General features: G+C 39.8%; 3 protein-coding genes and 1 long non-coding RNA gene across 16 annotated transcripts; 2 read left to right on the top strand and 2 right to left on the bottom strand.

Annotated features, from left to right (window-relative positions):
- Window positions 1–7482: 7482 nt before the first annotated feature.
- DSE (dermatan sulfate epimerase) lies at window positions 7483–45469 on the bottom strand. 8 transcript variants are annotated; one of them, XM_030002999.2, is made up of 7 exons: window positions 45360–45469; window positions 44751–44820; window positions 31828–32296; window positions 20259–20512; window positions 16233–16472; window positions 14508–14715; window positions 7483–10510 (listed from the first exon to the last, which is right to left on the bottom strand). In XM_030002999.2, exons 3-7 carry the CDS (start codon window positions 32241–32243, stop codon window positions 8749–8751), a joined length of 2880 nt encoding a protein of 959 aa, XP_029858859.1. In that variant the 5' UTR covers window positions 32244–32296; window positions 44751–44820; window positions 45360–45469; the 3' UTR covers window positions 7483–8748. The 8 variants fall into 8 exon arrangements, with proteins under 8 accessions (XP_029858859.1, XP_029858868.1, XP_029858877.1 ...); XM_030003008.2 differs by lacking the exon at window positions 45360–45469 and adding an exon at window positions 44940–45036; XM_030003017.2 differs by lacking the exon at window positions 44751–44820 and having other exon boundaries at window positions 45360–45455.
- Window positions 45470–60256: 14787 nt separating this feature from the next.
- On the bottom strand, window positions 60257–209968 carry NT5DC1 (5'-nucleotidase domain containing 1). Its single transcript, XM_030037834.2, has 12 exons — window positions 209823–209968; window positions 207617–207708; window positions 205867–205938; window positions 204258–204364; window positions 202783–202862; window positions 199011–199092; window positions 110650–110824; window positions 105507–105604; window positions 80554–80672; window positions 79547–79705; window positions 73483–73651; window positions 60257–60500 (listed from the first exon to the last, which is right to left on the bottom strand). The coding sequence occupies exons 1-12, from the start codon at window positions 209913–209915 to the stop codon at window positions 60382–60384; spliced, it is 1365 nt and encodes a 454-aa protein (XP_029893694.1). The 5' UTR covers window positions 209916–209968; the 3' UTR covers window positions 60257–60381.
- Window positions 115445–142308, top strand: LOC121233623. 5 transcript variants are annotated; one of them, XR_005933510.1, is made up of 4 exons: window positions 115445–117824; window positions 135008–136024; window positions 138335–140549; window positions 141017–142308. It is a non-coding gene; the product is annotated as an uncharacterized LOC121233623 (long non-coding RNA). The 5 variants fall into 5 exon arrangements; XR_005933512.1 differs by lacking the exon at window positions 141017–142308 and having other exon boundaries at window positions 138335–140361; window positions 140473–141006; XR_005933513.1 differs by lacking the exon at window positions 141017–142308 and having other exon boundaries at window positions 115449–117824; window positions 138335–139207; window positions 140118–141004.
- Window positions 143988–192661, top strand: COL10A1 (collagen type X alpha 1 chain). 2 transcript variants are annotated; one of them, XM_041127166.1, is made up of 4 exons: window positions 143988–144006; window positions 151020–152057; window positions 184902–185055; window positions 190508–192661. In XM_041127166.1, the coding sequence occupies exons 3-4, from the start codon at window positions 184917–184919 to the stop codon at window positions 192400–192402; spliced, it is 2034 nt and encodes a 677-aa protein (XP_040983100.1). In that variant the 5' UTR covers window positions 143988–144006; window positions 151020–152057; window positions 184902–184916; the 3' UTR covers window positions 192403–192661. The 2 variants fall into 2 exon arrangements, with proteins under 2 accessions (XP_040983100.1, XP_029893675.1); XM_030037815.2 differs by lacking the exons at window positions 143988–144006; window positions 151020–152057 and adding an exon at window positions 184155–184232.
- Window positions 209969–222239: the final 12271 nt, after the last annotated feature.

Genomic DNA, 222239 nt, shown 5'->3' with positions numbered 1-222239 from the left:
GTTGGCTGTGGATTAAGTGAAAAATATTTGCTGAGTTTATAAGAAAATATATGATATTTTCATAGGATTAGAAAGGTAGAAGTTGTCAGGTTTTATGATGAAATTGAGGAGCCTTAGTGAGGCAGATTATAGAGTTAATTCATCTGTAATCAGGTAAATCACCCTCGGTAGTCAACTAGTCAGTTATAAGAAAACAAAGCTCAGTCTTTTTAATTTACTATGAAAAATGAAATGCCATAAAATTACTTTGCAAGTGTAAGCACATTAAACCCAAACTACTTCTATAATCTTATTATAAATGTTTTGTATTCCATGCGTCCTTGCTTTCTTCAGGTTATGCCATCCCATCTTGCTGTCTTGGAATTGCTGAATAGCTGAGATTTGATTCTGTTCCACTCCTTCTGTGTGTGTGTGCGTGCGTGTGTGTGTGTGGCCTGATTCTGTCTGATCATACGCTACAAAATATGTTCTGTACTTTTTCATTCAATTAATCTTTCTTCCTCTTTTTAAACTTTAACTAATTAACTAGTTCTTCAGTTCATGGTAGTATGCCCCTTTCCCCCATTTCCAGTTCCCCATCCTGGGCTCCTTTGCTGCCCAAATTTTGTTACTTAAAGAATTTTTTTCTAACAGTAAGGCAGTGCAAGAGCTGAGACCCTGTCCCTTTCAAAGCTGTCCACATTCAGCTATCTTTTAGTTATGTCAATAAGTTCACAGCCTTCTCTGGGTAAAATCAGGTGAGCAAGTTAAGAATGAAAAAAAAAAAAAACCGTAATGAATCTTCCTGTGAAGGGATGCCAGTCATTTCTTCTTGGTAAGTTTAGAAGACAGGCAAACCAATCGTCCATATGGAAGAAAGTGCTTAAAAACATTAATATACTTTTACCAGTGAAAAGAAATTTCACAGTAGTAGCCACAGCTACTACTTCTAACGTACCCCTGGAGGAAGATAACTTCACCAGGAAGCACTACTTTCGCAAAGGAAATGATGGGTGACTAGACTTCACCGCAGATTTTTCAATCCCTCTCCCACCAAACAGCCTACATGATATACTAGATTTAGCATATAATTAAAATTTAGCATACATTTCTCTCTGCAGAATGAACATTCATTCCACTCTTCATTCAGCAACGATGACCTCGAGGGAGGTCTAGAAACTGTCTCAGTCTCCTGTAACTGAGTTTTGTTCTTACAGCATTGGAAAGTTTCTGGTCCTCAGCGTCACTTGCTCATATAGTTTTCCTAATCAATCTCATTCCTTACCTGCAGAATACCCAAGCTGTTTCAGCTTACCACAAATGTATGAGCCGTGTCAGACTCTATAGTAGGTATGTCTGGCTTGTAGTAAAGGCTGAATTCTATTACACTCAAAAGCACTTTTGGTACCTGCCTTTTATAAGCAGCTAGTCCTGCTGTCAGCCTGTCCTGGGAGAATCTACGACATTGTAACTGGCAGAGAAAAATCTTTTTTTTTTCTTTTTCGATAGGAAGATATGATTCAAAAGGAAAGAATGATAGATGGGACATAAGGAGAAAGCATTCCCAGTTGCCTGTATCTTATGTTAGCAGTAATTTTCCAAGTGTCTGGGTCTGCTTTCATTTATTCTGTAATGCTCAATTACTCCATCATCATTGTCATTTTATTTGCAAGGCATTTGCAGCTGTAAGTATTTCATCGCATTATTGAACATCTTCTATATTCCTCTACCTTACGTAAAGGCAGAGTTATTTAAGTACCCTCCCAGGGACTCTGGTCCTCTGCCCATTTTCCCATTGCTAGCGACCTGCAGTTGGGTCCACCAGAAGAAACTTCATGAGGCATACAAGATTGTGTTTTACCAGAGTTTACCACTTCTGCTGTCAGAAACAGATCCTCCATGCAGCTTATTGGAGGAACATCCTATGGAGCCTTGGGGCCTCTGAGGCAGAGTAAGATATATGACATTTTAAGGCAAATCCATTGCATACTGTTCACCACTCACTGGGGAAGTGGGATCTCATCATTGATAATGGGTCAATCACAGTCACCTTTGTTACCTGGCAAACTTAATAAATGAAAGAATACAATTACTTGACTTGATCAAAAAAAGGGTTATGCCATATAAAAAAAAGACAAGCATGAGAGAAGTGAATATAGTTCTAGACTATAGTTATCAGTTAAGATCTACTGTAAGTGCTTTAGCATCTTTACTAGGTCATGAAGCAACTTGGCCTTCCTTAGCATGTCCTGAAGAGTTCAGCTCCTCATCTTAAGGCTAGTCCTATTCTTTAGGGAGCAAAAGAAATGCATATGCTGATCACCTACTCTCTCTTGCCACAGGCTGAATTAATCTAGCTTAGTCTCACAGCAATGTGGCAGTCTAGGGAAGTTTCCGCGCCCCATCCTCCTCAAGAGTTCTTCACTGGCATTTCCTGTGGGCAGATCCAACGGGCCCATCTTTCCTGGCATTCCTAGCTTCCTGTGTTACAACCTTTATGAAGACAAAGTGGAAAACCAGGGGTTTTTATACTCGTGATTTTAGAATCATTCCACCTCCTTGAAGATTGCCTTCCAATTGGCGGTAGGTACATAGCTAGACTGAGTGTATAACATTTGGAGTGAAAGTGCTTACTGGTGAAAAAAAGGTATGTTAATGTTTTGGGGAAAGTCATACATTCATAATATCCTTTTGCTATGGATTATTGTTCATGGTAGCACAGCCCTGGGAGTTGGAGGGGGACAGCTTTGCTCTTGATTGTACCAGGGTCAGTTAGGAGTGAAACCAGTAAAATCACAGGCAGTTTTGGGCACAAGTCAGAGGGGAAAAAGGCCACAATATCATGCTAAATATCTTACACAAAAATGCATTTCAAATGCTAAGCAATTTTTCTCTGAGTCCCTAAACTTCTGGAAAATCATCATAAATGCTATGAATGCTGTTTTCTTTCATCAGCCTGGGGAATCTGGCAGGAAAGGCAGCATCTGGGGAAAATGCTACATGTGCATTTAGCTGAAGGAATGGCTAGAAACACTGGGATAAAATGGCAAATAGGATAAAAAGATGGGGAGCTTCTTTCCTCATAGAATCATATGCCTGTACCACAGCTCATTGCGTACAGCAGGCTTATGTATGAGGAACAAGCAAGTGCCCCTTGCTTAGGTGGCAATGCCCAGCTTTACTGTTGCGGGGGGATACACTACGTATGTCATGGAGGACATAGGTACTGGACCCTGTCCTGCCGAATGACTGAACGTGATACAACTCGTGCGGAGTAGGCTTGACACACGCCAGCCTCTCTGTGTGCATGCTGTGCGTGTGAAGTTCAGTACGCTGCTGCCTGCCCACGTGTCAGGGGTTCTTAGAAAAGAGGGAAGCTGGGAGTGGGCTGTCACCACTGTGACAAGTCACGGGGACCCTGCGGGACTGATGTCTTCCCCAGGGGTCTCTCATACACAGAGCAGGCTACCAGTGAGGAATGGTGGTCACAGCCCATTCCTCATGGCTATCTTTCCCAGGGGACCCCACAGTGCTTTTCCTTTCTGTGACTGGTGAATGTCTGCAGCCCAGATGGATGGGGCTGTATGTTGGGAAGCCCCGAATTAGATGCTGAGCTGAAGAGCTCTGAAGTCCCAGCTCACCTTACATGTACAAGTTAAAGCTTACCTGAGAACAGATGAGAAGAACGCTGCTTTCACAGAATCACTGAGGCCCAGGGGGACTATTAGGATCCCACCGTTTGTCTCTCAGTATAATGAGGATTCCCACAGTAACTCTGGTAGTGTTGCAGGCATTCTTGTGGAGAGCACGGATATATAAAGGCATGCCAACAGCATCTCTCCTCCTGCTTTTTTCTGCCTTTTGGAATTTGACTGAGAACAAGTCTGTGGGATTTAACTGCATAATTCCATTACCACAAGAACATCACTACCACAATGCATGATTTACATTGTTCTCTTGCTATTTTTATTAATACGAATTAAAGCAGAGAGGATATGGCCTTGTATATATGGATTCATGTGCTCCTTAGTATATCACGGCCACTGCAGTCATGTTCACCGAAAACTGCGAGATGAAATCTAAATTCCCATGAAAGTATTAGTTTTCCCGTTGACCTAAATGGCTGCAGCCACTATGCAGTGTAGAGCAGCAACCAAGGCAAGCACAAATTTAAATTAGTCACCCACCTGTGTTAGTTATTATCAATAGAAAAACTGATGTGAGCTTTGAGGAAGACCCAACTGTAATCCTGGTTTTCAGAGTATTTTTCAGAATGCACCTGTGTAGTTGGGTCCAGTTCTCCTGCCTGCCTCAAGCAGACAACAGCTATATTCCTTCCTTGAAAAGGTCCTGGGCTCTTTCTTTGAAGTGCTCTGACATTATTTGTTTCAAAGTTGAACTTGTTTAGATAACAGTCTGTACTGATGACAGTATGGACATATCCAGCACTGGATTGCATAGGCTTCCTGCTGCGGAGCGCTCCTGGAGTCAACTGCCAAGAAAGGACAGAAAATAACATCTTGGCTTCGTTAGCTCTGTCTGACTTAGCAGCTTGAAGTTACCTTACTGAATTTTAACAGAGTAGCCAGAGCAAAGGGATTAAAGTTAGACAAAAGTATGTTTGATCCCAACTAAGACTTTTGCAGACCAAATAAATGTGAATTTAATGCCCCAGTGCAGAAATACAGCTATTTTCCAAACACTATATGCTTTCAAACACTAAGAAAAACCTTTTCATCAGTGGAAAATACATAGGCCAACAGAAGAATTTGATGTATTTATTTCAGACATATAATCCTTCAGAATAAGCTTTGATCTTACAAGTTTTAATAAATGAGGTAATGTGCTCCATTCCCTTTGCTTCCTTTAGTCACAATGATGTATATAACATACATAGCCAATTTTTAGCTGGACTCAAAAAGTCATTAAAAAATCTAAGAACCAGATTCCACCCTCAAACATACACACTGTTACCTGTGGGCTGAATCCCCGTTCACTTTGTTCAGAATACACTGAACTAACTTTAGACTACTTTAGACTGCAGCCCTGAAATGAAGCATGCATGACTGAACATCAGCTATTGAAGAGAAGTTGAGTGAAGTCAGCGGGGTCTCAGATGAATACAGGAACCCATCCACATACACCCAGTTGTAGGATAGCCATCTTTTCCTATGGTCAGAGATGCAGAAATTTAACATTTTTAGAAACCAAAAAGAAGCAGAATAAGAACGTGAGCAGAGGCATGTGCCAGAAACACTTCACTGTTGTGACTCCATTTAAAATAGGGAGTGGAAGATACCTTTGCTACTGGGTACCATACAGTGACGTTTCAAAAGTTGTTCAGTATACCCAATCCAGATGAAACTAGTGCTAAGTGCTTCTGCCATGGACAGAACTCACTGAGACTGCTTCTCTCTTGCATTTCGGACAACGGATGCAAAGGCGAGGCCAGCATCCTCTCTTGTGTCAGCAAGCATTGGGGAACACCAACCTTCTCCAGCCCTCCCACCACCCAGTAGGGCTATCTGCGCTGATGCCGTTTACCTGCTCTTCCTCACCGCACTTCCTAGTAAAGCAAGGGCAGCTCAGATTTTTTGGGGCTTGAACTGTTTCTTCATTGCGACGCAGACACTTCTACCCAACAGCCTGTGTTGCTGGTTGCCGATGGCATGGAACCATCTGTTCTTCCATTTGCTTCAAGTTCCATTAAAAAATTATGATCTTTGATAAGGAATGAGAGTGACAAGAAGAATGGAAACAAAACTTACATGAACATTGGAGAGGGACTTTTCAAAGGCTCTGGCCTAGAAAAGTAAGAAAGTACACAAGATTCTTTTCGTATCCAAACTATACTCAGCACAATTACGGCTTCATCACTAGTTGAAGCAAACTTTCGTTGCCCTATCTGAATCAAAGTTACATCTGTGTATGGGGAGTTCAGAGTGTCCAGTAATGACAGTCATATGCAGGTAACATAAATCTTTAACAGAAAGGTATCAGATGCAAACCAAGCACAGGCTGGAAAACACTTGGATTCCCACTTTATGCCGAAATTGGGCTGGTCTCCCATTCAGGAGGACAGCCTGGTACATTTAATCTCCCTTCACTCCATCATTGCATGTACACTATTCATTTGAATGCTGGTCTGCGTTAAAAGCTGCTTTAAGACTTGGCTGTGAGCATGGGCAGCTCTTGCAATCTCCTCTTTCCCTTTGTATTGCTAGAATGGTGCAGAGAAGTGTAGTGTAAATGAGAGCTAACGTCCAGGACCATACCTTACTTTTTAATCTCTGTAATTCTGCAGCTTCATTTGACAGCTACACAAATCCCATGCTAGAATTCAGATGCCACACTACAAAGCAGACCAAGAAATGCAGGTATTTCTCAAAAGCCTTCTAGACTATAGGTTGGCTTTCTATAGCTAATTGTTCAAAGCAATAGCAAATTGGCACCAGGTAAATGTGCATAAACATGAAATAAAGTGAAATATTTGTACAAACTCCACTGTTGACATTAGCCTGATAAAGGCTAAAAGCTACCACAGCTCTGTATTTTCCTGAAGGCTCACGTGGCTGCAAAGAGGAAATGGAGACACAAGCACAGGTTTTTTGCTTATAATGCATAATGACTCCCTGAATTACCCTGGGGCAATTTTATGGCACTGGCTCCCAGTGGAGGGATGTGCCAGGCCATACAACTAAACTGCAACAGTACCTGCATCTTGATTTTTCAGCGTTTCATGGCCAACAATAGTATTGCCTAATATTGGAGAACTAACCAACAGTGTCTTTGAAGCTGAACATAACCCAACAGCTATTTCTGCATGTCTTCATGTTAACACATCGCTAAGGCGGAAATAAGGAATTTTCCAGTGATTATGCAGCCTGTCACAATCTAGTCATGCTTCCAGCAGGCACCACTACAAACATGGAGCTATACTGGGTGACACTCCCCAGTCTCAGCTCTCTTCACCTTAAACAATTAAGTGGGTGATTTGAAATAGGTGATTAACCACCCTACATTGCCTTTTGCAATTAGGGAAAAGGAAAAGTTATGTCTTGAAGGTGTTTCAAGGTCTTAGGTGGACCGAGTAGTTATCTGAAGGCTCTCTTTCTTCACTGAGTATGCATGAATCAGAAATTAACTGGAGTCTTAAATCTTTGCTCAGACTAAATGTACCACGTTTCACTAGATAAATCCAGGCACTGGGGACTGCAGTAGGGCTTATGTATGTGAATACAGTGCTCAGAACTGGCTCAGTAGCTGGAACCTAGTGAAAATATTCTGATCTGTTCACTGGAGATATTTAGACAAGGAAGCTCATCACATTTCAACACATAGACTCGCAGAAGGCTTAGAAGCAGCAATGTAGGTAACAGATACCTTAATGGGTGTAAGGAAGGGGAAACAAAGGTTTGTGGTTTGAACAAAGTGCTGATGAACATCATTAAAATATTTTTGCCGATAATTACAGTAATCAAAGAAAAACAACTTTTCCACAGAGACAATTACAATGTTTTTATTTAGCAAATGTACTGGAAGAATTGTTTTTCTGTAAAGACATACAGATATGGCCCAATTCCATAGAGCTTCCATTCTCTCAAATAGCTATGATTTTTTGAAATCAGTTTAATGAACAGAAGGGGATATACGTGGAGACGTCAAACTTATTTTTGTCATAAACCACATGATTCCATTTACCACTAATCCCCAAATAATTGACCCAGGGCCACCAAGAGCTTGCAGAACCCTTGCTGGTGCTTTATAGAGAACAGGCTTTCACACAATTTTAAATGTCCTCTGTTTCTAGCCATGTGAACAGAAAAAAGACATTAAATACTTCCTTAATACCTCTTTTTCCATACTGGCAGTTGCTGAGGTTACCACAGGATCGCTTTGGTTTTTTGTTTGTATTTTTACAATTGCATAAGGAAGGGCAGTGATCTAGAACATTATTTCCCTACTAAGATGTGCTTTAAACTATAGAAAACTTTTGTGAAACCTTGCCTTGTAAAATTGAGAACAGACCCTACAGCATTCATCCTTCTACAGTCTACACTTGACTGAAAGATAAAGGTTTTTTTTCCTGAGAATTGTGTTCCTTTATACTTTGAGTTAGCCCCATATTTGCCTTCTGCTGCCGCCTATTAGGTGCTATGCCTCTCACGTGGCAAGTACCGACATGATTGCCTTTCCACTGTGCCAGACTGTAAAGCATGGAAGAGATGACATGATGTAAGGGTCTGCAATAATTATACAGGAGTGTCCCATATTGAAGCATTCTTTGGTTTGGCAGAGAGAAATGAAGTCTACTGCTAAGATCTGCTTTGCATACTTGTGTTTGAATGTCTTTTTCTTAAGAGAATGTCCAGAGACATCCATAGCAGCCTGAAATGAAAACTCACTAAATGCAAACCCAGTTCTGTAGAAAAAAGAAAGCCCTTAGAAACAAATCTATCAAGAGGGCTCTTCTCACCAAAAAATTAATTACAACTTTACATTACTGAACTCTGATGAACAAAGCATAACATTCCCTCAGATGTGAGGCCCAACTCAAAACACAAAGGAGGAGTACTTATTAAGTACTTAGTTTTCTGAGATATTCATTGCTTGCCCTATTCTTCCATCCCTTCTGGTCTGAAAACAATCTTTCCCCAGTTGTTTTTGGAATGTTTCAGAAAAAAGAAGAAAAACTTTGGCCCTATTAGGGTTAATGCTTTTGCATAGACGTATATGACCATAAACTGGTCGACTAGTAGAGGTCGTCTGCTAACATTGTGACTGAGAACAGGAAGAATACAGCCACAATAATATACAGCTGTCTACTAAAAGTATTGCATACAGACATCTTTGGCCATGCAGTCTCTTGGCCTTCTGAAAATATGTGAGCTGCATTGCTAACATGACAAAAAAAATAGCAATGTTGAGAATTAGAAAGAGGCGGGTATAAGAAGCTGAGATTGATGGGGCACTACTTCGAGCAGTCGTCACCATCTGTGCCAGCCCTGATCGGCCTTTGATTGACACCCCAGTTTTGTGCTTCACATAAGTGATATCTGCAAAATCCAGAAGATCTTTCATTTCCTCGTCTTCATCTACAGGCAACTCTTTTTGTGCTTGAGTCTGTGCCTTTTGTCGCACTTTTCTTTCATTCACCTCAATTTGTGCAAAAATGTCAGGAACGGCATCGACAAATTTGTAGCCTTTGGCTACCTTTCTGTTTTTCTTTGCTCTGCCGTGCTGCTGCTGCTGCCTCTGTGAGATTGCAAATATCCTGTCAATGGCCTCCTCTGTCTGTCTCTTATCTGAAAACCTCAGCAGGCGCTCAGCAGTCTTCCTAAAGCTGGCTGTGTTGCGTACACGAGACAAGATCTGCTTCTCGAGCTGCTGGAAGACAGGCTTAAAATGCTGCAGGTTCCTCTCCACAATCCCTACATAGTCCTTCACTTCTGGCACTGCAGAGCTCCTGATGGCAGAGGCTCGGTCAAAGACAATTTTCTGGCGGTCTGCAATAACCTGTGCAAAGGCAGAGCGGGACCCATCCTCAACGAGCCACAGGTACACCGCGTAGGCATGCTCACTGGTGGTAACAAAAACATCCAGCTGCGGAGAATCTCCACGGACGGTGAAGCTCTGCACGTCAACCGAGGGCCCAATGAAAAGGTAAATGGCCCTCGTGACGGGGTGCCTCAAGAGGGTCGTTACATTCACGTAGTTCGTTCCATTGTACGGGTAGCCCCGGGGATACATCCTTGAGGCGATGGTAGCTTTCTCGCTGTGGCCAGTGTCGTCCATCCAGTACATCTTATATATCCCATCACGGTGCCTAATAAAGGCCCCATGGACATCATCAACAACCGTTTCTTCAAAAGGCACATCCACATTGTGAAAGAAACTGGTTGCTGCCTCCAGGGGACTGTCATCTTCTAGATGGATTTGGTCCACCAGCAAGAGAAGCTGGGGATGGAGAAGTATGAGGTTTCTTTGCAATTTTCTCAGCTTCAGTTTAGGATTGTATGCACCCACTCCTTCTCCCCTGATAAAAACCACCCCGCTTCTCTCCATGGCGGCAACCACTCGTCCCTGACAGTCACCAGCCAAGTCATGTTTATATTTAAGCCACTTTGAGGAACAGTCTTCTGTAATCTGCCCTTCCCATGGGGAGAAGCAGCTCTTGGACACGGCAGGGGAAAACATCAACACATTATTAAAAAAAGTATATTTTGGCCCATACAGAGCTTCTGTTATGAAAGGTACACCATTGGGAGCAAAAGTAAAGGAGTTCTGGTCCGGGTGTTCGTGGCCAGCATTAAAGTTCCGCCACCCCTTGATCCACTCTTTGTACTTGTTCTTATGAACAATATCATATATTGCACGTCCTCCCAGCTTTCCTGACTTGAAGGAAAGGAAAGGCCTGTTGATTTCAGCTGGCAAAGCACTTCCATAGGTTACCACTCCCCAGTCCTCAAAATAATGCAGCTTAGGAACCCCATAGTCTGGAGGAGGTACAGAGCGCAAACTTGCATCATACCTGCCAAAAAGACAAGGAAAATGGGTTTAAAAATCACTTGACTGATTCCATTATCAGCACCTGCACAAAACTCAAAAACCAATTCATTATTTACATCAAGGAGCAAGCTAACAATATAAAGCCCACATGTATGCTTCCTGAGTGAACTAATCATATAGTTGTAGTGATATTTATCAGACTAATCCCTATACAAATTTGTTGTGTGCTTTTTACAGAATAATAGCTGAATGCATCTGCTCCACATTTAAAACAAGCAATTCTTCCACAGTCCAAAAATAAGGTACCACTAGTTTCAAACTAGCCACGTTTTGTCTTACATCATAAAGCTACTGCATCCCAATGAAGTCAGGCAAAAATGCCAGGAGGCCTGCAGGGATGAACAAGGAGCTCCTGGACAAACTCAAACACAAAAAGGAAGCCTACAGAGGGTGGAAGCCAGGACAGGTAGCCTGGGAGGAATACAGAGAAATTGTCCGAGCAGCCAGGGATCAGGTGAGAAAAGCTAAAACCCTGATAGAATTAAATCTGGCCAGGGACATCAAGGACAACAAGAAAAGCTTCTATAGGTACATTGGTGATAAAAGGAAGACTAGGGAAAATGCGGGCCCTCTCCGGAAGGAAATGGGAGACCTGGTTACCCGGGACATGGAGGCTGTGGTACTCAATGGATTTTTGCCTCAGTCTTCACCGGCAAGTGCTCCAGCCACACTGCCCAAGTCGCAGAAGGCAAAGGCAGGGACTGGGAGAATGAATAACTCCCCACTATAGGAGAAGATCAGGTTCAAGACCATCTAAGGAACCTGAAAGTGCACAAGTCCATGGGACCTGATGAGATGCATCTGCAGGTCCTGAGGGAACTGGTGGATGAAGTGGCCTAAGTCACTATCCATCGTATTTGAGAAATTGTGGCAGTCCGGTGAAGTTCCCACTGATTGGAAAAGGAGAAACAGAAACTCCATTTTTAAAGAGGGAAAAAAGGAAGACTCGGGGAACTACAGGCCAATCAGTCTCACCTCTCTGCCCAGCAAGATCATGGATTGGATCCTCCTGGAAACTATGCTAAGGCACATGGAAAATGAGGAGGTGATTGGTGACAGCCAACATGGCTTCACTAAGGGCAAATCGTGCCTGAAAAATCTGGTGGCCTTCTACAATGGGGTTACAGCGTTGGTGGATGAGGGAAGAGCAATGGATGTCATCTACCTGGACTTGTATAAAGCATTTGACAATGTCCTGCATGACATCCTTGTCTCTAAATTGGAGACACGGATTTGACAGATGGACCACTTGGTGGATAAGGAATTGGCTGGATCGTCGCCTCAGAGAGTTGTGGTCAACGGCTTGATGTCCGAGTGGAGAGCAGTGACGAGTGTTGTTCCTTAGGGGTTGGTATTGGGACCGGCACTGTTCAACAAACATCTTTGTCGGTGACATGGACAATGGGATTGAGCGCACCTCAGCAAGTTTGCTGACAACACCAAGCTGTGTGGTGCAGTCAACACGCTGGAGGGAAGGGATGTCATACAGAGGGACCTTGACAGGCTCGAGAGGTGGGCCTGTGCAAACCTCATGAAGTTCAACAAGGCCAAGTGCAAGGTCCTGCACATGGGTTGGGGCAATCCCAAGCACAAATACAGGGTGGGTGATGAGTGGATTAAAAGCAGCCCTGTGGAGAAGTAGTTGGGGGTGCTGGTTGACAAGAAGATCAACATGACCCAACAATGTGCGCTCGCAGCCCAGAAAGCCAACTGTATCCTGGCCTGCATCAAAAGAAGTGTGACCAGCAGGTCAAGGGAGGTGATTCTCCCCCTCTACTCCACTCTCATGAGACCCCACCTGTAGTACTGCGTTCAGCTCTGGGGCCCTCAACATAAGAAGGACATGGACCTGTTTGAGTGGATCCAGAGGGCCATGAAGATGATCAGAGGGCTGGAGCACCTCTCCTATGAAGACAGGCTGAGAGAGTTGGGGTTGTTCAGCCTGGAGAAGAGAAGGCTCCGGGGAGACCTTATAGCAGCCTTCCAGTACCTAAAGGGGGGCTGCAGGAAAGCTGGAGAGGGACTTTTTACAAGGGCACGTAGTGATAGGACAAGGGGTAATGGCTTTAAACTGAAAAAGGGAAGATTTAGATGAGATGTAAGGAAGAAGTTCTTCCCTGTGAGGGTGGTGAGGCACTGGAACAGGTTGCCCAGAGGCTGTGGATGCCCCATCCCTGGCAGTGTTCAAGGCCAGGCTGGATGGGGCTTTGAGCAACCTGGTCTAGTGGAAGGTGTCCCTGCCCATGGCAGGGGGGTTGGAACTAGGTGATCTTTGAAGGTCCTTTCCAACCCTAACCATTCTATGATTGATTCTATGCCCTTTTTATTGACTGCAATAAAATCTTTTAAAAAGGCACATTAGGACCAGGCTGTAAATACTGTCTATTTTGCCCTAGACATCAACATTTGCACCTATTTACTGACTACTTAACCAAAAGAAGCAGTTTATCTGTTTCCCCAAACTGATGGTTATAGAAGTCTGTAGTCTCCAAACAGAATTAGCAATAAACTAAAAATTAATAAAAAGGCATTTTAGAGGATAAATTTTTATGATTTATATGACTTAGTGTATGTTAGTTTCCTTCTCCAACTAGTTTGAAGAAAAATTTGCATGGCTTTCTTTTATAAATTGTAAGATATAAGACATTCAGTTTAAAAAGAGGTCTTAATTCCAGAAAAGGTTACATTGCTTACAATTTTTGTTTTATCCTATCTACAGGAATTAAAACAAACAAAAGATACCCCACAACCAACCATGAAAAACAAAACCTAATTTGCTGGCATTGTTTTTAAGCAACCAAAATAAACAAAACCACCATTAAGCCCAGTAATATTTCTGTTAGACGGTTCCTCATCAGATTTATTCTCTACAGCTAACCAGGAGCCTCTGTCAAGCCTTAGACAATCACAGCTCACGTCCTGCATATGGCTTTGGGTAATTCCAAACAGCTCCGGGAGCCTGCTCTATACGGTCCTTGATGGAGATTTCCCTAAAAGCAGACCTCTTTCCTGAGACTTTAATGCAAGTGGACATGCTCATCAGAGGAGCAACACTGCAGCACAGGGAAAAGGCAATTGTTGGAATATTCAGATTTTTTTTTTTTTTTACTCCAGTGCTTTTAAAAAATTTCTTTCCCTTTGACATCAAAAAGAATTTTCTAAGTATAAATTCCCAAGACTTCCATGGAGACGCAGGAGAAAAGAATGATGGAATGGGGTTGTAGAGGAGAGATTCTGTATTTTGCAAATAATAAGATGAAGGCTGCTTGGAGCCTAATAAACATGCATTCTAATGTGCATATCATAAATGCAAACCAATATATATTCAATAATATTTTTTTTGTAAGGGAGAGAAATAGAGCTACACTAACCCCTTGAAAATGTACTTGTTCTCTCCACAGACTGATGGAATTTATACGTATATCTAAAGCCTCCTGGGTCTTTTAATTTCTTACCTTTAGAAGATTGACATACAAGTTAGCAGAGCTGTAAATTACATGGAAAATATGGATCTAGTCATCTATAATGATATTTTTTCTAAGCATGACTTGCAAATTAGTGTGCAAAAACAACTAATGGTAGCCTTACTACCTACATTACTTTAGCTTTTAAAAGAAAGCTTATATTATTATTTACAGCTTTTAAAAGAAAACTATGCTTTAAATATTCACCTAATTAATTATTAAAGAACACAGTGGGATTAAAACCCATTAGAATAGACCAAATAAACCAATGAATACATGCAGGCAAATTTCCAGTCCTTTTGGAACTGCTTGAAACTGTAGCAACACATACTGTGCATCTATGCCAAGTGAAGTTCTTCTGAGCCTAATGACTCTCTGGGTCGCGCATGGCCAGCCTGATCTCTGCTTCTACAGTACAAATCTAAAGATAACGAATTATCACTAATAGCAAACAGCTGTCAGGTTCCCTTTGAGCCCACTCATTCCCTTTCATACCAGAGAAATTCAGTGTGGAGAGTGCACCACCTCTGCCCTTTGGATGGTGTCCCTGGGCCCTCCACCACTCGGTTCCTTCTGATCTGCTCTGCCAACCAGTTCCCGCTGCCGTTGCGCATGACAAACTTGTCAAGAAACACCAGCTGGCTCTCCGGCCCGTAGAACCAGTTATAGTTGGAATCCGCGATGGCCACAGTTCTCTGAAACCCTTGGGAAAAAGTCAAAAGGAATGTGAGAAAGAACAAATAAATGTACAAAGATGTGTTTGTAGAGCGTGAAGGTGAAGCCAAGCAGTACAAACAGATACAAACAGAAACAGCCCTTTCAGATGTTTATAGACCCACTTGTAAATGAGCCATAAACAGGTTACACAGGAGCTGTTTCCTTCTGCTGTAGGTAACTTGAATACTCACCTTTCTTCTTTGGCTATGGGCTACAGACAGTCAAAGTACTACAAAAAAATGTGAGAAGCAATGTCCCATCCACTTCCTCTCCTCGCTCAAATCTGGCAAAGGTAACTTTCTTTTCACAGCTTTCACTTTCCCTATGTCAATCCAAACTCGCTAAAGCAAGAAAACAGAGGTTCCCACAAGGAAAAGAAAAAGTCAGCTTCACCCTGAAACAGCTAGCATGAGTTCACTTTGCTCTTAGGAACCTCTCCCTGGCAGATGCCCGAGGTCTCACATGGAGTCAGCGCAATTCCTTACATGCCTACGCTGGCAAGCCAAAGCTGCGCTCAGCCCCCCTTACATACATGGCTAGATCTGGCGTTCTTATAGCCAATAAAGTTATCGCTGTCTTTTCAACCATGAATTTGAACAATGTAAGTTCCTAATGAAGTGTCCCTGCAAATAAGCAACAGAAATCCATCACTGAAAACTTGCAAGGCTGCCTGAAACGTAATCTCTTCTGAAAGCTAGAAGGTGTCAGCAATTATTTATTAACTTATAACTGGTTTTGTGTTTGTACATCTCCATCTTTCAGTCACAACTAGGACTTCAAATCAGAGATGCTAAAACACACTGTGAGAGACCAGAGAGTCTGCAAAAGACTCAGCAGAAGAAAAGAAATACTAAAAAGTCTGCAAAATTGACGCATTAGTGACATCAGATATTTCTGTTTAATGCCCACATTGAAAAAAAAAAAAGATTCATGTACCCCTGCACAGAGAAACCTATCATTTGAGTCAATTACATTTTCCATATGAAAAATATTTTAATAAAAATGCTATAAAAATCTATTTCAATGTTTTGTGGAAAACTGGTGATCATGTAAAACTTACCTATACTTTGTTGATACTTTTACCCTGGCTTTATCATTTCCTATTCCTTTCACCTAGTATTTTAGCGTGATGATTTTTGGCAAAGGAAAAAATCAGTAAGAATCCTGAGGAATATTATTTTTCAAATGGAGAACCCTAGAAACAGGTCTGTTTCAAAATCTGAAAACCAGAAATCAAATTCTGAACCATTGCTTTTTCTGCCAAGTGATGTTCCTACCTGGAACTGGTTTTAAAAGCCAGAGTTTAATAAATAATGATCTTTAATAAGCAGTGATAAACAAGGATGTCACTGTTTTGATGGATGATGAAGGTGAAATCCAAGGAAAAGGTTATTTAAAAAAACCCCAAGTCCGATATTATTTAAAAATGGCCTACTTCAAGTATGAAATTTACCGCTGCTTCAAGAATTAGAAGATTCATCTTCATTCACTCAGATGACCTACCTGGCAGGACAGTCCTGTACATAAATGCAAAGTGCTGCTTGAGCCAGGGGTGGCTGAAGTGATTGATATCGAAGTGCCTTTGGACAAGAAACATGTACTGAAACAGCGACCTGGTTGTGTAGCTGCCATAGGCCACCCCTTCATAGAGGGAGCCATCTGTGACCTCCTGCAGCAGGACCACTGACTTCTCCATGATTGCCAACACTTGCTTGGTCCACAAGTAAGCTTCCTGAAGGTAGCCTGAAAGAAAAAGGTGTTGGCAAATCTGATTACACCGCCATAGATCATGGATTATGTCATCTCTACTCCCATAGTGGGATCCTTTACAGCAAGGAATCTGCAATCCAGAGCTCTAAAATACAACCTGGCGCTGCAGCATCCCTGTAGTTCTAGGGTGAAAAATAAACCACTGTATTTAAACACAGCAAAGCAAGGTCACATGAGCAGGGAAAATCTATCAAACACCTTTTGCTAATAAGGTGGGATTATGCTTTCTATCTTAAAAGGAAAATTTCCTTAATGCATTCAGGACATGCAAAAAAGGAAGAGCCACACCAAGACTATTTGTTGTATTTCAAATTAAAGCCTTATGAAAACAGGCTGACGGTCCCCACTAGAGGGCTCCAATAATGCAAATATCCTAATCGGTCATTTTTCACTGGCAGGATCACCAGCGTGGTAAAGAGATCCTCAGAGTTTAAAAATACAAAGAAGTTTACATTTGAGCTGCAGTTAACTGATATTCTACTAATACATGCTCTATTTTAAGACACGCTCGATTCTACTTATTTTTTCATTTTATTGTATAACCTAAAGAGCTATCCAAATAGAAGTTATTTTGGAAAAGTTTTGCAAGGTTAATTCCAAAGGCAGATTCCTCAGTTCCAGAATAAAATTAATCTTCCAACCAGGTTAAGTTGCAGCCTCCACGTATACAAGCCCTAAACAGTTACATTTCTTCTGAAGACTTTCAGAGACCTTACTATTTTGGTCTGCTCTACACAAATCAAGAGCTGGAAAGAGGTTGCGAGAAGACCTTGTCAGGGCTTGTCTGCCTTCACTAAGGAACAAGCACACACACGAGAGCCTCACCACTGCATTTACGTATTGCAGAAGTCAGCACGTGGATCCCAGCAGAGGAATCCACTTATTTTCTTTTGGATTCACTGGCAAGAGAGGTAGGATTCAACAGAGACCAACCGCCTTGCACTTCTATATGACACCTTTGTGTCTACCAAACTCAAAGTGTCTGGACACAGATTTAACCAGACTTATTTCCACCATAGAGCAGAACTCAGCTGGCATATATGACGCCCCGTTACATGGTGAAGCGGTACCTGCTGAATGAAACGCAGGTGCCAGGCTAAGGCAGTATGAGCTACATACAAACCCGCTACTAAGACCGTTTCATTTCCTTGCCACAGTTACAGTATTTATGCTCAGCAGAGTGATGAGCAATTCGGACATCCTACTAGTCAAGGCTGCCAAATCCTGCTCAGTTATCAGATAAAAAATTGCAATGTCAAAGTTAAACAGACAACCTGAATCTAACATGGTATTTTTATCTGCTGGCTGAAAAGATAACTACGATGGGGAAGGCCTGAGCGACAGGGGCAGGTGGCACTACTTACTTCCACTTACTTTACTCACAGCTATCTTGACACTATTTCATTACTCTGATGGAGTTAGCAGCACAGCGGTCTGTCCGAATAAAATCCCAAATGCTTCCACCCTTGTTTTCCCTCGTGACATCACGGCCACAATAGCTATCTTTTGACTACTGCACTAGCGAGAAAGGTATTTTCCATGGTTCAGCACAGTGCATTTACCATTGTAATGCATGTATGTTCTGTTTATTTAGTGTATATCTATGCTATAACCCTGTACCTGTAGTATATTAAAAGAATGATAATACATTAGAATGAAAAAAGTAAGACACTCAACACCTTCTCAGGCTACACAACAAACCAGAACAAATCTCACCTAAAATTAGCAGTATCTATACCAAGGTAGGCCTTACTCAAGTTTCTTTTTTGAGTATCTGAGTGTTTACTTTAACTACAAAGACTTCAATATATATGTGTGCCTAGAATTCATTTCAATTAGTTTCATTTTTCAGTCCTATGACAATGTTTACATGTTGTTAAGCTGGCTATTTAGTCTCTGCATGCTTCAATAGCTGAATTGTGTTTAAAATTATTAGTTGGAATTTAAACCTTTTGGGAGAAAGCTCTACACTAGGATACACTATTTGCAATTGCTATGCATCTGATACAGGAAGAACAGTATGTTTGCTCCCTTTCTCCCTTCCTTTTTTTTTTGTCCTTCAGAAAAAGTCTTTCATCTTGGAATGACAATTTTGTAAAAAACCTTTTTTTTTTTAATTTTAGACCAGCAGAAAAACTTCATTTAAATTGTCATTTTTTAAAAATGAAGTTGCTCTATATTGAAAACAACTGAATTTTCATTTAGAAATATACAGTCTGCTTTGACCTACTTTTGTTTGAAATATCATCACTATTTTCAAATTGCTCAAGTGTTGCTGAATTTGCTTCTCCCCCGCCCCCCAAAAACCCCACCAACCTTTGGTGAAAGAAATATTGCCCAACTTTATTTGTGATGTTACCATTGTTTGGCACAAAGCATACTTATGGTCTATACTCTAATGAAAAGCAGAGTCATCTTGCAAACTGCCAGCTTTCTGCAACAACGGAGGCTTGGGGAAGGATGGAATTATGAGGAATTTAGCAAAACCCACTGAATAAACATGATCTGAGTCTTCAATTTGTGGAAGGCAAGATAGGAGGAAATGGAGTAACTTCCACACATACCCTTGCTGCTTTTCAGCATATGCACATCAGTGAATGTGCCTGTTGAGACAAACACTTCACAAAAAGATGATCCCCCCAAACACAGTTAGGTGCCACAGTTTTTTGTCACACTTCTTTGGGCATCTAAAAGCTCCAACGATGGGCAGATGTGCCTTTGCTTGGCAGGGCTGTACAGCTTGGCAATGCCATCAGCATCCAAAAACTAGATTTTCTTTGACTTGCAGCAAGTAAGTAATTCCATTGGGCATCATGTTTTCAAAATATTCCTAGTACATATTAAATAATCACTTGATCAAATACTGACACATTCTTTTAAAAGCAGGAGCTGGCTCCATGACTTCCACCTCTCAGCCGAAGTACCACTGGGGTTTAAAGTCAGGATTTCTAATCTGCTCTCTCCCTCTGACTCCGTGACCTGCATTCTCGTTTACACTGCGTACCACTTAGGAGGAGAGGGATAGCCCCCAGGCAGAGCAGCCAAAAGCAGGTGGTGAGGTTATTCACCTGGGAACTGGGAAGGATGGGTTTAAGTCCCCGAAGCAAAGAAGGAGATGACACCTGGCACAGACACCTCTTGGATGAAGGTTTTGGGATGCAAGGGCTTAGTTCAGAGGGAAAAAGGTAAAGCCCTGGTCATCTCCATAGAAAAGGATGCTGAAAAGAAAGGTCCTGAGCTGTGGCCTTTGGGTGGATAAAGTTATACCTTTGCAGCTCTCTCAGGGAGACAGGACAGAAGTCTTGGATGAAATTCCAGGTTATCCTCTTATCTAGCTCCCAGCTCAGAGTGTGGGGTGCTTCTGACTGCTGACCTTCTCAGTTGCGTTGTGTAAGGAGAGCAAGGACATCGCTCTTTACTGATCATCTGCCCTGAAAGACCCTGTCTGTAAATCTGGACTGGACAGACTATACACAAGGCGATTTTTGATTCTTACAAACAGTGAGGTAAGAATTTCAGAATCACTTAGATAACTGAATTTATATACACAGGTATATATGCATATATATTATACCTTGTACATCTGCCCACAGACTTTCGTTCTATTCAGCAAATCAAATTTTTCTAAGCAGCAAAGAGCAAACCCAACACTGCTGTACTCTCAGAAGCATTGCTATCAGTTCCTGACCTTTGCTGCATAAATCGCTGATTGAGTTGATGATACACTTCAGAAAAACGTTCCTGTGTTTTAGCACATACCTTGATTCATCAGAACCAGGCTTCCAGCCAGCAGGGCCACACAGTTGGTAGGCTGGTGGTTGTGGAGGTACTGGAAGCCCCATCCACGTCTGTATGATGTTTCGTACATATATCCCGAGGCATTGGCAATTACCTCAAGAAATCTCTCTTGTTGAGTCTTGCTAAGATAGCTGTACAAGAAGTCATACGCGGTGGCAAAACCAACCAAGGAGTGAGCAAGAGGGACCTCATCCCACGGAGCATCCTTCACTAGCCTGTCAATAAAGAAAGGTGCCAATTAATTGAGTTTCTCCATTACCATACTGTGAGGCGTGTATGACAATGTCTCTGAAGTTAGGCAATTCCATGTTGAATTTTAACACAGTAGTAAGCTACTTACCAAGTCTCTGAGACCATTTTTTCTTTCCTAAGTACAGAACCTTCAAAGTTCATTAATTTTCTTAGAAAGATTAAGTTGTTAAATATTAAAACAGTGCTTGCAATATTCTGGGTTTTGCTAGGAGAAACAGATATGCAGAATATTGGTCATACAGAAACAGAATCTATTTATCTGAAGCAATATTCACATCATTTTTGTGAGAAAGTAATATCCCATAGTTTATACTCCTTCAAAAATCTGTAACAACCCTTTTCTTTCCCAAAGGAGCCAAATGTCGACAAATTCCTGAATGGTGGCTATGGGACTGAAGTTGTCTTTAAAGCAAGTATAATAAAATAACTCACTATGCTGTTTCTTCATTTCCCAAATGCATTCAAGGGTAGAAGTAGAGATGATGAAATTTACTTTCATGACTACAGTTCAAACTAACATACTTATTAGCATTAAACCCCCCAGTGTTTAACATTAAACAGAGGTAAAATTATGCCACTACTCAAAATTATTTTCTAGGAACTACCTGCTTGTATCCAATAATTACATTGAACTTAGCAAAATAGTAAATTTGTACAAAGAAAATTCATAAGAGAGGTGGAGGCAGTGTAGAACAAATATTTCTCTTAAATCAAGCATACATTGTGTAGCAAAGACTTTAGTTTTGCGGTGCTGACAGTACTTTCAGGCCACAGTTCTTCTACAGAAAAGGAAATGTGAAGGAATACATACTGAAAAAAAATATCTTTGATAAACTGAACAATCATTAGTTGCTTTCATGGTTGTTCTCTTCTTTCACTATCTGTACAATATATTTTTTATTACAGAAGTAAATTTTAAATTGTGAAGATAAGAGTGTCCTACTGCAATCATGGAAATGGTGTTGTGCTCCTGAAGACACGCACCTTCCAGCTTCAACTGTTCATGAATCTATAAATATGATTTCATCTTAATTTGTGTAAGCAGTAGTGTGAACAAACAAATGAGAAAAAAGAGCAAAGTTTTTAAAAAATCCTCATTCTGCTATAGGAGCATTTATTTGCATTCAAAATGCATGAATGAACCACGTAGAAATTATGATCATCACCCTAGGGCACTGCAACTATGGTGAAACACAACATGTACAAGTGAGAAAAATGACCTTTAATTTTTATTTCAGTATACCTAACATCATTGGACGAACTCAGATGAACTTGGCACATTCATACCTGTATGTAAGGAAAGCCTCTGTAGGCTTTTTGATTAACGGAATTTCCAACAGTTTTAAGTGTTCGCCTTCTCTCAGCTTCAATCCCATCTGCTGAGTGAAGTTATACATTCATTTTTCCTTTTTTTTTAAATGAAATCTTTATCTCACAGATTTAAAATTAAATACATGAATGCATCCAGCATTTAGCAGCAGGATTTGACCTTTTTTTTAAAACCAGAGTTTTCATTGGACTAGATTATTTTGTTTGCACAATTTTGTTTCTTGGTTAACAGAAAGGCATTGACAGAAAATGGTTGTGAACAATACGAAGACAGCCAGCTCTAAGTGTGGTAACAAATAACTGTCAAAGCATCAGGGAAAAAAGTTCTAGAAATTTACTACTCATCTTCTTCACATCCTCATGCTATTCTCTGTGGTCAATGTCAGGAACATTTCTCTGTCTTTTTTTTTCCTGGTTCAAACTCTAAATATATCAGTGAAGACTTCCAGCCAGGTATAGTAAAATTTCTTACTTATGTTTTCACTTAATTATTGTGCAAAAAATTATTGACCTGTATGCCAAAACATTTACATGCTTTTCCTCGACGCTTGTGCTTTCGGTATTTCCAGATAAACTGGAAGAAAACGTAGCTGAACTAGGCAAGAAACTCTTCCAACTCTCCAGATTTATTTATACTGTCACTGAGGCACAAAAATTGAAAATCCGAGTTAACTGCTTATTTGTCAATCTCAATTAATTCTCTGCATCTCTATTTCTCCTTTTTTATCTTTCCTTATCATTGAAAAAGCTCTTAAAATGTTGTTAGTCCTAGACATAAAAGTAAAGTTGCATTCTATGCTGGTTACTTTCAACACTCTGGCACCATGATTGCTGTCAGAAATCCTTTGACACACGAATATACCTTTGACCAACTATATAATGAATCCTAATTTCCAAAGTATTTTTAGTTTTGCTTTTCACTAAACATTTGCACATTCAGAAATCAGAGTTCAAATGGGTAGAGGAAATATCACTTTAAAGGCCTCTGCCTGGAACAATTACAAAGTGATTGAGGCTAAGCTATACGTTAGGGGGGAAGAAAAGAACAATGAAAGATTTTGAGTTAACTCAAAAGTTTAATTCAAAGTTCAGTATCCTTATAACAACATACAAATTGCTAATTAGAATGTGCTTAAAGCTATTTAATGATCTTTACCTAACTAAATCTTAAATGGGATTTGACAGTGGAACTGATTTATTGTAACTTTCATTGTTAAGATGTATGCTAACTTTATGTTTGGTTTCGAATGCAACACTGCATCAAATTCTATAGTATAAGAGCATATATTAGTCTCTGTGGCACCACTTCTGCTAAGACAGAAAGCACACTTCTACATGGGAAGTGCTAAATCGATCAGTTATAACTACATTTAGGTTGTTGATTTCTTCAGAAAAAACTCCAAACCCTTCAGTGTAAAAAACCTTATGTTAGGCATCCTAAGCCTACATACTGGCATAGTTACCCACCTCAGGTTAGACAAAGTAATTTTGCCATAATTTCCCTCAAAATTGCAATTCTGTATAATAAGTCTTGTGTAGAATTTAACGAAGATGCACATAAGTAATAGAGAAAATTAAAGATGGATGATTTAAAGACCCTTATTTCTAAACATACAAAACCACAGTCAACATCTGTTCTTAAAATGAAGCTCTCCTGAAGTAATAACTCGTTAGCTGATATAAATCAGTGCACCTCCATTAACTGAATTTCAATGGAACCAAGCAATGTACACCAAACAATGTGGAACATGATTCACAAGAAGAATGGTCAAGTAGCAAGCATTAAATGCTTTTTGTATCTAAATTACGCTCTCATTTTTCAAATGGATCTCCAGTGTCAGATTTGGTAAACAGGCAGGCTGATAAACTGTGGGAAAGCACGGTACCATAGGCCTGCACTGAACATATTATGTGAAAACAGAGTTTTCAGGGCTATCTATTAACTACTCTGCTCTGAAATAAGAAAGAAAAGTTGTGTGTATTTATACAAATAAAGATAGGTAAAAACATGTCAATGCTTTGCACTGGAAAACAGCTATTTTCTAAGCCTCTCAGGAGTAAAACTTAACATCAGATAGTATGAACCTCAGCTTAGCAATTAACTGTGTCTGAAGACAGCAAGTAACCTTTACCTGAATGCTTTATTAGACTCTTTAATCTTTTAAAGGTATCAGATATTACAAAAAAAGAATCCGAAGTAAATAAAAATATCCATGATGGATTCTTTAGTACAGAGCAACTACTTAGTTGCAAACATAAGCACTTTCAGCAAAGGCAACCATTCCAAAAATTCTAAAACGTATTTTGAAATAACAGTTAAACCATAAATCCATCCCTACAGACAGTACCAAAAAAAAAAATTTTTTTTTACACTTATATACCTATACCTGTGTTTGGAAGAGGTACCTATCTGGAAACTTGAGAAGGTTTATAAAAGAGCAAAAAGTGCTGAACGAGTTTGCTGCCTAATGATCAAACTCCATAAACATCCAAAGCCATATGCATCGTTCTGCACAAAGAACAGCAGTCTGGACAAACTCTGTGGATGGCACAGGACAAATACATGCCTGGGGTGTTCTTTTAAGTTCTCATCTGTGTCATATAAACTATTTTTGTTACTTGATTTTAAACATTTAGAGTTTGATATAAATCCTCCATGAAGCAACTGGAGAAATAAAGAGGATAAGGTTGGTATTATGGATAAGCAGTATGGTTTTCCTACATGTGTTGAGAATTTTAGCGTGGTGCAAGGCTGTTGGTTATCTGGTTTAGATTTGCCACCTTCTACAATGAACAATGATTCTAGAGAGGGGGTTCAGACCCAGTTCTTCAGTCACCAATTTATGATGTCAAGAACCATCACCACGCATGCACTGCATTATCCAAGGCTAAGAGTGTACTTACCACCTTCACTAAATGTGATCCCATGCTCTAAATAAGTATACCCATTGTATACAATTTTGGATGGGAAGTAAAAATCAGTACCAACAGCAACAAAAACAACAAGAAAAACTGTGGTAAAATTACCACATTATCTCCATTTCTTGGCAACATTCCTAATGCTACTAATGTCTCTTCTCTCAGAAGAAATGGTTTTCTGTATTTTTCCCTCATTTCTCTCTACTAATAACTACTTCCTCACTGAAACCAGAAGTATTAGCATTTCTCTAAGAAATATAAGCCAAGAGGGAAAAACCACTGTCTGCCCAGTTCAAGGCAGGATTTAAATCAAACTCTCCTGCTTAAGTGAGTTCCCTGATCACAGCCTGTGGGATGTTTAGAATCGCCTTTCCTTCACTTTGTATCCAGACAAATAGAAGTAAATCGGAAAATAACACTCTCTAACTCGAGAAATAGAATACCCTTCCAGGCGGTATAAGGTCTGATTTCTAGCCTCTATGTCAATAAGTAATATGGCATCACTGCATGCAAAATGAAGCATTAAGCACATCCTGACATATATATTACACAAGTAATCCACATCCTTAAGTTTAATGCTCCAAACTTTCCCATGACAAACTACTTACTGCAGAATAACTCTCGGAGGTTGAGGGCAGATTAAGCTAATGACAGAAGGAAGCACGCCAGTACTCCCTCCTCAGTACCGAACCTCTCATTCTCACTAGGTGGATGCAAAGGAAAGGAATCAAGGCTCTTTTCTAAAGGCTTACAGGTGAAAATTAATTCAAGGACAGCCCTCTAGTGCCTTTTGATGCAATCTGTCTTAGACGTGGTAGCGAGCTAACGGCATGGTTGAGTTTAATGCACATTAAATGTCAAGTGTGGATGCAAACGCGGCATGTAATGGGGCCAACTGACCTCTTGATCCTTCAGTCGATTGCATCATTGTACAGTCTTCCCAATGCCAATGGCAATGTCCTGGCACTCCGCTGACCCTTGCTATTGTTCTGACCCACTGCTGGGGGAAGGAGATACGGCTTTAAACTTCCCATCAGGCAAAGGAGAGAAATAGTCTTCTGTGGCCAGAGGGAGTATACATACCAAGCGGGAGTATACCTACCAAGGGGAATGAGACCACCAACATGTATTTTATAAACTAGACTCAATTTTCAGTATTTTTCTTACAAAGCCTCCAAACCAAAATATTTTCTTGTGCTCAAATTGAATATTTTCTTCACTAATGGAACAATATCTTCCAATTTTTATTTTGGAAAGAAAAAAGAAGAATCCTTGAAAAAACCTGTTTCATCCAAAACAACCTCTCAGCTTTCACCCTTGCCACATTTTTCTGGTTGGCTGCCAAAACAAAAACTCTATTATCTGCACAGTCTAAGTGCTTGGTCAGTTGCAACAACAAAAATGTTAAGAATAAAAAACATCCTTGAAAAACTGATGATTTATATTTCCAGTGTCTAAGGTAAAACATGACAAGTTTGTCCCTATCTCTTTACCAGTTGTATTGCAGCAGCAGCCACTCTGACATGATCATGTTGACTGCAGCTCAGTTCACAGGGAGACAGGCAAAGGAGTGGTTAAATGTAAAACGGCTACATTCATATCAATATGGAAAAAAAAGGTAACATATAGACAACATTTTTCAGAAGTTTTAAGAGCTTACTATAAAAGTAGAGTTGCACCGCTTAGGTGCTGAGAAGGCAACTAAAACTTTACTCCTTTGGAAACCTTCATCTACTTTCGATCCTCCTTCTCTCTGTTTCCCCATAGGTCTATAATCATCATTCTGCTGTTTCTAATGCTTCTTTCAGGTCCTCTTCTCTCATTTCTGGCTTTGATCACAAGAGAGTCCTTTTCACACTGGGCTCGCTCTTAGTATCAATCACGATCCTTCTGTGTTGACATATTAATAAACAAGAACTGAGTCTGTTTTAGTAGTTCCCAGTGCCATACTAAGCAGACACAGAAATTTACTTATGTTATTATTTCAGCAGATTACCTCCAGCTCTTGTTGTAGTAAATTTTTATACCAGGCATGCCACAAAGTGAGCTCCCTGTAGCTACCACAGAACTTCAGCACCAATTTATCTCCTAGAGAACCTATCAATTAAAAAAGAAGGTATAAAAGAAACTCTTCAAAATCCAGCTAGCCATTTAATTTCACAGTCATGCACAATTTCTATTTTTAAATGCTACATATGAAAAAGATAAAAACAGCATGACGGTTTGACATTTCTCTTACTAACATAATATATATTCCAGATACCAAATTCATCTTGCTACCCTTCCTTTTCTTTTTCTTTCTGCCTGTAGAAGACTATCTCAGCATCCCCCAAGCTTCTTTTATACTAACTTCTGTGCCACAGTCTTATAAAACCCTCCCATGTTTTCTTTGAATGTGACTGCTGGTTGATTATTGGGCATCAAACAGATGGTCTAAATTTGTGGTGTCAGCACAGAGACTTGCTTTATTTCAACTCAGCACATATGAATTTATTTTAGTTATACATTTATCTACACATTTAATTATTTATATTTATGTATTTTTACTTTTTAAACCATATTGTTCAACACCGAGCACTATCTGGATACTAAAAGCAACAGTCCTACAGCATGCTCTAATACTTTTAATAAACAGAGACTAACAGAAGGCTGTAGGTTTGCTGGTTAATATGAAATAGCAGAAAGGTCACAGTGTTATGCCGAAGCCTCCCGTTAGCTTTTCCTTACTCACTGCTATTTCCTTGGAATGTTCACACGTGCTTGACAGCAATTATCTCCCCTATGAAACCCACAGAACCAGGCTTACTGTCAAATCCCACACCTTACTGCACATTGGTAACATACTTGTCGTTAAAAACAGTGCATCAACTATGTGCAAAAAAAAAAAAAAAAAAAGGTAGTATAGAAATCTCGTCTGGCAACTGCAAATGGGGAAGCCTCTTCTGCTGTAAGGGCACAGAATTTGTGAACTTCTAAGGCATTTTTTTATAAGGCGGGCTTACTAAAGAAGAGGGTTTTTCACTGCTTTGTCCAAAACACAGAATCTGACTGGACTCTTATTTCTGCATGATGTGTGACTCCGATTACATCACTCCGCTCAGTGCGGGAACAGGCCGAGGCGGCATATGGAAAGAATCACGAGTACAGATCTCCTTGGCCAAAAACGCGCTTCTGGTGGGGAGTGCTCTAGGGGCCAGTCAGAGATAAAATGCCAGAAAACGCATCTTTATCCTCTTTCTCTGTAAAATAAGATAATACGACTTAGATATAAGGACAAACTTTCCGTAAGATTCTAGGCAGCATCTAGATATCAAATCCCAGGAAAACCAAGTGAGTTATTTAACACCAGCTTCTAATTTTTACAGGCAAACCCATTAAAGTTCATCTATTTTTATTGAAATATTAATGCACTACGTTTCCCTGCTCTTGCTAGTCTCCAAAACATTGTCCGTTCCCATATTATTTTGGGTGATTGTTATAGTTAGCTATTAGCCATTGCCCCTTTGTTTATTTTAAAATGTAAACCTACTCCAGGATGTAGCAATTACGGATGCTCTGTTATGAGCAGCACGCTCATCAACATTGGTTGTTATGACAAACGGCTCAAGCTCCGTCAGCCTACATGAACGGGAACTCAATTAAGGGGGTACTTTATTATGTGATATAAAATGACTATTGTAATAGATGAGAAAAGACAAAAGCGCTTAATTACAGCCCCTTCCACGCATGTATCAATTACCGGTAGACTTTCTCATAATTGTATCCTGAGATATTGAACCATACTTGGACTATTGAGGATTCTCGCTAATGTAAAGATGAAATTTAAAATGTCAGTCTCCTTAATCTCCTGTCATTCTGGGACAAATAACCAGTGACATTTTAAACCATATTTATTTTACCCAACTACCGCACACACTACCAAAATACACTGTTTTCTGGTAAGGCTTGAATTTTATTTAATATCGCCACAAAAATTAGAGGAAACTCATCCAACTGGAATTCTTTTTTTAAATTCTAGAGCTATTTTAGAGTCAATGCCATGTCAGCAGAAGTCAAAAGAAATCCAGATTATACTATTGAAAGAATCGAGCTGCCAACAAGGAATCTATATGACCACTAGGTTTAACTTTCCAACACGCGTTGATGAATCTGTCAATGACAAAAAGATGTTTTTCAGGCAATTCACATGGCAGTCTAGGCACCTACATTATAGAGCAAGTCTAGGGAGAGAAAAGTTCCTCTGATTTACTTATCTTACTGATACGTCTCTGGACAAGCCCTCTTTACCGACAACATACGGAGTTTTTGCAGATGAGTCTCCTAACATTCAAGGCTCCAAACTTGGGCAACATCAAAACTGCTCCTTCTTTCCACCCTTGTGATCAGAACAGGTGTGCCCTCAAATTATTTAATAAGGATAACATTCATAATATATCACCCAGAATTATATTTTCCCCAAAGTCTGAGGGAAACTAAACATCCCTAAATAGACTGGACAGGTGTTTTTTTTTTTAAATTCCATTACTGTGACATTGCCAGAACAGTTCACGTACAGTCTTACACAGTGTTTTAGATGCCAAAACATCTAAATGCTTACTAGTAGTACTCAAGCCACAACTTTCTGATTTGCCATGTTTGTTCTCCTGGTCTTACTCTAAGTGGAGAATTGTGTGCAGTAACATGTTTTCTGGTACTTTTTAGTTGAGTTTCTTAGAAAAAACAGATTTATGTAATCTGCCTGTCTGCTCCTTCAGCTTCTGAACCTGCTGACCTATCTGAGCAAAGCCAGACAGAGTAGTACATGCCTCAGAGATCTTACATTCCTACAGTTTCCTGAAAACCATTGCTGGACAAGGGAGAGGGATCTATATTACTGCCATCACTGACGGTATTATAGTGTGAATTCTATGTTGACAGCATTCAGCCATAAGTCTTCAGGGGAAACACAAAAATGGAAACCAGATCCATGTTTCTGTCACAGCATTTGAAAAGTTGGCCAGTTGGTCGTTATACAAAGGGCAGCTTACCCCATCCCTGTTGCCTATGTTTCTGATTTCCTCCTCCTGTACTTCCCCTCCTAAGTGCGTTGCACCTGCTTCTTTTGCAAAGCGGAGAACCTTGACTAAACCTTGATGTTTGCTGAATGACATATCTACATCAGAAGGGAAAGATGGGAAAAGCATGGCTTCTCTTTCATCCAGGTAACGCAAGATACTTGCTTGAGAAAAACAGTAGTTTGCGGGAGGTAAATATCATCAAAGTCAAGTGGAAATAGGATATCTGCTCAGTTCTGATGGGTATCTGGTCGGCTGGGACAAAGGAGAGCATTATGGCAAGGGACAAAGGAACCACGATTAATCTAGGGCAGGAATCGCAGGACACAAGGAACTGAAATGAGGTTATTGAGACAGTGAGTGAGACATAGGAAACTGAGAAGGAAGACACAATTAAGTTCCACTACTCAAAATATTACTTGCTCCTCTTTCTTATTCCATTGAAACAGATGGCCACATAACTATGTGTTTACACTACCCAAAGCAAGTTAAGAAAGAGTGCGAACAATGAAACTAGGGAGGAAGGTGTTGACTTTGGAGCAATCCGTAGGTCGTGTTGGAGATGGTTACATGTCCTTGGATGTCCTCTCTTCTGTGACATGTAAGCAACTTAAGCCCGGTGTGTCCCTTCTCTCTCCTACCACTTCTTTTGTTCTAGTTCTGTATTTCTGTGGCATTCACCACTTTAATACTTGGTATAGGGGAACCTCAACACTGTAATGACTTTTAAATCATGCCCACCAGGAGAAAATGGATCCCAAGTTATGCTAGCCCAAATCCAGCATAATTGCAATGACGGTCCACGGATGGATACCATTTATAGGACACTACTAGTTGGTCTCAATGCAAAGAAGGTAAGGAACAGTAGTAGTCTGAGCAATGAATACTGCTTGAACAGCTAATGCTTCTTCCTGTGCTGACTTGAAACCTGACTCAGACTTCTGCTGAGCTGCTTCCACCACGGAGCTGTAGGACAGCAGCTGCGGCAGAGGGAGCAGTGCCCCATCGCAGCTCCAGCTCGCTGCCCTGGCCAGAAGCCGCTGTCCTGGCAAAGCCCGTGTTTCCATCCTGCGACCTCCTCTCAGGGGCAGCAACCCTGGGCCACAGGGTGGAAGGTGTGCTGAGCGGCAGCTGCTGCAGGGGGTAGGGGAAATGGGTCTGCTAGTAGGTATGAAAAAGGAAGATGAGGAGAAGGAGAGGGACCTTGGGGTCCCAATTGCTGGACTCGCTCGTACAGTGAGAACGTCAACTTCTGTCCCCACAGAAAGAGTGTGGCACAGCGAGGACAGAGTAACTTGTGGATGACAACTCACATCCAGGTGAGGTTAATCCAGGAGGTGGTCATCAAAATGCCAGTTACTCAGGCAGTTCAAGTAAAGCAATCAGATGGACGACAATCTTTATCATGTCCTAGTATGTCTTAAGGGGAGGCCCAAGAACCGTACAGCCAAGTGGAGCTGCAAGTCTGAACTGAAGCTCAGACAGATGTTAGAGCAGACTGCAGAAATTCAAGAGTGTCATTTTTACCTATACCTAATTATACCTTTTTCTGAATTCTTCCTAAGGAAGAATTACCTAAAAGATATGTACGAGTCTGGAAAAAAAGAGATTAAAAAATAACACTTTTAGCACTTCTTGACACAAATCAGATGGGAAACCCTGCCTTCTGATTGGGAGTGGGTTTGGATGTTTTTTGTTTTTTTTTTTAACTTTACAGCAATTAGGATGGTAGACAAAGGGTCATGCTCCTTCTTTCAGCATTAATTTGCAACAGGGTAAGTCCAGTGAAGGTGAGAACCTGCGTGTCACTGCTGGTCCAGATGAGGGTAAATGCATTCAGCAAGTTAGTCACCGTTACAGTGAATGTTAGAACAGCTGAAATAATTTAAGCAATTTACTCATCCACTCACTCCTCCAACTGCAAGCAGTTTATACAGCAAGAACAACTTAAAAAAAAAAAAAAGACAAAAATCTACCAACTAGGCTGAGCCGCCATCCTCTCCATGTAATCCTTGGCCATGTTGATAGCCTCGATGTTTTCAGGGTAGAGCACACAGAACATCGCCAGGGCCCCGAGGTTGTTGCCGTAAATTTCATTCCACCGAGCGCTGAACTCCTTCGGGTCCCAGGGAGGAAGGTACTCCAGGGGATTCGACAGCATCGTTTGCACTGCCTCAATCAGACGAGCCGCAATGTGCTGGTGCGTGGTGGTGGCCTGGAGACGCAGAACCTCCACGTCCCCTTTGGAGAAGTAGAGCATGGGGTAGCTGTCATAGTTGGCGTTGACAAAAGGAACCATCGCGTCTGGGTCCTCCCTGGCGCCGCAGGCAAAGGCGAAGCAAACCGCGTGTATGAAAAACACACTTGGGGCTCCCCGTGTGTGAGTCCTCATTGTGGCATCAGATCTCCAAGTCTCAGTGGCAGCCAAACCATCTTTGAAATATCCTATGGCAGACGGACGTGAAAGAGAGAGAGAAAATGAATCCGTGAGACACTAAAATTCAGGATGCTCTCCAGGAAATACGATTCCATCTAGACTTAAAGAACCCCACGTATCGTCCAGGTGGCTTTCAAATCATTTCTATATGAATACTTCAGACAAAATACCTGCTGAGCAATTCATCCTAAAGAAAAAACTGTACACTTTGAAGAGACACCCTCCCTCCCACGTCTCTCCCTCTAGTAGCTGATACGAGGCGAAGGAACGCACTGCCAGCTCTTGTACTTGAGATTTCATATAATTGCAATGGTGCCTAATATGAGGCAGTGCTGACTGTACTGGCAAGCGGAGGAGGGCGGGAGGGGAGGAGGATGGGGGAGAGCCGGGGAGCTTGTGCTGGCGGCAGCCAAGCCTGCGTGCTGCCTTGGCTGATATTAGCAGCTGGAGAGGGAAGGATGAAGAATGCTGGAGGTTTGCGCCGGGGTCATTTTATACTGTGCTTGAGGCCTCCGGTTCTGACACGTCCTCGTTTTCAAGAAAAAAAAAAAAAAAAAAAAAAAAAAAGTCAGAAAGAAAAAAGAGAAAGAGAAAGCAGCAGAGCCTTAGAAAAACAGCTGAAATACCTTGCCTTTGGGGCATTTAGGGTTTTTGCATTATTATTATTATTGTTATTATTATTATTGTTATTATTATTATGGGCTCTCCATTTTGCATGTGGAGATTTACTGCCAGCTACCAAGAAGGCTGAACGTTGAATTAAAGCGTGTATTTTCCTACGTACATGACTTCTTAAAATGTGCTCAAATGGCAAATCTATGCAGAGGTTAAATGCAAGTATTTAAACATAGTAAGTTACTTCATAAAAATCACCAACTATCTAGTCTCAGATAAAACATGGCCAGGATCCCCCTGAGGAAAGCCAGCAAATTCCTAGAATTCTTCTGAGGGGAAAGGTTACAGAAAGCAGACCCAAGAGAGACAGTTTTATGTAAATAATGAACAGTAGTTTTCAATTATTAAAAGGAGAAATAGACAGAAGGAAAGAAAACCTAAACACAAATATGAACTTTTTTTTTCCATGGAAAACCTGTTGCATAGGATTCAGTCATAAAACTTGTAAGAAGCTGAAGTACAAAGCAACCTTTTATTTCTCCCCACAGCTCCCTACCTATAGATGCCAAAATTTTCTAGCAGAAGCTTAGGCTGCTAAAACCTTATTTAGAGACCCACATCCTGATTCAACAATGTCATTAATATGTGCATAGATAATGAGACAACCTTGATAGGCTGGGTCCCTCCATGACTACTGGGTACACAGACCCTCTAGGTGCTTGTGTTCAGCTCCTAAAATTAATTTGGGAGCAAGCATCTTTGGCCAAGTACATCTTTTCTTATGCATTCCTGCCTAGGGTAAAAATAATACTGCACCCTGTAACTGCCTACATTTATATATTACAGTGCGTAACATAATTGCTTTAACAGACCGTAATGGAAGATGACATTTTCATGGTATTTTAATGCATTTTGCAAGTAAGTTTTGCCCTTTTTTTGGATGTAAACCAATCATTACAGGACACATTACGCAGATCACAGGGTGGTTTATTTGGTAATACTTTTGCTATATGTACATAGTCTCTCACCACATACACACATACAAAGAAACATGCACCGTAGTTTATCCAAACATACTCAAGTCTACTCGTATTCTCATCTATAAATAAGGAAACCATACAACAGTATATTTTGAAAGGAAGGAGGTAAAAAACCAGCCAAACCAGTACATTATGTTTAAAACATGATGTAATTTTTTTTAACTGTTGAAAAGAACTGCTTTTTCATTTTTGAAAAAAAAACCTCATGTTTTTTTTTAAAGCCTCTATGATCCTTTAGAACTGGGGCAGAGGAAAGAACCTAAAAAAAAAATCTGAAAAAAAAGCAAAAAATGCCTGTATCTTATTCTGTGATGATCACACATTGGAAGAAGTTTCCTGACTTACGCAATCAGAAAAAAATCCCAGCTAGCAATAAGGACTTCATGCATTCTTTTCCTTGGTTTGATTTCTGTAAGTGCTTCTGCACATCGATGAGAATTAAGCACATACATATATTTAGGGATGGTTTTAAGAGTTCCCTAAATTAGGGTCTTTCTGACCAGAGATTAGGGAATATACAGTAAGGTTTCCCAGAACTCCTTCTTTGTAAATCTGGACACACATTTCCCAGCATTTCACCATCATCAAACACCTCCAGCGTTGTCTAAAATTCATAGCCCGTCTTTTAAGAATTCAATAACCCCCCTCATTTTCTCCCCTCATGCATGTGTGCATTTAATAGAGAAGGTAAACCCTTTGGTTTTTACCTTGTACATGAGAAGCAACCACCATACCACATTGTTCAGACTAACAACAGTGTAACTGGAAAACCGATCATAGGTTTTTTCATGGGTATATTCATAGGCAGCATATTCAGAGTCAAGATCTGGAAGAAAGTCAATAGGCGGCGACAAAAGCAGGACTACAAAGTCATTTATTCTTGGTTAAATCACACCGACACCCTTCCTATGATATGAAGACAATAACCCACGGCAGCCACGATTCAGTGAGGCCGGTGAGCCCTGCCCCGTAACTTTGCGGGGCTCAGCCTGGTGTGACTGGTGGATGGGAGGAGGCAGGTAGAAAGCAGTCCACCTTCCTTTCCACGCAAACCTCTGCGGAGGCACCAGCCACAACCACGTGGAGACCATCGCCCACGCGAGACCCCAGGATGGCACGGCTGTGGCTCAAACGGCGCTACAGAGAGCGAGGAGGGAGGCAGACGTTCCACGTTTTCTCATCTGTGATGTCCTTACAAGCAGGGCCGGCAAAAGTAATAACGAAAACAATCGCAAAGCTCCAAACAGAATAAACCTGTGGATTTGCAATAAAAACTATCACCCAGACGGTGAGGATATACAAACTGGCTGGTTCTGGATACGGCCGTGACGAACCGCCCCTGCAGGGATTTCAAACGGCGGAACTGCCTTCAGCCACGCGCACCACCAAGCACTCCAGTGACGAGGACCAGACCGGAGCACGCGCGTCGCTGCCTTACCGACTCGTCCAGGCAACCCTGCACGGCTAGTGGGCGCGATCGCCGCTCCTCATCGCAGGAGCCGTTTAGAAACTACACTGATTGGTAAGATATATACGAAACCACCTCAAAAATTATCAGGCGGTTGCAAAAGAACCAAAGCACCTTCTGAAGGGGAACGTGACCAAACCCAGTAACATTTAGGGACTACGTAGAATTCATTACAATGGTATAAACGTACCTGGGGGGGGGACGGGACCACCAAGCCAAAAACACTGAAGCAGAACGCATATTCAACTGTGTTGAACTCTATAATTTGAGGTTTCCTTAGTTAACTTACATGCACGCTGAAAGCTAAAGAAACACATAGCACTGTTCAAAGCCACACATATGAACCTTGATTATCTGCATAGCTTAGGTGAAGCCAGACGTGCACAGGTAACTGGCCGCATAAGATCCAACTTACCAGTTGTGAGTGGACCTGCTACAAGTTTGTCTGATACACAGGGCTCAAAAGAATAGAAGTTTGGGCCTTCTGATAGCTTAAATTGCACTCACAATACCATTTTTTTTAAAGTTAAAAGAATTTCTTACTCTCGTATTACACTACATCATTACCAGCCACATCTTCCAAGAAAAACTTTACCAAGCAACTCAACCTTTTCTGAAAATGAGGGGGTTTTATTCAGTTTGGAAACCACGACCTGATAAAGTATTAAAAATTAAAAGGAGAGTGAAGGATGCTTGCCCATGGAAGAAAATGCTAATATACAAAGTGTTTTGAAAGGGTTGTCGCTTAGTCCTAGACCAAAAGAGCATTTGCCATGATTTCCACTCCATTGCCAGCAGAAACAAACAGTAAAGAACATCAATTATTCTAGAAAAAACAGACTAAATCTTAACTATTTCAGTTCTCCCCATCTGCATCAATGAGTAGATGTTCAACTGCAGCAAAAAAAAGATTGTAAAGCTCATGCCAGTACCTGAACTGATCATTGGCTTATACAAATAAGTTCGCCAAATAAACTTGGCTTGATATATTATTTAAAGGAAAAGAGAGGCCCTGTTTACTCCTGCCACTTGTGCCCAGAAGGGCCGCTCCGGCAGAGCCAGCCGAGGAGTGGGAGAGGGGGCGAGGGAAGGACAGCACTGTTAGCACCATCAGCTGGCACAGCTATCCTTGATGCAATCTGACCTTCTTGTGGATCATTACAGAAATAAAAACATGTCAAGAATCGTGGCTTTCTGCAGTATCCGTTCTGAAGGGCCACTATGCTTTGCGGATGCTTTTTGCTGGGACAACACTTGCGTCACTTCTTAAAAAGCAGAAATTGCAGGGGTGCCCGCTAGCGTCTCCAACACTAGTCCACGACTCGCCTCCGACACGGGTACCTCAACATTTACCGGAACAGAAAGGTGGGGTTTCTGGTGCCTAAAACTTCCACGAACTGGAAGCATTGCAACACCACAGATTACTCAGGTTTCTGAATGAAGGAGCTCCCCAGAGCCAAGACATGAACAAGTCAGACCTGCCCGCTCGGTCACACGTGGGCCCTCAGCCACCTCTCTGTGGGACCCACCGAGGTCGTGGGCCCTCCTCCACTTCACTGCATGACCCACTGCAAGTCATAGGCCTTCCTCTACCTCCTCTGCTCCCCAGATTTTACAAATTTCGTCTTCTTTTGGGCAGCTCCTATTTTCCACAAAGGCTACAGTTCTCATTATTGCTGCCTGAATTACCCCCACAAGTGTTTGGGTAAGAATTGCGTTCAAATATTTAATGGAAAATCTGTTCCACCATACTGACAAAAAGCAAATCTTCAGGTTCAGCCTGCAAACTTTTACCTTAGACGATGACCTCTGGATCAGCAAGGACTTAACTTTCATAAGTTTTTTGCATCACTTCTTGACAAAATACTGAAAGTGAAAGCAAACTTCTTCCACTCAATTTTTTGTGATGCTTGTAATTGCAATGCTCAATTTCATGTTGAATAACAGCGTCACTATACTTTTGTCACAACTTAAGTTACATGATAAGATCACCTTGTTAAGCCATTCAAAAGTACTAGTACTAAATCGACAGTAAGTAATTTTAGCACCCAATGCTAAAACAGGTAAGAGAGTCATAGATATTTTAAAAAGAAATGGTCAACCACCTGCAACAGCTGCTGCCATACCAGTATCATGAAACCAATAGGTAACGTTGCAAGGAGATGTGCGTGGGATGTTGTCCCATTAAATGGAGATGGGTGTGCATCTTTTTGTACCGATGCTGACAGCAGCTAAAATATAACTGCTTGCCACAAGGAGTGCTAGGTTAGATCACAGTGGAGAAAAGCAAACTTCTGTAGGAACTCTTTTTTTGGCACTTTGTCCAAATACCTCAAGTAATTAGTAGATCTTTTCGCACACATTGCAATTGCCTTTGTTGCTGATAAGAGAAACGGCATCTATAAAACTGAATTCATCAGTTGGAAATGGTAGCGGTTTAAAATCACAACACTTACATCAACTGGAGAGCTATTTTGTCCAACAATGTCAGTTCTACCACTGATCTAAATATTTTGCAAACATATTTAAAAATAGGAGAGCAATTAAGTCCTCTAACTGAATCCAATAACATTTAAGTACTAAAAAATGCAGGGTAAGTCCACGAAAACAGAGAGGTGAAGGGGTCAACAGAGACTAATTCCCATATATATTGCCATTTGGTTCCTACCGACTCACAGAAACATATCCGATAGAGCAAAATTAGGCGGCAGACGGAGTGGGACCAAGAAAACTATAAACTTATCTTTGTACTATAACAATCACAATAAATCTACTGACCAAGGTCCGAAGCTGTATAGTTCCCACATCAGCAAGTAGTACTGCTGAGTCCCTCTCAAAGCTGCGGGCTGGACACCGGTGCAGGAAACTCCCATGTCCCAGCGTAAGAGCAATCGGGAGTCCTTCCTCCATCCCCCTTTTGGTCAGTGAGATAAAACCAGTGACCATCTGTCTCTCCAATAAAAATGCTGGAAAGGTGTAAAATCACTGCTTACAACTTGAAAAATACCTATTACGACCTTAACCACCAGGGGACATTACTTCGTTTCTTCCTCTGATTTTTTCACTATGAGAAATATGCTATGTCACAATTATATAATGTCAAAGGTATTTAAAAGCTTAAATACTGAAATCCCAAATATAATTCAGAATCAAATCTACAATAAATAAAGTATAGCTCAGGTACCCACGTGTTAGTATTGCACTTGTTCTGAAGTGATCTGAAATACCTTGAAAGAAGTTTTGTATCAACTTAAATGCCTGAATTACAGCTGTGCTATGAAAATCATAAAGGCAACCAGAAACAAGCAGTTCCTATAGGAATTATCAGTATATGACATCATGTCAGCAGTCAAGATTTAAACTTGTGTCTGTCCTTTGATCTACGCACAAAATTCAATGGATCTATTTAGAGCAGTACACAGCCGTGTGAGACCATCATCCTGGGAGAACGGAGGGTTGCACTCATTCTCCACCATGCTACAGATACAACAGCAACTGCAAAGTACTTTTATAAGTTTATAGTAGGATGTGTAAGGTATCTGCGATGGAAGTTTCACCTGTTTATTCCTTTCATTTAAAAGCTTATTTGTCTATTTTACCACTGTGTATATAAATTAACAGGGCACACATGTGTGCACACTGAACGCATAACCTTCTCTGCCTCAAGCAAAAACAAGATTTAAATTGTCTGCATGCCCAAACCATAATCTGGGAATTTGGAATTTTCTTCTATTTTACAATTTATCCTACTGTATATGCTTTGTCAGTAATTTTTTGGTTGCTCTAGCATTACTATTCCTAACCTTTACTGGGATCTTTTATTCCATACTTCACTGTATAGAAAGAGTAAGAAAGTCATTTTGATATCCAGAATCCTGAAGGCGATCATTCCCAACCAGTACAGACATGCCTGTTAAGGCATCCACGTTCAGTGAATGAAAGCTTAGTCACTTTTACCATCAAAGGCATAAAACTATAAGCTACCACAGAAAGATTTCCTTTTGAGCACCAGCATTTTATCCTGAGCTAAAGTACTTTTAAAAGGCCATTTCCATAATTAAAAATATAGTCATTTTTTGCAGAACTCTTTTCACAGACGCTAACACTGATGGAAGACAGTTTGAGAATTTTCATATAGGCCAAAAGGACATATTAACTACGTTTGTCCGCCCCATTAACGTCCCAGAAGTCAATCGAACCACTCATCCATCTATTATATCGTTACAGCACGCAGAGCACTTTTGGGGCCTGGGACCCTGACGGTAACAGACACCGCAGAAACACAATTTGGGTGGTGAAAACGGTATTCATTTGGCGGCTGCCAAGTAGTAACGCATCTCCCCGGCCCACGCACGTAGACCCCTTGAGGGGTTCCGTAAGGCTGTGAACCCGTCGGTGCGGGTGTCAGAAACCACGCTCGGGGCTCCCCCCGGGGGGCTGCGCCTCGCGGGGGCGAAGGAGGAGATCGTCCGAGGCAGCCACGAGCGTGGGCTCCGCGTGGATCGAGCGGTCCCACCACGGTGCGCAGGGAGAGCCAGAAAACCTTTGGAGGGCAATTGCAACGCCCAGGAGGCGCAAATACAGGACAGAAAAACCCAATCATACGTGCAAAAGAGGAAAGCCAATTTTACTGCTGTCGAAACTGAATTCCTCCTTGTGCCTAATCCAGCCCGCTCAGACTGCCGCACGCCATGCAGCTTCCCTCACTTTTTAGGAGGCCGATTACAGCACCAGAAACTTCTGATGCTGAGACTAGTGTTTCCATTTCTGACTTTAATTTCTATCCTCTTTTCCAACTAGTACTTCTCTGTTAGCCTTGACCTTTACTCTTCCAAATACTTTAAATGTTTTAAGTCCCCTGGCTACTTGTTCTCCTCTACTACGTATAATTAACAGTTTTCATCCTTCCTGCCTTTTGTTTTAATTGTCCTTCATTCAGTTGCCTCTGAGATGTTGGAAATGAATGAAGTGTTTCTGCTGGAGTTTTACAAAACCAGTCCTCACTCCGTGTATATCTATATCTACCTACAGACTCTAGTAGCTGAAGATACCAAATAAATATTTTTATTTGTAAAGCATTTCCACAGTACGTCATATTAATAGACAGGAATTCTAAAACACATCACATCCTTCAGTTGCTATGGGATCAAACCCCATTTTAACTATGTTTCCATATCCTGTTTATGACTCGGCCTTGCATACAAAACTATATTAAGATTTTATTTATTATTTATGATAAAGTATTGTGACAGCGTATAGAAGCACCAGCAAAGTGTTTCCAAAGGCACCTATGCTAGTCAATTTACGAACGTAAAAAGACTGCAATCTAAGCAATTTAAATCAACACTTGCCTTTATATTATCTACATATAATCTTATGATGTGTGTATGCAGACCCCAAATGTGTATTCACATAGAAGAACTACTCTTTAGTTTGCTATGGGATAGCAGCCTCTGTGTTTGTAGACCTAAATTGCACCACCCTACCTGGTAGTTACATCTCTCTGCAGATCAATATGCTGTTTATTATTATTGGTACAATTCTGTTGTTAGCTCTGCTGCTTTCATCTGTTATTTCATTATCTATGGTGTCTCAATATATATATCTAGATATAGCATATAGTACCTCTCTCTTTCCCTATAGATAGATGTACCCAGATGCAGCTGATTTTTTCAAGGTACAAACTTGGAGAGACAATCAAATGTATTGTCCTGTAGTTCCTTCAGGGTTATTACTGTCCTCACTGCTGCCCAGAATACCTTTGAGAAAAGCAGGATACCCTTAATAAAAAGTGACAGTTACATTTTCAGGGACAGAAGCCTCAACTGCAGATGGAGTTAAAAGGCTACATTACTCCTGCACAATTTAGCTACTCACAGTTGGCACGAGCAATCTGTGTGAGTAGGTGTCAACACAACCATTAAATTAGAGGTTAATTTTGAAATTTAGAATCATGTAATCTCATTTCTGACTTGAGTTGTGCAGGCATGGCTCTCGCAGCAGAGCTGAAACCTGACAGATCATTTTGGCAAGAGGTATGATGCACCATGGTTGCAAGGGTATGATTAAAAGGCTTTAAAATGATGTGATATCCAAAGAAATACTTTCAAACAACTTTTGAAAATAATTTAACAACTCTAGGCAGCCATATGATTAGAACACTTAAGAGGGCATACCAGGTTCATATAAAATATTCAGTATTTTTAATATTTCTGATTAAAAACCCCCAAACCAAACAAAATAAGAACATAGACCAGGACAACTGTGGTGAAAGAACTCTTATGTTAAAATTACGTTTATCTGGTACTGAGATGCGATACCTGCCCGAGTCAAGTGAGCAGGGTCCCTACAATCCAGCGCCTGCTCTGAACAACGCTATTGCCGATTCCTACCGTATACTCTGTGAGTCTAAGCAAGGGGAAAAACAGAAAGACAGACCAAACAAAGGTAATTTCAGACCGTGTACATAATGGCCGCATTGTGCCCGGGCTTTCACACCTGACCATGTCCCAAGAGCGGATGAAAGCTGATGTCAGCAGCTGATGGGAGAAACCATTTCCAGCGCTCTGTCCTTCACGTGATTCCCAACACGTCCAGACCCTTTCGGTCAGCTCTCCGCTACCAACACTTCACTTCTCCTAAACTTCTACTGACAAAGCATTCATGAGAAAGGTCCCAGGTGACATCAGCTAAATTTCCTTTTTCCTAGCAGGCTTTAATCCCCTCCTCTGCTCCGTTCCCATCCTGAGCAGGTAACCGAGTCCAGCCAAAGTGCAGCGCACAAGGGTTTGGGGTTTTTGCTAATGCAGCTCTGTCTCACCTCATCATATCCCAGCTGGGCTTAGCTGGGCTAACAGACATCGGTACAAAGGTTACCCATCTGAACAGAAGAGTAGCTCAAAGGGAAGTCTTTCTGCCAAATAGTGAGTCTATTTATAAATACGTGGCTACAGTCCCGAACACAAACTGGCACCATGGTTTAACAGCTTTAGGGGACTACACTACTGTAACTATGTTCTTTTATCTACCCCAGCTGAATGGAGACAGCAAAGAAGGTGTAAGCAGCCAGGACAAACTTGCTGCTGAGATACCATATTTACCAATTAAATAGAACTTGCTAAGCAAAAGTCATATTCTCTTTCACTCGCCAGACACTTGGATTACCAAGTCTAAACCAGGAAACAATGGTTACGGAAAGTTGTTTGTTTCTTTATTTTTTTAATCCCTTCAGAAAAAAAAAACCCAACAAAAAACCAACAGGGAAGACGGGCTTTATTTCTTGCAAAATGTCCAGGAACAATAGCAGTAGTAACTAAATTTCTTTCTGCTCATTGCTAGAGTATGTTGTGGGTGCCAGATGTGCAAGTTTCCACACACAAGCCTAAGAATGTGACTCAGTTTTAGCTAAATGCAATCACTTCTGAGAGAAGGGACACTTCGGTTTTTACAGACTCATTTACAGCCTCATTTAACCCTATTTCTCACTGCTCAGACTGCTGGGTACTGATGGATGTGACCATTTCTCCACCAGCATATAAACTCACTATGTTCATTCACAAGCCAACAGCTGCCTGGTGATGGGAATTACTTTCTATCACCACTGATCTAGGCTTTATTTGAATTCAGTTTTGAAAAGGCTTATGTGCTTGCTGTCATTGTACCAGAGGAAAAGAAATGGTACACACAGACCTCATGAGCACAGTGTTTCTAAAGGCTCATGCCTTTAGAAAGTACCAAAACTGAGATAGCACTCCAAAACTAGCTTCCAGCTACTCCGTTTTACTTATAACTGTTTGCAACCTATGAAAATCACATCTAACATTCAGCCAGGTAATTAAACACATTTTCCTTTCCATTGTGGTGCGGACAATTACTAAATATCTAGTTACAATAACTAATACACACTGTAAAAAACCCGACCTCGCTTAGGCAACCAGAATCTATCAACTTTTCCCATAGGCAATCAATTTGTTCAGGTCATGTATTTCTTTCTTTGCAACCCATATCCTCTATAACCGAAGAACAGGTTTTAGAAGAGATTGTATGTGAATACGCAGTGGAAAACCAGCACCAAGTGTCTTCTGAGGTCAGTCTCCACAGTAGAGGTTACAGATATGTTCATAAACTATTCTCATCTCTTGTTCTTGTATTAAGTAACACCACTCAGTTTTTTTCATGCCAATTCAAAATTATGCAAAGTACCACAATGCTTCAAACAAAACAACAAAAGGAAGCTCTCATTTTGAATAACAAGAGAAGAAAATGACATTTTCTTAAAGTACCAGTAATTCTGTCCCAGTAAAATACGCTGTTATTAGTGTATTTTGGTTTCATGCCCTAGTGAAGTTTACAGATAGTAAAGAAAATCCCAGTGCAGAACTGCTACTTTGTTGACTTCCACTAAAAACTGAGCTAATTTAGGTCACTGAAGAAACACATATAAGCAATGACACATAGTAAAAGAACTCATGGTTGAAATAATATTTAGCGCTTCTGTAGAAAAATGCACCCAAGGATCTCCAAGTAGTTATGAAACAAATTAATTAATTAAACTTCTCAACACCCCTGTGAAGCAAGCAGGCACATTTATCTGTTTTATGAGGAAGGAAGCAGAGCCATGGAGAGGTGGAGTGACTTGCCCGAGGCTACCCAGCAAGAGTCTTTCAAAGTAATAAACAGCATCTGAATTATTGATTCCCACTGCTGCCCTTCAGCTGAATTGTTCCTTTTTTGAAATACTGCAATGAGTTATAATGATTGTTGGCATGATAAACATAATGTGGCAATATTTAGCCGAGATTTTCTTTGTCTTTGTTTAGACTACATTAAAACTTTAGTGTTATTTAAATTGCAATTGATCTTCTTAGGGTGACCAAAAATCTCCAACTAGTTGAGCAATACTTCCTGTATTTCATTCACAACTGTATCTATTTCTTATATCGCCATCGCTTACGTCCAAAAAGGAAGCCACTCCAGCTTGAAAACGCAGGAAAATATCGCAGCCTTTATATTGTTTCAAGAGGGAATGACAGAAAAGCAGAGAGAATGGCTACTTTCATTCATACCAAACCGAATTTTAAGAGCTGGCACGAGACGCAGCAAGCGACGCTGCATCGCTTTCATGCAATGCGAGCTAAAGGAATCGCGACTTGCCGTCCTGGGGCTGAGGAGACCCGAGCTTCCCGAGCTAACGGCTGCGGTCCCAGGTCACTTTTCCAACAACAACAACAACAACAAAAAAATAAAAAAGGAAAAGCGGCAGGAAGTTGCACGGGGGCAAACGGCTCTTTTCCTGCCTCTCGGCTTCCCTGGGTGCCAGACAAGGATGCTGCCGCTTACCTTTCACAGGCGCATGTTTGGGGGCTTTGACTCGTTAGCGAAAGGCTCGGCGGCTCCTGCGGTAACGGTGCTGCGGGAGAGCGGAGAGCTGTTACACACGGCGCCCCGAGGTAACGCTTTCAGCGGAAAAAGCCGTGTCTCCCGCCACGCACCTCCCTCCCACGGACCCGCGGGGGCCCCCCCCCTCACCTCCGGAAGGCTGCGGCTGTCCGAGCGGGGGTGCCCCGACCCGCCGGGGACAGCGCGGAGGGGCCGGTACCCGGCGGCTGCTCCCCGCGGGACGCCCCCGGCCACCACCCCGCGCCCACCCCCCCCCCCCCCCCCCCGGACCGGCTCGACCCGGCCGCCGCTCCCCGGGCTCTGCCCGCCGCTACCTGGTCCGACCTCCTCCTTCCCAAATCCGCCGGTAACCGGCGCCCCCCAGCCCCGCCCGGGCGGAGGGGAGCGCCCGGGGCCCGCCCGCGGCCGTCAGCCGCCCCGGGGCCCGCCGCGGGCAGGCGGGGCCGGGGGCGGCCGCCCGGCGGAGCGGAGGGTAAAGGACGGGACGGGACGGGACGGGCGCGGAGGGGAGCGGAGCGCTGCCCAGCACCGCACCGCACGGGCACTCACCGCCGGCGGCCCCTGCCTGGGCTCGGCGCGGACCCGCCGCTCGGCAGCCAGAAAGTTTCTCCTCCGCAGCCCCGGGGGACGGAGCGGGGGGGGGGGGGCGTTTTTCAACTCAGGAAGAAAGTGACTCCCCCCCGCTCCCGCTCCACCTCCCGCCTCCCCGCCCTCCGCCCTCCTTCCTTACCTCTCCCCGGTCCTCCTCCTCCTCCTCTTCCTCCTCCTCCCCCCCCCCCACGCCAGCCCCGGCCCCGCCGGCCCCTCACGCCATGGCGGCGGCGGCGGCGGGCAGCCCCGCGGCACCGCTCCGCCCGCCGGGGGAAGCGCACGGCCGGGCGCGGAGCGGCGGGGCGGCCCGCCCGGCCCTCACGGCCCCGCCGCCGGGCACACGGGCCCCGCAGCCTGCCGGGGCGGCCCGCAGCCCTCGCCTAGTTCTGCGTGTGCTCATTTGTTTTGTTTATTCCTGGCGAACACGCGGCCTTTTCTCCCCCGGCTCGTACTTCGCGGAAATACCCTCGTTCTCCCCGTCGAGCGGGAGGACTCGTTTCTCTGCCGGGAACGCGTTGGCCCCGGCAGCGGCGTGTCGGCGGTTTGGCTCTCCGCACCTGGAACGTGTGGCAGCGGCACCACGGCTGGGGCAAGGGGGGGCTGCGGAGGTTAAAGCATCCCGGGTGACCCGTTCGCATGCAATACCCACCTCTAGTGCTGCCGCCGTGCTGCTGGAGAGTAACAGGACCTCCCGTGCAAAAGTTCCCTCAAGCCAGCAAAGAAACAAAAAGCCAATTTGTCAAGCCTGCTCTTTTAAGTATGGTGTGACTACTTACATAAATGTTTCCCATGTAAAACAAAAACGTGAAACGCCGTGACCGTTCAGGCAATCCCCCTGAGAGTTTTTGCAGCCACTCAACTGAAGATACTTAGGAAAGTAATATGAAAGAGGATAAAATAAATGATCCTTTGGAGCAGTTCTCTTTGCTTTCTCAGTCACTATAACCAAGAAAATGTATGAAGTGAAGAATTCCAATTCTTTGTTGGGTTCCAAAAGCTGAGCACGTTTTGTCATCTTCAGCCTACTCTACTGAAATGAAAATAAAAATAAAAACACGTGATAGATCACGATGGTGTCCAGCTACCTGAAGTTTACATTTCACAAAGCTCATTCTTCATTTTAGTAATGTATTTGCTGATGTTACTGAATCAACCAGTGGGCTCTAAGTGCTCAGCTCCCTGGCCTTAAAATGTAAAAGCTGTGTTTTCTGAGGATGGTTTTAAACAGGCTCTTTGTGGTTTACAGTGTGATTTCCTGCTGTTCTATCAAGATTAATAAACTTGTGGAAACTAGACAAAACTAGAAACTATACATTTCCTTTCACCCCTTGTATTTCCCAGCGATACCTTATTGACAGTCTCAGCATAATGAATAGGGATCCACAAGCTGCTGCTGCGAACTCCGAGAGCAATGCCAGAGCCTGGAATGAAGCCTTGCTTTTTTACCAGTAACGACATGCCTAAAAGCACTAAGTGCTTCAGTTTCAGTCATGCAAACAGTAGATTAATCATTAGAAGATATGTTTCTAAATGCCTATTTGAATGGTATTATGCTATACTGCATTGATAGCAGAGATGTAAAATATCAATGCTGTGACACGAATGAGCACGAGAAGAGCTACAGACTCCCCCAGTCAGACCAGATGTGGCTAACAGAACAATTCTACTGGAGTTATTTCTAAAATCATCAGGATGCCTAAAGTGAAGAGAAGGGAGGTGTTTAAGTACTAGTCACATGTCTGCATCATTAGGTATTTAAACATATTAAGTATCTGACTCTAAGTTAAATGGAATTAGCCCTTACAGTTCTGAACAGCATAATGCCCGAACGGCTTTTGAAATCCTGACCGTAGTCTGTGCTTGTATCTCTCTATATTGTAGAGAAACTGCACTCTGCTGCCTTGTCATGACTGAGTACCTGGGCAAAGCACGCTGTGGCTCCCCTATAGCATATACCTATAGCATATCCCCTATAGCAACACCTGGGTTTCTGCCTCATAGAAGATGAGCTAGGCTGTGCTTGGATCTTGCTCTGGTGTGCAGTTAGACTGTGGTGGAGATACATACACAGAGTGGAGAGCCACAAATCCTCTCTGCCTCATGTCCTTTTGTGTAAAATGGGGCTTATTTTACTTCCCAATAACTCATGGGTGCTTGTCAGGCTAAATAAATAAAATACAATTTACAGGATGATTCAGAGATATCTGAGAGAGGCAAGACCTGTCCATTCTAGATTAAACTCAGCATTGCCACTAATAATTTTGAAATGAGAATGACCCCAGGTTTAGTAAGCATTGTGTATCAAAAGACTGAAAAAATTAGCCTAAGTATGAGAAGATTGGAGGAAGATGTGATAACAGCCTTCAGCTACGCAAAAGCTGCTGAAAAGAAGATAATAATCTCTTATCCCCATCCTCTGAGAACAGCGTGTGAGTTGCAGTAAGAGAAACGTAGGCTGAATGGGAAAAAAAGAAAGTATCTGTAAGGGTAAATAAAGCAGGAGTGAACGGCATCTCTGTCCCTGGAGGCTTTTTAAGTTGAAGTTGGACATATATTTGACAAGAACAGTTCAGGTCTAGAAAGGCTGATGGATCTTGCCTTAGAGGAAGGGGTGGACCAAATGACCTGTCAAAGTCCTTTCCAGTCCTGTTTTGTATGATTATGTTCAAAACGCTACCTGCACAGGCAAGACTATGGCTCTTCTTTGATCTTCCTCTGCCCTTCACTTCTTCAGCAATGGGTATAACCTCCCTTGCTAAGATTGAGTTTCTCTCAGTGGTTTGCTAGGCTTACTGCACGCCAGTGAATTTGTTGCTGATGACGGCAAGAAGAAAAAAATTAAACAATAAAACAATGTCAATCTGGAGCAGAAATTGTTGGTGGGATCCATCTAACCTCTGAACATCTCATGCACTTTTGTTCTATACTTGGCCGATAACTACCTGTGATCTAGTCATGTTAGACTCTCTCTATAACCACAGAGAAAAATAAGTACTTTCAGGGCAGAATTCATCTGACCTGTTTTAGACGTCTTCTTTAGGACGTGACAAATCATGTCCCCAAGCTACCTATTCTTGCCACCAACCATAAAGTTGGTTTAAATGACTGACTCAGTAACATACCATCATACAATTTCCACTCCCTTGGTGCTTCTGTCCCTGAAATCTCCCACTCCCTTTTTGCTCCCAAGTATCAGAACCCCAGTTTATATGTTCCTTTCTTCTTTTTTATTGGAAAGGTCCCACTGAGATTAATAATTTTTGTAGCTGTCATTCCCTTCGATTACATCATGCAACACAGAAACATACAGCAAACTGACCTTTCAGGTGGCATTGCTCCAGAATGGATTTAGGAGAGGAGCTCAATTTACCTTTTGGAGCTGAAGACCATTGACTTGGCCAGGTTGTGCAGAGCATGTTCCATGGAAATTATTTGAAAACTGTTCAGGTCAGAAACTGTTCTACTCATACGTCACATGCTCTTTATTTTTTCTTGGCCTTTATGGCAAGCCACATTACCAGGAACATGAAATGTCTGGTCTCTGTGTGACTGAGCCAAATGTATGTGGGAAATGTTGCCCTTTTCCGACAATGGCAATTTTTTTAGGTCACACACATAGAAGTCACTGTCTTAGACACCAAAGTATACAGTGCACGCCTTGAAAATGCCCGCCGCATCAGAGACACTGTGAGCAGCCAGCTCTTGGTTACGAAGTATTGATAATATCTATCTTCCCCCCCCCACCTTTACGGTAAATGATGATTGAGAAGCGAAAGCTTCCAAGAAGGCCCCGTGGTTATCTGGTTTTCAGGGTAGGGAAATGCACTTTATTTTCTTGCTGCATTGACGAGCTGGCTCATGAGGACATGAAGAGGGAGCAAGCCCCCACTGCTGTGCTTGGGCAGTGGGAAAGGAAGGCAGCAGGGCTGCATGAAGCCTGTGATGTAGGGCTCACCCTTTCTGGAGGAGGCACCAAGCGTCTGCTGATGCTTCACACATTTTAAAGACTTTGGTTCTCATTTAGTCATGAAAATGAGGGGGGATGGTTCCTTCCTCTTTCTTTGTGACTGAAGATGCCAGCCTAAAGAGGGGAGCTGTATGTCATTCAGTTTGTCCCACATACACAGCCTTGGCCGTTCTTTTCTTTCTTCCTGCTAAGCCTATGCAACAGCATTTTTTTTCTTCTTTTATTTTTCCTCTGTGTGTTTTTATTATTTTTTTTTAAAGTACCTCCCTATCACCAAAGTCCTATTCTCTGTGTGATCTGTTTGGTCTCTAATTGCCATGTAAGAGGCACTTCTACTTTTGTCATGATGTGACAAAACTTTTCAAATGAAAAGAGAGAAAAATACAAAATTCTCTGGATTCTTTCACTAATTCTCCACAACAATTGATTTTCTTATGACTGTAACCCTTGTGATCTCTTTGTCTTTTGTGTCCAGCTGTGATGATTTCTGATCTTAGCACTGCGAGCTGAAATCTTTAGGACAAGAGCGTTAGGCCAGTCTCTTCTTGGAGCTGAACTGCAGGACTGCAAATCTGGATACTTGCATAATGCTCACCCTGCCCTCCTCGGTCTGGGCTGCTCTGCCCAGCTCTTCCCCTTGGACTTTATTAGTGCCATATGAAGGCAGCTCTAATTTTCAAAAGTTGTCCCAATTCCAGCCTCATATGGGGGAATGTTGGCTATCTCCTCTTTTCCAGGCAGGGTGTGGACCAGACAGTGTCCTAACTTGGTTGTTGTTCCGACTACGTCCTTCGAGTTTATGAGAATGTTGCATGATTCATACCATTTACTACTCAGGGATTTGGGGCTCTGGCTCACTGTGCAGGCAATAGGCAGAAACAGTCGCAGCTCCAAAACTAGGTAATGAAAAGGAGTGGCCTGAAATCAGTCCTGAGAATCAGAAACAGTTGGAAATCTTGTCTAAGCTCGTTAGGGTACCTTTCTGGCTGGGGCACACATTCAGTGTGGTGCAAAGCAATTTCTTTCGAAGATCTAGCCAGTTCTTTCCTATGGGTCTGTCAGGTGCCAGGTACATTTATGGGACTGGAAGGATGTGTTAGTGCAACAAATGCTTCTGCCTCCCTTTGTCTGCTTCCATATCTAAGGACTGGAAATGCTTCTCTCTTCCCCACAGACACAGCGTTTTACTCTTCTGCATTGTGGTAGCCAAAGTATCAGCTGGGTAGCTGGAAGGGGAAAGCACTAGACCTGTTTCCTAAACAGCTCTTCTTTGTATGTAAATGGAACATCTTTCTCTGCTTTACATTTCCTTTCTTCCCCTCTTTCTTGCTCTCACCATGTGTTCAGCCGGGTTTAGCCCGAGGCCAGCAGACAGAAAGTCAGATGAGAAAGAATTCCTGCAGATTTCTTAGTGAATGGGAAGCTGCAGCATCAATAACCTCAGCAAGGAGAGGTAGAACAGTGGTGAGTGGAGACAGAATCATGGTCCATATTCATGTCAGGAAGACAGCAGACATAAAGCAGGTTGTATTGCGTTTATATGGCAAGGTTTTGGTAGTGGGGAGGCTACAGGGGTGGCTTCTGTGAGAAGCTGCTGGAAGCTTCCCCCATGTCCGACAGAGCCAATGCCAGCCGGCTCCGAGACGGACCCGCCGCTGGCCAAGGCTGAGCCCATCAGTGATGGTGGTAGTGCCTCTGGGAGAACAGATCTCAGAAGGGAAAAAAAGAGTTGCTGCAGCACAGAAACTGCAGCCAGAGAGAGGAGTGAGAACATGTGAGAGCACCAGCCCTGCAGACCCCCAGGTCGGTGCAGAAGGAGGGGAGGAGGTGCTCCAGGCGCCGGAGCAGAGATTCCCCTGCAGCCCGTGGGGAAGACCACGGTGAGGCAGGCTGTCCCCCTGCAGCCCAGGGAGGTCCACGGGGGAGCAGATCTCCACCTGCAGCCCGGGGAGGACCCCACGCCGGAGCAGGGGGATGCCTGAAGGAGGCTGTGACCCCGTGGGAAGCCCTCGCTGGAGCAGGCTCCTGGCAGGACCTGTGGCCCCATGGAGAGAGGAGCCCACGCTGGAGCAGGTTTTCTGGCAGGACTTGTGACCCCGTGGGGGACCCACGCTGGAGCAGTCTGTGCCTGGAGGACTGCAGCCTGTGCAAGGGACCCACGCTGGAGCAGTTCATGAAGACCCATGTTGGAGAAGTTCATGGAGGACTGTCTCCCGTGGGAGGGACCCCACGCTGGAGCAGGGGAAGAGTGAGGAGTCCTCCCCCTGAGGAGGAAGGAGCAGCAGAGACAACGTGTGATGAACTGACCCCAACCCCATTCCCCGTCCCCCTGTGCCGCTTGGGGGTAAGAGGGAGAGAATCCGGGAGTGAAGCTGTGCCCGGGAAGAAGGGAGGGGTGGGGGGAAGGTGTTTTAAGATTTGGGTTTATTTCTCATTACCCTACTCCGGTTGATTGGCAATAAATTAAGTTAATTTTCCCTAAGTCGAGTCTGTTTTGCCCGTGATGGTGATTGGTTGAGTGATCTCTCTCTGTCCTTATCTCCACCCATGAGCCCTTTGTTATATTTTTCTCTCCCCTGTCCAGCTGGGGAGAGGAGTCATAGAGCAGCTTTGGTGGGCACCTGTCATCCAGCCAGGGTCAACCCACCACACAGGTACTTAGGTACTTATTGTGAAACACCAAAAAAGACCTGGATCCAATAAAAAATTATGCATATCAACTGATCTCTGCCTTTCAACAGCAGAATCCATTACGATAGCAGTAGGACAGTATCATTTTTATTGCCTTTTATTACTGTAGACACCAAGTGGGTTTAGGTTTAGCTCCTTCTGGCAGCTGTCATGTTGCCTAACTGGCCTGCTCCTTCTTTAGCACTTACCCTTTCTTTTCTCTGATGCTGACTGGAACAGGTTGGAGTCGGGGGACACCCAGCAGCATGTGGCTTTTCATTCAGCTGAATTGGTTGTTACTTTATGTACTCAAATGTGTGACCTTTCTCAGAATCTCAACTTCTTTCCTTCCAAATTTCTGCAATGTTATAAACTGAGCAGTATCCCCTGGGGAGCACAAACCATTAATGCTCATACTGAAAGAAACCTTCTAAAGACGGACTTTATCAGTGCTCCCTTAGAGCCTATTGCCACAATCTCCCTCTCTGGATGCCAGATATGTTGCAATAATGTTTTCCATTTGTAACACACTGTTTTCAGTGAATGGCATTTGTAAGGCTTGAATCCACCTATTTTATGGAGTCACTTGATATGTGGAACGCCAAGCAGACAACTAAACAACTGCTGGAATTCATGAAAATATTTACAAGTGGCTTACTTATCCCCGCCCCCAATTCTTGTGTTTCATACTCCTGTGTCTCTTCTTCCTTACAATAGAGATGTGTAAATGAAAAAGGTACATCTTAGAAACTGTATTTGAACTTGCTGACTCTCCATTTCTCTTTGTAACAATCTCGCTCTGATTTGCTGCATCCTAGTTGCAGCCAAGACTCAAAGGTGGGATATTAGATCAAACACAAACACAGGCATGAAAAATTAATTTCCACTTAAAGATAATACTTACCTATGCAGCACTAGACGATACCATAGTGATCAGTTCTGCACACTTGATTCTGAAGCAATGGTGCTCACCAACTGGTTGCTCTTGTCGTGGTCGTATATACTCCCTAAAGACAGCTCTGTCTCTGCTCTTAGTTTTAGGGGCTTCATGAGGTTGCACTAGTCTGCATCAATAATTGGTTATTGTGTGTATTTTTCTGGGGCTTTTGGGGCTCTGCTGTTGAGTATTTCAGGGGCCCTGTAAGCGCCTCGTGATCGTTCCCTCATACGCACATCCATATTTGTGAGTCACTGGCGGTGCACTCCACACAGCAATGGTTTCTAAATGTGTACACATATAGGTACACATACATAGAAATACTTTTACAGCTACTTTTAATAATATCTATCTAATAATGGTCATATTAATGGTTGTTAAATCTATTTTCTTAAAGTCATGTAATTGTCTTCAGGTTACAACATTTTTTTTTTTTTTCTAATTTTGTGTATGGCTTAATATCAGTAATGTATCAGGTACGTCCAAGTCCAGTGCAATAACAGGAGAAAGGTTAGAGGAAAGAGGAAAACCCCACACAATAGATATATTTTGGAAATTATTTACTGTAATATATGTAAACTCTGTTCCCTGATACCCTCTAGCCATCTACTGCCCTGTTGAGCTATTAATGTCAGCTCATGCTGACCCTCAGCCTTATCCTCCTTGAGCTTCATCTATACTCCATTTTCCATCACCTGTCTACTACTGATGTAGAGATTTCCCTGCGTACTGTCTAAGAGTGCTTAGTTTATTTAATTGACCTAAAACCCCACACCTCCTATGAAATGCCGATAATCCCCTCGTTCCCTTAGTCTCTGGGTTCCCATGTCATGGGACCCTAGCCCTTAATTGCTGCCTGTTCGTGTATATATATGTATGTATGGGCACTCATGCCCTTTTTTCTGGGCAGCTTTGAGGGAGAGAACAGAGATAGAAGTTCACTGCTGCTATCTGTCTCCAACACCGCTGCAGCTCTTGAACAGCAGCCCTCCAGTAGATATCTTTGAGCCCTTTTGTCAGTATAAGATAAAGGATTTTTTTATCTCTCAATTTCATAATTCTAATTTCATGTTTCTTTTCACAAAATTCACAATGGGATCTTCTTTCTCTGGTTTCATATAATTTGCAGGCTGCTCAGCACCTGGGAGTATCCATTTAAATTCTCAGTGTGGGCTGATGTCTCTGGGGGATGATGTAGCAAGAAAACTGCAATTCTCAGATATTATTTTGAGATAAGGCAAGAAAAGAGTTGCTATATCCTGTACTTTTATTCCTCAGAGATGGTGGAGGCTTTAAAAATTAATCTTTTAAATGTAAATTTATTAGGCACATGGAGTCACAATTGTCAGAGTTGCTTTAGTGTTGTGACAGAACAAGGTCTATTGAAAGTGAATGGACTTGTTTTCCTAAAAATATACCCTGAAAATACTACTTGCATAAATTTTGGACAAGAACATCTATTTTTTTTCCTCTTGTATACAGTGCAAGTTAGTTTATGATTTTCTTCACTCTTAAAAGGAACATAAGTTCTTCAACCTTGTAAGAGGAAATGAAACTGAGTGTTTTAAGTGTTTGTGCTCAACATTTAGTAGTCAATGGAAAATAGAAATACCTTTCTGGCTGGCAGAATCTGCTTTGCCTGGGCCGTGGGAGCTGCAGTGGGTGCTGTGCAGACTGCTATTCCTTTTGTGCTGCTGCCATTTTGTGTCTTGCACCCTCTAACTTGCAAAAGGGGCTGGAAGCCATAACGTTTTGAAGCGGCTGCGATAGTTTCTCATCCCCGTGCAAGTACTTAAAAAGTTGCTATGACCATGTGTGAGAGAACTACGTATGCGCTCCGGCAGCGTGAGTGGGAAGCATGAGGGATTTTTAGCACAGTTCTGATTAAATCAGTTTTACTGCAGCAGGGGCAGAAGTTAGACGCGGCGCTTCAGATGTTTGCCCTTCTGTGAACTGTGACATCTGGTCAGCTGCAAAACCTCTGCAGTCTTGCCCTGCTTGCCAGAGAACTGCTGTGGGTACCCACCTCGCACTGGAAAGATTTCCCTTACACCTTTGTCCTATATTCAAGAAAGCAATCGGTCATGCTGGCCGCAGTACTAGTCCATTGACCTGTAGATAGGAATATCCAGTTCGCCCTGTAAAGATGCTGGCAAGCTTTTCGAGCTGGAAATCTCCCAGTCTGTTTAACTTCCTGGATTCCATCTTATTTTGGCCCTAATCCAGGCTCTGTTTTCAAGTTAAGCATTTCTATTTTTAATGCTTAAGGAAAAGCAGGATTTGTTTCTTGCACCGAAAGCATTCAGAAGAAAACCTCTGTTTTTTAATATTTTTTTTTCTCTCCTGTGAGTCACCAAGGGCGTTTGATGTTCCACTTATTCAGAATGGCAGAAAACAAAATTATAGGCAACTGGATTTATAATGGGGTTGAGCCTTTCCCCTGGGGGGTTCTGGATCGGCTACGTGCCTGCTGGAAGGGCTGTTTCATGGGCAGTTGTTAACAATAGATGTCTGCGGCTACTCCATTATAGTCATTATACCATTATAGCTGGCACTCTCTGCAGAGATAAGGTTCCTGTATCTTAGCTACATGCTTTCCCTCCTAAATCTGATGCCATGCTTCAGCTGAAACAGTATCTGCCTCCAAGCATCTGTACGGAAAGAAGCATATTTTGTTTTAAAAGTCAGGAGCTCAAATGTACCAGAAAACTTGCTCCCTCCAAGACGCTGAGGGGCAGCAGGCTGCCCCATGCCATGCCCCCTTGCCAGGGAAGTCACAAGCAACATCTTCCTACCAGATCCCTCGCTGTAGCATGAGACTTTTACCTTTTTGCACAGAAGTGACTTTATTTCTAAACCTGGCTTGCTCAGAAACTGTACTGTAAAACATCTAGGTTGTGTGCAAAAGCGTGTTTTACACTTACTGCATTATCGTTCCCTGTGGTGGCAAAGGAAGGTTGACATGGAAGCTCTGACACTGCCTTCTCACTGCTGGCATCTCTCTGCTAATTTATATACTCTTACACGCTGCTGTCATTTGCCTTGGCATGATTTAATGCATACTTGGCCCCAGGAGGAAGGACTGAAAGGTGAAGCCACAATATTTATTTGGTATGTGGTTGGACAAGTCATGGCCAAACACTTCAAACAAGGCCACTGTGAGAAATGTAAAATCACATCTCTACTCGTGGTAAGAAAGATGATTACAAACTGTATGTTGTTCTACTTAGCTAGAAAATATGACTATGCATCTATAGGAAAGAGAAGCGCACTCCAAGACCAGGTTGGAAACCATTCATTTTGCCAGGGCAATAGCTGTTGGCCATACCCCACTCCTCTCTCAGGCTGGATTAGGAAAAAACCTGAGGTCTCTATAGGAGAATGACTGTTTCTCAGGAAAACACAAGTAAGCAGTTTTGAATTAGAGCAATCTCACAATAAGCCAGCTTTTACTGAGGGATACATGGTTTGCAACCTGGTTGCAGCCAGATCTGATCCAGAGTGTGCTAATGCCAATGACTTGGAGCTGGGCCAGAGTTTGTATTTACTTTCCCTCAAACAAAGATCAGTGTTGTGTATTGCGTGCGGTAGATGATTTTCTGCATCCTATTTTACGATGCAGCAACTGATAAGGAGTCTCCAACTTACCAGTGAGGTATGTTACATTTCTTCAGTTTCTGAAGTATCTGTCAAAAACGTTGTTAAAACCCCTAAAACCCGTACAGCTCCTGGCAGGACGTGACCCGGGGGGACACGGCAGGCACGGTTTTCATTTCTCGTAGTGAAACGGTCATATTGGTTTCAATTGTTATAGCCAACTGCTGCTATAAAACATCACACTAGGCAACGTGGGCAGGGCTAAAGGTTATTTATTTGAATGCAGATAATGTTTGGAGCATTATGGGTCATTGCAGGGGATGGGTGAGATCAGTGGTTACCCAGTGTCTCAAGCCCTAGGACACTGGAGGGCCAGTCCCGCCACCCTGCCTGGAGCCCAGGAGCCCTCCTGCATCCCAAAAGATCTGCCGGTCACACATCGGAGTACGAACCTGCCTTTTCGTGATACTGCATCCCTGTTTTTTACGCCGGGCTGGACAATGGCTGCTTGCTACTTGCACAGATTTAAACCAGTTTTGGGCGTGCTGGTTCCTGGTGCCTATCATCAGACAAATTTTCCTGGGAATTCCCAGGAACTGTTGCACTATCGCACACCTGGGACTCAGATGAGCTGAAGAGCCCCAGCAGCCTGGGGAAGCACCAGCCTCAGAAAGGCCTGTGTCCAGCAGTGCCCCATATCTACCACAGATAAGCTATCTGCATTTGTTTATTTAACTTTTACTCGCCGGGGATTAAGAAGCCTTTAGTTTCCAGGAAAAAACCCTGATCAGGAAACACTTGCAGTGAGCTCTGCTTTGCATCAAAGCTGACTTCCCTATAGGCATTAAAGGTATTAATTTATTAAAGGTATTAATTTATACTAGTTTTTGGTTGGCTTATAAATCTTTTATTCTGAGTGGGTCAAGTTTAGCTTTGTTCGAGGCTGTAGCACAAACGTCTCCTTGCAGTGCTCTGTGATGATCTTGTCTCCCTTTTTTCTTTTTGCTGCTCAGCTATAAAGTAAATTCAGAGAACATATATTTTTTTCAGAAATAAATTCTCTTTATTTTAAAATTCAGACACGTGCTTTATACCAAAACAGACGCCAGAGAGACTTGGTATTCATCCCTGGTTTTAAGCAAAACTGTGGCTTTCAGGGCTATATAACCAGATACAGTGATTTTAATGAATCTTTACAACTTAACGCCTCCCTGCCGATACTCAAGACAGTTTTGCAGGCACTTCAGCAATCTTTCTGTCAATGGCCTCTCACAACAGAATCCAAGAAAAGTCAGAGATTTCCAGGGGTTAAAAAAAAAAAAAAAAAGAGAAAGAAGGAAGAAGCAAAGATGGTATCTTTACAGCGTCATGTTAAATGTGGCCAGCTCCCTACCAATTTTCTGCCATGTGCATTTCTCCTCCCTGGTCTCCACGCCACCTCCATTTCCAACAGCTCTCCCACCGCCACAGCACTGATTGCCCTCCTAAAGTTCCTCTATTGCCAACCTCCGCTTTGTAACAGGACCTGTATAATTTCCAGAGATTCTTGAATAAGAAGAGTCTTTAGTAGGAGCTGTTAAGTCCTGATTTCATAGGAACTCTGGCTTTTGGGGAAACGCTTCAATTATTTTTCCTAAGTCTTCCTGCAGCCACAGACTGTGGTGGCACATGGAGTCATGCTTCCAGTAGCTTTCTGTTATCCACTTCTTTCTCTGCTGCTGTGTGCTCCTTCTGGCAGCGAGTGCAAATGGCTGGTGACAGCCTCCGTCAGAAATGGGTACTATCACCTCCCAGTTGAGCAAGTCCGTATATGTATTTCTTCTGGTGAGCTTTGTGTTCAGGCTGTTCTTAGAATCTGTCACCTTTCCATTAAGAAAAATACTGCTTCTCCACTGAGACGCCAGGAACCAAGGACTTACTCAGATGATTTTCACTCTAATTTTCCTTAACAATTCAATTTTAATTAATCTTCTTTAAAAAACAAAGAAAAAAATCCCCAACCCACAAAAATCAGTTCCAAATGCAGAACAACAAAAGCGCAAGGGTACACAATATTGGTTTGGACCATAACCTAGTTAGAAATTATTTGCGGAGGATTACTGGATTCAGGTTAGAATTTCAAATGATGTTGTAATCAGGGATCTGAGATTTTAATCTGGGTATCTCTCTGCTTAATACAAATCATACCCTTATCATGGGCCAGATTTGCTGCCCAAGACATTGATACTAATTTTAAAATTTCAAAATAAACTGAAGTATTACTTATTGTTACCTTATGTCAAGTATTTTCAGCCTACAGTTTATGAGGAAGAGAACGGCACTTTCATTTTCCTTCCTCACCCACCTTGTTGTAAGAAAGTTTTTCTCAGTTTTTTTCCTTATTTGTTTTATGTTTCCCTTTCAAAAAAACAATGCTTAATGTTAAACTGGAAATGTTGCATATTACTTGTAAGTATACTGGACCACAAGAATGTAAAAATAACATCCTATGTAAAGGTAGGAAAAAAGTATGGCAACAAAAGCTGGTATCTCTGAAATGAGGTGGAACGGTGTTTGTGTCTGATTCTGGCAGAAAATATTTTAACTGGTGAAGCTGCAAAAATATAGAGCGAGCTGTGGTGACACAAGATAAGTGTTAGCACAAGTTAAATCCGTTCTGATAATTATCTAGGCCTAAGAAAGTAAATTCTTTTTCTTGAAAACAACGTTTCTGTTTATTGTTCTTTAAATTTTGAGAGAAATTTATCCAAATTTCTGCCATCCTAGTGTGACAAAACTGCTGACTAAAGAAATATCTTTGACACTGCACTAGTGACTGAAGGCTCCCTGTCCAAAGCAGTGGAGAACGGGTCTTTGGAACTGAATCCACAGAGAACAGGATGCCCGTTTGCCTGAATTAGTCGATAAGAAAGCACATATTCAGTTTATATCTTCAGTCTTGCTTCTCTTCTGGGCTGAGGCTGTACTTAGTAAAGATGGCTCTATACAGCTGGGTGCTATATCCTTCCTACTCTTGGAAGGATTTCCCAGGGAGGTGAAGAATGAGGGTTTGAATCCACTCAAGCTGTGAAGGGAACCGCACACAGGTTTCCCTCCTTCTGCAGAAGAGCTCTGACTCGTGAGGTACTGAAAACTAAAGGAGGAAAAGGCATGTAGGGAACCTTACTGTTGAATAGTGGTTAGGCACTTTCAGGAATACGAAGAATGTGACAAAGGCTTTCAGGACTAGCAGTCCGCCTTTAGTTGCCTAAATCCCATGCAAGTCTCTTTTTGGGTATGATGCATCTTTCTCTTTGGGCCTCAGTCTTTCTGTATATCCAAGAACAGTTACAGTGAGAGAATAAACTCCTCAGAGCCTGCAAAACACTGATCTATGGTGATAACCTGGGCTGTCCAAGGTAACTCTTAATGAAATATGGCTGAGGGGCTGGTTCATGTCTTTCCTGGGGCTTACGGTAGCAACAGCATCACCTTACATAGGGATAGTACCAAAAATGTTCTTGAAAATATAGAATGTAACTTGGGATGAGTTGTTACTATTACATTTCTCTTGAAGGCTTTGGGAAACACATGGAAAAAGCCAATAGCACTTTGCAAAAGGTAGTGGTGGTCAGAAGATTTAGAGAGAAGGATGCATTGCTCACCTGTTCCGCCTGGACTAGAGAAACAAGTGAAACACAAGTCTACACAGGAGTCTGCTTTAATCCATCATTCTACTTTATGAAGCATCACACAGCATTTTCACCAATTAGCATTTGATAGCAGTTTAAGTAAGGGCCACAGGGTTATCTAAGGAAAAAGCCGATAACCTATTTCATAGTCACTGACTCCTCATTTGGCAGCAGTGCTCTTGGAGGGCTTGGGTAGTACCCGGCAGTTGCTGAGCTATTTGAGGAAAATCGTGTAAATCTATAATCCAGTGGTAAATCTGAAAGACAGAAACATACCATATCTGATTAGCAACACAGCCTGTATCACATAAAAAAATAAACCTGCTGTGAGTAGCAGTACTTCTTAAGGCCTTGAGCTGTTTGCTCACCAGCATTAGAACTCAATCAGATTGCGTGATCACATATTTATCTGACATCTTCAGCTGTCCAAGGGATTGACTTTCAGAGTTTACTCAACTGCAGTAAAGGATATTCAGTTCCCTGATTGCTGAAATAATGCTAGTCATCAAAAATGATTTAACTAACGCTTAAAAACTAAACAAAAATATTCACTGAGCCTAGATGGAATTTCCCCACTAGAACCCTTTCAAGTTCATTCTTCAATTTGTCACCTTTCTCTTTTATCTCATAAGAGGGCTATGTCTGAAACAAAGAAGTCCTTTTTTTTTTTATGGCTATTATAGCAAGATTCCCCAAACGCACCCACTCTTAGACCTTGCAGTCCAGCGTTAACAACGTAATTTTGTACCAAGCATTCTTAGAAATCTGCACTTGTAACTTGGCGTACTCATCACTTCCAATCTGTAATGAACACTGAATGCATTAAAATAGCTCTGAACAGTCAAAGCTTTCTTTTCTGTAGCTTTTAAAAAAAGTCTTTGCTGCCAGCAGTGACCCGCCCACCCTCACAGCCAGAAAACTGATACTTCCCATGCTCACCTCTTATTCAAAGTTCAAGAAACCAAATTAAAAAAACACACAAATAAAACTTTATTCAAGAAACAATTACCCTTCCAAGAAATGGAAAAGAATACCCAACAAAAACAAGGGCTAGCTCCTTCCCAAGTTGTCTGTTTAGAACCAAAGCAAAACATAAAAACTATTACTCAGCTCATCTGAACAGTAAGTTATTAATGACAACTTTTTGTTGTTGTTGTTTGGAGTAAATTCGGGGTGATGATATCCTCTCCCTATACACTACAAATTTTTTGGTGCTCAGCAGCTTTTGTGAAACAGAAAAACACAATCTTGGCAGTTTCGGCACAAACAACAGGAAGTTCAGGTCTGTCTCACAAGCGATTCATACGCAGGCACCAGGACTGCATCCAGGTCTGCAGCTTTAGAACCATATTAAACATAATTAAAGCAAGCAAATTAGTCTTTAGATCCAGCTGAAAAATCAGAGAGAGGATGGAATAAAGTAGGAATGGGAGGAGACTTGACTGGAAGCGAATTACGCTTTATGAAGTGGGTTACTTTAGCTTGTCAAAGAAGTACATTTTCTCATTTTGTCTGAGTCAGGGGAATCTCTGGAGCCCACTCTGAGCACTGCAGAACAGGCAGATGTTTTTCTAGTCTGTGGAGGGCCCAATGGATTTACTGGCTGCTGAGTCTATTTATGACAGCTCTGTTTAAAACAAAGGTTTCCAAAATAACAAATAATAAGAAAAAAGAAAGCAAATATTTCTGAATATCTTTATAAGCTATAAAAAACAAATACCATACAGTTACTTTTATATAAAAGCTTTCACTAGCTTTTTAGTCTAGCAGTCAGGAGTCTCCCAAGAGTGGTTTAACCGAAGAGCAGCACAAATGAGGCAGACTTACTGCAGAGTTGCTTATGCTGAAGAAAAGAAACAGTTGGATCAAAATGGTAATTTTGTTCATATTTCCTGGTAAACTAGCTTTATACAATCAGCTTAAACAACAAACCCATTCTACGCACAAGACTCCAAAAAAGAATAATCCCTTTTTTACATATTCAAACCCCAATCCATCCATTTAAATATTGCTTTTGTCTGAGCTGACTTTGGAAGATGATCAGAAGGCATCCATATTTAAAAATATGGCAACACTGAAGGTTGCATGCAGCATGAAGCAGATACTGTTCTTCACTCATGAAGCTGGTTTTATTTATCACAAACAGGAAGAATCTTCCTGTATTTCCATTTTTCCTCCTTTTCATCAATGGTTGCATTTGCAGCGTCTGCTTTGCCTGGAATATGCAACATTTTATATTACTGCTTTATTTGTGTGATGTATTTATGAGATAGCTCTGGACCGATCCAGAAAGGCATACTTGGAATCTTAGTGGCTATAAATAAACACATGGTGAGGAAGAAGGGCAAGTATACAGGGAAAGAGAAATGAACATTTTTTTTCCTGGGGAATGCAAAATTTATGAAAAAATGAAAACCCAGAAAATGTCATAGATGAAGACAGCTCTAAGTTCATTTAAACTAAGGTCTTTGAAATCTTTACAACTTAAAATGAATCGCCATTGCCCTGGATTGCAAAAGGATCACGTGAATTGTACAGCAAAGCTCAATCCAACTTCTTTTGATGTAAATGGCAATGGTATCACTAGATCCAGCAATACTGGCTCATCAACAAAAAACCATGATACAAGTCTGGAGTCTGCCTCCTGGACATAGCAGCAATTAATTTCGTATCTGGTCTTATTCCATATTATCACTGATGACATAGAGAAGAAATAAGCAGCTCTATTTTGCTAAACTGAAATGTTTGCACAGGCCACAGCTTGATGCAAAAGCATGCAAAAAATAAGATACAGTATTTGACAATAAAGCCAGTCTCAGGAAAAAAATAGTTGCTTATTTCCAAGTTGATCGTTTTCCTAGTGTTTTTGCCAGTAAATTTCTCCAGGTTTTGCTACTATGCATGCTCCAAACTGCTGCTGTCATGGCAGACCTTTGCATCTTGGCACCCACTTCTCATCTAACCCTGATGGAGAGTCATAAATTAGGCAGGGGGCAGATACCCAGTCCTCTCTGAGATATAATTTGACAGCGAGGCTCTAATCAGTCCTAACCTACACTGATAATGAATTCAGCACAGAAGTCATCCAATATTGCCACTACCCTAAAAAAACCACCAAACCCTGAACAAACTAAACAGCTTGAGGCTGTAAGAATGAACTAGCTGGCTCTACCCGATTGCTTGAGGACCACAATCCCAGAATTTTTCTATCCTACTTAGGTAATTCCATCCAGACTCATTTTGTTCCCAAGACACATAGGATATTCGCTTTTAGAGCCAAAGACTCCTAGAAGTCAGACACGGAGGGTCTCAAGGTCTTTCTAGACCCTTTCTAGATCTACAGAAATGTCAGTTATTAGATGCATCGCCCTGAATTTCTGTCCCACTCCTTTCTTTGCTCCCACACCAAAGCCTGAGTGCAAGTGAGTGATGAAAAGAAGTCTCCTTTGCAGTGACCAGTCAGCGTTCCAGCGTTTCCCAACGGCTCGGGCAGCCCTCACGGGTTTTATCCCTTAGCCTGAGCTCAGAAGCAGGACTCCTGCCCTGCCCTACCTCGCCTGCAGGACTCCAGCAGCCCTGGTATAAATAAAATGGCAATGATGACGTTTGCACAGTAACCACTGTCAGTTACTGTGTTCCAGCTGCTGCGTTCCAGTTATCCAGATCCAGGTATTAAGTGACATTAATTACAACATTGTGCTATGATGCTCATGTATACCCATATCCATGCATGTATTTAAGTGTTACGGATGGATTTATTTCATAGTTATTAAGCTGACAACATCTCAGTGTCTGTGTGCTGTCCAGTTAGTGTAAGCCAACTAAATGAAAGCCACAAGCTTTTATCAGAAGAAAAATTAGAGTTCCAGCCACAAGGAAAGAAAAGGAAACCACAAGAAGAACGGAAAACGTAATATTCTCGATGAGTGATCAGGAAAATATTTGAGTAACTGAATGGAAGACAATTATAATCTAATCCAGACACAGGCCTGCTTGATAAACTCAATACTAACATCTAATCTTTTTTTGAGATTTCCCTGAACAAACCAATACATTAAACAAGTATAATCCTAACTAAGCTCTTTAGATGGAAAGCATTTTTTTCAATTAAAAGCACAGTCCAAGACTGAAACAGATTTCTCCCCAAATACACAGCAGAAATGTCAGGAATCATTTTGCAGTATTGACCAACAAAAGCAAAGCCAACATTTTTTAATCGTGACACCACAGCAGCATCCCCATGACGAGTGAGAAGCCCTACAGAAAGCAGAACTCCCCTCCCCTCTCTGAGGTCTGCTCCCTGGCAGTCAGCAGGGCTGGAGCCATACGCCGTAGAAACCTCCTAGTAAACAGCAGGGTTGTGTTCTTCAGTGAATCCAAACATATCCTCCTGACTGTCACCAAGGAAAAGGCTCAGGGAGGAAAACCAAAACCTCATCAGCGATACCCAAGTTTTAACTTGACAAATCTTTAAACTGCTTAACTGTGGCAAATCTCAGAAGACACAGACAGAGCTCTATCTTATGGCTCAGCATCTAGGTGGTATAACTATAGGGGCAGACCGTCAGCTGGTATTAATTCTTTTGCTTTTACAAGAATTCCAGTAATTTACACTGGCTTAGAAGCTTTGCCATAAAACTTTGCTTATATTTCAAAGCTGCTGTTGAAGAAAATTATTAATTGAAAATATTAATTTCTTAATGGTAACAATTTCTAATCATAATTTCTTAACAGTGGAGTAAGCACAACTGCTGCAGGAGAGCTCACCAGTTTGGCTGGGCTGTCGAGGGATCTACTACCTGACTTGCCAACCTACAGGTGAACTATAACAGGTGTTGTTTTTTTAAAATACTAAATGTTTTTATCTCCTGACCCGTTTCTATTTTATAACAGTCAAAGCAGCGCTTGCAGCAAGAGCTCAGAATGTGAAGGAGCGTGCTAGTGGCAAAAAGAAAAAAACCTCAAGGTCACAAGTAGGTTTATCTGATAGCAGTTATTTTTAGCAAAACTTCTAAGGCTGATTTTCCTAAACAGGAGGTCAGATGTTTGCTGTACCAAAACAAAGCTCCTGAAATACTGAAGTCAGCACGAGGAAAGTGTTCCTTCTGTCAATTGCATGGAAGTCATTGCTGCTGTCTGCATACTCTGTGACTCAAAAGCTAGAGGAGGAGGAGAAGGGAGGGTATCTGTGCGGGGTGCTATGGGAAAGGGGGTACTCCTCAGTACGGGTATGCTCTATAGAAGGAAGTTACGAAAACTTCGGAGTCTGGATGTAGCTGGCACTTGCAGTGTGCTATATGAGCCAGTGCAGTTTATTCCTGGGCAGCCAAAAAAAAGGACTAAAACTAGCCTCAGTTAAAATGCAGGTTTGCTGCTTCAATTGCACCTACTTAAGAGCTTTTGCTAACACAGGTGTATTGGTCGGAGATCATGCCTGCGGCTCTGCCAGTAGACGTCTGCCGCATGAGCCTGGCCCGAGGAAGAGCTTCACGGCCACTGGGGTTTATCACTGGTTACCCTTCTGCTGTATCTAACATAGAAGTGGGTGACATTGGAGAAAACCTAAGTGACAAACTGGGGAGATGTGGAGCAGCAGCCTTGCTCTCAGAGTTTTGCAGAGGTCTGAGTGCCCAGGAGAGGGAAAGACCATCCCATCGCGGCTGTTGCCGTTGCCCGCGGCGTGCAGTTTCACCACAATTATCTTGGGAGTAACAATTCACATTACTTTGGGTCCACCCTACGGCCAAGGAACTGCTGACCCTGGCTTGAACAAAACAGCTGTGCACAAGGCATGCACTAAACTCACATCTGAGACCGATAGAGTCTGCAGCGAAGAAAAGCCTTAGAAATTCCGTTACTGTTTTGTGTTTATATAAGAAAACTCATTATTTGTATGTGAGGGAAATTTCTCTCATTTTTGTTTAAGTTTAAATGGTGATTTTTGGACATCCTTTGAGAAAATAGCCCTGTGTGGTTCTTTGCTTGATCTGGAATCAATCAAAAGAAAATATTGGACTACAATATTTTTAAATATTTTAGATGAAGACTTAATCTAAAAAAAATCCTAAGAGAACGCCAAGATCCTACTAGCAGGTGTTAAGTCTTTCAGGGATCTGTTAATTAATTTCTGTCTGAATGACTCATCCTAGATCTAAGGGCAGTGGGAAGGGCTTCTGAGGTAAGTTGAAGAAGTTAGCCTGCAAACAAGCAATTGTGTGAGATGACAGGCATTTCTGATTGATTAAGAAAAAGAAATAAGTTGCATTTTGAGACTGCAAAGGAACTATATTAAGATCCATGCAGTGATAATACGCCCCTTTACTTTCATTTTGAGGTAAACTCACCAAGATCAACCTTACTCTTCAAACTTGGGTTAATGTTGTCATGTTCCCCTCTCTTGTAAAACAAATGTTTTCTTTCCTTTTCCCTATTTTTTCCTCCGGATGGGTGACAAACATTGCTTAGCTTAAGGTAAAAAGCCACACACAGACACACATTAAGCTTTTTAAGCAGTGAAGACAAAGCCTACATTGTTTTGTGTGTGTGTGTTACCATCTTAATCCAGAGGGAATATGTTAGGCACCAATCCAGAGTACATAAATGCTTCCAGCAACTTTTTCTTGTACATGTGAGGTTGCAGGTTATGTAAAATTCCAACCTGGTCAAAGAAATATTTCCTGTACTTGGTGACTTGCCTATTTTCACTGTTTTTCACACTCAAAAACTATCAACACTTTGTATTACCACCAGTGTTTTTAATGAAGCAATCTAAACCCACCCCGTAAGTCTGCGATCTAGTCAAAACCCAATTATAGCTTTAATTATAGCCTGCAAATGAAATTATGCTGCCTGACTTGAAGGATAACTTTAAAGCAGAAATTACCGAGTGGTTCCCCCTTTCTTAATGAGTTGCTCATGAGTTCTCCCTTTAATCTTTTAGAGGTGGCTGTACTTTGACATCTCACAGAGCAGAATAACGATGGCAGGAACATTTCTGTCAGTTATTGGCTAGGAAGTAATCTTTTGGGTTCTGCATGATTTGACACGGCCTTCAGGGACACAAGTCAATACACCTTTCTGGAGGAGGAAGGAAAGGCTGAACAAATTGTAATACACTGAAAGCTGTCCTTTTATGTTGAAAATTACCATCAAGTAGTCAAATACTTTGGGACAGTTGGGGTCTCAGACCCTCTGGGAAATAACTGGGTCCTGAAGACTTTTTGCAAGCTAGTTCTGATCTATTGAATAATAATTTGTTATGATTGAAATGCAGTTTATTGTCGGTTTCAGTTGTATTTCGCAGCTGAAAAAATAAATGGATTATATTTGTCTGTTGCGTTGAGCATGTTTTTCTTTCTTTTAAATGAAGAACACTTAAACCTTAAACTAGTTTTCTGGAACAGATGAATCAGATTTACATTACCTGATGCTTTTCAATTTACATATAGAGCAAGATGCTGTTAATACATTCAGAACACGTATCTTCTCTCTAGTCAATTATCTTTACTACCTGTTTTTTTAACTTGCGTCAAAACCTTAGAACCAGAAAACCTCAGAAATGTTGCCGTTGTATACGTATACCAATTTTTCACCAAACATAAAAATACCTTTCTTGCATAAAAAGTTTCATTATAAAAATGACCTCTTTGGCCTTTTAGTAGCAACTACCATTTATAGCAGCTAAGCCCCAAAGCAGTTTAAATCCACAAAGCATTTTTATAAACTTAAGTCTTTAGATGGTATTGTATAGATAGTCTTACACTGAAGCTGTTAAGTAAAAGCATGGTTGTAAGGTAAGGCATTAAATATAAAAGATTACTGCTAATTAACAAGTAATGTATAATATAGATAGTTCTATATGTTTAAGGAAATTATATGCTATTATTGTATTATTTGAATAAGAGCACATAATTATCACTCTAGTTACAGGAAAGACTAATCTAATTTTAATAGGAGCTGGATTTGACTTTAAATGATGTAATATCAATGAAAAGACATAGAACTAATGTATTAAAATATGGGGGATTTTTTTGTTTCATTTCAGCAATTATTATGAACGATACTGTTCAGGATATAGAAGGGAGTATATGGCTACATGCTTAGTGAAATTCATGACTTCCATGGTAATAGTTGATTCTTCAAGGGCATTCACCTTTAAAATAGCTGTTGAAGAAAGAGTGTGAGGTTTGCAATTTGTAGTTGATCTGTGACGGGCAGACCCATGTATCTGCGACCCACGCTTTGCCAGTTCTGGCGCCCCAGCCACAGCTGCCTTGGGCTTTCCATTGTGCAGATAATTTGCAACTCTAAGCAGAAACATGAACTTCTTTGCCATGGTTCACTGGCAATTTTATCATTATATTTATACAGCAAGCAGGCTGACGACTCAAACTCCTGCAGAAAGTGGCAGGGTACAGATCTGTAGGCGTCTTTAAAGAGACAGCTTTGGTAATTTATAACGGAGATTTTTCTCTTGTACTAGCTAATTGAAATAACAATAAGGCATAAAGAAAAACTTATGCACACATATGGGCAAAGCATGATAAGATTTCGTATAGCATGCAGGATTTTAAAAAAATGCATTATCCTCATGCATGACACAAGCTTAGTTATCAAATCTCCAAAGTGTGAAATGAACTCTGCCTCCATAAAACATTTACATTTGCACAAATTCTTCTCTGAAATGCAACTTTCTTCAGCTGCAACATCACTCAAACTCCTGTTCTTGCTTGCAGTAATTTTTAATCCTATGACAAACCTCACCATTCAGAGGTTATGAGACAAGTTGAAGAGATTACATTAACAATCATGAAATTTATAAAAAGCTTTTTTTGGGTTCTCCTTATTAGGATTTAGAGCTCACTTTCTTAAGCTTTTCTTTGCAACAAAGAACAAAACAAACATACCACAATTCCCCCATAAGCTCTAAAACTGCACAGTTGCTTATCATTGAATATTTTGAAGTGGGACTTTTATAAAAATACCAACCATAATAAGATTCAAAGGAAAAGAATTAGCTTGAAATATGCATATCATTTTGGGTATCAAAGAATTGTTAATCAAGTATCCATCTGAAATGGTAGCACTGGCTAGTTATTTTAGTGACTTTTTCCTACAAAAACTTGCTTAGAAAATAAGATATTATTTATATTTGATCTTCTTTGTAAATCAGAGAGATCTTCTGTAATTATTGCTGGAATACCTATGTGATGCAGGACATATAATTATTTATACGCATATCTGCAAATTTGATCAAACAGCCACAGAGTAGTGGTTGCCTGCTCCTTGAATGTAAAGTTCAGATTATTCAGGTATGATAGATAAGAGTACCCGCCTCTACTTGGCTCATACCAAACTTTCTGAAGTGGAGGAGGATGTATTAGAAACTGTGGTTTATGCAAAACGCCATTTTTCAGACAGACCCCTATACCTTTTAATTTCCATGTGTGAGCTCAAACATAACATTCCCATGGTAACGGATCCTGGTTTGAAAAATTTGGCTTACGATATCATTGTGCTTAAAAGTGCTCAAAATCTGTAAGGGAGCTTTAAATGAGGAGACATTCAACAGCAGAAAATTGAAGAAACAGATGGATTTGTGAACGAGGGATGTAGAATAGGAGTAGGGACATTGGCTTCTACTATTTTATTAACCATGTACTGTCAATATAATCATGAGCTCATCAGCTTTCCAGCACTTGAGAAGAACTGCCCTGCTTACTGGAAGTGGGTAAGGAGAATTAGCTCATAAAAGACCTACGAAATGTTTAGAAAACTTTCAACTTAACTCATCTCTTAATATTACAAAGATATAACCATAATGCTGCTCTTCAGTTAAACCTTTTTAACGTCGTCTTAATGTCAAGGTGATAATGTCTTAAATGAAGAGTTTTATTTGAGCTTTATCTGGTTTCCACTCCAAACTGAGGAAAGTACACAGAAGGTGTTATAGAAGATCCCTTCTGTCCTTTGGGCAATTTTAACAACAAACAAAATGTCCTTCTTCATGCACAAGGGAAAAACCAACTTCTCTTCAGGGACTATCGGGGGAGTTTAGATGACAAACTGTGACGCAGTGATCTGCAATCCCACTAATACTTTCCTTGCCAGAGGCAAGATTAAATTTCAGAATTTTTAACACATCTTTGAATGCAAGCCCCTTTTGAGTCAGATACTGAATTTTCAAGTAAAGACAGGGACAGAAGTGTAGAAGAATGACTACATTCGATTAGCACAGAAAGCTAATGAAGAATGGATTGGGTTATCTTTTGTCCAAACTGTCCTTTTACTAATTACACATACAATTTGTTTAGATGTTCTGTTATTTTATAGTTTGAATTGGCAAAACCTGCAACAGCAGCATTCCCTGTGAAACCCTTTCCCTACAATGCTCTTTGGTAAGTACCATATCGTTCCCTTTAGTTACATGTATAAATTCTTCAGGTGAAACTATCAGAAGGCATCTGCACTGAACTTACAACATGTTGGCGAAAAAAGAGAACTGTCAAAGTTGTTTCTATTCCAACTTCTCAACCCAGATCTATAGCTTATTTTTAACTTTTTAACATATTTCCTCTATTTAAGAGAAAAGAAAACAGGCTTGAAGGGTTTTATTACCCAAAATGAATTTCTGATAACTCTCTCAAAGGAATTCTCATATGAACTTTGATGCAAACTGAGTTATTTTTGTAAAACACCACGACTATTGAATAATGTGGAATAATTTTTGCAATAATCTTTTTCAATGAAAAATGTGTCTTGAGAAGTAAGCCAAGCTGTTCTTCATGCACAGATATATGTTGCATCCGAACAATGGATTTTGAAGTCAGCATAGCAGCAATTGTCTGCCTTTCACCAAATATTTTTGGGGATTGCAAGCTGTTGGGACATTTACTTGCACGTGGCACTTACTATTGCTCCCACAGACGTAACAAAGGCCGGGTCGCGCGTCGCTGATAGCGAAGCCCTGGTGAGCCCCCAACTCACGGGAGGCTGGAGCACAGCTCCAGGGAGGCGGCAGCTCGTTCGGCTGGGTCCGGCGGGGCCGGGTGCCGCCGGGGCCGTGCCAGCCGGTGCCGGGAGCTGGGCTCGTACGGTCGGCACACCGGCAGCCTGGCTGCGCGTTTGGGCTCGGGGGATCTTGAAGAAAGGCCTGTGTTTTTTTGCAGCTTGGCAGTGGAAAGTCCTCTGCTGGTAGTTAAAGCAGATGAATAGAAAAGGAAAAGCTGGAGTGCATCAAACTCGCATAACCCGTTTGAATCTCTTCTAGCTAGTTATTCCCAAATAGCTGCAGCTAAGCTATGACTTACAACTGCAGCCAAAAACTTCAGGGCTTGGCAAAGCAGGGGCTCTCACAGCTTGCTGTGACAGGAGTCAAACAAGGTATTCGAGAGGAGTCAGGAATTCCTCAACATCCATAATAATGAACATCTGCTCTTCCGCACAAACAAACAAGAAATACCTCTCTCTCTAAGAAACCAGAGATGTTCTCGTACCTTTAGCTTTGAGTCTGCTCTCAGGCGCACAGCTGCAAGTTAAAAATGTTATTTTTCCCCTGTCCTTTAGCTCTGGGGTACAAGTTTCACAGAGACCAGCCCCTGCCCCAGCACCGGTCCGAGGCGGCGAGGGACGGCACGCAGTGTCCCTCGTAACGGAGGAACAGACTTGGCAGGGGCTCCACCACCGATGACGGGCAGCTATGCTACTCGCTAATTTACACAGATATGCCTTTCTGGTTCTCACCCCTTCACCTGTAGCTGGAAACTTGGTGGTACGTTTGCGGACTAAAGCCTTTGCTAGCCCTGCAAACTGCGCTGTGGCTGGGGGGAGCGTGGCTGACCGACGTGCTTCCTCTAGGCCAACGCTTCCAAAGCAAGCCACGGAATGACTCTGGAAAAGGTATTAGAAGGGAGTTCTACAGAAGTTACCTTTCTCTTGGCAACTTCCCTTGGTATACTTGGGCTTTGTGCCTTTAGGCTGAAATACAGAGTGCAACACGGCAAATATCAGAAGCATCAATAAATTGTGGCACCGCACGAGTTTTCTGTTTTGAGATATCCTTACAATGTATGTACATGTGTAGAATATGGTTGCAAAGAACAGGTCTATCACGTGTTCTGGTGTAGAAATAACTGCTGGGCAAATCTGAAATGCTCTCTCATAACAACTTTTTATTCCTTGGTCTTAAGCATGAAGTAGGGAACAGATGCTGGACAAAGTGGTTAGTAAACTAAATGGTTGCTGCGTTCACACAGCTAAGCACCTCATTCATTTAATAATTTGTTTATTCCTTTAGATATGGTATATCAATAAAGTTCAGTAATGCAAAATGATAGACTAAGGATAGATAGATAGAGGGTCTTCACCACCACTTCGTAATCAACCAATATGTACTGCAGTTGCAAACTTATTGCACTATTACTGCTACAACTATTGCTACAAACCATCCAAAATAATGTATGGTCCCTCCGGGGATAAACGTTAGGGGAAATCAGAAGATCAGCCATAATTGTACCTTTGACGCAGCTTTGATGTAAGAAGGTAGGAAGCCTGAGCTGGTTTCTCAATTAGGTGAATTTTTGGAGAACAAGACATTGCTTGTGATGGCCTTGTTTACGAGATAAGGAGAATGTTTTAGGCTCCAGCTCCATCCATAATGATGCAGTTTCAAAAGCAATACACACATTTAAAAAAAAAAAAAAAAAAAAAAAAGAGAGAGAAGCACAGTCCTAGGCATTCTTGGCTTCATTACATTCTTGTGTTTGTTCGTCTCCATTTCAACTGTAAGGGATAAATGAGCTGATGGAGGAAGGATAATAAGCCAGATCAGAGAGAAACATATTTGGAAGTGTAAAAACCCCAAGTAACTTTGCATGTGTTTGTTTCCTAATGTAACTCATCATTGAAAGCAGAAACAGCAAAACACGGTGGTGAAGTCCTGACCAAGTTCAGGAAGTCATCTACAGTCTGTTAAATGTTGCATCCTATTTCTAACATAGGATAAATTAAACCTCTAATATTTGCAGAGACAAACAAACAACTGATGTATCAGACAACTATTAAAAGCACAAACATTGAAGTAATTAATAGCCACTAGCATTAACTGTTGTGTGATATGAACAGAGTATTTTTGAATGTATTTTGGATATATGTAATCTCAAAAATAGATCTACAGTATTAAAAAGTTACTATGAATACTACATGTTCATTAAAAAAAAAAAAAAAAGCCATCTTCCTTACCTGCTATTGCTTCAAGACTAGGGATTGCAATAGTGCTGTAAGTGCTAATACATTTACAGGACCACGTGCGAACTAGGGTTTCCTCTGCATTTTCCAGGCCTGGCAATCTGTCCACGAAGAAAGAGCCCCACTGTTTAGATACAAAGTAAGGAGCTTTGAGCTGATCTCCCTGAAAGAAAAATAAATAAATATGTAATCTTAAAAAAAGGGAAATCTTTCTCATTCTAACCACAAGCATTAATTTAAGAAACTCCAGTGTTTCTCTGATTTTCTGAGAAAACTTTATTGTATCTCAGAACCAATGTGACTTTAAAATATTGTAAAGAAAAACAATAACTATCTTCCTCCTATAAGTCCCCAAGCTCATGTTTACACAATTTATGGATTCCCTAGGACACAAAAAGTTGGCTTTAAATATATTTCCCTTAAAAAATCTTCTCTTTTCCCTGTTTTCGATAGTGTGAATAGCCTGCTCCCTTTCTCTGCTGGAGAAGCTGGGTAACTGTGACACAGACTGTAATCCAGCCCGGACCTCCTCCCGGGAGAAAGGAGTCTCCTGGTGCTGGATGGAGTAACTGTGAAGAACGCATCATGGCACCTGTGTCGTGTTATCTGTTCCTGAGCTGAGGAATGACTGAGAACAGAGCCGCAGGATCAATGCAGAGCCATTCAGTTGGCTAGCAAATTGTGAAAAATTGATTTTTTTCATGTATATTTTCAGACAACAACATGTAGACTCATTATGTTTTAAAGAAAGCATTAAAGCAGCATTGGGAAAACTGAATTTTTTAGCAGTTCATCTTGAAACCTGCTATATATTGCCATGAGCAGCCAGAAAAAGCTCCAGGAGGCCTCTACAGAAAGATGAAAAAATGGAAAACAAAACCGTGAGCTACATACACTATAGAAAATCTGTTGAAGTCATTTGAGTGCAAAGTAACTTTTCAGACCAGCAAAGCATAAAAGAACAGATATCCTAGTGTGTGCCTCCAGATTCTTGAACTTTTGTACTTTATTTTTCATTTAACCCCTTTCTTAATAGTTTTGAGAATCTGCTGAAATAATTTGTGTGTATGACAGAAGTCCATGGCTTTTGATCACAAGAAAGCTGTTGATCCAGCCAAACAGACCATGTCAGTAAACACAAAGCCATTCTTTTTGTTATTCTGCGTAACAGTTTTTTCTCTGAGCGTAGCTGGGGGTGGGGACGAAGTATTGATTTGGACAAATATAGATATTGGTTTCTACCTATCTTCTGATGTAAATAGGTTGGAACCACCCCCCCACCACCCCATCTTTTGTTTCAAACCCAGCAGTTAACTTAAGAGCTGGGCTCTTTTGTGTTTGGGGTTTTTTTTTTTTTCCCCTCACACACAGGGACAGCATCTTACACTTTTTTTTGGCCAAATCTTATCTTTCCATGCAATTCCCAGGACTTCACATCAGTTATAATTAAATGTAGATGCTATGCTGAATTAAAATCTGTTTGCCTGCTGGATGACACATGCAGAAAACTCTTAAGGCCGTTCCAGCTGTTCAGGTGATTAATGAAAACAACCCCAGTATTGGCCCACACAAGTGTCTGCACAAAAGACAGGGCCTCATTTATTGACAGGAGAAAAAATTTGAGGCTTCTGCTTTTTGAAGTGTATGATTGGTACAATAGGCAATTAAAATTGCAATCTGAGGAAATGAATTGATTTTTTCAGAGGTCTGATTCTCAGAGCGGGAAGTTCTTCCTTGTTAAGGAGGAGGGAGTTACATTTTGGATTTACAGCCCAAGCTCTTAATAAAACCAAACCCGGTTAGATATGAGAGTTGTCTTCAAGTCAGCTGGTAAAGAACTCCCATCATTTTGCTACTGGCTTATCTCCACATTGACAAGGGTGGTTTGGTAGTGATGCTAAATCTTCATCTCAAATCTGAAAAGAGCTGTCAAAACTTTGCCCCCATCCTTTGGAAACGTCTGACATCGCTCTCCCTGCCATCCCTAACCGCTGCCTACGCGATGTCCATATCTCACCTGCAGCATATGCAGCCTGCAAGGAAGGAAAGATCCCATACCATGAAGCCTATACACCTGTGAAATGAGGCAAAAGTCCCCTGGTAACATCGCTACTCCTCACACGGCCGGAGACAGACGTTCAGCAGTGGGGCCAAGGAGCTCTGGAAGGTGCACCAGCCGCCCCTGTGGTCCCCCGACACAGGGCTTGCTCTAGCAGCAGGACAGTAGGTCCTGGGAAGTGCTGAGCAATTCCTCTTTCCTATGCAAAACCCCCAAGTGCGTGGTTTTGCTCTCGGTATACTGGTCAGACAGTAGCAGGTCAGATGCTGATTGTGTCAGTTGAGGGTACGAAGCCTCAAAGACTACGTCTAGACTTCAGAGAAATAATGAAGGTACGAGCATTCCCCAAGTCCCAGGGCTCTCCACTAAGTTAAACCACCTGGAATACTTCCTATCACCTTTGCTTTATTAACTGCAGACAAATAGGGCCTGTTAACAGAGCAGACGAGAATGGATGGTACTGATGGCTGTATGCTTTGTGCCAAGGTAGTAACTGCACCCTTACTGCCAGAAAAAACAATGCTCAAAATACAGTTTTGCCAGCAGAATGGCAAGTATTTGAGGTGTGTCTGCCAGCACAGCTGTGCTGGTCACAACAACCAGATGTTCCCAAGTAACACAGCCATGCTGGGTGTGCAAACCTGCCACTGGTCTAACTTTTGCACAGAACCTGCCCTCCACAAGTCATGTGCAAATATAAAACATTTCACCCATGATCATTACAGCTAAACTTCAACATGGATTGCTATAAGCAGACTTCCTTTAAAATAAAATGCATTTCACTTCAGGATATTGCTTTAAGGATATGGCTTTAACTCGCCAGGCTTCACAACAGACCATCAGGTTGGTCTTGAATATACTGTTAGATTTGTGTTAAACCAGAATAAAGAGACAGAGCCAAAAGGCACGGAGGAATTAGCCCTTGTCTAAGGTCATGCTGAGGGAGTCAGGGAAATTCAGGGGGTTAAGGGCCCTGACCCCCCCAACCAACCAGCCACTAGGCAATACTGCAAAAATTAGTTTTCCCTTCTAACTGCAAAAATATCATCTATATCTGCCAATAACTTCTTCAATTTCTACTCCATTCATTCCTATAGCCCAAGGTTTTTACACGCTGACTAGCTCCTCTGTAATCGCTTCCCTCGAAATCCTGGGATGAATTCCATCTTTTCTTCGAGTTTTCATTGATGGAATTGATCACACATTTAAAGAACAGAAGGCAAAAACAAAGCCTCCAGCCAAGCAAACAAACCCCCAAATCTGGGGGGAATCTCGTTTCAACACAATGCTTGGTATTTTATTTTTCCCCTGCATGCTGCAATTCACTTAGGAGCCGAGTAATTGCATGAATAGTTTTTAGTTTGCTATTCTCCTGCTCATTTGGTTATGACTCATGCACTTGAAAGAACTGCAGTTGTTACCATAATTTCACAGTTATGTGTATCTGGCTTAGATCATGCACTTAATTGAAGGGAAAAGACAAAAACTGCTAATGAAAATGGAAATTACTAGCCTCCCAGTTTGTGTGCGAGGAGGTTGTTTTCTTCTCCTCTCTGTTAGTGATGAAATACCAGTCAAACAACTGAAAGCAGTTTTTTGTCATTTCTTTCTGAAAGATGCAATTGCAAATTAGAAGTAATACTGTATTTCTTTAATAATATTTTGTAAAGATTGACAGAAGGGAAGACTGCATCTTGTATTAAATACTCAGTCCCTCTCTGCACACACAGCATGGCATGGAAAGTCTGCAACAATAGTGTATTTTTTTTATTGCCAATGAATGAGAAGGCTGATAAATAAGACTAAATCTAATTTGTTAGTGCCTAATTTTCAAAAACACCTGACTTTGTACAATCCTTTGAGTTGGATTTTCTCCCCTCTTAACCAAAGGACTAATGGGAGAAGTTGATTAGGGGAATGAAAATAAAACTTTCATAGGCTTGTAAAGGGAGTCCCTTTGAACTAGTCCTGTTAAGTCAGTGGTGTCCAGTCAACTGCAGAGATATGGATGTGACCTGTTGTTCAGACTCCAGTGAGCAGCATGGTAATGAAATAACACCACTGACCTGCCACGGCCCCCCTGGTTCAGATTCCTTTAATCAACGCAATTCATTTCTCCCTTGCTTGCTTGCTGTCACTGGTAGCGGATGTAAACTGAACAGGGGTTGTGGGTGGCAGGGGTGGTGTCTCCCCGAGATACTGCAATCTCTTATCAGGAATACTACAGTGTTAGTAAAATGTCAAGCACCTGTCTAAAAGTCTCAATTTTCTGCTTGATAACTGCAGCGATAGAGAAGATGGATCTTGTGAGCAGTTGACCAGAGGTACTGCAACAAGAGAAAACCAAATAAATCATCATCAAGGGCTTAGAAACACATCACTCAATAACTCCTTCTTTGTACTTCTAGGAAAAGAAACCTGTTCTGGCTGTCTGTTTAAATATGTGTGCTTCAAAAGCATATATTGAACATGCTTAAGAAACCATGGTTGAACAAAAACCCCCCAAACCTTACAGAGATGTAAGTCCTATGCTGCAATGCAGCAGAGTCTCCAGTCAGAGAATGAACAAGTTTATGGAGGAGAATGAGTTATTTTTATAGAATTAATTAATTAAATTAAATTGTATTAACCTATGTAGCACTACTACTCACTCTTCCTCCCCACCCCCCCCCCCCCCCCGCTTTCTTACCGGGAAACACATTTTTCTTGATAGGAGACTTAAGTTTGTTTGTCTTAATTTTTGTTTTTCTACAACCCAGGAAAAAGCCTAAACATTAATGATTACATTTCCTTATTTCAGTGACCGAAATGTCCTTGTCTGACCTTAGTTTAGAAATCAGGATAGTGGGGGACAATATTAGATATGTCTATTAAAAAAGTAGAGAAACAGATGTCACATCTATATTGTTTTAGTCACATTGAAGTCATCCTTTTCTCCATAAAAACCAGGGGCTTTTAAAATGCTTCTTAGTCAGGTTAAAAACATCTCTAGTGTAAAAGCACCCCATAAAAATCTTCCTATCAGTAAGTTAACTTTTAAATCACAAAGAGTAATTATTTAAGAAGAAAAAAAAAGTTAAGTGCTTTTCAAAGCAAAGTGCAAAAAGCATATATATCTCTCTGCAATTAGAAGAAAATGACCTATTTATTTGGAACATAAGAAAAGAAACACTCCAAATGGAGAGTGAAGCTGCACTGTAGCTCTTGCATAGAACACATTGGAGGTACAACGCTGCCACGTCGGCTGCCTGAGAGCTGTTCCCTATCTACTGTGTTTTTCGGCAGCGGAGAGAAGAATAAACCACAGTAACCTTCCAGCTTCTCTGGGAGAATTAAAGTGTGGCAGTTGTGCTAAGGCCCCACTTCCCAGCTGCAATCAACCTGAAAATCACATTATTTATCTGAGGTAACTCAGTAGTCTGCATTGGACCAGACTTCGAAACAGTGCCTCTTATCTGAGTGCAGCCATCACCAAAATAAACAACCTACAAGGGAAGCAGCAAATTAAAAGTTCTTTGTATATAAGGAAAGCACAAGCAAACTGTATTTCACAGAGAGAGAAAGACAGCTTTAAAACAACCTAATAAAAATTCCTCCCTGTTTACAGTTGGCCACGACATGCAGGGAAACATCATGAACTCGGCAGAGTTCAGGTGCTGGACTTGTGATAAGCGGCCATGAAATTTCTCCGTGTAGGACACAAGGCAGGTTCTCGTTACTGAAAAGACGACTATGTTTTTTGGTTAAGGGACTGCACATGCAGCTCTTTTTCTGAGGTCTGCGATTTAGCTCCGGGTAGAAGCTCTGTGTCACCCAAGCAATGCCGAGCTGGGACAGGATGGCACCTCCCGGTGCGGCAAGGACAGTACGTCTGTGAGGGACGCTGATGCTGCTAGCAGCCTGGTATGATAAGCAGGCTCGTTCTCAGCGCAGGTGGCATGAGGCTTTATTGTAACTTGCTTTCTTCTGTTCCAGGAAACATCTGCAAGGAACCCTTACCTCATATTTTCCTTTCTTCTCCAAGGGCTCAGATTCAGTCTCTGCAGGCAGCGTAACTTTGTCCCCTAGAAGCTCCTCTAAGATGAAGACGGTTTCCCAGTTGCTATAGTGACGAGCTGGGAAAATATCTGAGTGCATGCTGTCACCAAAATAAACAACCTACAAGGGAAGCAGCAAATTAAAAGTTCGTTGTATACGAGGAAAACACAAGCAAACTATATTTCACAGAGAAAAAGAGCTTTAAAACAACCTAATAAAAATTCCCCCGTGTTTACAGTTGGCCGTGACACACACAGATCTTATTAATATCACAGTTTGGGGTTTTATCTTCAACCAGCTCCATAAGGAAAAGGCTGGCCCTGCGCACCCTCCTCGCTCTCACCCTCCAGGGGCATTGGACGGAGATGCCTGGCTGGGACCGGCACAGGGGCCACCGCTGAGATTTTTGACTGACAGAAATAGCCTGCCAGGAAGCAGTGGAAAAGACTACCAAGAAAATACACTAAACAACAGGAATGAATTTTGGACAACTTTGGAAACAAGGGAGAACACAGAGCATCTCTCGGTGACTCAGAACTCTTCTGTGCCCAGGGGGTAGTTTACCCCCTAGGGAAAATGTGGTCCCATCACCTTGAGTGGCATTTTCACCCATCCAGACCTGTAATTAGAATAACATGATCCTAGTTTTCACTGATGCCACCTTTTAATCTATTTGATGTGTTTCATCACGGAGATTGTTTATTTCCTGATTACAGTCTGATTCTCCCCAAAGCTGCCGAAATGCATGACCATGCACACAGAATAAAACATCTAGAAAGTTTACATATTCTTCAGATAAGAAGACTAATATGCTACTTCCAGTTCTGGACTGCAGTCTCTTAGACAACAGCAAGCATAACCAGAATAAAAATTTGTGACCGATCACATCAATAACTTTAATGAAACCTTGTCTGGTGAATTTTAGACTGAAACAGGGTATTTTCAGAAAGATTTACTCTCACTTATACCTTAGGATCCAACTTGCCAGTCATCTTCTTCAGTAGTTCATAAAGCTGGATAGCATTACCTTGGGAATACCAGCCGGGCTTGTCCAGTGATAGCAGAGCCTCCTGCTCCTCGTCATTCTCTGAAATCACCAAGCAAAATCACCCGCTGTTAGTGAGAGCAGCCCATGCTCCTGTATTCGAGAGACGCGCGAGAAGCTGCTTGTGCACAGCTTGGAGATCGTGGTCTATTTTGACATTAAACCAGCTCCAGTGTCTGGCTCAAGTCCTGGTACTGACTGCGGGTTCAGTCAAGGTGTTTGGTAGCTGGGGGTAGGCAAACATTTGTGAGAAAAGATGCAGCCGAGCCTCGTCTGCAAGGGCTACAGAAGAGTTGAGGAATCAAAGACATAGCCTTTGCCCCCCAGACGCTGCAGCAGTGCAGGCAGGACGCCACGCGGACCAGACTGATGGAGGAGATGCTGCAGATCTAAGGTGAAACCGTGAGATTAGAGAGCGTCAGAGACAGCATGTACCTTTCCCCACAGAGGAATTACCTACTGCTTTTGAACGCTGGCATAAATACAACAAAACAGGCTGAGGTAGCTCTTACAGGCATTCGCCAGCCTTAGATCAGCGCAAACAATGAGCAGTTCCAGTTAACACCCAGTTCAGAAGAAAGGATGAGTGGACAATATTGCTGGTGGTGGTGTAATCCACATTGGCGTATAGCTACACTGGCAGCTGTCAGTGAACTGGAAAAATCAGCAGAAGCTGAAACTCCCCAGTCATCACCCAACTGTGCCATAGGCTTCGTTTCTAGCTGGTCCCAAAGCATGTCCTGGTGTCCGTGTAACCTTATTGCTCAGTCAGATCCATGTGCTATTGCCAGATGAACTCTTAACTTCTTGCTGGAGCCAAAACACTAGCCTTAGTGAACCGATAAACTAGAATTTCAACAGAAATATTAATGTCTTCTGCCTGTTGAAGTGGTTAAACAGAAGGGTGATTTTGTTATTCAGTCTCAGTCAAACATGTCTTATTTTTTATGCTAGAGACAGACAGGTTAGAAGCTAACAGTATTTTGATATGACTTAGGTGTAACATCAGGGCTTCAGTTTTTCTGCCGCTTTACAGAATTTTTCAAAAAAGTACTTAAAATGCGTTAGGAAGAATACTAAGACAGAGCAAACTTCATTTGGTTAGAGATTGCTGAAAGCTGGAATGCAAATTTTGGAGAACAGTGAAATGAAAAGACAGTTTTATGTTTAAGAGCACTGAAGATGTACATGGTGCAGGACATTGGTCCTTGAAAGAAATAAAAAAAAGAAGCAAAACCAGGGAAATAGGTATGTGGAGAGAGGCAGTAAATCATTCTTTAATATTATGAATCTAAGAATTTTGAATAAACACAGGATTTATTCTCAGACAAAACGATTCTATATTAAGGATGTTTTATAAACTAGGGAAAAACAAGGAAATTCAAAGTTGACACTAACAATTCACGCAGAACTTGTGTGGAAATGTCTTTTCCTTTGTTCTTCTTCAGAAACCTAGCGATAATAATAATAATAAGTATGATAGCATCCATTAAAAAATCTTTGTTTCCTGACTTTTAAAATACATTTGACCAAACAACTTTTGATCAAACAGAAGTTGTCAAGCTTCAGCAAATTTGTTTTATTTTCCCTGTATTTTTAGACTTATTTGTAAGGCTGGCTGAACAAGCAGACACAATCTTCAAACGATACGGACATAGAAAAAGAAACTTATGAAAACAACTCTTTTGAGCTGCTATCAAAAGTTTCTTGAAATTTGTGAAGGTTTGTACAGCTATCATTGTCTCTCCATTCAGTCAGGAAAATACTAGAGAAAAATGGAGCTATTATGAGAGGGATTTTCAGAATAACAACATGGCATTTGCAAATAGGAGCCCTATGTATTACAGCAGCACCAGAAGGCTCCGGCAAAGAGCAAGACCCTGCTTTGCTACCTCTATGGAAAGGCATGAGGGGCAGTCCTGACTGAAAAAATTCACTCTAATTACAAGGTAGAAGATCTCTCACTCTGTGAGATCTATTACTGTCACCCCCAGCAATGGGATTCATCTTACTTAACTCGATGCATCCGGAATTTAGGTTCTAATTTACAGTTACAATCTGAACTAGTTGGCCAGGCTCCCTCGGTAGGCAGAGAGCACAAGAAGCACTTTCTAGAGGTGCCAGCTCTGGAGAAGGAAAGGATTTAATTAAGTTAGGAACTTTGCTCTTAGGCAATGAAATGAAGGGAAATTTCGAAGCCTGGTTTCCTCCTCTATGCTTGGAGGCAGTAAACAGCGTTCAGATGTCTAATTCATTATGGGAGCACCTTGATTTTGGAAGGAGCTTCAGAAACCTGAGGAATTAGGAAAGGTCCTTTATAATATTTGAGTTGTAGGGCTATGGGGATAATGAATCTGAACTGGCAAACCTTGCCTCGAACCATCTCGTATTGGCTGCTTGTGCTCACACATCTAGGGGTGACTGTATCAATTTTATTTCTGTAATCTGAGGTGGGAGGAAATTAATGGTGTTTCAGTTGCAGTAAGTCATTAAAAAGAAGGGTTTCTAATCCACTTACATTTTCCCTTTGGCAAAGTACAGTCAAGAAAATTATTCTTCAGCTCTGGCTGTTAAGACCTCTTGTAGTAGTTCTGCCATGTAAAAATTGATACAAAACAACTTAAAAGCCATTAATGACACCATTGGCTCTGGCCTTGTAATATATCCTTCAGATAGCAGCTACATGACAGCACTGAAGAAATCTGCAAATTTCCTGCAAAAATGCTGCATATATGTAGTTATGATAGTTCCTAACATATTTTAGATATGCCAAACCTAACACTGGCTACAGTCAGACAAGAGGAAAACTGCTGCTGACCTTCCTTCCAATTTGCTGTTATTGATTCATAAAAGTTCACTCAAAGGTCAGAAATGCTATAAATACTCCTTCAGCAGGAAGCAACACATATATAGGTGGGGATGCTAATGCTTCAGGTCTTATAAGCTGGGAGGAAAAGGAGATGTCCTGACAATTTTAAACAGACTGCATAACCAGAAAGAATTTCTCAGATGATTTAGACAGAGCAACTTGCTTCCTTCTGAAGTCTAATATATCACTGCAACCCAGACTCCTGGCTGTAGACTGAAAACGTGCCACGACAAGAAACGTAAAGGTAGCAAGCAAGTAAAATTAAAATAATTAAACCCCAAAAATCGTTCTATTAAAACACTCACCCAAACCTCAACAGTGATTCAGAGCAATTTTCCTGAGGGGAAGCTATTCTTCCTTTTTAAAAATAACAACAAAAACTTGACGCATGCTGGGGCAATATTAATATCACTGGAATGGTGATTTGCATATTGCTGTGTCTAACAGCTTGGGAAATGTTTTCTGATTCAGAAATGTACTCCCATCACCGTTAGCAGATATGTTTTTTCAGATAAACCGATTCACTAACAAGACTCAATATCCTTTTTCTTGTGAGAATTTTCTTGCCTGCTTTTAAATGCAAGTTGCAGGTTTATAACACGGGCTGAGGAACATCTGGTTTCATTCTGAATGAATATGCAAAAAGTAATCAGTGAAGCTTATTCCCGTTTAAATGACAAGTGATGGTAATTTACTTTGGCACAGAATCGCTCCTTGGGAAATTCTTTGCACATGCTTGCTTACTGCCGTCTGCTTTGCTATCCGTTTATGGGTTCTACTTGCCCAGATGGAAACCTGAACACGTGCAGCGCTGAGGTTGTGTCCACACTAAATGTTCAGCCCAGGGTCTGAACGCGGAGCTCTATCCTTAACCTGGCTGGCGTTTACGCTGCTAAACCCCAGCCCATGGGATGGGGCTCTCGTTTGGGAAGCCCGAGGTTAAGAGAGAAGGGTGAATTTACGCTTCGGCAGTTATTCACCCCTCTTCAGCCACACCTACACCGAGGTTAATTTTCATCAGCTCACCAGCCCTGAGGCCACCACCCTGCGTTGCTCCTCCGGCTGGGTGCCCTGCGGCGAGAGCTGGTTACGCGCCGGGGCGAGGGGAGGACCCGCGAGCCCGAGGACACCTCGCCCCCGCTTGGCTGGGCAGAGACGGGGGTCAGAAAGCGACTCCGAGTGCCCAGAGGCCGTGCCAGCAGAAGCTGGATTAACTGCAGCGTGTGCGCAGGTCCCCAGCAGCCCCTTCTCCTGCCCTCCTGTCTGTCTCCTGACAGCCTTGTCCTCGTTGCCATACGAATCTAGCTAGAGCGGCTATTAGGGTCGCTGATACTTTTTGCTCCTTTGAATGGCACAAGAGAATAAAACCAGGCGGTGACCCTGCCGCTGCTCGTGCCTGTACCTGCTCCTGCCTCCTCCTCTTCCTCCCCACGGGCAGCTCTCGCCGGCGCTCGGCGCGCATGGGTGTACGTCTTCAGCACACCGAAGCCCTGGTGACTGCCTCAGGGGGCTTTTGTAAAACAAGTACGTTTTATGATCCACAACTATCATACCGATATGCCTCTCTGTAATTTAAAATAATGTCATTTCAGGCCCTGAGGACATTAATATAAAAGCCAGGTTATGTTCCAGCCCAGCTTGCAAGCCCGGTCTGATCCTAGATGGCATTTTGAGCTCACTTAAGAAACACAAACTCTCTTTTCCAGAAGGGGACTCGGGGCAGGAAAGCACATCGTTTTACAGTCAAGACAAAGGGACTCGCATAAGTAAAATCCTTCTGGTGGCTTCTTCCAGTTGTAAAGGGGATGAGATGGGATGACGTAAGCTGTAGAGTTCCTCTGGGGGCATGCTCTCCATGAAGAAAGCAAGTACTTACAAGCTTGCTGGGGGTAAAACTTCATACCCTACGGGCACCCTTCTGTAGCGCAGCACCCCAAATTCCTATGTACAGATCAACCACCTTTGCTGGGTGGTGTCCAGGATCCATGCAGATATTACTGCGTGTTTTACCATCCCTGAATTACTTCTGTGCCCTGGAAGCAGCTGTGAAAACCATCTGCCCGACACGTGCACCAGCGCTTGCCAGTCTCCTGTCTGACTGGATGACTGCAGGGAAGTGATAAAGAACAAATTATTCCCTTAGCATGATGTGCTGAAATAAAAGGTGAAGGCTTCCCAAAGTGACTTTGGCCGTCTCCATTTTTGGCTGTCCAATCTGATTTTTTTCAGAAAAAGCCTGAAGATCAGCTCCCCTTCCTGCCTTTGCATCATTCTGCCTTCTTTGGGGTGGCTTATGGTTGGTGAGACAAAGGTGAAACTAATCAAAGTAAAAATTCAGTTCTGAAAACTGGAACATGATTTTTAATTTTATATAGGCAGTGATACATCTTTCTTATGCTTAGCAATCCCAACATGTATGTGCTCATTCATATGGAGGACTAAATAACAGTACTACTAAAAGCTGGAAACACTCTGAAAGAACACCATAGGTAAAGCTGAGAGAAAAATACAGACACCATCCTGTGAAAAAAATAAACTATTTCATAATAATTCATAAGTGCTACTTATCCGATTACTAACAATCCCTTTTCTCACGATGGACTTCTGTTCTTTTGCTCATTTATAAGGCCTGGTAAGACCAAAGTACAAGATAGTGTATTTTCAAATTGCCTTGGGCATAGAAGAACCACAGACTCCTTAGAGAAGAGAAACAAACAAACAAATAAATAAATAGTTTTAGATTTTTAGTTTTACTAAAACCTTTTTATTTTTTATTAAAATCTGCCTTAGTGCTTAATCGTGCCAAGCAACAGCCTACGTAGAGACAAGATTGAAGCTTTACTTGTTTGTAGGAAAATCAGTATTTCCTTTAGAGAAGTCAGCAAGAAAGTTTCTTTAGGAAGTTTTGATTACTGTGTTACAGGAACTGAAAATAATAGCTCATTACAGATTTAGTAATTTGTTTTCAAATCTGTCAAAGCATTAACTTTATAACTTCCCAGGAACAGTCTGGCTAATGAACAAAGTGTTTCTGTTTAAAAAATTGGTATGATGAAATACAAGCAAGGCCTTTTTTCCTTGGAAAAGGAAAATCAGGTTTTTTTTGAGAATGATTCATCTGCAAGTTCATTTTTAAATGTAGTTCATGCGCAGATTTGGTGAACCTTTTTCTGTAATTTTATTTAATTGTATTTATAACTCAGAGAACTTCTATTTGGGAAGGGTAAGAGGGACATAAATACAGAATTTAAATCCTTCTTCTTCTTCTTCTTCTTCTTTTTTTTTTTTTTAATCGGGATCTTTGGAGAAGTACAAAATGGCCAGATAAGAAATAAATTCCTTCCCCAGAACAGTTTTATTCTGGACCTCATTTGTTTTGTAAGAAGTCTCCAGAGCCTTATAAATGAGGAACTCCCAATATACAGACAAATGTCCCCAAATAACCCTATCAATATTAATATCATAGTCATCCTACAGATCCCCATATAATTATGGAGAGAGACAGGCTTTTCCAGAAAGCATTTTAAATTCAAGTAAGCTAGGAGAGGTATGGTAATTGAGAAAAAAAAAAAGATGTAATCATTTCAGGAACATGCAGTTCAGTTCAAGCAACCGTCTATAACCTTTTTTACTAGGGTGTGCTTCACTGCTGTACAAAAATTTGAAGAGTGGATGGAAGCAGAAGATGGAGGGAAGCACAGAAGATGAGATGAGGGCCACCAGTCAGTTCTGACCTAACCTGTCACTTCAGAAACATGTCTCAATTAATTTCAATAATTAAAATAAAACTAAGACACACAAAGCATCTTCTTTGCACTGTGCAGACTGTAATCTCTCAGCTTATCCTAACCCTCTAAGTGTCTCTAGCAATACCTACTGAAATAAAGCTTATTGGAATTTGCTCTTGGACCATACTCTTCTGCACTGAAAATCGACACTGCAGTGTGGTGGAGAAAAACTTCCTGCTGTTCATTTACTTTGGCCTCAGACATTAAAAAAACCCACCACCAACAAAAAAAGAACAAAAGCTCTTTAATCCTCAGTTACAGAAAGACTAAGAACTTTTCCCCCCCCCTACATCTTAATACTTCAGGTATAAAATAAATTACATAAACTAGAATGGACCATTTGATTCTGAAAAACCATATCTCCACAAAGCAATCTATGGACCCTGCTGCAACAGGCCTTTGTTTTTTTATTTCTTCAGTTCCCTAAAATACGTTATTTCAAAGGGCATAATAATTGTGAAGTAGACGTAAGCATGCACAGTTATTGCACTTACTCATTTGCCTGGAATACACAACAGACATTTTCATTAACTTTTATATGAAAACTATTTATACAGCCAAGTTGAGTTATGGTTTATAAGAAAGCTCCATTCTTTTTTCCTAACTTATTACACTATTGAAAATCCCTACTTTAAGTTTATTGATTAGTTCTGTCTGAAGTTCCAGCTCTTCAAATAGCGGCTGCCTCTGAAGGGGGCAGTTTTACATCAACCTTTAAAGACTAACTTAAGTTTCAAACTTTCACAGGTAAAAAATGAAATTTGGGAATTAAAAAAATAAAACCCACCCAGGCTCCTGCCTGTTAATTACCGTACAAGCGTTCCATAGCTGCAGATAGCGGTTATTAAAACCTTGCCCAGACCGTCCCTCTGACTCAGTAATTAAAAAAGAAGAACCCCACCCCAACCCACAACAGTTTCCTTAGCACGGTGCTGCTGCCGAGCCTGGCAAGCTCAGCAAGTGGCGGTGAGAGCATTCCTGGAGAGTGCAGGGGCCCGCCGCTGGAGCCTGGGTATCTCCCCACTGCTGTGTGGATGTTAAAAACTCAGACATGGTTTTTTTCTGTCTGAAAAAGGGAGACTTCTCAAAAAAAAAAAAAAAGAGACAACTTGAAAATAGCTTATTTTCTCAGTGCTTCACAGCTACCTTGCTATTTAGAAGTTGTGAAGTACGCTCATTCCCAATATTTCTAAACAAAACTGGATGGCTTAGAATAATCAATTTTTTATGGAAATAAAAGCTAACACCTGAAACTACTGAGAGAGGGGTTCTGGCTCCTCTTAACCCAAGACTTCTTTTTATCACATGGCAGAAGAGAAGCATTATATTGCACACTTAAAAATCATACCGATATTAAAAGCGTTTGAATATGGCTGTCAGGGAAGAAACTACCTTGGCATTGCTTCATATATGTACTAAATTGTGAGTATTTTTATAGTTTATTAATAATACTTAGCACTTCAAGTAATAGTAAAAGAAAAAATCTTTAATTATAATCAGAATATGATGGCATTAAATAGTTAAGGACCATTTTCTATTAGAAAATATAGAAACTGGTTCAGAATCATAGATATGACAGAATATCAAACATACCAGAAAAGAATAAAATATCAAAACAATCACAGTGGGCAGTCATGTTCAGTAGCAAATAAGACCTTTTTTTTCCTAATACATTTTCTGCCATATATTTTCTTTCCCTTTGCTTAAGAAAATGTTCAAGAAGCACCAAAAGACAGTTCAGGACCTAACACTGGTTTTAGTTTCAGAGAATCTGCCCTTGGAGATATATCTCTGTTCATGTATCATCAATGAATCCCAATGGGGACTTTGCAATCTTATTACAATAAGGAGGACCCTTAGATGCTTTTACCGTATTCTCTGCTGTATTTGATATTATTACTATCCCTTCTAGATTAAAAAAAACCCAAACCTTTAAAAATTTGGGGTTGTGCAGTGCACTCTTGCCACGAGCAATGCGCACATTAAGGTCCATCACAAAAAGCCTTTACTAGAAAGTGCTATAGAAAGAAAATCATTTGGAGTTGCGCTGGTGAGCAATTTGGTGACATTACGCCAAGTTACAGCTAAACAGGAGAAAAAGGAGTACATAAACTAGGAAACCTCCCCAGACCGTGGGTGTGATGGAGGGTGGGCCAGCTGGGGAGCAGGATGGCCAAGCCGCGACCGGCTGCTTGGGTGCGTGCCTTGCCAAGAGGCGTGGGGGAGCCGTGACGGAGGATGCCTTTGGGAAGGGTGCTTGTCTTTGGGAAGGAAGGGTGCTTGTCTTTGGGAAGGATGCTTGTCCTTGGGGAACCGTGGTCAGCTGCATATGGGGAGGACGCTGCACCCATGGTTTGGTCTGGGTTAGTCTGGCTTTCGGGACAGGGAGTCACCTGTTCTGCCACAGATTTCCTACCTGACCTCGGGCACTTTGTGTGTAAACAGAAGCATTAAAAGCTCCCCCATAGCAGAAGTCCTATGAGTGTAAATATATTAAGGTTCATGAAGTATTTTGGTACAGTGGCAACAACAGCCATTTAAGTGGCTTAGGAGGGAGAAGTGAGATGCAGATGGGAGAGGTAGAACTGGATTTATGTAGACTCTGGATAAAAGAAGAAATACCTGTGCTATGATGTTGCTCAGGCCATGAATGCTGAGATGAGGGACAGCAGGAAAACTTCTCCTGGGGGCCAGAGAAAAGCAGAAATATTTTCACCTTCTTTCCATTGCTCTGTGCCTCTCCTGCCCCTTAGCAGCTCCTGTCTATGTAGGGTGTGCACACCCAGCTTCCCATTGAGCCTCACAACCTGTGGTAGATGGGGAGCAGAAGGGAAGGACAAGACATGTCCTTGTGTGCATGTGACAGAAGATAGAGGGGTGACAGCAAGTTCAGTCTTGAGGTCTGGGGAAAATTCCATGGCCCTGTAGACCACAGTCATGGATGAATTCAAAGGAGGGACAAAGAACGTGACAGGGTTAGAACAACTGGCAGATATTTCAGATGCTTTTTAAGGTCTGCTATGGGGCCAGGCGTGTCAGGGAACACCAGAATGAAAAAGACCAAGAAATCCTATTCCTATTAGATCTGTTGAGATATAGTAGAACTTCATATTTAATAAACAAAATGAAACATGTTAGGAAATTAATGTTCTAACAAAGAGGAAAAGTTTTTATGTGTGAAAGAGTCACTGAAAATCTCAGAACAATGTAACCAGGTTGGAGATGGCAAGGAAAAATGGAAACTATTCCTTTCTGGCATAAGTACGTTTAGTTACTCTTTGATGGGAAGACCGACATGAAAGATTTGTAGTAATGATTTTTTTGAAGAAGTAAAAGAGAAATGATCCCCGTGACACTTCCTATAATGCTTTTCCAGTTCCTTACCTGTGCACTTTGCGTGGTTTGGAAAACCACTTAGTGTCTATACGAAAATGCGCTTTGTTTCTCAGAACCAAGAGAATTGTGCCAGATCTCTGTATGCAGGAATTTCACAGATAAAATCTCTTGCTACTATTATTCCAGAAAAAATAATCATCTTGGAAGGCTCAGCCTTAGTCTGGCAGTATCACAGAGACACCTGGGATCTGTGGACAGTAATAATATATAAAGTGGTTTCACAGCAGATAAGAATCAGGTTAGAATGAACGTGTTTACTAATCAAGAGAATAAGTCCTGGGGTCGCTAACTCTACCTAGAACAATATGCAACATACATACTGAATTTTAAGACATCTGGACTCCTATGTGAAAAATAAAGAAAAACTGAAATACAAAGAGAGTGAGGAAGAAGACGGCACATCACTTTTACCTTTTCCTGAGCTTTCAGCTTGCAAGAAGTAATTCCCTTCTGAATATCAGCTGCAGAGGACTTCCTACTCATCTAAACAATGCAGTGTCCCACGATCACTTGCCATCCAAGAAATGTCCAGTTTTGTGTTCTCTGACCTTTGTTGGGTGGGAGAGGCAGAGCTGCTGCTGAACTAAGTAACTATCTAGCCACCTAGGATTTCCTCCACGCAGGATAAGTCCACACCTGCTATCTGTTGCAGCTGTCCTCTGCCACCAACCGCTTTGCAGCGCTCCTGGGTGCTTCGTAAGCATTAGGCAAGCCTCGGTCTTTAGAAACCGGTAAACTGAGGCAGAGATTCAGTGTCATATCAAAGTGAACCAGATCTCAGCCCAGGCTTTGGTCACAATTCCTCCTTGTGTTCCCAGCTCATTTCTAGGGCTTCCTAACTAGCTCCTTTCACTACTTGCTTCCAATAGCGGATCTGATGCCTGCAGTACAAAAATCAACATGTGCTTTCTGTGAAAAACAATTCTGCAGACTAACCTTAATAAAAGCTTGACATTTTGGAAGAACACACAAGAGAACTCTAAAGCTTCTTAATGAAAACCAGCACATACAGATTCATGGAAACTATGCTGAAGGGAAGCTTTCTGCAGTGGTTGCCAGCCCTCATTTTGCCAGGAATGTACCATACACAAACCTCTATATTTGCTCTACTACAAACTACCTCAATCCCAATTTCCAAATTAATTAAAAATCAAATCACAAGATAACTTTTTATGGGGTTCTCTGTCTAATAATCCAGTTATTTTTGAATCCCACAGAAGAAAACAATTACATGGAGAACAAAGATAAATACCCCCCCCGAATCCTATCACTTATTGCTTACACATATGTGATCTATGCCAAAAAATGAGTTTTCCCTGCAAAGTCATACTGATAAGTCACCCCTGTGACGTAGGTAATCTTTCTTTCTTCCAGAAATTCCTTGTCGATTTCAACAGCTGTTTAAGAACTATAACATGAAGTTTAACTAAATGTCCACCAACCTAATTCACACAGGTTTGCACTGAATCTGACTGGTAAAGTTTATGAACTTGTATTGATCCATCCTGCAGGCAGCCAGACCTTGGCTGCTTATAGGCACAGGAGTAGACCTGCACAGATCACAGCTTTCTGATCAGCAGGTAGCCTATCCAGTTGCTAATATACTGGTGCCTAGAGATATCTGAGATGCCCTAAGGTCCTCCAGCACATTAGTCCAAATTGGGAAGGCGTGGGTCTTCCATAGGTCCTGTGCCATTTCTGCAAGACCTGTGTTTGGATTCCCTGGGGCTTTTCATTAGCACTGGAGGCCTATGATTAGGCAACAAATGCATCATGGCTGGGATTCAGCTCCAGGTGCAGAAATATAATGTAAAGGTTCTACGATAGGAAGCACAGCCACTGCAGGTTGCAGCACTACATCAGTAGGGCCAATGTATTCTGCAGAGTACAGCACAGGCGCTGCCGTTTGGGCAGTTGTACAGCCCTCCACTGACCGTGTTGGCTAGTTCTTCATTGCCTACAATGGGAGCTGGCTGAGGAATACCAAACGATAGCTAGCCAGAGAGTCTCTATACACTGTTGTTTCTATATCCATTCCTGGTACTTACTTATTTATTTCAAGATAGACCTCTGTGACTTCTGACATACAGGATCACCCTTACAATGTAGTCATGAGTCAATTCTTGTTTAAGGGAGGGGCTTGCAACTAAATGGCAAAAAAAAGCTTCTGAAAACTATTCATCTTTATGATACAGGTTTGGCAAGAAAAGAAGCTTTTGAACTAAGCTATCAAGGGCGTAACATCCTACTTGTAAACAGCCGTAGAGTCTGGTAATGATCTGTATGAGTTAATAAGCTTTCCAGGGGGACCTTTTTTATTCCATGGATGAAATAACACGTATTTGTTTAACCATCTTATATTAAAATGCACAAGACAGATCAAAAGGAAATATGCATTCTCTTTATGCCAAAACAGCTGCTGACTTGCACATGGTTTGTTTCCCTAGTGTTCCTTTCGTTCTTTTGGTATTTCCAGTTTAGCTCTTCCTCCTCGGTCATGGGTGGACACTTACGTGTGCTGGGAAATAGAATGAAGTTGTAAAGAAATATTTCATATAACCATAAGCAATATCAAAAAACCCCTTCTAGTCTAGAATTCTGGATATTGAATTATCTGTATAAATAACTGCTAGACATTCTTCAGGTATTACGTTAAACTAGTCTGAGCTCCCACGCGTCCAATGTAAAGGAGCCACAAACTACTTCTTCATTAAGACTACATCTTAATGTTCTCTTCAGTAAATTAAATTAAGTGAGCTTACATGTCCCTCAGACACAATTGCTTAGCCAACCATTTCAAACTTTCAGAACTTCTATGGAAGACAACTGAAGGAACATGAGAACTGAAGGTACTATTTCAGAAAGGGTCCTAGTAATGCTGCAACAAGAGTTAGTGTTGCAAGCCTTGCTCATGTATGGAAGATGTTCATTTGCTTTTGTCTTCCACACAGAATTGGTCTTCACGTCAGTAAGAAATCTTCCCTAAATCCCAAGTCTTTTTCAGCATCACACGTTGTTATAGTATTACCACACTATAAATGTGATCTATATTGAGTGCTGACCTCTTTGCTTCTAAATCTTGCACAGCATTTGGCTATGTTTTCTCAGGGACTATGGAGGAAAAAAATCCCCTCCTCTTAATAATCTTTTCATGTGTTGGAGGAGAATTCCCTTAAGCCAGAGAAGTCTGTTTGCTGAACACAGTTTTGTCTGGAATACAAACTGGTCATTTAGGTATTTTGGCTTTGGGTTTGAAAACACAGACTAGGATATAGCAATTCAATTTCTGTGGGGACTCACTACAGAGAGAGGATGGGGTTGACAGGCCCTTAGCAGCTCATTCTGCTGTAAAAACAAGCAGGATTTTTGGGATGAATCGGGCTTCCTAACTGTGGGAGCTTTCATGCCTTATCTCTTTGGTACTGCAGGTACAATCCAGATCAGACTGTGTCACGGTTCCATTCTCTGCTAATATCCTGAAATAAAAGAAGAGAAAATAGCAACACCAGAAGGTGGTCACAAAACTATGATTGAGCATTTTCTATACATCCTGACTTTTAACGACCTCTCTATCACATGGTCTATGTGTTTAAATGGAATTATATAGAGAAACTGTAGTTAACTCTCTTTATCTGCAGTTTACATAGTTACTAAATGTTGTTGTTAAAACAAATGCTACTTTTAAATCCTGATGTCACCTCTTTGGCAGCCACGTTTAAAGCATCATGACTTACAGATTTTGCAACCTATTTCACAGAAATAGGTTCTTTGATAGACTACTTCTAAGTACACAGGCTTGGAAAGCTTAAAATAATTCACCATATTAAGAAGGCAGTTGACATGCTTCTCTATGGAGAAAGCTTCTTCCATTAAAATTAAACATAAATATGACCTGATAACCAATAACCAATTCTAAGAAATCATTGGTGTGGAACTGTCTTCCAAAACAAACAACTACTCTAGCTTATTGCTTTCAATAATTTGAAATAATTATTGAATAACTTGAATAATTTCAGTGTAGAACACATCAAGTTAGGAGGTCCAGTTCCTTAAACTTATAAAGGATATATCACAGAACCATAAAAAGTAAATCCAGCAGAATTAATTGCAATTACGTTATCTTAATTTCCACATTATGATAAATCTTTGGAAAGGGCTAAAAGGATTTTCACAGTCAAGACTCTCATGGAGTCCTTATGCAAACACAGTTTACAGTTCTTCACTGCTTCTGGATTAGGACATTAGAAATCTTAGTTAAATACTCAAATCTGCCAGAGATACGATTATGGGTAAGTCATTAAATCTCTTGGTGTTTTAGTTCCTTGGCTCTAACAGAAAAGCCACCGCTTTTGTTATTTCACCATTTGTTTATCTGGTCTGCCTGCAGGCTCCTTGTAGACAGAGACTGACTCTTATCACGTGCTTGCACAATACCTTAAAGAATTGGGTTTTGAGTTTTATCCAGGCCTGGAATATAACGTAATATAATCAATAACTAGGATTTTGCAGTAATGTTAATTACTGCAGCTCCTTTAGAAAATGAAAATACACTTTCCATACACAAAGAATTCTGGTTTTAGAATTCCTGGCAATTATGCTAAACATGTTTTCCAGTTTTAACAAAAAGAATATTGTTGATATCCAGCTTTTGAAAGCAGCAGCTTCAGCTTTCTTTGAACTAGCTTTCTGTAATATTCTTATCAGCTTTGTGCCAAACACAGTATTTAATATCAAAGGTAATCAGCTGAAGCAACCCCTGCTGTCTTTATGCAGAAGCACATTGCGCTTTTTCACTGTTTTGATTTTTGGATAAATAACTTCTTATTCCTTTTATCCTCTAAAGTACTTTGAACACTAGGCAAACATATAAAGAACTTGGCTCAACACATTAATTTTTTCTTTTAAAGAAGGATAGGCATTGGAGAATGCATCCATAGTTCAGCATTCATCTTGATACTCAGAAACAAAGAGATGCCATACTTCAAAGACTATAATCTTTTTCTTTTTTTTTTTTTTTCTTAATAAACAAGGAGTTGTTTATGAACAACAGTAGAAATAATGGGGCCTATCCTTCTATGAAGTTGTGTCTTGCACTTGGATTCACTGAATGTCTAATAGGCTGCAAAGTCTCATGGATCTTCCAGTAGCTGGGTCATTTGTGGCCAGGCTCTGCTACATGGATACGCAGGGATCTAACAAGGGGTAATTTTACACTGGAGCCTTTCCCTGAGCTGGCAGGGACAGACCCATTTTTTCCTCTCCAACCTGTAGAGGCTGTAATATCTCTGAGAATACTAGGCCACACTCAAATGTGGCTGAAATTGCATTACTGATAGAGGTTTGCAGTAGGGGATGGGCATAAGTTCCTACTCACACAAGCCATGTGATTGCATAAGCTGAAATGTTTAGGCAAACAGACTAAATGTTGAAGAATTAGCCTGTGTCCTGGTAGCTCCTCTGGCTAATACGGTTGAGGCATTGGCCAAAGAAGCTGAAGAGGCAGCAACCCAACCCAACTTCCAACAGCCGTCTCGGCTGATAACAGGTATCTCCCATGACAGTTAGGAGGGGCCATCAGCTGAAATCCCAGCACTTGACCCATGCTCCAGTTTTACAGTGAATTGCTGTGGTCAGGCCAGCACTGTGCCCTCCTGGTAGAAACAGAAACCAAACTTGGCCACTCAACCTCTAGCTTCTGATGCTCCGTAAAATGCCTGAGTGAGACCAGTTGTTGTCGAGAGTATGTCTAAATGGTGCAATGAAAATCTGGTCTCCCAACACTTCTGAAACAAATACCAGTAAAGCCCATTCCAAGAAAAACAGAACAAAACAAAACTACTCCGTTCCTCTCCCTAGGAGAAAGGAATGGCCTCTCTGCTCAGATAGTCTAAACGGATGTACCGTAAGGGAAAGTTTGGCTTGCTTGTTCTTTGGCTACCACGCAGCCTAACTACTACAGAGTGGCAAATTACAGCAGCTTAACTATGTCATTGTACGAGTGGATACATGTACCATCAGTGCAAACTGCGGAGTGGCCCCTTGCATAATTTTACAAAAGGGTTATAAATGATACACTGCCAATTAGTAATAAAAAAGTACTTTCTCAATTTCAAAACACTTGTTTTTATGAGGCAATGACTGTCAAATATGGTAGCCAAGGACTTTGAAAACTATCAGAAAAAATGAAGCTTTATGCCAACATTTTGCTATCATCTGTTAAAAATGTATTGTGTCTGTCTGTGCCTGCAAAAGGATGAGGGCATGCACTGGCCCAACTTTATTTTGCTTTTTGCATCTGTTTTAAATGCTTTCACATAAACCTACCGTACTGAACATGTAAAAACAAAATCCAGACTGTTATTGTCAACTAAGACTATGTTTATCAAACATGAAATAAAATTAAACTGTTAGAAAAAAGGTCCTTAACTACCTAAAAGAGGTCTCCCATCTTACCTATCCCATGGCTTAATTGGAAACGTTGATGACGCAATAGGAAATAATCACCTCTATTCTCAAATGATTCCCAAACTATACACAGGTACTATCTAGCAAACTTTAAAAAGATTAATTGGTAAATCCATTTGATTATAAGGTAACATATGCTGATTTTTTAGATGTTTGTCTACAGTGCATAAATCATATTGGGAAACCAGAAGGCCCTGAGACAGCTGTTTACACTGTCAGAAAAAAAATCTGTTGGGTGGCTGATATGTGTGCAAATGTGGTCCACAAAGTGGAATATTTTTAGACTAAGATCATGTAAACAAGAATGGGAGGTGCGACAGTCGGCCAAGAAGCCTGACATTGTAGATTTTGGGAAATACTCTCTGAGCTTCTTCAGTAGATGATGAATATCTCTATGAAAACAAACCCTGTTATATGAGATTAAATTTGTTTGTATGTGTGTCCCACTGTCAGCCCTGCTGGCCCACCCTAGGCTGCTTTTCAGAAAGTGAAATCAGGCATTGACCATGCTGCTGCAGAGGTTGTCAGCTGAAGGAATCATCTTTATAAGGCACTTCCATAATCCTGATGCATTTTCATAATAAAAAATAAAACCGGTCAGGTTCTATTACTGAATATGAAGATCTTTCTATATCATCATCCATACCAATTAGTTGCTTAAAAAGAAACTCCTCTTTCTCCAGAAATGACAGATAAAATTAAAATCTCTAGCTGAGATAAGAGTAAAGAATTATTTCTCATTGGTGGCTTGGGTATAGAACCAGATACTTTATCCCTTAAAACAGTGGACCTCCTACTACCAGCTACATACAGAACCTGTTTCTGATATTAAAGAGTTAGGTGACTCTTGATCTTAACATCATGATCTCATGAGATAAAAAACTAGTTTTGAAAACTAGAGTACAAAAGATGATTATTTATTAGTTATAACCCTTCTTTTTCTCTCCTAAATAGCCAGAAAATACATGGAAAAAAGTGTCAATACACTATAAAGAATTGCTAAACAAGATTTCCTTGAAAAGAATGGCATTGCTTTCACAGACCATGTGGCACTGTGGGATGTTATAACAATAAAAAGGCAGTCATTTTAGAAGACATATGGGAAACATTTATGGACTTTATTCCTCCTGAATAATGCAGTCCTCAGCCAGTGCAACCTTTACATGCCACTCTGTCACAAGCTCTCAGCAAATATGCAATATTATGTGGCCTCACGTTATAGATTATTTCCAGACAGGCCGATATGAAGAGGCACCATCTCCAGAAGAAAGGCAGAAAGCACAGCTGCATTAAATAAAGAAACACCCCGAGTCATTGGAAGAATAGATTACACAGGTGTCCTTTGCTGATGGTGTTGTTATTCTGCTTGCGTCTTCTGAAGGCCCTTTGTGGTCTCCCCCCAGAATGCTTCCTGAGCTCAGACAGCCTCCGGGAGGGCAGCGCCGCATCCCCTGCTGGGGCTGGGGGCGAGCTGGGGGGGGGCAGTCCATGCAGTACACGGGTAAATCATTTTAAGCTATCTGACGCATTGGATTTATTTCAAAAGTCCTCCTTAAGGCAGTGGTAGAAGTCAGAAGGCAAAGACTTGAAATTCAGAAAACGCCATCAGAGTGAAATCCCTCTCCTCTGTGTGTTTACATGTGCTGCTCTGCTCTTACCCTGCCTCCTCCCGTGCTCTCCCTTCCCATCACCTGGCTCCCCCAGCCCCTCTCTGATTCATCTCGGTCTCACACACATGCCTCTGCGTTTACGTCGGATTTTCCTTGCCCCCATCTCCTCTGCTGCTCATGGGGGAGCAGTGGACCTCTGAGCTTCAGTGGTAAGGATGTACCAGGGATCCATGTCAAACAATGGAAGAAAAAGTCCTATTTAATCCCAGCAATGACTTGTGGCTGGAGGAGTTCAGTACAGACCAGATCTGTGGAAAACGTGACAGTCTTTGCAGACTGAGGACCACAACCCCTACATTTGGGTAAGGATTCACAGGTGCAGCAAAAGACCAGGTTCCTATCAGGAGAGTGAGCTCTCTGCCAAATATCAAATCTCTGCATAAAACCACCAACCGCTTGTGCTGTCATATCTGTCATGAGCTACAGGCTAAATCTAAAACTATTTTTAAATTTAAATTTAAATTTGAATCTACATTTAAATATGAAGTTCTGATGAAGTAAAGCAAGACAAGATTGGTAAAGAGAGGTGATTGGAACAACTAAAATAGCCAAAAAGAGTAGACAAGCTTTCCTGAGTTTTAACCTCTCAGGCTCATGTAAAAGAAAAAAACCCACCATGTTTTTTTCTTAACAAAGCAGCCTTCACTGTAGCGGTAGCAACTGAGATACCTATTACATAGCAATTATAGCAACTGAACTATATTGTAGACTCAATTCAATGTGTTTTGGTTGAAAATTTAATCAGAATTTTCTAGAGGTGGCATTTATGTTCTTCAACTAAGTGAATAATGTAAGACTACTTAAATGATATATTCCCTTGTAATGGTGTGCAATATGATCCGTTTCAAAATGTCCATATTTTTAATAGATATTCTACAGTTTTACCAAAGATCTTTAAAACATTTACTGGGTAGTATTTTGGTATTCTTCTGGCGGTAAAGGCCGAAGTCTCTAATAAAAAGAATGACCTAAAAAGAAGTTATACAGCTTACGCATTTAACTTCCAGGAAAATGAAGGCACTCCCATCCTGATCCCACTCCTCAGGCCTAGAAGGCCTTGAGAGTATAAAAGCATAAAAATAGCTATATAGGATCAGCCCTGGTTCTCCACCCAGTTCTGTATCCCATCTCTGGCAATAGTCAAGCCCAGATGTTGCAGAAGATGGCAGAAGAAAACTTAAACAGCAGACATGGGATCACCGCCGCCTTCTGAAGACTCGCAGCCCTTAATAATCAAAGACAGTCTTCAGTCTAGAAGTATGTCATTTTATATCCTGTCCCCTTATTTTCTTTTCTAATTGGTTCTTTCAGTTTATAGCATTTTCCTGTATTTTAGAAGGCTAGAGAAGAATGACTGAGGGAGGAAAAAAGCTTCTGCAGTGAGTTGTTAAAGTGGCAGTTTCCAGAGAATTGTAAAAAATTGGAGACCTGAAAGAGTTTCCTAAATTGGGGGCTACATCATGTAGCAGAGGCACCATAAGCTGGACAGAAATTCAAGTGCGGGAGTAAGGCAGACAGCCTGGAAGTGCAATTGAAAAGTGGGCTTTGAAAACCTGAGACTCTCTGCAGGAGAAGGAGAGCGGGTTTATTTCTCTGGACATTGGATAAAGGCACACGATCTCACAGAAATATGGCATCCACTGGCACTCCACACATAGGGTTGTTTTCGGCCTGTACATATATGTACACACTTATATGAAGATATACATACACTCTTAAATATGCACTGTACATTCAGACACTGAACAGTCAGCAACACATTTTCAGTTTATCAAAAAAACAGATCAAAAAAGACAGTAACTGTTCCTGAGCTGGAAACAAAAGATACAAAAGTCTTATTTAGGACCGACCAAGTGAGAATTCCCTGTGCATACAGAGATATAGAAGGCTCTCAGGGAATTTAGGGCTGCCTTTAGCATTTCTATTTTAATTTTGCATTCTAAAAAATATGTTCAACAATGATCGGAACTGGCAGTCAGGCTAGTAATTTGACAAACATTAACGAGTGATGTGATAAAGGGAAAGCTCTGTTGTCAAATGTTACAGAAATCTTGGTGTACTGCAGATTATCAGATGAGTCACAACTATATTTGTTATTCGTATTCCTTCAAGTCCTTCATGGAATGATATATTATTTTAAGCTGGATGTAGCTGTTGAAAGCAAAGAAAATCCTACATTTTCAACATAGGATTTATACAAACATTTTCAGCTTGATCCTTAGATCCAATAGCTCAAGATACTACTAGTACTTTCAAGAACCATCTAAAGAATTTCCCTGTATAAAAGAAAATGTAACCTTGTCAATAACAAGTAAATATGGGGTATTCATATTATGGGAGTAAAGTTTTTTTTGTATAGCACTGTACTCATAACCTAAATAGAAAAACAGTTTTGCCAGGTAAAAATAAATGTAGCTGTTCTAAAACCTGGAAAGATACATATAAAGTGTTCCTCCATTCGACAGAACGGTACTTTGAAAGAAAATTATGCAAATTAAATAATTAATTTTTGTGCTTTTCAGTACCCCCATTCAATAAAAAGCAGTCACATGAATCTTTTAAGATTTCAAACAGTGTTTTGGTTGCTTTAAATGATGCATGTCTTGAAACTCAAATGAAGCAGTGATGAACTTTTAATTGTGCAATTAAAATAATTTTTCATGGTTTCTAAATGGATTAGTTCTAAAATTACTTTACTGAAAAAACATTTCTGCAGAGCAGTTATCCAATATCACATTTCTAGACAATGCCTCCTTTGTCATCTTGTCCTATTTCTTATCCTCCTTCAAATGTTTACTGAACATAGTCGCCTTGTATTGGGTTTGTGTGGCAAGGTTTTGGTAGCAGGGGGGCTGCAGGGGTGGCTTCTGTGAGAAGCTGCTGGAAGCTTCCCCCATGTCCGACAGAGCCAATGCCAGCCGGCTCCGAGACGGACCCGCTGCTGGCCAAGGCTGAGCCCATCAGTGATGGTGGTAGTGCCTCTGGGAGAACAGATCTCAGAAGGGGGAAAAAAACTGCACAATTGCAGCCGGAGAGAGGAGTGAGAACATGTGAGAGCACCAGCCCTGCAGACCCCCAGGTCGGTGCAGAAGGAGGGGAGGAGATGCTCCAGGCGCCGGAGCAGAGATTCCCCTGCAGCCCGTGGTGATGAAGACCATGGTGAGGCAGGCTGTCCCCCTGCAGCCCAGGGAGGTCCACGGGGGAGCAGATCTCCACCTGCAGCCCGGGGAGGACCCCACGCCGGAGCAGGGGGATGCCCGAAGGAGGCTGTGACCCCGTGGGAAGCCCGCGCTGGAGCAGGCTCCTGGCAGGACCTGTGGCCCCGTGGAGAGAGGAGCCCACGCTGGAGCGGGTTTTCTGGCAGGACTTGTGACCCCGTGGGGGACCCACGCTGGAGCAGTCTGTGCCTGGAGGACTGCAGCCCGTGGAAGGGACCCACGCTGGAGCAGTTCATGAAGAACTGCAACCCGTGGGAAGGACCCACGTTGGAGAAGTTCATGGAGGACTGTCTCCCGTGGGAGGGACCCCACGCTGGAGCAGGGGAAGAGTGTGAGAAATCCTGCCCCTGAGGAGGAAGGAGCGGCAGAGACAACGTGTGATGAACTGATGGCAACCCCCATTCCCCGTCCCCCTGCGCCACTGAAGGGGGAGGAGGTAGAGAAAATCGGGAGTGATGCTGTGCCTGGGAAGAAGGGAGGGGTGGGGGGAAGGTGTTTTAAGATTTGGTTTTATTTCTCATTACCCTACTGTGATTTGATAGGTAATAAATTAAATTAATTTTTTTTCCCAGGTTGAGTCTGTTTTGCCCGTGACAGTAATTGGTGAGTGATCTCTCCCTGTCCTTATCTCGACCCATGAGCCTTTCATTATATTTTCTCTCCCCTGTCCAGCTGGGGAGGGGAGTGATAGAGTGGCTTTGGTGGGCACCTGCCCTCCAGCCAGGGTCAACCCACCACACGCCTTTTTGAAATTATTCACTGAGAAGAATTTATCCTTCTCTGTAGTAAACTTCAAAACCTTTCCCTTAGTAAATCTGCAGCAAAAATCCTGTTATATGTAACTAAAATTTAGCTCCAGTACACAATGCAACACTTGGGGTGTTTGAAATTAAGAACACATTCCATATTTTGTGCCTTAAGTCCATTTATAACACAATTCCTTTGGAATAGAAGGGAATATGGTATTATTGGGAATTTATTGTAATTTGGACCCATTGATGGGTGGAAGAACATGGCTGAAACTCAGCCCTGGAGAAATGGGTAGGATTGATAAGGAGTTACTTCAGTTCATTTTCTGCAACAAATTTCTTCACAGAACAAGATTTGTATCACTTACTGTATCTTTTTTCCCTAAATTACACTAACAAAAGTTTACTCTTTGTGATTTAAGAAAATATTTACTGTGATGTCCACCTCTACTTTTTTTCCTATTTCAAAGCAAAAATAAGGAAATTTTGTCTCCCTGATATATTATGTCCAGTGGTCTCAGAGAAGAGAGGGTCTGAAGCACAGTGGCTAAACTCTTCTTCTGCCTGGTCCATAGTGGCAAAAGGAAGACAGAAACTAGAAACTGAAATTCTGAAATTTCAGTGGTTGTGCTATGAAAGAAAGCCTTAAAAAAATTCTGGAAACTGGAAAACTGCCCCTCAACCCCCTGCAATGTATTAGAAGCTCCACCATATGCAGTTTCAGAAATGAGTGTGTTCCTTGGTATCTGCGGTGATTGTTTGAAACTATCAGTGCCTACCCTGAAGCTATACATTTATTGGGATGAACACAGAGGGAGGGCAGCAAAAGATACGTTATAAAAATATATTATTATTTCAGCCATTTTCTCATATAATTGCTCCTATTTTGATGGTTTAAACTTCACGTACTCTTAAACAAGCTCTTCACTACTTCAAAACATGTCTCTCAAAACCTGTCCTAAATGTATAATTCTTTGCTTTGAATGTTCTGGTTGGTCTTTCAGAAGAAACCAGTTACTGTCAATTGAATACAAATATATATATAAATATATATAAAAAATCCATTCACAGGTTAGCAGTTTCAGCAAATTATTTATCTGATGATTGCTTTAGTTACCTTTGTGTCCTTTATCTATTTAGATAGTGAGGGCTCCAGAACAGAAACTACATTTTATTCTGCATTAATAAGGTATTAATGTAATGAGTGATCAACCCTCACTTGAGCCTCTTTGCAATGCCAAAATATAAAATGAATGAAAACCAGTTAAGTCAGTAAGAGGACTCCAGGGAATGCTGTTCCTGTTTGAACACATGAGAAAGAAACAAGCTTCATGGAAATTGGTACTTACAATCTATAAGGTGATTAAGCTAATGCTACACTATTTCTCAATGCAGACAGTAATTTCAAGTCTTGTCCCTCTGTTCTGCCCTTGTTTGCACAAAAAAACCTTGTCAAAATATCTTTGAGCTTTTTGGCTGTCTGTTAAATTTACTGAAACTGGCCAATAGGTTCCAAAGTTGCTGGCTGGATTACTGACAGAGGGACACAGCAGGATTTCCTTAGGAAGTCAGGCTAATCAGATTGTTTAAAAAAATATCCAAAGTGAATTACATTTTATTTTCAATCTGCATTATATGAATCTAAATAAAATGCTTGCAGAACTGTGCCTGTTTCACCCTTTAAGTTTTTGGCCCCCCCCCCCCCCCCCAATAGTTTCAGTTTCCCTTCTGAGCTTATTTTTTCTCAAATTGTCAACTTGGCAGTTTCCTATTTGAACTAATCCTTTAAAAATCACATTTAAGATATTTCTTACTTACTTTCCTATATAAATATGTGAAACATTAAAATGCAGTTTCAATATACATTTCCACTGCTCATTTTAGTTTTACTGTAAAAGTTCCACAGGCAAAATTTCTTTTGGGCTGGAACAGCTGACCTTCCTGTCATAAAATGCTAAAATATAGTTCAATATATGCTGACTTATGCTATTTTGGATATAAGATTAATTTTCAGGTAACACTTAATCATAAAGGTATTTACCAAAATATGGAAAAATGAACTGTCTTCAGCCATGTTACTGTTGTTATTTGTAGTTCAATGAACACTGTTCCTATAAACCTCTTTTGTTACAACCTTAATTACCTAATGGACAACATTGCCAAACATTTCAGATTGTTTTAATTAAATTAAGTGGGTACAGAGGCACTTCCTTTTCACCTACTCTGTGATTATTTAGCCAAAGTACACACATTTAATACTGTTAGATTTCCACCATAAATCATTTCCTTCAGCCTTGCAATTTTATTTGTACCGTGTTTTGAATTTCCTTTAAATTCTTGAAATATTCCTGCTATGTTTTTTCCCAGAACTAAATTTCATTTTCTGTGTATGACCTTGTCAGCATAATAAAGAAAAGGATTCTTACTTTTTCATTAATGATGCAGTATCTGAGCCCTGATGCCATTTTTAATTAGTCGCAGCTCTGCCTGTTCATTGTCCTCAGTACTGTAATTCTTAATATCTCAGTGCTCCTCTGTCTTAAGAGAAATTTTTACTTATATCTCTGGAAGATTCTTGTGTAGAGCTCATGTTTCTCCCCAGTGCTAGATTTTCAAAATATGCTGTCCAGTTGTCCAGTCCTCTTACTTTTATTTCTCTTTTTTTTTTTTTTTTTTTGATAGAGGTAAGCAGATGAGAAGGTACTCATGACTGCAACTTACCAAGAGTTCGGAAGGGTCTTTGGTTTGGGGTATGGGAGAAGAAACCTGGTTTCAAAGCATTTGTGATCACAATGTCAAAATACTCTTCAAAATCGTTCCTAGAAAGTAAAGGAAATTGAATTAATTAAACTAATGAATTAGCTTAAGATGCCACTAAATACTCTTTAAGACTTAAGAAAATAGCAAACCACTTATTTAAGGGACTTTCTTCTGTCAGTTTTCTTTCCGATGCTTGTTCAGTGTCACTACTGCCCTTCTTTTCCTGAGGTTGTCAAAAGTGAGAAGAGAGCTGGCTGAGAACCCACAGTGCTGTACCTTCAGGATCACTTATTATTTGTAAAAAGATGTTCCTTGGCCCAGGGAGTTTTTAAATCTCAGGAGAACATGTAACAGATGACATATTTTAATCTCAGGTGACAACATATGCGTAGACAAGTATAGAAAGGTGTAAATGAGTGATTTTCCTTATAAAGCAGAATATATGAAGTCAAGTGATGGGGTAGGAAGTAACTGAAGACTGAAGACAGTTAAACCCAGGTGCTTATATTGTTGGTATCAATACTGTATGTACGCACAGGCCTAATGGGGGTCTAAGATGCCACCAGAGTCAACAGAGATCTAATTAACACAGCCAATTAAGTCTAAAGGGTGGTTTCACATACCCTGAAGTTGAAATGCCATTATGTTAGCTGAACTCTTCCTTCAGCCTCCACTAGCTGCTCTGACTAAATCCCTGCTGGCTACAGGGAGGTTAGACACGTGGCTCACAAATGAACACCTACCAAGGACGAGTCTTAATCTGCCAGCTGAATCCCACCACTAAATTCAGATTTTTCAAAGACCATTAGGTCCATAAGAATACAGATTGATATCTGAACTGTGGAAATCCCACCAATTTAAATGGGATTGAATGTTTCAGCATGGTATATAAGTGGGACATATTTATATTTAGGTATTTTTAGAGACCTGTATACAAGTCAGTAACATTCAAAGCCAATAGGAAAAATAGGGAATCCTGGGGAACACTCATGCCACCTGTCTTACCATGAGATGGACTATTTCTGGAGATGCCAGTTATTCCTACTCTAGCAAGGGTCTTTATTTTAAGTAATCTAACCTCACTTATTTGAGCAAGTCCAGAGGAGGGCCACGAAGATGATCAGAGGGCTGGAGCACCTCTCCTATGAAGACAGGCTGAGAGAGTTGGGGTTGTTCAGCCTGGAGAAGAGAAGGCTCTGGGGAGACCTTACTGCTGCCTTCCAGTGCCTAAAGGGGGGCTGCAGGAAAGCTGGAGAGGGACTTTTTACAAGGGCACGTAGTGATAGGACAAGGGGTAATGGCTTTACACTGAAAGAGGGAAGATTTAGAGTAGATGTAAGGAAGAAGTTCTTCCCTGTGAGGGCGGTGAGGCACTGGAACAGGTTGCCCAGAGGTTGTGGATGCCCCATCCCTGGCAGTGTTCAAGGCCAGGCTGGATGGGGCTTTGAGCAACCTGGTCTAGTGGAAGGTGTCCCTGCCCATGGCAGGGGGGGTTGGGACTAGGTCATCTTTAAGGTCCCTTCCAAATCAAACCATTCTGTGATTCTGTGATTATTACATCATCAAACTGGGAACCAGAGCAAGAAATAATAACAATAATGCCTACCTACAAGTTTTGAAGTTACTAAAGTATAAAATTAGACAAATGTTGCTTAAAAAGTGTTTTTTTTTAAATTATTGGAAAATGTAAACATTCCCCATCTATGACAAATTTTATGTTATTATAAATGTTTCATTGCTTAGGTGATTTTACTGCCTATAGCATCCAAAAAATGATGGATACTCTTGCATGGAATAAAGATGTCACAGATGGCAAGCCCAGGATGGGTACAGGCACTAAAATGCTATCAACAGTAGAGGAAGTTTACTGGAACTAAACTAGCTAACTGTGTAATTTTCAAATAATCTACAATCTCCCATGAGACTGAGATATCTTAACAAATAACTGAATGCTCTCCTTATGAGCTTATCTTCAAGCTTTTATTTTGTGCTCTAAATTACATTCCAGCCTTAACACAGAATGTCTTTAAATTTCCTTCCTCTAACGAAATTTTAGCTTTGTCTACTTTTCTCCACTTGTGACCATATGTAAACCTCTACCTTTTTAAAAGAACCAGTATCAAATATGACAATGGTGTGTTTTTAAAATTAGCTTCTGTGTGGAAGATTCCAGAAGCTGAGCAAACAGGCATGGCTCTTCTGTCCTTAGGTGAAAAGTATTGATAGAGGTAAACTTTTCAAATTAGCATACAGCGCAAATAATGCTTCCATGGGTAAGTTAAGCTTGAACTTTCCAAATAAAGCCAACACTTCAGGAGCACAACGAAGACTTGTGGGAACAGTCGTGAGTACTTTGTGTAAAAAATTTGAAACAGAACAGTTTTCACAACATTTGGTTAACTTTTTATGGAATTGTTGAAGAAAAATCTATGTTTTGTGTGAAGAGAGGTGTTATCTATGGTCTTTTTTGAATCATACTAAATCTTCTGTAAAAAGCTACTGATTTTATGAGAGCCTGTACCTTGTGTTACATTACTATGTAACATTATACATGATAAAATCCATTCCAGTTACTGCTTGTGCTTAGTATAGTGGCCTGTGGTTACAGTAAATGGCTAAGACAAAGGATAGGATGTATCTGACATAACTTTAGCCATCTAAAAATTGTATGCTGAATTCACAGCTAGTGATCTATACCACAGACAGAGCCAAGGGAGAATCATCCACATTCTTAGAAGGCAATTCATCCCACTTATTTCAGACATAATTCTATGGTACAGAATGAAATGCCAAGGATGATGCCCAGTGTCTTCTCTCCACTAACCACAGAGGGAACCAAAATGACCAGCTTCAAAAAATTCCTAGCTTTTTGATGGCTAACATTCATGAAAAGGTGAAATGACGCTCAGCTTCAGTGACTAGGTGATGACTGACTCATCTTTAGGTGTGCTCCTGCCAACACTTAAACATTCAGTTAACTGGACATGCATTCTCACGGTAGGTAAGCCTGAAAAGTCACACCATGATGTTGCTACTTGTGTGAATGAACTAGCACTTTCTTCTATAGGTTTGCACGCCTTATACACTGATCCCAGCAATATGTGTGTGCTCTGGCTGGGAAACTGTTCTCATTTTATTTCCAAATGAGATTTTCTCTTAGCCTTCCTCTGTCCTTACCAAAATGTCTTTCAGTTAAGGACTGCTTGGTCAGATGAACACAACTGGGATAGTTTGCTCTTGAAATGGTAAATTGTACACTTAAGCATGAATTTCCCAGCGCTGATTTTATGTGGACAATAATTTCTTAGCCAAAAAGGAACTCTTAAATAAAGTGCAAAAAAGTTAACAGTTACAAGGTAATGATATTAGGAGTAAGAGGCTAAAACTTCACACACATCTCCACTGTTCATCTTTATCCTTGGGTTTTTTTGATGTAATACTACACAGTTCTCAACTTCTCAGTATCATATTGATTAACTGAAAGAAGTAGGGAAAGAAATTAATGAAGGACCACATAGACATAATTCATAAGTTTTGATGTCAAGAATAAAATGCAGATAGCCTGGTCAAATTAAAGTTAAGGGTAGAGATAATACGTGTGAACCTAGACTATATTCCAGTACTGCAAAAAGCAGCATTGGTGTGTAGAGTATTATTGTCTGATGTAAGAGGCATGCAACAAACAAAAGCAATAAAATGTTTAGAATTATTTTCAGGAAAAAAAGACTTCAGTAACATCTAATGGACAGTGGAGTAGTCAGTTCTCCAGAAGATGTCTTGGAAGCCACATTGCATGAGTCACTGGAAAACATGATTGTAATAAACACTGTAGAACATTCTACACTTTTGTGGAAAGAGGGTGATCCAGTATCCTTCTAGCAGAACATCTCTTTTCTGTCTTTTGAAAGGCAACCGACCCTCTCTGCAACATTGCTTACTGTCTTCCAGCAGGATCTCTACAGCTGCCTTAAACGGCTGAAACATTATTCACCGAGGAAAAAGAAAGCCAAAATCATTTTATGTGGCCAAGAATTTAGTTTTATACCAAATTTTCAGTCAGCAAACAACTAGACAGAACTACACAAAAGAGTTAATCACAGGCATCTTACTCTTAAGAAGAATCGCATTTTGTGAGGAGGTAAGATTTTCCCCTCAAATGAGCAAGTATAATGTTCATGCAAGCAGTGAGAACTGGCACAGCTGATGCTCCATTTAGCATTTAGTCCAGCAAGTACAAAAGAGAAGTGATACTGGCAGGACTGGTTTTGGAAGGTAGCTCTGTTTTTCACCTTACCCGTGGTTTTCTTACTGCATCGCTGTATTCACTCTGCTGTTCCCTTGCATATCCAGATAGCCAAGGTCGGCTTGCATTGCCCTACTTTGTTTCTTTGATTCATTTATTAAATAGCCTCACCGTGTCACCCACCTAGCTATTTGCATCACTGATTAATTTGTTTCTAGGGGTGTAAGTGATGGTTCTGCTGAATTTCACTAAATTTGACTTGACCGGTCATGTTCTTAACATTACAGCTAAAAATAGCTGTTGTGATGAGCAACTACAATCTCAACCAATTACTAAGTGCAACAAACTACCTGTTTTATCTTTTCTGTTGTGATCTGTAAATGCACATTTCTCATGCACAACCACCTCTTGGAAAACACCATTGGCAAGAAATATTTGTAAGCTTTTAGATTTACTGCAAGGAAATGAAATATTACTACTACTTGCGCTCACCACTGGAGAAGCACAGAAAGGAAGTGGCTTGAATAAGAGAGTCTAGCAAAAACTTATGACAAAATTGGGATTCAGATGATGTACTGAGTGTTGGCTTGAAAATATTCCCTGTCATCTTCAATCCCATCATGATGCCCGGAAAAGATGCAGGATATAAGTGAGCTGTGGGTCAGATACAGCTCACAGGCTCATAGATGGACTACTTTGCCCTGAGTACCCTGTAACACGCTAGTAGAGACAGGCCCACCAGAAACCTCAGATCCAAATAATTCACAACACATCAAGAAACTCAAATTAACTTCCCTATAGCTCGGGCTTATCTCCAGTTGCTGTCTGGCAGATATAATTTGAAATGGACATTGCACTTACCCAAGAATATGTTCACACAGGAGCCTGCAATAGTCACTGTGAGAACTAGTAATTAATAGCAGAATCTTCCCAGCACTCTTCAGCTGTTTCAGCCACTTTTTTACAGACTCAGGACATGTTTGTAAATATCTGTCTGGATGATTTTTCACTTCTGGGAAATATGTCCCACAGTCTTCTGAAAAATTAAAACATAATTATGTATTATCCAATCCTGCTCACAAACCACTTAATCCACACAAAATACCCTTTTATGTGCAAACAATACAACTGTAAAAAGGCGAAGCAAAGTTTAAAATTTTCCCTGGGTTGTAACTCAATATAAACCAAACCCCAATCAAACCAAGAGGATACACTGTAGCAGAGAGAAGTTTGTATGACTTTTCTCTTTTATTATGGAATTTCCATAGTTATTTTCTTCGATGTTCTTTTGCTCATAAGAGTAAATAATAGATAAATTACAGATTATAGTCTTACACAGCAAGTAATTACTTCCTGTTGCCTTTGCTCAATTTCTGGATACTGAATTAGTGATTTTAAAATGAGTTTAATGTTTAGAAAATGGTAAGAACCTGAAAATCCCAAGAACATCTGTTCAGTTACTTCTGACACTTTAGGTTAGCATAGTCTGATCAATAACATCCTTTTTAATATTTTTGCACTTTTTACAACTATTACTTTATCTATGAAAGATTGATAAAACAAACTGGCAAAGACTCATAGGTATGTGGAATACTAGGAACAGATGCAAAAAAACCCCCAATTCCAATTCCAGCTTCAATAATGCTCTTTTTGCAGAATATAACAGCAACAGAATTTTGCAAATACACTTGGAATGTAAGATTTTAAGAAGTGTGCAATAACACTAAGTTGGCAGTAAAGGTTACCTATTCATTAAAGTCACCAATAAATATTTACCTTGTTATAACCCATAGCTGCTTTACTAAGACATCAAGTTAACATTGACGTTACCTTTTTTTATCATTCCTAAGACTACAAATTTCCTCTGTGCTCAAACCGTCTATAGCCAAGAATGTCAAGCTAATTAAAGGTCTAAAAAGAAATATAATAATTGTAGAGACAGAAATGATACCAAGTATTTGGCTCTCAGTCTGTGTGTGTTATAGTATAATGAACATCATCATAGAAGATTATTTTTCTTCCAGCATTTGTTCTATATGCAACTGTCTGTGGTCAACTTTGCTGAATGATTTAATAAATCCCAGACATTACTTAGCCTTCTGGTATGCGAGTAATGCTATTCTCTAGTTTGAAAAAATAAGATTTAAACCACTTGAACTTTAGCTATTTAATGAAAGAGAACATGTATGTTTGAAACAGTAGTATCGAAGAAAGACTGAAAGATGCTGGGTGCTAAACATAACACTATTTCATAAATTACACATTCAAACTTCTACAGATGGCAGGAAAAAAAGTCTTCCAAAAGAAGTTTTGAATTGGCTGTTATCACTCTAACTAGACAGGAGGCAAAAATGTCTTATTCTGTACTGTGACTTGACAGATTTCTTCCCTAAAGCTACAGAGTGGACTACTATGTCTGAGGACAGTCTCTCAAACAAAATCTCCCAACTCATAACCAGGTCACTATTCCTGTTCTTCATAGTATTTAGGTTAGGCTGTATAACAGTATGTACCAGAGGAATATGAGCCTGTTCCTGCAGCCAGCATTATGGGATGCCATGACATTTGCCTTGAGAGCTAGCCAAGACCAATGATTTTTTTGATTAAACGAAGCAGATTTATGAAAGCAGGTTTCCTGTAGTGTTTCCCCCCACTCTTTCCTGGGGCGTGAATATTATTTGGGATGAGCAATATAGTTTTTAGAAGCAGAAGCTGCATTATTTTTTCAGTATTATCATTAGTAATTATATTTCATATGCTATGTTATGACAATTTTTCTTCTTTGTTGTTTTGGAAAGCACACAACATTATATGAGAATGAAGGGGGACACAAACAAAGCAGGCTTGGCATTAGCTCTCACAGGTTCAAACAATTTAAAAGAAAGATGGCAAAGTTCACTTATCTATACAGTGATCTATCACTCTTTTTACCCTAAGGTAAAAAGATCTATTTTCTATGAACTTTACTGTTGGACACTCTTTGTTTTTCTTTCCTTATCAAATGCTTCCCACCCTCTGTTGACCATTCTTTGATGTGCAACTAATTTAAAGACTTTCAGTAAATTTAATCAACACTGTCTTCTTTGTCCATACTCTGTGTAGTATCTGCTATGTGATATATGTATGATATTTGGCCTTTGAGTTACATCTGTATTGGAAAAGGTCAACAACTCTGGATTCAACATATGAACTGAAAGAGAGTCTTATTCTAGTTTTCTATCCAGACCCTGAAGCCCAACTGTTAATTGCAGACAAGCAATGAATCAGTTCTTGACACTGGGATCTGAAGTTTGCCTCTGGGCTGTTTGCCATATCAGGCAGAGATACCTTAGAAGAATCCTCATTAAAGCATACTCTACTCTAATTAGGCCAACGTGGCCTGGGAAAGTAGAGTTTAACTTAATTCCTAACAGGCTATTGCATCTGGTGAAGACAATTTGGTTGAATATATACTCATACCTGTAAAGGAGTTTAACCACCAAAGCTTGCAAGATTGTATTGAAAGCCAAATAAAATAAAAGCTGAAAACCTCACTCATTATCCCAGGCCAATAGCCAGTTTTGAGGAGGACAGCAGAGCCATAGGCACCTTGTTGGCAAAAAGAGTTGTGGAAGTATTAACATGTGATGGAGAAATAGCATCATGTCAAGCCTTCACAAACAAATGGAATGATCTGACAGCGAGAAATGAAGCATTTTTTCCCAGGGTATATATTACCACTATGCCATATGCTGCAGTTTGTTTTTCTAAAGCAGGAAAGCCATAAAAATAATAAGAAAACTATTGACCAAAGAGTCAGTGAGAAATCAGAAAAGAACTAATTTTACCAGAGCCAACAGAAGAAAGGAGAAAGTGTGTTAATGGTAATAAGAATGATTTTATGCAACTGTCATAGAGCTCTGTTCTTGAAAAACAAAAAAGTAATTCTTTAGATAAACACCATTCTTGAGAAGTAAGAAATGTCTCTAGCCTGCAGTACCTTCCCGATAATGCTTATGGACCATCCAAGTTTCAAAATACTCTTAAAAATGGAACTATAAGCACGCTTTAGAGATGCTTTGTTGGTCCACAAATTCACTGTATCAAAATGGGGCACTTGTGGTCACCACCATATCTACAACTGACAGTTTGCTATGTGTACACTGCCTAAAATAAAATCTCTACATTCTTATCTCCCTGTTTTATGAATATCACTTAGCATGCACCTATATGGATATTGACACGTATTAATGTGTACCCACAAATCAGTGAAAGCAAAACAACAATAACAAAACAAATGTCCCAACTTTCACCTCAAATGTATCTCTTTATTGGTGCCAGTTATCTGTATGCATGCCAAAGCCTACACTAGTAACCTCTGGCTCTTTGGCAGTGTGAACACTTTCTCAAAATAGAAGAAAGCATGTAATCAAAAAAATGGAAACAAGAAGACCGTGACAATCAACATAACAATCAACATATTTACCCCTGTGACTGTATGAGAAAACTTAATCCAATGATGTGGAGCAGGAAAGCAAATGTCTAAGCATTTTATGCACAACATTGTAATTTATTACATGTATGTTGCCATGGAGCGAATGCAGTTTTTCAGTTTCCATTCTTGTTACTAAACAACTTGGAGTTTATCTGAAATCTCTGAAATATAGTCTGGGATAGCAAATTAGCAACTAGCCTCTGTAGGGATTTCTAATCATCTTCCAAATACACTTTAAAAAATGATTCCCTTTGCAGTCCATTAAGTATCTTTTCAGAAAAACACATTTCCTTTTTAAGCAGAAGACAGAAATATAAGCAATTAAAATGAGTTGTCTAGAACTGCCACATATTAAAGTCCTGCCAGAACCTCTTATCAGATCTACGTCCTGTTGTATTTTCAAAGCAATATAATTTCCTCTGTGTATATTATCAGAGATTGCCTTAGTGTCCAGTTTGGAGTTTGTTTTTTCTTGTCTCATCTGACATTGTAATTTGATCAAGATGTTCTTTGCATCGTCTTGCCTTACAGTTTAATTGCTTGTAATACGGCTGTGATAGCAAGTGTGATGGGAATCATGTATAGCTGGAAATGCAGAACCCCCAGACCAAACTCAGAAAGAGCCTGTACAATGCTTGCAATGACTGGCAGAAGTCCTCCAGCACAGACAATAATCCAGTTTTTATTCCAACCGCCCTCCTCTACTACAGTCGCAAAATTACTTTATTGAAGTATGCAGTTTGATGTGCTAATACAATATCTCTATTTGGGGAAAAAATAATTGTGGATTTCTCTTGTGCTCTTTATTACACCACTTCTCTTTGGCAAGGTCAGTTTACACCCCACTGGCTCTGGACTCCTTTGGACTCAATGTCTGTAAATCCCCACTACTAGGACACCGCAGTTTTCATCCCTTAACTATTACTTGGATTATAAAAAAGGCAAATGTTCAAGAGGCATGTTTCTGGCAAGGTTTCAGTCCAGAACTAAAACACAGGAACACAGTGTATTTTTTAGTATTGTCACTGCTTCTAAGGGGCACCTACTTGATTAAATTAGAAAGAATTTATCCACTATTTATACGATTTAGCTAAGCAGAGAGGTATGAGGCTAAAAAAATCCCTAGAATTCAGCAAAGAAAAATAAACTTTCAGCTGCCAATTTGTAGCTTGTATTTAGTGGCTTTAACAACTAACGATCTCTTACAATGAAAGTAGTATTTGGGAATGTGACTTTTTCTTTTCTTTTAAATGGAAAGGCAGTTTGATAGCTTAGCTATTAATGCCCATAGCCAGATTCTCTGCAGCTCTGATGTGAGTAAGAACTTACACCTCCTCCCTAATTTTTATCTGAATGCAGGCTTGTAGGTAACAGTTCTTAATTTGATGAACAGAGTAGAGCTGAAATAAGGTGTTACTATCAACAATGATGCAGACAACTTAGATTCATTGTATATTACTTTCCACTGTAGTCTTACAGCACTTTGGGTTTTTAGAGTGAACAGAGACACTTCTTTGACCATTGTTTTTGTCTTCTTCTCTTGTCTAAATAAACATATCCAACAACTAACATGTGCGTTCAACAGAAACACAAGAAAAATACTTCCATTACAGAAGATTTTGCAAAAGAATTTAAGTTCCATTTCATGAAAGCAAGTAGAGGAGAAAGGGGGGTGATGGTTAAAATTACATTAGACAAGTTGTCTTTCACTTCCTTTCATTTAAGCTCAAGTGTGTATTCTAGTAGGAGCAGCAGAAGCAAAACGAGAGACAGAGGGAAGGAAATGTTAACATAAAGCAAGATAAGAAAGGAGAGTGAAGCATTAAGCAGGGATGACTGGGCAAAATATGGTTACATTCTGGAGGCCTGGCTTCAGGCAGATATCAGGAACAGGGAGCAGCAGGAAGAGATAAATCATCCCTCTCCTCTTCCCAGGAGATAAAGATGTTTATAAACAGAATAAAAGGATGAGAGTCCAGGAAGATAGGAGGTTAGGAAGAGGCAAATGTCATAAGAGCAAAAAAAGAAGTGTGATGGATGTAAAGTATTCTGCATTTTTATGTTTTCTGCAATTGTCTCAACTCCTTACTGTGCAGTTTCTTAACAGACCAAAGGGTTAAGGATCCTGATCTAGTTCAGGCAGGACGAATACTAGCTATTTACACCTCTTAGTTAACTAGGAGCAGACACGAAAAGAGGATACTGAGTTTGGAGACAAAGGAGATGTTAGTATTATGGTACCAAATCTCTCATTCTCACCTGAAAAAAAAGAGAGAAGCAGTATTTGTGGGAGGAAAGAAGGGAAAAAAAGGACTATGGGTGGGTTGGCCAGTGGAGACCAGGAATCCAGAATGACACCTCAGTGAGTCGCAGCCCATCATGAGGCCGAACTTGGCAGTATGATGAACCTCTGCTTGTCGTAGCTAAGAATTAGCTTGTGTCCTCAGATATATGAGTGGCTGCTTACAAAGCAGAGTATCTTTCAAGCTACTCTTGTATGTACAAGTAGAACAGAATGGGAAAGAAAATGGAAGAAATGACAGAAATCAGACAGAAGAGAGGAGCTAGGGAATACGAAGAATAATGAAAAATAGACCAGTATTAAGGATAAGCATACCCATAGATAGGGAACATGTATTAGTATGTCAGATCAAATTAAAGAGGAAACTTTTCCTCCTATATTCTCGGAAGAGTAAGGATTTTTATCATCACAAAGTAAACACTCTGCATGTGGCACTTCAGTTTTGAACAAATCACATATTACCAATGGAAATACAGGAACATTTGTGTCTTTTGCATGTGTATCTGTTAAAGAAAATGTTTACAGCTCATGTAACATTAACCTTCTCAATATTTTTAGCAATGTCCAGCTCTGGTCAGGCAGAAATAGATGGTATTTTCTAAAATAATAAACTATTTACCAGTGATGACAACTCTCTGTTCACCTTGATTAATTTCAAGGGGGTGACCATAAGGTAAGGATCCGTGGTGGGCTAGGGAAAACATGACTCCTTAGATTAATAGTGACTGCAGGGCTATATAAATATTTAATATACTGAATGAAACACTTCAGCAGAACACACACAAAACATCACCTCTGCAAATATTTCATGGGTCACTTCCTCTTCTACTTGTTTTCTATTCCTGTGGCCTATGAGAAGCTTACTGCAAAAAATTAAAATGATTTGGTAGCTAAAGATAGGTATCAAACTAAAAGGCAGCTGAACAACTAGAGATTCTTCTAAGGAAGCCAAGAGTGGCTGTTGTTTCTTCTGGTCTGATATAACGAGGCAGGAACCACCACGCTCCCTCCCACCCTCGCATTTCCGAGGTGAGATTCCCATGCCAAAGGCTGTCAGGAACAGCACAGGACCTTTAGCTATATTTAAAAGGAAGTTATAATTTCAAAATCAGAGGCTATTGCTGCTCTGCCACCTCTCAGCTGAACGTCACCCAGCCACCCCGCTATCTGCGTTTCACAGTGGACTGAAGACCTACGGTGGCCAGCCCAGAACCTCAAGGCTGCAGGTTTCAGGGCTGACTAACTAAAGTCAGCTTCAAGGTGAGGCTGTATCTTTTCTTGAAAACGTAACTTGTTAACTACTTTTCCCCAAAAGCCTTTTAAGCGAGCTTAAAAACTACCATTTCCTGACACTCCCCCCACCCCCATCTGAAAGAACAACCCCATTCAGTCTGTCCCTAATCTTCACCCTCTTGCTTCCTAGTCCTGCCTCATCTCCCACTGCAGTGTCCTGGCTGCAGAACGGCCAAGGCTCCTAGGAGGGCAATGCCACAGCCAGATGCTTGCGTGGTTTTTTGCATGTAGAGTTATTCTTGCTTCTTGTTGAGGTCCACGGACACTGGAAGAGAAAGCCAGGCTATTTTAATGTTATTTGTTCTTATTAGTGTTCCCAAATGGCTGAGACCAGCCCAGACCACTTCTACCTTGCTGGTACAACCGCTCCCACTGCCAGAGTTAGCCCCACTCTGCAGTCCTTGCCCTGCCTCATCCCATGCTTGCAGATCCCTTCCTTTAGTAAAGGGTAACAACACAAAAAAAAAAAGAGAAGCACATGGTACGTGGCAAAGTTTGCAGCCTGACTTCATGAGGACCGCTAACACATGACATTTGTTAGAAAGGTGTCTAGATGAGGGTAGTTTGAATGACCTTCCATAGTTTTGTATACGCAAAACTTGGAAACAGCATTTCTTTCTTTCCTTGGTTTTTCTTTACCTTCTGGTTTTATGTTAATATTTACATCATCACAGCAATGTTTCCACAGTACACTACAAAGCACGAAGGATGTACTTTGAAGGTAGGACAGGATCTATTGCTACATTTTAGAGGAAATTATTTCTTTCTCAAAATAATTCACTTCCTTGCTTTACATTACCGTGCTAGTTTGCAGTGTAACAGACCAGATTTATCAAACTGTATGAGATCAATTAATTTGTGATGACACTTTTGCAACCCAAGGGCTGAGGACTAAACCCATGCAGAGGTAACTACCATTTGTTGGGAAAACATACTCAGTTAAATCAGTCTGATTCTTCAGAACTTCATAATCCCTACTGCAATGTGTGAACATCTAAAGTGAATATTCCACAGGTGGAAAAATCTGTTTTGTTCCATGGTCAAGAATGTCTTCTTACAGGATTCATGCAACACGCTTACCTATGCTTGCAAGTAAAAGATAGAAAGGTGATATAGTGATTACTCAAAGCAACAAAATCCACATTTTTTCCTCCTGTTAAAGATTTACATGGATCATTTGTTATATAAGTATTGCCATGGTGTTAATATTTATGGGGAGACAACCTATCAGTGGGAAATTATCATAAATTTTCTGGAAATCTCCATCTTCACCTGTAGTCAGATTGCTGAAGCTACTGACCCTTACACATTCATTTGTCATAAAAGCTTGCTCTTTGCCATTGAAGCATATTTGTGATTATTCTATATAAACTATTTGCACTGAACACCTTCTTTTCCCAACAAACTTTGCATACTCAAATGCCTGTTAAACAATACCTGGGGCCAACTCACACACCTCTAAAATACATCCCCTGGTAGACACATCATAAAAAAACTGCAAAACAATTTACGATGAAGGAAATTGTTTTGTTGAACTGAATACAGCTAAGAAGGTGGGAAATGGAATCTGTTCAGGATGCTGCTGTGGTCTAAAAGAAATGCTGGCACCTAATTTGAAAGGAAGTCAAATATTCGAGTACATTTTTATTTATACATCTGATGAGGCTTAATTGAGTCCATTGGCTTGCATGAAACATGCTGTTATGTTTGGTGCGGAAATGAAATGCATAATGAAGAAATAAAATACAGTCCATAGATATTTTATAAGGACACCCAGACTACAGGTTGCTGATAAACTAAAAGTCGTACTCATCTGTACTGCTCCACCAAGAAGACATTACAGGTAATCCCCTTTTCTGTAGATCTCAAATTAAAATAGCTCTGGAGAGGAACTGAAACTCTTTTTGAAGCTTTGAATGCACCAGCTACTTCGAGGCATTTGTTACAGGAACTGCGCACTGAGAATAACAAATGGTGTTAATTCCAACCTCTGGGTCTACAGTTGCAAACTTTCCAGGTGGGTACAGACGGACCAAGAGCTGTATGTAGACTCCAGTTTTGCTTGCTACTTAACATTCCTGTATAGATGCCACATCCACACTTCAACAACAACCTGATGGACAACGGGAAACTGCAAGCAATAAGCACCACACGAATGGGGTAGGGGGAAGAACTATGTGTAAAATGAGGCATTTTAAATTGTATCAGAAAAACATATCAGAAAATAAGACAACAGAAGAATGTGACAATAAGGGAGATTTGTAACAGGTTATTCGCTTTTCATCTTTATGATTAACCCATATGTCTAGAAAATTCAAGTTATGCGTCGTGTGCTTTCTGCAATCTCATGATTTTTCTAACTTACAAGTAGTGTTCAATAATAACTACTTCCACTGTAGGTGATGTAACATCTTCTGTTAAGCTTATCATCATATTTTACTACATATAATGAAAGTCTTATTCTTGCCCGGGATCTCAAACTAGCTATCCTGTTAATACAGCTTTCAAATCACATATATACCAAGTACTTTTCATGGTTCTGGCCTACGGAGCTTCATAAACCAGTTCCTGGATGAGACTGCAGCAGTGTATTCCCAGTGTCCAGGTATTAAAGAAACATTAATAGGAAGACGTACCAAGAAGGGCCATCGGGATAAGACCCAAAGAGTTTAAATGCTGAGAAGGGAGTCAGGTTACATTTGGACACGGCAGCGAGACGTCGTGTAAAGGCATTCATTTGCCTCTAAGAAGCCAGCACAGCTGGAGGAAACAAAACCTACCTGTATGCATAGTTGTTTGCCATATCAATAGTTCAGCCATACGGTACTGGAAAGACGGAGAGCAACTTCCCCAGCTGGAAACGCATCCTTTTCCCGGTACAACGGGCGGGTGGTGCCATCTAGCGAGCAGGGACCGACCCCCCCCCCCCCCCCCCCCCCCCCCTTTTTTTTTCTCTGTTTATTGGCCTCCATGGAGGCAGGAGGGCCTTGGGAAATCCCCCCTCTGCGCCCATTGCTTTAATGAGTGATGCTAGTGTTCATATTTATCTACCTCACCTATGGACAACGATGCCTGTGATCACGTCAGAAACAAAATTTCCTTGTAGGCAGTAAAAGAATGAATTCAGCAAGGAGCCGCAGCACAGCTTTCGACTTCTTGCTATTAATAACACGGTTTTTGCCAATCTGAACAATACACAACCTAGAGGTCTGACAACTTCATCAAAACAAAAGAAAGAGACACAGCCTGCTGACTTCATGCTACTTTCATTGCAGACCATCCCTCTCCCACTTGTACCAGCTAACCTGCCATAGGAACGCTGAGAGAGGAACGTTCAATTTCTAATGCTGTTCTTTTGAGCACAAAGACCTGTTTATTCTATTGTAGTGCTATCAGCTTGAGAACAAAGAAAAAAAAGCTGCTTTCTGGAAATTTCACAAGATGTACAGTCTCCATTAAGAATGTTTAAAAAATTGCAAAACTAAATTAACTAATTTTGTGCAAAGCCTGTGTGTTGAGTTCATCACTCTCTTATGGAGAATGGAAAAGAAGAAAATATTTAAAATTATACCTAAAGCGCTGTTGGAAAGGTCCTTGCTCGTCAGTCTGTCTACAAGAATTTTGGAGTTTATAGCCCAGGGAAATCTATTTAAAAGTTATGAAGAAAAATCTTCCAAGTGCTCCATTTTTGATTCTGCATTCTTTTCTCTCCTGGTTTGATTCTTCATCTGTTTTAACATTATCCAAACAAGGGCAAACAGATGAAAAGTAAACTTGTAAATATCACTTAATGTAAAATAGATCCCAAATGAAGAGTGGCTAGCCCAGATTAATTCCAGGAGTGAGCATGAGGAGGAAAAAGGGTGTCTGTAAGCAGAATTGTGCAAGAAGCAATTATTTTTAGCTCACAAATTTCTCTGGGATTCCATATTTTCCCCTGTCCTGCATCAGGATTAAACAAAAGCCCTTAAAAAAAAAAAAAGAAAGAAGGGAGAAACACACGTGCACACGGACTGGCACTCGCTTACTGCGCACAAGTCCATTTTGCAAGCCAGGCAGAAGTACTGTTTCTGCCTTGCTGGAACATGGTTCCAGTATGCTGAATCCTGGTGCTGACGTGATTTTGTTTTTGTGATTTAATCTCACTTATCTGACCCTCTCCACTTCATCTGGCAACAGGGACCCAAACTTTACAATACCTCTCTGCGTGTGGGTGTCCTAATCATCAAACCTGGAATTAGTCTCTGGCTCTGTATTCCAAGCTCATCCTTTGGAAATCTCAGTTAGTCCAAAATTCTAACCTAAATCTGGCAGAAAAGGAATGACATGAACACAGGCCCTCTTACATGCCACATAAATGTCTGATTAAGGATACCTGCTATGCTTGATCTCTCCTTTTTTCTCTTTCTGATCAGAAATTAATTAACTGTTAATGGGAGATCGTGTACTCTCATGGCTGGTTCCACTGCCATTTTCTTGTAAGAAATATCTCAACTTTTTGTCAGATTTTGTTTCTATGAAGGAGCTGCACAGATGTGAGCATGGGCAATCCAAGTTGATAGCAACCTAGCATACAAGCTTGAAGAAACTTGGATGTTAAAGCAGCTACGGTGGCTACATCTACAATTAGGACAGTCGAGTCGAAACTTTTTTGAAGATACATTTGGGTACACGACCTGGTGTGCTCTGGCTTTAAAAGAGACCCCTCGTAGCAAGGGGATGGTAACATACTCCAGATAGATTGTATGTATTTGGACAGACCACTTTGCCATTTCAGGTTGTCTACAGGCTCTGTCAGGTGAGAACTCTTGGCTTTCTGAGGCCATTTTTTCTTATGGATGTCTGCAGCTGCTAGCAGGAAATTCTGGAAATTTAAGGCAATTTATACACTCGATGAATATATTTACATGACAACAGAGTATCTCTTGCAGCACTGTTGAAATGCTGTTGCTGTTTCTGTTGATGCAAACTTTACAGGGCTCAATCTCTCAGGTCTATTGAAGTCATATAATACCTTTTTATTGAGCATAATATATGAAAAAACCCATTTCTTTATTCCTCTGTAACTCATCTGCTTGCAGTTCATCAACTACAACAGTATACAATACATCCATTTTACTGTTGGAAATGATCCTCTCTCTTGCTAGCTAACAATCCAAACCTCCTTACATAAAAAACCCCAATTACAAAGGATGTGGACTGAGGTACATATTTTGAAAATACCTATATTAATTGAAGAGCTATAACTACTAAGAAATGCATGATGTCCCCTGATCAGAAGACAACAGCTGGTTGATCTCGGGACTCTCCTCTACACGGTGACAGTGCTGTAAAGCTCGGGGCACATTTCTGCTGCTGAGAAGGAGCCTCTGCCTCACTGACATCCTGGGGCAGAAGCCAGGAACAATGCCACTATCACAGCACCCCAAACTGCAGGGATAACAGCAGAGGCCAGAGGATGCGGCTGAGCCCCTGCCCTACTGTGCAGTGGCTGGCAGCCTGGCAGGGGGTGGCTGGGAACCCACACCACTCGTTACAGCAGTGGGCACTCCTGGGCATCCTCCCGCTACTCTCCTGGGTGGGTGAGCTGTGGAGCAGGAGGGTTTCTGTGGACCTCCACTCCACCACCGGCAGCCCTGCTCCAATTCTCTTCCCCGGCTACTACACCCTTAACTAAACACTTCTTTGATGAGAAAAAACAGAAGGCAAGAGCCTGGTTACCATTCGAACCCTCATTAGGCTGCAAGGAAGAAAGTCCTGCCACTCAAATCCCACTTACATGGGGCTAAGCCAAACAGGACAGAGTATTTATGAAAGTAAATACTGCATGAACAATTTGTATTTGTAAGTATGGTACATTTAAAATCTTTGTAGAGGCAGCTTCCACAGAGCAACAAAACTCTTCCCCGAATGTTTATGGAGAAACCAGATGCCACACAAACAGCTCTTTTGTTTTCGAGACTGCAGGACTGGTTATTAAGTCCCAAGAAAACAGACATGTAAGGAGTCCCGCTTCAGCTTTAGGCTTTAAATTACCATTCATGTCAAAGGCAATGACATACACCGCATGTTTGCATATAGCTCTATGCATTCTGCAACGAGACTTAACATTTTAATCCTCATTCACTTATTTTTGGACTGACATCTAAACGTTAATGTCAGATTCTTCTGTTAATATTGTGCTGTATGGGCTTTCTTTTATTACCTCCTTTCTATTAGAAGATATGAACTGAGTTTGGAAAATGTATCTATAATTAATGCTGGTCTCAGACTATTTATAGTGATATAGGACACAAAGTAGAACTCTCTATTTTAGCATTAAAATGCTCCTATCAGGATCATTCTTAAAATATATTAGCAATAGTAGCTACGTCAAAATTGCTTTTTAAAAGGAATCTCCCTGCTGTATAAGGACTCAAGCAAAAAGAAGTAGAAATAAGGTTTTCTTTTTCCTTTTTAAATGGAAATTGTCAGGCATCAGAAACCACATGAGTATCGAAGACATAACTCTGTCTGATAACACTATACCAGATATACTTATATGCAGATCTTTCAGGAAATTGGCTGTATCTGTATTCATTGATAAAGGCTGCTATAAACCAAAATCTTTATGTGCACATATTACATATGTAAGATGTACTTGTACAGAGAGACAGATATACTTCTATGGAAAATGCCACCATACCATTATAATTACAAATTTATGGGCTAGTGGATAGAATAAATCAGTTACTGTACTTAAAGAACTTTTAAATTTTCAGGTCTGTGTATACATAAAGACTTTAAGAACCTTTAGAGAAAGGACTGTAATTTCTTATGTGCTCATATAATTGTTAGACATTTGGATTACTTATGGCTTTTCCACATGTAAAATTTCTAAGAAATTGTATTTTTACCACTAATGGAAAAAGGAATACAAAATACAGTAACATCAAAAACGATGTAGGAAAAACTCGGAGACAAAAATATCTTTAGTTGTAAATAGAGATAATTTTCATATAGAAGTTCAGCTGCATGAAATTCCAAGCCTCTGTAGGCACTGAAGAGCTAATGTAATGGAAAGCACGGAAGCACATCTGTGTAAGAACATATGAAATCCATTCCAGAACATCCTGCCATGAGATGGACAGCTTAGTATGAATAGAGTCAGACCACTAGATAAGATAAGCATTTTAGAATGTCATAAATACATTAGAAAACCAAAAAGAGTAACTGGATGACCTTTAAAGGTCCCTTCCTACCCAAAACATTCTATGATTCTATGATTCTATGAAATTGTGCGGTGCTTCAGTAGTATAAATTGCCTAATTGCCAAAGCTCATGTACAAGTGGCAATCATAGTATTTACTTGATAATATGAAATCTTTGATATTATTGCTTATAGAAATTTATTTTTTGTGAAATGTAGGCATACGCTTGGCACATTCTCTTATAATGAAAAAGTATAAAAAAATACATAAAATTGTCTTTGGATTTCTCTTTTTGCCTTCATACTCTTCCCATGGTTAGACAGCCAAAGTCTCTGTGACAGTAAAAGGTGATGTGATGCTGGTTTTCTCTGAAAATCCAGAACTTTTGGCCTATGGTTTATGTCAGTATCCCAGGATAAGCCAGGGAATCCAATGTAATGCTGTTAGTATTTACTCCCTGCACTCATTGCATACAAGAAATAAGGTCTCTAATAGATCAAAGATATAGGAGGTTTTGCCAGTAGTATGTTTTCTGTATTAACATAATCAAATAGAAGGTGTCAAAGCAAGGATGGACACACAATGCCTGCATCCAGCTGTTACAACTTAAACCTGCCTTTTGCAGACATTCAAACTGTGGCAATACAATTTTACTGCTGGCTAGAATGACTAAGTGTACAATAAAAACTTTACTAGAAAGTAAAACAGAGGAGCATATAAGACAGTTAGCAATTACAAGATAATCAAGTGGAAAAATATGCAATAGTCTAGAAGAATGAAATATATCCTCGTAAGTGAGAACAACAGAAATCCACCCAAGAATAGTCTGCTGTGGACAGATTGGGTACAGGCAGGAGTGGAACAACAGTCAATATTTAGGTAAGCTGCAATATGACTGGAAAAATCAGTCAGCTGTGATGTGCCTTGATGTGGTAGCTATTCAGATGTCAAAGATGAATGCCCGGTGTATGATTATAGTATGACTGGCTGCTGTTCATGAAATCAGTAATGTGACTGCATTTATAGAATATAACCATTCATTTACAGAAATGTGTTGTTAGAAAATATGAGGACAGCAGCACACACTGTTATGAATGGAAACATATAGAAAGGCTATAATACAAATTTTCTTAGAATTTTTATTTATGAACCTTGTGCTCTTTCATGATTAGCTCACCACAATCATTGTGTTAATAAAAGTCTTTCTTGGTTTATCCTGGATCTACGGTTGCATTCTTGCACCAATATTTTTGCCCAAAGAATGGGAATGCTATATAGAAACAAAAGGTAACATGCCACAGGCTGTCTAAATAACTTTATCTGGTTCTTTCTAGCTATATATACTTTGATATGTGTGTATCTGTTGGTACTTGAACACAGGTGACTGTGTACTACTAAGAGATATTTTATAGATTGATAGAAGCATGCCTCTTAAGGATTTGTTCATATTACCATGACAAAATTCTTACCTACTTCAATGGGCTAAGTGTCTTTAAGGATTTTACCCTCTTAAATATGACAAGAGACAGACTGAGCATGTTACCAAAATTTTATACACTCAAAAGACACAAGCTGATTTTGCTCCTACTCCTGCTCTCATAATTTCTGTGTTGCAGATGATTGCAGGTGATCAAACAAGCAAATCTAAGTAGTTGCCAGCTGGCAGCTGAGAACTTGTATCTGCACACCTGCTTCCTCTTCTCCCTCGTTCAGGCAAACGTTTTATTTCACTGTGGGGACAGGTTTAATGTGCGCATATACAATCAGTCACTCCATCTCACCTGGCAGGCAGTAACTTTTTATGCCATTTGCAAGCCCAGGAACATGCCCCATGTAAAATGCCAATCTAACACCTTTCACAGTGCTCACCTGGGAAGTTTAAACTCTTCCTTTCCAGCTTCTTTAAAATGTCCTTTACGTGAGCCAAACAAAATGGATATAGAGATGATTGCAGGAGTCCAAGACTGGGAAAAGCACTCTGGTTTATTAAGCACAGAGAACTAAACCAAACAGGTGACAGTATTTCCCCACAGTGCAGTAAGAAGCTTGTCTGAGTGACTTACAATCTTAGGCATGCAAGAAACATTTCCATTGCTACACACAAAGTTCATCTACACAATATGTGTCTCATATGTTACTCAGTCAACCTTATTTGAGTGTAAGCATGTATCCAAATCCTAAAGTAGCAGAACTACATCACTCCAAATGAAAAAACCAGAAAAGAACACTGGCTTATTCAAAGTTTTCTACCATGTTGAGGTAGAGACTTTTTTTCCCCCAAATAATGCCGTAATATGAAATATCAAGTTCTTGTGTAGTAGATGAGAACTGAAGGACCATAAGATGTCTTACACTGATCAATTGAAGCAGGAGTTCATTTCTACAGAAACTGTTCATTCAAGTTCAAGAGAAATTTCAACTCGGTTGTTCACCAATAATATTTTTAGTAAGGACACTTTCTGACCACAGCAAGAGAGCAATTAAAGTATGTAATAATCTACTAAAATTGATACAAGAGAAATATTTTGGATAGTTGTGAGGGAGCTTGTAATATCTCTGTCATTATCTTTAATCTGCCTTTTCCAGGCATCAGTCAACCTCCTGCTTTTTCAAGTATTTTCTGTCACTGCTATTGCTAGCCACATGACCTGTTCATGATGGCCTGGTCCTGATCCATCAAGGAGTAAAAGGGATTTGTAGTATCAATTTCACTGGGAGCAGGATTAAGCCCTTGAAACACCTTGTGCCAGATGGATACAGAAAGTTACCTTCTCTCCACAATTTTGTATTCTTAAATATAATTGCAGTTCACTATCAAGTATAATTTATGTTCCCAAAACAGGGAACAATTTAAATTAGAAGCATGCTTACATGCCATTTTTTTTCTAGCTTGACAGATACAAATAGCTTTACATTATAAACAAAACCCCAAACCCAAACAACAAGCTATGTTTCTACTCAAAGTTTCCAAAATGAGACTGATATATTATTTTTCTTTAATTCCATAAGCATAAAACCTGGGAATACAATGAAATAATATAATAAAATGGAAGGATTATTTATAGGGAAGATGGCATTCAGAGCAGTATGGGAAGGTATGTGTATTGCTCTTTGTATTCATTGCAATGACACCTGAGTGTTTCTACGAAAACACTGATGGAACAAAATCTTATTTTACAGTAAAATACAGTAAGAAGTTTTAAAAATAATTTTACAGATCTTGTGAAGAAAAAAATTTCCTCATTACTATGATGTAATTAAACTATAAGCCTGAATTCAAATGTCACTAAGCACTGGCTCTGCTGAAACACCAGAGGGAGCAAGTTTCACAGAGGAGTGAATGCTTTTATTGAGACTCTCCCAGCTACTAACAGTATTTCATCATTTAGTAGGATGCAAAAGAATTTAGTCAGATTACCTGCAATGGCTGGGGATATGCCAGTGAACAAAGCCCTTCAACTTGTGATGAAATATGTAGCAGGGAGCCATGAAACAGCAGAAAAAGTGAGGATGTGCTTCATTTGGACAGCTGCAGGTTTTTATACACAAAGTTTAAAAATACTGACTATGGGGTGAAAAACTCAGAGTCTTGCCATCTTTATCTAATAAAGATTATTTCAGTACAGAGAGGTTTTTAAAAAGCAACTCACACTTCTCCTCACAGCACAAAGTCACAGATTCAGTTGTGAGTCCCACCTCCTCTAAAAGAAGATTTAAAAAAAAAGCCATAGAAATGATCGAAGTCAAACCCACCTACGCAATGAACTGAATTACTTGGAACCCCCACATTCTCTTGTCCTCCATTAGGGACTAAACCTAGGCAAGGCTCAAAAGAAAAATCCCCCCAAATCAGTTGTGTCTCTGATGATGCACGTCTGAAAAACCTAGACCTGAATCCGAAGTGACCTTGCTGCTGAGTCCTAACCAGGAACTGAAATGGTTCAGCTGCTCTTAAGGATTGACCAAGTGACACTGTATGCCTGCATCGTTAATACTGTTTAAAATTTAGCAATGATAAAAACCCTTCTATGTCATTACATTGGGTCCAGATTTGGCCAGAAGACATTGCCACCCACCACATGGTGAGACCCCAAGGGATTCTCATCACGACTGCTGTCCTGTGGCTGGTCGTGCCCTGCTCCAGAGGGAGCTCTAAAGTTAGGAGTAGTCTTTCCATTACCATTAGTGCAATTTTACCTTGTGGAAAATTTTTCAGCTTAATTGTTCAGATGACTGATGGTCTTCCGTTTTAGTTTAAAATAGAGCTTTTTCATTTTAATTCCCTTTCCCTCCTGAAATTTATTATAGATTCTAACCTGCAGCTTCTCTTTGCCAAACCATAATAATTTAATCCCAATCCACATTTATTAAAAAATGATGTGTCAGGATATGTTCCATCTCCATCAAAATTAATTTATAGGCACTGAGTAACACTTTTATATGTAATGCAAAAAATAATCTTTGTTTGCTGGGACTGGGTGGCCAAGAGCTATCCACAGGGGGCAGATGTAATTGTTGCTATACAGAAAAGATTATTCATCTGCTTAATTGACTGTCATACACATGCCTGAAAATTAAAACTTGATAATATTTTATATAGTGGCACTTCCCTTAGAAATACTGACATACAGTGAAAATCCTTCAGAAGCATCCCCATAGTTCACACAAAAAACCAGGCTTGAAGTAATACTTTTGAGCAATCAAATGGCATCTAATAGTGTAGGGTACTGAAATTAAATGATTGAGAAGCTAAATAATGTAATACAAGAAAACAAATGTTTCACACTGCAGCAGACTGGGACATCTTTAATGATCACAAATTTGTTAAAATCCTCATACCTGTATCATGAAGCTTTACGTCTAGCTGCTGGCCTGACCCAATAAATAGGAGGATTAGAAAGAAAGTTGTAAATAATTCTAAAGTTTCATGCTCAGCAGATAAAACTTTATATGAGCAATGTATTTAGTGGCTAAGTGTCAAAACCAACCCTTATGGTGTTAGCAGCTCAGTGATTCTAAGGGAAAATAACGTAGTTTTGTTAAACTAATCATTCCACTGTTGACCATGGTTACGTTCAAATTCTTAAAGATTATCCATCCAAGTTTTGCCAAATTAGAAGTAAAACTTTCATCTGGTTTGTCAGTTTTAAGTGAACCAAAGATATTTGAAGAAAATGTCCTCTGGTGCTTTTGCACTCCGGTGGGACTGAGGGATTGCTGTCCACGCACGTCATCTTATTCCTTCCTGCTCTCTCCAGCGAATTGTGCCTGATGCACACTGTCAGCAAGTCACACCATATATATAATATGCACAGGAAGGGCTGTTCCAAACAGAAGAAAACAGTTTGTGGTGTTTTTGGAGTCTGGTTTCAATCTAAGAACAATGAGTTTCAGAAAAGAGGGAGGAGGAGCAGAGGAAGTCATAGGGCTAAGCCTGGGAAGGGGAGGGAGAAGGGAGAAAGAGCTGCCTCGAGTGAGTTGGTGTTTCTGGTCAGGGACCAGTAACAGCAGCAGAAAGCAGAATTCACGACAGGTTTTTTTGGAGCTGATCTGATTGATATTGTAGGAGCAAAATGGCTCATATAACATTTACTCCAAACACTTTATGATCACATGGCAGAAAGGCACTGATCATCCCAGGGATTTGATCATCACAATTATTGCAAGAAGCAAAGATCTGGGTGCAAGTAGCAAGCAAAAAGAATGACTGAAAGACAATACTTTGCAACATGCCCTGTAGCTGTATTTAAATCAGTTAAAAGTCTGAGAAACGAAAAAAGTATCAGAGAATGCCTTATTGCTCCTAGCCACCTTTGGGCAGCATTAGGAGGATTTCTAACGCCTAGGCCCAAAGTGTTTTCCTGCTTCCAAAGTACAGGTTGAAAAAAGGAAAACTGTCACAGCATCTGACAACGTGAGGGCTGCTGGGGTGCAAGCACAGCCTCCTGACTGGGGCAGTACAGGAGACAGACGCATACGTGGAGAAGGTCCCACCCTGCCAGGCCTGCCCTCTGTGACAGAGATCTTCAGAAGCTCATCCCGTCATGGGGATGCCCCATGGCCTCATGGCCACATCATTCCTCTGCTCAGGGTACATCACCAGTACACCGTGCACATGGCTGTTTAGAAATTAGGGAGGTCCTGACATGGGGTTTTAAGGAACCCAAAGTGAACACAAGTCATGGCTTCTTGGGCTCTGTCCACAAACTACACCCTCCTATCTCCTTCCCATTATTTTGTGACTTGAACTCCTGCTGTTGAGGTAATATTATGCTGTGAAACACTGTGTTGAACTTTTTCTGACAGAGTTGCCTTCATAACCAGCTTGAAGTGCTGAGTTTTACCTCACAGCATGTAAAAAGAGTATATGGCTCTTGTAGCCCAGGGACCACAATGTTTCAGCTCCCACAAATGGCATGGTAGCCCTTCACTCCGGACGTACCTTTTCACGTAAAGTACCAAGCTCTTGCGTTTCCAGGAATTCAGTGCAGTTATGTGAGTTTAAAGTTTCTATGAGAAGCCACTTGAGTTCTCTTTTTCTTTGGATCACTGATATTTACCTTATCCAAGCTCTTATGTTTGCTCATGGATCTGACTCGGTGGCAGCTTGCGGTGCGAGGGCTCCAGGCCAGCGCTGTTAGCAACCCTCATCCGAAGAAAGGCCATTCATACCGTGACAGCCACCTCTGGGTGGGACAGCCTTGCAACACAGCTTTTTCTAACGCATCCTTTTCTCAGAGGAATGATATTGTGACTACAGTTTGCAACTAGTACAACTCCATCACGAAATTGGTATTCCAGGTCTATGGAAGAACAGTGAACTTTTAAAGACTGGAGGGTGTATTTGAATGAAAGAAATATAACTCTGAGTTCATAAACTCCACAGAGCGTTTTTTCCTCCTTGTGGTAAGTAGAGAGGTCACTGCAATTAGGGAGTTTGTACTTCACCTGACCTTACTGGATAAACTTACTAGCTGTCAGATCACTTTTCTTGCCCTTTTTGAACTCCAAGGAAGAGGCTGTCTGGCACCTACGCAGGCTAGTGAGTGAGACCCAGCAGCGCCGTCACTGCCTCCCTACTTGAAACAATCCTTTCCAGCCCTCTCACATACCACACAGGTCTCGTAGTTCAACTCTCAAGCTCCCAGAGACCACAAAATATTTGGCAGTGCAACAGGTCTAAGATCTTTCCTGTTTGGTTTTGCTCAGAGCTCTATAAGGCAAATAGTTGGTGCAAAGGCATAGGAGACTTAAAGGATTTCAGCAGTGGCGTTCTCCCCCTGGGTTTTGGTTTCTCTTGTTCTCTGTGCAGGCAGCTGGCCAGTATCCTCCGGCCGTTTGGAAGTTAGCTTCCCTCTGAAATACACATTAATGCCACATACTGGCTTTCATGCTGGAAGGTGGGTGCATGCCATTATCCCCAGTGACTGGACATATTTCACACTGTTTTCAAATTTACCAGCAAGACAGTTCGAGTCACCTTCTAAGATTGATGTAAGTTACCAGAGTGATAACTTTGTGTTAAAGTAGTTATCTGGCTTCCTGACAGATTTCTTTGACACTTACACTTCTCCAAAAATAGCACATGATCATGTATCATTTTTTGGTTTTAGCTTTGTCAGAAAATCAGTTATAACCAGTATCAATATTTAGCAGACACTTATCTGTTTTTCATGGAAAATGATTTAAAATTTTTTTTCAGCCTACTTAAACTGCACACATAACTTCTGGTTCCTTTTCCTCTCCCATCCTTTTCTAAGTCTTCCAATTTTTTTCTTTTTAAAAAGAAGTCAATCTCTTTTTCCTAAAGTTTGATAGCAGTTATAAAGTAGCTGGCACTGCACACAGAGTCAGATCCCATACAGAGTTAGATCCCATATCCCATCAGTATTCCTTCTTTTGTTTTTAACCTCATTAAAAAGTACTATAACAACAACACTATACATCCAGTTTCAAAGAACTTTATACATTTGACCATAAGAATTCACTCCAGGTTTATATTTAGCAAGCAAGTTTATATTTAGCAAATCTCTACTTTGGACTTATAAAACAGTTTCAATAACTTCAAACTATATAAATGCAAAAATAAATGTACCTTAAAGTATCGATTTGATATAAAAATGTATGCAAATAACATATTAATTTTTTTTTTTTTTAGGAGAGGAGTTGTTTATATTGTCTAACTTTTCCAAACCAGTTTTCCTGATTTATTAATGCAGAGACTGAGGCAGGTCCAGGTGGTGACTTAGAACAAGAGTTTAATGCAGGTGCTAACTCTGTAGAGGGAACATCACAGAAAGCTCACTGCTGATGTTCTACTGGCAGCTAATTGCTTCTGCTCAAGCTAAATAACTAGCAAACTGAAGTGTACTGAATAAATAAAAAAAAAATATTTAAAAACCCTAAACAAGTCACCTTTTAAGTTACTTCATCCATCTCAAGAAATCCTGAAACAATTCACTGACAAGACTTACCCAAGGAGAACAGAAAATATTTTCCAGTTCATGAGGTCAGGAGTAAGTTGTTGGTGATCAAACAGACCTTTCATTATTAGTTTGTGGGATCCAGTAAGTATTTTTTTCTTGAACAGTTTTCTTTTCCAGAACTGGGAAGTATTGGTTTCCTTCTCTCCCCTGCTAATGACTAAGACGCAGTGGCTCTGCTAGGCTGGTCAGAGGCAGGGAGGCAAGAAGAATGTGTGATGTCTCCCAGAGAGATTATTTTCTCTGGACAATTTAAAAGTGGCATGAAAGCAACTCCTGTCCAGGTCAGCTTTAATAGGAAAGAGGATTCTTGCCAGGGATTGTGGTTACCCTCAAGACTTCATTTAAATCTCTTGGGAGCACAAATATAAAATTCCATTAACAGCTTGCTATATTTTAGCTTTCAAAACCAAAGCCCTACTGTGCTTTGTAATGTAGAGCAACAGCAAGGATATTGAGAATATTACTGCTTTTTTAATTAATGAAATCTACACCAGCAAAAGTTTGGAATACTGTTTGAATCACAAAGGGGTACTAAAGGCTCAGTATCTCTACTGCTCTTTACTCTTTTTGTCTTTTTTTTCTACTAAGAAATCTAGAACTCAAAATGAATAAATCAAGCACCAACAGTGTTGTCTTATTAAAATGTGCTTTCTTTCTTTCCTCTTTTTTTTAAATTGCGATAAGAATGTCCCCTTGTTGTCATTCCTCCCAGGAACCAGAACAATATTCACTTCTCCTTAGGGGAGGGAATACTAAAGGAGTTGCAATACAGGCACCTTTGTCATCTTAATATCTTCACCAGGTGGTTTCTCTTTTCTTTTACCGCTCTCTCTTTACTCTCCTTAGAATAGGCAGGTAAGTTCACAGAAGTGTAACAGGATAAAACCTAAGTTCCACAAACATTTGTATCAGATCTGTGCTCTAGCAGATCACCCAATTTTGCACCAGGTCAGGTGTGGACATAATCACATTACTTTCACATTTCCCAAAGCACACTATAATAAGCTCTTTATGCTGACATGACGACTTTGTGCTGGTTTTATGCTAAATGCAGATCAAATACCTGATCCTTTATAAAGTTTGAGTGGTGGAGGCCTCAAAGAAAGCCAGCTGGGACAAAGTTAACCTGATGATATTTCTGGAGAGAAATCTAATCAGCAAAGTGATTTTACCCTACACTAGTGCTTTATGTCATGCAGTGTTCTGGATCAGGAATTAGGAGCCTTAAGCCAGCTTCAGTTCATCGTTGAACCTAAGAGCACACTCATTCAGGTTCAACTCGAAAGTGTTTGAAGATGCTCGTACTCGGACACTAAGGATGTTTCTAAACGCACCCTTTTACAGTTGTTGACAATTGCGCCAGTTTTAGAACATCTACAATAGTTTCTACTTCCTGCAAACACTGTTTCTGTGAAGGCTTTGCTTTGTTTGAGTTTCCACATTGACTACCCTAATCTGTTTCCCTTTGCTGCAGGAACATTTGCAGGTGCAAGCAGAATGCTTGGCAAAGTCCTGAAACTGAGGACATGAGCTCACAGAGAAGAGCAGCGCTGGGAACTCCTGTCTGCCCCCCAGGTCTTCCAAGGCAGATTTTCATTGTCTTCATCACAGTGTCACGAAGAAGAGCCAGAAGCTCCCAAAGCAGTTAATGCCAGCACTGATGGGTCACTTCTGGGACCGGTCCTAAACAAGAGCTCTCTCCTGAGACACACATACAGTCCCAGCTACGTAGTGTACAGCTACACTGTGAGTGAGCAAAGAGGGAGAATGAGAAGTTTCTCTCTGGGACATGGAAATTTCCTGGCTCTGCAAGAAGAGGAGAGGACTTCCTCATGAATCGCTGCTTTGGTAAAAACCTAGCCTAGTACAAGAACTGTCCTTAAGATGGGAATCACCCCACCTAAGGCTGACAATCCCTAAATCTGTGCAGGATGGCAAGGCTTCTTTTATAGTTGGTGGAGACAAACGGGTGTCTCTACCATGCTGCTCCTCCCATCCTAGAGTACACACATGTCTAAAATAGATCATGTGAGTCACACGCTACAAATGCCTGTTTCTTTCCTTTGCTTAAAAAGGAATCTAGACAACAGATGCCTAATTGTTGATGTCCAATGTTCAGTCACATGAAACCCAGTCTGGCTGGAAGGATAAGATTTGTTCAGCTGGGCCAGTTAAACATGAACGTCTCTAAAACAGGAGATAGCAAACAATGGTTAGGCAAGAATGAACTGGATTAATGATCACCAAATGACTAGAGGCATAAGACTGTCTGAATATGAATTATCTCCTTTTCCATCCTCTTCCTCCTCTCCTTCATGAAAGATGAATGTTGACCACGCAGATAAAAAGGACACACCCCAAATCTTGACTGTTTTCTGCAAGTACCCATAATTTGGGGAAAATGAGATGTCTGAGCTTGAATACAGCCAGTGTCAGAGGGCATAGAGATGAAAAAAACCTTTAAACTAATATTTACGCTAAGCAAAGTTAGGTGGGTTTATTCCTTTTACGTGCATTCACTTTTCTCATAAAACTTTGCAGCTATGCTCTTTATTGCAAATTCTGCAATTAATTATCTGTATTTCATTTTAGATTAGGCTAAGCTGAATGAAAAAACCCCAGGGTAACTAGCTGACCCCAATCCTAAACATCAGGGCACTACAGTGGGTAACAACAGGTGTTTCTGCTTCATTCTATAACCTGGATTAAGAAACTAGTAATATGGAGATTTTTGAAAAATGGTCTCCCAGTGACCTCTGATTGTCATGCAAAGCCTTTTGCATACAGCAAATAGCACAGAGTATTCCCAGTGGGGCACATAACAGCTTCCTTTCACATTTGCAAAAGAGAATATTGGCCTCTGTACTTCATTAGCAACTTTCCAAAGCCTTATTGACTAAACATTTGAACAAACTACCTAAATAATCCTCTTTCTCTGAGCTAAATAATCCTACTTCTCTCCACTTAAGACAGAAGAAAAAATATGCAGCCAAGTGTCATTGATGGCGAGGTGTTTTGATTTCATAAGAAAATACTCAGTTGTGATATTCTTTGTAACTGTACCGCCTTGTTTATTGAACTAGGTTGCTAGGATCATGGTCCAGTTAGTTCAGAGAAACAAATGAGGAGCAAACAAAGCAGCTACGGTCCAAAATAGCATTAATCAATTGTATTTCTCCTTTGTTGTAAAGCAAACAGCTCAACATGTTGGCCTCTCAAAGCACTTCTAAATCTAAACAGCAAAAGGCCACATCCCGTCATGCGAGAGCCACATCCACTGTGTGGGGCACGTGTCTACAGGCATTTGGTCATTTTTTCCTTTCCACATCCGTCTGGCAAACTTACAGCACAATAATTCTGTAATTGTTACTGAGCAATGTAATGCCACTGCATTATCTTCTTACGTTTCCTTTGCAAAACGTCTTCTAGTCTACTACCTTTTAATGACTTAAAATAGTGTGTTTATATCTTAGTCAAAATGTTTTGTAAAAGTTATTTGGTCACTAATATCAAAGCCTTTTTCTTTCTACTTAAGCAATGATACAGTCACTGAAAACAAGCTTTGATTAATCAGAAACCCTCTTAAAAGTGTGCAAGCAATATAAGCATAATTTTACTGTTAAACATGCATAGCTATTTATTTTACCTGTCAAATAAACTGCTTAGCAGAGAAGAAATAATTTAAAGCACCTTTTCAAGAGCTCACTTGAGATGTATTTGAAAATACCATCCTCTTGGACAAAAAACTGCTAAAAAGATCAACACATTGATGAAGGACACCTGAATTTCTTTACATCAAACTTTCACATTTTAATTGGAACTTGCATCTCAAGGAAAGGGAAATCCTTTTATATAATGTTACCAGATCCAAATGGACAAATAATGATATTTGAAAAAGCAGGGAGCCTAAAATGACTGGGAAAAGAAAGAACTGCCAAAATGGCAAAATTAATTACTCCTTGAAAAAAAGACGCTCAAGGAAACACCTACAACTCCTTTATCTAGTGGGGAAAAAAAAAAGGTAGCTCTAGGGAAGAAGTGGAAATACCATAGTAGAAATCAACATGTGATTCCCAAATTAAAAGGAAGTCTTCAGTGAAGACAACGTGGTAAGTGTATGTCCATAATCATAGTCAAGGCACAAGCAAAGCTTAAACAGCTTAATGCACTTGATCTACTGACAAGTCCACTTTCATCTCAGAACTCTGAAAAATGGCCATATAATACCAGGTCCAATAGGAAGGATTTTTAATGAAGATGTTACTTAGGTAGAGCTACAAAATATGCTCAATTCTTAACAGGATTTGTGCCAACACCAGAGAATAAAAAGTGACTCAAAACTCTTTATCCTTTCACACCTCAGGCTCTATGTTAATCTTAGGATAAAATTTGAAGGAAAGAATAATTAATGGCTTGAAGGTAAATGGACAATAGAATAAAATGTAACATGGCTTTAGTAAAGGTAGGTCATGTCAGAGTAGCCTGATTTTTTCCTTTGATAGGATACCTGATTTTCCAGACAAAAGAACTGCACAGAGAGATTTGATTTTATCTGAACTTCAGCAGAACATTTGGTAAGGTGTCACAATGGAGATTACTAGGTAAACTAGAAAAAAGGAACATTAGAAAAAGACTATGAAGGTGCTGACTAAAGTGACTGTTACAGAGGAAATGCCAATGAACTGTGCTGAAAGGGGAACTTCTGGGTTGAAATCAGATTACTCCAGTAGTGCTCCTCCTGGATTAGTTTTGGCATTCATTTTGTTTACTATTTTACTTTGTGATTTCACCCCTAAAATAGGAATGAATGCAAGAAGTCCACAAAAAATGAGAAGCACTGCCAGCGTGAAGGAGGAAGAACACCATGTGAAGGGAAAATGGACTGGAATAGTAAAAGTGGGATGAAATGTAATAGTACAAAGTATAGTATCCTGCAGTCAAAATGGGATTAATTTCATTCAATCCATCCAAAACCTTTGCACCTTCACAGCTGTGGAGTCTCCTTGTATAATCACTAGAAAGATGTTAACAAGTCTGCTGGTAATTTTATATTATCTAGTTTAGACACATCTAAATGGAATGAATGGAGATTCTTTGAAGATTATTCCTTCTTTCTATAGTCATTCAGGGAGAACGTTTAGGTGCCTAACTTTTAAAGTTATACGTTTGATGAGGAAAATCTCCCTAAGGAGTATTACAAATTTTCATTGTAGTAGCTCATCAGCCAGAAATCAGACAGGAGGAAAACATGTATTTTTTGCATGACCCAGGACTCTGTAAAACACAAATAACTTCTTCAGACATAGTACACAAGGTAAATTAAATTGAAATAGCAAAAAGTTAATACAAGTGTAAAAAACACTAGTGAGATCTCATCTGAGTAAATATCTGGCTGTCCACATTCTGCAAGAGTCTGTCAAAACACAGACAGCCTGTCTTGCAAAAAATCACTGCATGAGCAAGAATCGTGTGCATAGTTAAATACATCATATCATTAGACCTTCCCTGCAAGGGAGAAGGAAAATTTAATCTTAAAAAAGCACAAGAGCAACAGGCTATAAACTCACCACAAACAGATTTAGGCTGGAAACTTTCTTAACTATCAGAAGAGTGAGGTTGTGGGACAGCCTTCCAGAGGAGCTACTGAAGGCTAGAAACCTGAAGAGTTTCAAAAGTGAGCTGAACCATTTTATGAAATAGGTTATATGACGCAGGGCCTGAAAAGAAGAGTTTGTACTTGGTGCGCTGGGAGGATCTTGCTAGCTTTATGTTCACTTGAAAGAAGACTCAAGAAACTAAATTCCTAACTGTAATTTGGAAATGGCCTGAAATGCTCTGGAAAATCTTTATTTTAAACTTTAATCCCCCCCGCCAACCATCTCCCAAGCTCTTAAAATATTATGCCAGTGTACCTTAGTATATTTATACAGGTTTTCAGAGGGAAATAACAGATTTGTCAATTCTGATGACAGTAACAGAACAAATGTCTGAATCCAAAGCTAATGTTTTTCTTTATGGGGGCATGCTAATCTAATCATATCAAACATTTGCTTTTTGGTTATATGTTTTTGGTGGGTTTTTTTTAGAAGGAAACAAAGAGAGTGATCTGAAATATATAGATGAGACTTCCCTTGAAATATGTTCAAATGCACAATTTCTTTACAATTTTTTTTTTCATTTGGACAGATAAAGCACTTTAACTTTTTCTTAAAGAGCTTTTGTTCACTTTTTTTTTTTCCCTTGAGCTTTTTTGGTATATACACGTTGTTAAGCAAATTAAATAATTAGTGAAATCATATATATCATAATTAAAATAAATATTATAACTTAAATTTGTTTCAGTAACTATCTTTTTGCAATTTCATATGAAATAGGTTTAAAATTCATTATAAGATAAATCTACTTAAATTCTGATGTCTTTATCTAAATTTGAAAGAGAGCTTCAAGAGTTTCAGCAAAAAATTGAATTTACAAAGCCTACAACATAGCCACCAGATGGTTTTGTAGCACGTGCAGTTTAAATCAGCTCAGTGTAAGTAAACAGTCAACCACTGTGAATAATCAGATTTTATTTCTTCCCCTAGGACTTCAAATCTCACTCTGTCATATGCCAGTCATAAGTGCAGCAGCATCAAATAGCTATGGACTGAATCCACCTTTCTCTTTTAAATACATCTTCTTGCAGTATAGATCTTGGGTAGTGCATGCTGAAACAAGCACTTTATGACAAAAATATTGGAATTGTAAAATAAATGTATAATAAAAAAGAAAATTGTTAGTCTTCAATTCCCGACCTTGCATTACATTACCTCATCCAAGAAAAAGGAGGTAGTTAATGAAAAAAATAGAAATAATATATTACACTTGATGTATCCCCTTTTCTTTCATACATCTTTGAAAAGTCCTTTGGAGCAAACATACATTATCTTGATTTTACAGAGAAAGGGAAAAAATTAAAAGTTTAAGTGGCTTACCCCAAATCACACAACAAGCCTTCTGCAAAACGAAAAATACAGGTAAAATCAAGATATCTCTTGATTTTTCTGTGCTGTCTTAACAAACAAAAATGCCCAGCAAACTCAGCAATACCAATTACTTTATTCTCAAGGATATGTACATCTTAAAATTAATTATTTTAGCTGTATTGTTCTACAAACTGTTTCAATCTGGTCATAAAAAAATAAATCTGTTAATTTAAATACTGTCCTTATCAGGGATCTTGCTTGCACTGTGCTGAGATGCACTAATATTATGTAGTCAGAGCTATATGGCAGCTGTAGGTACATGCCCTATCAGCTCTAGCTACAGTCTGAAGTATTGCGTTCATACAAGAAAGCTTTCTCCATACTCAGAGGATTGTGGCTGTGTATCCCTTACATGCTTATCCCCACCCTGCTACATATATATATATATATATGGTGGAATTTTGCTTGCATAATCAAAACAAGGGCATCTGATGACCCTATGGGTTTCTGTTGCATAGGCTGACTGAATTTTAGCTGAAGCTCATATGGTCCCTCCCCCACTGGATTTCCTAGAGCTTGTTAGCAAATGAGCTTCCATAAAAGGTACTAAACCAGATTTCTTTCTTTCATCTGGTTACCAATTCTTATGAAGCTTTTTAGGAATTTAATGATATTTGAACTTGTAAAACTCCTTTGAAATTTCCCAAAGGTGTTCAATTTACCATGTGACACCCACACAAGCTACCCTTTTGTGTTCACACAGACTCCATGTATGTTTCCTCAGAAAGTCAAGCTAAACATTTAAAGATAGGAGAACAGACCTCAAATAGTGTCATCCAGGATTGCTTTGTCAATCTCAAAAGGTGCCAAGATAAGGATCAGTATAATAGTGAAATTGTGACCTAAAGCCAAAATTGTATAGAAATGTGACATCTGCATATGATGATAAAAACAAGTAAACACTGCAAAGCAGGGCAGAACAGCAGGCGGAGGTTCCCTCAAAAATTGGTGTGTAGGAAGAATGCACTTTCAGAGATCAATAAACATTAATTTAATGTTTAGTAACTTGACTGTCTTTCCACACTACACATTGTCTTGCCAGCTATATATAAATAAAAAAATATATCATGTGAACATGGTAATGATTAAAGAGGTAATGACCAATTTTAGCATGAACTTGCTCTGTTGCTTTACAGGAAGCTACAGTGTCCTTTTTTCACGTTGAAGACATAAGGATATTACGTTAGGGGCAATCTTATCCAAAACAGACATACAAATCTATTTAGCTGGTCAGTCTTCACTACTGGGTCTCTATTTGTAACTAGATATATTAGCTATTGAATACGTATATCTTGCATAGATAAGTTATTTTAAAATAAACCCCCTGTGAAACTGTACCCGAACTAACGGTGTAAGTTGAAGCCTAGTTGTAACAGGCCACGTGAATATGGTTTTATGGTTAATTTTTGAAGCAAAGCTGTACACTTTCTAGGAGAGCAGAAAATCACTGCAAGTGTTGGTGTCTTCAAATTTCATACACATTCAGAACAAAATATAGTTTCCATATTTTTAATAGAAATGTACAGAAAAATAAGGAACTGACTGAACTATATATGCCATTACTATCTTATTTCTGTCTATGTATCTATCTATATTTTCTAGTTAGTTTTACAATACTTTAATATCATGTGGTAACTTAATTAAGGGAACAAGAAAGAAGCCTTAGCTTTAAATCTCTTTACTATTGACAAAGTCAGCTTCAAGCTCCAAGTGCTTTTTTTTCCTCCTGCTTATCTGTCTGTGTATTTCTATGAAGAGTCTCACTGAAATGTCTAGGTTTCTTACGAATGTTAATGCATTTATTTTCCAAACATGCCAAGGGCTCTATGGAAATCCAGCTGGTAACAGGCACTGGGACCCTCAGGCTGGCAGTACTCGTTGCCGTGGTTAGAAGATGCTCAGCAGCCTGATCAAGAATGCACAGATCCTTCTCCCGAAATGACAAGCTTGCTCTTCCAGCTTTTGTACCTTTGCCTCTGTTAAAGGCTTATCATACTTACAAGTTCCAGCCCAATATTTGCATTAACCAATTGCTATGTAGGGTACAGTAGGAGCCATTTTATGCCCATGGGACTAAGGTCCAGAGATAACTGATTCGCATAACGTGAAGGAAGGCCAGATGGCAGGCATGCCTTCCCGCTCCAGAGCTCTAATGACATCCCCACTTCACACCGGTAATATGTCACCTGGCATTCACAGTAGTATTCATTACAAAGCTTTTCCTAATGAGCTTTAAATACATTGTTTTTACTTTTTTTTCTTTCTTTTTCTTTTTTTTTCTTTTCAAGAGCAGCAGCAGCTGTGATGCTGAAACAAACTCTGGCTCATTAATAGCAGGGCAAGCTCCAGGCAGGTATCTTTTAATGGGTGAAAAGTTTTCCATGTCAGTACTATACTTTTCAAGAGGGAAGGTTTTTTTAAGCAAAGCAGACAGTCAGAAACATTTTGCAGTACCATTCCCTCTTAACACACTTATTTACATGTAATTTCTACCATTTTGCAACTGAAAATGCTGAAAAGTAATGCTCACACCAAGCTAAGAGTGTATTTCTTTAATTTTGCTCATTTCAGGTACATGTTGCAGATACGTGTTGTATATTCTTTCATTCCTAAACACAACACTGTCCTCCCCCAGCTTTGTTTATCTTTTTAGAATTAGTTTGCATTTTTATATGGCACAAAACCTGAAAAAGCCGCTTAGGCCAGACTAAAGCCTGGGATCAGGCCAAATCATTTTAAGAAGATCTAGGAGTGTCTAAGGACCCAAAATATTTTTGCAAGGTAGACTTATGCATTTATAGCTTGGTGCTTGCTTGAAGAGAGATGGCTGTATGTGAAGGAAATAAGAACATAGATAAGGGAGGACCATATTCTGATGGATGAATGGGATTGTAGTCTTCACGCGCATGGATGAAAGAAGTGTCAGTTAAGTATAGGAAAGTGAAGTTGAGGACAAAATTGCAGCCAGAGGTTTTAAGAGACCACAAGTTTTTCCACTGTTTAAGAAACACCCTGTTCTCTTTCCCACAGAACATTAAAGAATCTCTTCTTTATTAAGATGTCATTTTAACTTTCATGTAAAAATAAAGATTCTCTCTCCACTGAAACAAAGAGTATACAAAACCAAGAATATATGTATCATAATTTAAAAGTTTAGCAAATCAATATGGCATTTGTTTCATGGCTTTCTGAGATGTTAGAAATAAATGTTAACTTTGGGATAAGGTTACTGCAAAACAGCTCATGAACAAATTTTTGTTCTTAGGAAAAAAAAAGTAAGCAGTTGTAAATATTATTTTTTCAGACTAACTATAAAAGTCTGAAGTGATTTACTGAATAAAGCACAGGACAAAGATCATTATTTTAATGATTTTATATAAAACTAAATGTTTTTTTCCTTTGTTTTCTAGAAGGAGATACAGAAGACATTCTTCAAATTATACATAAGGTAACTTCTAAGAAAGATCAAGTCTCTATTTAAGTTAGTCTACTGAAAAATATTTAAGTATTTGAATGAATACCTAAAGTTGAGTTAAGATAGTGGACATCAGATTTTATTCCAATAACTAGTTTGGCAACAGAAAAATGATCAGTCTTTTTGGATTAAAAGCAGATTTTTTGCTCATATTTTATTTATACCAGTATTGTAATCAAAACTGAATGAATAAAATAACAGTGAATTACGTTATTCAACAGAAGAACTACCATATGGACCACATATGAAAATCTAGCAAGATTTGGTACAATGGCACAAGATTTATGTTCTGTTTAGGTGAAGAGAAAGCTGAGGAAAGGAAAGCAAGGAAGTAGGAATCCTCAGCAAATTATCTGAGGCGTTTGGAAATTGCTTAGAGGATCTGGCCTGTACAAAAAAGATATGAGCCAGGCTGAAGATATAGCCCAATCTACTTGGCTTCTGCTACAGTGCAAGGCTTGCCTTGGTGTGTTCTGACTTGGAACAGGGCATTCGTAACTGATAGGATATGAATCATCCATCGGTACTAGCAGAGGCAACACAGAGAAAGTCACATAGATGTACACAGAAAAGAACATGCAGTTTATATGTTAATAGTATTTGAAGTTACTAATCAAGACTGATATTGCACAGGATCAACAGCAGCGTCCCTACTTGTGTTCAGTGGAATACAACAGATACTTATGAAACCCATGTGACGTAATTAATATTATGTGGCATCCATGCCCCATATGGGTTCAACATGCCTTCCGTTGCCTTTCTGAATGGTATAAAGAAAATAAACTATGATGAAGGAATAGGCCATCAGTAAATACTACTTAAGACTACCACACCAAGTTAAAATAAATACAGCTGATGGCATGGCTGAAAGGGAAATCCATATACCTCAAAAACATTCGTTTGTGAAAAAACTTTTAGAGGTAGTGTGGCTGATCTATCATATGATGGTGTAAATAGGTATGATGCAAAATCTAATTAATGAAGCAAACTTGAAACAAAAGAAAAAAATTAAAGAAAAAATGAGTTCTTAAGCAAGAGCAATGTAACAGACAAAGGAGAAGAATGAATTCTGGTATCTGCAGAAGACATGGCTATTAATGTCTTCTTTTGCTACATTATAGTCTCCCTGGGAATCACTTAGACACTCTAAATGACAGACATTACAGAAAACTCATGAACAGTTTAAATTAAATATGGGCCTGTAAGATGAGATATGAGAGATAACCTATAAGCAAAGGTTAATCAGCATCAAAACTACAATAATCATCAACTGAGAAAGCAATTAAATATTTAAAAAGTGGATTTATAAATTACAGAAAGGCTTTCCACTCGCACTTGGTTGCAGAAAGAATTCTTAGGGCAACACATTGTACATAGGATAGAAGACTATTCATAAAATTCCACAAATGTAGCTCTGATGAAATGAAACCAATAAACTGCAGCTAACATTAAAAATACGCCCTTGCCGTACCATTTTAAAGACTCAAGGCAATGTTGCTACCTTTCAGATCATAAACTCTAAATATGTATTGTCCTTAGGAAAGTTCAAGATTTTGCACCGTACAAAAATTAAAACCAACCAACCAAACTCTCCTTCCCAACCTAGTTCAAAACTTAACTACAACCCAAACCTTGCCACTTGCACTATTTAGATGAGTTACAAGCACAGTAACATAACATGATCTGAAATTCAAAATGATGATTCAAACATATATTTAGATCTACTGTTTGCAAGAAACAGCATTTTTCTAGTTTTATAAGACATCGACAATTCTTAAGTTTTGTAACATCAACATCTATTAAAACTCAATGAGCTTTTAAAAACTGTAAAAATCAGAAACCAACAAATCTTTGTCCAATTTGTTTTTAAAAAAACCTGCAACTGGAAAGATACCTAAGACTAGGCAACATAAAGGATCCAATATAAACCAAAAGCAGGAAATTCCAAATTTGAGGTTGAAAATCAATCCCCAAATGAAGTAAGATGCATAATGTGTGCAACAATTTCTGGGAAGAAAAGCAAGAACAGATACTATTTTGAATCTAATTCTGAACTTTGTTGTATGTACGTGTTAAAATTATATCCTTACACTTTAAAGCTAAGCTGTTGCATGAACAAAATTTTCTGGAAGATGTTTTCCCTTTGTATTGTGAACAAGGTTATTATGTGCATTAATGCTTAGTTACAGGTAGTCTGTCCTAGCCTACAGCAACTTATGAAGTCATCAGGACTGAGGACTATCATGATAAACCCATATGTATTCCTGTACAGTTATGCAATTTCACGTGCATGACTATTGGTTATGACTTTCATGACACAGCAATAGGAACGCCACTGTCTTCTGGCAGCAGCTCTGTACCATCGGCAACACAACCACTGAAAAATGGAAACTCTCCCACCAAGACACTCTGACAGTAATAAAAGGAAAATGCTTCCATCTATCAGGCTGCATCTATTGTAAGGTCAAGACTTCCAACAATAACTTGAAATAAGACTCATGGATTAATGAAAAGTTATTGTTGTCAGATGATACTTGTTTTCAGTGACTACCTGAGAGATGAATTCAACTTAGAAATTATAATCCTCAGATGTTAGTTCATGAGCAGTCTCCTAAATGATCCAGTTTGTCACAGATTATGGTATAGCACTTTCATCCTTTGCTTGAGCTATCTTTTAATTTTCAGTATTAAAAAAGTAATCACAAATCCCATTTATACAACATCTTTTGAAATCTGTATTTAAATATTTTTTAAAAGCAAATTATAATGATCAAATGCCTTTCTAAATGAAAGAGAGTAGTTAAACACTGAGATGCCAAAACTGTGAGAAACTCTGCCAGTTCCTGTTTTTATTTCCTGTTTTTTTTGTTCTTACTTTTCATAATATTTATTGGTACACCGGGCTAAGGAAAATTCAAAGTAAAAACTGAAATACTACCCAGCTTCTCCTTTCCAAGTAGAAATATATTCAAAGCTTTCTTAGGCAGATCTTAAGGTAAGCAGAGTGATCTCTAAAGAAAGATGAAAACTAAATGATGAAAGAGAATTTGTACATGTTCAAATTTCCCAAAATAACATGTTTTGGATGAAACACATTTATCATCATAATTAACCAATGTATTAAAAAAAAAAAAAAGAAAATTGAGAAGGCTTTAATCAAGAGACAGGAAAAAGAAAATGCATAAGCCTTAATTCAGAAAACATGAAAAAACTCTTCTTACAAATGCAATGTTTACCTATTCAATCTAAAAAAAGCCTTTTAGATCAATGGTACCCAGCCTCACAGTTTTTTGGCCACTATCTGCTTGTTTTCCATGATGATCTGGTTTTAACAGCTCTTTTTCTGCCTCCAGAAACAGTGCAGAAAGCTTCACAGAAAACAAGCTAAGAGCTGGGGACCATGAAACAAAAAAGACTATGTTTAAACAGAGTAAGAACTTTAGTGATCACTTCTCTGTCTCCGAATTGCACACTTGATGGCTAAAGCAAGCTACAGCTGTACAACATCTCAATTTCAGTTAAGCATCTGGCCTCAGGTTCTTTCTCCTTAGCAACTAAAATCTAATGGATTATGATTATTTGTTTGTTCCATTACAGCAGAATTGGATCCTATGTACTCATGCTTAGTTGGGGAAAAAACCCCAACTTAACACTAAATATATTCATGTTATTGAAAACTGGGTTACAGTCACATGTGATTTAATGCCATTAACAAAGAATAATAAACAATGTACCTAGTAAGAAAACGTCTCAAAAGTCAATTGAAGTATTTTATACTGATATATAATTTACGTATTGAAATTTGTATTAAGATCCCTGTCTAAAAGACTGAATTACAGAAATCAAGTTTGAAGATGTACAAAAGTATGTATCAATGTGCCAACAAATCAAATAAAAATTTCACTTTGAATGCAAAGTTCATTGTCCAAAGCAGACCAACAGGACTCAGACAATACCCAGAGTCCAGCCTCTCTACAGCTCTAATGGAAACAAAACTAACAGCCATTACATTCATTGTAACAGGGTTAGTAACTAGGTATTCAGATTAAAGAAGCAATGTTCAATTGAACAGTGACTCTCTGTGTGTTTGTTTTATGGCAAGGATTTCACATTGATCAAAAGTTCTAATGATATATTTAAATTAAAACAGCAAAGAAAATGTGTGGTTAAATGTCAAGTAGAATATGAATTGAGAAAAAATATGCGACTACAGTGTTCACGACAACACAATTTAAGATAAATAAAAGCCTATTAAATAGTTATAAAGCTGTGATTGCTAAAATACACTTTGCTGCCTGCAGGATTTACTGCAATGAAGTCAGCTTGTATCAATGATTTGATATTGGAAGTTTTTCCTAGTATTACAGGTATTGCAATGACAAGTAATTTAAGACAAGAACCCAGGTCTGGTTTACATTCAGAACAAGATTTGTAAACAGGATTAAAAATATTTGTCCTTCAAAGATTTCTTTTGCTGTGAAAAAGGCATGAAAATAATGAATCTGTAGATAAAAGCACCATACCTACAGCTAGGGTGGGCCGCCATTTCCATTCCTAAACTGAGTGACTGCTAAACTTCTAATCCAGTCAGTCAGGATTTTCTACAACAGATGGCTGCATCATGATCAATTTCTTTACCTTTTGAAAAAGCTTTATTTCTAGAGAGTTTCAGGAAAATGGTTTGGCCACTGCCAGGAATGCAAAGAACAAGAAAAAGTTGTTTTACTCACTAATAATAATAATAATAAACAACAACAACAATGAAAAGGATAACAACCACCACCTAAAAATCATATTAATAAGAAACACTTACTTTTTATAATATAGGTCCTTGAAATTTATGTAATGGCACAGGACGTCTCCTGGTGTTAAAGTGCTCTGTTTTTACATTTCAGCAGCAATCTAAAATATACACTTCTGAAATTTGCATTATGGATTTAGGCAGTAAAATTCTCCAAAGATTCCATCTTTCCTATGCATTTTCTATTCCCATGTAGCACTGCCGTGCCAGCAGGATTACATAATTCATTATTCTTGCCTAGAAACTCAACGCACCCTGTTCCAAGTCTCCTTAGCACGAGCAGGACCTTGCCTGAAATTCCTTCCCCCAGTGGAGAAGCAGCCACAGCTGAGAGCAACGAGCTTCTTGGTTCTCAGCTACCTCGGTATTGTGGAGAGGAACAAAAGAGTCTCCCAAGAAATGACAAATCTTGAACAGAACTAGGGTGGAAATTTTTAGACATTGGAAAGTGGGACTAGGAAAATATGAAGGGAGAGGGGAAGAAGCAATGAACTACTACAAAGGAATGATGGTTTTATCCTGTCCTCATCCCAGCCATGTTAAATACCCAGCAGTGATGGGTGAAAGGCCAAGTACAAGTGCACTCAAAAAAATTCAGAACTAACAATGACTGAATCAATAGTTGACCTGCTGCCAATTCCCGCCTTCTTCAACACTCCTGCAGCACTTACCACTCTGGTCTATAGATACTGCAGTCCTAAACTGTGAATTTAAAAGGATGCATTAAGGAAGTTCAGATACATTTTAAAGGGCCAGCCCAATAAATACAGGACAGGAAATACCACTTTCATTATAAGATCTATCATAAAAATCAAGTCATGCATCCATTATGCGAAGCAAACAGCTGAGACTGAAGTTCCAGAAAAATAATTTTATAATCCTTGTACTTTATAATGATGCAGCTTATGCAGTTTCATTTTTTTCCACTTAATATGTCAGGCTCACTATTTATGTATGCTTTTTACATGCTTGCATATACTTTGCACACACATCTATTAATATTGGCTTTCTTATGACTGTCTGGATTACCACCCATCAAAGCATCTGAGAGTTTTACATTCATGAACAGTCATCAGATTCCTAATAGATACTGGTATTTTGTTATCCCCATCCTACAAGAATCCCCAGTTCCCTGAAAAGAGATTGTGGCACGTATATCCACTAATTCTGGGTGCCCCTTTCCTTGACATTTTTTCTTTCTTCTAAACTTATTTATAAACACAAATCCCATTCCCTTCCGTTCTGCCCTTCTGCATGTCAAGCCCTCAGTCCCTGAAGGATGATAAAGGGTACAGCAAAAAATGAACGATCACCTGGAAAGAGATGTGCCTTGTGACAGTCTTGTGCCTCTAAATGTGACAGTTTGTGCCTCTAAATGTAGAGAAGTCCCGCAGTTCAGTGAAAAGCTTGTCTCTCCTGAAGTCATTGTCAAAAATGCTATAGAAATGAATGGGATCGCTGCCTCCAGAGCAGCAATGCCCTAACATTTGCATTCCCACTTAGTTTTCTCTATGGCACTAAACTAAAATTTTCAGCCAAATGATTTTCATTTCAGGTTTAGAGCCATGACTGACTTGCAATTTGAATGAAGTTAATATTATCTCAGAAACTTGCTCATCCTTAGAGTTGACAGACTTATATTAAACTGAAATAAATCAGGCAGATAAGCAGCTCTCAAAGAATACATTCCATGTAGCAGGACCAAAGGCTGTAGACAAACTAGTCTCACAAGATTTTGGCTACATGCAGAAAAGAATCAGAAGTAAAAAGTATTTCCCATATCGTTGCAAATAAAATTCAAGGCCACGGAGCCAATTATAGCTTTGATATCTAAATTCTGAAGTATTTTGCAGTAAATTTTGAAAAATGGCTTGAAATATCTCTGAAACTAAGGTGCAGGGAACATGACAATTAGAGTTGTCTACATAAATTAATGGAAGTATATAACTTTTCTGATACTGCATTTTGAAATAGCACAATAATGTAACTCTCTAATGGTGTTTAAGAAGCACTCTTAAGATGTAGTTACAAGTCTCACATCAGAGAAATGTCAAAATGAAACAGTGACTGTAAAAAAAGATGAATCTGCCTCAGCCAAGGGATATGATGATAATTTACACCGTGCACTGTCATCTTCAGGATTGATACTTAATTTTATATTTATTTTTTTTTCCTTTTTCCAAAGGGCTATAGCAGTGACTGAATATACTCCAAAAGCAAGGTTTTCTTCCTTTGATAACAAAGAACTGTTTATGCTGAAATAACTATCAGCATAAGAGATAAATTATATCAACAAGATAAAAACAAGAAAACAAGAGATAAAATATGGATTCAATAAAGCACTGCAGAGTCATCTTTGAAAGTCTGGTATGGGACTATCACAGGCATGGAACCAGTGTTTAAAAGATAGAATTTTCAAATCATCCAAATCCAACACTTGAATTCATAGATTCAGAAGTGGTAACGGAAAGAAAGAAAAGATCTTGATTTGAGATTATTCTCTTGGATTCCAAGTAACACTAATACTTTGGACTTACTTATCATTCCTTAATTTGGAAAAAATTCACAGATACAATATCTGACCCGTACATTCACAGAAGTAGAAAAACGGGTAACAGATATGAAGGCATTTGCAAGATTTTCTAGGAAGCTTGTCTCCCTGTTCTGAAATCTGACTTTTGCTATAAGAATATGAATAATGAACATGGGAAAATGCTGTAACTTTTTCTCCTAAGAAGCAATTTTTACTGATTACAGAACATAAAGGAATTTGTTTTCTACCCTCCAGAAAAGCTCATCCCATTAGAGAGACATGTCAAATAAATTTCATGCTCCTCTTTTACACAGATAAATAAGAACACAAGGGTTAAACAAGTGAGAATCCCCAATCCCCTTCCACCTCTCATACAGAGCCATTTTCTGCTGGGAAACAAAAAATTATTCTCTCCTGGAACTGAATCAGAAGGCAGACCCATCAGTCAGTAGCCAACATATGATTCAGCTCAGCTTTTCAGTATGTTAAAAAGTCCAAAAGCCACCAAAAAAGGGTTTATGAATGAGAGGGCTGCCTACTTCGAACTCTTCTGAAATGCCTGCTGAGCACTCCTGTGAATCATGCCTGCTGCAAAAGAAGCACCTCTGAGTTAAGAAAGCAGGGACTTTCGGTGACAGCTGGCAAGCAGACACTCCCTCTATCGAGGGACAGCTTTCATTCAACTAAAAGGTAGGACAAACACGAATTCCTGTAGCTGGACACTGAAAAGGTACTAGATCGATGATTAAAATACATAGCAATTACAACCCTTCCCCAACCATAGTGTTTTTAAAGAAAAAATCCAATATAGTGTTTTCTAAAAAGAAAAATATGCTGATTTTTGCTTATATTTTATGATTATACTCGCAAGCATTGAATAATTGAGTAATAAACACTATTGCAAGTCGGAAAAAGACATTCCATTCAAGTCTCGGGAAATGATACAAAATGTTAAAATAGCACTAAATATTCCACTCATGTTAAATTCAGTGCTTGAATTGCAGAATGATTTAGCTGTGCCTTCAAATACTTTTAATATCCCTTCATGCAATGTACACAATCAGAAAACTATTTCTGCTGTAATTCACTCACATTTACAAGGGCATGCATTTGGAATGGGGGTTTTGTCCTACTTGTCAAGCCAGCTGAAAGAAATACTACTTGTTTCCCAGATTAATCATATGTTATGTTTTTACTAGCCTGATCATTCAACAAATTACTAACAACAAATATTTCCTGTGTGTTCAAAAGACTTGTTTAAAATATTCCAGAGCAGCCTTGTAACACTTAGAATAGCAGTAGGCAAAACTGCTTGAGCTTAAAAAGAGAGTTGCACAAAAGTGCTGAAAAATTAGACTGAAAACAAATACTTCATTTTCTTTCATCTGTTTTTGATGTCTGCTCTTATTGTTTAAATACATTGGAAATGTATCTATATGAAAATGTGTAAAAATAGGGTTACATCTTTTTTTGGGAAGCAGCCTATCATAGCTATAAAACTGAGGCTGCATTGAAAACTGCCTCTAATTTTTTTTTACTTTAACCAAGATTTGACCAGATACCTGGCATACAAGCTTCTTTTTCTTTTTTTTCTTTTTTTTTTTTTTTTTTTTGGCTATCTCTCAAGATTTCCTCTAAACTGATTTGGCTATTTTTAGGCCAAAGTGGGGGAAAAGCTTCAGGTATTTTTCAGTCTACTCAGTAACGTTTAATGAAGAAATTTTACCCCATAATCCTACTTTCAACTTTAGGGTCCTCAGCAACCAGTTGTGGTGTTGGTCTTATTTTACTTAGAAGTTTAAGACCTGAAAACTGGCTTTTGAAGGGACAAAAAGTAACTTTCAATGCAGATTTCAGATGACCCTCACCGTGCCAACTGTTACAGCCCCACTCTATGGACATGTTAGACTAAGCTGCAACATTTTCAAAGTACCAATCTCAATAAAGTGAAAAATCATGTTATCAGAGAGTTACTGTGTTATACATTAATACAGGAGGGCCCAAATTTGGCACAGGAAGCCATCAACACAACCTCTTCCTTATCTTACAGCTCATATTGTAAAGTGCAAGTATGGGCTTATCTTTGCCCACACACTTCCTTCATACCTGACATCAAATAATGCATGGGGATAACTCAAAAGAACTCATCAGTTGCTCAATATTAACAAGAGGACTTCACACCTAATTGTCTTGCAGACTATTAGATTTTTAGTGTTACATTATTTTAAATTATTATCTCTTTTACTGTGTTGTATCTCTAGTGTATTTACTTAAACACATTTGACCCAGTTCTACTAGAGCTTTTGTTATAACAGGTTCCCAGATGTATCTTAGCCTGGTGTGGGAACTTACACACCAGGACACACAAATCAATGTGCCCCAAAATGAGTCTGTAAAAGGAAAGCATAAAAGCTGTCACAGCTACAGCTCTCAACTAAGCTCCACAGCCTTTCTGTGTAGGAGGAGTGGGGAAACAGAGAATCAAGGACGGAATATGAATGCTGTGATTGATAGTTAACTTTGGAATTGAAGGAAAATCAGAATCTTAAAGCTGTTTGGCGTTTGTTTTAAGAAAAAAGGTCCCTGAAATTTGAAACATAGGGCTTTATGAAGGCAAAAAGTCAGGGCAAAGATACTTCAAAACCATGCATATATCTGGGAGAGGGAAATGGCCTCTGGCAGCTGATCTTGACTCAGGGTCCATTTTGCCATAGAACCTCCATCTCTCCAGCCTTCCTCCCCAAAACTCCTCTCCCCTAAAGCCCCTGGCTTTACTTCTTTTGTTCCAGTTCCTCCCAAATCTAATCCTCCCTATCCCAGAGTGCCAATGCTTTGCCTCCCGAAGTTTCCCTCTCCTAAAACTCTGGCCATGTCACCCACTGCCACTTCCAACCAAACTCGATCTCCTTTTCCCACAATGCTCCCCCAAAACCTCTTGCTTTTCCCCCTCTACTTCCAATTCCTTTCCAATTCTTTTGGAATAGAACAGAATAGAATAGTTAGGCTGGAAGGGACTTACAATGATCATCTAGTCCAACTGCCTGACCACTTCAGGGCTGACCAAAAGTTAAAGCATGTTATTAAGGGCATTATCCAAATGCCTCTTAAACACTGACAGGCTTGGGGCATCAACCACCTCTCTAGGAAGCCCGTTCCACTGTTTGACTAGCTTCTTGGTAAAGAAGTGTTTCCTAATGTCAAGTCTGCACCTCCCCTGAGGTTTTACTGTCAAATTCTCTCCCACTGAAGCTTGTATCATCCAAGTACCCTCCCCAAATTATTATTTTCTTGATCCACTCCTTCCAACTCCACACTGCACCCAAAATCTGTTAATAACAAAACCTCCCTTTCCCCTGTCTAGCCCTGTAGCTCCTGATACTGGAATTACTCAATATTGCTCAATATGCTAAATGTGCTCAATACTTTTTGTGTTTCCACTTCTGTATAACAAAATAAAACCACTGAAGACACTTAGAAAGTGATCAGCACTTCTAAAGTTAGGCACATCCCTAACCTTAGTTGGGCTGATTCGGGGCTCAAGACTGAATATTAACATCTGTGCTTCAGAAAAGCTAATTAATAGTCTTTCGTTCCACACCTTTGCAGTTATATTGATAATACAAGCTCTGTAATGGCTCAGCACCTCTTTAAGGAGGTCTGTTCAGTTCGGTCATCCTGCATCTTAGCACGTTCTTAGGGACTCCTCAAATGTGAGGTGGAGGATCCAGGAGGTCTGCTGCAGGTAGTCATCACCTGCAAAGATCTGGGCACTGACCGTGAGACCTACCCCCATGCTTATCCTCACACACCTTACCAACAGGAGCAGTATTAAAATCAGAGAAAGCTCGAGAACACCTCAAAGAAAATGTCCTTCCTTTATGCCTAAATTGGTATTGTCTTCCAATAGCATTAAGAATTTAAAAGCACTTACTTTTAAACACATTATTGCATATAAAGCAGCCAAATGTATTTTAAAATGTAACATCATCATTCTTATTTGTGCCTAAACAGCCTGTTACAAAGAGCAGAATGCTCTTCCTTCATTTTAAAATGGATGTGCCAGTACCCTCTATGATACAGCACGCAGCTTTCCTAAAATTCAAGACTTAAGACATTGTGGTTGGTAAAAGATCTTAGCATGGCTTGCCATGCAAATTGATAATTCTGCCTTTTAAAAGCAGCTTGGAGAAAGAAAAATATGCATTTTAATAATTGTGGCCTAAATTACTTTGTGGTATAAACCAAAGGAGAATATCCTTAATAATGTAAGATGGAGTGAGAGAGAAACGAACCAGACAATATAGTTTCTCTTATACACAGCTGTTGCTGACTGAGCTTTATTTTCCCATAATAGTCAGTTACTGATTGCAATTTTTAAAGATTCAGCATATCTTCCATTGGTAGCCTAAAAAGGATCTCCAAAGTGTATGAGTGCACACATCAGTTAAAACTTCAGATTTTAGTTTATCTTTCTATTCCGCCAGGACTTGACTTATTTGCTGTGCGCTACAACTTCAAGCTATTATCTCAACTTACTTCAAGCTATTATCTGAGGATATAATGAATAATGTTTTCTAATATATTTACGGAATGAATTGACATAATAAAATTTACCTTATATGGAGCTGCTTTTAGGAATCAGCAAATTAATATCATTCTATCAAATATTGTTTGGCTTCGGACATCTTTTTTACATGACAACGTTTTTCATTAAAGGACTTGCTCCTTGGTGTCCACGTATTTTTTACAGGTTGCAGAACATTTTGGTGTGTTTTGGTAGTTCGCTCGCTACCTCTCAGGCCAGGGAGCTGAAGAGGGCCATTGCCGGCTGCTCTCTGGCCCTGAGCACAACCGGCACAGTCTGGTCATACACAAGTAAAATATCAAAAACAAAGAATAAAAAGGCTCCCTCCAAACGCCTAGTGGGATCATTAGCTAGGCTGGCCAAGTCCCTAACTCCTGAAGCGTGCCTGAGGATTGTCTGGGAGCACGGCAGCTGCTCTGGGCCACAGGGAGGACAAGGAGAGTTTAACAATTTTCCTGCGGGGCCTGGGCCCTGGCACAGCCTAATTTACTAATACGGGCGTAGCCTAAGATTACCAAATCAATGACATTTCAAAAGGCTACCAATAGATTAGCAGATCGCTTATAGCATAAAGGAATTAGCAAAACCAAACTAACATAGCTGCTTCACTGAAAGCAATGAAACTATCATTATAGCTCATGTAAATACTCTGCTCTGGATTGTCTAACCTGGCAAGCAAATCTTGCACCAGGGACAACCTGAACTTAAACAGAATATAAGAAGTCTGAGTAAGTCTAACAGCAAAAAATCTTATTCGTGGCTCCTCCAGTGTCAGAATTGCTTTTCAGCTTCTCTTCAAGCTCAGTGACTTTCTGCAAGCGTATGGGAAATTGCAGATCACCAGCCTTTTTCTCATTATGACCATTTTCCAGTGGACTCAGCCTGATCTTTCAGTTATAAATCACTTATCAATGCCCCATGCGCAGTTTCTCACAAGACGGTGTATTATTTATTACCAATCCCATCAGTAGTTCCAAGTGCTGAATTTTCATTTTTAATACTTTCCAAGAAACAGCATTAGAGCTATTTATTTTTGCATTAAGTCATTTTCTGGGTCAAGTTCAAAGCATATGTGTATTTCATAATTCTGCCCCAAGATTATTAAAGGTTTGATAAATTAGTCTTACTTTGTCAAATTTAAATTAGATTAAGGATGGAATTGGTTGTTAATTATTTGGGGGATGAGAAAAGGGTTAGCTGCTTACTAAACCAATTCAGATAACCTAAATGATTCTATGATTGCTTTCCTCACTGACTTATCAGTGATTTCTCTTCAACTTTTAATACCCTGAAAGCACTCACCCCCTTACCCTCCCCATCACTTGGAACAGTTTAATTACTCTTCTCAAACATTTCATTTTCATTTGAAAAAGTCCACTGTCATATCAATTCATTACACAGTTCAGAGAAAGTTTACTTGCCAACCTTTTATAAATACTATTCCTCTTGAACAACGAAATGTCATTTTAAACATTCCTTTCACCAGAGTACTTTTTGTGTGCCTTGACTGTAGGGGTATGAGAAGTGACATTACTGAAAAACTGATCATAGCCTGGAAAATTTTTAGAGAAAGCAAAAATAATTTCACTTGCAAATACTGCAGTAGTACCTTATATTTACAGCTTCCAGTATTATCTGCTTCCCTAAGGCTATCTTTTAGCTCAGTATTTATCTTTCTCTAACACTTAATAGAAACTACCACTGATTATTGATTCAGAAGAAAATAGTATTGAAAAAAATCAAACCCAAAGAACTTTACTCAGCAATTCTCACAAAGGAAAAAAGTAGAATGATAAAGTTGGGGGAAACATCTAAATCTTTAACTAAGGACATCTGCCTTTTGCAAAGACAAGCTTTGGGCCTGTACTAAGTGATCCATTAGGACAGAATCTGTTTAAGTCTCAGGATACAGTTAGGTCATAATTTTGCGTGGTAATGTTTCACAAGCGCCACTGCTCACAGGTCTCTACCCAAGCATCAAACATTAGATGGATCCTTTGAATAATAGAGGTTGTCTTCCCCAACAATATGGCAAATAGGTTAAAGGAAAAAGACTGTACACGTTAGAGTCTTTAACGACAGAATAGGCCGTGGAGAACAAAACTGCATGCCGTGATCACCTCTAAAGCAGACAGAACCAAAATGAGCATAATGTGACTCATCTGTATTTTAAATGATAGCTTGATGTTTATAAGGAAGCACAGTAGGCAGTGGTTGCAGTCAATGTGCTTGAGGCATTACCTTTAGTAGCATTATCTAATTATTTTTAGATTAGATAATTTTAGATAATTATCTTATTATTTTTAGATATACACCAGATGGGTGGCGTAAGGAACATCATAATCCTCCATTAGGCCACTCTGCAGATGGCAGTGTATATGCAAATATAATACACAGCAACTGGCAGGTGCTTTTCCGTTGAGCTCTGCATGAATACAGTGATCAATAGCTTACTCTGTTTTCAAAATGAGTTGTACATAAGAATCATACCCTATTTTATGAAACAGAGGAAAAACACAATCCATTTGGTCAAGGTTGGCTAAATATAATCTATGTAACTGAAATAAGAATGTTAAATCCTTATTAGAACATTAGCACTACTGTTACCCAAGTATCAGGTTCCTTTCCAAAAGCTGTGAACAAAAAGACACAATGCTTTGCTGAAGTTAAGCTGGTTAGCTTCTTTTTTTTTTTTTTTCTGGTAGAAAAAGTAAAAGTGTCCCCATTTTCAAAATCTAAGACATGAAAACTTTTCAGATGAGATACCATTTATTAGCTAAATAATACCTTTAATTTTTTTCCTAACAAAAGCAAAACATACCAAGAAACTGAATTTTTACCAGGAAGTAAAAAGGAGAGAGCATGATAGGTGTACTTAGACACAGAAGCATCGTCATGTCCAAGTATTCAAAAACTGTGACTGAAATCCCAAGAAACATGAAATTAAAACCAGATTGAACAGCCTTCTGATCTTTTAATCTTTTAGGATGCCTGCCCTGTTCCTCCTCTTCCCCAAGCATCTGTTAGGACTACTGTAAGTCAGCACACTGGGCTGCAGGGACATTTGCTTGAAAAAGTACGTCATTGCATTCTGACAGTTTCTTTGTAGGATCATCTACAGCCAACATTCAGTTTTAAATACAGACTTAAACATGTTGTCTGTCTTTCAGTGAATACACAGATGTTGACCTTCCCCTGTTGCTGGGGTATGCAAAGCTGACGTGCTGTCCTTTTTGAACAATGGGAACTCTTTTCCAGCTTTCCACTCCACCTCCTTTCACACTGTTCTCTCCTTTTCCTCTTGCACCACTCTCCTGCTGCCACATGCTTCCTTCTACTCCTCTCAGCTGTTGCCAAATGATGACAATTTTTTTTCTGTCACTTTTATGCTCCTTTTTTACTCTCTCCTGCTATGATGTTTATTATATGACAAACATTTCCATAAGGTGACCTCATTCCATTTCCCTTGGGACAGCACAGTCCATCCTTGTCGAGGACAGGCATGGAAAATGGTAACAATTTTGCAGTAAAGCAAATGTCATGAGTTTAAAGGCAGGAACTAAAAATTAATTAAAATACTGAAAAGTTGAGGGATTCAGGATAATTAATTTAACTTCAGGGAGTCTACTTTTATATTTGAATTATGTAAGACATAGATCTTAAAAACCATGCAGAATATACCAAATAGTAGCAAGAGGTACAACTATATTTGTTATTTACCAAACCAAATGCCTATTAGAATATAATAGATTAGATTATGTTCTAATCTTTTGCCTATACCTTTCAGAACTGTTTCGACACGTGACCTAGAGTTCAGAGTGATGTAAAATAGTACATATGTTTTCTTTTTCATCCAAGTTTTATACAAACGTCTGTGCAGTTGCTTTTGTACTAATGGAGTTTCTTGATTTCATTCGCACTCTATTTAGATTAATAGATTCTTGCTATGGGTTTAGAAAAGTGATCTACCTAAGAAACAGCTCTCCTTAATATTTACGAAGTCTGCAACTTCTGCGGTCTCTAGCGCAGGATAAGCTCACAGCTTGTCCTACTCCCCTGCTGTGGCATGAGCCACACACAAGAGGAGTCCAGCCGCAGCGCTCGGCCGCTGTGCTGCCGCATCCAGGGGAGCCCACCAGCGTGATTCACCTGCAGCTGCCTGCAGCTAGCTCTGACCAAGCTGTGGGCATGGGCAGGAGGGTGGCCACATCCCGGACTCCTCCACGTCTGCACTGGAGGACTGGCTATCTGATTTGTTCAGATGCTGCTGTGGTGGCTGTATGTAGTCATAGATGTAGAGGGGAAAAGAGGAGCTGGACCGACCAAGCACTGAACCCTTTCCTCCAACGTACATTTCTCTCCAGTCTTGTTTTCCAGTATGAAGGAGTTTGAAATTACTGGCCATCATAGATCTGAACCCAGACTGGTTTGATTTCCTGCAGAACATCATGTCTTAACTCAAGATGCCCCAAACTACTAAGTAATCCAAAAGGATTTAAAATATCTACAGTGCACTGTTATAATTAACCTTTTAAAGTTATAAAAGATAAATTTCAACATAGCTCATTTTCAGGACATAAGTTTACTTCTAACCATTTAAGGGCAAATGGCTCCGTTTCATATACAAGATGCAGGTTTAAAAAAAAAAAACCCAAAATCAAACAACTCAGCTAAACTGTAGTAACTATTGTGCTCACGGCCAGAGCCGAAGACCTGAACAAAAAATACAGGCTATGAAACATGCTAAACAATTTATGGACCTGTTTCTCTTCTGCTTACTCCTTCATCCAATGCTGATGAAACATCTCTGTAATGCCCTTTAATTTTCTAAAATGGGAGAAAACTAAACCAGCAAGTAAGGTTGGTCAGTTTTAGCTATCTCAGCTAAAGCAGGTCCCAGAAGAACCTGACAATCACCACACATGGTGTAAGGGAATGAGAACAGCCCAGGATGGGGAGAAGAAGACAGAGCTAGGGCAGAGAAGCTGACCTTTTGGTGGCAGCAACCCACTAGATGGGCTCAGCTGTGAAACTCTGGCTTAGCCCATAAAGACTATAAATAATTAGTCTCATAATTTCACATTTACCACAGGTTACTAAGCACATATTCAAGTATTGCTGTTTTGATGCAAGGTAATTCCTTACACGGCATGTCCCAGAGTTAAAGCACAGAAATAAAGGGATGACAGCATTGTGCTTTGGACTCTATCCACATGCTGGTGGCTTCATCCTTCTGCCTCCAAATTACTTTGAATTAACACCACAGTAGCACATATTACTCATAAAATGTGAACCTCCAACTACCTACCCCTGGAAATACACATTTGGCTTCCGGTTTTACTAAGAATTTTTTTTTGTGAAACAAATTACACTATTACAATGTAAGCTGAGAGCCCCTTTTTGCCATCCTTACATCTAAATCTAACTAGTACTACTCATAAGAATAGGCACTACTGGGAAATCAAAGGGCAAGAATCTGGTACTCCAATAGTCAAGGGGTAAATTTTCTAAATACAGTCTCTCTAGTCCCATGCAGATGACATTTTCTGTGCTAGACTGAACACTTAAAAGTCTTGTAGTAAAACACATATGAAATTGTAGGCTGAGTTATTAAAGGTAACCATAACGTTGTATCTGTGGGAATTACTCAGAGACACCTTTAGTTTTAAATAGAAATGTAAGAATACTTTTAGCATTCAGGTATATATTCTTTCTGTTCTTTAGAAATACTTTTTCCTTTAAGAAAGATTTCTAGTCTGGAGGCAGGAAGATAAACCCTGACATGTTTGTCACCTGTGGTGACCTCTGTATGAACAGGTTTTCTCTGTTCATTTATCTTACTGTAATGAGAAAACATAATGCAAAGGAACATAAGGAATAATTTGTATGTTGAATATGAATACATGAATGCTACTGGAGGGTGCTAAAGCTGCTTTGATAGGATGGCTGGGGTATGCTGCAATAAGCAAAAATTCTTTTCAACCATGAAGTTCTCAGTGCGCTATGTACCTTTGTGAAGTTTCTCTGTCTTACTGAAATAAGGAATTGGATGTAAGGTTGTTCAAAAAGTCATGCAGAGAAATTTTATTGTTATGATGAGCCAACTTAAACCTAAATTTCATATCGGTTATTATATCTCACAACCACATTGCTCTTCCAGTTCTGGAAAAGGGTTAATCCTTCTGTTTTCATCAAAATATGATGTCTCTTGTCCATTACACATAAACCTTTGACAATTAAAACCAATGGAAGGCAGTAGCAGACATCCTGTGTTTATAACAATGACATAAAAGTGTTCAACAAACAATTCTAACAAGGTGCTATTTTCATTTAGTTCTATGTAGCCAAATGGATTACATGAGATATGGCTTGTTTCCATTTTATCCTTAAGCATATATGAACAGACAATGCAATAATTACATATGTAATTATGTGATACCATATAGAAATATTATTACATATAGGAAATGAGAAAAATAAATGCAGATTTTTAAAAAAGGCTATAATAAAATATTTTGCTGACAATAAAAAGTTACAATGGGAACAAAGTTAGGAAAACCAAAAGAAAAAGACTAACAAAAGGTGGAAGGTACGTAACAGTGACAAAGATGTGCAAAAGAAGGAGAAACAGAAAGGGCAAACTGTGTTACTCAGTTTTAGACATAGACATATGCCTTGTTCCTTTTTACAAGGTGTTTTGTGGAAATCATGTATTTTTGTATTTCATCACATAATTTTTTAAAATCTAAGTTGAAACTCAAAACACAATGAAAAAAATACCAATGTATGCATTAAGCATTACAAATTAAAAGCTATTCGCAGACCAGTTGACCTGCCATAATTTGAGGACTTCAGTCCTCAGGCAAACAAAAGAAAAACAACTACATTCCAGCTGCAGAAAAAACTGTATCACCCCAGGCTAAACTCAAGCCACTGTTAATAATCTAAGTATTTTCTCCATCCTCAGTGTTAATATGAATTTTACTCCTTTCATGAACTGCTAAGTAAACAAAACAGGTCTATAAAAGAGGATAAGCTCAAATAGCTATACTTAGAAGATAATGATTTCCTGTACATCTACAAATAATCAACAGCCATCTGCCAATGGTATCTTACATTCTCAACTAGGAAAAAATATGCTTTCTTTACTACTACAGAAAGCAGTTCCATATTTTAATGCTTTGAGTTCAAATAAATAAGTAGCACTGTTCCTCCTTGCCCACTTTACAACATTTTAATAGACCTTTCAACTAACTTGGCACTGTCCACCTCTCACGCCACGTCTGCTTAAAGCTCCTGCAGCCAAAGTAAACATGTTGTGCTTCATGAGTAAAGGCCAGTTTGGGAAGAGAAATTTACTAGCTGACCATATATAACTAAGTTGGAATGGCTAAATTAGCGATGGGAAAATATTTCTTAGTCTTCTGTCACCTTTTCCAGGTTGAAGGTTACCCTCCTTTCTCTCTCTCTCACTATAAATACACATACACACACATACATAAATATAAAATTTGATTTGCTTTTAGTAACAGAAAATGAAGATCATATGAAATAACAAAACTGAGCCACAAACTTGCCAGCCTTTGACAATAATATTTAGAAGAAAAAGGGTTTCAGGCAAAAATCATATTACAAAGTTTTCCCAACAAAAGATTTTTTGAATGAAAAGTGCCTTTTAAAAAGAAACCCAGATTTTAAAACATTATTGAGATTTCTTGCCATTTGTGGGGGACAGAGGGAATTTAGTTACTGAGGAATATAATGACATTTTCCAACCATGTCATTTTATCTCCATTCACATAAAAACAATCACATCTTGCATATAACTGCTTCTACTGCTCTTTCAAGGCATAACAGCTCATTTCTAACACTGCATTAGTAGCGCTGTAAATTAACGCGCTACTGCTAAGTAGTTCTACGTTTCCCTTAGGCTATTTCGGAAGCTTTAACTAAACCATGACAGGGTGAAAACTATGCATAGATTAACTGCAAATTCATAGATTGAACTAGGTTTTAAATTGTAGCAGCACTAAACAATTTAGACACTTCCTTTTTTTTTTTTTTTTTAAGGTCAATACCTACTTTGGGCAAATCCATACTCCACTGAATTAAGTCAGGCTATTATAAAACCCCTAGTTGTAATCAATGTTGCAAGTATCAAAGCTGTGGTTGGTCCTGAAACAAGGCATATTTATAGTGCTTTCTGTTCCTCCACATTTTTTTGATGTATATCTATATCTATTTATCTAACAGCAACAGCTAGAAAAAGTAAAAAAGCTTTCAGGACTGATTAGCTTGGATACATATACATATATATTTTTTTAATTCTCATCAAATTCTCTTTTGAGTCCCAAAATTTGTCTTTTATAATAGTGCTGCTGATGTAATAGTAGATACTACTTCTCCCAACCCATGTTTGGAGGCTCCTCCTACCATAAATCAGGCCCCAAATATTGCTTCTATCAGTAGAGCATCAAATGTATTTTTAAAAGATTAATTAAACTGTCTTCTGTGACTCTTGACCTTCTTTATGGAGGGAAAAAAAGCACCATCATACTAACCAAAAAGATAATTGTTCTCTGAATCATGTGAGTAGTTTGTGCGATTATATGGGGGCTGTTCGTGTGCTGTAAGCAGAACTTGTTCAGCTGAATCAGTAACTAAAAGCATGAGTCAACTTTTGAGCTAAAGAAGATGGCTCTTATACTATTATCTGGACTAGCCTTTTTAGGAGACAAAGACTAATGCTACCTCATGTCACTTACACAAATATTTAGCTGTTCACATTGTCTAGGGTGTAAAGCACGGCTTTTGATGTATCTACCTTTCCAGAATACTAACACAAACTACATCTATTTAAAATGAGGAAAGACAACAGCTCTAGAGTTCTTCTTGGGGATGACACTGAGGTGTTTTTTGGTTTTTTTTTTTTTTGTTTTTTTTTTTTTTTTTTTTTTTTTTGTTTGTTGTTTTTTTTTTTTTTTTTTTTAAATCTATGCGAGTCATGGATGCTATGGTAAAATCTCTCTTGATACAAAGGAAGCATTTATTTTCTATATAGAAGGGGACCTTTAATTCAAAAGGACTCATGTCCTCTTTTCAGTCTTTACTCTTTGTAAAAACTGCAGTAGCTCCGATTTCTCAGAAAAAAGTATTTCATATATAAGTTTAACTGCAACAGATGTTCTCTGCTAAAAGGAAAAATATCTGGTTTTCCAATGGGTGTGGGAGTATTTATCTTTCACTTTCTTTAAAATCGCTCAATCACCAAGTTCTAGGAACACTGTGTAACAGACACCAAAGCTGTTCTCTCTGGATTCACTGCTTCATAGCATACTCCATAAACCGTTATGCATCTTTGTTACAAACCTTACCATTTGCCACATACCAACCACCATATTTTGCTGTTCAGAATGAAGAAGTTTTTCTGTTCAAAATCATAAGCACACACAATAGGATTTCCAGCCTCCCTACTCATCCAGCTCCAAAGCTGCTTTGCCCTAAGCTCGCAACAGAGAACTGCTGTGTGGAGGAGGCTCCTGCCAATTCCCAGTTTTCTATGCTCTGGCATTTTGATGGAAATAGTTTGGTGTAAAAGAAAAAGTTCTCTTCCCTTTCCAGCAGCATTCTTCTTCCACTCTTCTCATATTCTGTAATGGTACAACTATTTTTTTGCTGTAATTTGATTATTTTTAGGTGACCAGAACTGGCAGTTCTACACAATCTGTTGGACACAGCAGAGATATCTACACAGGCAGGTGGAACCAGACTCTGCTTACACCCTGGGCTGGCTGCATACAAAGCAGTGCTGGCCTGGAAGCAGCTGCATTAGTATGGATGTCCCCTCACTAATACATGTATCAGTGCTCAGGTGCTGCACCACTCTAGGACGATCACGTAACTTCCAGTCAAGGCCTGCTTCACATCCAGCCGGCTTCTGCAGAAGTGCAAGAGCCTGGTGCCAGCTGTATAGACATGTCCGATGTGCTCAGAGGCCCAAATATCAAAAAGCAGAATTTGCTTTGTGTAGCTGGCCAGAGGCATGAAATATGCTGAGGAGCACCCTCTTGTAAAGTTGCAGCTGCTAGAGAAGAGGCAAGCTCCCAATAACTGAAGTACAACAAATCTAACGGGGTCAGCTAGACATTAGCAATAGAAGACGTGATGTAGCACTTGCGAAGAGTTAATAATGACAGTTGGAGGAAAAGTACAACCTGCTACCACGGTCTCAAATAGAAATCAGCATCCCAAATTTATTTGTGTGCATTTGGCAAGTCACAGAAAGGGTTTTATATCCACTCTTCTGGCCAAAAAAAAAAGGAGCTGTTTTGGTGTCTCTCAGCAGAACTTGCCAGATGCAAGTTCAGTCATGCATCTGTCAATAGAAACACTGTGAAATGCTTCATGTAGGTCATGTAGGCTTTGCGCCTGCCAGGCTTGACAGCATTCCTTTGTTGACTTGTATTTGCTGCCACAGCCTTAGTTCTACCTTGGCCTTTCCTGTTTAAACTAATTTTCCAGCTTGAAAGATACACTTCAGACTAATTTAGCAGACTATCCTAATAGAAAACCTTTGACAAGGGCAGTACTTTTGTCAATATGGACAAAGTCAGGATCCAACAGACTCCACTCACAGACGCAGGGGGCCAGACTAGACATTTGCTCTGGTGAACAGTACAGTCTGTCATTCTGCTCCCCATCATTTGCAAAGGGGATGAGTTTTCGTGTACAGAGCCTGAAATAATTTTGAAACTACTTGTAATTTCGCTTTTGGGAACAACCCTGTTCTGAAGCATAACAAATGAGTTAGCCGAGCTGTATACATAAAAGCATTAATTAATAGTTCTCAAAAGATGATTACATTGTTTAAAACTGTTTTGGAAAAGAGAAAAGAAAAAAGAAGATACTTGAAAAAGCAAAGATTTGGATGCACCTAAGGGTGAAGTCTCAAGAACAGTTCAAGGAATGTCCCTCCTTTGATAAGGAAAAAATGCTCCTCTTTCTTTTGAATTTGCAGATAAACATATTAAATAGAATTTTTACAAAGTTTTGCTATAGCTTACCTAGCACTGATAGATAACTCTTGATGTCAATTAGTATAAAAGTCAATTTTTTAATTCAGGAACTAGTTGAATTCACAGTTTAGAAATAAATGGTTTTATATATTCTATGTAATTTCATAATTTTGTCTGGATTAATTTTTTACATCACTTTTCCAAAATGAATGAGTATTTTATAGTAAAAACTGAATTTATTATTTTTATATATGGCCTGAAAATGGTGTTGGAAACAAATACTGAAAATTAGATGATGTTAGATAACTTTTCAACTCTGTATACACAAAGGATGTCTGTTATATAAAAGCATATTTGTAAAGTTTATTTGTACAAGTCTATTATCCAATTTGTATACTTATACACAGTATATGCAGATATATACATGTATATATTAATAGCAACACATGTGCTGTATCCAAAAGATGGAATATATATCATATTCAAACAAGCAGCAAAAAGAGGAGATACAGGACAGATTCTGTGTCTGAAGTAGCCATCTATGATAATTCCTGATGCTTAGATTCTCCCAAATCAAAGCGAGGCCATATAGTTTTACAAAGTTCAGTTTCTTTCCTGTCAAACATTTGAAAGATGTGATAACAAATCAGCTAAAGGGAGCTCCCCTAAGTGGTGTGAAGTAGGAGTTCTCCTCCTGAGAATCAGGAGCAGTGTGTGAAGCAACCAGAGTAACCCACAGCTAAATAAAGGCTAGGATGTTGTGTCCTTAAAGATATGCTTTGGACAGAAACAGAAGCTACTGGGCAAGCTTCTTTGGCTTGTGTTATGACAGTCGGAATGAGTTATTGTAACAACCCAGTCTGGCTTTAGCTGCTGAAAATATTAAAAATTATGTTTTGCTCAAGGGATAATAAGCTGGAGACACATGTCAAGACTCCAGAGAATTATTGGGAAACCTGGTAGTGATTTCTCAGACAGCAAAAAGGCTCTTCAGTCTCACCGAGTTTAAATAAAATTGAAGAAAACAAGTGACTGAGCAACTGCAAGAAGAAACCTGAAACGAGTGGCATATCATAAAAATATCCATATTTGTCTCCTGCTGGAAGAAGCTCCTGTCAAGTTTATGGACATAAACAAAAGTAAAGTGCCCTGAATTCCAAAGCTGACCTGATAGAGCAGACAGCATTCTTGGGCTGTCATCACAGCAGAAAGATTTCATCACAAGCCTGAGTCACTCTGCAGCTTCTCAGAGCTAAGAGCCAAGAAGCAGGTTGTTCTTTTTTGTGTGTGTACAAGCAAAATAAATGAGAAATTTAAAACTTATTTTTTATCCAGTACATCCAGACTAGTACTCAAACTCAGATGATCTTCAGTTCTGCTGAATGGGAAAGATGCTATTTAAGACAAGACAGACTGAAAATTCTGCTCTCAGCCAGCATGACAGAAACTATAATAATAAAATTAGAAAATCCAAAGCTTTCACCTAGGGTAGATTCCTTCTGAAGTTTCAGGATTGCTGGCTTTTGTCTCAGGTTGCATTTTCATAGGAACACATTTTAAAGTGAGTCAATGGACAGACCAGCATCTTTGGTGGTCTAATGTTAAATATTGAGTTTTGGATATAGTGTTTTTGAACAGATGTAAAATATGACCTAAACTATGAGCTAGTTAAATTAGTCTATTTAAAAGCAGTGATTCTATGTCAATATGGTCAGACAATTTGCAGCAAGAATATAGTGTACAATGCAGCAGTTTCTTGCTCTCTAAAGCCTCTATTCTAGCCAAAAATGTATTTCCGCCTCTGGGCCTCATTTTTCAAAAAAGGACTCTCACCCTACTCATGCTGCTTGGCTCCAAGGAACCCCTGCTTGATAACGCATGAGTATCAAAAGCTGATATAAGGAGCAGCAACAAATTCTTCCACCCACGCCATGCTGAATGGCATAGATAGAACACAGTAAATAGTACGAGAAAGCATCAGGTACACAGAGAAGCAGACAGCAAAGCTAAAGGTATGGAAGATGGAAAGAAATGCTTACAAAGAATCACTGAAAGACAGAGATAAGCCTTCATTTCTAAAATCTATTGCTTGCAAGTTTTACGTATGAAATGTGCAGTGTTCACATTTCTAGTTAAAAGCTGTCTTCTCCATTTACACCCGCTTCCACCTGGAGAAAGGCATGCATCTGAAATCTTACCTCCAGCCTCATCTGAAGACAGCAATTAGTTGCCTCTATAAAAGTGGTATTCAGTGAAACTGCCTCCAACACTTAGGATTGAGGCTGAGGCATGAGCTTCAGTGTCTCACTGCCTAAATGGAGGTAATTTTGTGAGTACTTCAAGCACGTAAAAAAACTTAAGTCAAAATGTATGATGCCTAACAAGGCAGCAATTTCTAAAGGGATCAGTTTTACTGATCTGAGATAGCACTCTGCAATAACCACACCTACTCAAATCCCTTTCAGTGTTATATTTTCTAGTAGAAACTAATCCACACTTTGTTTTCAGAATTAAGAACTTCAATGCTTAGAGAAATTGATTAAGGCCTACACAGCAAGTTTATTTTTATGAGAATGGGGCTAAAAATTTCTGTCAGCATGCCCTCTTTTTTTGCCTTCTCATAACCTGACCGAACTAGAGTCAATTTTCTCTCTCATTTCTCTTCTGCTTCTGCCATTTATTGCTGAGCAGTCATGACTCCTGCCCTTGGAGCAACTCCCATTCTGCTCTGCTCTGGCCCCCCGACACCGGCTGCCTCCTGACTTGGAAGGGGAGGTAAAACATATCCCTAATTTTCTGAGTTACAGATCCTGTCTGACAACTCAGGCTTCCCAGACGACTGTAGCACACAGTAATTCTGAGGTCTTCGAGAGCGGATCTACACTTTAGCTTGCCTATGAAACAAAACTTCCTGAAATTGTTTTGTTTGCTGCACATGAGCACCATGACTTCATGGTGCACAGTACACAGGCAGCAAGGCCAAACCTCTTTGGGTAGCGCTGGACCTGTGGGCTATGTCTAAGTAAACTAAGAGACAACAGTATGAACCGAGCACAGCGATATATGAACACCCATACTTTTATTTACCATTTTAGCTACTGCCATTGAAACAGCAGTGGTCATCTATATCTATATCTCTGTCTCATTGGCATCCAAGATTCCTGGCATAAGGGCACTAAGAAAAGCTGGAAGTCTGTATAATCATGAAAATCCTTAATACCTGCCTAACCACAATATCCAGGAAGAAACAAAGCGCAGAGAAAAAAACACCCACAAAACAAAAAAAAACCCAAAATAACCACAGATAAAAGGCTATCTAATAGTTATATTCTGATTACTTTAAGAGGTGAAGCCAAAGAGTGATCACCTATGCATATATGCAGAGCTTTCAAACTCTAATCCTCTCTCTGTACTTGCATGCTGTAATGGCCAAAAAGTTTCCAAAAGCATCTTACAATCCCCGCCCCCCAAAGGGATGCGCCCCAAAAAGATATATTGACATTCCTAACCATATTTATAGTCCTCTACAGATTATTCTGTTATACATATACATAGGAGGATACAACATCAATAGTGCAATCAGCTCCAAAACATAGAGTATAGAAAGCACTTCTAAGTCTTCATATTGAAGGACAATAACTAAAATTCAGAGCAAACATTCTGTACTAGACTAAAGAAAACGAATGCCAGACCTTGGGAAAACAGAATTAAAAAAACCAGTTCTTACCAATTTTGCCGTTGTTTTTTATACTTCAAAAGTAAAAAACACTGTTCTTCAAAAAGAGCCAGGAACATTGCAATACTCATCTTTAAAAGGTTCTCCAGATGCAAACTTCATAAATGATTGGGATGAAGAAGAGAAGAAATCCCACTGGGAAGAGATAGCAAGCCTGAAGCTGGTGTACTTGTGAATTCAAACTTTTCCAAAGCACTATTTTCTTACTCTTGGAACTGTTTGTGGCAAGAGGTTCTCAGAGGAAGGCAAATATCAGTAAGGAGGGAGAATGCAGAGATAAGTGATCATGCTTTAAATTATAGAATTATAAAGGACACATATGAAACATTTGTATTCTTGGCTTTTTTCTTGTGAAGATTTCATTTTAATTCACAGTAATCTAGACTTAATACACAGCATTTTCAACACCAGTTTTTGTAGATTAAACAGCTTTTAATGATAATATTAAATATTACATCTTTGATAGTAATAATAAGTAAAGACCGTGAAAGTAGTTTTCCTCAAAACAAAAAACCTGGTACCCCAAATTGTAAAAGCGTAAGAGAAAAGAGCTTAACCATTAAAATAATTACCTGATGTTATAACAGTTTGCTTCATCTCTAGCAGGAAGTGAGGTTTCCTCAAAATTAGGTTTTTAGACAATTAAAACGTTGCCAAATTTTCACAAGTCCAACTCCAATTTCTTATACCTCAGGCTTTTGCTTTTTCAGAAGGATCTGTTTAAAACTGTTTGTCCATTCTTAAATAAAAACATTAGGGGGAAAAAAAAAAGTCTCTACCCTAGTTCTGTACATCCATCTTGCAAAGCAGCTTTAAGTCCGTCATTCCTTCCATAGGTTTGGAATTTGTCACATAGAATCATAGAATCAGTTAGGTTGGAAAAGACCTTCAAGATCATCAAGTCCAACCATCATCCATGCCCACAAAACCATGTTATGGAGTACCTCGTCTACGTGCTTTTTGAGTACCTCCAGAGATGGTGACTCAACCACTTCCCTGGGCAGCCTATTCCAATGTCTGAACACTTACATTTTGGTGTAATTACATATTGGTGTAATGTGCAAAATATCCATTCTGCCACTGCCATGAAATTCTGTACAATTATTACAAATTTCAGATTGCATTTGCACAATAAAGACTTATTAGAGTTTGGCACCTAAATGCTTCAAAGAGCCTATCTACGTGTTCAGTCCCTGAGGCCCTCTTCCTTTCTTTTGGAAGAGCAAGTAGCAGAATATAACTGCATATGCTTTGTCCCCCAAGCACAAGAACATAAAATTGAGATAATTCTTATGTGCCTTCCAGGCACATGGCATAAATGCAGAGGAGGAAGGTAGGGGGTACAGGGAGCTGGTAAAGTCTTGATGGGCCATAAGCTTGACTGCAGAAACTTAGAACTAAGTTCTTATGACTCTGTTTATAAATTCATTTTCTGCTAAGAACAGATTTGGGCCACACACATCCTTTAAAAACATCAGAGGCCTGATCCACATTTACATAAGCCAGTGTAGACCCCACTGTCAAAAAAAGGGCATATTTTAGCTCACAGGCCACTGTGCAGTCATCTTAAATGTAACTAGATGCCATCAGTCCCTGGTGATAAGTTGTTTGTTGAGACTTGGACAGCCCTACAGTCCTTTCCTGAACATAAGTATAACTAAGGACAAAAAAATGTTTTGCTTCAGTAGACATTTTAGATGTAGGCCATAAAGTAACTCCAAACACAAAATGTAGTTTTGTTAACTATCACTTTTTTTGCAGTTGTATGCATGTAAGTATTCAAAATAACTGCCCACAGCTATTAGACACAAAAAAGCACATGCATCCATGCATCTGAGGTGTCATACTGGTCCTTCAGGTAACCTAGGAACGAAGGACTCCAAGGACAGCATGTTAACAGCTCAGGAGAGAGGCTTCTCCCAGGGCTTTGAATGAACAGCCTGAGGCAGTTTTCCATCAGAACAGCCAGATGGTAGTGTGGCCCGCACTATGTTTCAGGAGAAGGACAGTTTAAAAATATTGGAATGTTAACTTGCTCTCTAATCTTGAAGTTGCAGAAGTCAACTCTCAACCAAAATAGATATTCTGATCCTTTACCTCTATGATTGTTTTTGACTTTTCATTCTCAAAAGACCAAGATCCTGAGTTCCCATGAGACCATTTAGCCCTAACTGGGAGATTGATAGGTAATATCACTGTGACAGCTTCTAATCAAATTCTCTAGAAACTACAGATTGTTTTCTTAGAGAGTATGATTCTTTACAGCAAGGGCTTTCTCTGCTTCTAAAAGATGATCCAGTAGAAGTTTAAATAGTCCAAAGCAGTTTTAGAAAGAACATGACAAAACCATGTCCATTACCCCCATTAAATTTGTAAAACAGATCTTCCTTTGACAATGCAAAAGTTTGTCTTATCTTTATTTGGGATTTCTGATCCCTAGAAACTGGAAAAGGTATTAAAATTATCCTATACTATTATTAAATAGTTTAAGGTTGTCCAGAGATTATTTCACATCTCAAAGAAATGTTGCTCATGCCCCTGCCAGCTCTCAGTTTCCCAGCAGTGTTGACACTACCTACATGACTAGCCTAAATATATTTTCCCTTAAAGTACCTGCAAACTATTGGTGCACAAACAAACAAGCCAACCTGTTCTAAATGACATGAGTGTCTCAGGGACAGAGTACTGCATGAAGGCCTCAGAGGGAGAAGTCTGGCAGAAACTTAGCATAGTTCACATAAACATCCTGCGGTCACCAGCACAGCCCAAGGTAGAATCCAACTCTGAAACCCAATACAATTTATGTACACAGGACATACCAGAAAAGATCTGGATTTAGACAGGTATAAAAAGGAACCAGGTAGAAAATATGCTAGTAATGTTAATTTTACTTTTACTTACTAATATGTAGGTAAGCAAACATATCCCACCACAGGTCTATAGACACAGATGGTCTATTTTTTGAAACAATAAGCTCTCTCTGAATGACCTAACGTGCATTTGTGGTGACCTAGTATTTCAACAGACAAACACTGTTATGTTTAGGTCCTGAAAAATGGAGAATGTTTAAAGATGCTCAGCTTCATATAAAAATATTTCAAGCTGGTAAATGAAAGGGTTTCAATCCAAAAACCAAATTCCAAATCTCATTCTTGTAACTTCTACTGAATTTGCAGATGGATCTTCTGTACATAAGGATCCTTTTTCATTCTACTGCATCTAAATCTAATACTGAAATCTATTTCTCACTTATTCAAAAAATGTGAAGTATCTTTAGAAAAAAACATGCCAGCATGCAGAATAAGATTGCAAATATAAAGATAGAATTTTGCCTTGTTTCTAGTACAGAATCAGATAACCAGATACTAATTGGATAAGCCATGCAATGGCAATAAGGCAATGTTGAATTGACTCTACCAGATTTAATGATAAACGATGTGATGGAACTAGCATGAATGAAATGTATCAAGCAAAACGTAGGTACCATATCAAGTAACAGCATTCATTTTAGCCCTAGCTTCCCAGATTCCACACTTTTTTTGGTTGAAAAATAGTTTAGAGTAACATGGCAAGCTGTCTCAGAACCGTCAGGGTTTATATACATCCTCCCTTATTTTCTATATGTTAAAAAGCCCTCCTAATCATCATATGATATTTTTTCCCTCTGCAGACAAGTAGTTATACTAGCTCTCAAACTGGAAACTACAGCTTGCAGGTGGCTAAATCTTTGCACCATTTGAGTAGTCTGGAATATGTGTTAGGGAAGACAGCCACTTGTTTAAGTTACACCCCTCTTCATTTCTGTCCAAGGTGAACCTGTGAAGAAATCCAAGATACTTGGAGTAGATGTTCACTACAGATCTTGATCAGCTTTCACTCCCTTAGATTTCAATGCTATAGCTGCAGTGATTAGATATATTCCCAAGCCAGGCAAAATACATTTAAAAAATACCATTTTAAAGCTCTAATCAGAAACATAGAACTGATGCAATCTGGACAACAGACGTCCTTTGCCAAAGGTTTTCTAAAGTTGACTCTCAAGCACTGTAGAGACCTACTAAATCCATTCAGTAGTGAGAATAAAATGACATGAAACTATAGTAGTTTCACACTCAGACTATAGTGAGTTTCAAACCTCACTCACAACAGTATAATATATAGCAAAAGGAGTAGATCCACCAGTATTCCTAAGATGCAAACGCACAGTACACAATCTCAAACTAGTCACAGGTGGAGATTGCTCATTCCCACAACAGCTTGGAGCACAGTGCAAGCTAACCACAAGGCATTTACCCTGCTTTTCCCTCTGGTTTTGTAGCAGCTCAACACAGGTTGCAGCCAGACTGCTAAGTAGAATAAAACTGCTTCAGCTTTTCAGCACTAAGGTCCAACAGCCTGCATAAAGCCAGAAAGGCTGGGTTCAGGCCCAGGTTAAGGCACCTACATTTAAGGCGGTTTAATTTCCACCTCAGCTGTACCCAAACACCATTTATTTCTCTTGATTTTATGTATTACACAGGCTTACATTCACCTAGTATGGTGACCTGCTCAGAGGTCTTCCCCATTTCATGAAAGTTTGATCAGAAAACAGATGAGCTGAGCACCAGGAGTTGCAGTGTCCTCCCTCTTCTTTTTTTATATCTTATGTTATTAAAGAAACCCACAGGTTCTACAAGAATTCCTCAAGAAAGATGCTGCATGAGATAAACATAAAATTCAGACTCCACACCACAATCTGGACTATGTGACACAGATCAATGACTCCTTCCCTCCATATCCCATTTCCTATCCTATAGCACTCTCTTTCTCACCCCTATTTCGAAGTCCTAACTCTTTATGTTGGTTATTGCAGATTGGTGGAAGACTTCTTCCACTCTGGACCTGTAGCAATACCAGCATGTCAGAAAATCTTCCTTGAAACCTGCTATCAGTCTTCTGCTGTAGCATATGTTATTGGCAGCAGCTGCTGACAGCAGAGAAGCCTATTCCTCACTTATGGACCATGAGTTGTTTAACAAAAGGAGTCTCAGAAGCTTTACCTTTATCTACATTCCTAGCTAAGCTACTGCCAGAGAAACTGTTTCAAGAACAAAAACTGGCTATTGGTTACAGATCACACAGAAGAAAACAGCTCATCTGTTAATAAATCAGATGGGGACCTGGCATCTGTGGATTCGGTTCCCTGCCTCTCACCTTCTCTGATCTTTAGTAACTCTGTTAAGGCTTAAACACATTCACATTACAGCACTTTAACCACATATAATCCAAGCAGCCATTACCTTTCCATGGCTATATTCTTAAGCTGCAACAATTACAAAGTGAAAGGTACAGTCAATTTTCTGTGAATGTCTGGAAAGGTTTAATGGCTTCAGTGGAACTTGCACATCTAAATACAAGAGTAACAGACTCAAAATCTCAAAGCACTTAATTTCTGCCCTAAAAGTTGCCCACTTTTACTTCTGTATGCAGCAGAAATACATCAGGCTCTTATCCATTAACTCCATGGAGATCCTTGCTTACATCTCACCATCAATGGGTGCAGAAGTCATCTAACATCACCTCCAGCAGGAGTTCAATTTTTGTTTTTATTTTTCCACCATTTACCACAGTAACAGCAGGGTCAGAAAGCATCACCATTGAAAACAAGCTGGCAGTTTGGTCAGGTTACCTATCATGAGTTTCAGGAGTCCCTATACTTGCCTGGTATCTGGATAATTTTTTGTATCAGTAGTTTGGGAAGTATTTACCTGCTGCACATATGAACCACTTTCATATAACTATCTTTCAATCCTCAAATCTTTGAGTGTGAGACCCTACTGGTTAAAGTACTTTAAAAAAAATCATCCTTCACATTCATGTGATCTTTTTCTTACAAAATGCAGGAGGCATTGAAGCTTGTGGATTTGAGTCAGGTAATATGGTGTTACCTATAAAACTTCGTAGCCCTGAAGCATTTTCTGTAATAATAAAAGCAGCCACTTCATTAGCACTTTATTACAAGCAGGTAATTATGACTCTCCTTTATGACAATATAATGCTTGTAAAAATCCAGTCTCAGCTAAGTGAAACTAAAACCAGTCCTATTAATAATCATCAGGAAAAATTAGGCTCCATGGACTCAAGCTTATTTTGCATAAGGGAAAGTGTATAGCAAGTTTATATGTACCCACCAACAGAACTTTCCTAAGTTTCAATTTAAATCAGTTAAGAGAAAACAGCAATATTTAAAATGCCAGACTTAAAAAACCAAACAAATCCCTTATTTTTAAAGTAAACTCAGACAACTTTTATTTGTTCTGGCTGTAAAAGTCTGGGTTTGTTTTTTTTTTTTTTCTCCTCCACCTTTGGCACCTGTTTTTAAACAAGAAAGTTTAAAAACAACTCTATGCCAATTGTCCAAACCACAGCAGGTAGTAAGGTCAATGAATGAGACTATTCAGCACACTGGCTACCTGCTCCAGTGGGTACACTTGAAAAAGCAGCTCAGTTACACCTATTTTTCAACAACTGTTTGGAAGAGTCCCCTAATTATGGGATACCTGAGGAAGCTGCTTGACCTTTTTCACCTTTGGGAAAGTATGAGTGGTTCCCACCCTTCTTTTACCATGGTTTCTACTTTATTCACTGTGGTCCAGGGGAGTCTGACAGAAACCTTGAGTCCAGGAGGCACAGAGATAGAACAAAATATTAAATAATCTAATAAGAGAAAAATAGAGCATGGATTAAAGAAAACAAAAATAATCCTCCCCAGGAAAATATGACTATTCAGCATTTTTACATTTTTATGTGAATGCTCTTTTTACTGTTATATATCAGGTTTTTAAACAACATCATCAGGAACTTACTAAAAAAGAAAGAACACCTGCAGTAATCTTTAAAGACCAATTATGTATATCAGGTGTTTAAAAATCATTTAACACATCCTGCAAAATGATGTGGACCTATGGAAAACAAGCATCCCTCCTTCTGTCACTCCCAGGAAAGTTTGATTTCATTTTAGTCCAAATCAAGCTCTTACTAACTCAGCTTACAGAAAAGCTTCATAAGCCATTGTATTGACACAACTGAGAATACAATCAACATCAGGCAGAAGGCTGGAAATAAACATCTTCAGCTAGAAAGAACTGGAAAACTCTTTACCTGGTTGTGTTTAAGCAGCTCCAGAAACAGTTTTGTGGAATCCCCTTGTCAAAATCCAAAGTCAAATTTTCATATTTGCATAGGCTATTCAGTGATCAGGCCCCTTGAAAATTATTTTTCCTAAACTGTGCACAATGTTAACTAGATACTTCTTCTCTTCACCTCCATCAGGAAGATGCAAGTCCTGCCATCACCTGCATGTTTACACTTTTAAACAAATCTAGTGAAAATCCAAAACTTCAAATATATAACATTTATGCTACTTAATCAGAAAAGCGTTTGTGGTAGAAAGGATGAATATAAATATATAAAGCCAGCTTTGTGTTTTCAGTATCTTGAAAACTGATCAGTTTTCATTTAAAGCCACACATCTGATATGTTTCAAATTAATGCATTCATTTGAAAAATATTTGTTGTTTTTGCTTTCAGAGACAAGGGAGGGAGGAATAAGGTCAGGCCAGCAGCATACCCAACATACTGGAAAACATCTTTCCTAACACCAGTACTTCTGTTTGATATCTTTTACTCTCGTATTGCAAATTCTCTAAGATGGGTGAAGATTATCTTATCTTTATACAAGCACAATGAAATGGGGCCATAAACAATGCAGAGTTGTTAGAAAGCATTCATCAGTAATACTATCTGACTCTGAGGAATGTATAATCAGAAATTCAAGTCAGTCTCAAAGCTTTCTCTATAGCCTATGTGGAAAACATCTTTTCCTGAGGTTTCAGAATGGTCATTCAGTGTCTCTGCAAGTTAACTCAGTCAGAATACAACTATAAATCTATAAATGGGTGTCATCTATTCAAATATACTGCTATACTAAATAGAGCTCTTGCGATCAAGTTACCTGAGCTGAACAGAACAAACTGGTCAGCACTCAGTTTTGCAGTGCCAGAATAAATACAGAACATCTTTCCGTTACTACTTGAAAGTAGGACATTTGTTCAACCGCAAGTATAAGTGTTAGAAGTATAAGAACTTTAAATCTATAAAAAGACTAGCAGGGGACTATAGGAGTAACACAGTTTCTTTTGTTTTGTTTGTTTAAAGAGAGAATTCTTTATTGTATCTCAAAATATGAACACAGATAGGACTGTGCAGCCCTGCAAATTACCTCAACAAGCCCCCTTTAATTACAAAAGATAACATGCATTCTGAAACTCAAAAGAAATCTTATTTATTTTGCAATTAGCAAGGTAAATACTTTCTTCACCAAGATGTTTTCTAGTCCTGTGCAGTCCAAGTGGCTAGAGTTGAAACAGAAAATACCCTCCATGTAAATACAAAGTAACAATAATTACAAAACAAACCAAACAACAACAACAAAACCAGAACACCCCACCCCAGATTTCCCACAGCTATTGAAGTCACAAATTTTCCCGCTTCCTATTTCTTTGGGTTCATTTGACTGTGAGCAGGAAGAAGCTGAAAACCCTCCGTATTAATTTTCCCCATTAAGGTACAGTGGAACACTTTGTTCCTCTGCACTGCCATTGTGGGCTTACCTGGCTGCTATCACGGGAGCACGCAAACACTCTTCACCATTGCGTGACAGAATGGGAGAGGGGACAGTTTTAAACCATGTTGCTGAGATGATTTAGGAGTTTCCAGAGTGTCATAAAGTGCACCACAAACTAGGAAACCCAATTACTCCTTTAATTCCATGGCAGGCTTTCAAACTCCTTCAAAATTCCTAAGCACCTTTCCTTGAGAACTTAAAATTGGACACTGGAGAATTTCTTCACCAGAGATGGTGCTACAAGCTATTAGAGTTCTTTGCAAAATGGTAGCTACCATGAGCTTTGGGTATAAGCACTCTTAACAGAGGAAAACTTGTCACAGACTAGGGTAGAGTCTTCAAAGTTTACTTCAGGCAGGTAACAAAATTGGAACTGACATCATCAGAAAGCACTAGTCGTACATACTGCACCAGAAGCAGCAAAATAATTGTGTCCACTTAACAGTGTTGAGATTTTATGTCATCAATAAAAAGTTACTCCAAATTTTTCGGACTACTTTTTAAACCACAGGAAAAATCTCCCACCAACACATTCTTGCCTCTTTCTTCACAGCTGAGATTACCTTAGGTAATCTCAAACTTAAGGAGTAAACCCCCCCCTTCCCCCCCCCCCCCCCCCGGTTCCTTGGGTACCACATTTTAACATAAATAGTAATTATAAACTACAAAAAATGCAGGATTAAGACTAAAAGGCAATTATTAAAAATAAGACAAATTCCAAGTTAAAGTTGTGAATTATTACCTTCAAAGAACTCAGTTCCTTGAAACTAAGCACATGGTTTCTGCTTAGATGGTGCAAAAATCAAGATCACATACTCTAGGTCAAAACAATAAATGTAAGCATATTCACACTGAAAATCCTCAGCATCAGGAACATATTTATCCAGTTCCCAACTACGACAAGGACCTAACCCAACCTTTCTCTGAGTTTTGCTTCTCCTCTTTCCTTTTTTTGGGGAGGGGGATTAGGGTGGGGATGGGGTGTGTGACAGGGAGTGGTTGCTTGGTTTATTACAATTTATGCTTTATTAAGATGTTCTACACTTCTTCCTCACAAGCAGTTGCTTATTGTGGGACTCATTCAAGTCACTTTGTGAGAAACTTGCAGGATTGTGGTGAAAGTCAGTTCCCAGTTCCCAAATAATGGTGTCACTTCCATGTTACTTATGCATGTGTTTTCACTGATTCTGTGGGAGTAAGACACTGAAGCAACAAGGGGTTTTGGAAAGCCTGTGCGACTGCATGCTTTCCAACAACAAATTGAACATTCAGTCAGCAAGTATGATGAAACACTGCAGACTGCTGCGAATAGCATTAAAGACTCTGCAATTCCAGTACCTACTTCCTACGGTCCAGAGAAACTCTATTTTGAGTCTTTTTATTGCAGTCAAGCTTAGGACTTAAGCTATTACATCGCTGTAACATCTATCATGGCTACCTTTACATGGGAAGAAGCAGCCAAAACATAACTAAAAAGCAAATTCTGGAGTGGTGCAATGGATCAAACGTTACTCCTGACTATCATGGTAGTAGGACAGGGGGAGCAGGAGGGAGCAGACACCTTCATTTGTAAGCAAAGACAACTTTCTAAATGTATAATTATAAAATCAAAGCATCTAAATGTTTACACTTTGGAAACAGGTATGCAAATAACCTTTCTTGTTCAAAATGTGCTGTTACTGTAAATACATATACACAAGTATGTCTACTGCATGTATTTTTGCACGTGCAAATATATACCAAAGCCTACCTTTCATATGCATGCTTAGAGCTAGATGTGTGTTAGTGCTCTGCCAATAGGAAATATCCACAGCAACAGGGAAAACATACAAAAGCAGTGAACTCCAATTCTACCTCAATTTCCCATACCCACAAAAAACAAAACCTCAAACCAAAGAAGTAGCATAAGATAGCACAATAGGGTGGAGCTCAGGTTAAACATAAGGACAACAGGTTTGCCTGTATATACCTTTTGACCCCACAATCATCCCTATTTACGTAGACACACACACAGATTATTCACCTTCCTGCCCAGAAGGAGCCAAGGCAGGAAGTGAGGCTGCTGGGCAAATATCAGCGTACATTATCGGTGATTCTCTAACATAAGTGCGCCTGATTTGAGGGTATTTATGAATTAGACTAGAAATTAGCATGAAACTGTGTGTGCATAAAACTGTTGCCTGCTGTTCTTAACTTTCTTAACCAAATATTGTCAAATTAGCAACAACCACACTTCCCACTGAGGGCTGTATATTTAAATGTTTTAAAATCAAAACTATTTTTGGGTTTATGTGAACCAAAAAAAGGGGCTGGAGTTGCATTTCTTCAAGGAGGAAATAAACTCTATGCCCATATATTTGCTGCCTCTGTCAAAAGTGGATGACTGGATTCTCATTTGAATTTGTAGAGACTAATTTTTAAAGGAAGCACCTTGAGAAGTTACACAGACAACTTGAGGACAAAGCTTCCTTCTCCAAAAGATTAAAAGGAACAGAATGCACATATGGGGAGTAGAAATGCCATCTCAGTCAGGCAAACATTCTCTGAAAACCACTGACCAGATTGGGCACGCAAGCTTAATGGAGAAAGCAGGCTTCAATCTGAAGACCCCTGCAGCGGAAAGGGTTTATTTACAAAAAATGGAACATAGTGTTGTTTAGAGGACGGCTTAGGAAGAAGAATAGAAGAAAAGAACTGTTCAACAATACATTAAATAAATTATTGCAGCAGTCTAAGTCACAACATTAATACAGCCCTCTAGTAAGCAAAGGTATTAGCACAATTGTAAGCAGAATAGACTTGATGGTCCATTGGTCTCTTTCAGTACAGTAACTTGTGTTCTAGGATATTTGCCATAATACATAAAAGCCAAAAAAGTTGTCACTTGAAGAGCGTGGAAGTAAACAAAGACACAAAGCAGGTAAAATTCAGCCCACGTTAACCTGTCATTCATAGGATAGCTGCACAGCTCAGGGCCACCAGCTCAGTTCTTTGGTTGGAACAGTAACAGGTGTCCCTTCTATACCTACCATGCATGAGAACTCACAGTAACACACACTGTTTATTAGTATTCCTATAAGATAACATGCTAGTACCCTTGCCTGATTACAGTATTTCTGTTATTGGTATTAGGATATGGGTGCATACATGTGCTTCTGCATAGATATTGCCTGTACCTCACCAAAGGCTCCCCAGACAGCTTCCACAAATGGCATAAATTAACTTGAAAAATAAATACATGCTTACTTCATCAGGACAGTAACTTGTAGCACATGCTCAGTTTCCTTTAGTAACAACACATATAATTTATCTTTGATTTTCCACTGATTTTCGGTACAAGGGAAACAAAGTATTTCAAACTCATCCAAAAATCTCCTACAAAACTGAATACCATATAACAACATCAAAGTAGTCTGTAATTGGCAAAGGAGTTTTAATACACAGATAATTTATATGTAGGTATTTTTGCTGAGAATGTTTGATAAAAGCAAAGTGTACTATATATTTAGTTCTATTAGTTTCATCTTAAATGAGAAAGGTTTGTTTCTTCTCTCTTGTTTTGGCCTTTGATCTTAAATGAAGTTTCAGAGTCCCAAACAATTCAAGGACTGAAAGTTACTGCCTATTTAGTACTGAACACTAATCAAAGTGATGCTGAAACACTGTAAGATTCCATTATTTATTTTAAAAAAAAAAAAGTCTCAATGTGTGGACACAGTCTATTAAGCAAGACTGGTTTAACAAACTTTCTTAATGGCTAAAACCAGTTTATAACCTGAAGGAAAAAAAAAAAAAAAAGAAAAAAGAGATAAGCTGAAATCAAGTTTGATCCACCAACAGTAAAACAGCAGTAGTTTAAATTTACTAAACTGAAACCATTTAATAGGAAAAACATGCATCTAGTAAAAGTACAGCAATAACTGCCTTAGATTGAACAAATCTTAAAAAAAGTTAATTGCTGACTGCAGAAAAGCTCAAAAAAGCTCCATCAGCCCCAAACATCAGCCTGTATAACACTTGCAAATTTAAGCTGTATGGATTTCAAAGCATTTGTTACAACTACACACAATGAAGTTCTCATTGTGTAAGGTAAGCTTGCATTTCAAGAATTCATAATACAGAAACATTACTTGCAGAATACATCGTATACATAGTACTGTACCTCCGGCATCAAAACAGAAGTCTAGAAACATAATGTGAAGATAACAATCTCCTAAAATAATAAAAGTAATCTTCAGGTTATCACACAACTCCCTTATTAACATCTTAACTGATTTTAAGTTCTTCACTCGTATCCCAATGAACAATTACTCACATGAGTAGTCTCTATAGACTTTAGTGGGGTTACTCCTGAAAGTAACAGCTCACCAAAATTCAAAATGCTTTCAGGAAAGAACTATACATTTACAGAGAAATCCAAATGAAGCACTTGGGTAACATTGGAAAAAATCATGAACTTAGAATTACCAACCTTACTTACTTCTCAGTTCTAAAAACAGAGGGGTGTAAAATTTTAGAAAATACAAGGTATGAGCAATACAATTTCATCAACAGTAAGAAATCCAAGGGGCAGGAAAAAAAAAACACAACAACAAAAAAACCTTAACAGGATCTAGGATGACTGCCCAAAATAGATTTGCCCACCCCTAAAAAACACACATATACACACAGATAATTACTGCTTACTGATTTTTGGGGAGGAGCTTATGCCCAGCAGTCACCCAACTGGGGGAAAATTGTATAAATACTCAAGGGTGACACTTGAAATCATCAGCTTCTGCTCACTCACCAGTGGCAGAAGAACTCCTCAATAGAGGAGGATTCACTGCTCTACCACTCTGCATTGGAGCTCCACAACATCTTGGTATGTTAATGATTTCATTTCATTCTATTTGGTTTTGAAGGTAACTTTTACAGAATACATGTTTTCTGGCTCAAAGGGAAGGGGGTTGATATTTAAGGGCCAGTGACAGCATCCTTACTGCCACTGGGGCTATTTGAAAGGCTACAGATAAAAGTCTGATTTCAAGCAAGGCAATGTGAGATTTTTGCCATTGATGCTGAGGGAGCCAGGAGTTCATGCTTCATTTGCTATAGCATTAGACAGAGGTAGTAAGGTCATGGTGGAGTGTCTATGCATTTCCACTGAAAACTTTTCTTCATTTCAGGAGTCTTGATATATGCAACTCCTGAACCTACTTTTGGAGCCCTAGTGTAACTAGGAAAATAATCACTGTTTCTGAGGATAGTGGTTTTAAATAGGCTGGCATCCATTTAAAATCATTCTTTTCCTAAGAGTGAGAGTATTGCTTCTAAACTACCTATACAAGAGCTGTATCATTCAAAGTGATAGCAATACTGATTCCCTTTTTCTTAGAGGATTTTACACAACTAGTGAAAGCAGGAAGAAGCAAGCACAAAATAATGTTACTTTTAATACCAATACTTAAAGAAAACTCACTTATTCATGCACAAGAACCAGAATTGAACAGCTTTTCTTTATAACAAACTTTTTCTCCCCTTTCTAACACAGAACGGATTTGGAAACATGCATTTACAAATATCCTTACTGCTGCTGTTTTGTCTGAACATTGTCCATGGTAGTGATGGATATTTTTCTGAGCGATATCAGAAACAATCCAGCATCAAGGGGCCACATTTTCTACCATTCAATGTAAAGAGTCAAGGTAAGTTTACTATTTTCTGATAATAAAACTAACACAATAATTCCTAGTGGGTCAATACGTGAACGAAAGCTCTTTGTTTATACTATTGGTATTCAACTGTCACTAACAGTTTAGGTTCATTAAAATAATGTCATCACTGCAGAAAGAACTGGCAGTGGCTCTAGCAGACGCCTCTTATTGACAAAGATGCACACTTGGCACAGACAAATTTTTTTACACCATAATCACTAAAGGCATATAGAGCAGAAACAAAATCACAGCTACAGATTTGATCTTCAGTAGTGGGAATAATACAACATGACTGTGTACATAATTATGTGCAACATGCTAATTATCCTCAAATTTCTTGATTGAACACTGGGGTTTCTAACAACAGACCTGTCATCTACAATATTCAGAAAGAACTTCTACATATTCTGTCACAGAACTTAGGTGTGAATTTAAATATATATCTGATATACATGGCCAAATGAAGACCTGTTTAACAACTAGAAAGGCAAAATAAATTGATATATAGTTGTAAAAATGTGACATAAACCTCTACATAGTTTTTTCATGAGTGATTTAAGCTTATACTTTGATTACCAGACTAATCTCATAGTAATACAACAATTCTAGCTTTATTATAAAAAGTTACCTTCATTTCATAAATCAGTTGTGACAGACTGTACAGGCAATATATAATTGCAATGCTACACATTGTGACATCTTATTTCTGGGTATACTCTCTGTCCTTATAAGACAAATGGGTGGCTATACTTAGTGTTTGAAACTATTTGAGTTCTGTTTTATTTTTCCATGCTTAGGCCAAAGCCTTTTTTAAAAACTTGAAATCAAAAGTTCTGACTTCCTAGGTACTGCGTTTATTTCATGAACTGTCCCCCAAAGTATGATCAGTAGTCTCTATTCAAAATTATCATCACTAAAATTAAGAGAACTGAACCTTCCTTGTAACCATCCCGCTCTCCACCCCGCCCCAGAACATTATTTTCTTTCAGACATCAACAGGCTATTCAGAATAGCTTTCACTTTTGCTGTATCCCATCTACTTTTAGTTGTAATAATCATACTTGGGCAAAAGTGAGGAAACTAAATGAGGGACTCAGAAAATAGCATTTGCAAATAAGCTTCTCTTCACCAGAAAAAGGACATTTTAGGCTATATCTGCATTAGAAATTAGGGTAGCAAAACAGAAGCAGATCTGGAGAGCAGAACAGTTGCTGCTCAGGACATTGCATCCACATTACCTTCATTTAGGAGGTTTTGATTCAGAATAGCTCTAGTCTGATCCTATGGACAGATGCTCATGAGCAGCACACATCGAGTCCAAAGACACAGCCCTGGTCTCGCCCCAACCAGCTCCAGCCCACATGCTCCAAGAACCCTCTGTAGTAAGAAGCCAGTGAAAGCAGCATGGCTGGGAAACTTACCCCCCAAAATGTTCTTCTGGGCTGTACCAAAATACTGTCACAGTTTCATCCCTTGCTTTCAGCATGAGGACTTTCTGGAATCCTACCAGCACTCTCAGATTGAATTTAGGTACATGTACATGAACAGCCACTCTGAGGACTTACTAATTGGAATTCCCACTGAGTTAAAGTTGCATTTCCTCCCTCTCCCCTCATTAACTTTTCATAGTGTTTTTCCATTACTTTATACAGAATCATTTACATATTTATATTTTTAAGTGAAATACAATATTTACTCGGTTATCCTCTACCTTATTTCACTTACTTCTGTCCTCCTCATAGTGTTCCCCCCCCCCCCCCCAATAGAAAACATTTGAAAAGGGAGAAACCAGCAGCAAATTAAGGAAGGAGCAGAGTAGACAGGAAACTGAGTGAAAGAGGGAAATGAATTGTCCTGAACCAAGTTTTCATTTTATATGCTAACACAGAATCTAATGTACATGAAGTTTCATATTTAGTATAAGAATGATTATATCAACATGTGAGAAGTGTAAAATGCTGTTTATTTAGGAAAGGTAATAAAGACTATATACTAGACCTCAAAAGCAGGAACAGCCTACAGTTTTACAGATGTGGGAGTCCAGTCATTCAAAATTGCTTGCAAGTCTTCATTTAGGGAACAAGCATCAAAATTGAGGACTGGAAAACCACTGCTATTCTTCAGTCAGGAAAACAAGCATCCTACAGAGGGGTTTTTAGAAAAGTTTAAAGACAGCAGACTGTTACAGATCATAATTTCTAGTCTGAGACGATCATGGAAGAATAAAACAGGAGTCTACAGAACCAAATTCATCTAACTATTGCCTAGCGAGTTCTTCCGTATGCAAGTAGCTCAAGTAGTATATGGCAAGTTTTTCATTATAGCTTACTTTTCCTATTTGGTCACCAAACATTGGCTTCTAGAGATTTAGTTACCAATAAATTATCTTTTTGTTTTGTATAACTTTGTGAAAAAGCAGCCTGGAACTAAAATTTCAGTCTAGACCCAGACTGGTGACTTAGGGCAACATGTAATAGATCATACAATTTCTGTTGGCAATCAAAACCTATTAAAGCTTCATTTAATTTGGTGAAATTGTTTTAACAGTTTTAAGTACCTTGTTCTTGACAGCTCTCCAGTCAGAATACACTTTCCTTTTCTGTAGGTATTTAGTGTTATCATTTTTTAAAAGTAGCAGGACAATTTTTAAACCAGTAGCTCTTTGGCTTGAAATCTTCGAAAAGTCCTAGCTGAGAATAATCATTAAATTAAGTCTGACTGTTCAGCAATGCTCAAATAAGCCATTACTACAGGTTTTGTTAAAGTCTTCATACTTAATTCAATACATAAATAGGGTTTGACTGCACTCAGAGAACGTAAACCAATTTTGCATCAAGATATGTGCCAAGACATATAAAAGAGTAGCCAACCACTACTTCAATTTTCCTGGTAAAAATCCTACTTCATTAATGCGTTCAGCTGTCCTTTCCTCAGAGGACTTACCATTGTCTCTAGACAACACAGTTACCAGACATTTTGATCTAAAAGCAGCACAACTTTGAAACAATATAGCTCCTCACAGAAAATCTCTATAGCATCATGAACACTGACAAAGCCTTTAGCATCTTATGCAAAAAGGCAGTACCCACCACTTCGTGAACCTAGGACGGATACGAAGTTGCATCCAAAACATGGTAAAAAGCAAGAGAAGTACTCTGAAGCTAAAGTCTCATGCAATTTGCCACCGCCCAAAAAATGATAACTTGATCAAGTGCAATAACTGCATGTTACTTAAACACAGCTGAATAAAATGAATGTTGCCCAGGCTGCAGAAATTAAATTCTGACTGCTAAAGAACAAAATACATTTGATAAGCCTCGACATAGTTCCTCGAGTTATTGTTATGAAAGAGCAGACCTGGCTGGGGTCACTGTTGTCTTCTGCCACAGTACCCACATAAATGGTTGGTTTTGGATTCAATGCAGTTGATGTAAAAACCTATTTGTATTTTTCCCCTAATGCCTTACAACTGAAACAACATTAGCTCAGGAACTCGTTTAGGTATTTGTATTGAGGCTTCGATCTGACCTGCCTGTGTTGTCTGATGTGAACAGGTAGTTTTTGAAGTTCTATCCATAGACAGAACCTATGGAATAAATTCTGATTCCTCCAGTTGAATAAGCTGTTTTGTCTGATGGCAGCTCTCTTATCTGTGGTGAAGAGAAAAATATGTAACATGTAAAGAACATTTACATGCCACTTCTGCTGCAGGGTACATGCTAATTCTGACAGGCTTAAGCCTTTTCCAAATTATTTTTTCATATGATGTGGTTCTTAAAATTTGCCATATCTTAAGCCACCTATATAACAAGAAAACCAACTTGTAATTGCACCCTGCTGAATCTGGGATATCAGTAGTAAGAAATCCAACAGTATCATTAAGAAACCAAAGACTGCACCAGACTTGTCACTGGTACTCACAGATTCCACAATCTCCTTTGCAGCTGAGGATGCATGTTTGCATTTTTAGTTTGTAAGTATATCACACAGATTGCTTTCTTTCTATATGTAGGATTTTAACAACTATCTTCCTTTTCACTGCCTTAAGGAGGATGAGATAGGAAGGTGTGCAAAATAAGGTGATATGCACTTGTGCCGATTTTATGCATCAGCAAAAAAGAAAATGCACTCTCTACGCTTGGTATATAAGAACAATTTCCCTGGCAATATAGGAAGAAAGCAACCTTGCAGATCCCATATCAAACCAAAATCAAATGTATTTCATATACACATCTCTATTATTTTTTAAAATACAATATGTACAAGAATAGTTTTCTTCCTCCTTCAACTCATTTTCGGTTCATCAAGACTAGCCACCGATTGGAAAAAGGAATTAATTATCTAAGAGACAGCAGAATCATCATTGCATAAAGTTTCACACACATTGCTCTTTCTGTAAGAGACTGAAATGCAAATTTTAGCTGATCCAATTGTTGATCAATTATCAATCTTTTCTAAATAAGCAACAGAGTATGTTGCCATTATAAAAACCAGGATCCAGGCTCTTCCTATATCCCTCAGTTTTGTTTTTTTAAAATGACTTCTTAAATTAACATTCATCATAGGTATGGTATTTTGTTCTACAATGCTGCCAGTTGCTGCAAACTACTGAAGTAGTCTCACAACGTCCATGTTAATCTTGCCTGTAATGTCCCACAAATCAGCAACCTAATTCCAACACAAAGCTGCAAGCTCCCCCAAAGTGCACAGAAAATTAAGCAGTGAGCTTGTTTGTTTATTCCTCTGTGTGACATTTGGTTAAGTGGCTCCACCTGCTGTTTTGATAACTGGGAAAATAATGTATTATTAAAAAAAACAAAACAATGCCAGAATTCTGACTGCAGTAAGATGAATTACTAGTCGTGACCTCACCACCGAGTGAAATTTTTATGACAAACAAAAATCTTTAAGACAGTATTTGAAAATATAACATTCATATGTTTACCGAAAAAACAGAGCCTTGGCCCACGTTTGGAAGTGTAGGGGGGAAAGGACAAATATCTCACTAAAATGTAGCATGCACTAGTTTCAGAAAAGCAGCCACACCTGCACAGGAAGCTTTCTCTGGTTTTGTTCACCATCAAGATGCAAGTCTGATGACTTGCTAAATCAGTTACCTGTTGGTTTTGGTTTTTCTTTTTCCTTCCTTAATACTTGCACAGCACCTTTTAAGCTCTCTGATGACCCTAAATGTATCGAAGCCAAGAAAAAATTCTAGAAGCCTTGTAGCTCACAACACAACTCCAACAAATTTGCACTTGTTACTTGTAAGAGCTCTGAGACACTTTTGCTCTGAACATCAGGTTGTCAGTGACCAAACAGTATTAGAAACTTGACTTCTATGAGGTTCAAGTTAAGTTAACCCTTCACACATTTCACCATCATGCTACAAGTCTGCAAATCTGTTACAGCTGCCCTGGTTGACCTGTTCTCTCTCTCACAGGTGTGCAGATAAGGGGTGAACAAGGACCCCCTGGTCCCCCAGGCCCTATTGGACCAAGAGGACAACCAGGTCCTGCGGGAAAGCCAGGGTTCGGAAGTCCTGGTCCCCAAGGACCCCCTGGTCCCCCAGGACCACCTGGATTCTCTGCGGTTGGAAAGCCAGGCATGCCAGGTCTACCAGGAAAGCCAGGAGACAGAGGACTAAATGGTGAGAAAGGAGAAGCCGGACCTGTTGGGCTCCCAGGAGCAAGAGGGCCACAAGGACCCCCCGGCACTCCCGGCCCCGCTGGACTGTCTGTTCCCGGCAAGCCAGGACCACAAGGCCCTCCGGGAGCTCAAGGGCCGAGGGGCCTCCCCGGCGAGAAGGGAGAGCCAGGTATCCCTGGAATAAATGGACAAAAGGGAGAAAATGGATTCGGCGTTCCAGGCCGCCCAGGTAACAGGGGTCTTCCAGGCCCACAGGGACCCCGGGGCCTCCCGGGTCCTGCTGGGGTAGGGAAGCCTGGCGAAAACGGTCTTCCAGGTCAGCCAGGTATGAAAGGTGACAGAGGCTTACCAGGTGCACCCGGAGCGGCCGGTATCCCCGGTCCCCAGGGTCCCCCAGGAGAACCTGGAGAAGCTGGCATTGGCAAGCCTGGGCCAATGGGACCACCAGGAGCAGCAGGTGTCCCTGGAGCCAAGGGACACCCTGGACCTGCAGGCTTGCCTGGATCCCCGGGTCTTCCAGGATTCGGAAAGCCAGGATTGCCGGGGATGAAGGGACACAGAGGCCCTGAAGGTCCTCCTGGCCTTCCAGGACCTAAAGGAGACCAAGGCCCGGCTGGCGTGCCAGGAGAACCAGGGCCTGCCGGACCACCAGGGAACATGGGCCCTCAAGGACTCAAAGGCTTGCCTGGTGAGAACGGCCTACCCGGGCCCAAAGGCGACATGGGCCCTGCGGGCCCCCCGGGGTTCCCAGGGGCCAAGGGCGAACGGGGTCTACCAGGGCTAGAGGGAAAACGAGGATACCCAGGTGAGCAGGGTCTTGCCGGTCCTAAGGGACACCCAGGTTTCCCGGGTCCTAAAGGCGACACTGGCCACGCTGGGCTACCTGGCTTGCCCGGTCCAGTGGGTCCCCAGGGAGCTAAGGGAGTGCCAGGGATCAATGGCGAGCCGGGCCCCCGAGGACCTTCGGGAATACCCGGGATCAGAGGCCCCATCGGCCCCCCTGGCCTGCCAGGAGCCCCTGGTGCGAAAGGTGAGCCCGGAGCACCAGGACTGCCGGGCCCTGCAGGTATTTCTACAAAAGGCTTAACCGGACCCATGGGACCACCTGGACCCCCCGGCCCTAAAGGCAACAATGGAGAGCCTGGCTTGCCAGGCCCGCCGGGTCCTCCTGGTCCCCCTGGCCAAGCCGTAATCCCACAGATGCCCGAAAGCTACGTTAAAGCAGGAGAGTCTCGGGAGCTATCAGGAATGTCCTTCGTGAAAGGAGGAGTAAACCAAGCTCTCACAGGGATGCCAGTGTCTGCTTTCAGTGTCATCCTCTCAAAAGCCTACCCTGGGGCAACAGTCCCCATCAAATTTGATAAAATCTTGTACAACAGGCAGCAACACTATGACCCCAGAACAGGAATCTTCACCTGCAGGATCCCTGGACTGTACTACTTCTCCTACCACGTACATGCAAAAGGAACAAATGTTTGGGTTGCGCTCTACAAAAATGGTTCCCCGCTCATGTACACCTATGATGAGTACAAGAAAGGATACCTTGACCAGGCTTCTGGCAGTGCTGTCATCGATCTCATGGAGAACGATCAAGTGTGGCTCCAGCTGCCCAATTCAGAATCTAATGGTCTCTATTCCTCTGACTACGTTCACTCTTCTTTCTCAGGTTTCCTATTTGCTCATAACTAACAACATCCCACTTACACTGTCCTGACACTCTCTCCTTCAGACCGTTTTAATTGGGTGCTGATCTGATTCATCATTAGCAGGTCATGCAACTTCAATTTTGCAACAGAAATGGAGGAGGGAGTGAGAAAGTGGAAGAGATTGGTTCAAACCTAGTAGAATAATATTATATGTTTTTAGAGAATTGTCGCAAGAAATTTTTTTCAAATGATGATCAATTGTCTGACTGAATGCAACATTAAAATTTTATGAGTTAATATAATGCACCAGCGTCTGTCTTTTCTTTTTTCCAGAAAAAAAGGAAAACCAGAATTTCTAAATATCACTTCTTATAACACATAAAGTAGCCATTCCAGGACTCTAGATCATACTTCACTATACTTGAATTAACTGAAGGTATTATTCAAAGTACACAGTCTCAGATACACCACAGTCATCACCACAGCTGGACAATATACTTGAGGAACATTCTGCTATCTGTCAGCTTCGTCTTTAAACTACAGAACAGGAGTCAAGAAAACAACTCTAATACAGTGCATACCAGGTCACAGTTTTAATTTACTTCCACTTTTCTTATTAATGCATAACTACCCTGGAGAAAGGTAGATTTACAAATTATTACCTGTTACTGAAGATCTAAGACTTTCACAATATGAAAAAGCAACCAGATTTGAAGCCTAGAAATCCACTTAGGTTTGTCTGATGCACATTTTGTAATCTGCAACAAACTAGTTCAATATTTTATAAGCTCCTAACATTCTGTAAAACTACAATATTCAGAGTACTGTAAAACAACTATCACCAAGTCCAGACATTAAGAACGTATCTTCAGAACCATGCAGACACGCAAAAATCAGAACAGCTTTACCACCCCAAAATTGGAGACAATCTTTGCACCAATTTTCCCTGAATAAGTTCATTCCTTTAACACACAATAGTCTGGGGAATATATTTACTTCTTATGGTAAATTTATCAAACGATGACAGTAATTAGTCAGTAGACATAATCATATTTACCATACCTACATACACTCATGTCTCACAAACATTAGTCATTGCATTAATCTGTTGTGGCACTATGAAAAGTTAATGGTATAAAGTAAGCTAGCTTAGTAAAATTCGTGTTTATAAATTACGAAACCGTAATAGTTTGATCACACATGTCTTCCAATGACAGTTACCATTCGTGTGCTTTCGAAGTATCATGTACATCAAAACCTTATGAACTCAAAATATTATTTTTAGCTTAATTTTTAAACCAGAAATTTTTAATCACTTGCACTAAAAGTACGTAGGCCTATGTTTAAAAGTTTTGTGGTATTACCATTTCTTCATGAAAGCAGAACCTGAGGCTTGTTGCGTTGTATATGTTTGAAATCAGCAGTTTCCCCAAGTACTTGATAATACATTGGGATTAATAAAAAAGTGAGGACACCTTTAGGTTGATCCATCATTAGCAAAACTATATAATGTTTTGGAAACTGTAAAGAGCTACCAAGAAAGTAGCTTTGCAGAATTGTTTTTTTTCTCCCCTTATTAAGTGCTGCTGGATAAGGAAGCCTGTGGTTTAGGCTACGCTTCAGTAAAATAATGAATGCTTAAGTAGAGAGTGTAATGTGAGATCTACTTATTTTAGCAGCCAAGTAGACCTAGGCAAGCAAATTGCTACTATTATAAACACTGCACACAAATATTTGCATGGAAATAATATGGACAGTACCACAATTTATAAGTAGTAATCTTGTGATACTTTTTTTTCCAAGCCAAAATAAAACTCAAGACACTTGAGTCTGCATTGTTTATCCCCACTTTTCTACCTTCCTGTTTTAGGTCAAGTATTAATTACAGATCTCCTAAGAATTATATCTTTTTTGCACTAAAAATGTTTTCCTGGGCAGTCACTTGCATTAGTTCAGCAGCACTTTCCAGTATTTAAACATAGCATGTGCTGCTGCCCATATATTCAACCAATCTGGCACTTTTGTTTCGGAAACAAATAGAGGGACTGGGTACTGGAGCTGGAAAATACTGCTCAGTAGTTGTAAAGTTTCTGGTTAATTGCTTTACATATGAAACGTATGCCAAAGCACATGTTTAAAATTGTTGGAGATGCTTGGTGCTCAGCAGTACATTACTGTCCTGTGATTCCAATTAACTAGTGTCTGCACAAGAAACTGGGCACAGACAGTATTCTTAAAAGCATAGTTCACTAATCCTCACCGTTCATCCACTTTAAACCAGGTTTTGTCCTTCAATGTCTTTGTTCCTCGAATGAGCACATAGGACTTCAAATAAGTCTACAGCTTAGTACCTCATGCCCGTCTTTTTGAAAGCTTTTCATAATTGTTCAGACATTACATATGTAACTCTTAACATTGAAAAGCTAGAGATTACACACCAAATTGTGGCACGAGCACAACTTATACTTTGATTTTAGTTTCAGATTCTCAATTTAGAGGGGACCTTGAGAAGGTCTGTAAGATTTTTAAGCTTGTTTTCTAATATTTTCTCCACATGAAGATCAGCAGCCTAAAGATAAAGCTCTTCCAGAAACCACATCTCTTCTGGATCATGGGCATCAGAGGAAAGAAAAAACAATATCAGATTAAAATGAAAACAAAAGAGTCTGTAATAGTACAAAACTCACTGCCAAAGAACTACTGAAATTTTTGGAGCCTTAAGTAGTCAAACACATGAAGCACCCAAATAATCCCTTCTGTATTTAGCCGGAAAGCACAGCAGAGAAGTGTAACAAATTTACTTGCTTCTATCTTTGTTGCAGTTTTCACAATTGAGACAAATAAAGATCTCTCATCACGGGACTACATCAACATTAGGAATTTCTGATGTTTTGCAGAATTTTTGGAGGATTCTTTCTTATTAGCCAGAAAAGCATCGTTGCTTTTTATTTGTTGTACTTGAAGTTGCATATAAAAGATATCACACACATATCACAGACATCTAGATTCATTATCTTCTGCCAAAACAGGTTAATACCATAAACTTGTGACCGAAAACCTCTCTGTGTGTGTATGTGTGCATGTTTTGGGGGAAAAGATGGAGTAGTTTAGAAAGATCCAAAGTTTTCCTCCCCAAAGTAACACTTCCCGTATATCAGCATGCCACTTCAGAATGCTGATCAATCACATTAAAAAAACCAAAACCAAAATGCAAGTTATTAAAAACCAGGGTTTAAGTCTAGCACTTTCTTTCTCTGATAATTTTCCTTTTTGTAAAAGATGGTCAGTGGCAAATTTCTCAGCTGCACCCTTGAAAGCTGAGAGCAGATTCCATCAAGCCTTTTCATGGGCAATTTATGAAGTCTCTGCTGCCATATTAGCCATGAACTTTTTACTTCCAAAATGAAATATAAACTTATAAACTTATTGAAAATATTAGAAGTATATAATTTTCCCTATATAACCACAGATGCTATGGTTTTCAGAAGTGTCAGGGAAATTATGGGGAAAGACAATCGTGCAAGAGAAAGCAAACTGCCTTTAAGAGAAGAAATTTTACAAAATTCTGCTCTACGAAATTATATTAGGCAACTTCCTCCTACAAAAACTATTGATTTTTCCATCAAAAAAATCACCTAATCTGAAATTTTTCACATGGAGATAATTATACAGTACTTCAAGTCCGCATTACTCCTCTGAAGATCAAACTTGTTTCCATAATGTGTTGTGGACCTCTGTCCATGGATTTATATAGTGTAAAATACATTGCCACATGACGTTTCCTTTAAAATTGTTCTTTACTAATGGCTATAGAACATACACTAAAAGAAACACATACAAAGTAATGTTAATCACCTTAAAATTGCAAAATATTCCAGTAATAAGTTAAAGATTTACAAAAAGGATTCTCAAGTAGATTTAATGCTCAACTTGGATATCAGTTGCAGAGGGCATTCTTGCACGTATTATTAGGTAAGAAATGACCATTTGACAAACATGAATATCTGTGTTCCTTGCCATTTGACATCATGCTTTTCTGATAGTATTGTTTAAAAGATTCTCCCAATTTTTTTTTTTTTTTTTTTTTGAGTTATTCTTCACAAAGGAAGGTCTGAATAACACAAGACTATTTTGGACCCCTGTCAGCTTCCCTCTGCAAGCCTCAGTTCTTTACTTCTTTACAAGTAGGAGAGTGGGTTAATACCCTTCATTAGGCTGAGTCAGGACAATCATGCCTAACTGAAAGAGCCATCCAAAAAAAATATCATAGGGCAATTATCTAAGGCAATTACCATAGCTAAGACAATGAAAAGCAAAATCCACCAGACACTTGATTATGATCAAAGAAATCATGCAAAAAAGAGAAGGGACATAGAGAAACAAGGGCATACTGACAACAAACCAAAGTGAACTGCAAACACTTAACGGATTTAAAAAAAATAAAACAGTCGTTCTGCTCCGTTCACTGACAATGGCACTACAAAGATGGCATTTCAACTCGGGAACTTTGCGTCTCCTCAACTGACCACTTAATAAGTTTGCTTTTGAAATTTTACCTTGACTAGCTGTTAATGAACACTGCTTTTGTCTAAAGGGTTAAACCCTCTACAAGACATTGAGGGAATGGAGTTAAGTCAAGAGGCTGTGGTTTTCAGGCCAGGCTCTGGGCTAAGAAAGACAGCGGGGCTTCCTGGTATGTAGACATTGGGCTGGAGCCAGGTTTAGGAGTTTCCTCAGGAAGTTATGCTAAACTTGCTACTGAGAAAAAAATAAATCTCTTTGGCACAAACTTGTGAAAGAAGATTAGTACCATTATTCTCATTTCAGAGAGGGACCTGAAGCAAAAAGAGATACTCCATGGGACTATCACAGGTAAGTGATACAGGAAGAAATTATCTCTGGTTCTTCTGACTCCCTGTTCAGTGCTTTATCTACTGGACCATGTTATTAAAAGGAAAATAAGACCACTATGAAGCCCTTCAAAGTGATGCATGACAGAAAGTAGCACTTTCATGTATTAACATATTTAAGTAGTGTATACAATCTGCATTGTTTCACTTCTGATTTTACAGAGCTTTATCCAAAATAACTCATGTTTATCAGTTACTATGTTTTCAACACTGTTGTACATATACCTCATGACTTTTATAAGAGAGAATGAGGTGTATTAAGTTAGGTACCAATTCCGATAGGAGTTAGAAAGGATTAAAGCATATCCCACATCTGTTTGTATGCAGATTCCATGCTTACATATACAAATAGGTACCTGATAGGTAGGTATACGCATAAACATACACATGTGCACACAAGCAGGCACTCGTATATAAATAAACCCAAGCAATTATTTATATGAGTTCAAAGATCAGAGTTTAACTTTTGTTTGATCTAATTTCCAAAGAACACTTAAAAATTATTCTTTTTGCCAAATGTTGCATGATCAACACCTTTTAAAACAAAGCGCTTTCATGATTTGAAAAATGAATTAACAGAAATGCTAAAAAAAGTTACAGCTGATTACGATTGGTTTAATATCAGCAGAAAACAAAGGATACATTTATTTCATATCTGGATGAGTTTGTAAAGGAATTCTTAACTACCAATCACACTCTAAGCTCCAATGGAAACACAGTAACAACAAACAAAACATTTTAGGAGTTACCTTGCTGTCTTTTACAACATGCAACCTGACATCAACTTCTATTTTTGTTTGAAACTTCTCTGAAACAATTTTGTCAATTATATTTGAAAGGAATACAGCAAGTAGTACAGCTCTGGTGAACAAAAGGTAAGTTTTAAGAGTGTCCAAACTACACCTGTGCCTCATGGATGTTGCATTAACAGAGGTAACTATTGGAAGATACTGTCATCAAAATGATACAGAATTCTGAACTGAGCTGCATATAATCTTCTTACAAAAAACCATGGTTAAAAATAAATTCAATTAACTGTGTGCACACACAAGATGGTTAGCTTTTATTATCAACTAATTATTTTATATGCCTAATAGAAACTCAGAAGTCAAGTCTGTGAAAGAATGAAAATAATTTCTAGCTGAAGGGTATCCAAGATATTTTCCAACCCTAATTTATGTTATGGTATTATAATGTTGGCTTTGGGTGGAGGAAGGCTATTATTAAAAAAAAAAAAATTCCTCTGCAATTTTTAGTAAGTTTATAACAAAATAACAATCACCTCACTATTGTGTCAATACTACATGAGGAATTCTTATCAAAACTAGAGCGCTAAAGAAAATTATCAAATATTAGTTAGTAATTTATTTTTTTTCCCAGTGCATTTCTGATTTTATTTATGATTACAAGAACATAAGGAATAGAATCAAAATACCGTTCAAGGATGTCCACATTACCATACAATCATGGTAAGAAACCATTTTTCTTCTAAATTCAGTGAAGTAGCACATCACAAATGCTTTTGAAGATAGCAAAACAGTTTCAGCTAAATGAAATAGCAACAGTAGTGATAAAGATGTTCTATTCCAGGATAAGCATGTGTCTGTTATACAACTATTTGTAAGCCTGAAAAGTAAAAGCTGTGTTGAGTACCCTACAGTGTGCTTGAAAATGTATTTGCTCTGGGAAGCACATGTAATATTTTCAGCTATTATAGTAAGTTTTCAGTGAACCCACTTACCTTTGAAAGCTGATATTTTATAATTATGCTGGATAGCAGCCACCATGTCCTTCCAGAAGTCATATTTTTTCTGACCATCATGCTGTAAGTGTCAAAAGGAACCTAGTCATTATATCAAGTATCAGCTATTTTGAGCTTTCGTATTGAAACAGTGACAGCAATGCCATTAATAAACAAAAGCATTTGGAGTAAAATGGTCTTAGGCAGTAGGATTTGGGACATCAGGACTCAGTAGTACCCAGCTTAACTTTGGGTAACCGCAAATACATTATCTCCCTACTCCAGGAGGTTATGGTGGAGGCGGGGGGAGGAAAGGGAAAGGAGAAAGAATTCATATTTGTGAGGAACTCCAAAATGTTACAGCAAAGCAGGGCATTAGACAGAACAGCAACTTAATGCATGAGGCATCCCACTGACATTTGGGAAAAAGAAGTGCCTAGAGCTACAGATTCTGTACTTAATTAGCAGGTTGACATTATCTGCAGCCTGGCACTACTATCACCTTCCACCCTCAGAACTGGCAAACCCCTTCACTATAATTTAGAGGTAATGCCCTCCTGCCAACAACTCCACCCAAACACCGTATAAAACGCTCATCCAGAAGCCAGGCTGGGCGGCACGGCATTGCATTGTCCTCTGGAGACTGCCAAACCCCAGCCCTGGCAGCAGGACAGGGGAAGGCGATCGGTGCTTGCGAACAGTCTCTCGCCGTTCCTAGAAAGCTGCCCAGGCACCGAACTGCTCCAGCTGACCTCAACCGCCCTTTCAGCGCCTCGCCAAGGGAGAGGAAAAGCTTCTCAACCAGCTGAGCCCCACAGCACTCTCAAACTTCACAAATTTTAGGAATGCTGAATTCAACAGATGCAATTCCAGAGCAGAGGATCAGCTATGGAGCCTGTAAGAGGTGCTCAGAGTTACAGGGTAACCCGGCCGCAGTAAAGTGGGCGGTACAGTCTCTCTGAGTTTGTATGCCTCGGAAAGTATCTTTGTAGTGTTGTTCCAGGCCTTCCACACCTACTTTAGGATAAATTTCAAGGCAACCGTTTAACAGATGTCACAGCATTGCTGCCCTGTGTGTCCTGACCACCGCACTGACACCCGAACGATGACCCATTTTGTAAGCACAAAGCATTTTATGGAGAGGGAAACATTCAGAAACTAAAAAAAAACCCCAAAAAACAAAACAACCAAAAAAACCTTTAACATCGCCAGCCAAGAATATGTAGTTTGTATGTACTGAAGTAAACTGTTACATCAGGCCTAATCTGCCATGGAGGCTTCCAGAGGAATGGTCCGCCCTTAATTTCACAACTAGCAAGTCACACAAGCAAGGCCTTTTGTGCATGACTGACGAGCACTATGGCAGTCTGCTTATCATCCACCAGCTCTGCAGGGTAAGAGCAGGAAAGATACAATGCTGTGGCTTTCAATTTTTTTTTTTAATCCATTCCTATAGCAAACTGCCACAGAACTACATAAAAGAACTAATAAAGACAAAAGGTTTCATATATGTCAAACTTCATTTAGCTGCTAACCAAGGTCATTATTCAAAGCCATGTTCAGGAGATGCTGGGGAGCACCTATGTGTCTAGTGGCCATAGCACTAGCCTACGCTAGCTTTAACCTTGAGACAGATTCAACTGTCTGCTCCCCTCATACTCCACATGGCTGACTTGCTCCTTAGTTTGGTGTTATGGGTTTTTTTTTTTCTTTGTTTCTTTTCGAAAATCAGTGCAATGAGCTAACAGCTCTTCAGAGTGCTGTTTTGAGGACAGATGGGTACTCGTTTAAAAGTGGGTGCACTTCCTTCACCACATTTGACCTCAGGGAAGACTAAGCTCAGTCAAACTAATTCCTTGCAAATCCACAGCTGTTGCATATGAGACTTAAAAGAAAACAGAACAATTCCCAGAAAGCGAAGAGAAAACTGTGCGCATGCCCACGCAGTCCACCATGATTTTGGTGTGATTATCAAATGTGATTTCGTTAGCTGAACTATCAGACAAAGCGGTATTTTGTGTAGCTTTTCAATGTGAAGATCCAAAACACCGAGAAGCTCCTCTGCTTTGTCTGAAAACACGTAAGAGTTCTGGCTCTGGACACTGCAAAAGCAGATTCATTTTTAACAGTGTAGAGCAGTCCAGCATCCAACTTATGTCTAAACCCATTTTGAATCCAAACCTAGCAGTTCTCCCATCTGTTTCCAGTAGCAAGCTTTCCTGATCCTACAATGTTGTCTGGAAATGGTAAGAAAATAGCCCTTACTAAACAGGCTCCCAGAACAGGAAAAAGAAGCCTCCACCTCCTTTTAGAAATGTGGAAGAGGAAATTGTGATTGTTTTTAACCGTCAGGATGCAGCGTTTTGCAGGCATGAGTGCTGGAGAGGCCTACCACCTCCTGCCTTGCATCCGTCTCACCCGTCTGATGCTAACCTTCCAGGGAATAACTGTAGCCCTCTTGTTGAAACTGGGCCAACATCCAGTAAAATATTCAAGAACTGCTAGCTGATAAAGAGGGTGCACGACCCACTTCTGGTAGCTCTCTGGAGAAATGGGACAGGTTTAATTCTCTCTGGCTGAAGACAGCACTGATCCAGGGTCAGTGCTTCAGCTCGTGAACTGGTAACTGAATGTGAAAGCTTATTACACACATGCTATGACATGCTTTCTCTCTCAATAAGCAGGTGATTTGTGCCAAGTCTAAATTAAATATAAAATAAAGTAATACAATACAGGTGTTACATCTGAGACAGGGTTGTAAGCCGTGAACAGCTTAGAGGAAGGAGATTAATCACAAAATTAAGAGTGTTATGGTGCACCTGTCCTCAGTGCTTCCCGATAAGCTAGCTTTAGCTAACTCTTCATGCAGCACTTGGACTTAGCCAGCAATCTACTCAGCATGCTATTTTGGAGTGGAGGCTAAAGCATCAATTCAGCTGATACCCAAAGGAATCCCAGATACCCATCTCACAGCTCTGAATTTCACTCTGCAAAAGTTTAGTATTGGCAATTTTCAGTGCTGCAGCGCTTTGGTACCTTTAAGATTACATCAGTACTCTTTTGACACCAATATACTTACTGTATGAGAAGAACACTCTCCCACCCCCAAGCTGCACACAAGTTAAGATTCAAGCCTTCTTTAACACAACCAAATCAACTAGCGTCAAACTTCAAAGGTCGGATTTAGGACATTCTATCTATCTAAAAATTACTGAAAAAGGTTCAAGCAATTGTATTTTCCACCTTGAGAATTTAACTTACTGTTTAGCAGAGAAAAAAAAAAGGATAGTATTCTAGAGGTGTATTTACATCTGTGTACATAGATCAATAAATTTAAGACAAAAACAAATTTTAAAAAGGATGGAATGAAGCTTTCAACTCATTAACACCTAGCAAATTAGCAAACCATGTTACTCAGAAGACTTGCATTAGATTTAATTCAAGTATCATCAAGTATAATTAACGGAGATTTTAAGAGCTATATTCTACATATCACGGCGTAAACTTGAGAAAACAGTGCATTTCTATTCGTATCCTAGTTATTTGTGCCCTCTGGTGGAAGTACATTTATTCTGAACATGCCATGTAGCTCACAATTATCTTCAGAGACAGCTTTAATACACGAAGTCCAACATGAAAAATTCCAAACAAGAAAAAAAGCTAAAGACGGTGATGTTGTTCAATATGCTATTTGTATGCTTTTAATAATGCATGCAAGTGTAGCGGGGGAAGAGAAAGATAATGCAATACTTAGTTTCAAACCAGTTCTTACCTGATCTAAGCTGTCCACAACCCTTGCACACAAGAGAGCTCCTGGCAGGTCAAAATAATTATCATACAAATAGTATTTAGCTGGAAAAAAATAATAAAAAAAATTCTACTTTTTTTTAATCCATATTGTATGCTTTAATCACAAATAAAAAATACATTTAAATAATAATATAAGCTCCTATTTGGATTTTACTGATAATAAGCATTATCTGCTTCCCAATCTTTGTCAGTCTTCATTCCCACTTCTGATTCACATCATTGGCAACTGAAAGCTGTTCACCGGTATCAAGGCAGTAATATTTTGAAAATACATTTTAAGGTTCTAAAAGTTAAGGTGGAAGAGATGGGGAAGAACCATGAGTTTTAAGAGTCGGGACAGTATCATTCAACTCTTCCAAAATATCTATTTCCCTAGCAGTGGAAACACAAAGAAAGGGTTTGAGAAGTTGTTTCAGAAATATTTGGACAGGTCTTACACATAGTCTTGTCCTTTGCACACACATGCTGCAGACAGTACCTTAGCCCAAGGGGAAGCATGCCCACATTATTACATGAACCCGCAAAACAGAACTAAGTCAGGAGGGTGCAAATGTCCCCCCAGACTGAGGTCACATTCAACAACTCTTTCCGACGAGTCAAATTACTTAACCAGTGATTTTTTTTTTTTTGTATTCATGATCTTGTCTGTGCCGTCTCTTAGGTATATTAAGGAACAAGTCAGCAAAACAGGGACCAACATTCACAAGAGAGACCAAGTGCACTTTTCAATAATAAGAAATGCACATTTGCTGTATGACCAAAGGATACCTTTCTCTTCTACCCTGCAGTTTAGAATAAGCATCAAAAACAAGTCTATGTCAGCAAAACTCAAGGAAAATATCTCCATTACATAGGATGATGCAACTTAACTGAGCACTTTACGTGTATTACTCACAATCGCCAAGATCAAATGGAGAGGAAGCACAGAGCAAGAACACAAACCTAGCCACAGTGCCTTCAAAGCGACTCCCATCTTAAACGCAAGAAACTTCAGTTGCAGGAGAAGTTTTGTTTCCAGACCCACTCTGTTCTTTGCACCTGCACCTAGGCCTCTAGTAACAGCACTGACGGCAATGAGTCAACAATTAAGAAAAATTTAAGATTTGCCAAATACATCCTAAATGAGATAGGCTAGTAATCTCAGTCTACGTCATCAAGGCACAATGTGCCCATCTCTATAACCAAAACACTCCTATGTCAGCTCATTTGTCTCATTGGTGACCTAAATTTAAGTTGAACTCTAGTATTAGAAGTTGGAAAAAAAAAACCACCACAAAACCAAAACAAAAAACCAAACAACTCTTCCCCAAAACATTTACCCATTCCAGTAATTCTCAGCTCAAGTATTTTTAAATATTTGTGGTAAGAACTAACAGTATGAGGCACTGAAGGGATCAGAGCAATTTCAAAGAAGAGGACATGCTAAGTTATAGCTACCTGAGCGGGAAACCATTCCACTGACTGTATTAAAATGCTTCCACTCCCTCCTTCCATATGTCTCCAAGATCTCTTCGGATGTCATGCTCTTTGTACCATGGCTTGCCCTATTTGTGCATTAAGTTATTTAAAAAAAGAAAAAAAAAAAAGTTGAAAACAGCCAAACTACTCCTTCTGCAAAGTAATGCTTTGCAACTGAATACTGAGGTGCATGCAAGTTGATCAAAAGTAACTCTTTTTATAACTTAGAAGTTTCCCAGGGCCTAAGCTTTTATCATATACATTACAGTCCTCAATAAAAGCCTTAGTACACTACAGTTTGGTTGGCTGGGAGCACAGCTGCTGTGCCTCACCTGCTAACACAATCACTCTATCGCTTGAATGTTCTCAATTGTGTGAGGACACTCGCTATACTTGAACTATCAATATACACTGCACAATAAAACACAGTGCAGAAAGCCTATACATCATTCTGAAACCTGGTAACATTCACAGATTGCAGAGCAGAACTATGGAAAAGTGCTAGTTTGAGCCCTGCAAGCAGCTGTCTAATACAGAAGTATGCACAAGCCTTTTTAGGAATTAAAAATCAACTAGTTTGATCACCAAACTGGGCCCCAAAGGAACGCAGACTCCAGTTTTGAAGCAAATGCAGGCAATGCTAGAAGTAATCCTGTACTACTGCTCCCTTTAATGCGGTATACCCTCTAGTCTTGAATTCTGCATTTTGTACTCCGAAATTCATGGTACTAACGAATTTCGGGATACACAGCAGAGACTCACAGGTATTTCTTCCCTTCTTTCAATGAGATCAGATTTTCCCTAGCATCTTCAAGCTCCTTCTCCCACATGCTATCAGAAAAAAACAGTAGAGTCTATCTTGCGTACTAAGTCAAACATTTTCATTTTGGACAAAAATAAGTGGGAAATGGGACTGGGATTGATATACTTTAGGTGTATTTACTTTTCAGATTTGCGATTCAAAATAGCAGTCTTCTATGTTTAAAAAAAGGAGGGAAAGAGGAACTAAGAATGTACTGAAATGATGACTGCAGGCAAAATATAGCTTTTAGGAGGAAAAAAACCCAGAAATTTGAAAGAGAATGTGTCAGTTTGTGTTAAATTTACCTCAGGCTATTTAAATTACACATTGTAAGCCTGCAGAATTTTGAACATGTACGGTACAAAGATAATAGTGCTCCCATCATTAGCATTAGTCATTAGCACTGACTCTGAGTCAGGTTACTCATAATCCAAAGAAAAACCTTACCCCGGATCCTAGCAGAACTGGACAAAGAGTGCATTGGTAGCCACTGAAAATGTGAATTTACTTTCAGTATCAGTATGCCCTCAGAGTCTTAGAAGTTTACTAAAAATGATACATTCTTTACTAGCAGCTAACGTGGAAATATTACGAAAAGACTGCATATGTAACATTAAGAGAAACTGAGTGTCACACTGCCAAAGAGTATTTAAACTTTTACATCCAGTTAACGAATGTATGCTGAAATTAGTATTTTAAATATTTAATAAAACTGAGAGATGGCTTTCAGAAAGAGGTTAAAATTTTGGTGTTCATTTAACAATATAAACTTATTGTCAATATTACCTTAAAACTGTTCCATCTTCTGCAAGTTTCAGGAAGTCTCCTTCTTCAATGTCCAACACCAAGCCTTTGCAACTAAGAATAATTTTATTTTAAGGAAGAAACAAACAATTAATGCTTTCAGAGGAATGCCTTGTTATATATCAGTGAAATGCAGTTACGGAAGCTATACAATGATGCTACACAAAAACAACGAAGTCGCAACCCTTCAAATACTTCCATGTTTGAACAATGCTCTATATATGCAAATACATATTACTACAATGAGGACCGGATTTCACTTACATAGCAAATTCCTACTAAATAAATCCAGTTCCATTGTTCAGTGAGTTCAGTGACTGTTCATATAGATAAGGTTGGAGGATTAAGGTCCAAACATATACAACTAAGAAATGTGATATTTAAGCCACTTCTATTAAAGAAATGTATTTTTTTCTTAGTGGCAACTCCCCTACTTATTATTACTAGACTGATAACACCAATTATTAAGGGAGAGAGGGGTAGAACATCGTTCTAAATGAGGCAACTCAATATCCAAGCAACACGTGAAGCAGAAGCATTGCCATGCTAGCCAGCACTACAAAGCTGAAGAGTTGGGTGTCTGTCCTACGCTGTCAACAAGAGTTCCTACCTCTCCTAGTAAATCTGTACCTTTCAGATAATTTTTCAAACAACCTAAGCAAATGTAAATTCAACTAATTCAGAGTTCAGTGGCTAGAATAATAATGAATAAGTGAGACTGAAAAAGTAATGGCACCTTCATCCTCTGTTATAAGGTACCCAAAGGAAAGAAGATACGCCATGAAGGCTGCAAGCAAACCCCAGCCTTTCACAAATGACACCTGGGTGAGTAGCACTGACACAGAGCTACCAGCACTGTGGGCTTGTAGGTCCATGTTAATGAACCTCCGGCTCCAATAAGGGACCGAGGCAGAGATATCTAGTTCTTAAAGGATTTCATGCACCAGAGGCCTCAAAATATGAGAAATACAGATACGTTGCTTGTCTTATGAAAGTTGAAATTGATCCCTTTGGAAACCGTCCAGTCAAATACTGAATTGTAAAAGCAACTGATCGAAACCATTACACAATAATGCATACATTACTTAAAAAAGCCCCTGTGTTACTCCTAAAAAATTTAGTGATTACCAGGCCTTCAAGCCCCTACCCCTGTGGCCTAGATAGGGCCAACCTATTAAAGTTGGAAGATCGGAGATTCACATTCAAGCTCCTGCTCAGAGGCCACTGAGCTCAGAGCAGGAACTTGCATTTCAGTCTTTTGCATCACAGGTTTGTGGCTGACCTGCCACCCAAGGGCTACCTCCTGGCATGTCACCTTTCCTCAGAAGGCTGTTCGGATTATTCTGCCTTACACAAACCAACCCACATCTGTCGAGATAAAAATGACTAAATTCTGATGGTTACTGGATTTACCAGTTGCATTGAAGGTAGAAGACAAAGGAGATACGTAAAAAAGAGTAAGACAGACTAAAAGGCTTGTATCTAGACAGTTAGAAGCACAGACAAAGCAAGCCTGGGTGGTCAGTTCTCTCTTCAAAATACCACATTAGAAGTATCTCATGACAAATACTTGTTCGAACAAGTATTTAAAACTGCAATTTTGGATTTAACTATTGGGCTTGACAATCATAACAACAATCGCCTAATAAGAGCAGCTGTTTTCCAAGCTTTGTAAAAGTTAGAGCATAAAGGAAGTTATGAAGAAAATTTATGTTATTTTCAACGTACTCACCAGAAGTCTAAGCTGTCTGGAGCTAGAGTCAGCAAGTCTTTGTCGTAACCCTTCTCCGTTACCAGATACTGGGCAAAACTATCATATATTAGCTACAAATGAAAAAATACATGCGTTAACTATATTGATTAAGTGAGACGAAAGATACTGCTTCCCTGGCAAGTGGCAAGATGCAATTGTTAGCGCCTCCTAAGCGAAATGAAACCAGGGAGCTAAGGGCCCCGTCCCACTGTCTCCACTACTGGGAAATAGTGCCCGAGGTTATTTCTGTCATGGCTGGAAAACAGCTCAAGATGCTCACACAACAGTTCTGATGCAGTGTGTCCAGCATGACCAAGTTTACAGCATTCTACCTCATTGCCCCTGTGCTTCATGACTGTTGGGAAACCAAGGTGGTAAGTACTTAAGACTAGTCACTACTTCCCCCTCCCCAATCTTTTTTTGTTTTGTTTTTTAATTTCAAATGTCACGGTTACCAAGGCTCAATAAACAGCTTCCAAACCAATAAACAACCATCCTCAGGGGCCATTTTAAAAGTATTCAAAGGAACATGTTTTGAAGGAAACAGGCAACTACTAAGCAAGTTTTTACTACTTCTAAGTTCAGAAAGAACACTGTTAAAGCCAGGTACAACAGTCAGCGATTATTAATGTAATGTGCTGGTAAAGTTGTACAAGAAGATCCACGTAGATGCTGCCAGGTCCTTAAGTCCCATCCAAAAATAGTAATCACTCCCTTTTTGTGATGGTTCTTTCATTAAAGCTGTTCCCTGGCCTTTTTTTTTAATTACAAAAGCTGCTCTTGGAATGAATATGAATGTCTGAGAAAGACTAATATGAAGGCCAACACTGAAATAGTGAGAACTAACTGCCTCTTCAGCTGTGCCTGTCAGCCTCTTAAAGTATTTTTTATTTCCTACAGACAAGAAGGCATGCAATGGGCGTGCGTCAGTCAGTCTATGTGCTGTGAGAAGATGAAGAGTGAACTAAGTTTAGTGAATGTTTTCATTTTTTCTCCGTTTTGTTAACTGGGTATTTTTTGGTTTGTGATTTTTTTTTTTTTTTTTTTTTTAAAACTCTTCTAGTTATCAGTTGTCTAATGTTTGCCTTCATTGGACAAAATTCTTATCAGGAAGAATGTGCCTGCATAAGATGTAACGCGTGTGGCATAACAGAAAGAACATGGAAGGTAAGCCTATAGTTTCCAGCAGGAACTTAAGAGCACATACAGTTTATAACTTGCTACTATTGAACCCTCTTTTGTAAGAAAGATGCCTCTCTACAGAAAGTCACTCACAGCTAAAGAAAGCAATGCAATTTTTCAAGGCAGGACGCACTGAGCTGTGCCTATTTATAAACGGAACGCTCATAAACTCATTTCTATCCCAAATTCAGAAGCATCTTGCAATTAGTGTAGGAGTCCCACGCAGCGCAAAACATACTGTAGGTGGACGGAGGCAAATAAAAGGGGAAAGGGAGACACCATGGGCATCTGTGACACAAGATAGCTCGGCGACAAAGCCCTGACAAAGAAGGACGAGTCAATGAAAGATTATCAGGGAGCTTCAAATGCGCCAGTCGGAAAAAAAAACAAAAAACAAAAAGAAGTGCCAAGGGCGGGAAGGCACAGCACATGACAGTAGTCCCCCGCCGTAAGGGACAGGAGGGCTAGGGCAGAGATGCCGAGCGCCTTTTAAGCTCGGCGTTTTATTTTAAGCACCAGTAAGTTTGCAAAGGTCGCCTGTCGAAAGTGCTGCGGACTTCCAACTCTGTCCGCGGCATCTCTAGATTTGGCTGGGGGCGGGGGGGGGGGGCGGGGAGGAAGGCTCTACCTTTTTCTCAGCGCCGCTACAGTTCGGAAAGCTCTCAAGAAGCACCATTTGCGAGGAAGACGAAGACATGGCTGTCCCCTCCGCTCGGGCAGAGGCCTGCCGGGGAAGCGGCCGGCGAGACAGGCACTTGCGTTTCTCTTCGCTTTTTAGGTTTCTCCGCGGGTACCTGAGCCGGCAGGCTCGGGGGTCCCGGCCCCCGCACCCCCCCGGGACCGGCCGCGCTGCTCTCCGGCACTTTCCCCTCCGCTTGGGCAGCCGGCGGCCAGGGGGGCGGAGCGGAGGGGCCCCGGCCCGCGGCTCCCAGGCCGTGCCGTGCCCTACCGTACCGTACCGTACCGTGCCGTGCCGCCCCGGCCCGGCCCGGCCCGCACTCACCCGTGCGCTCTGCGGGAGGTGGTAGCGGCAGAGCGTGTGGTCCAGGTCGAAGCCCATCACGTCGCAGTCAGCCAGGGAGAAGTACTGCTGCATCGCCAAGCCGCCGCCGCGGGGAGGCGGGCGGAGGAGGAGGAGGAGGAGGAGGAGGAGGAGGAGGAGGAGGAAGGGGCGCGGGCGGTGCTTCCTGCGGCGCGACCGGAGCCGCCCCCCCGGCCCGCCCCGGCCCGCCCCGCCCCGGCGGGGCCGCCCTCACCTGCGCGGGCTGCGGGGACGCCCCCGAGGCCGGGCCCGGAGATCGGGGCGAGCACTTCGTGGGGGTGGGCGTGGGTGTGTGTGTCCCGCCGAAGGGGCCGTCGCTTCCAGGGAAGCTGGGCGGGCGAGCCCCCGGCAGTACAACCGGCGTGCTTAAGCGCTCGGATTTAAAACGTACGTTTCCCGCCGAGGCGTTGTGTGCTCGGGAGCAGGCGTGGAAGCGGAGGGTCCAGCCCTGGCTGGAGGTCGTCGGGAGTTGCGAGTCGTGCCGAGGGTGCTTTGCCGAGACCCGGTGAGCGGGGCGCGGGTGGGAAGGAAAGGAAGGAGTTGGCCTTGGTTCGGGTGAGGGCAGCCGGGCCGTGCCCACCGAGGGGGCCCTCCTGAGGAGAGTCGTCTTCTGCGGGTAGGCAGACACGACCACTGCTTCGTTATCAGAGTCCCCGTAGGGTATAAGCGACACTGCGAAGTAAGCAACGCTGTCCGTACATAGCTGTTAAAAACCCCGAACCCCGGAGGTAGCTAACTGCCTTTTAATTTCTTGACAGCTTTGGTAATCCAAAAAAGAACAGCGTTAAGAACGGTACAGTCTGCCTCCAGATAGCGTAACCAAATGGGTACTTTGATAGGTACCTGCCCATCGAGTATCGCCGTAGTGCGATTAGAAAGAAAGCGTGGTCTGAAAGGAAGTACTGTGTTTAGAAAAAACTAAACAGGTGAGAGCTGCATTGAGTTAATTCCGTTCTCTGTGGTTGAATATAGTGTCTAGTTAAGGCCAGATTCAGGATGCTTAAATGGCTGGGCTTGACAGCCTTGTTTGCAGGTCCTCCTCATTCCTCTGCCATTCTTTTCTTTCTGTAGGCCAATGACGCCACCAAAACTTCGTTTTGATTCACAAAAGATGAAAAAGTCTAGTTCGATTACTCTGCAAATAAATCTATTTTTTTAAAATTCTTATATGGCTATAAATAGAATAATATAAAAAGTATTTGAACTGAGAGCAATTGTTATGAAACTTTTAATGCGAGTCATCTTTTCCAGCGTTGCCTTCCTGTGCACAGCTGTAAGTGTTGTGCTTTGCAGGTGGCAAAGTTGGGGCGTATAACCGTAGCAGCAGTGCACAGCAGCAGTTTTGATTATATGAAAATAATTGTGTTTTGATTATATCAAATTATGATTTGATTTTTGCAGGATGGCTCAATGATGATTTGGTATTCCGGAGTGAAAAGCTTTTGGAAATACACTCAAATAGTTGAATGAGATACAATCTACTTATCTATTAAAATTCAGTTTGCTTTGCTTAGGTAGACACAGATGAGAGAAATTTAAAAAACATGACCTATCACACATGTTTAAAAATTCCACAGGGAAGTTCAGTATCAGATTAGAAAGTGGGCTAGACAGGAAAATACATGGAAATTAGGAATAAAATTCACTAATGCTAATAGTAGGACAGGATGAGCATTTAAGGTGTCAGAACAAGAAATGGATTGCACGATTTTACCTCAGACCATTGCATAGCAGCTTCTTTTAAAGGTTCTCACTATCTCGCACAGACATTAACATACTTTCTAATGCTGTTGTGTATGTATATATATGCACACCATACATTATATATACATTGTATATTATATACACACCATACATTAGATATACACACACCATAAATTACATATACATAATGATACATACATATGGTTTAGATATATGGTAAATAAATAAATATATGCATATATGCTTAAATATATCCAAATTAACAGGTGTGAAACCTTAGCATACAGAAAGATACGTCCAGGATCTCACACACAACAGGGTTCATAACTATCAAGGTGAGGCAGTGGCCTGGAAACTCAGAGCACAAGACAATTTACCTTCCTTAACCGCTCACTGTAGGAAACATGGAGCAAACTCCTGCCCCACTGAAGTCAATGGCCACAATTTTGGTTGACTTAAGTAGGTCCAAGAGTTCACCCACAGGTGCTGTTTCACACTATCCTCACATACTTAAGGTTCATCTGACTTGCAGATTATATCAGCACAGCTCTCTTATTCCCGAATGACTTTTTTTTTTTTTTTCCCAAAAGGACTCATGTAGGTTCCAAAATTGTGTATTTTAAATTTGTAACTTTGCTTGCTATGCCTGTGAAACATTTTATACAAAAACTCACCACAAACACAACTTCAGTATTGAAACATCTGGACGGTTATAAAAAAATCATGTATATATTCATTGATAGAATTATAGGATGGTTTGTGTTGGAAGGGACCTTTAAAGATCGTCTAGTACAACCCTCTGGTCACTGTATTCACTGTCAACTGAATGTAATCTTGAACATCCAGATTTTGTGAATGCTGCACAATTATATTGGCAGTAATGACAAGCTATCTTAGAATTTACAACACAAAAGTACTAATCGTATTTAATCTTAAACCACTTTGTGTGAGGAACAATACTCACCAATGGAGAGATTCAGCAAGTTAAATTTCAGGTACACGAAGCTGAAGATTAAATTGGAAGTATGACAACAAGAAATATAGAAAATGTTGATGAAGAGAATCGGTTTTCAGTTCTGGGAAAAGAAGATAAATGACAGAATATCACCTTCATTTTCAGTATTCGCAGCACAAACCTGGTAACAGGAAAGTCTCGGGAGCTTGCTTTCAGCACACAACCCCCAAATTTTATTTCTTTTACTTTTGTCTTAAAAGTGTTGCTTTGACTCTCAGTTTCTTCCTTCCAGATGAATCCTTTAGACATACTGACATCCCACTCTAGCGCCTTTCTCAGAAAGGAGCTGCCTTTAATCAAAATCCTCTGTAACAACTGAACTGCCTTAATGTGTTAACAGTATCGTTTCGGATTACTTTTTCAGCTCTGTCTTTCGAGTTTGATGGCACCGTGAGCCACGCAGAGATGTCCGCATAACCGGGGTTGACCTTTTGGGCTACCAGCTCCTGGCTGATAATATTTTCGGTTTCCCCATGGTTAATTTATGCGTCACAGTAATTACTTTTGTGTTGTAAATACGTGGTAACAATCCATTGGGGAAAAATTGTAAATCCCGTCCTAGCAGGGGAAATCTCTAAGTGGTGACGCTGAAGGAGATAGATAGAATTGCTTGCGGCGTGGCTCCCCTCCTGCAGCAGCAGCATCCCTCAGGTTGGGGCCGAAAGGCTGCCCGCAGGGAGGTCCCCCCCGCAGCCCCCAGCCCGCAGCCCCCAGCCCGCAGCCCCCCGGCCGGCGCTGCGCGGTGGTGGGGCTGCCCGTGGGCGCGCGGACCCCCGTGGGGCGGGCGGGACGGGACGGGGCAGCGGGTGCTGCCCGCGCTCTGCGCCCTCGCGTTTTACCAGCCTGCGGGAAACGCGCGCCCTGCGAGGTGTGATGCGACGGAGCCTTTTGCAGACGCGCACAGGGGCGTTTTGGTCTTCATCGTGCCTCGTGCCTGCTTTCCTCGCGGAAGAGGCTCCTACCACCGTGTAGCTTTAGAGCTCGAGGGTGTACTGACATGCCCCGCAGGGCGAAAGGAACGTAACGGAGTGTGGTAACATACATAAAGGCACAAGAACCATGTCAAAATACCTCAAATAAATCCTAGCTGTCACACAGAAGCTGTAGGCCTCTGAGCAAGGCAGGTACTCCAGCTCCTCGCTTTCTTTGTCCTTAAGAGGGCAGCATTACGATACATTGGAGCATCCCTCAGAGTTAACTTTGAATCATCAGCGCCTTAGTCTATTTTCCTTTCCTTAAACTTCGTTTTATTTTCCTAAGGCTGTGTAAGTTGACTTTGTCAGTTGTGTTTTGTCCCAGCCATGCGGTTGCAGCCATTTGCCTATTTAGGCAAAGGTTATAAGGGTTTAGTTAAAAAAAGGAAAGGGCCCCTCGTATTGCTACGGAAGACTATGCAATAGTGATACGTGGAAGCAGAACAAGAATTTGAACAAACATGAAGCATTTTCATTTTAGACAAGTAACACCTTCTTACACAAAAGTAAGCTCAGAACATTCTAGATTTTTCCCTGTTTGTTTTTAAAAACAAAGGAAAATAATTTTGGAGTAGAATAAGTCAAACAAAAAAGTGTTGGGTTTTTTTTTAATATTTTACTTTAGCACACTGGTAAGAGCTAGAACCTCAGGTTTGCACTTGATTTAGCTTTTAGCCCATGAAGTTGTTCAATGCACAGGTGGAAGAGTGCCTCACAGCACAGCATCCCCATCCTGCACTGACAGAGTACCTTCATCCCCCCTGAAGCATGATGCCTGCATTCCCCGCTGAGATAACTCCCTGCTCTTCACAGCGCACACTCCCCATCTGAGAACCCTTTCTTCCATCCCAGACTGACAGGAGGATGGAGCCCACATCTCAGGCTCACCCAGCTGGCCCCGCTCAGGGGGCTCTGCATACTTGTCTCCTGAGAGCTCCCCTTATCCTCCCCACAGTCTGGGGTAGCCCCCAGACAAACACTGCTGTTGCTCTGACTTCTCTCCCATCTCAGGTAGACCCCATGTATTAGCCCTTTTGGTGCTGCCACAGCACACAACCACCCTTAACAATTCGTGAAAAGCCACCACACATCTCCCGTCCTACAGTCAGTTCCTGACAATGCACCACTACCCTTCTGCTTCCTCTCTTATGCGTGGATCAATAATCAGATTCAAATACAGTGCGGTTGTTTTGGCATAACGATGCTGTACGTATTTAAGTCATAGGGCCTGGGGAGTGTAAAGCTAGCTCTGTCGCTGACCCCTCAATCACAGCTTGAAAGAAAAACTCACTAGTAGTCGATGGTAGTCACACAGGTACAACACGTGTTTCTGGGATTTTGCGTGAAATTGTACTTTCAATGGGATTCTTCGCGTGTTTAAAGATAAACAGGATTGCAGGATTTGGTTCTATGTTTCTAAGTTTAGACACTTAGAAGGAACTACTTTCGTTTAGGAACCATCAGAGGAATAAGCTAAGAATATACAGAAGCAGGCCTCTGACTTACTACAAAGTGATGCTTTAGTAGACATAGCTCTAACAACACTAATTCATTTCAAGGATAACCTGGTTCTGTGTGAGAGAATGAAAGCTGTCAGGAATATATTTGCTTTGAAAAAGTCACTCGCACTTACTGTTTCTTTAGTAGACCTTTAAAAGTTTAGCAAAATATTACGTAATCTTCAAGGCATCCCTCTGTGACACACAGGGTGATTGTTACTAGGTTGAGAAGCCGGGTGAACATGCTTGACTATTGATCAGGGTTTAAGATTTGATTAAAATCTAGCGATTTCAGAAGTTTTACTGTTTATTGGGTTGTTTAGTAGCCTTTTTATACGGCACAAAATATGGACACATTAACTTTTTCAGTAGAATCACGTACACACAATTTATAGCATCCTGCTAGGAGTAGGACATCTGATTACATCTGGCACCTCAGTACTATATTGGTTACATTCTCTGTCTCACCAGCGTAGAAATGAGACTAATGCTGCTAAAGAGACAAGATTCCCCAAACTAAACCCAAGAGTTCATTAAAAGGTTAAACAGACAGTAATCCACTAGGTGCTCAGAATCTCTCAAAAGCCTGCTTATTGTCCTTATCGCCTCTCTCAGATCTTGTAATCTAACTCAGGCTGTTCCCACGCAACATGAAAGAAGGAAATGAAAATCAATGATTTTGTCAGAGTGATTAATAGCCAAGACTGATTGCTGGACCCTTAGTGAGTATATATTTTAAAACTCGGAATAGTTGTCTAAAGGTACTTTGAAAGATTTTTCTTTTTGAGCTGGATTGATGCTACATTTAGTCGAAAGAAATTGTACTGGAAATATGGACTTTTTGGGAAGCTATACTTCCAAAGTAGACCTGTATGTATTTTATGGCAAGAGAACTGTGCAGTTTCTGTGATCTATGGGACTCTGCCTTATTTCTTATATGTTTTTTTTTTTTTAACATACCATTATTTTATTTTTACAATTTTAAGTGTAAAATCCAGAGTAGGACCCCTAAGTTCTCAGTGCTCATTTCCCATTCATTCATGGTATATTCATGGGCAGGTAACTTAATCGCTTATGGCTTCAATTTCTTCATGAGTAAAATTGGAATATGTCTAATTCAGACATTCTGAGGATTTCTGAGTTGTTCAAGTAGGTTACAGGCTGGCATTTCAAGCCTGACACTTGCTAATGATTGCCTGAAAGACAAATCTGAGGTATTTCAATACAGTCTGCACGAAAGAACAGAGCTATCGAACAGCCAGTGGGAAATGCCACAACTATAAAACTACAGACTTGAAGATAACAGAACTAGGAAAGACCTAAAGACAGTCATCTTCTTGCCCTGGGGCAGGATCAATCTGACTACAAAGGTCCCTAGCAGTCAATTGTCTAACTGCTTCTTAAAAAGGACCAAAGAGCCACTGAGGCAATATCTTCCAGTGTTTAACAGCCCTTACACACAGAATGTGCTGAGTTTTCTCCCCCCGCCCCGCCATGTCAAAACAAAGTCTCTGTTGCTCTAATGCATCTTTTTTTCTTATGTCGTGTCCTATTCCTAGCAGATGTGAGAACAACGTCATTGCACACCAGTCTTCTATCTATTTGAAAGCTGCTACTGTGTTATTTTCCCACAGACTCTTTTTGTTTAATTATTTAAGATCTTTCCTTAAAGGCTGAGGGGTTTTGAGTCCGCTTATCTTTCATTCTCTTATCTGGATGATATTCATTCATCACTCATTCATAATCAAATTGGTCAATATCTTCTTTTTTTTTTTTCTGGAATACAGGTTCAAAAACTGTACACGTTGCTACAGTTTTGGCCTTACTAGGGCTGAGTACAGAAATAGTGAACCCACAGTAATCTAACACAGCAAATTGTGCTTTCAAAGTAACATACAAGTTACTTAATTCGTTACAATCATCACCATATTAGGATTTTCAAGATCAAATTCTATCCTATCACTATGATGAGTAGAGATATCAATTTTTTTTCTTCTTTTAACAGTAAGTTGTCTTTCTTAAGGAGTGCTTGATCTTCTCTTTAAGAAATATGTTCTTCTGTATGTGTTCATTGCTGAGTATACTGGACAGTGAGAGTGATGTTCCTTGGACCTGCAATAATGAAATGCTAATGGTAATGCTCATAAATCTCAAATATAAGAGCTTATTTTGAATATAAATTGCATTTAATATTTACTGTTCTGCTTCGGCCTCTAGAGGGTGTCTAGTAATGATCTGATGAAAGGATAAAAAAAAGTATGCTGGATTTTGATAAGAAGGAAGTGATCTAGAAGAATATATTCTAAAACTCTTAAGTATATAGTAAGCCTCAAGAAGATTCCATCATGGTGATTAACTTTTTAAAGATCTGTACTCTGTTTCTGTGTAAGTCTGTGAAGAAGGTCAGAGCCACCTCTTCTATTTTTAGGAAGACAATACGTTTGTCTTTACTTATGTTGTTGTGTTGAGCTTCATGCTCTTGTCAGGGAGAGAGCGAATTCCTATAAGGTTTAAAACTGTGGAAGCAAAGACAGAGGAATATGAATTTAGGAAAATTTTGTCAGAAAAGGAGAGTAAATTATTTTGTCTACAACAACAAAAATCTTTATCACAAGTGCTCACTGAAAGTGAGTATCACTAAAGGTGCTTGCTTCCTATCCCTTTCCTTACATTTATAAAGACCTTGTCTTGAATGTTGGGTAATGTTCTTTGTACAGCATCTCACTGCATACCTGTGAAAGACAGATAGAGCAGAAACAAAACAGGAGGTAGGAAACTATATAGAAAATATACAAGGAGAGAGGGAGACCTAGTCTGGAAGATGGATGGACAGTACAGAGGGTTCATATAATCACAGGAACTGATTATAGACCCGGCTCTTTTCCTACTGAGAGATTTTAGCTGTATAAAATCCTATTGTGCACACAGTTTACAGTAATGTGGAGCGATTTGTATAAATACGGTTTATCTAGCAGGAAGACTAAAAGTAAAATGGAGTGGAGCAGGAGGTGCTGATGTCTTCTCCCTGGTATCCAGTGATAGGATGCGTGGGAACGGTTCAAAGCGGTGCCAGGGGAGGTTCAGACTGGACATTAGGAAACATTTCTTTACTGAGAGGGTGGTCAAACAGTGGAACGGGCTTCCTAGAGAGGCAGTTGATTCCCCAAGCCTGTCAGTGTTTAAGAGGCATTTGGATAATGCCCTTAATAACATGCTTTAACTTTTCGTCAGCCCTGAATTGGTCAGGCAGTTGGACTAGATGATCATTGTAAGTCCCTTCCAACTAAAATATCCTATTCTGTTCTGTTCTATTCTATTCTATTTCTAATTTAAAATTAATAGCTAGTGCTTTTCTACTGTTTTTACAGGTAATATTTCAGTAATTTAAAGTAATTAAAAAAATGTGTTCCTTTATATGGTATATCAATATATTCTAATTGTAAGTTTTAGCTCCTTGTCAGATGCTGTCTTTCCCACATGCACAGGTCAGGAGAGAATGTTGATTTATTTTTGGGAAAAAAACCCCCACTTGCATTCACAGGTGAAACAGTACTTTGATACACTATTGCTTTCCATCCATCCCTCTGGACTTCTCTGCTTCTCTTGATGCAGTTCCAACTTCTGAAGATAAAGCTGGTAAATCATGTTCATAAGTCATGCATGGCATAGCATGCAGGCTTTGATAGAGTTATGTGAGAAATGGTCTTGACCCATCATAAAATCTTCATAAATATATACACTTCCTAAATTTAAAAACTATCCATAACAGGGTCAGTTTTGGAAGGCATTTTCTTAAAAGGATGGTGAAGTCATGTTCGCTGATAATTCTTTGTCATCCACTTACCATATTTTTTCCCACCCAGAGATAGATTCGATTAGAAGTATTTTTCATGCCTTAGAGAGCTACAGCGTGGTTTTATTCGGAAGGGCTGCTTCATAGAAAGCAAATTAACTTACAATTTTTAACAGTGTGTGCTGTATATCATTTAGAATAATGTACAATAAAATGAAAAATAATGGCTAAGGTCCGGTCCCATTGCAGATAATGGCAAAACTCACATTAAATTTAAGCAGAGTGAGATCTGATTGTTTGAACAAATAGAGAAAGTCTCTATTCTGTCAATCCTTGACAGAGCCTTATTCCTCTGGGTTCATTTATTGTCAGACATAGCCTGTTTTAGGCCCAAATTCAGCTAATAAATAAGCAACCCTCATCACTGAAGCACTTGAAAATGTACTTTTAATGCTTTCTAGAGTAGAGATGGATTACTGGATCAGCCTTATGAAAATAAATAGTCAGAGTCTTCTCATTACAAATGCAAAAGATTTAAGGTTGGAAAATGCCAAATCAAATATAACTCTATGTCTTTGTGAATTTATGGTTTAAGATAATATACAAAACCAGGAAAGTGATTAATCGATAAGAGTAAACAATTTTGTCAAGAGTAAAATTACGCACATAATTTATTTTCATTGAAAAGAATGGCAATTTGCAAATTACAGAAACAAAATGGAAGTGCTGATTAAAAGGATTATAAAAAAGCTACAAAGTGGTGGTAATGTGTTCCATTCCAATGTGCAAATGGAAAGAAATATAGCTGAAAAGACAGCTATAATAAAAAAAATCACTGTGCTTCATTTCAATTTGTTACCTTAAAAAACCAACACAACTTTAGAATATTTAATAATTTAAATTGTTTCCCAAGCACAGATGCAAAGCAGTATGCATTTGCTTTTTTTCTAATTTCTTTAAAGATCATATTATTTGAATATTTTACTTTGCTGGAACATTTGACTTGCTGTATCATAATGCATTAAGAAGTTTTTCAAAGCGAGGTATTTTATGTCAAATATTTAAATTAGCATATATTAACACAGCAGTATAACTACTGACTTGAAAAAGATTGTACAATATAGAAAGTGATGCTACAGGCAGCAGTTTCATATATCATTTAATTACAATTCTTGTATTTTATACCTTAATTTCTTGTGTTCCCACATGGAGTTTTTTCCTGTTTACAAAATTTGGAACAATTGTGGAGGAAAATGTTTGTTTCTATTGTGATCTCATCTTATTATTAAGACAAACCACTCTCTCTATCAATTTCCATTTTGGAATGATTCATATTTCTTAACAAAACCGTTGGTGGATATTGCCTTGGAATATTCTTTTTTTCCCCAGCAGAGTACCATTCTGACTGTAATTCTTCTCTGCATGGCATAGGGGAATTGTTTCAAACATCATGTATCATCACTACCAAACCCCGATGCTCAGTGATGTTCACTCCCTGTCTCTGAAATATGAAGAAGCATATTTATGAGGTGGAGGAGGTTTCATTTTTTCTAAAACTCTTAAGATTTTATGTAATTATACCAATAGTTTCATGCAGAGCACATACAAATCAATAAAGATAGGAAATATCTGTAATGAAAACTCATACAAAATTGTTTTTGAAAGCATGAAACACAAATAAAAAATCTATCAAAACAAGACTTTTGCAATATTATGGATTCAAATCTTATCTGTACTTATTTAATACGACTCAGTCTGATACCTTAATTCATGCAGAGCAGTACCTCATTCCAAGAGCACTTCAATTAATATCAGTGTTGCAGATTAGGTTTGTACTAGGCTTACTAAAACATATCATATTAACATTATTTTTCTGTCCATTCAGGAGACTAAGAAATATGTTTCACCACCAAGTTTAAACATGATTGTTTTGTAGAATAAACAAGGCCTAAAGAATATTGACTTTAAGTTAATTAGAATTTGATTTAATGGATTTAGAGGACTGCAAATTAATCCTTTAAGCAGGGGTAGGGCTCCTTGCAAGAGTCTTACTTGTACAGGACTTTGTAAGCAACATATAGAATATAAAAAGTAACTTCAGATATCTGTCATCCTTAAACCTATAGCATCAGCGTGGAGTTTTTTTCTTCATGGAACAAGGAAATACACTTTAAAAGCAATGGGGAATTACCTCGTTTGAAGGAGGAAAGTACTACTTGATTGAATAGATTTGTTTCCTTTTCTAAAATCTAAGTTTATATGATCCTGTCAGACACAGATTGTAAATGATCCATCTTTGTTTTAAGGTATTGCATATTTCAAGAAACTATTTGCAGTATTAATGATTTTTTAAATAATATAGAGACCAGAATACTAAATTTCAGTATCTGTACTGTAAATGTGCTATTCTGGTCATAATAAATTAATCTTTCTTGCTAGCTATTGCTGGCTGTAAGAATGAGGTGAGACTCTTGTGTCCTTCTCAAAGCATTTTTGCTAATAAAATTCATCAATATATCTGATTAAGTCTTTTGCAGTCACATTACATCCAGTAGCTTATTTGTTTGGACACTTTTCTGGTTTGACACTCAGCCTCCAAAACAAATTAAGTGAAGATACGGAAGGCCAGTAAGCAATACAGATCTGTTTGGCCTCCTTTTGCAAAAAGAAAATATAGTAGGATGCAAGGCAAAAGAACTAAATTAAGCCCAGAAATAGGCGATGCAGAGATTATCCTATTAAACTATACATAATACCAGTGCAGAGGACTCAGACAATAGTTTGTATTGAAAAGCCCCTTTATATACATGATTATCCTCATTTGTTCCAAACTGTGAGCATGGAAATTAGGATTATGGGATTTATCAGATTTTATTTTTTTCAGTAAAACTGGCAAGAACATTTTTATTACATGTTCATTTTTTTCTTGCCTGTAATAAAATTATATAGTCACTAAAACATAAAGAGTACTGCTTTATTTTCAGAAATGCAGAGAATCCACAAAAAAGTCACCACGATGGGAACAAAGACCCTTGCAGAGGCACTGCTGCAGTGTGGCCACCGCATCTTAGCCACAGTCCTGCCCCACATGGGCTCAGGAATCTGCTCAGCAGTTCTCAGCAACCCCATTCCTCTCTCTTTTTGAAGAGAGTTTTAAATCTAATGAAATTCGTGGCTATTTGTTAAAGTCTACTTGTTTCATAGATAGAACTGATCCTGAAGAGTTGATTGGGAGGAAAGTAAACTGATTTTTAGTTATCGATCTCTTCCAGCAAAAGTCTTTCTGGTCTTGTAAAGCCAAGCAGGGGCATAAATTGGGAGAGAAGATGAATTTAAAGCCTGCATTTATTTGAGATAAGATATGCATATACACAAATGTTTGCAGGCTTAAAC

This window comes from Aquila chrysaetos, chromosome 2 (assembly GCF_900496995.4).
Source record: "Aquila chrysaetos chrysaetos chromosome 2, bAquChr1.4, whole genome shotgun sequence".
In the NCBI taxonomy this organism is placed as follows: Eukaryota; Metazoa; Chordata; class Aves; order Accipitriformes; family Accipitridae; genus Aquila; species Aquila chrysaetos.
Note: the sequence above shows the minus strand (reverse complement) of the source record. Positions and strands in the feature narration are given on the sequence as shown.

Coding starts and splice junctions, on each gene's coding strand:
- COL10A1 (XM_041127166.1), top strand. CDS start 184,917: ATGCATTTACAAATATCCTTACTGCTGCTGTTTTGTCTGAACATTGTC. Junction 185,056..190,507: donor ATTCAATGTAAAGAGTCAAG/GTAAGTTTACTA, acceptor TCTCTCTCACAG/GTGTGCAGATAAGGGGTGAA.
- NT5DC1 (XM_030037834.2), bottom strand. CDS start 209,915: ATGCAGCAGTACTTCTCCCTGGCTGACTGCGACGTGATGGGCTTCGAC. Junction 80,673..105,506: donor AAGACCCTTCCGAACTCTTG/GTAAGTTGCAGT, acceptor TGGTGATTTCAG/AGAATGACGAGGAGCAGGAG. Junction 60,501..73,482: donor TAGTCTTGAAGCAATAGCAG/GTAAGGAAGATG, acceptor TCTGTCTTTCAG/ATTTACCACTGGATTATAGA.
- DSE (XM_030002999.2), bottom strand. CDS start 32,243: ATGAGGACTCACACACGGGGAGCCCCAAGTGTGTTTTTCATACACGCG. Junction 14,716..16,232: donor GTACAGGACTGTCCTGCCAG/GTAGGTCATCTG, acceptor CTTTTTCCCAAG/GGTTTCAGAGAACTGTGGCC. Junction 10,511..14,507: donor CTCCACACTGAATTTCTCTG/GTATGAAAGGGA, acceptor TCTTTTTGGCAG/GTATGATGCAAGTTTGCGCT.